General features: G+C 45.5%; 4 protein-coding genes across 5 annotated transcripts; 1 reads left to right on the top strand and 3 right to left on the bottom strand.

Annotated features, from left to right (window-relative positions):
• Positions 1–3,739: 3,739 nt before the first annotated feature.
• Positions 3,740–12,704, bottom strand: MSANTD1 (Myb/SANT DNA binding domain containing 1). Its single transcript, XM_069496278.1, has 4 exons — positions 12,676–12,704; positions 9,817–10,081; positions 5,929–6,204; positions 3,740–3,980 (listed from the first exon to the last, which is right to left on the bottom strand). Exons 1-4 carry the CDS (start codon positions 12,689–12,691, stop codon positions 3,740–3,742), a joined length of 798 nt encoding a protein of 265 aa, XP_069352379.1. The 5' UTR covers positions 12,692–12,704.
• Positions 12,705–15,330: 2,626 nt separating this feature from the next.
• On the bottom strand, positions 15,331–168,004 carry HTT (huntingtin). The gene is made up of 67 exons (XM_069496156.1): positions 167,781–168,004; positions 156,334–156,417; positions 143,663–143,783; positions 137,768–137,827; positions 137,306–137,385; positions 135,111–135,249; positions 129,592–129,733; positions 128,801–128,979; positions 122,628–122,832; positions 121,140–121,187; positions 118,807–118,887; positions 117,147–117,487; positions 115,362–115,485; positions 114,683–114,801; positions 113,736–113,847; positions 113,355–113,492; positions 112,457–112,615; positions 112,265–112,362; positions 110,991–111,130; positions 109,919–109,982; positions 109,570–109,670; positions 106,616–106,762; positions 104,690–104,810; positions 103,178–103,254; positions 102,017–102,168; positions 100,721–100,923; positions 96,008–96,131; positions 94,238–94,365; positions 90,912–91,022; positions 85,886–85,963; positions 85,150–85,373; positions 83,755–83,833; positions 83,446–83,607; positions 80,878–80,933; positions 79,882–80,030; positions 78,069–78,205; positions 76,445–76,561; positions 70,630–70,752; positions 70,101–70,336; positions 68,842–68,984; positions 59,644–59,851; positions 55,745–55,886; positions 53,356–53,535; positions 53,043–53,219; positions 52,672–52,748; positions 51,205–51,343; positions 50,171–50,293; positions 47,547–47,760; positions 46,978–47,123; positions 45,511–45,688; positions 42,911–43,009; positions 39,797–39,984; positions 37,748–37,874; positions 35,601–35,701; positions 34,526–34,680; positions 33,990–34,129; positions 32,402–32,484; positions 29,971–30,101; positions 29,705–29,834; positions 28,250–28,405; positions 25,180–25,370; positions 23,305–23,419; positions 22,946–23,159; positions 22,439–22,544; positions 20,593–20,755; positions 20,267–20,427; positions 15,331–19,391 (listed from the first exon to the last, which is right to left on the bottom strand). Exons 1-67 carry the CDS (start codon positions 168,002–168,004, stop codon positions 19,178–19,180), a joined length of 9,384 nt encoding a protein of 3,127 aa, XP_069352257.1. The 3' UTR covers positions 15,331–19,177.
• A 12,340-nt stretch (positions 168,005–180,344) lies between these two features.
• GRK4 (G protein-coupled receptor kinase 4) lies at positions 180,345–196,259 on the bottom strand. Its single transcript, XM_069496418.1, is given in 10 exon segments — positions 180,345–180,473; positions 182,228–182,362; positions 182,892–182,983; positions 182,986–183,028; positions 185,444–185,499; positions 185,502–185,580; positions 190,774–190,821; positions 190,824–190,987; positions 192,075–192,164; positions 196,244–196,259. Coding segments are annotated over 10 exon segments (852 nt in total).
• Positions 196,260–203,935: 7,676 nt separating this feature from the next.
• On the top strand, positions 203,936–234,912 carry NOP14 (NOP14 nucleolar protein). Of its 2 annotated transcripts, none has more exons than XM_069495703.1 (18): positions 203,936–204,264; positions 213,817–213,951; positions 214,462–214,603; positions 217,935–218,077; positions 218,830–218,964; positions 219,672–219,794; positions 220,261–220,392; positions 221,503–221,779; positions 222,725–222,855; positions 223,514–223,599; positions 224,720–224,855; positions 229,066–229,167; positions 229,871–230,024; positions 231,719–231,878; positions 232,387–232,534; positions 233,911–234,029; positions 234,199–234,354; positions 234,568–234,912. In XM_069495703.1, exons 1-18 carry the CDS (start codon positions 204,070–204,072, stop codon positions 234,665–234,667), a joined length of 2,574 nt encoding a protein of 857 aa, XP_069351804.1. In that variant the 5' UTR covers positions 203,936–204,069; the 3' UTR covers positions 234,668–234,912. The 2 variants fall into 2 exon arrangements, with proteins under 2 accessions (XP_069351804.1, XP_069351805.1); XM_069495704.1 differs by lacking the exon at positions 203,936–204,264 and adding an exon at positions 207,622–207,767 and having other exon boundaries at positions 234,568–234,911.
• The last annotated feature ends 1,796 nt before the right edge of the window (positions 234,913–236,708 follow it).

Below are 236,708 nucleotides of genomic sequence, written 5' to 3'. Positions count from 1 at the left end.
TCTGTGTGAAGCTAGATTTTCCACGTGCACCTCCACGTGCAGCCAAGACACGCCCCGCAGCAGCCTGGCACGGAAACTGCAGGCCAGGCCAGCCGGCTTCCCCAAGCCAGAGATGTGCAAAAATGTAAAACTATGCACCTCTTCTAGCCAAAACCTGTTTGTTTTGGAAAATGTATTTTTCACACAATTGTTATTTATGTTAACATGCGATGGGTTTATTGTTTTGCAACGAATAGATATTTTTCAAATATCTCAGGTTTAATGTCTGATAAGGCATTCTAATAGGTATTAATATTGGTCATTGGAACCCATATAAGCAAAAGTTTTTTGGCATCTTTGATAGTTTTTAAGAGCACTAAGGGGTCCTCAGGCAGTGTGCGGACCACTGCCCCAGGGTGTCATACCTAGAAGTGGAGACAGCGGCAAATGGCTCCTCCGAGTGGCCATAGCGACTCACACTCCAGCTAGCACGCAGGAATTCCCATTTCTTTTCCTTTTTTGGAAATAGTGTACTTTTACTTGTGGCACATAAATAAAAACAAAAACAAAAGCTTTCCCCAAAAGGCTACATAAATATGTTACTTCAGGTTATTATAAAATAAATATATGTTATTGTATCTTTTCCATGATGTAAGTTAGTTTCAATAAATATTTTGTTGGTGATCATTTTCTCGCCACCAATAGCAGCGATGCTATTACAAAACCCGGGAAACCAGGAGTTCGAAGACGTTCTTGCCGGCGTTCCGCATGTCAGGCTGCGGCCGCCCTCCCGAGCGCACCTGCTGTGTCCCCGAGGTCCCCACTCCTCGGAGGCCGCGTGTGGCCTCTCACAGCGACTGGCCTTGGACCATTGGCCCCGTTCCTTTTTCACGTGAATTTAAACATAATCTCATCCATTGCGAACCAAAAACGCAACGTTATTGAGAGTGTAGATGGAATTTCACAGATAAAGTGATGACATCTTATTTTATTTTGGAGCTCTCCTTAGCATGCTAAGTTTCTCTGCACGCCCAGGTATTGCTTTAGATTTTCCAATGAGACTGCAAGTTTTCTTCATATAGGTCCTATGCCTTTCTGGTTAAATTCATTCCTTGATATTCCATTGTTTTTAATCACAACTCTGAATGTGACACTTCTTCATTCTCATTTTTAACAGGTTTAAGCTGGTTTAAAGGCTCTTGATCTTTTGTATATTTGGTTTTCTGGGTATACAAAACTATTATCTGAAAACAAAGGTAATTCTTACTTCTGCATCTCATCTCTTATCCTGCTCATTTTGTTGACTTATTTTAACGCATGAGCTACGAACGTCAAAATGACATTAAATAACGCTGAAAAGCAGGCATGTTGCCTGGTTCCTGATTTTAGCTTTCAGAGTTAACATGTTGTTTTGCTGAATCTTATCAAATATTTTAGCATCTACTGATATAGTCATTATTTTTTCCTTAACGGACCAACAGCTGAAGAAGACTGAGAGTTGTTAACACACCGTTTTTGAAAGGTGCCAACCCCAGCTGAGCTCTGCCCAACCTCCAGCGGTTCTGTGCCTGCCACGGAAGAGGGCAGCGCCTGGCGTGGTGGAGCAGGAACCTGACTCTCATCAAAGAGAACAAGAAAATGGAAAGAGACCCAATCCCTCCTCAGTGGAACTGCAAGAAGGACACACAGGGCGTTGCAATTGACACCCAGCTGTCCCCGAAACACTAACACACGTGGCCGTGACTCTAGGAACACAGAGGCTTAAAGGTGCAGAAATCGGCTATGGCTACATCATTCAGAACTGCAATTGTGCTGCCTCTTACAGGAGCTTCTGGGCTTACCCATCCCGCCAGGGTTGCAGGTGTGCTTGGGGCTCAGGCACTGTTCCCTCCCGGAGGCTTGGGGCAGACCTCCCTGTCGGGAGGCTCCATGGGAGGCGTTAGCCAGCCTCAGCGGTCAGCAGCTGGGGGCACGTGTGTGTGGGCTCGTCCCTCGCGTCCACGGCTGGGTTCCCAGCATCTAGGGTGGCACAGGCACCTAGCAGGAGCCCCATACATTAATTAGACAAATAACTCCTGGGTGGTGTCTCATCTGAGACGTAGATGGGTACTGAGCTAGAAATGAGCTAGAACAAGCTCCCAAAGCTTGGGTCTACAACATGAGACATCTCCACACCCTCTGTCTCCTCAGCAGGTGCTGTAGTGGCCCACGCTGGCTTGCAAGAGCTGACTGTGAGCATCTCTTCCCAAGTTGGCAGCTGGAAAGTGGCTTCAGTGGGAGAATTTACACCCCAGGCATCGGCCAGTGCTCCGTCCTGCCACTGGAACACTGCACGTTAGTCACCAGACACTCTGCCTTTCAGCCTAAAGCAAAAGGGTTTGAGTCCACAGCTGGTGGACTCTGGGGGGATCCCTGAGGGGGCTGAGGAGGGGTGGGAGCTCTCTGGTCCCTGAGAGCAAAGCGAGTACTGCTTGCCCACCTCTCCCTCCCCACAGGCAGGCCCAGGGCTGTCCTCTGTGCCACCTGGGGGCCACAGGCTGGTCCAGCACCTGGCAGAGGCCCTGGTTACTCCCTTGCCTGGCTGACCTCGAGGTGCCCCGGGGAGTCAGGTGAGCTGGTGCTTGTCTCGCCCTGGATGTCTGTGTGACTGTGGTGCCGTGTGGCCGGGCCCCGGCCTCCCAGCCTCCCCCAGCAGCCAGACGGAGAGTTTCTAAATCACGAGTCAAACTGTGTCGCTCATTTGCTGACCACCTGCCACAAAATTTTTCTGTTTGGGCAAGAACTTGCCTAGTTCCAGGGAAAGAATCAAACACACCTGGTCCCAGCCTCCTCTGCAGCCAGGGCAACCCGTGAGCCTGTGGGGGCCTGGCTGCTGGTGACACGGACTCTTTGCTGCCCGTAAGGCTTGCTCCGGCCCCCTCCTGCCTCTGCGTGTTTGCCTGGCGGCGCCCAGCTCCTTGCGTGGCCTCTGCCTTCTTGGCCGCCCCTTCCTTCCAGTGCATGTCGCAACCTGCAATTGCCTCTCCACTGACCGGCCTGTGGCCCCTTGTCTCATCCCCCACGGCCTCTCCAGAGCCTGGGACACCAGACGAGGCATGTGCTTGAGGCCTTGCTACTCTCATTGGTCACTGCACGGAGGCAGTGGAGCTACGTGGCGTTCCAGACAGAGGTGAGTGAAAGGGCCCTGGCAGGCTTCTGGGGTCTGTGGGGTGTTGGAGGTTATGTTAGGGAGATGCCGAGGCCCCCGGTGAGGGAGGGCACGGGGGTCCCCGCAGGAGGGAGCTCGCCGCGGCACCGACTGCCCGGACCCCTCCCGCTGGCTTTCGTTTTCAGGGTGGACCGTCCGGGCATCCGCACCAAGCGGCGAAAGCAAACTCCGCTTCCAGGCAATGATGCAAAAGTACATGTTTAATATCAAAAGCTATTTCAAGTATCATTGATCGTGACTATGCTGGAGGGCAGGTTCTAGGATGTTCTTGCCAGGAACAACCCTGGAGTCTCTGGCCTGTGTCCAGGGAAGGACGTTAATGCTGGAGACCGAAGTCTCCCGGTCCCCAGGGCCCGGGGGGTCCTCACAGCCCCTCGGAAGGGACATCTGACCCGGAGCAGCCCCCCAGAGGCCAGGTGGAAGGCCGCCCCCTCTCTCCAGGGCCCCGCCGGGGGGTGGACCGCTGGGCGGGGGTGGACCGCTGGGCGCAGCTGGCCCGGTAGGCCTGAGTGGCGCCCCGGCCACCCAGCCCTGGCGGCCGGCCCAGCAGGCCTAGACGCTGGACTTGGCAATGATCTTCTCCAGCAGGTTCATCATGCGCTCCTGCAGCTGCAGGCTCTGCACCTGCAGCACGTGCTGCTGGTCCAGCACGCGGCGCGCCTCGCGGCAGGTCTCCTCCACGGCGCGGCTCAGCCTGCGCTGCTCCTCCAGCATGGCCTCCAGCAGCCGCAGCTTCTTCTTCTGCAGGTGGCCGCTCTGCACCTTGCGCTTCTTCACCGGCCGCTCCTCTGACCTGGAAGGACAGCGCCGCTGGGGACGTGCGGGCCAGGGCCTGCGCACTAGGGCCCCGCCCGACCCTCCCAACCTCCTCATTGGACGAATAGAGAAGCGAGGCCCCTGGGGAGTCAGGTCACCAGCTCAGGCTCTCACGGTCCATGTGTGGAGGGGGGCCCAGAGCCCACCCGCCCATGGCAGTGAGAGAGTAGCGGGGTCATGGGCACTGCGTCCTTTGGGACCCAGGGTCAAGGATGATCTCCACCCCTGTGCTCTGGAAAGGGCGGGTGTACCAGACTGCAGTGGGCACACCCTGCCACAAGGGCAGGCGAGGGGCCCAGCCCCCGTTGGGTCCCAGGGGCGGAGAGGCCACCCCCAGGGAGAGGTGAAGGCTGGGGTGGGCCAGGGTGCTGGGTAGCGTGTGGCACTCCAGGCCCCTGAAGCCAGAGACCACCAGTCCCTGCCAACCTAGGGCAGATGGAGACACTGAGGTCCCAGAAGGGAGGGCCTGGGCCCTGGGCCCCTCACGTCCCAGCAGCCTGGAGCTGGATGGCACACCTTGGGGCAGGCCGGCAGGGGGACAGGCACTGGGGGCGGGGCCTGTAAGAGGCCTGGGCTTCCTCCCCAGGACCTCGAGCCCCTGGTAGAAGCAGGAGGCCCGGGCAGCCCAGCCCTGTGCTGTGCCCCGGGCTCTCTGCTGTTGGGGCGGTGGCCAACCCTGGTCTCACCGGCCGCACTGAAGAGCAGGGAGCTGCCAGATCCCACCAGACCCCAGCGCCCTGCCCTGGCGCCCGCCCACCCCGGCCCACACTCCATGCTCAGAACAGAGCAGGTGACCAGCCAACCCTAGCAGGAGGACAGTGGAGCTCTGGGCTCGAGCAAGGGGTGCAGTCCCACGTCCCAGCCTGTACAATGCCCCAGGTGGCTGTCTGCGAACTAGGCTCAGTCCATGGGACAACTGGCTAAAATCTCAGGCCTCCCTGCTAATTCAGTCTGGCCACCAGCAAAGGCGTTTTGTCTGGGGACTTTAATGAGAAATCCTTTCCAGGAAAGGGGCACTGGGTGACTCGAGCAGCAGCCCTGGGGCGGCGGATGTCGGGTTGGAGGGACGTCCCAAGAGATGCCTCCTCACTCCACCTCCCGTCAGACAGACTTGAACACCGGGGCCGGGGAGAGGCCGTGACTCACATCCACATTCTTCCCATTCTGTTCTCCAATTAGCTAACTCCTATTTTACCTTGAAAGCCCACCCAAAAGTACCCTCTTCAAAAGCGCCTTCTTTAAGCTCCCTGCCCCCCACACCGAGGCCCCCATACCCAGGGCGTCCCTCCTGTGTGCTGTCGGGCTCCCAGCTGCTCTGTGAACATCCTGCAGGCACAGCCCTGTGGCCAGCACAGGCCTGGCATGAAGCGTGGGACGGACAGCAGAGGGGACGGAGCATGCCCACTGCAAAAGGTGACGAGGACCTCTGGCGGCTCAGGCCAACACCCTCCCCAGTGCTGAGAGGGCCAGCTGGTGCGTGCAGGGGCAGAGGGGTGTGGGGTCCCGGGCAGCATCTGCCTGGGCATGAGGCAGCCAGGGAGGGCACCCCTGGGTCCAGGCCTGTGGACGCCCCCTCTGTGCCGGGCCCTCTCTCCTGTGGTGCTCCCACCCACCCTCTGAGAAAGGTTCTGGTCTAGCCGCATTTTGTAGGAAGGAGACTGAGGCCAGAGGGGTCAAGGAACCTTCCACACAGCTAAACAGTGATGGAGCTGGGAGACAAACCCGGTCTGTCTGTGGACACTCAAGCCCTGGCTGGGCCGGGCCGGCCTGTCCTTGGAGGGACCTGCACACCACCTCGGCCTCTGCCGCCGCCGCCGCAGCTGCTCCGCGCCACTCCCAGCCCCTTTCTCCTGGCCCCCGTTCGGGGGTGGGGACGGGCTGAGGCACCCGCGGCGTCAGGAGAAGGAAGAGTGAACACACACTACCTGAACTTAAGGGACAGTAAGCTGGAGGAGCTGTCGGAGTGATCGTCCTCGAAGCGGCCTTCGTAGGAGCACTGGTTATACGGGAAGTACAGAGGGGTGGACTTAGCAGGCGGCGACAGGGACGCCTCGGTCTGGGACGTGGAGGGCCCCGGCTGCTGGCCGTCCGGCAGTTTGCCATCACAGGACTCAGGGACCTTGGCCAGAATCCTATCAATGGCTAGGTAATAGGGCCAGTCAGGCGGGACAGACTCGCTATCTGTCATGCATTTTAATTTCCTGAAACGAGAGACACAAGAGCCAAGGGTGAGAAGCGGAGCTGGCCCCGGCCCGTCCCGCGTAGCCACAGCAGAGGGGCACGCAGGCTCCGGGACCCGGGGGAGAGCCATGCCAGCACGGGCGGGAGCCACTCTGGGCCGCACGGGCCTCCCCAGGAAAGCTGGCCAGGCTCCAGGCTCAGGACGACCGTGGACTTGGAAGGAGGTCAGGCTTCAGGCCCTGCACAGCCTTCGGTTTCAAAAAGGAAGCATGTGCCCCAGTATTAATGATTCTCTGTAAATGCTGGGGCCCTGGGGCTGACTCCTGTTGTTTTTTTCCTTGCTCTTCTGTGATTTCTAAACTCTCTGCAATGAGCAAATATTGCTTTTTAAATATGCTAACCAGCAATAACAAGGTATTGTAATAAGATATCCAAATATAGTCATAAAATATTGTAGTGTATAACTGGGTTTCCTAGAGAGAACACCTCAGGGAGAGAGAGCCAGGGAGTGTGGCTTCAGTGTCCACAGCCTGAGTGCGTCACACCTCCACCACCTTGCTGTGCGACCTTGGGCAGGTTCCTTAGCCTCTCTGAGCCTCTATTTTCATGTCAGTAAAATGGGGATGATCAAAGTGAGCCCCTCTCACGGCTGTCCTGAGGATTCAATAAAACAGCAGGCTGGGCCCTGATGTCATTCCTGGCTGACGCTAACAGGACTCTAACCCGGCACGGCTGCCGTCACTCCCGTTAGCCAGAGTGGGAGCCTGGGCTCGGCGCTGGAACCTGCAGCCTGCCTCAGGCAGTGGGGCCGGGCTGCATGGGCCCTTCCCATGTCGCCTGACATCTCACCATCCAGCGCCCCGCACCAAGGGTCTGCACCGTGCAGTTCTGCCCCTCCCGGGCCTCCTCCCACAGACAGCTCCTGCCGCGCTGAGCGGGTAGGCAAGTCCCTGGGCCTCCCCTGGGCCTTCCCATCCTCTGGGAGGCAGGGGCTGGGAAGATGGGGCTCTAGGGCGGCTGGACAATGCTGGCCAGGCCAGAGAAGGAGCCACACGGTGGGGGCGTCTCTGCCTCCTGAGGCCCAGGGCTGCCTGCACACTCCTGCCAGTGCTCGCCTGACGTGGCGAGGCCTCGGAGCTGCAGAGTACCGGGAAGCTGCGGCCCCAGGACCAGCCCCCACCCTCAGAGCTGGGGTCTCCTGCCTCCTATACAGCGTTACCTGCCAGGGTGTGGCCATTGGTCACTGGGAACTGGGAACAATGCGCTGGCCCCCTGAAGGAGTCACCCCACAAACAGGCACAGCCAGAGGGTGAGACGGGGCAAGTGGCAGCCACAGGAGGTGGCTGGCTTTAGGGAGCAGCACCAACTGCCCAGGGGCCCACACACCAGGTGGAATGTTCCCAGCAGAAATCTGGGGACAGGTCATACAGGGAGGGCACAGGCTGCTCTGTGTTCCTGACGTGGGACACACCATTGACCCACCCTGGAGGGCCAGGGCTGTACAGACACTGGCACAGAGAGTGAGGCTTGGTGCCAGGTGTCTATCCCAGCCTCCTCCCCAGGCTCCCCGCTGGCACCTCCGGAGGCCCCGGTCGAGCCAGCCCCCTCCTGGGGGAAATGAGGAAAAGCCTGTTCCCAGCACGGGAGGCCCCCAAATTGTACTCCAGCCAACCATACTTCAGGGAACCCAGCCACCCTCTCAGATATCCTTAGCATGCCAGCCTTAATATATAAAGAGCACTTCTAAAAAAATAAGAGTCTCTGCTGCTATGGGGAGGCTGGGGGATATAGACAAAGAACTAGTCACCCAGTCAAAGCTTTGGCCTGTTAAGGACTATGTGGCCTTGGGCAAGATTCTTTCCCGCTCTGGGCCCCAGTTTCCCCCTTGGTAAACAAAGGTTGACAGTGGCAGCTATGAGGAGTCACGGTGCACAGCGCATGCCAGACTGCAGTGCCTGGAGCGGAGGCCCCCTACCTCCCCGCTGCACCCTCGACTCCTGGGCCTCAGGAATGGAGACAGAATCCCTCCCCTGAGACTCTGGAGAGGGCTTTCAGGATAAATAATGAATAACGCTGCCTGATGCCACTCAGAGCCAGCCGGGGAGGCTGCCTATGGATTCCTGAGTTGGGGGATGGTAGGACGGCCATCGCTGCCCCCACCATCTTTTGAGACCCTTCCTTGGTGCTCCAGGCACTTGAGCGGGGGCTGCAGAGGCCATGGTGGCTGCAGGGACTCCAGGCAGACGTCTGTCCCCACCTGTGCCTCTGCAGACACCCAGACTCACACTCACCCTGAGATCAAGAGTCAGTGGCTCAAATCTACCATCATTTCGCTAAGCGACTCTGATGCCAGCAGACCCCAAGCAGCTGCTTCGGTTCCAGCTTCAGGACACAGGGCTGGGGGTCAAAATGCAGCAATGGGCCTCTGAGCAGGCCAGGCCTGGACCCGCTTAATGTCATAGAAAGTTAAATCAATGCAACCCACAGCAGAGCCGCCAGGGCCTGCTCGTGCCTGGGTGACCAGAGACGTGGGGGCTGCGGCTCCCCCCTGCTTTGCTGGAGGCCAACTCCTCGCCTGTTAGGGGAGCGGGGTCCTTTCCCCACAAAGTGTGACGCAGGTGCCCCCCAGGCAAACCTGCAGGCCCGTCTGTACCAATCTCCCTGCCTCGGGCTCCCCGCCCGAGCTTCCAGCTCCTGCCGCTGCCCTCACTCCCTGCAAGCCCCTCCCCGAACCTGAGACCTTTGCCCTACCATGACCCCGGCCTGCCTGTGCCAGACGGGCTGGGGTTCACCTGCTCCCTCCTGGACGCCAGAGCTGCCCCAGACCTGCACGTGTCTCCAGCCTTCCCCTTGGGCTGCCAGGCGGGGAGGGCCAACCTGGGATGCTGCGGAGACAGAGGTGGTGGCTGGGCCCGGAGACCCCTAGATTGGGAGTCGCTGGGGCCAGGGCCGGGCTCCACCTCTTTCTCCCACAAGCAAGGCCCCACCCATGAGGTGGACAATGTCCTGGCCCCTTGGGCATTTTTTTAGACAGGTTTTTCTCTGTTGCCCAGGCTGGCGTGCAGTGGCCCAATCTCAGCCCTAAACACCCCTCTTCCTGACCCACATACCAGTCGGAGCTGGGCTCTCGGCAGGGGCTCAGTTGATGCTGAAAGTCACAGAGCGTCAGGACCAGACAGGACCAGTCTGGCCTGGGAGCCGAGCCTCCTTTTGGCCTGGGGCCTCAGTTTCCCCCCCTATACAGCAGGACCTCAACACTCCTGCTGAGCGTGGGGGCTTGGTGGTGGGGAAGGCAGTGGCAGCCGCAGTCTCCTGTCTGGGGGAGGGGTGTGCACGTCGAGGGGTGCCGCCTGCATGGGCAGTGCCCAGCCTTGCAGCCATCCTGGCCCAGGCCCCGCAGCAGCCCCGGGCCCAGGGCGTCAAGATCAGCGCAGCCTGCCACTCCTCCACTCTGTGAGCAGCCTCCTGCCCTCCCGGGCCTGGGTCTCCCTGCCCCCCAAGGGCAGGCTGCACGTGGCCTCAGCCCACCAGGCTCTGTCCACACAAGGGCAGGGGAGACCAACGGGCGGGCCGCCTGCTCCGGGACCCGCATGCCCTCCCAGCCTGCCCGGCCACGCCAGGCCCCCGCCCACCTGTACTGGAAGGTCATGTTGGTGATCTTGATCTTGATCTCCTCGCCCAGCCTGCGCTCGCCGGTCATCTCGAAGAGCTTGCTGGCCATCTTCTCGTACACCTTGGCGTTGCGCTTGGTCTGCTTGAGCTCGTCAAAGAACTCCTCCCAGACGAGCATGAGGCCGCGCATCTCGGCGTCGGTCCAGTTGCGGGCCCGCCGGTGCTTCTCTGTCTGAGGGGACACCAGGTAGCCGGGCACTTCGGCAGCTGCCATGCTGGAGGCGCCTGGGGGTTAAAGATCACGCTCAGGCGAGGCCCCGGGCGGGCCCCGCGGACCATGGGCGGGAGGCGCCGCCGGTTGCTGGCTTGCTCGAAGGCAGCTCCGCGCTCAAAATGGGGCCTACATCTGACAGGCAGGAATTTAGTTAAAAGCTTTTAAACGGGAAACGTCATTTTGATGTCACGTTTCCATAGCAACAGAGCAACTGCATAAGCTACAACAACAGAAACCTTTTAACTGAAAGCCCAGGAATCAGGGCCGTGCTGACGGGCCATCAATATTGCAGCAAGCGGCCGGCCCCAAACCCGCGGCCCGACAGGTGGGATCCAGGCGGCCGCCCCCACCTCAGCCTGGCCCAGCCACGCAGGCCAAGACGGGGAGGTGGGGTGGACAGAACAAGGAGAAAGGGGCAAACGCGTGTGGGGAGGGGACAGGGAGGGGGATGGGCAGACGGGGAGAGGAGGCCCCATCGCTGGCCCAGGCAAGGCGGCCACTGGCTCAGAAGGCCCCTGCCAGGCTTCACTGAGGCTGGGCCCTGGGGTCTCGGGGTCCTCACGAGGCCCTCACTCCCCTGTCCTGGCTCTTTCTTCTCTTGCTCTATTTCCCAGACGGCCTGGGCCTTGTGTGGACGCTGGGCGCCCTGCCTGGGGGTGCAGGAAGGGGACATGGACACAGACCTCCAGCACCAGCCAGGCAGGGACAGCACCAGACAGCGGAGGGAGCTCTGTGCCAGAGAGGAGGAGTTTGCGGAGGAGTTTGCCGGGTAAACCCAGAGAGGGCCGGAGGGCACTTCCGGGGAAGAACCAGCCCGCGAGGGCCGCGCAGCAGGGCACAGGCCGGAGCGAGCAGGGAGCTGACGGCAGCCTGACATGGCGTTACATGTGCGGGGTGGCAGGGCAGAAAGGGGGCTGGAGGGCCAGGATGGGGAGTGGGCCTCTGCCTCTGCAGGGCTCAGGGACAGAATGTCAGGGGACCTCAGCCTGGCGAGAGCCTGGGTGCCTTGCAGAAAGTGCCACCTAAGGGCATTGGCATCCAAAATTTAAAAGCTTAAAATCAAGTAAGATTTGAAGATCCCAAGGCAGCTGTGCTGGAGGGGCCATGCTGGACATGGCACCTAGCCTGGATCTGGCGTCCGTGGGCCCAGCACCCTGTCAGTGATCCTGCTTGGCCCCCCAGTGCCCAGGCTGTGGGCAGCAGAGGGACTGCAGGAGCCCATGACCAACCACAGGAGCCTCAGGCCTGAGCCCTGAGCTGCCCCGGGACAGGAGGAGCTGGGCCTGGAGGGGGAGGTGTCTCTGAGCCTCTGCCCATGCCCCTGGCATCCTCTGAGAAAAGCACCACATGGGACCCTGCAGGAGGGGGACAAAGGCTCAACGGGGTGAGGTTCTCGGAGAAGGACAGGGCAGGGCTTGGCTGGGTCCTTGGCCCACTGCAGGTGCCCATCACGGGGAGGGCTGGCATGGGGCTCCCTGGCCCCTGCGGTCAGATGGGGAATGCACCAGGAGGGCAGCCCCTGGGTCTGCTGGGAACCCAGAGGGGCCTCCGTACCCCCTTCACGGAGTTCCTTGGTCATGGCCTGGCCCTGCCCTGTGGGACTGGCTCAGCCCTTTCCTCTCTGGGCCTCAGGAGACACCATCCCTACCGCCTGGCACTGAGGCACAGAGGGGGCCCCAGATCCTCCCCATTCACTGCCAAGGTCAGTCCTTGGCCCCACGGGCTGGCCTGTGGCTCGCTGCTGCCCCTACTTTCCAGTGCGGAGCCTGGGGGCCTGGCACAGAGAGCTCGCGAAGCATTTGCAGAATGAATGACCAGAGGGCCCACCTTCTCCAGGAAGCTCCCCACTTCTCAGGCACAGGGTTTGGCCCTCGTGAGGTCAGGGACCCCTCCTCGTGCCCTTTCCCCAGCCATGGCTCCCAGGGCAGAGGTGGGGTGCTTGGCATCTCCCAGCACCGAGGCACAGCAAGGGCTCTGCTGGAAAAAGCAGGCAGGTGCGGCTCCAGGTCCAGGCAGAGGGCTCTGAATCGCAGCTCTAGCAACTCAGCACACAACCTCAGTCACATCCTTCCCCCGAAGCTCGGTTTCCTCATCGTTACAATGGGGCTAACTGGACCCGGCTGGACAGCCCTTCCAAGGCCATGGGGAGGCCACGGGACCCTACCTACCACTCCCAGCCCCCTTCCACGAATCCGCCTGGGAGCTTCTGGAGAGCACAGGCCTGGCCTGCCTCGGGGGCTGAAGGGGCAGCTGCTGTCAGTGGGCATCACTGGTGTGCTCAGGGCCCTGCAACCAGACAGCCCTAGATGAGCCACATCTGCCGCCACCTGCCTGAGTCCCAGGGCCACTGGGTGGCAGAACCTACCCTGCAAGTGAGCTAAATGCTTGGGTCCAGGCTTCCGAGCAGTGGGCTAAATGCTTGGGTCCAGGCTTCTCAGGCTCAGCATCCCTTGGAAACCCCTCAACTGGGTGGGCTCCGGGACCCTCGCTCTGGGCCTCCAAGGACTAGAAGGAAGGAGGCCAGCAGGCAGAGGGCAGGGCCAACCACACAGCTGCCCCACCAGGAGGGCCCTGGGTCTGTCCTCTGTGGGGAGGGTCTCTGTACCTTGGCACAGCTGCATGGCCTGCTGGACCCTCGGTCACCGTGGGATCAGGAGGCGGAGGGCCCAGGGCTGGGCACCCAGCAGCACCTGCAGGGAGAAGGTCAGGCCTCAGCAGTAGTCCCCGGGGAGAGCCAGGGGCATGCGCAGGAGCCCAGCCTGGCTTTGCTGTGCCCAGGCGAGGTCTGCACTCTCTAGGCCTCATGTTCCCTCTACGCAACAAAGGCGGGGCCCGAGCAGACACTCTTATTCCACTCAGCTGGCAGGAAACCAGGACTGCCCGTGGTGGGGTGGGAGTGCTCCCTCCACAGAAGCCCAGAGTGTTGGCGGACATCCCACCAAGGGGACTGGGCAGCCTCGTGCAGGGCCTGTGATTACGGGTAGATCCCAGCAGTTGAAGAGCTTGGGGTGTGGGCCAGGTGCAGCCCCAGCCAGGAGGCCACAGGGCCCGGGTCAGGGGGGCCCTGAGCACCCCAAGGCACTTGGACTTCTGAGGGCAACGGGGGCTAAGGAGAGGGATGTGGTCAGTGCCGAAGCCAGCTGCGGCAGGGTCAGAGGTCAGGGGGCAGGTGGCCTGTCTGGGGAGGTGAGGGGGCCATGATCAAGACCGGCCTTTCCCAGCAGAGTTCTGGGGGCTGCCCAGCCCAGCGTGGCGGGCAGCAGGCCTGTGGGCCCCATGGCTGGGCACTGCCATCCATTGCTCGTGCCAAGGGCCCTCTGCCTCCGTGGGCAGGCCCCAACCCTGACTCGATGGCTCCACTGACCTCTGTGTGGAAGGAAGAAAACGCTGCACCCATGTGCAGGGCCCCCAAAGGGCACGACTGCAACAGAGGGGGGCCATCCGGGTGGGGACAAGCCATCCGCCCACATGGGAACCAGGCTGCTTGCAGCCTGTGGGAACCATATACAGTCCTCCTGGTTTCCCAGATGATGTCTTGGTCACTCCACAAAGCTGGGTCCACGTCTGTGCCCAAGGGCCCCAGACGACAGACTCGTGCACCCTCAGAGAATGCCTCTGCTGGGCCCCGCTGCCCGGCTGCCCTGGGGGGTGCACCCACACACACCCAGGAACATGGGACCCAGCGTGCAGAAACAGCCCCCACATCCAGTCCCTTTTGGGGTGGCTCCCAGAAAATCTGCAGCCCAACCTGAGACCAGCTAGTACTCACCTCACCCTGGCTGCTTCCCTCAGCTGAATATCATGTTAAAAAGTACCACACACCACATTTGGGAAGCTACTGCAAAATCCTTTTTGGAACAAAGCTGGTTACAGCTAAAAACAAATGCCACTGAAAGCAGAGAACAAACCCCCAGTCCCAGTGAGGGCAGGGGAGAAAGCACACAGCCTGGGGCGTCCGAGCCGCCCCTCTGCTCCCTGGGCAGGGGCGCAGGGCATGCTCTCTGGTGAGGGGGGACAGTCGGGTGGGCCCTTGTCCTCTGCTGAGAGCAGGTCTGCTGTGGTGCTGGAGAGGGACTGCGGGGACGTGCCACAGGCAAGCCACTCACGAGGAGGGGCTGCTTTTTCCACTGGATCTGGGCCCTTTTTCTTTCTGGAAATATCAGCCATGCCAGGTGCGCCACAGGTCTGGCTATCCACACCTACCGGGGGGAAAGGGGGTGCTCCATTTCCCTGAAGTGACCAGAACTTAGGTGGCTTTGAAGGGTGAGGCCATCAGGGGGCCCAGGAGTTGAGTCACCAAAGAGCAGACAGATTCAGCGGCAGTGACGTGTCCCCACCAAACGCTTACGGCAACTGAGGGGACAATCACACCCGGCTGGGCCCGTCCATCAGGTCCCTCTGGCCAAGCATTCACCATCCTTGTTCAGAGAAAGGGGACCCCATGCCTTAGGTGAGCCAGTGGCACAAGCTGCCAGAGTCCCAGAAGGCCCCAAGCACAGTCGTGCCACCTCGCCCATCTCTCCTGGCACCAACCGCACACAGAGCCTGCTCCGCTGAGGGGTGGGAGGATGACTCCTGCCAATTAGCTGGAACCAGATGGGACCCCAGCAAACATTTACTCAATGCTCTGCACCGGTCTGTGGTTTTTGTTTCTGCAGGTTGGTGAGTAAAATATCTACATCCCAAGATTACTACAACTATGAAGGCTCCCCAGGAGAGGCACAGCCAGAGCTTAGAAAGTGCCCCCATTGAGCTGAGCAGAGACTTCCTGGAGGAGGTGGTATTTCAGACGGGAAGAACTTACAAGCCAACATGGACGGAGCCAGGCTCTGCAGACACAGAGGCCCAGGCCAGAGCAGAGGAGGGAAACATCTGCTGCCTCAGGGGCAGCGGGCTACAGCTGGGCCAGGAGTTCAGAGTGCCAACGGCCAAGGAGGCAGAAGGGGTTGGCGGGGCCATAAGAGGACTCAAAAGCCAGCTCGTGCCCCATGTGGGAACACAGCTCTAGTCCCTGTGCTGGCCTTACCACCGCTCCTGCCCTGAGCCAAATGTGGAATCATTTGTAAGGGCTCAAATCCTGAGGCTTCCGTGTAATTAGCACAGGTCGCTGGATCACGAAAGCTTTGGCAGCCACATCTGCAGGGCAGGAAGACCACGGTTTGTGTGGTTTGTGTTGCCCATGCGGGAAGCACTCTCCTCAAACAGGTCTAGGTGCTCAATAAGCAAAGCAAGCCTTGTACAGCAGCAATTCATGGTTTAATTTTTTCCTTTAATTTGTATGTACAATGTTTGCAGCAGATAAAAAAAAATTAAAATATACATCTCGTGTCAGTCCTTCCCTTTCCTGCCGGAAGCACATGGTCAGGGCTCCGGGCTGCCCATCACAGCCCCGCTGGCTCCCGGCCACTCTGCCTGCAGCACGAAGCAGGAGACCTGGGCAGGAGGCCCCACTAGGGTCAGAGCCAGCCACCGTGGGCAGGTCCGTGCTGGCTGCGATCCTCCGAGGCCGCTGGTCACCACCCGTGTGCAGCAGGAGCCTTTGCTCCCAGAAACAAGTGAAGAGAGGGGTTTCCTTCAACGGCATTAGCACGTGACAGGCAAGCAGGGAAAGAGTGCCCCTGCACCTTCCTGGTGGCCTTCAGCTGTCACATGGCTCTCTGGGCAGGTCTCTCATCCCAGCAGTACCAGGCCCAGGAGGGGAGTGGCCCCTTCTCGCCCCAGCCATCCCGAGCTCCACTGAGCCCTGGCAGCTCTCGAGGTCTTCTTTTTCCCCGTTCACACACGCTGCCCCACCGGAGAACAACTCCAAGTCCACCCCGGCCAGCAGCTGCGGTCCTGGCACCCACCGCACAGGAAGGGAGGGAGGGACAAACCCGAGTGAGCATGTTCGCTAGGGAGGGTGCTCACAGGTGGCACAAGACTAACTCCACTCCCCCAACACACAGTACCAAGCTCACTCCCGCCCCCGAAACGGTTATTGCTGCGTTCAGGATCTGTGCCCCCGAGCTGGACAGCAGGGCTCGTCGCTGCCCCACCAGGAGGAGCTGCTCACTCTGAGGCTCTGAGATAACCCCGGCAATGCAGGTGCTGAGGGGCGTCCTTTAGGGTACAGAGCCTTCTCTGACGCTACATTCTGGGTGTCTGCACGGTGTTTCAGCTTCGCGCTTTCCTCCTGAAAGGGCACATGTGCTGGCAAAAATGAGAGAGAACAGCATAAAGGGCACTTGGCAGCCGGAAACGTCACCTACGTACACCCAGACGGGCCAGCAGGGGAAGGGAGGCACGCGGCTTAAATGCATTGCCGAATAATTCTACCCTGGTTTCATCAAAATCTTTCCTGATGTTCCCACCAGAAAAACAAAAACAATCCCCTACCTCCCCCTGCAAAAATCTTGACAACCAAATTAATGACATTTTCAACAAAACGCGTTTGATAATATGATTGGTACTTGCCATGGACTTTTTGGAACTTGACCAAGTCTTAGTCCCTTCTGCAGAGAGTTGATAAGGTGGACTATTTCTCCAGCAGGATTTCAATGAGCAGTGAATGGCCCGACTTTCAGCGAGTCCCATTTAGATGTGAGTCACACAGTGACTTCACGTGGCAGGTCTGAGAAAAGTCAACCTCCAGGAAAACTGACATGGGCCTTCGTAGCGGCCTTGCATATTTGTCTTGAGATGTGTGTATGGGTGTAAATACAAAAGTATAGATATATGTATATAAGCACATGCATGTATACTCACGCATGAGTCAAGTTATTTTACTTAGAAACGCATATTCATTTCTGGAACACACAAGCAGGTCTTTGGGCTGGTACCGACTGCCAGAGCAGGGCTCCAAGCCCCTTGCTGAGGACTGTTTTAGATCACACTGTAAACAAGAGGCCAATTAAACTCTATGTTGAGGCCAGCAATACAAATTCTAAGGGGAATGGCTCCAAATTTACATTCACAGTGTTATTTCTCACAAATGTAAACATCTAACCAGGAACAACCTCGGCCCGTGATACTTGTGTCTCAGAGCTGCTGCGATAGCCTGGGGTGGGGCAGCAACAAGGTCTGAGAACTTTCCCACCATTCACAAACATTCAAGCAGGCTTTCTATGGGAACAGCCGGGATGAGAAATGGGAGACCCAGACTTGTGCAGAAGAATGGTAACTTTCTTCTTATTAGAATTCAGTAGCTTCCCTTAAGGTCCTCCTCAAAAACTGGATCCATTTCCACCATTCGTGCCACCCCCGACACTAGGACGAGCCCGTGCTGGCTTGGAGGGGCCTCTGCTGGAAGCCGGCAGGAAAGCCGCACACAGGCCTGGTGGAGGCTGCTCTGAGGAGGGACTCCCATGGGCTCCCCCGTGTGCGTGGCAGCAGACCACCCTGCATCCCAGCTGCCTTCCAACTGCCATAGCAGGAGAGGGATAGATGGAAGCTAAGGGGTCTCAAGGCAGCACCTACACAGACTTTGGAAAACAGCTCCAAAATTATCTCCACTTACCATGTTAAATACCCAAACATCAACATCCATGACTGAACCGACCCGCACGATGTCACCAACCCAGCCGGGGCTGCCTCCAGGGGTGGAGGAAGCAGAGCCCCCACCCATCTCACGGCCAATGGCAGGCGCAACTTCCCCGTCCAGCTTCTACATCAAGGGCAACGCTACCATCCAGGACTCGCTTCCATTTTGGTAACTTGACTACTTTGGGCCTGGAAACAGCTCTTGATGGGGCCATGGTGCTGACCTGGGCCGTGAGCTAAGCAGCCCTCTCCCCTCCCCGTCCGCACTCCATTCCTGCCCTTGGATTGAGCCCCACCCCTGGGGCTCCAGTGGGCACAGATCTGCACTCTCCTGACTAAAGATGTGAGCTGAAAAAGGGCAGCGGCTGCTGTGCTTTGTCACTAACGGCTGCCAAGACACCAAGCTTTGCTCTTGACTAAGAGGAGCTTGGATAAAATGCAGGTCAGCCACCCTTGGGGCTGCCAGGGCCAGGCACACATCCATGGGGTGGCAGATCCCAAACAGGCTAGCCAGCACTGGGGGCAGACCCCAGCCCAGGGCCAGCATCTCCAGACACAACAGAGGCTGCTCATAGTCATGTGACAGGAAAGCCACCATCTCTCACTTCACTGGTGGGTGGACAGTTGTCTGTGCCTGAGAGTACTGTGGGGAGCCGTCCCCCTACACACTAGGTGGTGGAGGGTGCTCCTTAATCCTCACTGGGGGCCCTAGGGAGGACTCCTGCCGTGGACACCCGAACACTGACACCTCTCTACATGCCAGTTACATGTGAACGCATACGAAGGGGACATGTGCTGCAGAAACACCAGCGGGTGCTCAGGAGGGCTGTGTGAGTGGCTAGGGAGGGAGTTGTGGCCAGAGGGGCCCTGTCCACTGCCACAGATGCTGTTGCATGCAGCACAGGCCTTGTAATTTACATACTTTACACGGGCATAGAAAGAGTTACATTAAAATTAATATCTTTACTGATATAATTAAATTTTAAATCCTGAGAAGAAAACAGAGAAAAGGAGAATGGCGCTGGGTGTGTGGTGCTCCCAGCCACTGGCCCAGCATGCACTGCAGCTTCTGTGCATCCAGACGCTGGGTGTGGTACACACACCCTGCTGGGGACAGGCAGGGCAGTGCTCCCAAAGCCTGTTGGGGACACGCAGGGCAGTGCTCCCAAAGCCTGCTGGCAGAGCCTTCCGCCGGCAGGACAGCAGAGTGGCTGTCCTGTAGGAGGACTGTAGTCCCAGATGCAAGGGCAGCTGCAACCTGGTGCCGACCAAAAGGTGAGCATTAGGAGAAAGGCCTGCTCCACCAGCATCCCTAGCAGCTGCAGCCTGAGGGCCAGCAACATAGCCGCTCCTGAGCTCTGGAAGGCCCTGGGCTCAACCCCCCCCAGACCACAGCCATTCCCTGCCCAGCCACCTCACTGCGAAGAGCACTTCTGCCACGTGGCAAAGACACGCACACTGCCTGGCCACCCATGGCGTGAGCGGAAGCCTGTGGTGACCGAGCCAGCCGGTGGAGGCAGGCGCTTGGCACAGGCTCCCGGAGGCTTCAGCACCAGTCGCCACTGCGTCACAGCCTCTCCAGCACGGGCTCAGCAGGTGGCGACCTTGTGGACATTTCGCAAACAAGTCAGCAGCCGGTGGTATGGGCTTCCTGGAGCTGCGACCACCTCAAACACAGACTGGAAGGCCCTGCGGTCGAGCTCCTCTTCTATCTGGTGTCGGTAAAAGTCTGTGGCCACCAGGCAGAAAAGGTTCACGTCCACCTGCTCCAACTTGCCCATTCTGCTGACGACGTGTGGGAGGCTGGCGGGGAGTTAAGGGAGAAGCCGGCAAGTAAGGGGAAAACTGCCTCCCTGTCCTGGCTGGGGAGATCCTCTCCCAGCACAGCCGAGAGTAGGCCCAGGGAGGCTTGAGAGCCACCAGAGCATGAGGGCGGCCTGACGGCTCCAGCAGCTTTCTTGCAGCTTTGCCACTGGACACCTGCGGGATGCCTGCGGGGCAGAGGTGGGCCAGGCAGAGCTGACTGGGGAGGTGGGGCGCTTGCTTGGCAGCACTTACCTGGCCGGGCTCCCACGCAGCGCTGGCCGCTGCTCACGCTAGCCCCTGCGAGCCTGCTCCGGCAGCGAGGGCAGAGCCACAGCCCTGCCCGCCCAGACCCTGCCAGGCAGCCTGGGCGAGGCTGTGCTGTCAGCACCAGGACAACTGTGCTGCCTGGAGGCTCTTGTGGTCTGTCCTGGAAGAAGGCTGCCAAAGGGGAACTCCTGGCAGCTAGCATTTTGGGGGTGGGAACTGGATCTTTATTTAAGCCTCTCCCCCAGAGAGCGATGGAGGCACAATGACAAGAGCTAATGAGAAGCAGCACGAGCGCAGGAGTGGGCTGGATGCCTGCAGAGACCGTGCTCTCCCGCGCTGCCCCGCCCTACGACACTCCTGCCACACACCAGCCCCCCTGGTCAGCAGATGGCTGGACATTCCATTTTCTGTGTCCCTGCCAACGTTTTACTCCCTTAGGGCAGAGGTCCATGTCACCTTGATATCTGTGGGTTTTTTTTTTTTTTTTACAAAGGTCAGGTTTCAAAAATCTTAACACAAAACATGAACCTACATATTGAGCACAGAATGTGCAAGGACTGGTGGTAAGCGGGGCCTGGCCAGCGCCAGGGACCCAGGGAGGATACATTGCCGCGACCCAGGGGCTGGTGGAAGCGCTGACGAAGAAGCAGGAGAGACTCCACGTGGCCATGGCGACTGGGGTCCTCTGCGTGAAGTTGGAGAGGGAGAGCATGACCCAGTCACGGACCATGGATGACTGCCCGGTGCTGTGCAGGGTCTGAAACACCTGAGAAGGAGCAAGCACCCCAGGTCAGGGGCAGGAGGGAGGTGGGGCAGGGGTACAGGGCCGCTGCTGCTTCACCAGTGAGGCACAGGGCCCTCCTGGGAACACTGGGGCCGATTCCCCTGTGGACTTCCCTCTCTGCCCCACCCCACATGCAGACACCCTCACCTTGTACACCACAGTGGCCATGAACTGTGGGTAAGGCTGCTGGTTGGACAGAAACTCTCCAATGACTTTGTTCATGACATCCTGGGGTGGGAAGAAGTCGTCTAGAAACTGAGGCAGGATCCTGGCCACCACTCTGGCTTCACAGGGAAACCCTTTCCTGATCCTAGGAGGCAGGAACACAGGGAGAGCTTCAGCCTGGCTCCCTACGGCTCCCCCACCCTGCCCCAGGGGGGTGGAGCCAGGGCTGAAGGTACCCTTGACCTTTAGAGACTGTCCAAGTGGGGGTAACTAGAGTACGAATTTCGAGAGTAAAAAGGCAAACCCGCGGCTCCCCCTTTGTCCACCTCACTGGTGACTGGCTGCTCGGCACAGGCCCGGGGAGCCCATGCCATGTGGCCCCGACAATCCAAAGAGGGTTTGAAAACCACGTAAAGGAATAAGCAGAAATGGTTTGGGTTGGGGACATTATAGAAGAGACTTTTAAAAGTCACAACAAAAAAAAAACTGTCCTCATTAAGTTTTTGTTTTTTCCATATCAAAATGTTCCACAAACTTTACACCATAACCTGTTCTAACACCTTGCAGCCCTCTGGTCAACCAGTATGTTTTCTTCTTATCAAGCCTGGCCCCTATCTGTGTCTTCACTGATTCTTCTCCCAACAGACCCTAACACATATCCCTTCAGCAGTATCCTTTCTGATGCTAAAAGACAGCTGTCCTGCAACTACCTTGCTGGCACATGCATGACAGCCATGTATAACGAGAGGCACCGGTGGTGACCCAGAAACCGCACTGGCTTCCTGGCAGGTGTGCCTGGTTCCACCCACCTACAGGTGCTCGCCATGGTGGGCATTGCTGCTGCTCTGGAAGACATCCTTCAACTGCGGTCACTGGAGCGGTTACTTCCTCGGCACCAGACCGCTAGCCCAGGAAGGCAGGGACTTGGGTGTGGCGCCTTCGTGTGCCCCACCACCCAAGTGCCCAGCAGCAGTGGTGCTCAATGACTATGTGTGAACAGAAGAATGACACAGAGGCTCATTTTAAAATTCCCATGGAAAGAAACTAGCGTAGGCTCAGCTGTTCACAATAGCTCATCTGGCTAAAGAGTGACACAGGCAAAGTCTCTCAGTGGCTCTTGGGAAAAGCCAAATGGCTTCCTACTGGCCAGCCTGACTGGAGACCACAGGTTGAGTGGTGTCACAAGGCCACAGACCATCATGTCACTTGGCCTGAGAGGGCTGAGAGCTAAACATGGGGCCCTGTCATCGAGAAAAAGCCCAACAAAGTCCCTAACCCATTTTCCAGAACAGGCAAGCAAAGTCAATTCTGAACAGAAATGCACGCAAGGTGGGGAGGCCAGGAGGCCAAGGCGCTAATCAGGTGGGCCCTCAAAGACTGTGTGTTTTAACATTAACTCTTCCTGACGCTGCTCCCAACACTGCTGATAGGTGCCGTGTGCTCTCTCCCACGGCCCCTGAAGGACAGAGCAGGCCTCTGCTTGGACTGTGTGGGTGCCTCTCTTGCAAAAGGCCCTTCGCCTGGCCCTCCTAGAGCTGAATCATGCCAGCACCTGTGCCACACTGCCCAGGTGCCAGGCACTGTCCCTGCAGCCTTCAGGAGAGACGGGCAAGCACTGGACAACCTTGGAGTTGTCAATATCACCTGAGTGCTGAGGTCCAAGGACCGTTCGTTGGTTGGACACTGAGCCAAGCCAGCCCACAACCAGGGTGTGGTTGGGAGGACCACGGCAATGATTGAGAGGACAAGCAAAGACACATGGAGGCAACTGCTTCTGGCCAAAGTCCCAGGGCAGTTCATGAGTAAGGGGGTGGGCTTCATTGCTTACCTATCAAAAAGAACAGACACTCGCTCCATAGCAACAATCACTGACTCGCTGTCTGGGGCTGCAGGGTTGGGGTCTGAGGTTCTACCTGGACTGATTTTCTCCTTTCCTGAAACAGACGTGTTCAGCGTGAAGGTTGTATAATCTGTAAGACCCAACAGGCTCTACAGACAGTGCTATGCATACAGATGTTTAACAAGTCCCTGAAGATGGTCTGAAAGCAGGTGACATGGGCCCCTCGCTAGCCCAGGACCCAGCCCAGCTCCCCACTGCTCAGCCACAGGGGACAACCAGCCAGAGGTGTGGCTCTGACACCTGTGCACAATGACATGCTCCTGGGTGCGTACCTCTGCCCTAGGGTCTCGAGCCTCTCTCACGAGGTGATGGGGCTGGCTTACAACACCACCACAGGGCTGAATCAGAGGGGACCTGGCTCTATGTTCCTCAAGCAAGCATGCTCTGTCTCCCCTGAGCAGGAGTTGGGCACCACAGACCGTGGTATCTGCTCACCTGTGTACATGCAGGTGAGCATCAGGCCCAGGGCTGCCATGGCCCGGTGTGGGCTGTGCACGTTCACTCTGTCCACACTCAGCTTGGCCAGGGACTCCGCGTCCAGCCGCGAGAGCTGCTCGGAGAGTAGGAGGCGCTCCAGGCCCCTGAGGGCGCAGTGGTAGATGACAGAGGGGGTGCACTCCTCACTTCCAGACAACATTGCCCCACACATCTGGACAAGAGGAAAGGCCTCCAAGTCTTGGGTCGCTCATGCCCCCTCCCCCAAATCAAAACTGACCCACTGGTACAATCCCACAGGGAAAAGGACACAAGCCTGCTCCCTGTGTCCAGAGCAAGACCAGCCAGGGCCCACTCACCTGTATTATTGATGCTGAAAATTCTGGCCCCACGTCCAGAGGGTAGTTCTCAACCAGGTAGAATGCGGTGGCACACATCACCAGCACGTGCTGCTGGCTGTGACTGTTCACGCAGCTGGAAACAGGACACGACAGCCAAGCTTAGCCACGTGTGGCAGCCACTTTCATCCGCGGTAAAGACTGGGCAGCAGTGCACCTGGCCCCACCGCAGTGCAGAGCTTCAGGCCAGCCTTGGGGACCAGTCCAGCCTAAATGGATCCTCCAGGCCTCTGCAACCTGGCCTGAAATTTCAGTCTCCACTGGACACTGCCCCATCTCCAGACTGGCCACTGTGCCCTCTCTCTCTGCCCTTTGGAGAGACCTGTGCACTCCCTCATGTGTTTGTGTCACCTTGTGATCCCGTCAGATCCTGCCTTCCCCACAGCAGCCACAGAGACCTGGGACCTGGCTGACGTGATGGGACAAATGGCCACCATGAATAAAGGAGCCACACAACACCCCTTCACCCACGTGACAATCACATGGACCGCCACATGGTCCCACCTCCACTGCTGAGGTGCAGGCACCAGCCCCTCTGCCCTAGGTCTGGGGACAGCTCTGCTCGCCCTCTCCACCTGGACACTGCAAGCTCCCTGTAGCCCCAGTGCAACTCCTGCCCTAGCCCCGCAGTCCCCTGCACCCACAGCACGTCAGCATGGCGAGGCCTTGCCTCGGTCTCGTGTCCGCTCTAGAGCTGCCCCCAAGATCCCATTGCTCCATCCACATACGTGCCCCTCAATTGGCAGGACTGTGTCCCCTGTGTGACTTGGGTCCATGCCAGGCTCCAGGCTATCTGCCCATCCTGCTCACATGGCACCTGACACGCAGTGAGAACAACAGACAAGAAGGGCCTCCCTATAGGCCCACGCCAGCTCCAGGCTAGACGAGGGCAACAGCCTCTGGTGAGCCACCTTCCCTGCTCCAGCCCATGCCAACCCCTGCCCGCGCCTCCCTGCTACCTGAGCCCCACCCTCCACCGCACCCTTGTCTGCCTGGGCTCCCCAGACCCTCCCTGTCTCACTCTAAACCTTCCACTTAACCTTACCCACTCCCAGGTCACCCGCCTGCTTGTCAAAGGGGACAACTGGCTCTTCCTGCCCCCCCGCCCCCTATCTTTGCTCCTAACGCTTGCCCTCCACTCCCTGGCATCTGTGCCTGAGGAAACTCGACCCTCCCTCTGAGGGCGGGTTCTAAAGACAGCTCCTGCAGGGAGGAGCAATTAGAAAAACTGCCCACTGCTGCTCTGAGCCTCTGTGACCTCAGGAGAGTAGGGGTGGGACCAGTGTGTCACAGAGGCCCCCATGCTTGCAAGACACAGTGCAGTGAGCCTGTCTTGCTTTCTAAGGAGTCTGGCCACCAGCTATGCTTTACCAGGGCCACATCTGTGCAGACTCACATGTACAGCTGCCTTTAGATAAGGTGAGGCTGGGGTCAGAGTAGAAATAAGAGGGATGTGCTGGGGGCGCCCAGGATCAGGTGAGGGGAGCTGCAGGAGGAGGCAGAGCTGGGCAACTAAAACAGGTTCTGTGGGCAGAGAACGAGGGCCACTGGCCTGGCAAGGAGTTGGGAATGGATGCACAGAAGAGCGTGCTAAGCACACGGGAGAGGGGTACAGAGGCAAGAGCTCCTGTCTCGTGGTGGGGTACCCAAGACAGCCTGCGGAACGCCTCTGCATCCCCGTACCTCACTGACCTCACCCACGGTCCTGTGAGAAGGGTGCTTGCCTGGGTTCCCATCAATACCTGCCGGCCATCTGGCCTGGCGTGTACTTTGAGAGGTGTGACATCGCTCTCTTCCCCACCCCACTGCCAGACCCTTGGCTGGGCCCCCGCTCACTGAGCTATTCCTTTGAGGTTGGAGAGGAGATAGTCACTGATGACCGGGATGAGTTGCTTGGCAGTGTCGTCCAGCAGGTCGCACTCCAGCACGTAGAGGATGCCGTGCAGGGCTCCGATCTTGCTGGGCAGGTGGCTGCTCCTGAGTGTGCTCTCCAGCAGGCGGCTGACCGGCTCTGCCACAGCCTTGTCCTGGGCACACGCACACAGAAAAAGGCCTCTCTGATGAATGACAGCAAGTCCCAAAGGCCCACCTCCCCCGCAGCAGAGAGAGGGCTGCTCTCACGCTAAGGTGGAAGGCCGCTGTGCAGAAGGGAGTCAGACGGCAGGCCCGACACTGTGTCCTGAGAGAGGGTGCGTGCCAGGCTGGCCTGTGCTGTCGTCTGGGAACTTGATGAGAGGCTCCCTGTGCCTCAGCTGTGCGCAGTAGGGTTATGCTGAACCCCTGTCACTTCCTGGGGGGTCTAGAATTTCAGCATGTGCCAGGCAGAGGGTGTCCCTGTGACCTGTCCCCAATAAAAACCCTGGTGCTGAGTCTCTAACTGGCTTCCCCCGTGACAGCACTTCACACAGCGGTGTGTGCTGCTGGGGGAATGAAGCGCCTCCTGTGTGTCTCCCCTGGGAGAGGATTCTGGAAGATCGAGTCTGGTTTCCTCCAGACTTTGTCCCAGGTGCCTTTTCCCTTTATGTATTTTCATTGTAATCAATCCTAGCCTCTGAGTCCTTTTAGCAAAAACCTAGGGGTAGTCTTGGGGACCTCCAACATCAGTCTGTGCTATCTTGGGCCACAATGGCATAAATTTCACTTAGTATTCGAAACACAACAGAAGTAAGTACAGACCTAAACACCTAATGCCATGCTCTTCACTTAAGTTCACTCCTTAACAGTGAAGAGAAGACTTTCAGAGAAAACAGCCCTTGGCAAAGAATGTCATCCTCTTTCAACCCAAGACCATGGGATGCGGAATTCCCATGGACGAATGCATGTCAAGGTGGCCTCTTGTTTTTGTGAAACAAGGCTCTCAGCCTGTGGTAGTGGCCTTTCCACAGGGAAATGACCCTGAAGCTGCTGCCACCCACAGGAGGACTGAAGGGGGAGAGGTCCCCACCCACAGCCACGAGCTTTATGGCCTATTCCTAAAGACGGCTCCCACGTCTCACTTTTGAAAGCTCACCACCAGGACGTGCTGTTGAAGGGGTGCAGATTTCATGACCATGGGCACATCTCTCCAAAGAAATCACATGTTTTAGAATGACAGCGTCTGCACCAACGCACAGTATACTTAAAACCTTCACAGACAATGATCATCTTCAAGGAAAAACATTTATGTGCACAGAATTGGGAATCAGTGTCCATGCACCATCCTGCCTTGGGATCCGTTCTTAAAAATTATCATTACTCATTTGATTTACTGGCAGCACAACATGTGCCTGGGGGGATCTGGGCCTGAGCACAAAAACACAATTACTTCCCACAGAGAAAAAAGTACCCCTTTCGAGTGAGCTGCTTTGACATCGGCCTCAGCAACACCCAGAGGGTGTCCACTGTGGAGAGCCGTGTGGAAGAGGAAAACCAAGGCACTCATTGTTTCTACTCCCTGGATGGCTCCTAAGTCACCAGCACGGCACCAGGCTGAAGGCCACCCACGAGGGGAGACACCTACTCTGGCACTCTGGCTTGGGGCACAGACCCTATGGGGAGCAGTCAGGAAGAGGAGAGTCAGGCCCCAGTCACAGGTGTAGGCTCACCCCACCTCTGCCACATCTGTGTGACCTGGACAGCCAGCTGCCCCTGTCAGTCTGTGGATAGAGGCGATGGGGGTATGGGAGGAGGGGCTTAGCAAATGTTGGTGCTGCAGCAGCGGTGGCGAACATCGTCACTGTCACAACAGCATGGCTGTTCCTGGCAACAGTACTGTGGTGCATGGAACATGTGGCAGGCGCGGTGGGCACCACCACGCCAACCTCACCAAGTGGCCCCAAATGCCTGGCATATGGCAGCCTGGCACATGTTTGTGGAAGAAATGAGTTTCTATTGCTATCATAAATATGAATTCAGGGGACATCTGAGTAAGAAACATCACAATTACTGGATAACATAACGAGGAACAATCAATGCCAGTTCTAATATCCTGTCAGGGCCCACAGGGAATTACTTTCACGTATTTATCTGTTGTACGTTTAGCAAATACTATGTGGTGATGTGCACACAGAATACGGGTGCCACCAGCATTGGCTGAATCCTGATAAACTAGAAGCAGAATAAGGAGGAGCTCGAAAAATGCTCTGAATGTGTGTCCCCAAATTCATATGCTGACACTTAATCCCCAATGAGATGGTATTAAGAGGACGGGTCTTTGGGAGGTGATTAGGTCATGAGGGTGGAGCCCTCAAGAATGGGATTAGAGCCCCTGTAAAAAAGGCCCAAGGGAACTTGGACAGCCCTTCCACCATGTGAGGACACGGCAAGCAGGTGCCATCTATGAGGCAGAGAGCAGCCCTCACCAGACACAGACTGCTGGTGCATGGATCCTGGACTTCTAGCCTCCACAACTATGAGAATAAATTTCTTCTCTTTATCATTTACCCAGCCTGAGGTGCCCAGACAGACTAAGACAGCCCTCATGCTAAGAACAGACTGCAGTATCCAGACTCTGGGAGCAGAAATGCAGGGCCACCATGACAAAATGGTCCCCAGGAGGCTATGTAGCTGAGAAGCACAGGGGATCTGCAGGGCAGAAGGTGGAGAACCAGCCGCGTCTGTGCCACCTATGCTACCCCAGCGCCATCACACACCCGTGGTCCTGCAGGGACAGGCTACTGTCACGATGTAGCAAACCAAGGGAGACAACACATGTCACGGTGGCCTGTGGAACGGCACTGACAGTAACTGAATCCTCTCCGGCTGACAGTGCTGCGGCTCACATGTGCTGTGGGAGTTTAGTTCAGGATGGGCCTTTGAAGGACACGGCTGGGCCCAGCCCGTCTGGCCAACACCAGGTTTCAAGGCACAGTGGGCCCGGGCAGCATCAGCACAGGCAGCCTCCGCCTCCACACCAGCTCTCGCTTACCATGCCAAGGACGGCAGCAGCCTTACAGATGGCCGGCACCAAATACTGAACGAGAATCTCATCTTCCGAAGGGTGCACCCTCCGCAGTTCTGTCAGCGTCGAATACATCATCTCAAACTGATTGCGTTCAGTGAACAAGTCTGAGACCACTAGAAGCTGGAGACACGAAACATTAGGATAGGAAGGGGGAGAACTGTGCTATTAGAATGTAAGTAACACATCAAAAATGCTGCTCTAATATCCAAGACAGAAGAGAATTCGGGAATTTATGGGAGCCCTGACTGGAAAAAGAAACCAATAAGAACCTGGAAACCTAAAATACAGGGTAAACACAAAACATGAAAAAAAACCAGTCACTGAACGTCAGATTTAAAGTCTCTCCATGCACACCACAGACAGGGGCAGCAAGCTGGGGTCTCAGCTCCACCCGCGTGGTGTCACTCACCCATAGCAGCCACAACGGAAAAGAGCTACGTTTATTATTTTTGAAAATACCAAGCCCTTCCTATAGTGTATGGGGACAGGCCCTCAAAACCCCTGCGAAGACAGAAATGGGCAGTTGTCTGTGTCAGAAATAAATGCTTTGCCAACTACTCTCTTCATCTCCCCAGCACTCCCTTCTCTGACGTTCAGTTCTCCACGTTACAACTAACAGCAGATCTCAACCGGGCCCGAGCGCCCATGCTGGGGAGTGTGCTTGCAGGCAGCGCTGCCCTTCCCTGGAGGCCGCAGCTGCCTTCTAATACGCCAGATATCAAAAAGATTTACAAAAATGTAAATCTCCCTCACTAGTCTTAAAAAAGTATCATTATTTTCAAATGGATTAGTGAGCAACTATTCTTAAAACTTCTCCATTTTTATTTCCAATCCTATAGATCCTAATAGACACAACCCACAGAAACAGATGCCTCTGGGGTCCTCACTAACAGAAGAGTAGCAGGACCCTGGACCCACAGTCTGGAACGGGTGCTTCTCAGAAGTGGGGCCTGCTTAGCCAGGCGTGATGGTGCCTGTGTCCCAGTTACTCGGGAGGCTGAGGCAGGAGGGTCTCTTGAGCCCAGGAGTTTGGGGTTGCAGTGAGTTATGATGACCCCACTGCACTCTACCCAGGGCAACAGAATAAGACCTTGTCCCAAAAAAAAAAAAAAAGAAGTGGGGCCCGAGCCTCAGGACTGCGCTTGCCACAGGCCCTAGAGGCGAGGAACAGAAGCGGACAGGAGCCGTCAGGACTCCGGCCGCAACGTGGCATGCCCAGGATGCCTTCGCTGTATTTAAGAGTACCAACCTGCCCTGGATCGGAAATGGAAAAAACCGTTCCTTCGCCAATTTGCGAAATACTAATCTGTCAACCTGTAAGAGCTGCTTTCTAAATTCCAAGAGATTATAATCTGTATGTGGTGTAGGGGGACACAGGGGCACGGGCACGTGTGAGGGAGGACAGGAAGGCAAACTTACGGATCGAACCACTTCGCTGATCAGGATGACTGGGGTCCTTCTGGCTGAACTCGATGGCAGGATCCAGCGACTGTATAATTCGAGCAAAAACTGGGAACAGGAGTGGATGTCAACTCCAGCCCGGTGCTTCCTGCAAAATGTGCGAGATGGGTTTTTTTCCCCCGTACATGAGATGAGAGGTTCATTTCAGGAAGCATCCCAAACAAATCGAATCACTAATAAGAAATTTAAAATTTCTATAAAAAAGAAAAATGCCAGTGGGAAACCTGGAGTTGACTGGAGACGTGGGTGGTGATGAAGGTGCAGGGATGTCTGCCTCCTCTTCCTCTTCCTCGTCCCACTCCTCTTCCCTCAGGGGTGTGATGTTGTTCCCCAGCCACACAGAGTGTATGGACACCTGCCACAGGAATAGGACACTCGAGTCAGTGCTTGGGGTGAAGGCATCTGGTTCTCATGGGCAGGTGCAGCCTGGGCCCGCTGGACCGAGCACACCCCTCTGCCATTTGAATGGCCTGTCCCTTAGCAGGGGCCATTCAGGCCCAGCAGGTTATGGGCAGAAGAGCCAAAAGAGCAGGTGGGGTGGGGGCTTCACTGCTGCCAGAACACTCCAACCTCAGGCTAAAGATCTAGAAGAAGGCAGTCGACCCACAGTAGCAGCTGAGGAGGGTGAAGGAAAGAGCTCTACGAAGGGATGCTTTAGCTCCTAAGTGACATCTGCATGAAGTCCTGGGAAACATGGAACCGGCACGGGGGCTTCTTCTCAACTCTGGTCCTCTCTAGCTAGCATCGTGGTGAGAAACCCCATTTGTCTAAACTACTTGCTTTAAAAAGACCCCTAGGGCCAGGTGCGGTGGCTCACGCCTGTAATCTCAGGAGTTCGAGACCAGCGTGAGCAAAAGCGAGACCCTGTCTCTACCAAGAATACAAAAAATTAGCCAGGTGTGGTGGTGCACACCTGTAGTCTTAGCTACTTGGGAAGCCGAGACAGGAGGATTGCTTGAGCCCAGGAGTTCAAGGTTGACACCACTGCACTTTACTTGGCATGACAGAGCGAGACTCCATCTCAAAAAACAAAAACAAAACAAAACCCCCCAAAAAACAACAAAAAAATCTCCCGAGAATGCAAATGGTAATGTGCCTTTTCTGGAGATGGCGGGCTGGGAAGGGAGGAGGAACCCAGCAGGAGGGTGACATGGTGGCTGGCAGAGGTAGTTACCCCATCCCTACAGAGGGGCCAGGCCGAGCAGGGGCTAGACTTCCGTGCTCCAGATCTAAAGCCGCCATGCAGTCAACATAGTGTGTGGGGCCTCCCTTCTGCCTGGTCCTCTAGAAAACTGTCCTCCAAAATTGGTGACCCCAGCCCCAACTCCTGCTCTCGGCATACACAGCCATTTCTCCCACTGACCCAGCAGCGTGTGGTAAGCAAGTGGGCAGGCAGGCTGTGAGTCTGCAGAAGCCACTCTCAGGCTGAGAAGAGCATCCCCTGTACTCCCCACCAACCAACCCTCTGCCCCCTCTGGCCCCAAAGCCAGCAGTGGCTCAGTCCAGTGGCATTGGGAGGCTGAACATCCCAGAGACGGCAGGGGTGAAATTGTATTTTAGCCACTATGTTGAGCCTGCAGAGGGCTGGATGTGGAGGAAAACACTGAGGGAAGGAGACGGACTTAGGGAAACAGCTTGAGCACACACCCAGCGTCAGGGGCCCCAGGACATGGCCGTGGGCACCCAATAAGCCATAGGCCTCACGTACAACCTGCCCTAAGAAACACACCTCCCTCCATAAATCTACATCACCTTCCAATGACCACTTTCACTTACTCTGGGGGAGAAACTTCTCTATAAAAGGTGAAAGAACGGAAGAGCTTGTGGCCTCTTTTCCAACTAAGTCTAGAAAAACATAAGCTGGTGCAGCTCCCTGCTTCCTGCTCACTGAAGTCAATAGGCAGCAAACTGGAAAAGAGGAATGCCCTGCAGGCAGGGGACAGGGACAGGCACACGGGACACCCTGGGGGCACTGCTGACAAAGTTGCCCACTGGGAGCTCAGAATAGGAAACTCTCAGAACTAACAGCTGTTTCCAAACACTCCTAACCCACTATCTTCTGAAACAAAGCTAATTGTCCTACACAATTGGTTTCTAAATAAACCAGCAACACAGTGAGAGGAAGACGGCAGTGAGCAGAGAGAGGGATGTGGGTCAGTCAGTGCAGCCTGGCCCTTCTGTGAGTGCTCGCGCACACACCCCCTGCCCCGTGGCATGTGCCACCGTGTGCCGGGATGCCTGAAGTGCAGACCAATGGAAGCTGCCCAGAAGTGGCTGAGCATCCGTCTGCACGCTGCGAGCCGTGCCATGGCGCTCCCCTCGGAGCCAGCAGAGTCCTGGCTAGATCTGTGGTCCATCAGAGCAGGGGCCCGCGTGGTGTCCACTTCCACCTGAGCCCTTCAGCCGACTCCACTCTACGTCCTCACCCTCGTCTCTCCTGGTTCTTCCTAAAGGCTAAATCACACCATCTCACTGTTTAAATTTCAGACACATCTCTATCAGTACATATGAAATATCTTAAAACCTTTTTGAAATAAAGAATATAAAGAAAAACAAAAGTACAACTTCCTCTGCATTTAACTCTTCTCCCAGATATGTTAAGTGGCCACTTGACAACCAAGGCCAAGGCTGGGATGTGGGGGCTGTGAGACTGACCTGGCCGAGCTTGTAGCTCATGTTCCCCAGCTCTCGCTCGGGGTTGATCTGCAGCAGCAGCTTGTCGTGGCTGATGAGGGCACCTGTGAAGAACAGCACCATGAGCACCACCCTGCACACGCCCGCAAGCAAGCAGGCCCGTCCGGCGCCAGCACTGAGCTGCGGGCCCTCGTCACTGGCCAGATGGCCCAGGCTGTGCAGAGTCCCAGGGGCCTAAGGGTTCCCCTTGTCACTGTATAATCCGTCAAGCTGGCAGGGCCGGCAGGCAAACTGGACTGTCACTTGTTCTCTGTAACAAGTAAGACTGCAGTGTTCATCACTCATTCCTCACTTCCCCACCCCTCTGTCCTGTCCCTGGGCCCTGAGGAATGGTTCTCCCTGGGAACTGGCTGTGGGCTGAGTGGCAAAAGCTTAACAGAGTCAGCATGGCAGGCAAGGCAACAATCTCAGCAGGCAAGTGCTCTGTGGGGCCCAGATGACCATTTTGCTGGACAGGACCTTCTGGAACCCTGCCTGGGCACCCAGGCTGTCCAGGCGTACCCAGCAGGAGCAGGGTATAGGATGATACCCCCAGGTCCCTCTCATACCCTCTGTGCCCCAGGCCAAACGACCTCTTCACTTTTCTCTGCTGGCATGCCCCAAACCTGGACACCAGCCCCAGCTCCCCCAAGGGGCCTCCCTATCCCCCCTTCCCTGGAAGCACCTGCTGCCCTGGAGCCTCAGGAGCTGTCCCCCTGTGCCTCCCCAGAGCCCCCTCTTCTGCCTTCTACGACAGGCCATTTTTCATTGGCCCTTTTGGCCCCTAAGCTCTCTGAGGGCTGGGTCCGTGGCCATCCAAGTTCACAGTGCTTGGTTTAATTCAATGCCTTAATAAATGTTTGGGGGCACGTAATACACCACACTTCCATACAGAACCTTTTGCAAGTAAAGCCTTTGAGGTGCTTAAACTTAAATTCCTAATAAACTAGGGACTCACAAAACTACGCTAAAATACTGTCTATTCAACAAAAAATGTACATTGAAAAAAAAAAACCAAACCCAGAAGATTCCCTTCTTTTAACGCAGAGTGACAAACTCCAGTGCCTGTCACAGGCAGGCACACAGCTGGGATGACTGTGTGGAGTCCCAACACCTGACCAGCATGGCACACAGGGCCCAGGGAGATGACAAAGGTGTGGGGCGCGAGGAGCTCAGACCCAGGCGTGCCCCAGGCCCACGGGGCTGTCAGAGAACACAGGCTTGCTCCTGCCACGCAGGATTTCTCATGAGAATCAGAGATTCAGACTGTTTAGATGAACTCTGTTGATTTTTTAATGTGAGTGACTAATTTGGCTTTTACATCTCGTGCAGGCCGCCAATATGTCAGCCTCTGGGAACTCTTTTGCTTCTTCCCACAACTTTACTGGCAAGAGGCCATGCTTCTAGATCATTACAGATTTTATTAATATTTCCTCAAGACTGTGAGATTTTCTTGAATGAGACTCCTGCTTATGAACTGGGCACCACACTTAGCACCACAACGTCTGATGCGAGCCACACTCGCACTCCCGATGTGCTCCTGCCACGTCCACAGCCCCTCCCCAGGTACCTGTAGTAGCCGGAGACAGAGAAGGCACAGGATCCCACGCCTGGTACAAGTGATGGGTGGCAATGTTCTCTCTCTTCGAAACCATTGCTTGAATCTCCTGCTCGACAATACCACGGATAATGCTCAGCTTCCTCCCAAACCTAACATCCAGAACAAGGGTGAAGAATATCTTACTTCCCTCAAAATCGTACAAGTGAAAAACACTGAACTTGCCCTCTGCTTGGCCAAAAGGAACCTGGTGCAATACCAGACAAAACTCACTTTCTAAGTGAGTCCATGAATCCTGTGTGGGTGTTCTATCAGGGTCTGCCCCTGAATACTAACCCCTACGCAAGCCTACACTGCATTTTCAACTGGACTGGCCATGAATTCACTTGTGGATCTGCACCTCTTGCAGCAAGGCCACGTGCACAGTGCTTTTGTTAATTCTGGCAATAAAGCAGAGGCCTGGGTGGAGCTGCTGGTCACCTGAGGGGGGAACCTCACTGTCCCGGGCACCGGCTATACCATGGAGACACAGGGGAACTCAGGCAAACCTGGTATCAAGAGCTTTCAGCGGCTTGTTCCGGGGCTGCTGCTCCAAGCAGCTCACAGCCGGGTTGCCAGCCACGGGCACGGTCATCGCACTAAGCACCAGCGAGGTGATGGCCTGGACGGCGAGGACGTGGATCTGGGTCCTTTCCGTGTCTTCCTGGAAGGACAGCCCACACACGAACAGCATGAGCAGCAAGGCTCCCACCACCAGCTCTGCTGCTACTTCTGCACAGAACCCTCAGGCCACAGACTCGTAGGGAGGAAGAGAAGCCCTAAGTGCTACGAGGGGACTCCTGTCAGCCTATGTTCACCAGGCACAGGGCAGCGCCTCCACACATCTGTGCCTTGAAATAAATTTGATGAGCAAATGTCCACTTTTCAAAGCACAGACTCCTATGGGCACAAAACTCCAAATGTAAATTACTTTTAAGAAATTATCCTTAAGTTTCCTCATTAATTTTATAGGTATTGCATATGACAACCTGTTAGTTTCTACACATAAATTTAAAGACAATCTTAATGACATATCTACACCGTGAACTGTCATTTCTGCAAGTTCATACCACACCTTCTATCAGAAGCAAGGACTCACAATCCATGACTTTCAATACCTTGGGCTTTGCTTCACCAGAGCGTGGTTGTTATTAACATCATATTAGCATAATGTACATTAACACTTCAAGAGGCCTAATAAAATCTCTGAAAACCAATTTAAAAAAAACCCAGGTACTACACATGGCCTTTATAAAATGCCTTATCATTTTACTTCAACCCATACTTCTCTGAGTATTGATAAACAAACAGAACTCAAGAAAGGGCACAATCTTTCTGAACCTAACATGGAACGCACCATAATAAAATGCACTCCAGCCACTGGCAATCTCAGACCCAAAGCCCAGGGAGAATGGTCCCTGCTCTGGAACATCAGTCAAGACATGATCTGGCTGCCCTTTTAAAAGTCAGGCCAGACAGAAAAGCATTAGCTTGCTGCCTTCCTTTTGCCCACCAGCAAAGGTTTACGAGCTGCCATTGCTGCCTGTTTGCTAGTTGGCGAAGGCAGGGTCACGTGCAGCTTACTTCTGGTGGGCTCTCCTCCTGCTCCATCACGAGGGGCTGAGTAACCAGGACACCAAGGAGGGTGGCCCATGTCTCTTCAAACTGGGTACGACTGGTCCACCCTAGAAATGCAAATGTGACATCAGACAGAGTTTCACCCCTTCTCCAACCTGTCAACGAGTGTTGATAGCTACACAGACATAGCACTACCTCTGGAACTGGCAGTGCACCAAGGGCACCACATACAGTGACCACTTTAATCCTCACAACAGTTCTTGGATGTAGAGAAGAATATTCTCTCCATTTTATTACTGAGGAAACTGAAGCATACTGAAGTCAGCTTTGCTGTTGGAGCCACGTGACAAGGGCGTGGTGAGGGCGGAGTCAGGCCTAGGCAGCTGGGTCGACTCCAGCTGTGCAGACACAGGGACAGTGCAGGGACCACCATGCAGGCTACACTTAAGCAGGGTTAAAGCCACTTCTACCCCACTCCCCAGAGGGGATAAAAGTCTTTCCTAGAGTCCAGCCCTGAGACTGTGCCGCTGGCCCCACAACTCTGTGAGTAACACTGAAGACCACCAAAATGTCCACTTTGAGTGGCTGAATTGTGTGGTATGTGAATTCTATCTCAGTAAAGCTGTTAAAAATTAAAAAGTCAAAGCAATGGTTTCTCTGACCCTATTTAGAAGAACAGATAAAAAAGAATGTATCTAGATAGGAACAAGTATTCAGTGGGAGCATGTCTAACAGACCCTTCTCAAGGGTCATTACCAGTGAGCTACATTCAAAGTGGCATCTGATGCATGCTGTTTCTGAGGGCTGTGCTTAAGGTCCCCACCATGGCCTGTCAGGTGGTGGCCACGTCACTCATGGCAAGCCCAGAGTGACAGGATGTGGTGCTGAGGATGGAGAATTAGAGCACTGAACGTCAGGGTCTTCTTGGTAAACCAGACACAGAAGGGTGGCAGGAGACAGATTTAGATATAGACAGATACACATATTGACAAATAGGTATGACAATTTACATAAGGCAATATGAAAAATGGACAAAGAAAAAATGGGCAAGAGCAAAGGTAAATAGCAGGAAAAGACTGTAGGCTTGCCTTGGGTTATTCATGTCTAATTGGCAATTCAAGAATGAGGATGCCTAAGTAAGAAAGGGAGCTTGTGTCACGTAAGGGGGAGAGACCAGGAGGCTACCCGATAACAACCTTTAAGGAGAGAAGGAAGAAAAGTTCCTTGAGGTATCTGGCTTTAGAGTCCTGCTCAGGTTTCATTTTGGACAGGGTGATGAACTGTCTAGTTGACTGAAGGGGAAAGAGGAGGGCAAAAAGGTGTGTGCTGCTAGAACCTTCCAGAATCAAAATAAACACAAAATCTGCAGAAGCCTGAGGGAAAGGGGTGGATCTAGCAGTGGAGTTGGTGCCATGCTGCTCTTACAGCAGGACACAGCCACTGAGAACGTACTGATTACAATCCCACCACGAAAGCATACCTCTAGTCATAAAATGGGGACAAACAGGGACAACTTACACTGTTCTTCAGAAAGCAGAAAGCATGAGATAGGCATGGTTCCCATTTTACAGACAACAAAACAGAGGGTCCTAGAGGTTAAATGACTTGTAAGAGGGTTCGTAGCAGAGCCAGGACTGTCTGCGTCAATGGCTGACTCTCTATGTTCTACCATCCCAGTTTCAGAGGAAGGTGGGTGCGGAGAGACCTGAACTAACATCTGCCCCCATCTGCTCATTCCACATTTGAGAAGATGACACCAGACTAGGAACACAAGGAAATGTTCCAAGACAATCACTGCCATTGTCTAGCTTTAAGTGCATAACATGAAGATACAATTTGGCTTCATGTTATCAATCACATGTACACCTCTCCTGACTTCAAAGAAGCCTGGTAGAAAAAAACCCCTGGGATTAAACTCTCTCTCTCTCTCTCTCTCTCTCTCTCACACACACACACACACACACACAGGAACTTGAAGCTAATTTCTCACTGTAGTAAGGAGTTTTGTATACTCTGCAAAATGCATTCACGTAGGTTTTGATCATTCTCACGCCCCAAATAGTTTTTGGAATCAAATGAGACAAGCCCAATCCTGGAGCTTTGGGTTTTCTCACGGTAGGTGTGTGACCCTGAAGGAGAGATCGCAAGAGTACCTAGTGTGTTGATGCGGTAGATGAACTCCTTAAAGACTTCCTTTTCCTGGAGAAACTCCACGGGGATCTCAGGGTATGCTGTGCCAAAATCCCCTCCCGGTTTGGGTGACCACCCAAGTTTCCACACCTGAGCAGATAAAAAAAGAAATAACATTACATAAACCGAGTCAGGACAGCCACATCATGAGGAAACCAAGAAACGCCACTGCTCCTGGCCGAGCCTCCCTCCTGAGCCAGCTGCCTCCATGTGCCCCTAGACCTTCCAAGCGCCAGTGCACTACCTTCCCCAGAACACAGCTCCGACTCCTTGGCCCAAGGCCCCCCTTCCGCATCAAGCATGCCCTGAGTCTGCCTTCCCTGCCCTTATGTTGTTCCCTGGGCCACCTTCTCCAGATGCTGCCGCACACCCCACGCAGGCTGGCTGCTCCCCGGGAGGTGCCGGAGAGGTTGTAGGCAGGAGTTATAGACACACCGTGTGCCCAATTAAAGGCAAGCATTAAGTAAAGTTCAGCCTCATATATAAACATTTACTGGCAAGCAGGCACAAAAAAGATCCACACTGTCCATTTCTGCAAACTCCATGAAGTTCAGCTCATGTCCATGAGATGCTCAGATAAGCACCGTGCACAGAATGTTGCTCAGCAGCAGGCTCAGCTGACATCCCTTCCACGAGGTGATAGAGGACCCAAATGAACCCAGGCTGGAAGCCCCACCCCAGATTCACAGTCTGTCTGTGGGCCAAAGGGCTCTGTGATAATGGTCATCTCATCTCTCACTTCACCTCAGCAAAGTCTCTGCATCTGTTATGTCCCTTGCAAACCCAATGGAGCACGTCCAGAGGGAGGCTTTATGGTGCCTGTCACAGCTGCCTTCCAGACCAGGGCACTCCCCGGTATGGCTGCAGAGCTTGCTGGAGGAATTTTATCTACAGCATGCAGCCTGTGCTAGTGTGTCCTCAAGGGCATTCCAGACAGTGTGACCTCTAGGCTGCGCCCTCCTGCGTGGTCTCCCTGAGCCCCTCCAAAGGAGCAGTTATTGTCTCAGAACCAGATGCCACTGAACCTGCATGACTCCTGGCACACAGAGAAGAGAGCTGAGAGCACACTGCACAGCAATGCCAGTCTGCTTCTCCAGCAAGTCCTCCTGCTCTCCTCCCAGAAAGCCTGCGACTCCCTGCTCAGCAACTGTCTAGCATGGCCAGGACACTGGGCTTTTCCTTGGAATGAGCCTGCCATCTGGAATACCTTTATCCTCCAGGGCAAAACCTTCCTCATCCCTCCAAGTTGAGCAAGTACTACTTCCCCAGTGCAAGCTCCCCAGAGTCTCACATGCATGAACACATACATGCACACAGAGAAATAAGCACCTTCCCTGGGGACTTGGCTTTGTGTTCTGGCCAACCGGTCCTACTGATTCAAACCTTGCCAGGGGTCAGCCTTTTGGTCTGTCGGAGGAATCTTGCCAGTAAGGAATACATCCCTCACCTTATTAACATATGTGCAGCCTGGGAGGCTGATGTGATTTCATTGGGGAAAGCGCAGTCCACCCCTCATCAACCTGCACCTTCCTCAAGCTAAGCTCTTTATGTTACCCGAAACAAGAATCCTAATCAAGACTGCCTATTTTTAACTGATTATGAAGACAATTTCAAAAAAGAAATTATAAAAGTAGTTGTGCCAAAAATGCATGAATAATCTCCAAAGGTGACCACTTTTAGAGGAAAATACTTACTTGAGGGGGTATAATTGCTGGTCTGCCATTATACAAATTGGTATAATTACTTAAGAATCTCATCCAACACTAATCCATCAGTGGTAGATAAAATCTCATTTAGTGATACAATGTCCTACCCAGTATTTCTATGATCTACCACTATGTCATGCCTGAGGAAACCAGACAGGTGTCAAAACCACAGGCAAGGAGACATGTGGCCACAGAAAGGCGTCTGAGCAAAGGAGATTCCTTCTCACTTCTGGAGCGTGCCCAACCTGGGGCTGCCTGTGCCCTTCACTCTAGTCTCGTCTTCTGCAAGGGAACGGCCAGACTCACCAGGGGAGGCACGCGTGTGTAGCTGTTGACAAGGGGCAAGCGGGCCAGGCTGATGACGATGTTCTTGAGCACCGGCGTGAGAAATGCTGGCATGCTGCTATTCCTTTTGTGACCCAAGGCCAACACTGACTGCAGAGACTCCACCATTTCTGCCACCATCTCACAGGCTGAGGTGATATACTGAGGATCTGAACAAGCAACCGCAATTAAGAAAGGACTTTCTGTCCAAACACACTCCAAACCTGCCACCCCTCCTCTGTGTGCCCAGTGCAGAAGGCATGACCTCTACAGAATGCATAGACCAGCATGTGGAGTCCACCTGGACTTGAGCCGGTCCCTGAAGGCCTGCACATTTTACCTCCTGCATATCTACCTAAACCATGTGATTCTCTCCATTTCTGCCGGGATTGCTGCAATGGTCTTGAACTTGAACTCCTGCCTCAGTCCCCAGCCCTCTTGTCCACTGTCCATGATGCAGCCAGCAGCAGCTTGCTAATACCTGAATGCAATCCTGTGGCCCTCAGTTCGAAAGTTCCTTCAGGATGCCTCTCCTGCTCTTTGGCTTCCTTGGGGGTCTCCCAGGACTCTGTGCTTGCCCCTAAGCTAGTATGCAAAGAACCATGTTGTAACCCCTGGTTCACTGTCTCCTCTGGATAGGGGTGCTTAATGGGCTGGGGGTGGGGTTCTGATAGAAATCCTGAGGCAGAATGTTGAGGAAAACTCCACATTCTTAGAAAGAACCACAGCACTGGCCTGTCAGTGTCCTGAAGGCAGGGACTATTCCTTGTTCACTTTGAGTCTGGCATATTGTATACTCTAAAAAATTATTTGTTGAGTTGATAAATGTATTATTATCTATTGATGGACAGTATCCATAGTCCATGAGATTCAACAGTTTAGGCAACTTCCTAATATAAAGAATTCTTATTGGACTTAAGGAATCATGCCCCGAGCTAAGAGAAATGAGGTTGGCTTTAATAATATTTATTGGCCAGCCTTAAAAAAAAATCCTATCAAGGTGATTAAAAAAACAAAAAACCAAACTTCTTCCTCAGGCCAGGACTGAATTCAGTAGCCTAAAGACGACCATGAGGAACAATCACATGAACCTGAACTGGAAACACTCTAGCCAGTGGGCCTGCCATTCTGACCCAAACCCTTGAAATGTCTCTATATTTTAGATCACAAGAAATTCAAACTATAACTAAAATCAGGTTAACATCTGTTGAGCACTTACAACAGGACTGACATTTTATTCCAGGTGTTTTACATGGATTAATTGACTTAATCCTTACACCCTATAAGGTTAGTACTGTTCTTATTCTCACCGCAGGACAAACTCCCTGAGCTGCCACTTAGCTAGAAAATGCCAAGCAAGGGAGGTGGATGTTTTCATATTCCTCAGGTGGCAACAAGAAATCATGAGCTCACAATCTAAAGACTGAAGGACCCTCAGTTCCATATAAAAACTGGCTGTGCATTGAAAATGCCGTTCCTTCTGGGTGACTCTACAACTACAAAACCTTGGACAGGGAACTAGAAGAAAAAAACACTCTGCTTAAGACTAAAAACAGGAAAATTCCATCTAGAGTAGGATTGCATACACAAAAGCTAGCAAAAAAGACCCAAAGTATTTACACACTTATGAATAAAAAGGCATGTTTCTTGAAGCACAGAGCACAGATTAGACTCTTGGTATTTCAAGTAAGAGTGTGCCATGAAAAGGACATGACCACCAGGTGAGGCATATCTCATCTTTTGTGGGACAGGCTTCAGGTGGCATTCTCACCCAGACACTGGGATGAAGGAGTTGAAATGGCCCCAGCAGCCTGGAGTCCCCGGTGAGAATAGGAAGTCACCAGACCAAAAAGTTTTCCTTCCAATCAACATATTCTCACCATTTCATTAGTAAAATGTCTGCTCTAGAATGAGGAGGAAAGAACCTGAAAAGTTGTAGTACATGTCTTACTCTAGAATTGGTTTAAATAGCTGGGATTTGGAGAGAGAGATATATATTTAAGACAGTCTCGCTCTATTGCCCGGGCTAGAGTGCAGTGGCATCATCATAGCTCACTGCAGCCTCAAACTCCTGGGCTCAAGTGATCTTCCTGCCTCAGCCTCCCAAGTAGCTGGACTACAGGTGCAAACCACCACGCCAGCTAATTTTTCTATTTTTTTTTTTTTTTTTTTTTTTTAGAGATGGGGTTGAATTTTTTTTCTGTAGGAAAAGCAGGAATTTTTCTTTTAAAATCCATTGGCTGAGCATGGTGCCTTACACCTATAATCCCAGTACTTTGGGAGGCTGAGGTGGGAGGATCACTTGAGGCCAGGAGTCTGAGAACAGCCTAGGCAACACAGGGAGCCCTGTCTCTACAAAAAAATTTAAAAATTAGCTGGGCGTGGCAGCACACATTTGTTGTCCTAGCAACTCAGAAGGCTACAGCAGGAAGATCACTTCAGTTCAGAAGTTTGAGGATGCAATGAGCTATGATTATACTACTGCCCTGTAGCTTGGGCGACAGAGTGAGACTCTGTCTCCTAAAAAAAAAAAAAAAAAAAAATCCACCAAAAGAGATAGCTGAAACAGACATTCAGTTTACCAAATATTCATGTGGGTATTCCCACCAGCTTTAAGCTCCTTTGTGTTTCTATTTATTCATTCATAACTCAATAAACACTTGTTGATCGCTTATATAGGCCAAGCATTAATTTCTGAGAACACAAAGATGACAGACATATTCTCTGTCCTCAAGGAGCTCAGAGTAACTGCCGTAGTGTGGAACATGCTAAGATGAAGGGGGACCTCCCGGAGGAGAGGTGCAGATCCAGGCTGTGGGCAAGAAGCACACCTGGGAGGGCTTACCCAGCTGCATGACACCCTGGCTTGCCTTCCAGGTCCCAGACAGCTGGATGCATGGGGTAGGGTATTTAAGCCAAGGGAAACGCATTGCGAAGACATGGACTAAAACTCCCTTAGATTGGGGATAAACAACAGAATGTGCTGATCTAGTGTAAGCCTTCAAGAGTCCACACTTACCACTTACAAGTCTCTTTTATGAATGATTTTTAAGCTCCCAAAGAAAGAGAGGTAAGAAAAACAGTCCTGAGACTTACTCTGTGTGTTTGAGTCTACCTCATCCTCCCGTCTGACAGCCTTTGGAGCACTGGTCCTTCTTTCTGGACTAAGAAGCTGCTCTCCAGGCTGCACAGCAACTACAACAGAACAAAAAAAAGAATTTTCAAACACTTTCATCAGTTCTTTTTATTTAAAATTTCACATTTGTGTAGACTCACAAAAATTCAAAGAGATAGACTATGTCAAATGAGGACTAGATTTCCTAAAAGCAATTTTAGACAAATAGACAATTTCAGGCAATACTAGGCTCAGGGACCAATCTCCTGGTTCATCATAAATGTACAAGGATTTGTATGTCTACATTCAGATATCTAATCCCACTACTGTCTACTGTTTGCTATCTCTACTATGAAGGTTTTTTTTTATCACATTATTCACAATTTATTACTGTTAAAAGCATCACTAAAATATCCAAGAAGTCTGGCTTTTAAAAATTAATCCCTGGACTAGGAGTGGTGGCTCACACCTAGAATCCTCGTACTCTGGGAGGCTGAGATGGGAAGATTGCTTGAATTCAGCAGTTTAAGAACAGCCTGAGCAAAAGTGAGACGCTGTCTCTGGCATGGTGATGGCACCTGCAGTCCCACCTACTCGGGAGGCTGAGGCAAGAGGATTGCTTGAACCCAGAAGTTTGAGGTTACACTAGCTACAATGACACTACTGCACTCTACCCCAGGGCAACAGAGCAAGACTCTGTCTCAAAAAGAAAATTAATCCCTGGATCTTTGTTTTCAAGTTGACTACAAATGAACAGATGAAAACAATTATAAAACATCAAAACACCACTCTATAATGTTTAATTTAAAAATACAAAACTTCAAAACACCCTCTAATAAGTAAACTACAATGTCCAATTTTTAAAAATTTTGGCTAAAACCCTTGTTGAGGATACTTGTCCTTGAAAAGAATGTCACTTTTATTTTACAATATATTAGTATTACAATGCAGTATAGAAACATGCATTTTGACTTTAACAAAAAATAAGTAATCTTTTGAATGTAATCTTATTAATGCTATGCTCATTTAGGACTAAATACATGAACCACTCAACTAGGACCAAAGATCATAGGGACATAAAATTTAGAAGTATTAGGTCATTAAATATGAAATGTCTGATTTCAAATAAAAAATGTAGCTTATTATATCTCAAACAAGCAGCAGTGCAATTAATCAAAGTATGTGCCTAAACTATCCACACAGTTTTGCCATCTTAACAGTAGCTTGTTTATGCCGGCAGCAAAGAAGCCTGGAAAGTGAGTGGTGATGAAATACATGAAAGGCATTTTCCACAGCTTGTTGAGAATTAAATATTTTTCCTTGCAAGAAGTGGTCCAAAGCCTGGAAGAAGTGCTAGTCAGTTGGTCCAAGGTCTGGTGAATACAGTGGATGACAGACAGTTTCCAAGTCCAGCTGCTGTAGTTTGAGCAGCATTGTTTGTGTGACATTTGGTCGAACATTATCTTGCAAGAGGATTGGCCTGTCTCTACTGACCAATCTCCCTGCTTAATCACATCTTCATCATTTCATCCAATTGGTTGCAGTAGACATCCGCTGCAATCGATGGACCAGGTTCATGAAGCTGTAGTGGATAATACCAGCACTGGACCACCAAACAGACATCATTAGCTTTTTTTGATGAATATTTGGTTTTGGACTGTGTTTCAGCACCTCATCTTTATCCAACCATTATGCCGAACGCTTGCGATTACCAAAAAGAATCCATTTTTCATCACACATAAAAATCTGGTGTAGAAATGGTTCATATTTATGTCGTGACAGCAAAGAAAGGTGAGCTTCGAGATTTCTCTTCTGATGCTTGTTTAATTCATGTGGAACCCAACTATCCAGCATCTTTACCTTGCCCATTTGTTTCAAATGGTCCAATATTGTTGGAATAGGCATATCAAACCTTGCTGCTAATTCACGACTAGGCTGAGATGGATTCGCTTCCACTACAGCTTTCAGCTCATCGTTACCCACCTTGGTCTCACGTCACCCCCATGGCTCATTTTCAAGATTAAAATCACCAGAATAGAACTTCTCAAACCATCAACGTACTGTGCATTCATTAGCCACATCCTTCCCAAACACTTCATTGATATTTTGAGCTGTCTGTGCTGCATTTGTTCCACGACGGAACTTATACTCAAAAGTAACACAAATTTTGACTTATTCATGATTTCATAAAAATTGCTCTAAGAAAAATGTGAAAGATAATCACAAGCCAACGTGTACATTTGAAAGACTGAGGAAGTACCTTCACAATAAATATAAAACTAGAACTGTCAAAATCAAATGTCAGGGATATCAACTGTCAATACTTAAGGAAACTGGACATTTCATAATTAATATCCCAATATATTTATGAAAGCTGGAACTCCAAAATCTGAACAAAATGACTAGAAAAGCAAATTCAAGTTAAATTCTAGCAGACTGTAAGATACTCTTCACCCCCAATTCTTAACTTAGTAGCTGGCAAATAGATGGCACAAAATAAAAATGTTTGTGAACTAGACCTGTTGCTGATTACTGGTTCAACTGACCAAGGATAAAAACCTGTTCACAAACTCGCACTTACTGGCTTCCAGGATGAAGTGCACGCAGTGGATGAGGGAACAGGCATGGGTCACAAACTCTGTGGAGGAGACCACACTCCAGAGGCCGGGCAGCTGCAGGGCCAGGCAGCAGCAGTCCAGCCCTGCCTGGAGGTCCAGACTCAGTGGGATCTGCTCGTGGATCAAATGCCACGACAGGGCCTAAAAAGGAAGTACTGTGTTCAAGAATGCCTCTACACGCACCGTCTGTTTTGGGACCTTCAAGGAAGTAGTGCAATCCACAGCTATGGTAGAATTGCCCAAAACACTGAAAGGCCCTTCCAGAAGGACAGCTCTAACCTAGCTATCCCCAGCTGCCACCTCCAGGTTCCCTTACGCTCAGTCCTGATCCACCAAAGTTCTAGCTCCCCTCTCTGCCCGAACACCCCTCCCTACTCTGGCCGTCTCTCTCTCCTTCAGCGCCATGGGCTCTTCTAGAAATCTTTCCTGGGCCACTTTGCCACCAGGCCAAAGGCTCTTCCATGGGGCTCCCACAGCACCAAGGCTGCTGCTGTCACAACCACAGAGGCTGAATTTGAGAGCATGAGTTCCAGGGACAGCAGGACTTAGGTTCAAATGCCAGACCGGCTACCTCCCAGCTGAGTGAACCCAGACAAGTCACTGAACCTCTCTAAGCCTTGCTTCCCTCATCTGTAAAATGGGAATGGCACAGCCCATCTCACAGGATGGTTGTGAGAACCAAGTAAGACGATGCACGTGAAGTACTCCATCCTGCACACAGTGGGTGCACAGTGTAGCTGGCACCCTGTGCTGCAATCATACATTTGCTTTCCCATCTTCTCCATACGGTGAAACAAAATTAGGACAGGATGACAAACCGTCTGACTTGGCCTGGTTCACAGTACGTGCTTATTCATCACTTTGCAGGCGACTCCTCAACCCCTTTTGGTGCCCTCCCTTTCTTTGGTGCAAGTGGCACACAGGGCCTTGCCATGGTGTCTCTGCTGAGGACTGGCAGTGCAGCTCTGGCTCTTTAAGGATTCAGGCCAGACTCATGGAATGGCAAGGCATCCACAGCACGTACACATTTGGGGGCTAATTATAAATACTAACACAAAACAAGTGTTCAATTCTCCCATGTCTGAAATGTCCAGATCAATTTAAAACACAACACGCTTTCCAGATTATTACTTTTCAAGTCTCTAAAATTAGGATCCACATGACATTTGTAGGTAGGGACAAGAAGGGGCGCCTTGCTGGTCCCCCAAGGTCACTGTGAGCAGCTAGTGAGGTGAGAGTGTGAAGGCACCCATAAATGGCACCTTGACAATGATAAGCACAATGACAAGTACTTACTGTCAGGATGAGATGAAAGAGTGAACTTGACTGGTCAGAGCTCTTGGTTTTCAAATAAAATTGCTTTACTCTTTCTAGAGCTAGTCACATGTCCCCTCCCCACAGAAACTCCAAGTTCCTGAGCTGCCTCTTACCTCGAGGGTCATCACCACAAACTTCACCGTGTCCCTCTCCTTCTCAGGAGGAAGGTGCAAGTGACTGGGCAGCTTGGAGACCACCATTAGGTATTGTGCCAGGGCCCGGGCCAGAGTGGTCAGGGATTGATACCACGTGGCATCCCCTGAAACAGAAGGTCTTCATGGGTGGATGCAACTGTGAGCATAGGCCTTTACCTCTGAAAGGCAGTTCAAGCAACTCTTGAGAATCTGACGAAAGCTTAAGACATGGTTCCTCAGTAGGGCACATCTGCACAACCCCCAACATGATGCATATGATTCTGGGACCCACATTTCCCCTGAGGTCTATCTTGTCCTTCCGTAAGGGCTCAGAACCCCGACTAGGTCAATGACTATGTCAATGAATAGCAAAGCGGCAAACAAACAAAAAGAAGTTCAGAGCTAAGAAGCCCAGCATTGGTTCTTGGTTACCTTTGTAAATGTCTTCAATATATTAATCAACAGTGTTTATTGTATATTTGCTTGGTATAAAGTGATGTACTGACCCTGAAACATTTTTTAAAAATAAGAGGTTTTGTTTTAATTACCAAATAGATCACTCAGCTTGCTCCAGTAGGCCGTGGGCTCTGAAGGCAGGCAGGGCTGGAAGACGTGGTGGACAGCAGGGAGCTGCTGAACAAGGCTGGCCACACGACCCAGAGTCACCTCACAGGCTGCTTCCAAAAGGGGACTCTTCTGGCCACCAGAAATCTCACTCATGCCTAGGCTTAAGCATGGAGCTATTAGGCTTAGGTTGAACTCCTGAAATCAGAGGATTAAAGGAAGAAAAACAATAGAAGAAGGAATCATGTAAACATTTATGAGATAATACAGATTATCATAAAGAATATTTTTAAAAAATAGTCTATTCTCTATCTGCTACAAATATTTAAATAATCCCATTTAACATATGCTCAGAAAAATATATTTTCTGGTCTCTTTTCGTACTTTAATTTTAAAGTAGTATTTTCTTATGTTCTTGGATTTGTTTGAAATAAAAATTTTAGTACGACAAAATTTTAATTGATAAAAACAGAAAATCATAGCTGGGTGTGATGGCACACACCTGTAGTCCCAGCTACTTAGGAGGCTGAGGCAGGAGGATCACTTGAGCCCAGCAGCTTTGGGCTGCTATGAGCTAGGCTGATGACATGGCACTTTAGCCCAGGCGAGAGAATGAGACTCTGTCTCAAAGAAGAAAAAAATAAATAAAACCCCAGAAAATCAAAGCTAATGCCATCCAAGAACTAGGTGAAATAAGCCAAAATAGGCATAAAAAAGTCAAAAATATTGGTTGGAAAAACAGCATTTCATATGACACTTTTATTGTGTTTTGCCAACCTTTTTTTTTTAAAGCCATTTAAGGATTTTGGGGGACCAATTTTTCAGGCAGAACATTAATCTTAGTTTAATATTCAGAAAAGCATTATCAAGTCCCCAAAACTGAACCTTCCTGTTACAGCCATAACTTTCAAAGCTGTTAAAACCCAATTAGCAAATTTGAAAAAATCCAATAAATTGGACACCAAGCAAATTTACCATTCAGTAAAACAGCTTTCAGTATATGGATCTTAAGATAAACTAAATTTTAGCAAACTGACTTTGAGCAAATTCTCCTTTTTTTTAGTGTAACTCTTATTTTCAAGCTGATCAAAAATACCCCTTCAGACCACACTGCGGTGTTGCCTTTCCCTCACTGGTCTCTGTGAGCACCTGGTGCCCATTCCTGGAGTCACATGCTGAGCTGCCCCAGGTGCCATGACATTCCCGCCTGGTGCCAGTGAGGCAGGGCGAAGATCCCAAGAGGTCCCGTCAGCTCCCTGTCCTAGGAGGTCTGCAAAGGAACTTGCTGAGGCCGCAGCTGCGCCACACCTCTGAGGGAGCTCCCACTTCTCACAGGGCCCACAAAAGGGGCAGAGGACACGGATGCTGACGCTTTGCAAGGCCTCCTTGGCCAGCTCTGCACAGGTGTCCTCTGATATCAGCGGGGGGTGGGGGGTAGCTGGGGGCTGGGGTGGATGGGGGGGTGGAGGAGCCTCACTACATCTGGTGGGGGGATGGGAGCGGGAACCTCGCTACATCCAGGGGTCTACTTTACTACTAAAGGTCAACTTCCAGAACATCACGAACAAATTGTTTAGATCACACACTAAGACACTGTGCCAAAGCCTATGGCACATATGCTGCCTCGGTGTCCACTTGGTGTTTGGCCGGTTAGCTTAGTTGTAAATTCCTGTGTCTGTTCCTCTGGTTGAGGCCAAGAGCTCTCACCCCACACCATACACCCAGCCTTTGGGCCAGCGGGATTTCGAGATAACGGGAAAGGGTTTCATGGATGTGTTTTCAAATTTCACCCCTGCCTCCTTTCAACTGCCCAATCACTCCTCTGCTCTTGAGCTGCTGATGTTCTCCACCCTGGACCCCAGTAAAGGTGAGAGCCCCAGATCCACACTTCATTCCTTCACGCTCCCCCAGCCCTCTGGGTGTGTGCAGTCTCTGGTGTGCCATGCACTCCCAGGACCGTAAGTAATAGAAGCATTTCCATCTTGTCTCTCCTAATCACTGAAGGCGTGCTCTCCAGCTTAAAGGTTCTAAATTAAAATAGATACTAACTCAACACCTTTCCTCATTACCATGAGACTGTCCACATTTCCTTTAAATACATAAAAGTTTGCATTAAAAACAATTTGTCTCGTTTTGGATTCTAACGTGGCTGAAATAACATGATTTCCTCATTTGGACTAGCACCCCCCCACGTCCTGTCCTATCCTCTACTGGATTAGAGCCCCCACATCCTGTCCCGTCCCTGTCTGGATTAGAGCCCCCCACATCCTGTCCTTTCTCTATCTGGATTAGAGCCCCCCACATCCTGTCCTGTCCCTGTCTGGATTAGAGCCCCCCACATCCTGTCCTTTCTCTGTCTGGATTAGAGACCCCCACATCCTGTCCTTTCTCTGTCTGGATTAGAGACCCCCCACATACTGTTCTGTCCTCATCTGGGTTAGAGTTCCCTCAAATCCTGACCCCATCTGGAGCTGAGTCTCCCTACATGTGCTGTTAATAAGCATCATGGATCACATGATGCCGAAGCAAATCCCTCTCGACAGCGGCAAGCGAAACCAGGGATTGCCTTACCTCCTGCCCCCACCCCCACGCCCGACCCCCGCCATACCGAGTTCATCATGAAGGCACTCATTTCTTCGGCAGGAATCCGATTCACCAGTTCTGCACCTTCCAGCAGTGCAGAATCTGACCTGGTCCAACACTGGGATTTGACAAGACGCATGTACCAGTCCTGGGAAGAAGAAAAAGGTGTGTGAGGGGAATGCATTGGGCAGCGTTCAGGGAGCTTCCCTTGCCCAGGACTAGGACTGTGGCTCAGCTGCCAGCCTGCTCTGGGCCATGGCTCACCATACCACCAGTCCTTTCCTCCGGATGCTGCAACCTGACTGAATGTCCCCTCCCTCTCCCCTTTCACCTGCTGAACTTCCAAGAGTCCTTCTAAACTCAGCTAAAGTACCGAGGGTTAGTGACCCTCCTCTGCCCTTCCTCATGTGACACTGTACCTACCATCCCTCCCTCACCCAGTACCAAGGGCAGAGGAGGTACTTAGCACATAGAGCCTGAGAATATAGGATAGAGCCTTTGCTTTTCTTTGCCTGGGCTGTTGGTTTTTGAAATCTAAGTTCATATTTAAACTGAACTCTATCCAGGAAGTAGAGTACCAAGCTCTACCAAAGCTCCAAAGGGTCCCTATCCCTGAGGTGTGAGCACTGAAGGTGAGGACAGCATACCAAGGTCATTGGCAGTGGTAGCATCAATTCACAGGAAGTCAGAAAGCCAGAAGGGTGTGAGGAGAGGGAAGCAGGCAAAATGTGTCGACCTGTGTGTGAAGGCCCATGCAATGTGAGGCCCTGCAGGCCTCGGCCGAACATCTTCTGATTTACCCATTAACTACCTGACCCCCCGACTCCTGCCATTAGGGTCCCACATCAGCACTGCCTTTCTCACTAGGGCCTTCATGGCCCCCAAATGTCTCCACCCCACACCTCAACCAAAGCTGCCAATGACCTGGGCCAAGCACCAGAACATCCTGGGTCTACTGAGCCTCCCCCTGCACACTCTGGATTTGCCACAGGCAGAGAGAGGAGTGTGGTGCCTCTATGCACACCCTGTGCCTCACACACAGCAACACTGCACACTCACTTTGTCTGGACTCACTGTTTCCAGTGACACGTGCCCGTCCCCGTCCAGCGGGTGGGAAGAAACTGGAGGAGAGGGACTAAGTGAGTCTTGTACCGTGGAGAGACGAAACCTGTCCAGCAGGGAATAAAGCCTTTGGTGTCTGAAATACAAACATAAATTAAATTAAAGCACAATTTAGTTTTTCAGTCTTAGTCTCAACTTTGCAAACCAGGGTTCTAGAAATATACAATATAAGGAAAGAATATCAATGGTTTCTTAAAGCAAGCTGCAACTTGTGTAAAAGTTTTTCTTCAGAGCTATTTTCTCACCAACACTTAAGCAGGTCATGATGCAAATTCAGGTCCTCATTTACTTTTAATTATCACAGTTACAATCCATTAATATTTTTGATAAATTTCATTTATACTCAAATATTTCAACACACAAAACATGGTATAGCAGATAATAAAGGCATTCATAGTAAACGCAAAATAGGTAATTCATTCTAAGATCCAAGTGCACATAATCTCCTATCTAATCTCCCAATAAGATATAATTTACACAAATTTATGATCATTTCAAAAAAGAATCACCCCGTCCAGTAAGACATTTACAATCTTTTAATCTTCCTCATCTGGACTGAAGACTAAGTCTACAGTTAAAAACAAAACAAAACAAAAAAAACCTTGATCTCCCACCATCTGCTATGAGAGTGACTACTTGATAATGCAAATTATAACATAACTTGGCCCTGCACACCAAAAAACCATCCCAAATTGTGGGCTGCCTACCAAACCGTGCCCTATCCCATTTAAAAATACCTTCAACAAGGGACTCTTCAGACTGAAATCACAGCATAATAGTTACATTCTCTCTCTCTCTCTCTCTCTCTCACACACACACACACACACAATTATCCCCCCATAGAATAAAAAAGGTAGAAGCTTCTTTTAATTTATTTTGCAGTCATGGAAATATACTCACATAAGAGATATAAGGATTTCTGATAAAGGCTTCTAAAAGATTTTGCAAACAAAAGTAGGTGATTAAATAGCTATGGAGAGATAATTTTAACAAGATGTAATTCTTGCATGCCAAGAATTGGGTAATGTCTTCCAGATTTGCAACTCTTATTTAGCAGCTTGATTACGTGCGATGATTTTGCTAGGGTAAAGCTGATGACCTGTATTCCCACTCTCATACTTCACCCGGCAGTGAAGAGAGGCCATATGAATACTGCTGCCTCTCAAACGGCCACAGGAATGCAAGCAGCCTCCATCCACGTCACAGATGTGACATGCCAGTTGGTCTTGCTTTTTATACAATGAGATTCGGCTGTTTTAAGTGTAGGAAGGCTTTCTATTACGGCTCTTCTGCAGTAAACCCATCCACAAAGCACATCAGTTTCTCGCCCTGTGAATTTATTTCCATACAAACCTATTATCCTTTCCATCCCGGGTGATCTGAAACTAAGGTTTCTGGCATTACCTCCGGGCGAGCCCACTGCGCTGAAGGTGCTCCTGGATTCTGCTGAGTTCTTCTTCTGGCAGCTGCGCCGTGCTGCTCTAAAGTGGAACACAGTGAACCAGATAACACATACTGGATCAAAATAACTTCCACTCACTTAAAAAGGATAAACTGATGTGTACAGATTAGCCTAGTGAGAGGCAGACTAGAAATAAGTATTAATACAAGAAAAGATCAGATACACAAGGAATGACATGTTTGTGTGTGTTATGCATGTTTCTATCAGTGGCCACGTGAAGACCATGCCTATGGAGAAAAAAGAACAGCCAACTGTTTTGTCTGCCCTGCTAAGTTTTCAATATAAATCACCATCAGGGTGTTTTTCCCAGTACCTGCAAATTTGCAGCCAAAAGCATTTCTACCCGGCGACAGGCCAAGATATCGACCATACGAGCCAGTGCGCGGAAGGGGGTGCACAGAAGCCTGTCCACATAGAGCGTGAGCACAGCGCCTGACTGGCTGAGATGGATCCCCTCCAAGCACTGAAGAGTCTTCTTCAGAGTGGTCGGCTAACATTGGAGGAAGCAAAGGAACAAAAGATGATTATTATGCCAGTTGGAAATTAGCACTTTAAAAATTCCAATACTCCATTTTTAAGGCAGAGAAAACATGTGATTGGCAATAATTGGCAGTATGAAGACTCACGGATGAAAGATTTTCACAACGAGACTGAATTGCCTGGATGAACAGGCCGCTGGCAGCAGAGTTCCGATGAACAGCACTAATAAAGTCCTGCACCGGAGGCTCGTGGGACAGGCTGATCAGGTCTTGAATGTGATTCACAATGAGCCAAGTTAAGTGCTCTGAGTCATGGAGGTTCTGACACTGAGGAAAAAATACAATGAAAGAGTCATTTTCAAGTACACGAGAACAGATATTAATGCCACAGAAAAGACCAGAAAGGTTAAGGAGAATCCAAATATAAACCTCACCAAAAAGATAATGTTTGAGCACAAATAATTGAAGAGGCAGGAGACTCAATTGATAGGGCCCGTCACCTCTAACCTTGCACTGCAGCAGAGCTGTATGAAGTCAGATCCCACTGGGGAAGAGGGGTACAGCAGCCCAGCTCCCAGAGACAAATTTGGTAAATGGCCAAAGGTTGGAGGACACAGGTGAGCCCCAGTGTGATCCTAGGACAGTAGGGTGGCTGGGATGGCATGGTGCCACCCTCAACAAGCCACTGGCCAGGAGCACCAGGCCATTCCTGTCCATGGCACCTCCCGTTCCCTCCTGGGCTTTGGGCTAGCCCCTCTCAGGGGTGTTCTCTAGGGACTCTTTCTCCAATTTTGTAACAGTTCAGTAGAAAAAAAGAATTCACTATCACTGCCATAGTTTCAAAAGAATTCCTGAATCCAAAATATAAACAGATCACCATATTAAATGGATCTTAAGTGAAAAAATTTCAAGTAAGATTTATAAGGAAATAAAAAATACCATTCTTAAATGTGTAGTCTTTTCATCTTAATTTGTAATCCTTCTAAATCAATTCCTTGACATCTGGGTAGTGATTAATATATTTCATTTGGGATCATTTGACAGTACAGGTTGAAAACCCTTATCTGAAATACTTGTGACCAGAAGTGTTCTGAGTTTCAGATTTTGGAATATTTGCATTAAACTTCCCAATTGAGCATCCCATATCCAAAAATCTGAAAACCTACAATGAGCGTTTCCTTCGAGCATCATGTCAACGCGTAAAAAGTTTTGGATTTCGGAGCACTCCAGATTTCAGATTTTTGAATTTGGGATGCTCAACCTGTATTAACTTATAAAATTAATATCTCTTTTTCTTACATTTCTATGAAAACCAGCATTATATGACTAAATTATTTCTCTAAAGTGGAACAAGATAGAAAAACTATTTCAATACTGAGAATGAAAAGCAAAAAGTGAATATTAATAAATCATTATCCTCACAAAATCTCTGTAACACCTAGTGCAGCTGAAGTCTACTTCCTTTTCTGATTCAGAATATTTAACATTGTTTTGCTTTTTGACAATATATACAACATGCCATGTTTGTAACAAAGAAATGCATGTTTTTCTATAGGTATGGAAAAAGTATTAAATCCAGACTGAAATGTAATAGCAAGTCATCTTTGAGTAATATAAGTTACAAGAGATTTTTTTCTTCTGTTTACTTATTTGGTTTTTGTAAATTCTCCATGGCAAATGCGTGATGCTATGCTAGTTTTAGGGTTAGAAACTCCATTAAAGTTATTTTTTAAAAAGAATGGCATTCAAACAGGTTGAATTTTTTTTTTTTTTTTTTTAGAGACAGGGTCTCGTTATGCTGCGCAGGCTGGAGTGCAGTGGTTATTCACAGATGTAATCATGGCTCACGGGAGTTTCAAACTCTTGGGTTCAAGTGATCCTCCCACCTCAGCCTCCCAGTAGCTGGGGACTACAGGTGCACACCACCACACCTGACAGGAATCTATTTTAAAATGCAGCAATGGACATCTAATACCTTTTCCACAGATTAATTTTTAAAAATCAGAATCCCACTATAGTCAATGCACTTAGCTTGTTTTTTATGTTTATTTTTTTCTTTTAAAAAAAAATTATGGGTACATAATATTTATACATTTTTATAGGGTACATGTGATGTTTTGATACAGACAATGTGAATTAACCAAATCAGGGTTAATTGAAGTATTCATCACCTTGGGCATTTATCATTTCTTTGTGTTAGGAATTAGCTTGTTTTTTAAATTATTATTCCATTGTTTCCCTCAAATTAACAAAAATGCCCAGCATTGTGTATGGCATGGAGCAGTTACTAGGTGTTTGTTGAAGGAGTGACAGTTTAATGAAACCCTTCACAGACCACAATCCAGTGGCTGGAGGGCCAGGCCTGGTTTCTAACTACATGTCAGAGCAGGATTAAACATTAATTTGGTATTTCAATTTTGATGACACTGGCAGGATGCTGGGCCGTCTAGTTTCCAGAGTCCATACAAGCATCCTCTACATGGGGTATCCGCTGGTGGCCCGCCCCCAGCCCTGTTTACAGCATTTCTAAACTTACGACATAATCACAGAAGAGAATGAGAGCCCCTCTTCGTACTATTTCTCTATTGCACATTCCAAGTTTGGCTGCCAAGTCAGAATCCTCCTCTTCTCCAGACATCTGGGGACTAAGTAACTTCGTGCTGGACAGACTGTGTCTTCTAGAAGGAGCAACAGATGCATTGACAATATTTCTGGATGGCAGTGAGCTTATTTGCAAACTACTAAAGATGATTATGTTTAATTCTAGTTCTGAAACAGACAAGTTATTTTAAGTATTGCCATATCAGAACGATGCATGTGTAATATATACTCTCAGTTATCTATTTCTGAGCTATGATAAACCAAAGCTGAAAAACTAAAGAAAATAGAGAATTTAATAGGCAGAAAACTAAAATGCTTAACTAAAAGGCAAAATCCACCATAAAGCTGAACATTCAATAAGCACTTTTATTCCAGAATTCATATTAGCTATGTTTGATAACCAAGCAATTGCCTGTGAAATTCCCCATCTGCCAGAAAGAAAACCTTCATCTTTTATATCTTATTATACATTTCCCACCAAAACGTCACTCTAACATGTCTATAGTGCATATATTATGGAAACCTTGTTTAAAAGTATTTCTTCTCCACTAATGAAGATTATTTCACTTCATATTTATTTCTTCTCACTTCATCTTTTTTCTTTTTGAATAGATGGGAATTATAAACCTTAAGACCCTTGATTCTAGTCCAAGCACTTAAAACAATTATTGCCACACTCCCAAACTCCCTCTGACTTCAGGGTCTGACCTCGAACAATACCGTTTCTGTGGCGGCAAGGAGCCTTTATGGGGACAGACAGAGGTCACATCAGGGCAAGAATATTCTGAAATATTTCAATTTTTCCTGCAATCCCTCAGGATTTAGAAGAAAACTGGTAAAAAAAAAAAAAAATTCCTACAAATTTACAATGTTACTAAACTGCCATTTCTGTCTCCAACTGGTGAATGGATAAGCAAACCGAGGTAGAGCCACACAATAGACTACCGCTCAGCAACCACAAGGAACAAGGCACTGATACATATTCGTGCAACCACATGAATGAATTTCAAATACATTGTGCTCAGTGAAAGAAGCCAGACTCAAAAGGCTACACCCTGTCTGATTCCACTGCTGCGGCCTTCTGCAATGGGCTAAACAGAGAGACAGTGTGGACCCGCGGTTCCCTGAGGCAGGGGCTGGGCACGGCAGGGGAGGAGTAACTACCGAGCAACACGCGGGAAGGCGCTGCTCTGTATGGTGATGTGGTGGGGTGACCTGACCATAGTTGGTACAAAGAGTGCATTTTACTGTATTGTAAATTATATGTCAATTAAAAACCTAACGAACAGAAAACCTGTCCTTTCTCAGTCCGCTGTACTGCCAGCCCCAGTGTGCTTACGCTCAGCTGTAATTTTGCATTTTGTAATAACATAGCTATAGGGTAAAAGGCCTCTGAAAGAGAGAGGCAGCATTTGTAATTCAAGTATTAGCAGTAGACATAAAGAAAGTCCTACATCAACTCCAATTTAGCCCCAATCTGTCGCTGCACATGCCCCCAAAACCTCAGGCCAGATGCTGGTGGCAAAAGAATGTCCCAAACCCAGGCTAACTAGCCATGTGGTGCTCAGAATGAGACAAGCGGGGAAGTGACCAGCACACATCACATGTGGCCACACTATACCTTTAAGTGCCAATGAAGGGACAGGAGCCTACCAGTCTACCAAAGGTAAGACAGACTGAAAGCAAATCATAAATCTGTGCTGACAGAGTCCAGAAAAGACCAGACGAGAGAGGAGTCCACATGGGGACCTCCTGCAGCACAGTACCCAGTGTGGCCTGAGAGCCAGCCCCACCCACGAGTGGCCGGGGATGAGGCCAGCAAGGGCCAAAAGGGGGTCAAGGATGAGCAGCAGCAGTGTCTGCAACAACAGAGAGCAACCTCGCAGCTGTTGAGTCCACAAACAACAAACAGCACTCTGTTTTGTATTTCGTACTTCTAGTGGTTCATTTTTCTTATCTTATGGAAATAAAAAATTCTCATCGCCCACTACACAGTAGGGCTGGAGAAATATGGTCCTAAGAGCAGGGTTTAAACAGGAACAGTCCTATTCCCTAGGGAGTACTTTGGACATTTTGGGGGATGTTTATTTCCTTCAAACACAGGGAGACTTTAAGCACTTATATACTATAATACTTAAGCTATATTATCTTCTTTATAGTACCACCATTAAGAAACTGTATCTTTATGAAATTTAAGTGTAGATAGGTTAAAAATCCATTAGTCCTTTAACTTTATTTCAGGGTAACAGGGGGAACAACACAAAAGTTTAAAAAGGAAAGCTGGGTCAGACATGGTCAAGAAGCTCCACCACCCAGCAAGCTCCCTGCATTCCTGAAAAGCTAGAGTTTGCCCTCGACAGCTGAAGGGGACACCTGCCAAATTCCAGACTATATTTGCTTTTGGTTTATTTCTTTTAAATGCTAGCTGTCTAGTTAAGTATTTCTGTTACTCCAATTCAGGGGACACAACTCCCAGATTCAGAGTGTTTTGCTATAATATCAAAGTCAATAGGCACATATGCCAGAAAAGGAGTGATTTGCTGAATCTGAATCTTATCCTAGTTGGCCCACGGTTGATGTGCGTTTAAGCAGCACAGAGTAGGACACGTTGACTTTCCGTCTCCTGGCTCTCACAGTACTCAGTCACTGGGACAGGCTTCCAGTGTCCTCTGAGCATTTGGAATGTTGTCTCGGGTCTGTCTCCCCCAGCTGAATGGTTCTGGCCCTATCACACAGCACAGGGCAGACAGCTGATGATGCCCCCAACAGAGGACTTTCCAGTTGAGCTCATGCCTGGCGCAGTCAGGACCCCAGCCTCGCATAGCCTGGTCTCCTGGACTGAGCAGAGACGCCGACAGCACATGCACTCTTTTCTTTCTGGAACTCATCTCCCCAGGGTGGGCTCTTGAGCCTTCCAGAAACACTGCATTGAGGACTCAGCTGGGGACGGGGGTCACAGCTTTTATTTTCACATATGTACAAATGTCTGAGTGAATAAGCACCTAGAAATTGAACTTAAACCTAAAAACATTTTGCAAAAGGATGGCCACCCACAATAAGAATTTTTGTTTGTTGTTTTTTGAAACAGTGTCTCACTCTGTTGCCTTGGGTAGAGTGCAATGGTGTCATCGCAGCTCACCACAACCTCAAACTCTAGGGCTCAAGCAATCCTCCTGCCTCAGCCTTCTGAGTAGCTGGGATTATAGGCATGTGCCACCACACCCGGCTAATTTTTTCTATTTTTGATAGAGATGGGGTCTCGTTCTTGCTCAGGCTGGTCTCGAACTCCTGAGATTAAACGATCCTCCTGCCTTGGCCTCCCAGAGTGCTAGGGTTACAGGTGTGAGCCACAGCACCCAGCCCAGAAACGTAGTAAGTCTTTTGAATAATTTAAAAATATAAGATATTTCCAAGCAGTTTTGAAATTTGTTAAATAATTACTTCATTATCTAAGAATAACCAGAACCACATTTAACTTGCAATGAAGTTAAAACATTGCAACATGTCTGGCTATGGAAACAATTTACAGACTACAACTTAGGAGGCATACAGCATGACAAGAATATCCCACAAGACAGAATGGTGTCAAAGAACTTGTCCAAAAAAATCACATTTAAAAACCAATTGCCATTTTGAATGCCCTTTAGTCAGACCACATTTTTTCCTCTACAATATGATGCCCATGAAAGAATGATTAATTGCAGCGGAATTTCACAAACCCTCACAAAGAACGGAAAATGAAAATGCCTTAATATTGGCCCAACCTCAGGTTAGTGGGGGCCTTAGAACAGAGTGGTGGGCGGTGCCCTGGGCTTTGGGGCCCTGTAGACCTACTTTGGGGTCTGCTGCACCTCTGCCCACCAGCAGTGGTCGGTGTGGTTGACAAGCAGCAGGATCTGACACCAGAGCAGCACCAGGGCCGGGTGTGTGGGGACCATGGAGCGCACCCGCAGGTTCAAGCTCTCCAGGGTGTAGAAACTGCCGTCACAGCCGTCGCTGGTGAAGAGTCTAGTGGCAGCCGCTGTGATTCTCCGGAACATTCCTAGAACCAAAGAAAGTAAGGCTAATTAAGGGGAATGTCTTTGCTGTTCTTCTCAGTCCAACCCCACGTGGCACTTAGAAATTCTCACTTTTATAAGCAGAAACAGATATCTCACTTATTTAAAGGATCAGCCAGGGAAGTTGGTATCCTTACTCTCCAACTATCCTCCCCACTGGCTGACACTATCAAATCCTCCAGGAGCTCCAAGCCAAGAGGCCTCACTTTGTGCCACTGAAGTCTGGACACAGCTCCTCGAGAAGGAGGCAGCCACCACTGAGCACCTCTGGTCACTGTACTCAGGCCACAGCAATGCGGGCCTGAGTCTACCATGTTAAACAGCTCCTTGGCTTGCTAAGAACTGAGGGACAGCAATACTACAAGAGGCCACATGGGCACCATGAGTGCCGAGAGATTACAACAGACAGTGACCACACCAGTCCTGGGCTCCCACATGCTCTCTGTAGGCTACTGATAACCGAGAGCCAGGTGGCCTCTGCTCCTTGGGCCACGGAGTATCCTGTGATCGGGCAGGCCCCGGGGTCAGCCATCCATACTCAACACTGGCAACACAACCAGTTAGACTCTGCCCACAAGTTCCTCCACGACATCCTTCTCAGAGCCTAGAAAAATTCCCTCTGGAAATTATGATTTCATTCTATCCCCATCCACTCCTTTGGAAGAACACAAGTCAGCTTCTCTCTTCATCCTCGCCCAAGGACACAGAGACACACTGTGAAGCACAGCAGGGACAGGCAGTGAGACACAGGGCACAGAAAGGCCCCGTCACACCATATTTGGGTCTCCTGGCTTTCTGATCTACATTTCAACATTTCCCAAATGTGAAAGGGTCTCCAAATAGGCAAAAACAGACTACAGATTTCGTATGACTTCATGATCCATTAGACGTTTTATAACCTCAGGCAAAGGAAGAGGGCTAGCAAAAGCACGACACTGAGAGAACAAAGTCCCAGGAAGGATGAGGACACTGAGAGAACAAAGTCCCAGGAAGGATGAGGAGTTCCAACGACTACCTCTGGACCCTGTGGCTTCCTGGGTTTCTCTACCCTTGTTCTGCAGTCAGCATTGCCCACTCCAGCCCAACCAGCACTGGCCTTATCCTTCTCTTGGCCCTCTGTTATTGCATGGGCTCCCTGTGGGGTCAACAAACACACATGAAGAGGCACGTGCTGGCTGGAAGGAATTCTGCAGCCCGGCCATGGAGTACGTGGAGGGACAGACCAGGGATGTGGGCGTTTGGGGGCAGGTACTAGAAAACCACATTCAGCTGTGTTCTAGATGACTGAGTGCCACATGGGTTCTGAAATCGGAATGCCTGGTTCAGGTCATGGCTCTGCTACTTACTAGCTGGGTGACCCTGGACATACCTCACCTGGGGCCTCAGCTAACTCATCTGTGAAATGGAATTAAGAGCAATTCCTGTCACAGGGCTGCAATAAGGATCAAATAGTAAAAGCCAAGTAAAGGGCTCAGCATAGTACCTAGCATAGAGGAAATGCTCAACACCTGGGGTTGCAGTTGCCGCTGCTGCTGCTGTAGGAACAATATTAGGAACAGTTCAGATGAAAGGTGAGATGGACTGGGGGGGGCAGTACCCCAATAGATGGAGAGGAGGAGGGCAGGCCAGGCTCACTAGGGCAGGGAGAGGAGCTGACAACGAGGCTGGGATTTTGAATACCCCAGTGATAAACGTTGATCCTGGAGAATAACAGCTACACTAGGGGCAAGTTCAATTTTAAGCATAAGTCTGAGATATTGGCAGAATAGCAAGTCATGTATCTAGAATTTGAATGGAAATAGGAGACTGAGACAAGAGAGTGACCAGGACTATTCAGGACTGCATGGTTAGGAGAGCCATCCACGTAAGCAATAACTGAGGTCACAAAGCGGATGCGCTACCAAGGTACAGGAGGGAGGCAGAGATGGGGGAGAGAAAGAGGTTAAGGGATGGGGGTGAGTGTGCATGCAGAGGAGAGAGACCAAGGACAGACACACAGGGAACATACATGACCAAGAGGCTGGACAGAGCAGACCATGAAAGTGGTCAAGTGACACGAGGGCAGTTCCACTGAACCAAGCTGAAGGCCCAGGAAGATAAGGACTCAGAAAAGAAGACAGTTGGCCTCTATGAAGGCACTTTTGGTAACAAGGGCAAGAGGCAGACTGCCTTGGATTGAGAAACAAGAGGGAAAACAAACCACTAGAAGCAACAAGAATAAATTTCTGAGACATTTTGAAAAGTTATATGGTATAAAAGAGAGGACTAGACCAATCATTAAGGAAGCAGTACAGCAGAGAAAGTATGGGTTTTTATTTTAGTCTGGGTTATTAGTGTGACTATAGGCAAAAGAGAAGCTACAGGCGAGTAAAGGGAAGATAAGAAATACGTTTCCCTGAAGTAAGCATGCAATGGATATTTTAAAATGAGCTGTGGCCAGGTGCGGTGGCTCGTGCCTGTAATCCCAGCACTTTGGGAGGCTGAGGCAGGAGGACTGCTTGAGGCCATGAGTTTGAGATCAGCCTGGGGAACATAGTGAGAATCCGTCTCTACAAAAAAAAAAGAAAATTAGCTAGGCATGGTAGTGTGGGCCTACAGTCCCACCTATTCGGGAGGCTCAGGCGGGAGGATCATTTGAGTCCAGGAGTTCAAGATTACAGTGAGCTGTGATGACGCCACTGCACTCCAGCCTGGGTGACAGAGCAAAACCCTGTCTCAAAAACAAAACAAAACAAAAATGAGCATATAAAGGAAAAATTCAAGACAAACCAGAAGGATGTGATTATAAGGAAAGTAGATACCAGAGCAGATGGGGAAGAAGGCAAAAAGTACACGGTTAGCCATGGGGAAAGGGCTAAGTGGTCCACTTCTATCAGGAGTCAAGATGTGAGAAGGAGCCCAACTGCCCTTCCGAGGAGGAGAGGAGGAAGAACTGGACAAGGACGCAGGAGAAGGGTTCATTTCTTCTCTCCAGAGCGGGGGTGGATCCTGCTACGGAACTGGAGCCTGGGCCTGATGTGGCACAACAGAAGGACTGGTAAAGGCCTTAGAAAGCTCTGTTCCAGGCGGCTCACCCTGAAGCAACCCAGCACTAACCCCATTGTGATACCTGCCTCGTCCCTTCCTTCCAAGGGTTCCTCTGCTTTTGTCATCCTGGAATCACCTGTTTTTATCCCTCTGGCAAACTATATCAGAGACTACAGCTGCCCAACCAGGACAGCACTTCCCAGTCCCTGGGAATGGGCGTAGGTCCATGACAAGGCATCACCAGAGAAACACCAGCAAAGGATGCATGTCACACTCCATCCAAGGCGATAAAGGCTTCTCTCCCTTCCCACTCTTCTTCCCCAGCTGAACACAGGATGCTGAGGCTTGGGGAGCAGCAGAACCACAAGGAGGAAGGAGCCTGAGTCTGTGAATTCCCATGTGGATGAAAGCCATAGGTGAACCAGGAACACCTTCCATGCATTGCCATAAAAATAAAAAACACCTTCTGTTGTGTGAAGCCACTGAAATGTTGGCATTTATTTATTACAGCAGCTACCATCACCTTAACTAATACAACAGCAATACTGACGCTGAGGTTACAAGATGCTTTCTAGCAGAACCTCCCTTCCTCGTGTCACAAGGAGCAATGACCAGCTGTCTGAGACAGAGAGAAAGACCGCAGGGCCTGTGGGTTGTGAAGGTGGCAGGGGACACTAGGGGAGCCCCAGGGACCCAGGAGAAGAGAAAGGCGCTGAGAGCCCAGAGAAAACCACAACAGTGAATAAGAGTAGTGAGGTAGCATGACAGATGAGGCTGTGCTCAGAACAACCTGAGTGTCAACCACATCTTCCCTCACTCTGTTTTGGGAGCTAAAAAAAAGAAATATCAAAAGGAATAAGGGAAGCAGGAATGGGAAATAAAGGATGCTGTTTGTTTTTTTGAGACAGTCTTACTCTGTCACTCAGGTAGAGTGCAGTGGCATCATCACAGCTCACAGCAACCTCAAACTCCTGGGCTCAAGCGATCCTCCTGCCTCAACTTCCGGAGTAGCTGGGACTATAGGTGCCATCACACGTAGCTATTTTTTTATTATTTTTTGAAGACACTATGTTGAGACACTATGTTGCCAATGCTGGTCTCAAACTTCTGGCCTCAAGCAATCCTCCTGCCTCAGCCTCCCAAAGTGATGGGATAACAAGTGTGAGCTACTGGGCCTGGCAGGATGCTGTTTCAAAGCAGGCAGGATGAGGTGTGCAGACCTCAGCCTCTGGAGACAGGATGCCTCCCAACTCCACCACGTAGGTTCATCCATCGGTGATCTCTCTGAAGCTCAGTCTTGCAGCTACACTATGGACACAACTGTCTCCCCTCCTCATAACCCACACAGAGACTGGACCTAGAGTAAGGGCTCTACAAATGTGAGCTGCTATACTTACTGTCATCAACCCAAGAAGTGGGCTGGTACAACAGAAAGAACAATGGGCAAGAAAAAATTCTTGGGTTTTCATTCTTGGTTTTACCATATAAGCTTTCAGAGCCTAAGTTCTCTCATCAATAGAAAGGGGGAAATATTTCAGAGTTATTCTGTTAATTGGGATGATACAGGCAAAAGGGACTATATACCTACACGAGAACACCATTGTTCCCGGCGTTATAACTATTAACAGCCCTTGTCCTTGCCTAAGCATGAACAATCTTATCACTCTAGGAAGGACCGCTTTCTCTCTTCCAGTACTCCTACTTTACCCATGAAGTGGAAACAGTGACCCTTCTGAAAGCACAGCGAAGAGAGCTCTGGCTCAGCCTCCCACCTGTGCCTGGAAGGAGAGGTGAGTGTGCAGTGCCAGTCTCCTGCCCGTTTCTTCTTCCCCGAGGGGCATGGCACATCTCCACTGCCTACACCCAGGACTCAAAAGGATGACGAAGCAGCCTCTGCTTCCCCTGACTGGGTAAGCATCTGGATGGCAGGTAGGGAAGGGGCACAAAGTGTGTACTTGAGACGTGTGGTTAGCAAGGTGAGGAAGCCTGATTGAGGCCGCAGGCCAGAGAGCGTTAATGCAGCTGCACACACAACTGACACTCTCACCCTCACGTCTTTGTCTACAACATCTGTTTCTAAACAGGTCCATCTTGGAGGAAAAAAGAGGGAGTTGCCCCAGATTTTGTAAACTGGTGGACGGGTATCTTTCTTGGCTGTTCTGCTTACATTGGATTGAATCTGAAATAGGCAAACAACTTGAGGATAAACACCTTCCTTGCCCAGCAAGAGGGGTAGCAGAAAACTAGAAGTGAAGGCTACTATTCAGACTATTAATAGTTCCTATTTTAAGAAATTATACCTGAAGTGGACAAATTTAAAGGTCTCAATTTCAGTGGATGGGTGGAATTCATTACCTTGGTTTAAGCAGTGCAAAAATGCAAATTGCCACCTTTAGTAAAAGGCGAAAAGATTTATACAATCTGAAGAGAAACCAGAGTATATAAATTACCACTTTTATATGCTAAGTGTATCTTATTTATATAAGTACAAAATGATTTGCTTCAACCCCATCTTGAAACCAAATACAAGAAGCCTGCCGCCTAGTGTCTTTAAGAGAAATGCAGTCAAACTAACCAAGGAACTAGAAATAGACAGTTATACATATGCACACACACAAAATGTATTTGGAAATGTTAGACCAATTAAACAATGTCCAAAGACACTAGCAGCCAAACCCTTCTACCAAGCCTGCTCTTTCCAGTGCAGTGTGTGGCTCCTCACCTGACCTACACTGTCTAATATGGGAGCCACTGGCCACGTGGAGCTGTTTAAATTTAATTAAAATCGAATAAAATTAAAAAGTAAGTTCCTCACACACACTAGCCACATGTCAGATACACAATAACACATGCGGTTAGAGGCAACTAAATGAGGCAGTGCAACATGGAACATTCCCATCTTTGCTGGAAATTCTACTGGACAACACTTTTATTAAAGTAACAATATTTTCCCTGTTTTTGAGAGAATGAAGAAAAGGAATTCAACACAATGGGATTGCAGCCACCCTGAGCCGCACAGGAGGACACAACACAGCATGCCCAGAGCCTGCTAGCATGCAGACAGGCCACGTGCTAGGTCTTGCCGCACAAATAAAGGCAGGGAATGGTAACTACCTTTTACTCTGAGGGTATGTACTTAAAATGTGTGTAAAAACCCAACAACAGGGAGGGGCTTCTGATTGTAAAAGTGCCCTGCCCCATCCCTCTTTAAGGTAACTACTTGTTATCATTTCTCTTTTTCGTTTTTCTAGTAGTCACCTACAAAATTCTAGGTGATATTAGAATTTGTTAGAATTGTAGATGTTAAGGCATAACCCTAACAATGCAAGATGAGAATATTAGTGCCCTTCCATCCCCCACCTATTCCTCTACCATCCACATTCCAAATTAACTTGGTTAGTTTTCCCTTTATATTTGTCAGAACTGAAAACATTTTCATTCTGTTCTGAAACCATAATTATGTCTTCAGTATTTTATTCATGTATTGATTCAAAAAATGAAAGCTCAAATAGCATTTACACTATGACTATGCAAATCAGCTCCCAGAAGAGCCAAAGACCCTAGAAGGACTGCATCTCTTTCTACGGGTCCTCAGTCATGACCTGAGCATGTAAAGGGAAACATTTTTGGTGTCAAAGTCTTCCATCAAAATCAAGTGCTGAAAATCAAGCCATGATTTAGTTTGCTTCATATTTAAACCATACTTTATTGTTGTTTGTTTTTCCTAGACATTAGAATTGCCTTTCTTTTTCCTTGCTGAGAGAACAAAGATATGCCTACCCCTTATAACTAGTCTACCACCTTCTTATTCATTTACCGAAAGCAAGGCATGCTTTCTACATTCATTCTTCTTAGAAAACAGTGACTGTTCTAATTTGGATTGGCTGCTTCCTGCGCTTGCTGATAGCTGGCATCCTGTGACTTCCTCTCTTGAGAGAAAGCCCTTTTGAGCACATGATCATTTGTAAAGGTAAAAACATTTTGGCCCTCCGAACCTTTAAAACAGGAGGAAGGGCCAGGCACAGTGGCTCAAGCCTGTAATCCTAGCACTCTAGGAGGCCAAGGCAGTGAATCACTTGAGGTCAGGAGTTTGAGACCAGCATGAGCAAGAGTGAGACCCTGTCTCTACTAAAAATAGAAAAAAAATTAGCTAGTGAACTAAAAAAAGAAACAAAAAAATTAGCTGAGCGTGGTGGCTCACGCCTGTAGTCCCAGCTACTCGGGAGGCTGAGGCAGGAGGATCGCTTGAGCCCAGGAGTTTGAGGTTGCTGTGAGCTAGGCTGACATCATAGCACTCACTCTAGCCCGGGCACCAAAGCAACAAAGCGAGACTCTGTCTCAAAATAAAATAAAACAGGAAAAAGCTCTCAGTTTTATTCTTTTTTTCTTATTTTTTTTATTGTGGTAAAATATACAAAACATAAAATTTACCATTGTAACCCCTGTTAAATACACGGTTTGCTGCTATCAAATATGTTCATAATGTTGTACAACCATAACTACCACCCATTTCTAGAATAATTTCTTTTCATCTTATAAAACTAACTCTATGTCCATTAAACAGTAACTCCCCATTTCCCCCTCCTCACCCAACCTCTGGCAGCAACTATTTTTTCTGTCTCTATGAATTGACCACTGTATCTCATATAAATGGAGTCATATACTATTTGTCTTTTTGTGACTGGTTTATTTCACTTAGATAATGTCCTCAAGGTTCAACCATGTTGCAGCATGTGTCAGAATTCACTTCTTTTTGAGCATGAATAATATTCCACTGTATGTGCGTACCAGATTTGTTTATCCATTCACCCACTGACTGATGCTTGAGTTGCTTTCACATCTTAGCTATTGTGAATAATGCTGCTATGAACTCTGGCATACAAATATCTTTTCACTACCCTGCTTCCCATTCTTTTGGGTATATGTCCAAGACTGGAACTGCTGGGTCATATGGTATATGACCCCTGTGGTTTTATTACCAACAAAACATTTTCAACTGGCAACTGAACAAAGCAGGGCTTCTGCTGGGCAGAATGGTCCTTACACTCTGGGACTGTCCAGTGCAGGGCAAAGAATATTGAGACATTCTATAACTACGGTCCCCAACACCCGGGCTGCGGACCAGTACTAGTCTGTGGCCTGTTACAAACCAAGCCGCACAGCAAGAGGTGAGCAGCAGGCTAGCAAGCAAAGCTTAATATGTGGCCGGGCGCGGTGGCTCACGCCTGTAATCCTAGCACTCTGGGAGGCCGAGGTGGGCGGATCGTTTGAGCTCAGGAGTTCGAGACCAGCCTGAGCAAGAGCGAGACCCCATCTCTACTAAAAATAGAAAGAAATTATATGGACAGCTAAAAATATATATAGAAAAAATTAGCCGGGCATGGTGGTGCATGCCTGTAGTCCCAGCTACTCGGGAGGCTGAGGCAGTAGGATCGCTTAAGCCCAGGAGTTTGAGGTTGCTGTGAGCTAAACTGACGCCACGGCACTCACTCTAGCCCGGGCAACAGAGCGAAACTCTGTCTCAAAAAAAAAAAAAAAAAAAAAAAAAAAACAAAGCTTAATATGTATTTACAGCCACTCCCCATCACTCATATCACCCCCTGAGCTTCACCTCCTGTCAGATCAGTGGCAGCATTAGATTCTCATAGGAGAATCAACCTACTGTAAACTGCACGTGCGAGGGATCTAGGTTGTGCACTCCATATGAGAATCTAATGCCTGACGATCTGAGGTGACGCTGAGGTGGTGACCCGCTGGGAAGCGGCTGCAAACAGATCATTATTAGCAGAGATGTTTGACTGCACAATAAATGTAATGCCCTTCAATCATCCCCAAACCATCCTCACCACCCCTTGGTCTGTGGAAAAACTATCTTCCCTGAAACTAGTTCCTGGTGCCAAAAAGGTTGGAGCCTGCTGGTCTACAAAGACTAATCTGATTCACCTACCAGACTTGAAGATGTGGATCAGACACATCAGCAGCGTGCCTAGCTCTTGGCAATAGAAAGTATGTTGCTGTTCACTCATTTCCACCTTTGGCTGTTTTGTAACGATGTCCTCTAAAAGAGTACCAACTAGTTGTAATAGAAACCTTCCAAGAAAGGGAACAAGATGACAGTGAATTAGGTGACTACTAGAGAGCACTTATGTCAGGTATAAACGTAAAATACATACGGCAAATACATGTGAAGTAAAAAGACAGGGAAAGTACAATAAACAAAGTTAAAGTGAATTGTTTAATACCATCATTTTGGACTCTGTCACTTTGGCTCTCTGCATATTACCTTCCTCACTTATGAAATGGCAATAATCATATCACCTTCAAAGGACTGTTGGGATAAAATGACATGGGGTGCTTTTTTTTAAAGCTTTGTAAACTGTAAAGCATTACACAAACACAAGCTGATAGTCTACCACAGGAATTTAATGTACCATCAGTTTTAGCCACCAGCTTCACTGTAACAGAGGGAGACCCATGGACTGCCTGCTAACCCTGCAAACAGAAGGATGCCCTGCAGGCTCCGGGCTTTCTGTCCAGCAACAGCACAAGGAATGTCCACTAACGACAGACCAAGGGACAGCTGCAATGAAGTTATGGGGACCACTTTGCAAAAGCAGCTCTAACTCACTAAATGCTCTGAATCCAGCAGAGACACACAGATACTTGTCTACACAACTAACATTTACAAGTGCCCAAACTGTAAACACTGTCCTCAGGGAGCTTCCAAACAATTTATGGGCAAGACAGGATTTGATATGACAGGCATACAGTGGAAGCCGTCTGCCTTAGCAGGAAGTAGCTTGTTATTGACAGTGTGTAGAACTACTAGCAAAGGATAAGAACAAACATAAGACTAACTTTTAATGGGCTTTCTTAGGTTTTTAAACTCTCTTCAGGCAATGTATCCCCTATTACCAGCCTCCAGGACAGCCAAACTCCTGCCCTGCCCTGTCTTGCCTGAGCTGAGCCACTCTTGTAGCATCTTTAATGAGGACAGGAGACAAAATGTGACAGAACCTTAAGAGAGGTATGAACCCAGGGCCACAGGTAAGGTGGGCTGGATTTAAAAAGTATACCAGGACAGACTGCTTTACCCAACTCCACGCTGAAACAAGACTAGGAGTTATTCCAGAATTACTGATCATGAAACACCATCTAACCTCCCAAAAGGCAGGGATTAGTTACAGGCTCAGACAGAAAGCGTACCTTGAAAATGTTTCTTCTGGCAAGTTCTTCATTTGCCTCCCTTCACCGTGTTCTTCTGGTGTTGAGTTACTCTCCCCGTGTCTTAACCTGTTAATCACTGGGCAGGAGACTAAATATGGGGAGAAGGAGAGCTCCTGAATTCGAGAAAGAACAATGTCTTCAGTTGACTGGGAAATCAGAACCCGCAAAATGGCTAGGATTCCTGATATCCACAGCTGAACAGTGCTCACAGATGCCTAAAAGAAAGAAAATACATGCTATTGCTACAGAAAAAAAGATTAAAAGTTCCCTGATTGCCACTTTCATGAAAGAAAATTATCCCTACTTTCCCATTCTACCAGTATATCTATAAGTGGTTCTCAAAGTGTGGTCCCCGAGGACGAACAGCATCAGTATCACCTGGGAAATTGTTAAAAATGCAAATTATCAAGCTCCATCCAGAGTGACTGAGCCACTTAAAAGTTATGGGGGTGGTCCCAGCAATCTGGGCTTGAACAAGCCCTCCAGGGGAATCTGATGAGAGACTCACCATTGTGCTTGGGGTGACAAACATACTCCGTAATAGCATGTCCACAGGACGCAGCGAGGAAGGGGCCAAAATCTCAAACAGAGTATTTAACACTCCAAGGGCTTCATGAGAGTCAATGTGCATCTATGGAATTAATTCAACACCACAAACATGCAGGTAAGCCAACAGAAAGGCCAGCTTTGTACACATCATGTCACGTAGCTCAGGGGCAAACGAGCATAACCATCCCATCATTACTGTCCCTCACTTAAAATCACTTTAAGTTCAGTAGGGAACCAAGCAAACATTTCTTAGAATACTGTATCAGCTACATTTTTTTCCATAATGGAAATCATGTCATTTAGATCTTTATTACATAAATAATATATGCTTTCTAGAAAAGATTCAAACATATGAAAGTGTAAAAAGAATCAACTAGAACGGCACCACCCTGATGCAATCATCATCATCATCATCATCATCATCGCGATGGGAGCCGGCCTTCTGTGCATCTTCACTCTCTCACACTCACACAAATGGGGCAGCAGACACTGCACAGAGCTACCATGTGCTTTGCCTGCCCCGCCTCCCCCTAACCAATTATTTAGGTTGTTAAGTATAAAATGTCTGGTTTCCTAAGTACTAAGTTTGACAGTTGATATCTCTGACATTACACTTTGACATTTCTTGTTTTATGTTTATTGTGAAGGTACATCCTCAGTCTTTCAAAAGCACATTTTGGCTTATGATTATCTTTCAAATTTTTTTTAGAGCAATTTTTGTGAAACCATGGGTAAATTAAACATTCACGTTATTTTAGAATATGAGTTCTGTCGTGGAACCCATGCAAGCACAGGAAGCTTGAAGTATCAATGAAGTGCTTGGGAAGGATGTAGCTAATGAATGAATGCACAGTATACCGATGGTCTGAGAAGTTCCCTTGCAGAGCTTTTAATCTTGAAAATGAGCCACATGGGTGACCTGAAACCAAGGTGCTAACAATGAACTAAAAGCTATAGTGGAAGTTAATCCATCTCAACCTATGTGGGAATTAGCAGCAAGGTTTGACATTGCTATTCCACCAATGTTGGACTATTTGAAACAAATGGGCAAGGTAATGAATTAAGCGAGCATCGGAAGAGAAATTGTCTTGAAGCTCGCCTTTCTTTGCTGTCACAACATAAACACGAACCATTTCTACACTGTATCGTCATATGTGATGAAAAATGGATTCTTTTTGATAATCACAAGCATTTGGCAAATGGCTGGATAAAGATGAAGTGCTGAAACACAGTCCAAAACCAAATATTCATCAAAAAAAGCTAATGGCGTCTGTTTGGTGGTCCAGTGCTGGTATTATCCACTACAGCTTCATGAACCTGGTCAATTGATTACAGCAGATGTCTACTGCAACCAATTGGATGAAATGATGAGGATGTGACTAAGCAGTGAGATTGGTCAATAGAGACAGGCCAATCCTCTTGCAAGATAACGCTCAACCAAATGTCGCACAAACAATGCTGCTCAAACTACAGCAGCTGGACTTGGAAACTGTCTGTCATCTACTGTATTCACCAGACCTTGGAACAACTGACTAGCACTTCTTCCAGGCTTTGGACCACTTCTTGCAAGGAAAAATATTTAATTCTCAACAAGCTGTGGAAAACGCCTTTCTCAATTTCATTGCCACTAGTTCTCCAGGCTTCTTTGCTGCTGGCAAAAACAGGCTACTGTTAAGATGGCAAAACTGTGTTGATAATTCAGGCACATACTTTGATTAATTATACTACTTCTTGTTTAAGAAATAATAAACTACACTTTTGATTGAAATTGGACATTTCATATTTAATGACCTAAAAGTAACAGATGTTAACAGATTGGTGGATATCCCTTTCTTTCTTTTGATTTTTTTTTTTATTCTATTTTTTTTTTTCTCAGATCCTGAATTCCATCTTTCTTTCTTTCTTTTTTTTTGAGACAGAGTCTCACTCTGTTCCCCAAGCTAGAGTGCCATCGCCGTCAGCCTAGCTCACAGCAACCCCAAACTCCTGGGCTCAAGCAATCCTTCTGCCTCAGCCTCCTGAGTAGCTGGGACTACAAGCATGCGCCACCATGCCCGGCTAATTTTTTGTATATGTTTTAGTTGTTTGGCTAATTTCTTTCTATTTTTAGTAGAGACGGGTGTCGCTCAGGCTGGTCTCCAACTCCTGAGCTCAAACGATCCACCCGCCTTGGCCTCCCAGAGTGCTAGGATTACAGGGATGAGCCACCACACCCAGCTCATATCCCTTTCTTAACTTTCTCCATGTTCCTATAACATCTTTCTCTCACACACATGCATGTGCATGGGGAGAGGTTTTGTTTTAGTTCTTCTGAAAAACTATTATAAATGTCTCTGCTTTTCTTACTTAATAGTACACTAGAGAACTCCCAAGCCAACTGGTTTTAAAGTCTAACATTTTTAATGATGCAAAATATCCAAGCTCAGTTTACATCACAATGTCCTATGGACAACGGGCCTTGACTCTGTGTCCAATGTCTGTTACTACTGAGTGTATATCTACATATAAGCAACTCTGCAAAGAGACGTGGTATTTTCCAATGTATAGATCTGGAACTCATACCGCATCGAGCCACACCTTAACAATAAGGAAACAACAGAGAGCTTCCACACTCCAGGACTCTCCCGAGCTGGATCTGTGTCTGTGCCCACCAACCCTGCCTTCTCTCCAGTTGCTCTGGAAGAACGCACCCAGCGCACAGCAAGGACCAACCATCATTCTCACTGCCAGTCCTAACCCCTGCATCTGCTCAAAGAAACCACTATGGCAGCTTTCTGCCTGTCCTGGCATTGTGGATTTCCCCTCCCTGTTTGCTTTGATCCCATGGACACCAGGCCCCAGTGCTACCAAGTGAACCCCACTGACCCCTTGCTCCTCTGGCTACTGCCCCATTTCTCCATTTCCTCTTTGAGTAAATCTCTTCCAATTCCTCTCATCTGTCCTTTCAGGAACACATTCCCATGGGGATTTGGCTCCGTCTACTCCCCCAAAACTGCTCAGCAGTGCCCTCAGTGCAGCCAAACCCAGGCTGAGTTCCCCGGGCTCACAGCTGACACCCCCCTCCTCGATGACACACAGGTTTTTACCTTGGCTTTAGGGCCCCTGCACCTGCCCGCTTCCCCAGCCCAGCACTGGCTGTCCTTCCTGGGCTCCTTCTTGCCACCCTGACCTCTGAGCTGGGACTCAGTGGGTCCAGTGCTCAAGCCCTTCCTTTCCAGCTATGCTGGGTCCATCATGCACGTGGGGCAGTCTCAGACTCAGATCTCCTGCCCAGCTGTCTCTCAACAATTCCAGGCTCTGACATCCCAAAGCTGGCTTGACGTCACCAGGAGCCTGTGGAGTCTCAACTGCACACATCCAGACTGGGCTCTGACCTGCTGGGGCTCCCACTGTCCACCCACCTCATCCACAGCTGTCTGTCCTCATCCCGAAACCACTCTCAGTGCCTCTGTCTCCCATGTCTAATCCACCAGCAAATCTTGATTGTTCTGCATCCACACTATGTCAAACAACATCTACTTCTAGCCACTCCACTCCATCACCCGGCCTTGTGTGGGTTTCCCTGCTCTGCCATCACCTCCCCCTGGAGTCCATTCTCAACTCAGGAGTAAGAATGATCCTGAAAAAACCCAGGTCCCATCACATCACTCCTCGTATCAGTCCCTCTTGAAGGTCCCGAGTCCCGCACGCTGGCCTCCCCCGCCCAGGCCCTCGCTCCCGCCGCTCCTCCCACGGCTGCCGCACTCCACCAGACCAGCCTCTGGCCCCCTGGCAGGTACGTTCCCACTTCAAGGCCTTTGCAGTGCAGCTTGCTCTGCCTGGAGTGCTCTTTCCCCAGGGATCTGCCAGGCTCACACCTTTCCACCCCTTATGTCCACTCAGATGTCACCAGACCAGCAAGGCTTTTTCTTGTCACCAACTGAATGGTGCAGCCCCACATCTTGATACTACCCATTTCTCTTAGCTTCTTTTTTTTTTTTTTTTTATTTTTTTTTTTTTTATTTTTTATTTTTTTTTGAGACAGAGTCTCACTCTGTTGCCCAGGCTAGAGTGAGTGCCGTGGCGTCAGCCTAGCTCACAGCAACCTCAAACTCCTGGGCTCAAGCGATCCTCCTGTCTCAGCCTCCCGAGTAGCTGGGACTACAGGCATGCACCACCATGCCCGGCTAATTTTTTTTTTTCTATATATATTTTTAGCTGTCCATATAATTTCTTTCTATTTTTAGTAGAGATGGGGTCTCGCTCTTGCTCAGGCTGGTCTCGAACTCCTGAGCTCAAACGATCCGCCCACCTCGGCCTCCCAGAGTGCTAGGATTACAGGCGTGAGCCACCGCGCCCGGCCCATTTCTCTTAGCTTCTTAATTTTTCTGCAGAGGACTTATTACCATCCGACATTTTATAAACTTCAATAATTTATTTTTCTGTTGTCTTCTCACCCCAATACCAACAAAACTTTCATTCCAAGAGGGCAGAGTATTTTTTGTAAACTGCTTTGCTCACTGATGTTATCTACTGCCAGTACCCGGCACAATGCCTTATACTATTTCTGAATGTAACATGTACCTGTGCTGAGCTACCTGGCAGGCTCTGTGCTAAGTGTGTGTGTGTGTGTGTGTGTGTGTGTGTTGTTGTTGTTTTTTCAGGCGAGCATGTGCTAAGTGTTTCATAAATGTTTTATCACACAATTTTCATACCGACAGAAAATAAGCCAGGCATTTACTAGGCATACGGGCCTGTGATCTCCACCTTCCTCAGATCGTGCAAATGAAAAGAAAGGGAATGGAATATACCTTCTGAAGCATCACTCTAAAACTACCTACCTATAGTTGGCCCGGAGTCCATGACCACATTTAAACTGCTATCTGTCAATCTCGCTAGAAGCCAAGACCATTGCCACCCCCGACTGTCTAAATCGTGTCTCAGGGTAACAATCCCATTATGAAATCAGAATGGGGGTGAAGTTATGAAGGTAGTATCTATTAATATATGTGCCTATAAGTTTTTATCAAATGCCAAGAACCGCAAACTGCTTGTTTTCTCTAGAGTAACTGTTTAGCGTGGGCGATCAAGATGAACAAACATGTATCTGCTACGCCACTCAAAACAAAATAAAAAGCTTTGCCAGGCAACTCGTGGGATTTTTCTGATGGGACCATCCAGCAGGTCCCTGCCGCCCTTCCCTTTGAGGACCCCCCATCCTGGTTACAGAGGTATTGCTGCAAGGGGTGTGCAGCTTCCTGCGCTCAGACACCCAGTGGCACATGTGGTGCAGGTCATGGGACTGGCTGGCTCTATCCCATAAGGTACAACCACACCATTTCCTTCCACTGCTTTCGTGGAACAACCAGTTGCATATTTGACTATCCAAATTCTGACTAAATGATGGATAACTGCTAGATTACTTTATAAGTAGTAAGGAAACAAAACCAAAAACCTAACGATCAAATACAACACTTGATTGACCAGAATAAAGGAGACCATGTAGTAAAATAGGAAAGAACACAAGCTTTCGAGCTGTGTGCCACTGGATAAGCTTGATAACTTCCCTAAGCCTTGGTAATCTCTACTTGTAATGTAGGTAGACAATACCAACCTGAGAGGGTCACTGTGAGAAGAAATAAAAAGTCACTGGCCCCATGAACAGCACTGGGAACTATTATCAAAGCATGCGTCTCTTATAATTGAAAGAAGCGCGATCACAACCACCCACCTTTCACAAGAGTCTTAATCCACTTACAATTACTGCACAATGAACCAAGACTGCGATGACAAACCTGTTGTTTGGCTAACATTGGGAGGATGATGTCAGCTATTTGTCGAGACAGCCGCTTCCATTTGTCTTCATTCTCCTTGTGGCACTGCTGCAAGACGAGAATAAACATCTCCAACACCTGCAAGAGCATTTGTGCACAATTAGAAAGTCTCCCGCCTATATGTCCATCTCTCACACTGGTCCCAGCTCAGCTGGAAGATTCTAAGATCCAAACAGATGGGATTCTCAATGAGAACTGAAGAAACTGGCACAATCCTCACTCCGTGGCATATGAAATATAAGGGAACCAGAAAAAACTGCAACGGGGGACGGAGTATGTTCCCCCCTGGCACACAAAAGCTGCACACTTTGCTCAGGATGACTTCTTGTCATTATTATTTCTATAGAACTCACAAGATTGAAAATCAAATGTATATTAATCTTTGGCAAAACTCATACATAGCCTTAACTAACTATTCTGCAGAAGGCTTTTACTTCTGTGAACATTAATTTCAATTCTGTGTTCTTTCCTAAGGTAAACTCCTGCTGAATAGCACCTACTTTTAAGAATTATACATGGTTGAGCACAACTTCATCAGTGATCATTTCTAAACAGAGATATTTATAACCTGGCAAAGGTCTATAACCAGCTCACTACCTGTTTTTGTAAATTAAAGTTTTATTGGAACACAGCCACACCATTTGTGTACACACCAACTATGGCTGCTTTCGTGCTACAACAGCAGAAATGAGTAGTGGGAACTCAGTTCCACCCTTTACTTAATAAACCCTCCAGATCAGCTGACAATCTCCATTCCCTGAAAAGCACGTCCAGATCTCACTGAATGTGGGAGCCAAGAAGTCCCTCCCCAGGACCCCCACTCTCCCAGCTCTGCTTGCCAGTTGCTCATTCCCAAACCTTTCATGTATACTTTTAAATTGTGATCATGTGATTCAATTAAGCATTAAGAATTTAATTAAATATTTCATGGATTAGTTAAAACATGAATACACAAAGAAAGTGCTGCTTCTATGAGAAAAGCTTATGTCTTTATAAAGATTCAAACACAAATAGCTAAAAAGAACTGACAGAGTAACTGCGGGCTAGACAATTGTACAAATTAAAAAAGATAATTGATTTTAAAAAGCAAGATTTCCACATTTAGACTGCCTCAAAGTATCTTTAAATTCTTATTCTACCTTAAGGAAAATCCAACCAGATATCAACTCAAAGAAAAAGGCCTTGACACCACATCAAAACAGAGGTAAATAAATATACAAATAAATAGTCTTTATTTATTTCAGATTTGAGATCTCTACCATTTTTTAGAATTCTACCATGTTGACCAATGCTATCAATTAATTAATTTTTGGTCCTGGCTTTGGAAAACAGGGCGTCTACCACATTTACTATTTTACATGCTCTCGACTGTCAGACAGGTGTCAGGCAGCCTCCTGCAGTAGTACCCACTTGAAATGCATACACCAACTAAATCCCCAGTCTCACTGGCCCCAGGACCCAGAGAGCCCAAAGCTGGTACAAAGTAACACCCACTGATTAAAACAAACAGCTGGGCCACACGGTTTCCTTCCATCTCTGCAGGGACAGTAGAGTGCCCATGACTGTCACCACACGTTCCTCTTACCTGATGGTACTGGATAAGTCTCAGTAACATTGAGACCACCACCTCCTTTTGAGTTTCAAGCTCTTTTCCTGCATCAGCTTTATTTGTTCCTCTTAATACAAAGAGGTCGTGGACTATGGGCTGCAGAGCCGGTATGGCTGTGGGTACACAAGAGAACTCTCATAAGGCATTTCGTGAAAATTACATTTGAAAGACAGCTCTCAACATCTCCAAAATGTTTTCAAGAAATAAACAAAACCCTAACCTGTACTTGGTTTACAATAAAGGATGAATTAAGGTTATCAATGAGTGTTGTGAAATTATTATTGTACCATTGTGAAAGGCCAAGGCTCTTCCTCTGAACACTGAAAGTTTTGTGAAGGCTTCTAAAAAAACAAAACTAATGTATCTGTAATGTAACATTACTTCTGATAAAAAGTGACTCAAATATAAAAGTCAATTTGAAAATAACACTTTCAAAATAACCAAAATAGCAACATTCCTGGTCTCAAGTATAACTACTTGATTTACCTGAAAGACAATAAAAACCTCTGCTATTTAGCCATAGCATTAGATTATTATGCTATTTTCAAGTAAACTCACTCTTCTTATTAGATAAGGGGTTTCCCTCAGGTCTTGTCTTGGTCCAAAACAAGAGTTAAAATAAATTAAATTGGTGTAATATGACCACATGGAAAAATTATAAAAGAAATGCCTTTCATTAGCACACAGGTACATTCTGTCTTCCAGTGGCAATGCATGCGTGAGCATACACACACACTCTCTGACCCTTAAAGACATGCATACACCCTCTCTCTTGCCCTCAGTGACATGCACGCTCACTGATCCTCTCACAGATGACTGAACTTCCCAGGAGAAAGTAGTGGATTTCGCTGCCCATTGATTCTCTATCCAAAGACTCTCCAAGTCCAGGAAACCTTAGCTCCCTGTATTGAACATTTGCATTTTCAACTAAATCCAGTGACTCAACATCTCTGCTTTTAACAATCTGTACTTTTGCTGGGGCACGAATCTCAAGCCCCTGTGAGGCCGTAGCAAAGACTGACTAACTTAGCTGCATGAAAATCGAGAGGGCGGCCAAGGCCCTCTCTCAGCACAACACACTCTACACTCTCCTGCAGATGCACTGAGTGGAGAGGACCCGGTAGTAGTGTCATTCTCACATTTGGAGGTTTGCAAGGGTCTTAGGATGGATCCCTATCAAAGCTCAAAAACCTACAGATTCCTGGCATAGGAGCCAGACAGGGGCCAAGAGGGAAATGCTAGAAGATCACTTTAAAAGTTCAAAGAAAAATGTACAAGTCATTCTTAAAACCACACCACCACATTCCACAGGCTAAGGGCACTACTTGAGTAGCTCACTATTTTCTTTGGTCCTTATTTAAGCTCCTGTAAAATAAGGAGGCAAAACAGAAAGCCCTGGATAAAGGTCAAACTATATTTCTAACACCATTGGATGAGAAATCAAAATTTAATTTATAGCAAGTTAAGAGTTGAAAAATTTTTGTTTCATCTGGATAAACAGGAGCATTTATATTCAGAATCTATCTGTATCTTAGGCCATCTTACTGTTGTTATTTTTCTCCCCTAAGTAGATTATAAACTCCTGAGAGTAAAGAATATGCTTTCTACTCTTTTTAAACATCTCTGATACATTCATGCATAAGGACACACACACACACACACACACACACACACACGGAACCTGAGAAGCCCAGAGTGGCCGTTCACACAGCTGAAAGTAGGTATGAGAAGATCACAGTGCCAAGCACGTGGTGACACTAAAGACAACAGTGAAGGCGTGCCCCATTACCGTGCGTGACCGCCTTCCTCCCACTGGCCATGATGCCATCACAGAGCTGAATGATTTTAGGAATTCCAATGATTTGTTTTGAATGATAGCGTTCATAAGATAGTAATACCAGGAAGAAAAAGATGTTTGGAATAATTGCCTCTGATTCCCTAGAAACAAAAACATTCATTTAGACATTTCTTTTGAAAATTAAGATACATAATCAATATAAGCAACATAAAATAACACATGATTCAACCTTGAGAGAGAGCTCGAATTAAGGTAAAGGGGCATCAGCAATCTATTTAATCCCATCCTATCACTGTGCATCCCCATCTGCGCCCATGTGAAGAGCCTAGACAGGTGGAAGGGCCCCAGACAGCACAGGTGCCGGGAGTTCGATCATCTTAGCTTTTTTCTGCCCCTTCCCTTTTGAAGAAATTGAGATTCAAAGGAGAAAAAGTAACTTGCCCAAAATCACATAAAGTGTCACATTATTAGAATAAACACTGGGTCTTTAGACTCAGGGGACTCTCAGAACATTTTCCTTTTGCACTAAGTTTCCCTAACTACAGTATTTACTAAGTACTTCAGAAACTAAAGAATTTTAATGGTATTAAAACCTCAATGTTCAGGAAGAAAAAGCTATAGTTAATGTAAGTAAAGCACATAGTAGTTACCTTTACTGAAGACAACCTTATTTTAAAAATGCTTTCTCTAAGATTTTTAGAAATTAGCATTCCACCAAATAAGATTTTGTTTTGTTTTAAATGCTTTGAAATGTAAAATGAAAACTGACAAAATATGGAATTACCACATGAAAAACTACTTCTAAACAAGTCTTGAGATGCTCATTAATTTTTAAGAGAAAGAAAAATGCACAGCATGTTGATCAGATTTCCATTTAAAAAAAAAGCACAAATGCTTAACAGTACTTCAAATGCCCATCTTCATAACTTAAATTACATATAAGTACATAACAAGGAGAAGAAACCCAAAATAACAAAATGCTGTTACCTGAACTGGCCCACTTCGATGTATTCGAACTGTTTCAACACAAAGCCAATAAACACCTACAGGAAGGAAAATAGAATTTTCACATCAATAATAGTATTAAAATGTGAAGCCAGGTTTCTTTTCTTTTTGCTTATCTGTATAAATTTTTGACAAGTTTCCTGACGGCAAATAAATTTGTCTGCGTACATAACTCAAATCTATTTTGAAGTCAGACTACATAATTGCAGAGCATTTTCGGAAATCTCTTTAAAATAAGTTTATTAAAAACTGAGGTAAAACCGCATTGGGAAAACAAACAATAAATTCCAGGAGACATCAAGCGTTACCCCAAAATATATCTTGGGGACTCACTTGTTGCAGGTAATGACAGACTGAGCATCAGAGAGTTCCTGAAACTGGCCTAGTGATAGACAAGATGCCCAACGAGCCGGCCTTCTCCCTCCCACCACCCTCACATTCAAAGGTGTCCAGTGCTGGTGTGGGTGCCACCAGGTAAGAGCCATCCCCGAGAAGCTGTGACATTAGGACTGCATGAGAGCCAGTTTTGTGTCACCCTCATATCCTGTACAGTCATCAGCTCCCCAACCTACGGGAAGCTTCCGCAAAGCATGGAACTTAGACCCCCTCCCCACTCGTCCCCCACTGTTTTCTCACGGCCCCGGGGCCTAATGCAGACACATAGGAAGCGCTCAACAAATCACTGTCTGAATTGAGGTCAATGATTTGTCTGTTCTAGTTTTCTATTCTCATTCATAAAACTGTCACTGTATTAAACCCTAAGAACTGGGAGAAAGGGGACCAACTGATTAAAGTCAGTCAGCAAAAAAAAATGAAGCCAGCGCTCACAGCAAGAAAGGCATCACAGCACCAAGCACAGGCCAGCTGGTCATTAACTTCACTGGCGTGAGGCAGAGGACCCTGGGACATAGAGTAAAGCACACACTAAAGATGGGCTCAACATACATGTAGGGACAAGCACAGCACAGAAGAATTTCAAGGCTGTCCAAGTACTAGGTAGAGATTTCAGAAAGACAAAAGCAAGGAAAAAAATTATTCTATATTTGAGAAAAATCTCTACATAGCATGACTAAAGAAAGAGGTGTTTTGTCTTTGTTTTTTTTGAGACAGGGTCTTGCTCTGTCACCCAGGCTGGAGAGCAGTGGCCTGACCATGGCTCACTGAAGCCTCAAACTCCTAGGCTTCCCAAGGTGCTGGGATATAGGTGTGAACCACCACACCTGGCCTAACGAAAGAATTTGACAAAATATTCAAGTCTGTCTAACAATTCTATGTTAGAGTGGGAAGTTGGTTATTTTTTTTTTTTTTTCATCTACTAAAGATAGCCCCAAAAGAGACCACAATCTGTAACTTCCATGAGAAAGTCAGTTTCTACCTATGATGAGTCAGAACTGGGAAACTTTGGAGAAAAGGCAGACTGTAGTCTTTGATGTGTACTAGAACAGACCAAGTCAGTGCTCTAGCCTCCCTCTTGGGCACCCCTGGACTCTTCTCGGCCCCTGCCACCAAGGGCTACAGACCAGGGCTTTGCCCCACATAGCCTCCTAGTGTCAAAGGAAAGGGAATGAAGTCTCCCAACCAGCATATTCCCCAAAGAGGGAAATGGCCTGTTTAGACTGATTTTCTCCTGATAGGTTCTGTGAAGGAAGGAAGAGTAAAAGCTTAAGGCCAAGGCAAAGCCCCATCCCTCGGCTCCTCTTTCATTAGAAGTTGACCCGACCCCAATACTACCTGTTTCTTCATTTCCCCTAGGGAAACAGACCCTTTAAGGTGAATAAAAGTGCTGACAGGATCTACAGATAGATTTATATGCCTAGGAAGAAATGGAGAATTGTAATATTTCTGTATCAAAAAATTTTCTGTCTCACATGGGACAGCAGCCTCAGATACCAGCCCAACAAGACAGATTTTGATGACCAAAAGGCAGTTTTATCTGTAATGAATGTAACTAGCATGAATACTGAAGAGAATTTGCATCCTGAAGGACATGACTACCCCACAGCAAGCGCACAAGGATGCCACGTGGCTGAGAGGGGAGGTGAGCACAAATATCTGTGTAAGCTCACACAACTCCATGTGGGAATGTGGGAGCACGGCCTTAGCTGCTTTCCTGGGAGGTTACACTTCTTTTTAAAGAGGTGAGTTAACTCTTTAGACTGCTTGTAACTACAGACCATAACTGATAATCTGCTTAAAATAAGTCTAGAGATTTTACAAAAATGTGCCCCAAAACAATAAATCTTAATTATATCCTACAAATTAAATTCAATCTTATTTTAGAGGGGTTAGGTGAATGGATGGGGAAAATCTTTGGCAAATTTTGAAAGGCATAACATAGACTGGGGACATTAAGGGGAGGTGCCAACATTGCTGAGGCCTGCTGTGTTCAGGCCTTTTCCATCAGAGAGTTGCATGAAATAGTTAAGAGGTAGCCACTGATGGGGGAAAAACAAATTTCACATTTCTTTAAGGCAGATTTCAGTGTATTTTTAGGATAATTTTTATTAAATTAGGAACAGGTATCATGGATAAAAAAGAAAAATGACAAACCTGATCTGAATCCAGAAGACAGTAATTAACCCGTAACTGAACCAGCTGTGCTAACAAATCCAAAACCTGCTTCTGTAACTGCACAGATGTTGTTGTCGTGTACTGCTTTAAAGCTTTTATAACAAGAGGCTCGAATAAACGAATGTGATTATGAATAGCATTCTATAAAAAAAAAAAGAAAGAATTCATAAGTGAGTCTTCAACTAAAAGCTTCAAGCCACCAATCTGGAAAGTCTCAGGCTCTACTTTCATTTCTAGCATTGCAGGGGCCCAAATTCACACACTGTCTCAAGCCGCAGCGTCATTTACCTTATCTGCACGGTTCTTTGTGACACTCGTGAGATTTGTCTTCAACTGGGTAGATACTTTTTGGAGTACATCAAACCATCTGCCAAACGGGAAGAAAAAGGAAGCAAAGAATATCCTTAAATAATCTCCTCCGCACTCTGCTATACTCCAGTTCAAACTAATTTCATGTCACAAAATCAGAACAAGGCAGAGTGAGAAAGAACTTGAAAGGCCATTCAATGTAGCAGTATCATGCTCTTGAGATAATGATATTCAATTTAGAGTTGGCAATTGCCTGACAGCCATCAAGTCTTGTCACCTATGGAAGGCTACTCAAGTCTGAGCTTTTTTCTGCTACAGAAAACTTACTACTCAGCCCAGTCGTTAGTACTTGAAAGAGAAGTGAAAGTCATTTGAAAGATTCAGTAATTTAGAAAGTATCACTTAATTTCCTTGGAGGAAAAAAACCTTTAAAATATTTTAAATCAATTCTATTCTTTAAGAAATATTAATATATATGAAATTAACACACTCATGTGCATGCACACACATATTGCCTTAATTATACCTCAAATGATCAAGTAAAGTATTTAAATAGACTCACTCCTGAAATTTGGCTATATATTATAGTAAGCACATTACCAACATAAAGCCTGGAACATGGGTATTTTCCTTGACTCCTGACTCTAGAATTTTAATTATAGCTGTCTGATCACTACATTTATAAAAGGAAAAACAAGGAATTCTATTACCATTACTGCAAAGAGTAGTAACTCAAATACCTGCTAATGGTTATGGGCAATTTAAGAAATACCTACTGTATTTTAGGCATAAAAATCACAAACATAAATTTAAGTGAAGAGAGACTTCTAGCCATAAAGTTTACAAAACACAACATAATATATCCAAGACTCTTCGATCCCCTTCACCTACCTCTAACTACTAGCACTACTATGCTGTGTTAAAGCTGTTCTTTCACCTTACAGGTGCTACCTGGAACTATAAGTGCTACCAACACATCCCATATTACCGTAAAGGAAAATAGCATTTATGGGTATGTGCTGTAAATATGTGAGGGCGTTCCACACTACAGTTCTGGCTTGTTGATACAATACAGAAATTAGAGCTGGCTGCTTCACAGGTAGCCCACTCAGTGCTCCTCTTCCTCTATCCCAACCACCTCTGAGATGGGCTAATCTACCCTGAAACCCCCCCTCACTCACTGGACCATACTTCTTTGAAGGCTGGGGCTGTGCCTTCATCATCTCTGCATGAACGTTTTTCCTAGAGTTTTTTGGATACAGTGCACTACTGGAAGATGTTGGTTAACTCATTTTTTTAAATTCCTTTACAAAGAATTTCCTGCTTGCTCTTTCATGTTTCCACCAACAACAGCATTCTTGCCATGACTGTTACCCTGACGTGTCATGTTCCTGCTCTGCTTGCACCATGTTCCTCAGGCTGGCGTCCGCGAGGGCCTGGGTGAAGTGGGTGTACGGAGCCATGAAGCAGTAGTGATACAAGCCTGGCCTCGCGCTGGAGGAGCCAAGGCGTTGTGCTCGGCCTTGAGACTTGCTGGGGTTGGACGATAAGCCATCAAACTGGGAGGCCAAGTTTGTCCCAAAGAGAGTCTTCAACAACTAGAGTGAAAGAATTGAAGCCATCAATAGTTTACTTAATGTGGCATGAGCAACACTTTAAGCATTTCCCATGCAAATATCAAATCCATCTATAAGTAACCGGATATGTTAGCAAAAATTCAGAATATGAAATTCTTGCTGTGAATCGCTATTAATGCCTTGTCAGTGCGGCTGTGAAATGCTGTTTATACCTTAAGTAAGAGTCTCAGGTTTCGCTGTGGTTCTAAATGAGATTGGGTATTCTAAAGAAAAACCCAGAGGGATACGAAGACAATGGTTAAATAGCAAGGGTCTAGTGGAGTCTGATGCCCTCTGCCCTCCGCAGTGACAGACCTTATTCTCTGGGGAGGGGGGCGGCCTCTTGGCCCAATCAAGGAGTGAGCAGAAAGTGACAGGCTGGACCTCCCAACCCTTCCTGCTGATCAGCCATCAGCACCAGCTTCTAAAGAAGGAGCATTCTGTCCAGGTACCTGGAAGGCTTAACACAAAAGGACAGGAAACAATGTTCTTACTTGCTGAACACAAACAGTTGCCATCATTGGTTCTCGACTAAAGCAGGACTTCAGGTATCCCAGGATCTCTTCAACACACTGTGGAAAGAATGGGAAGACATTAAGTGACTCACAGATGACCTGTTATTGTTGTGAATCCTAGACAGAAATCAGAGATACAAGATAGCCTCTATTTAAATTGTGTAAAAACATCAGGAAAATCAGAGGAAGGTTTTCAATGATCATCACGAACAGAGTCAATAAAAAATCTAAGTAGATATATTAAAACCATTCCTTCATGCATTTATATATTGATTCGTTCACTCATTTGTTAAATAGTTATCAAGCATCTATTGTCATAAATACTCAGGGTGATGGATACACCAAATACCCCGACTTGATCCTCACACATTCTATGCATGTAAAAAGCACTCACAGGTACACCATAAATATGTAAAATACTACATATCAATAAAGGAAAAAAAGTATCTCTTGCCTACTACGCATCCAGTCCTATTTTTCAGAGCAGGAATACAGAAGTGTGCAAAGGAATCAAAAGCCCTGCATTTGTGGAGCCCCTGAATATGTTCAACAGAACACAACAATAATACATTAATATGTGATTTACTACATATTAGTCCCAGAGTGTCTTACAGCAATCTGCAGAAATGACCAAAATAACTGCCTTAATGTTACTATTCTCACAAGGTATTTTTACCATCATCAACAATGAGGTCTGAAACACCCAATCTCCTTTGGAAGAATCAGGAAGGAAGGGGGCCAGTTGTGGTGCTCACAGTTGTAGTCCCAGCACTTTGGCAGACTGAGGAAGGAGGATCACTTGAGCCCAGGAGTTCAAGGCGACAGTGAGCTGTGATCCTGCCACTGCATTCTAGCCTGGGTGACAGAGCAAGACTCTGTCTCAAAAAAAAAAAGGAAGAAGAAAGATGCTACCTCTCAGAATGCTGCCGAGACTCAGAGTTGGCAGTGTGCTTCCTCACTGCCCACCTTATCATGAGCCACTGTTGCTATTAAATACTGAAAACCAATGTCAATTAGATTGAAAATGCCTTGCCATTTGTTTGATATAATTTCCTGTACCAAAAGGCAATATACTTTTGTTGGTTTCAAATACTTAAGAGCCATGTATTTTAAAAATTCTGATTTACTCAGATTCCAAATGTTCGAGGTTGAATTTGCTACATGTCAATTTTTGTTTTTGTCACCTCAGAACAGATATCTATAAATGCTAACTGAAAAAATTACAGATAGAGCCTTTGAATCACAATTTGTCTGACAGACATGTGTGGAATACTTGGTATGCACCAGCAAGTGCAGTGGGCACTGAACACAGGTCGGAAAGGATGCTATTTCTAGCCTTCTGAGAGCTCCCAGAGTAACAAGGAACCATGGCTCTGTCACAAATGTTAATGTACAATAAAATACAGAAACTTCCACTTCTTGTCAAAATGGGGTGAGAGGGACTAGATTTACCCTCTTGCTTGAAACAACCAAATTAAAAAACAAAACCACAAAATATACTACACCACAGTTCTCAAGACAATGGCCATCAGGCAATAAAGGACAGTGATCCCCGAGCAGTGAGAAGCAAGTGAGGTGGGTCCCACACCTGCCCCAGCTCACTGCTTTGAGAGTTTCTAGGTCATGGCACAGGAGGGACAGTAGCAGAGCCCAGGGACCCTGGAGCTAAGGAAGAGCTGAGGATCCAAGGAGACCAAGACAACTAGGGTTCACAGGACAGAAGGCAGCACAAAGGGGACCCTGAGACCTGGGGAGGGCCCCCTTAAATACTCAGCGGAGATCTGATTAGTGCAAGTGTGTCAGGAAACTACTTCCCCAAGGCTGGGGAAGGAATCACCAGAAAAAATTAGAGCGAAGAGTGCTTGCTGCTCACACAGGGCTGGGAACAGTCACTGTTCGCACCAGTCAGACTGGAAAAGCTACACTTTACAGGGCAGTAGGTGGAGTACTCAGGAAAGTCTCGCTTCAGTATAAGGGAATAATTAGCTCTAGACTAAGCACTGCTCCTACCCATCTGACAAATTATAAAAGCAAGACCCAAAAGAGTAAACTGTAACTTAACTGAATCCCAGAACAAAGCTCAAGAAGATTTACAGGAATATAAAACTACCCAAAACCCAACAAAGTAAAATTCAGTGTTGGACATCCAGTCAAAGAGGAGCAGGTATGCACAGGCAGGAAAACACAGTCTGTAATGAGGAGCACAGATCAACCAGTCAAAACAGCCCAGACTGACAAGACTTCAGCATTAACAGAGGACATTAAAACAGTTATTACAACTGTATTCAAAAAGTTAAGTAGAGATGTGAGAGAGATTTTAAAGAGACCCAAATCTAACTTCTAGAGATAAAAACTATAGTGATGAAAAATACAATGGTTGGGATAAATATATTAGACTTCGCAGAATTGTTACAGAAGATTAGAGAATTATTATAAGATCAGAGAATTTGAAGATGTAGTGATAGAAACTATATACAAAATGAAAAACAGAGATGAAACAATAAAAAAAACACCTGAACAGAGCTATTACTAAGCTGTGGGACAACAGTGAGCAATCACACATGCAGGTAATCACAGTCCCCTTAAGAGGAGAAAGGGGGCCAGGAAAAAAATATGTGAAGAACTAATGGCCAAAAATTTTCCAAACTTTAAGAAACCTATGAAGCTACATACAGATCCAAGAAGCTCAACAAACCCAGGAACGTGAAACACAAGATGTAAAAAAAAAAAACCTACATCAGGGCACATGATAATCAAATCACTCAAAACCAGTCTAAAGTCTTGAAAGTGGCCAGACAAAACATATAATACAAAGCAGCGAGGAGTCACATGGAAAACCGTGTATGATATAATAATAAAAACATACCCATCACATAATAAATTTCAATTATACATAAAAATGAGTATGGAATAAATAAAGTCAAGAAGAGAAGAAAAATAAAACATTATTTCTCAAGGAAGTAGAATTATGAATTCTTTTCATTCCCAGTGTTGCTATTTAGAAAAACAAAACAACTCTATTTTTATTCTTAAATTTCCCTTTGCCTTTAAATCCTATAGCCAGTTAAGTTCACAGACATCTGAAGAAAACCTGCTCATACCTTTTGCCACATCGGGCTTGTGCAGACACCTGATGCCCAACCCCACATGTGTCCGGGCACGTGAGTCAGGTTTAGGGCAAAGAACAGGAGATCTGAAAAGCTGTGGGACTTAAATTGGGCTCTGCCCTGACTTATCTGGCCCTGAGAAGGTCACATCTTTCAGCTGCAAGTCGTGGTGTAAAATGGGCTCATAGCAGCTCCCTCACAGCATGGCTGTAAGACAAAGCAGACACTAGAAATGAGACACCCAAACTGATTGTTGACAAGAGCAGCTACTGTCCATTCAACAAGTGTTCACTGAATGCAATTATCTCCCAGGCACTGCTATAGGCACTGAAGAGACAAAGAAATAAAATAAATAGTGTGTTTTATGAAAGCTGCAGATCCCAGGATGAAATCACTGTTGTCAGACCCAGACAGGTGCCAAGGAGAAGGGGATCATGCTCATGTGTCTAAGATAAGAACTATTTCCTAAGACTTTCTGGCAACCCCATAAGAAATCCCTTCACATCCCCTGAGCATCTCCTTCTTTGCATAGCTTGTTTGTTTTGCATATATTGTGTGTTTCACAAGTATGCATATGTTTCTATGACAAGGTCTTATCACTAGACATTCTTTAGGACTGCAGTAATTCAGATAAGACGCTCTTAAAAGAACACTTGCCCAGTAACAGCATCTGTACCAATCAACCAACAGCAACTCTAGCTTTAAGCCTCCAGAGCCAATGAACTCTGTTTCTGAGAAGCTTATGGGAACCTCTCCCTTTTTGCCAATAAAGGCATTCCTTTACCCTTCCCTCACCAGACACTGGTTGCTTGCCATTCCGTACATTTCGGATTATAAACCTCATTTCTCATTCCTGAATAAACATATTTGGAAATTTCTCTAATGTCTTTTTATTAAGTTGATAATCTGATAATGTTACAGGTCAAAGAGAAAAATGAACAGAGAAAGAGAATAGAGTGTATGGAGAGACGTAAGTTCATACAGGATGGCCAGGAAAGCCTCACCAAGAAGGTGACATTACCAAAGTATTCAACAAAATTTTACTCTGAGGGGACAATGACTGAGTATCACACAGGAGGACACAATATAGCCATTTAAAATGAGAACTGCACACACTAAATTGAGATACGAAGAGAAACCCAAGGAATAACAGAGAAGAAACGCAAAATAATGTGCATAATGATTAAAACTAGGTAAACTTATATGCATATCAAGATAAGAAAAAGATTTAAAGAGATAAAACAAACTTCATGAGACACACTGTATTCCACTTGAAGATACACATGTTTGAAAGGGGAGTGCTATCTGTGTGTAACTCACTTTGACATGCATTAGAAGATAAAATACAAAGGTAACTGGATAGGTGGGTATACACACAACAGAGCAAGTCCAGCAAAATGTGAACTGTGGAATCTGGGTTGTGGATATGATACGGGTGTTCATCACAAAATTCTTTTAACTTTCTTACATGCTTAAGCATTTTCATTACCAAATGGGGGTGGAGGGAGGGAAATTACTGGATGTAGAACCAAAGAACATGATTTTCAATCCTTGCTCTGCTACTTGTAAGGCATGGGAAGAGCAAGCCACACACCTGGCAGGGTCTGTTTGTGCCCCTTTCCAGTTGAAAAGGTCAAAATTAGAAAATAAGGGACTCTGTAAGCACATTTTTAAACCCACCAATTTTCTAAAATAAACTGAGTCTAAGTTAATATATGGTAACAAACTGAAAAGAGGATACAAACAGAACTTCATGGGTGCTGTGCTGTGGCACCTGGGGCCGGGGAAGAGTCTCCTGCCGCTGTTGCTTTCTGGATGCACCTGGAGAACCAGGTTCCAGCTCTAGGTGCACAGTAAGGGTGCCAGCACAGCTCAACGAGAAACAATGAAACACAAACCTTCCCAATGTCCTGCAGTGTCGCCAGTTCTAGAATCTGAGAGAGAACATCCAAGGCAGAGCGCAGAAATCCCCCAAACTTTTCAGTAGTGTTCTGAAGATCCAAGGTAACCTTGGGAAGGTGAAGGAGAGAAACATCGTTACTGGCATGTCACGCTCTGGTTCTCCACAACAGGCACAAACACCATCCACTGTGGCGAGATGCTTCCTGCACTGCAGTCTGCACACTCACCATTCAGGGTGTGTCTGTGTCCGTGTGTGTTTAGCACCAGAAAATCACCTTGGAAAGGAAATTACTCTTTCAGATAGCTATATAAAAACTGTTATATTTCAAAGGCATCCTCCAAGTTATACTGACACTACTGAAAGAAATAATTTCTAACCTTCTGTCATACTGAGAAAAAAATTGTTAAATGTCCATTATAACCAGTATGTGATATATGATATGTCAAAAAGTGTAAAATATAAAGTTCTATTCCATATATATCAGGATCCCTGGGAGAAATCACTACCAAATTCTGATACAGTTGCTCAGTCTGGCTACAATAAAATATTAAATCAGTCTTAGATGTATGAAGATTCTAAAGGATTCCACCTAATTAGGTTCTACAGCAATTCTCCTACTTTGCAGACTTAGAGAATGGGCCAGGACCAAAGACATAATGTATAAGCACAAGGGTGTGGAGAGACTGACCATGAAAATAAATATTGGCAAAAAAGTTACAATAGATAGAAAGGAAGGTGCTTGGTGAACTTAAATCTAAGCACCCACAATGAAGGAGAAAATACTCTCTAGGCAAAGTCAGGAAACAGGCAAGAGACAGAAAATGAAAATGTAAGTGGATCTAAATACTGTGACCACACTAGGGTCCACCTGAGTGTGCTTTGAGCAGGCCAGGCAAAGGAAGGAAAAGTCCAGCAGTGACACCACTGAGGAGCCAAGGGACAGAGTCACGTGATGGTGTCACGTGGATCACATGGGATCTGGAACCCCGGGGGAAGGGGCCTCCTCCACTAGCATAGTGATCTTTCCTCCCCAGACAACAGTGAAGGAGAGGGAAATGCTGGTGGGAGAAGCATAAGCAGGGAGGCCTAGCACCTGGGGTGAGAATTAAGATGAAAGGGATTGCCCCAGAGCTTTCAGAAGAGCAGCCCAAGTTCTGCAGAGACTTGGAAAGTAAAGCAAGAAACCAGGAGAGAGACAAGGGGTCAAGGGGGCAGGAGGGGCTACACAGGAAAGTGTAGGGAGTGCAGAGGCTGAGTAGCTCAGAAGGCACCAAGGCACCAAGAGGTGACAACCAAAGTTCCAACAAGACACGTCAGCCACTCCAAACACACAGAGACTGAGAATTCTGTGCAGCAGGAGCTGATGAGGGGAGTGAGGGCCAGGGAAGCAGGAGTCTAGGATTCCAGGGAGGCAGCACTACAGTAGTGCACCCTGGTGCCCAGGCTGTTCAGGAAGGAAAATGACAAACAGGGAGCAGACACCAGGAACATGGAAAGGGCTCCAGAATTCAAGATGATCTGAGTTGAAACAAGTGGAAATGAAATGCCTTCTCCGTGTGGCATTTTCAACATACCCTCTTCTACTTTGGGGGTTGACATGAGGAACATGCAGCTAAATAGAGGCTCTGAATCTTTTGTAAAATATGTTTGACTCTTTCAACATTATCAATATCCTTCAGAAAAGAAACCATATAAAGTTTACAAATGGTTTTCCAAAAAAAGGAGGTAACATCTGTTAAGAAATATGCAAGAGCTATCTGAAATCATCTTTAAGGTTCCTTTTAAAATCCTTTAAATTTCATGTTTCTGAGGTAACGAAAAACATTTTGAACAAAAAGAAAAGCATCCCACATTCTGAAAAGGCCAACCTAAACATCTGTGATATCCATTCTCCCTAAGTTAATCTACAAATAAGCTTGTTCACAAGCAAAAATAAATAATAATATCTGGAAAATTCTAAAGAAGAATGGAGGAACTCATCCCCTCAAAAATGTATCATAAGGCTGTAATAATCAAAAAAGTGTGCCTCCAATAGATGAACAGACAGATGTGACAACAGAAACTACAGCACCATGAAAAAGTAGTGTTAGATAAAGGCAGTAATTCGATCAGTGCAGAACAACGAATCATTCAGTAAACAGTGTTGGGTACAAATGGTTGGGCAACTGAAAAAAAATTAAGTTAGATCCACACTTCGTATCTAAAAGCTGAAGATGTATAGCAAATTTTAAAGTAAAAACAATGAACAAAAGAACTGAAATATAACTACAAGGGAAGAGTCAATAGAGCAGACTGCTACCCATCCAAAGGCCTGCTTACAAGGCTGGCCCTTGGAAGTGGCTGGTGAACAGTCCCCTACGCTGACATAAAACTTCCCCTAGCTCATAAGGGGGCTCACTGTGCCCAGACTATTGGAGATACACAGTTTATGCTGAATACCTGCTTTTCTTCTGGGAGCCTAGAATTGTGGCTCCTGTTAGGCAGAGGGTGCCTATGTGACCAGCAAATTGCTGTATTTTCATGTGAGCCTAGTGGGAGGAAGAAAGCAAAGGAAACCTGTACACGGATCCCTCCTTCCCTGATAACCTGGCAGTATGCCCTCACTACTCACTGTCATATCGCTTAGCTGGGAGCACAACCAGTGCCAAGTCCCACAAGGCCTTCTAGTGAGCCTCTGAACTTAAGCTGGTCTTGGGAAGCCCAGACACAACACCCATAAATCATAAGAGATTATTTCTCCAATATGAACATCCAAAACATCTGTATGATAGAAGTTACCACAGACAGGCTGGGTTCGGTGGCTCACGCCTGTAATCCCAACACTCTGGGAGACCAAGGCGGGAGGATAGCTCAAGGTCAGGAGTTCGAGACCAGCCTGAGCAAGAGCGAGACCCCATCTCTACTAAAAAATAGAAAGAAATTAACCGGACAACTAAAAATTTATAGAAAAAAATTATCTGGGCATGGTGGCACGTGCCTGTAGTCCCAGCTACTCGGGAGGCTGAGGCAGAAGGATTGCCTGAGCCCAAGAGTTTGAGGTTGCTATGAGCTAGGCTGACACCACGGCACTCTAGCCCAGGCAACAGAGTGAGAATCTGTCTTTAAAAAAAAAAAAAAAAAAAGAAGTTACCACAAACAAAGCTGAAAGACATACTTGAAAAAACCAATTATAACTTGTATCTCAAAGGGCTAACTTATACGTATAATATATACACATACATATACGTACACATACCCTATAAACCATAAGAAAAATATCAACAATCTATTAGAAATAAGTATATGTGCATATATACTCACAGAAGAGGCAGAGGCCCATACCTTGTAGTTGGCATGAGTAGCTTTCAGGACATCGTGCAGTTTGAGGTATGAAGGAAGATGATAGAAACTCCCCAGTGATGAGGATTTGCTTGTTGTAACAGGCCCTGAGGGATCAGGTTGTCTAGAAGCTTTAAAAATATGCACATAAAAGGTAAATTTTTAGATCAAAAGTAAAAACAAGTTTAAAAGAGATTACTGGAAATAATGATTTTTTTTTAAAAGCATTTTAGTAGGAAAAAAAATTCAAATTTTCCTCTGACTTTTTGGTTAACTGGAAGTAATGAGAAATTGACTAACAAATGTGTAAGTAGAGCCTGAGTACTAAAACAACAACATGAAAGAAGAGCAGCAGCTGTGTGGCAGTGATTTCTCCTGCTTTGGTTGCTTGTGAGGCAACGGTCTGAGAATCACAGAAGCCGCAAACTCAAAGGCCACTGGCCAACCCCAGGACCACTCTGAGCCTGAGGTCTCCTGGTGGGGACACCAAGGGGCTGCCCCGGCCAACTAGCTACAGGGCCTGCTACACAGTCAAATGGGGGTGACATGAACATGTTTTGACATGAACATGTTTTGAAACTGTAAAGGGCACAAACATTATCATTAAGCTGATACTAAACATCAAAGTGCCAAGCACTATACAGAACTATTCGTCAGTTTTAAGGACTTTTGACTTGGAGTCCTTAGTTTATTTATTAATAACTCATCAAAAAGATGATTGCTCACATAGTAGTAATTTAGTGCTTATAAAGTCTAAAGCTTTTAAACAGATAAATCTTCCTGCTGTACTGTAGGTCAATCTGTAGAAAAGAGCATCTTTTAAAAAACCTTAATATATTGGTCAAGGATACAAAATTTCATTTATAGACAGGAGGAATGAGTTCAAGGGATCTATTGTACAATAGGGTGACTACAGTTAATAACAATGTATTGTATGCTTGAAAATCACTAAGAGAGATTTTAAGTGTTCTCACCACAAAAAGTGGTAAGTATGTGAGGTAATGCATATGTTAATTAACCATTCCACAACGTATACGTAGTTCAAATCATGTTGCGCACATGTCATGAACATACACAATTTTAATTTGCCAATTAAAAATAAAGAAATAAGTAGCCTTGCTATGAATGCTGTATAAGCAAAACGAATGGGGGGCACCATGAAACAGTGTAAGAGTGGGTCTGGGGGTGTGCACAGACAGGCACCCAGGACACGCAGCAGCGGTCACTTCATGGAAATTGCAGCCACACCTCATTTCTGCCCCTTCTGTTCTGGCATGTTCCTGGGTGTAGAAGTTGCTCCAAACTTGACAATGTTGTAGGCTCCTTCAACTCAGATGACTTCTCCCCACTTGATCTCTCTTTTAGCTCTTCCAAATGCAAATATTCCATTTCCAACATCAGAATTCTTCCCATATCCGAATCTATTTTTCACCACACAACATCTATTCCTAGCGCCCCCACCCCTCCCCTGAGATGAAGAGAAAGCACAGGAGAAAGCACAGGAGGGCGAGGCTCCTTGCTGTGGCAGGCGGGAGCCTGCAGGTTGTGGTCACTGCATCTCAGCAAGTGACACTTGCAGACATTTAGGACCACAAGGCAGTCTGTACACATTTAGTAATTAGTTTTTAATATCTCACACCACACCCGGGGAAACTTTCTCTGACGTTACTTCTGTGTATTTCACTTCCATAAAATACCAAGTTATTGCTTAAATCCTACATTTCCACACAATAGATGGTGTGCTCCCAGCCCCTCTCCAGCACTGCTTCTTACCTGCACTGGCCTCGCTGCCTTTCTTGGGACTCAGTGGGACAGATGCTTGTTCTGGTTCCTTTTCCTTTCCCTTTCGTCGGATGGGACTTAAAGAAGGAGGGTTGGTTAGAGAAGGTAAAGCTGCCTAAAATAGAAAATAAAACATGTGATGCAAGTATAACCAATACAGAAACTGAAAACCAACAGGTATAGTTTTACCCATGCAATCTATTTTGTTCTCTGACACTCTACACATACTATCTACTTCACTCACACGACAATCACACACATAGCAGCCCTCAGGGAGCCAGGCACTGCCTGAGGCCACTGTAACCCCAGACCCAACTCCTCCAAGAGCAAACTACCAGGGCATTATATGTTAGCCAAGACATGAAGAAGGGTACAAAGCAGCATTTTAAAGTCCATTTTTCAAATGAGGAAACAGGCTCAGAGATGAAGTGACTGATTCAAGGCCCAGGTAATAGCAGCAGAGCTGGAAGTCAACAAACCCAGATATATCCATAAAACCCAAACTTTCTCCAATATACAACACATGAGAGAATATACAATGTTCGGCTCCCACATTCTAGGAGACAGTGGCACAGGGCAGAGTGAGGACAGGATGACAGAGACCTGGACTTCAAGTCTTAGTCCTGTGACTCACTTACTCTCTCATCTCAGAAAAGTACCTGCTGAAGTCTCAATATCCGTAACCCCTCCAAATTCATACGTTGAAGCCTAATCACCACGGTGATGGTATTAGGAAGTGGGGTCTCTGCAAAGTGACTAGGTCATGAGGGTATATCTCTCATGAATGGAGTTGTGTCCTTATGAAAGAGGCATCTTGCCTGTTCCAGCACATGAGGATACAGCAAGAAAGCAGCTATCCATAAGGAAGTGGCCCCTCATCAGAGACTGAATCTGCTGGCACCTTGATCTTGGACTTCCAGTCTCCAAAACTGTAAGAAATAATTTCTTTTGTTTAAGCCATCCAGGCTATGGTATTTTCTTATAGCAGCCCAAACTGACTAAGACAGTTGCCTTGTAACTCTGAGCCTTGTCTGTAAAGTGGGTGTGAAGGGACAAACGGCTGTGATGGGGAGACGGGAGGGAAGCAGCAGGGAAGGACTGCAGAGAGTACCTGAGAGGCTGCCACACTGCAGAGCCTGCTCAGTGGAAGGTACAAGTCCCTCATAGGAAATGTGCAGAAGAGGTAGATCCATAGAGACAGAAAGTAGGTTAGTAGTTGCCTACAGCTGGGGGTATGGGAGGTTTGGGATAAAGGGTACAGCGTTCCCTTCTGAGTTCTCAAATGGATTTTGGTGATCGCTACACAACTCTGTGGGCATACTAAAGAGAATTATACACTTTAAATGGGTGAACTGTATAGTAAATGAATTATTTCAATAATGCTGGTTCTCAAAAAAAAGGATAGTGCAGTAGCCCAAACGAGATACTACATCAGTTTGGACCAGAGGAGTGCCAGAGAACATAGAGAAATGTATGCATATATATGTGAATGTATACATGTACATGCATGTGTGTGTGCATGTACATAAAGGTGTACACATATGTATATATATACTTTGGGTAAGATATTTACTAGGGAAAACAAAGGATTTGGTGAGTGGAAATGGAGAGTTGTGATGATCCCTATTTCTATCTTGATAAAATACGAAGCGTGAGAAATGGAGCAGGCACAGGGGTTGGTGGAGGATGAGAAGTTCAGCTTTCAACTACCGTGTTTGATTTACCTATGGATCAGCCAAACAGAAATGTCATGTGGCAGATGGCCACACGGGGCTATAGCTCCAAAAATAGATCTGAGGTCTCTGATGTTCACATACTGAAGCAGTTCCCTGACTGCTCGGAGCTGCCCTGTCTATTATCGGAGCCACTACACACAGGTGGCTATTTAAATTAATGAAAATTTAACAAAATCAGAAGTTCAGTTCCTCAGTCACACTAGCCACATCTCAAGGGCTCAATAGCCACACATGGTTAGTGGCTACTGTTCTGGCCACCACAGTTGTGGAACGTCTTGCAACTTTCTGGGCCAGCACTGGCCCAGAGAGTACGAAGAGAGAAGACGGCCTAGGAGACAGACTAGAAGCACGTGACGGCAGGCAGGAAACACTGAGCCAGGAGAGTGGCTGGGGAGCAGCACCAGCGTGAGACAGCACCCAAGAGGCTGTCTGGAAGCCAACTGCAGAGGATGCTCAAGATGGGAGTGGCAGCGTAGAGGGTGTAGACAGGGGAAGGCAGGCAGGTCTGGGACACTGCCCACGAGGTTTAAAGATGTGGCCTTGGCAGGAAGCATTGCTGGGGAGCGTGGGAGCAGGTATCACCAGGAGAGGTTAAAGAATGGATGGCTGAAATAGTGGACAGGGTTCAGGCCATGAGGGACAAAGAATCCTTGCACAGAAGGTCCACCTAGGACAAGGGTGGGGAGTCTGTGGCCTTCAGGCCACATGTGGCCTTCTAGATCCTTAAGTGCATGCAGCCTTTTGACTGAATCCAAATTTTATAGTACAAATCCTTTTTATTAATACACTTTTATTTTTTAAATGAACGTATTTACAATACCAAAGAATAAAATAAATTTCAACAAAATAATCCTCCCAGATTGACTGGCACAATTAGAACATTAGTAAGCCATAAGGGCTAAATTGACAGCTGCTATATGCTCATGATTTTGTTCTAAAACCTGTCTCCAAAAAAAGTATTAACAGATCCAGATGTTCTCATTTCTTTTCATTGTAGCTTACATCAGCAAAGGCTCTGTGCTAAAGCTACTATTTTAAGTGACACTTTGCAAAAAGTTATAAGTATTATTAATTATACTCCTGCAAATGCAACACAGCATGGTCAGTTTCATAACATGCTAAAGTTGAAAGATGAGGTATTCAGTGTGGATTTGTCATATCATTCTAAATGTGTTGGCTTTTGCAGGGACAGGTGTTAGCCAAAATTTTCTCTCAGTGAGAACAGTTAAATTTTATGAAGAACAAAATCAGCAATGTGAATTATTGAAAGAAGATTCTACAGGAATGCAGCATTTCTAATACCATGTCAAATCAAAACAACGTGAATATTTCTTTGCAAGGCAAAATTAAGCCTACATATGGTATGTGGCAAAAACTCCAAGCATGTCAAAAAAAGCTATCTTTTTTCCAAACACATTTCTTCGAAAGCAAATTTCATATGAACATTTTCCCCAGTTAGCAAAGGTCATTGATGAGCAGGAAGATATATGCAAATCATTTGAAGTATACACAGCTGTTACAGACCTATTAGTTGGAGAATACAATGAAAGGTTCACTGACTTTGAGAATCATGACATCACACTCAAATGAGCATTTCAGCCTCACCTAGTTGACAACACCGAGGCACCTGAAGAACTATAGATGGAATTGATTGAGCTCTCAGTAGATGACATTTTAAAGTCATTGTCTGATGCTAAGAAAGATCCAACTGAAATATGGAAAAATGCAGAATACCCATGCCTTCACCAGCATGCTCGAAAAATGCTTTCTTGCTTTTCAGCCTCTTATTGCTGCTAATCTACATTCTCCTACCTAACCCAGATCAAGACACCCAAATGCCTGATACCCATCTAGAGGATCAACTGGAACTGTGGACCTCCTGCTGCAATCAAATGTTCAAATGCTTTCCAACAAAAAGCAGACACGACAAAGTCATTAAAAGGTTAGTTAACTTTAAAATTAATAAATAGTCATTTTTCAAAATTATTGAGTACATAGTAGTAAAAGTTTTACAAAATAATATACATTTTAAAGTATATCTAATTGAAGTTTGTTGAATGTGGCCTTATTTGATTAAAGCTAAATTAATGAGACCTTCCTGCATGAAAAGGTTTCCCACCCCTAGTTGGGGAGCTGCAGAAAGCTCTACAGGGTGGAGCTAAGAGGCATGCCTCTCCAGAGACAGTTGCGAAAAGGGAGGAGCTAAAGCCTAGAGGGAAGACAGAGAGGTGTGTTTATCTGGGGTTTTAGTTTTTTTTTTGAGACAGAGTCTTGCTCTGTCGCCTGGCTGAAGTGCAACACTGCAACCTCAAACTCCTGGGCTTAAGCGATCCTCCTACCACAGCCTCTGGAGTAGCTAGGACTACAGGTGTACACCACCTAATTTTTCTATTTTTTTGTAGAGACAGAGTCTTGCTCTTGCTCAGGCTGGTCTCGAACTCCTAAGCTCAAGAGATCCACGCACTTCGGCCTCCCAAAGTGCTAGGATTATAGGTATAAGCCACCGTGCCTGGCCAAGAGAGGTTTTTAAAGGTGGAAGACACAGCAAAACGAGAGTCATCAGATATAAGTGAACTGATCTTAAATTCATTGTGCAAGTAGTTTAACATTTGTTTTGAGGTTAATTTTATTGCTTCATAGAAAAGCAAAACTGTTTGCCAACATTTAAGGAGAGAGCAAATGAGGTGCTTAGCCAGCAACTTCAATTCTGAGCTTTCTTGGCTCATACTGAAAGCCTAAAAATAAGGTAGGTAATTCGCTTTTAGAGTAACAGTAATTGATAATAATAACAAAGAGCTGCAAAACAGATAATCACATTTTGATGTTAAATTTAGTGTCACAATATGAGCAGTTTTTTTCATTTAAAGCAAAAGAGAATTAAAAAGGGACAGATTACTAAACAAAGATATTTTGGAACTCCACAGTCATTAGGACTGTATTAAAGCAGCTGCCCCGAGGAAGAAGTTACCTTTATTGCTGGTCCAGGAGTCACATCATCCAAGACATGAGCACAGATATTAATCACCTTCAGCAGGTGGGAGAAAAGCTGCTCCACCATGGGCACCAGGGTCCGGTCACCCAGAGCTGGCCAGACCTCCTCTTGTTTATTGGCTGCTGAGTTGGCTTCTTCTTCAGAGGTCCATGAACTTCTCAGAGATTTGGGGGCACTGGCTGTGAAATGGGTACATATATTACCTCCCTACCTCCACAGTGTGGGAAAAGAAATTTAGACCCATCTATGTTGAGAGTCTGCTGGACATTTGATGTTCAACTGATACCCCAAACTAAACATGAAATTGACAATCCCCCAAAAATCTGTGTTCTCCATTTCCATGAATATTACCACCATACACCCACCCAGGATGTAAAGTCATCCTAGGCCCCTTCTTGGTCCTCACAATTGAAGTTCAGTTGGTGATCAAGGCCTGTTTCTGCCTTCTTCGTTCTCTTTCAATAAGCTTCTTCCTTACAATCCCCAAGCCATTCTCTTGCGTCAGACTCTCTATCCTCTGACTTCACTTCAATATTAACCTCCAAAACTCAGCTTCCCTACCCCTCCTCCAACCTATATTCAAGTTGGCTGAATGATCTTTTTAAAATACTAATCTGTCAGTCCCTTTCATGAAACTCTCTAATAGTCTCCCACAGCCAACAACATAGGTCCAGATTCCTTAATGGCGACTAGTGACCCCTATCCTAATGGATCACAATGGAATCAGCCTGTCCTGCTAGCCATGGACTCAGCCTGTCCTGCTGGCCACATTCTCCATTCTCATCCCCATCTTCATAGAACATCCAAAATTATTTACAGTTCTCCAAATGTCACACAATTTTACATGTCGCCATGTCTTTGCATGTGCTGTACCCTCTGTCTCGTGTACCCTTTCCTGCCAGCCCATAAATTTGCCCATAGAAAAGCAATTATGGCCACTCTGTGCTGCCACTTTGCTTTTGTTTACATATATTCACCACTAATCTAAAACCAATTTGAGAACAGAGTCCATATATGATACTTTCTTATAGCCCCAGTGCTTGAGACAGTACGTGGCACATGGTACCTACTAAAATGAAATTCAAAATGAGTTTACTCATAATTAACTGAGGGATGCATGCAAGTAATATCTGAAATTTTGACTAAAGGAAAAAGTTATCACTAGGAATGACCTCATAATATTGTTCCCTCATATGTTCACCATCTCCCACACCTCATAAAGAAATCAAAAGCGAAAGTCCTGAAGTCCCTGTTTCAACTCAGCACCAGTACCTGCAATCAAATTTCCAGCCAAAATCAAAGCATCTTGATGGGCTGAGAGATCCAATGGAAACCAAGCTGACGAAAGCAGGGTAAGAATCATTGTGGCCATCCCAACCGTACAGCTCTTTCTAGAATCATCTGAGGCACTCAGTGGGGGTACGCTGGAAGCAGACATTTCCAAGGTCAAATTATAGAAAATTTCCAAGCAAACAGAACAGTCTCACTTTCTCTTATAAACCCAAGAAGAAGGCATGTCATGATACATTTTATACCAGCTCAAAAATTGATTTTATTATTGTTAATCAACTAACATCTCTCCTGCAAATCACAGCTCCATAAAAATAATTTGAGAAATGAAATCAGGTAGTATATTTGGTTAAAAGTATTGGAACTGTATGTTTATTTTAATGACTCTTTAACTTTCCTTAAATTTTGTTTTAGTGCATTTTATTTCAATGCCAAAGTCAAGTCTAGTGCTGGGCCTATGACTAGAGACTGCAATTGCTCAGTCAGCATTTGCGGAAAGAAGAAAAGCAATAATTCTGGATCAGAGAATGCACTCTATCTCAAGCAAATGTTTACTTCCAAATGTGATGTGAATCACCAAAAATCTTTCTCAGTAATCAGTACACATAATGAAAGCTTATTCTTTAATGCTATAGAAGACTTGAAATTATTTCCCAGATGCTAGCAGGGCCATCTACTGGAGGAAAATCATTTTTAAATGAAAACTTAATATAAGTACAATAGTTCCTAAATCGCACCCTTGTAGTTCATTACCACTTCATATGCTAGGTCACATTTGATTTCAAGCAAATAAATGTTTCTAAACTTTTAATATGCAGTGAACAATTTTGTAAAGAGGCCAATTAGAAAAGTCTCTTGCCAGCATGTGAAAATTCCCTTAAATGAACCTATAGATCACACCCTCAAATCCCCAAAAATGCTTAAGGACATGTGGCATTCACCAAAGTACAGCTAATTCAATATTTCCTCAGTTCCTGTCACTAGTTTTCACACAATCAATAGGGCAGAAACAAGCATTCCATCAGATACTTTCCTAAAAAGCCAAACTGATAAAAGACTTAAAAAGAAAGGAAAAAAGGGATCCCAGTAACTATGTTTGTACCATGTAGTTGTAGACAGTTATATGCTGAGGAAAATACATACCCACAATGCCAGCCTAAACTCCAAATGCAAACTGGGAAGGCGGTTGAAAGAAGACACAAAGCTTCACAGCATCCAAACTACAGAAGAAAGGAAGAATAAAATCACATCCAAACACCACAAAATCTCCTTTTACCCTTTCTAAAAAGCACAAACAATGAAAAGAACATTTAGATCTGTGAATGATAACCATAGGCTATCTGTCCTACCATGATACAAATTCATACTTTAAAAGATACAGCTAAACAACTGGAATTCATGTTTCACAAAAGGGTCGGTTACATATCAGGGAAGAGAGGCCAGGGGCAGTGCAGCTCCTCCTGCCTGGAGAGGGGATCACCCCGGAACTGTCACTGTCCTGTGCTGTGCTGCCCACACCCTACAGTCCAGCCCTAACGCCTGTTTCCCTTGGGTGTCCTCAAGTTCTCAGCTCTAGCAGATTCCCATCTCCCTGACCAGACTACAGAAGCCAGAAGGGTAGGAATTCTATCTGTTTTTACAGCCCATGCCCGCAACAGTGCCTGACACATGTAGGCCACAATAGAAATAAGCAAAGATCATGATATTACTAACAAATCAAGGAAAGACCATACTATAGACAGCCCAAACAATATTTAGATTTGAAAGATAATTATTTACTTCTCAAGACTTAGCCTAATCTTAATTGTTTGAGTTTTCTACAACATACAAGTTTTTCTTCTGTCACATAAATAAAAAGGTTTAAGCAGGTAATCAACAAATTAATACTAATTTTGTATAATATTCTTTTTTTCTAATATAACAGATATACTTGTTCATTATAGAAAATTTGGGAATATCTGAAAATATAAAGAAGAAATAAAAATCATCCACAATCCTAAAATTCATGTTGGTGCTTTTCTGTCAATCATTTTTCTGAGTATGTAAGAAATTTATATATCTGAATATTATTTTTCTTAACTGAGACTTAACTATACACACCCCACACAAGTATTCTGCCTTTTTTCACTCAATATTATAATCCAGGTTATATATATCTTCATATCATTAAAAACTCACCAAAGCATATTAACTATATACTACCATATGTACAGAATTTAATCATCCTTAGATCCTTGGACATTATGGTTCTTATAGATAATTATATTTCACAAAAATCTTTGCTGGCATTTCTGATTTTTTCCCCTTAGCATATATTTCAAAGTCACTGATTCAATTATATTAGAGGCAGTTTAAACTTCTGATACATTACCAATTCAGATTATGGTAATTTTATTTTCATTTTTATGTCTTCCTAGATTGGCTGAATATTTTTTACCATAAGCATGTATTACTCTAATAATCAGAAAAAAAAATAGTTCTTTACATTCCTGTTGGAATAAGAAGATTCTGTTCACAGAAACACAACTTCTTAGCAAGCCCCACAGATAAGATCTCTAATACAAATACTTCACCATTAAGATGACCATACAACTAAATGACCTTACAAACTAGTGAAAATTAATATTTTTAAGACCAAATGAGAAAGAGACTTACCGTGAGTGCCTTTGTGGTTGATGTGATTAGCTCCTGAGAAACTGCTGCAATAACTCTTGAAAGGTTATTTTCCATAGTGACATCTGTTATGCTGGGTAGTAAGTTATAGCCTCTATATATTCTAATAAGAAAAATACAGAGACTGAAAAACTACTACTGAAGCATATGGTATTTTTAAAGGTCAAATGGCATTTAAAAGTTTAAGATTAAAGGCCAAAAGAAGTTAAGCAGTCTTGACTTTTAAGTTAAAGAGAGACTGGACATAAATTTGGTCATTATTCCATAAAAAGAGCCGCACTTATCCGCTCCCTTCCTCATAGTCTGCCCCAAACACTTCCCTGTAGCACTGGAGCTATGTCCCCTCACAGCCTTGCCTGCAATTGTCACATGTTGAAATTCATCCACTTTTCAAACTTCTAAGTTAAAGGAAATGCTTCTCGAAGCTACTTCTAATTCCAAGATGAAAGAAATTCCTTTCTTCACTACTGAGTTCCCAACACACTTTCTATCTTCCATTCATGGCACATGTCAATTTCTACTCCGTTATATAGTTACACACAAATTCTGATTCCCCAACTATTTAAATAAAGCCCACGCAGGGTTCGTGTTTGATTCATTTTTGTTTCCCCTCACAGTGTCTTGTCCACAGGGACACTCAACAATAAGACTAAGGAGAATATGATTTTACCTTCTCACATAAAAGCTAACAGAGTAGGTAGCTAAGCAGTAAACACAGCTGCACAATTGGCAGTTGTGTTTATCATCCAAGAACCAAGTAAGACAGTCGATGTCAAGAGGCCAGCTGAAGTTTGGAACCGGGAAACTTCTCAAAGTAGTAGTCAGTAACCAGTTCTAATGAAATATACTCATATGGCATCTAACATTCATCTTCTGAAATGACATTCAGAAACAGCAATTTATTCTAAGCCAGTCAAATTCCTGATAATGAAATACTTTACACTGTTTCTACTTATCTTAAAGGAATATTCATCCTGTATCTCTTCAAAGAGAAAAAAAATGCCAGTTCTGAGGTTAAACAAAGGAAATTCTCTGAGAGGGAAATATTAAGGTGGCCAAGAAATTATCTCCGTATGTTTTTTTTAAGCAGTCTTTACATGAGAAAAGATGACATTTAGGAATAACAACTACAAAATTTGATAAGCTGAGTTCCAAATTCAGGAAAAAAGCATCAAATGATCATTTAAGCTTAAAAGTCATTTAGACCAAGTTTTTAAAAAAATTGCCACTTAGCAGAAAGGAGAATATCACATAAAACCAATTTTTCAAATAACATTTAAAACAGTTAAAAAGCACAATAGTCTTATCATCATTTCTGCAATCTTCTTTGCAAACTAAAATTCTAAAGAACATTATAACTTCATTAAAGCACTTCTGCTTTACTCACCTGAGAATCAGATGAGTATGGGATATGGACTACTATTTGACACTGTATTCAAAAGCTCTCACAACAAATGTGAACAATAATCATTGCAAATCATTGAAATCGCAAACCCCTAATATATTTTGCACTGACTTTAATAGCCCACTCACCTAAAAGTCAATGGGCATGACAGAAAAACATCATCTTCAGAGGTAATAAAAATAAACATTTTTAATGGACAAGTTTTCAGATGATACATAAGAGTCAAACACAAAAATAAAATTATCAGCATATGGAATGTGAACTCATTACAAGATTTACCACCTCACTGCGGTGTGGCTGCAGCAAGGCTTAAAGACAGAGGTAATTTTTTGGCAAATACTAAAAAACATAAATATCCCCTCAGAAGAAGATGATCTACTCAAACATATTGAGCTGAAGCTTCTTTTCTAGAAAATAAAATGTTTTAAATTAAAGCCTAAAGAAAGGCATGAGGAAAGAGCAGCTTTTTCCGACAACAAGAGGATGCCACTGAGCCAGTGTACCTGGTTATCGTGCTGACAGAGAAGTGAGATGGAGGCTGTGTCTCGTGCATGAGAAGTTTCAGGTGAACACTGCTTTGATCTCTTGCCACGGCCACTACTGGATCAGCTTGTCCTTGGTCGCCTTTATAAAACAGCTTTGGGACAAGCCTGACATAAAAGGAAGGTTGGTTTACTTAAGAAAGTATATGAAGCTGACCTGTGACTCACACCCTTCTCTCTGCCAGGTGGGTAAGACTGAACTCCTGTTTACCAACAGACAGAGCCTCCCTTACCCTTTCTCAGAGGTGGCATTCTTCAAGACCATGAGATCTCGTGCCCCCATACCCATCCTGAAATAACTAGGTGTTGTATTCTCCTTTGACCTATCACTAAATTAAGTACCTTTCTCTACATACAACGAAATGCTTTTATTAAAAATCAACCTTGGCGAAGTGAGGTGGCTCACACCTGTAATCCTAGCACTCTGGGAGGCTGAGGCAGGAGGATCACTCAAAGTCAGGAGTTCGAGACCAGCCTGAGCAAGAGCAAGACCCCGTCTCTACTAAAAAAACAGAAAAAAATTAGTAGGACAACTAAAAATATATATATAAAAAATTAGCTGGGCATGGTGGCACATGCCTGTAGTCCCAGCTACTCAAGAGGCTGAGGCAGAAGGATTGCTTGAGTCCAGGAGTTTGAGGTTGCTGTGAGCTAGGCTGACACCACGGCACTCTAGCCTGGGCAACACAGTGAGACCCTGTCTCAAAAAAAAAGAAGGGAAAAAAAAAAATCAACCTTGACTGTCTCTACAAAAAACAGAAAAATTAGCCAGGAGTGGTGGCCAACACCTGTAGTCTCAGCTACTCGGGAGGCTGAGGCAGGAGGATCATTTAAGACCAGAAGTTTGAGGTTACAGTGAGCTATGATGACACCACTGTACTCTCTAGCTCAGGTGACGGAGACCTTGTCTCAAAACATAAATAAATAACTAAAAATACACCCTGAAAGTTCTCTTTCCAAATCTTTGATCAACATCAACAAGTGTCAAATAATATATGGCCACAGAGTACTGCACACAGTTTTGTCCCTTAAGCATTTTTGCAATTTTTCTGTAAAACCATCCCATACTCCCAGACAGAAAAGTTCCAACTGAGATCCCTAACAAATCTAAACTGAACTCAAATGCAGAACACAGGGAACATTTCACTAAAGGAACAGAAGGGCTTCATATCTGCAGTCAATACACTCAGTACATATTTTGCCTCTGTGTACTCATACTGTTGGAAACAACGAACCATTTTATTATACTGGTTTGCAAATTCCAATATCTTTAAAGTTTCTTTCCTCCATGGAGACTTGGTCATGAGTACAATTCTTTCTAGGATATAATAAGTTGCTGCCATTTGCATAAAATGGTAAAGTTCTAAAATCTTCAATTAGGTAAGTCATACAAACCCATTGAGTAAACCAAAAAGCATACCTCACAAGTAATCAAAGAAATGCAAAATCACAATAATGAAAACTAAAAGGATATGCACCAAAAGGTAACTTTGGTTTTCATTTAATAGTTTGGTTACAAAGATTTTTATTTCCTTTTTTATATTTTCCCTAAACTTTGTTCAGTAAACATGTATTATATTACAGGATAAAAGTTATTTTTAAAAGAAATACCAACTTCTGCCTGACACTTGACACATATTTAACTTTTTTTGAGATATCTGTACTGGTGAGAAGAATCAGGAATAATCACTCTGGCAGTGGGAGTATAAATTAGTATGTTTCTGGAGAGCAGTTTCATAATAAGTACCAAAAGTTATTAAAAAATTCACTTCTAGGTATCTACACAAAGGCATGCAGGCAAATGTTCACAGTAGCATGATTCATAATAGCCAAAAAGTAGGAACAGTAATATATATATCATTTGATGAATAAACATTTATATAATGGAATACTACTCAGCAATAAAAAATCAAAGTACTAATACATGATACAGCATGGACAAACCTCAAAAACTAAGTGAAAGAATCCAGATGCAAAATTTCATCTATAATATGACCCCACTTATATAAAATGTCCAGAAAAGGCAAATCCCTAGGAACATGACTGGCTGCCTGGGGTGAGGGTTGGAACTGGGACTGACTGCAAATGGACACCAGGGATCTCTCTGGAATGCTGGGATTTTCTAAAACTGGATTGTGTTGAGTTACGATTCCTCAACTCTGTAGGTTTACTAAACACCGTTGAACTGTACGCTCAAAACGGGTAAATTTCAAGGGATATAAATTGTACCTCAATAAGCCATTAAAAATTTTTTAAAAATTTAAAAGCTTGGCCCAGTAACTCAACTTCCAGGACTTAATTGTCAGAAAGGAAAATTATACATAAACATTGATGCATAATAATGTTCACTGGAGCAGTATTCATTATTTAAAAGAATATTTAATATCCAACAAAATATTTATATAAAAATTTATCACAACCACATAGTGAAAAAAAATGCCCACTAACTAAAATTCTTGTTTTAGAACAGTGATAACAGAAAATGCTACTAATATATTAAGTGAAGATTACAAAATTGCACATGATTTTGACCTAACTTTGGGTAAGAAACTTGTACACAGGATATATAGCAAAATGTTAACAGTGATTATTGCCAGTCGGAGGAATTAAAGGTGATTTTCATTTCCTCTTAGTGCTATTCTCTATATCCCAAAATTTTGATAATCAAAGTACATTATTTTTACAATGGAAGGTTAGTATTTTTTTTTTAATTATTTTAGAAAAAAAATTTAAATAAAGTATCACTTTAGACTCTTATGGTAATAATTTGATAGTTTAAGAGAATGGCTGAAATGAGCTCAAAAGAATCAGTAATATTGCCCTACATCCTCTGAATTCTTTACTCTCTTCCCATCCTCGTATCTTTTAGTACTTCAACCAAAAAACTGAAAAAGAGATAAAATATTGGTAACTACCTCATTAACGATGCTGCGGCAACATGTCGCACTCTGGGGTCTTCATCCCCAAGCAGATAGATGACAACGTTATTGAGCACTCGTTCTTGCAGTTTTAAAAGCTTTAAAGAAAAGGATAATAAAAATGAACATAATCTCTGTATTTGACTAAATTTTAAGTAAGATTTTTTTCGAAAGCTGGTGAGAAAGAACTCAATTTAAGACTTAAATCTTAAATTCAAACCACACAATCACAACTTTCATGATATAAATGTGAAATATGCACATCTAAGACACCATGAATGCGTTCAGAGAAGTTTCACACTGCGATGAAAGCCCTGCTTCAGTTCCTCGAAGGTGGGATGCTTACCCCTGTGTAATGATGAGCCCCTCTGTGCAAGTTTTCTGCTTTTGCCTCCAAAAAGCTCACCAGCCTAACAAAAGAACACATTTCACAATGAAATCACATACTTACTCAACACACACTTACTGCTGACCTGCTGGCCTCCGCAAGCCAGAACCCTGAAGGAGGCTTGCTCTAGAGTGGGCTCACCCAAGCACCCTAGAAGGCTCTCAGGCAGCACTTACTCAAGACAACAGAAGAGACTAATGGCTTCAAATAAATGAATTTACATTCCCCTCACAATTACAGACTCAGTAAGATAGTACACAGTAAATTGCTTTTCTTCAAAACAAAAACCTACTATTTCAAAAGACTCTAGGTGAGTCACAGAATTAGTCCCAACACCTACCACAGAAGGGGGTAAGCAGAGCCCCCTTCCCGCTGCCCGGCACTTACCCACCCAACTCAGTGGCCCTATCTGTGGGTGGAGGTGAGAACAATCCCTGATTTGCAGAGATGTTCTAAGAATAAAACAAAATAAATAAGCCACAGGGTCTTGCTATCAATGGTAGCTTAAAAAAAAATGGATAAAAGAAATTTCCTTCTAAAAAGAAGTGCTGAAAAGAAACATCTCCAAGCAAAACTTACTCTTAGAAAATGAAAGCTACAACACATCAAGTTATTTTTTAACTGCAACTAAATTCAAACCAGCTGTCTTACCTAAGTTCAGTATAATGATGAGTACATTCTTTTTAAACAAGCAGAATTCACATAAGCTACATTTTTTTAAAAAGTTTAAGACAAAGGTGAAAAAATTCTAAGCTGTTTTATTCTCACCTTCCAGAACACTTAAACAACTAAGACAAAGAAAAAAATCCACTCTTCTGCCTATATTTTAAAATTCCAAGCATAGAACAAAGTTCAGCAAACAGCCACTGGGAAGGAGAAAATCACTACCATTTACCTAAACCACTCAATTTCTGATGGATAGGATACTTGAAACCATCATCAATTCCACCAACTGACCCTAGGACTTTCAATTCTTAGTTCGAACTTCTGAGCTGTAGTGCTTTAAACCTAATGAACTTGATGCACTTACCTGAAGTCAATCTCTGCAAGAGTTTCCAAAAGCTCTGTCCTCACCAGCCAGTAGGAACTATTCCTCAGGGTCAGCATGTCGATGATCAGCTGTAATCCTAATTCGCTGTAGCTGCTGCTGCAGAGACTCATGACACAATGCTGCAAAACAAGGTCCAGGGAAAGAAGGTAGCGGCGTCAGCCTCACTCAGAGTAGCTGCATCTTGACGGTTTTAAGACTTCACTCTTATACACACACTTGTTTGGTGTTTTTTTAACTGCAATGGGGATGCTGTACTTTTTCCACATCTCTCAGAAATATTTATGGTATATACTTTATCTCAGGAAATACAAGTTTAACTGTAAATGTGTCCCTTTCACATAACTTTGTTTCTTTCTTCCTCCTATTTCTGCCTACATTATGGCCAATTTCATGAACATTTATCAGTGGTAAGGAGAGAGTCCTGCAACACAGCTCTACCACCACTTTTAAAACAAATCTCAGACCCAGAGCAAGAACAAGGGACCCATACCAAGGACCACCCCGTGGATGTCACTGTATACTTCAATGTAGAAGGGAACAGGACAAGTCTGTACTGCTGTACTCCCCTTTCCTGCAGCCACACACGTGGCTGACACACGCTGAGCCCAGCCTGCAACGTGACTGAGCTAATAGCACACTTCCTTCTGCTCAAGACATGACTGAAACTTGTAGAACTCTGGAACTAGAGAAAAATTAGTTAGGCCATGGTATTTTAAAAAGGGGAGGTACCCCACAAATTTGACAATTGCAGAGTTTTTTGTTTGTTTTCATTTTTACTGCTTAATTTTTACTGTTGTTGACTGGCCAGTTGTGATCTATTTGCCAGCTGATAAATAAAGTTCAACACACTCTCACTTAAAAGAATTGAGGCTATTCCACTTGGTACAAAAATAGAGGTTGATTATATATCCCTAAGGCTCACTTTAACTCTTAACATTCTATGGGCCTAATACAATATTTTTTTCCCAACAGATATTATACATAATGATAGCAAGGTGTATTTCTAAATATACCCTTTAGGAAAAGGTATATTTCAAACAAATATTAAGAGAATTAAACTTAAAAGTTTATTAAGCTTTCATTTATTGGCAATGTTTTCTTTCTAAAGCTGAGTGATGGATACATAGATGTTTATTATTACGTACAACTTTAGAATGTGTGGAAATATTTCACGTTAAGCTCCAAATTTAATTGTAACAATGGTAAAATGTCCACTAATTGAAGGAATAGTTTCTGCAAAAGATCATGCTCACCCTCACAGCTGTACAAGCCAACTTGCAAGTAACAGAGGATTCATCTTTCAAAGTTTTCTGCAACAAAGGAATGCAGTCCGCCAGAGAAAATGTATTTCCTAACCGGAAGAATAAGCAAACAGACATCTTCATGTAAACTTAAAACTTTGGAATGATACCTTGAAAAGACATCACTGATAAACTGGTCATTACCTGTTAGAGTTCTAATGGTGCCCATCCAGTCTCCCACGTGGAAGCGGGATCTGCTGAGGATGGCGCAGATGAGGGTCCCACAGAGGATGGCAGTGGCTCCTCGGACCTGTGGGTCTCCATGATCGATGTAGTTCAGGATGTCTGAGACATACTGCTCCTCTGTGGGGACAAATTGTCCAGCCACTGTATAATTCCCTACCATCAGCTTTCCAACTCAAAAGCTTAATTCTCGGGAAAGGGAAAAAGAGGTGGGGAGGACCCAAATCTACAAAGGACTTGGCTATGATAACTGTTTGAAGTTTAAGGATTCTAATTCATCATATTGCTAATATCGCCTCAATATAACATATTTTCTGGATTATAATTCCAGGTTGTCAGATAATAATCAAAATTCCAAGATTTCATTTCAAAAAACAGATTAGAAAAACTCAAACCACTATACACTTACCTAACGTAAACTCAAAAGCACAAGATTGCCCTCTCCCTCAAAGAAAGATTAGGCAGGTGGATAATTCCCATGCCATAACAAAGGGGCTGCAAGCAGGAACGGGTCCACCGTCTGTCTCAGCCACTCTGAGGCCCCACTCATCTCTGAGTGTGAGCACCTGGCCTGGCAGACAGCGACGTACAGCAATTCTGAATGTGCACCATTTGTGCTTTAGGGATAAATCCAATATGTATGGAAACTGGCTCATACATTCCCAGATTCCTATTTTTCCTTTGTGTGTTTCATGTAAGGGGAGTCTATTTATGTGTTTTAAAGAAGAGCTATAACACAGGTCAAATCTCACAAATTAACTTAAAACACTTATGGCTCTAAAACTAAAATAGTCAAGACTGAAATAGTGTTTACAATAATGATTGAATCTAAGGAAAAATATGTGATCTTTTAACATACCGGGGTATTCCATGGTGTCAAGAGGTACTTTATACAGTTTGCTGAAGAAAGATTCTGGATGAAGAGCCACAGCTGCCCCAATACAGCTGAGTGCCAGGGCCTTCACACTGACCCTCACATCCCTGTCTGGAACCAGCACTGGAAAAAAAACCACCCAGGCCACTTTCAGCCTTGAAGCAGCAGACATTAGTTTTCAAACAAACAAAACCCAACAAACTACCAGCTCCATCATTTTCTCCCTTCCCCTCTCAGTCAGTGAAATCCAAACTCACTCCATACTCTATTCCCACTGCTATAACACGAGGCAAAAAGTGGCCACCAAGTTGACCTCCAAAACCTAGAGTTACTCCCTTCAACTCTACACCCGCCTTCCATACTTACCATTCTTTTCCCCCGTTAGCAAAAATGAGGCAGATAAAAGACGGACACAATACACAAGAGGCACAGAATCGTCATCAGCAGGCTGTCCTATGTCACCTTTGATGCGGCAAGGCTAGAACAGAAAAACTGACACTCATCATCAAAGAACCAGGGGACAATTATGCTGCATGCTGGGCACATGGAGATGCCTGTCTTTGCCCATTCTCGAGCCTGACCTCACAGAGACCATGGCCGAGCAGAAACAATCAGGCAGAAGCAATATGACACAGGGTCACAGGGCTGTGGCAGGGGACGAGCTCAGCACCTAGGGAGGCCATGCTAGATAGATATGAAGGCAGCCGAGACCAGGCATTCAGGAAAGGCGACTCTGGGAAGCAGAGCATGAGCTGTCTTCTACAGGACAAGCAAAAACTATTCAGGTGAAGGAAAGAGCCCGGGGAAGCCCAAAGGTAAGAGGGAGTAGGGGATCTGGAAGGAACTGCTGAAGGATGCAATTCTGACTGACAGGACTAACTATGAATGAAACACTATTCCTTATCCTGGAGGAATTTTACATGAACTAGGAAGATAGCACACTTTCATGCAAAAGGATAAATAATATAAAGAGAGACTTTTAAAACAGTTCAATGGAATAAAAATAAGAAATGTTGCAAGGTCATGCACAACCATCAAATGAATGGTCCAAGAAAACCAAGCACGGCAGCATTCAGTACAGAACAGATCTGGGGAGGACTCTCAAAGGAGGCAGGACTCAGGCAATTCTTAAGGATGTGAGTAGTACCTGGAGAGGCAGAAAAGAGCAGGCCTAAGAAGAGGTCAGTATCCACAGAGGAAATAAAAAAGTCAGAGACAGAAAAGCAGTAAGCAAAGCAGTCGGCAGCCAGGGTGATTTTAAAACCATTCATGAGCTCAGAAACGCTGAGATGTCTCATGCCTATATCCCTCACCTTGTTTTCTTGATCACCTAGTTCAGCAGCTTCATCTCTTGACACAAATTTATCTATACTGCTGTCAGAAGGCTGCCTGCTGTGACCCATGTTTTTCAATAAATGTGCTTGTTGAAGGGCTTCAAAAATAAAGAAATTGAGATTAAGTGACAAGTTTCCAATTAAAACACAAATACACATATTACGCAAAGATAACTCAAAGTTTTAGATCAAGAAAAAATATGATCGGCTGGACATGGTAGCTCACACCTGTGATTTTAGCACTCTGGGAGGCCGAGACAGGAGGATCACTTGAGGCCAGGAATACAAGACCAGCCTGAGCAAGTGCGAGACACTGTCTCTACAAAAAATAGAAAAATTTGCCAGGTGTGGTGGTGTACACCTGTAGTCCCAGCTGCTTGGGAGGCTGTAGCAGGAGGATTGCTTGAGCCCAGGAGTTTGAGGTTGCAGTGAGCTGTGATGATGCCACTGCACTCTAGCCCAGGCAACAGAGTGAGACTCTGTCTCCAAAAATAAAAAAAAGTATGATCATCCCTCAGTTGGTCATTTTCATCCACTATTTACAACTTAGAAAACAAGGGTATAAAAAGATATTTCTTCTTGAAAGCAAAGATAAAATTAAGATGTCCAGGATTGAAAATGAGACCATTTTGTAGTGCATCACCTGAAGTCAACATACCGATTGAAGTGTTTCTGAAAGCATCAGAGGCCTCATCAGGAAGAATACTGGCAGTTTCCTCATCTTCATCCTGGGGCTGTCCGATCTGCACGCCCAAATACTGGCTGTCAGCACCATCTAACACCTGAATGGTTCAAGGGGGCTTGTGAGAATTCTGAAATGTGATCACCAAAGGACAAACTCTCCAACATGGAAAAGTAAAGACAAAAACCACAAATACCACGGAGCATATTTTACATACAAAACACAAAGGTCACTTACTCAAATGCACATAAATGCATGTGCAGAAATTACCAAGAGCTTACTGATCACACACCATTACTACATTATGAAAGGCTTTTATAGCTCTAAAAGTTCCAAAGCGATTGCAATCTGGAAATTTTTCCTTTTTGACATAAAAAGAAAAAACTCAAACAAAAATCCTTGTCTTCACAGATGAGGACAAAACTTTTAGACAAAAACTTCACAATTTAATTGGTTATCTCCTAAACTGCTAAGACTGAATCCACTAAATTCTGGGCATAGTGCTTCATATGTTTAGCCATAAGCTTGGGTCAGAATTCCATGTCACAAAATGTTACACTTGAATGTTTCAATCCAGTTTTGAGTGTAATTTACCTAAAAAACTGAGTGATGGACTCTCAAACCACTAACACATTATTGAAATATTATTTTATTAAGTTGATTAATTACTATACTATTAAGCAAAACACTTAATAGTATAAATTTTTTAAACTAAAATTGGAGTGTAAAAGCAATTCCACTTCTGGGTACATACTCAAAAAAATCAAAAGCAGAGTCTCCAAGAGATATTTGTATGCCCATGTTCGCATTATGCATAGCATTATTCACAATTGCTAAAATGTGGAAGCAATCCACATGTCCATTTATAGATGAATGGATAAGCCAACGTGGTACACATCCATACAATATAATGTTATTTGGCCTTAAAATCTTGACACATGCTACAACATAGATGAACCTTGGGGACATTATGCTAAGTGAAATAAGCCATTCACAAAAGGATAAATACTGTAATGATCCCATATATATGAGGTACCTAGAATGTTCAAATTGGGAGAGACAGAAAGTAGAATGGTGGCTTCCAGGGGCTGCAAGAAGGGAATGGGGAGTTAGTGTTTACTAGGAACAGAGTTTCAGTTTGGGAAGATGAGAAGAGTTACAGAGATGGATGGTAGTGATGGTTGTATAACATTATTTAAATGTATTTAAAACACTAAACTGTACACTTAAAAATGGTTAAGAAGGTAAATTTTATGTTATTTTATGTATATTACCACAATTTTAAAAACTGAAAAATAAAACTCAGTATACACTTGTACCAAACTTTTTAATTAGATTATCCTTGAGTGTTTCTTGCCCACTAATTCAGAGATCAAAGGTACTTATATCCATGCTGTTATAAAATGGGACATGTTGTAAAAGTTTTGAAAAGTCAGGTGTTAAAAATAATACCCAGCATAAATTTTATTAATTACATTTCATTATGACCACAAATTTGTTAATGATAGGCTCCTTAAGGATTTTTTCAAAATAATCATTTAGCCAGGGCCCAGTAAGGCCTTAAACAACATAAAATGCACTCAAGTTTAGGACAGTTCATATAATCAACTAATCTGATTTTTGACCTCCAGGTTCAACACAAAAGACTGTTTCCCTTAGAGAAGGTACCACATAAGGTCAAGCTCCCTGGGCCTCAAGGAAGAGCTCAGAAAGCTGCCAGGCCCCTCTGCAGAAGACTGGGGTGCCCCTCAGCCCACTTACAATTTCAGAACTGTCTGAAGGGGTCACAGCTGAATCGGGCCCTTCGGTGGTGGTCTGGGAGCTGTCGCTGATGGGCGAGGAGGCCTGGGTCCCATCATTGAGGTCCATGGCAGGGTCAGATGGGACAGCGCTGACCTGGCTGGAGCTGTGGCTCAAGATGTCTTCCTCATCCCCATCTGTGGCAGCACTCGTCAAGTCACAGCTGGTCAGATCCACCGAGTCTGCCTGCAGCGTGTGCTGTGACCGCGGCTGCTCAGTGATGATGTCGTGACCAGCTGACCCCGGAGTGGAGACCCCTGAAGAAGCAGCCAGCTCTCCTCCGATCTCATCTTTCACAGAGGCTAAAAACACAGAAACACTCATTTATCAAATGGCCAGAGAAAACATTAAATAGGTAATCAAAGGTTTGCAAAGGAACAAAAAGTTATTGTCATCAAATGTTTTAGCTGCAAAACATCCTGAAATACAGTGAAAATATGAACTAGTAAATATAAACTAGTAAAGGCAAGACAATAATGCATCCTTCAAACATTACTCAAATTGCCTTTTACTATAGTACTCAAGAAAATAAGAATAATCAGCAGGTATTTTTTAAATACTATGAATATCTCCACATTTTGTGTTTCACCACAAAAACTGAAGTTCAAGTTCTTAACCAACGGCTCCAGCCTTAGCTGGAGCAACATGTAATGACGTTTGTAATTCAGAGGCAGCCTGGTCAGGGGCACCAGGCTGGGCGTCCCTGATGCCTGGGTCCTCCAAGCAAACAGCAGTCAAAAATGACTGTAAATTCATCTATTTATAAGTGGGCTTGCCTTCCTCCAAGCCCTCTTCAAGATCTCTCATCCAGTCCCATTCTCTTATAGGATAAATTTATGCCATATTTTCCTAGTTCAGTTTTTAAATTCCCATCTAAAAACAAAACCACTACATAAAAAGCACAACAAAAAGATCCACCCCAAGATGCAAGCAGTTGTCACTCCTGGGGGCAGTTAGGTTGCTGAGCACTTGGGCTGTATGCTACTCCAGATAGCTATAATTTATTGTGCGTTAACTTTTTAATTTTTGTAATCAGGAAAAAAAGCCTATGTTTATTTTATAAAATAAATGAATAAATATTAATAAATGTCACTGCAATTATTCAGATTTTCATTCCCAAATATTTTAACTTTATTTTCAGTTATCTAAAAATACTCTTTTGGATAGGATACAACCAAAACTGCCCTTATTTAATCCAGTTATTAGTGCCTTAAGTTAATCATATTTTATAAAGTACACAAAGAATTTAATTAGAAAACCATTTGTAAATAAAGGTAGATTCTTTTAAGTTAATTATCCAAAGGCAATTTTTCAACCCATTTCCCCCAGCATGATCCATTTGATGCAGGAGACATCTCTACCAGCCATCCCCTCCCCAAAAAGCTTTATGCTCAGGGAGCATAAACCTAACTTTAAAACAGTCTAAACCAAAGAAAATGCATATGAAGCAAACACATAGACAAGCACGTTTCAAAGCAACCATTATAAAAGAAGCCCCCATTATCCACCACATGAGCTAGCTGGTTCCATGGCTGCCCCAGGAGTGTGGTCCTCGGGCACAGGGGAGGAGCAGAAGGGCGGACAGTAGGTAAGGGAAGCTCTGCCTACCAACCAGAACTACCTGCAAACGCAGAGCTGCTGGCGTCTGACCTCGATTCAGAATCATCTTCCAACGCTGCTTCTTCGCTTAGGAGCACTCTGCCTAGTAAATAATGCAGCAATATTCCTTTAAAGTCTACTAAAAATAAGCCCTTTAAAAATTCAATAAATGTACATTCTAAACTGAAAATCATAAGCATATTTAATTTACTCTCATATAGTTTCATCATATATAACCATTTTTATACCTCAAGAGTGTTGAACACATAGAATATAGAGATATTGAGAATACTATTAAAATCAACAAACCCAATAGGGGAAAAAAGGTAAAAGCAATGATTCTCAAACTACACCACAAAGTATTTTAACAATTAATAAATAGTTATTGATTTGAATTATTATTAAACAGTTTATATTACTATTTAACCTTAAAAATGGTAAGTTATGACCAAAAGATTCAATTCTATTGGCTGACCCTTGGAATAGTCAAGTCATATCTTTAAAGGCACATAAGAATTAACATGTAAAACCTTTATATCTAAAAGTCACTTTCATATTATTATCTTTCAATTTTCTAGACTCTATGGTTAACAATCAGAACTCAAGCACAATATGATCTAGAGGATGAAGTAATATTACTTTTGTAAAGTTCTAAAAATATATTTTATACTTAATGTTCAAAATTGTATTAGCAAAAAAGAAACCAAAAGTCTTAATATGATTTAACTGGACTGATTAAATCATTATGACTACATTACGTACAAATGTCATTAAATGACACTATCTAAATTATTGGAAATTTAAAATTTTATTGCTCTCCAAAGAACTGGTCAGAAGTGTGATAACTTCCATAAACTTACAGTGATGGGACGTCAAAAGTGGAAAAAAAATTAGTAAACGAAATCCAGAATCTAGATGAAATTAACATAGCAACTTAAAAAAATCAAAATGATGAATTCAGATCTTAATAACAGCAGTCTCTATCCTCCAAATCAGTGGTGTGCAAGTATGTTCCACAGAGCCCTCTGCAGAGTAATTTCCTCAAAGGTATAAGAGCAGGGCTGCTACCAGAAGAGAGACTCCAGGCCACCCCACCACCTTTACCCTAATCCTACATCCAACACAAATCAACTTTCAACTAGCTTATACATTGGCAGACTTGAAAAAAAACGATTCTCCAACTACAACAAAAAAGTTTGAAAACCACCACTTGAAATGGGGCAGGGACAGAAGACACTGAAAAAAAATAAAAAAGAGACAGGACATATCCCAAACAACGCATCTCAACAACATGAATCAGTCATCATCTTCACTGTCACTGGAAAAAGTGACTAAGAAACAAACAAGTATCAGAGTAACTTAGTCACATGTCCAAAAATGTGTCCTAATTCAAGAATATAAAGATTAACTTTTGTTAGACCTTTTGGCTTTTAAACAATCTCAATTTTTCACTAATATCTCAAACTTGATTAAGTATCCCACACTATGATGGCGCAAATATTATTGATTCCAAGTTCTAGGAAATGTTTACTTCATTTAGTGAAGGCTAGAATGTAACTCCTGTTAGGATCCCATTCAATATCACAAATACTACTAAGTGTCAGGCTCTTAAACACTCAAGCATTACTCCTTTAAGATTTCAAAGCAGAAAATGGTAGCAATTCTTTCCTATGCAAATCCACACTGGAAAGGAAAATAATTGGTGTTGCAAAGTGATAATGTGTTACCAAAACTAGCAGATTTTATCAGAAACTTTCTGATTTAATAAAAATAAATTGTATCAGAATACTTTGATATATACAAAGTTAAATATGGCTGAAAAATGATTAACAGGTCCAAATGAAAATAACTGATCCAACAAAAGAAGCTATTTAATAATATTTCTAATACTGAATAAAATTCACTGGGAAGGTAAGTTAGTTACCTTTATAAAATATAACACTACATTCCCTAAAGCAGGTGCCTATTTCTATAAGTAAAGTTTTATTGGAAGGCAGCCAGCCAGTAACCCACATACAGTCTATGGCTGCTTTCCTGCCACAAGGCAGAGCTAAACTGTTGCAAAACAGACCCTACAGCCCATAAGGATAAAAGGTTTACTCTGTGGGCCTTTACAGAAAAATATTACTGACCCCTGACCTAAAGCATTAGAAACTTATGACAAAGCAATTCTGATACAAAAGCAATTTTTAAAAGCCACCCTATAGAACTACTCAGGCTGTTTTATCAGATTCCAGCAACATTTACACATATAAAGCACTCACTGAGAAGAGATATAGACAGAGTCCAACGCATTATGGAAATATAGAAAAGCGGTGAGATTCAACACAAGACTCTGATTTCTGAAATAATCACCTTTTTGTTTTCTTGAAAGAACAGGGCTGCATGAGGAACCCCCTCCAGCTGTAAATCACAGAAAGCGACAGATGAAGAAAGGTAACAATCTGCTAAAATCTAGAAGAAATCCGAAAATCTGCAAAAAGCTTGATTCAACTTTAAAACTAGGGAAAATGTAAACATAATTCCACAGCAAATGCTTAAACAACATGATTCAAGGCTTCGATTCCAATATGAAAATTATATTAACATTCAAATATATAGTTCTAAAGAATTTCACCTAAAAAGTCAAAAGGACTAAAATAAATTGCATTTAAAAAGTTAAATTAAAAATATTAGAAATCTCAGGTTATTTGGTTAACTAATAATCAAGTATAAATTTTATTAGAAATGAATATTTTCACTAATTAGTTATAAGGCATGCATTCCATAGAGAAAGGGATTCTTCAATGCAAAGGACAGTGAACAAGGCATAGTAACATTTCCTGCTCATGACTGAGGCAAACATTTGTGTTCCTATGAGGCAGCAATTAATTAGACTTCTAGTCAAATTCTCTTAGTTTGTGGAAGCTATGAGGTCACAATCAGCAAAAGCTTATTAAAAGCCTCCAAATGTCAGACCCAGATCCAGAGGCTGGAATTCAGGGACTCCCACCTATTCCTACTCTCAAGAGCAACTCGCACATCAAAGAAGGCCCCTGCACTCACTGCTTGCTCCAGGGCAGCCACCAACGTTAGAATTAGGGCCCAACCCCCAAGAGCATCAAGAAGAGCCAACTGGGTAGTGGTGGTGGGTAGGAGAGATTTTCTAAAGTCAGGGCAGGAAGCAATTCTCAGATCCTTCCAAAGACTTGAAGATGCTGGATGCTGTCTGGCAAGTAAACATAAGGATCCTGGAGCTACTTTCCCCTGTGTGTTCAGGCTGCCAAGTTGGAGACAGAGAGTCAGGAGGCTGGGCTTTAAATGTGTGGCCTCGTTTTGTCACCTAGACTTTTTTTTTTTTTTTTTGAGACAGAGTCTCACTCTCTTGCCCAAACTAGAGTGCCATGGCATCAGCCTAGCTCACAGCAACCCTCAAACTCCTGGGCTCAAGCAATCCTCCTGCCTCAGCCTCCCAAGTAACTGGGACTACAGGCATACTCCACCATGCCCGGCTAATTTTTTCCATATATATTTTTAGTTGTCCAGCTAATTTCTTTCTATTTTTTTAGTAAAGACGGGGTCTCGCTCTTGCTCAGGCTGGTCTCTAACTCCTGAGCACAAATGATCCACCTGCCTTGGCCTCCCAGAGTGCTAGGATTACAATGAGCCACCGCGCCTGGCCACCACCTAGACTTTTTGAACTTTAGTTCTCCTATCTGGCAAATAAAGGTGCTAGCTAAATTAGAGGTTCTGGCAAGGAATTAAGATGTAGATTGCTCAGCACAGCACAGGGCCCATAATTCAATAGAGGGCACCGAGTATTAGTGCACAGTTCATGACAAGAGGACCTTGCTGATAACTTACTTATAAGTTCCACAATACTGCCACTACGACTTCGGCCACTAGACTCATCTTTAGCCGCAGTGAGCTGCCCAAGGCCGCCTGGAGTGGTCAGGCCTTGCAGGAGCTCCGGTGGGGGAGTTCTGAAGAGCTGCTGCAGGAGTTCCAGGGCTCCAGTCACGACGTTGTGGTCTTGGTGCTGTGTGTGATGCAAGGTCAGTTCATAAACCTAGAAACAGAGAAGCATGGGTGTTCTGGTCAGAGTTTTTAAAATTTGTCCTAGGTTTCATGTCTTTTGGTTTTTAATAGGACTTTATTGAGAAAGTTTGTACCTTAATTTCTCCCCCTAAAATTTCCTCTATCACTTCTACCAGTATGATCATTAGCTTCCATGTTATTTTGTAAATTCTTATGTTTTTCATTGTTATATTAATTCCTTAAAAATAAATAAAGCACTTCCAGTAGAGCAGTAGTGTGCTAATTAAGATCTCCACTTCCTGAAACTAGTGACTAGTAAAGGGAAACTAAAGCCCAACATACACTGAGTGAGGAGTCAGTTGGACACACATTTAAAAATCAAAAAATACTGTTAACAGTGCTACTGAGAGTTGCCAAAAATTGTAAACGTATTAGGTTATTATCTATTTATTTATTTAGAAAGTGAGGGGGAGTGAGGTTCAATTTCCTTTTTTTTCCCCGAGACAAAGTCTCACTTTGTCATCCTGGGTAGAGTGTTGATGCACCATCATAGCTCACTGCAACCTCAAACTCCTGGGCTCAAGCGATCCTCCTGCCTCAGCCTCCCGAGTATCTGGGACTACAGGCGCCCGCCACCAGTCCTGGCTAATTTTTCTATTTTTAGTACAGATGGAGTCTTGTTCTTGCTCATGCTGGTCTCGAACTCCTGAGCTCAGGCAATCCTCTTGCCTCAGCTTCCCAGAGTGCCAGCCTATTATGCTAAATTTTATTAGTGTTTTTAATATAATATTACATTATATGAACATAATGAATTTATTCTTTTTTTCCTTAAGTAGAGTTGCCATATAAAATATAGGGCACTCAGTTAAATTTGAATTTCAGATAAATAATTTTATAGTATAAGTATGTCCTATGCAACTTGGAATATACTTATATGACAAAATTACTCATTATTTATCTGAAATTCAAATTTCACTGGCATCCTGTATTTTTATTTCCTAAGTTTGCCAACCCTACCTTTAATACATAAAATACATGTTTCTTCTCTAAAAATCAACAGTGTAGAAGAATACAAAACAAAAAGGCTCACTTTTAGCTCTTCTGATGGTAATCTCTATAACTCTAAATCACAGGTCAGCAAACCACAGTCCACAGTTCAAATCTGGCCTGCATCTGTTTTTGTACATAAAGTTTCAATCAGGACCAGGCGTGCTGGCCACGCCTGTAATCCCAGCACTTCTGGAGGCCAAGGCAGGAGGATCACTTAAGGCCAGAAGTTCACGGGCAACATAGTGAGACCCCATCGCTACAACAAGTAAGAAAAATTAGCCAGGTGTGGTAGTGCAAGCCTTTATTTCTAGCTACTTGGGAGGCTGAGGCAGTGGGATTGCTTGAGCCCAAAAGTTTGAGGCTGCAGTCAGCTATGATGACACCACTGCACTCCAGCCCAGGCAACAGAGCGAGACTCTTGTCTCAAAAAAGCTTCATCAGAACATGGCCACATTTATGGACTGTGTGTAGCTGCTTTCAGGCTATAATGGTAGTGCTGAGTAGTTGCGATAGAGATAGTATGGCCTACAAAGCTTAAAATATTTATTAACTGGACTTCTACGGAAAACATCTGTGGATCCCTACTCTAGGTAATCAGCTTATACCTTGATTTCTTAAGCCATCCATTTTGAACAAGAATCTGATTCCTCACGATGTAATGAGGAAACCAGCACTCACATTTCCTTGACCCCACCTGCCCCTACTAAACTCTGTTAGCAACAAGCACTGCTTTCACATTGTCAAGATTCACATTTACATGCTACTATGTAAACTATTTAAATCTTATGCTCTCTGCCTAGCTGAGTCTAAAAACTTAATTAAAAATAAATAGTATGTACGTTCTCATGTGTACATATTATTTACTGCAAAGCCTATTAATGTGACTAGATTCAAAAAGAAGTCTTTCATTATTATCGTATGTTGCTTGTAAGGGAATGTCCCAATGTTAATAGTCAAATGGATTCTCTTATTATGATCTATTACTTCCTTAAAATTATTCTACATTTTATTTTGCTTCATAATTGGATCACAAATTTCTTTCATAAATCTTGCTGGTTTCCCTAATGTTACTACTTGCCTTTTTGCCTCCTTGTTGGCAATAGATGCAATACATATGCCTTTCCTTTTTCCCAGCTTCTTAATCATAATATTTGTTGCAGGGAATTCTTCTTGGAGCGCCTAATCTGAATTGCACACTAAGTAACAATCATCTTAGAACTGCTTTTATCACGTTCCTGGGTTAGATGCTTTGTTTCTTAGATTTCAGGGCTTCCTCTATTTTTCAATTTATTTCACATGTTGTTGGAATAAATCTTCACATAACTTTTTTTCAAAAAGCATACATGAAAGGAAAACTGAGTTCTTGCTTATCTAAAAGTATCTATATTTTGCTCACACTTGCTTAAGAGTTTGGCCAGGCCTAGGATTCTATTAAATTCTTATTAAATACAGTTACCCAAACTACATTAGCGAAATTAAATTTCTCAGAGTAATTTCACTCAGGACAGTCATTAGTCAAAAGAAGATGGAGTGAGATATATTTTAGAGGTAATCACATCTAGCTTGCTAGTTCAAAAAGGTATCATATCATTTAATTGATTTGGAGAAAAGAAACTATTAAGAAAATCAGCAATTAATTAAGCATCACATCCACACCCCTTCCCCTGTCCTCCCAGGATCACTGCAATCCCAGTTTAACACAGTCTCCAATTTCTCTCTGACCTTGACTATCACCAGCACTCCTACTAACCCATGAGGAAGTCAGGAGGCCTCTCCAGGACCCACCAAGATGGTGTGCATACTCTCATCCTTTCACTCCCTGGACTTGGCAAAGATCACAGTTTCTATCTATAAAACTCCCTTCTTCTCCCAACTCCCTGGGTCTGGTCAGATCCTACTCACCCGTAAGCGTCATCAACACTGAATTTTCTTGGGGGCCTCCCTGCCCTCTGTAAGGCAGAGGCCCCACATGTGTTTCCCCACCTTGCCACGTATTTTTTTTTTTTTTTTTTTTTTTTGAGACAGAGTCTCACTCTGTTGCCCAGGCTAGAGTGAGTGCCATGGCGTCAGCCTAGCTCACAGCAACCTCAAACTCCTGAGCTCAAGCGATCCTCTGTCTCAGCCTCCCGAGTAGCTGGGACTACAGGCATGCGTCACCATGCCCGGCTAATTTTTTCTATATATATTTTTAGCTGTCCATATAATTTCTTTCTATTTTTAGTAGAGATGGGGTCTTGCTCTTGCTCAGGCTGGTCTCGAACTCCTGAGCTCAAACGATCCGCCCACCTCGGCCTCCCAGAGTGCTGGGATTACAGGCGTGAGCCACCGTGCCCGGCCCTTGCCACGTATTTAGTAATTGTTTCTCCCACTAGACCAATGTTCTCCCAATTTTTTGATTAAGCAGTTTTTTAAAGCACCAGTAAAAAAATTCTTATCATGTAGTCTCAATACTTTTTAAATGTTTATTTTAAAATATTATACTTATTTTAAAATATTATATTAACATAAGGTCTACTGAACTCAGATATAATTTACATTACAAAATATACACTAAATCTGACAAGCCTCTTGCTCCAATTACTGATTTACAGGAAATAAACAGAACAGGAAAAAGTGTTAATTTAAACAATGGAGATGTAAGCAATAAATCAGACCACAAAGAAACTTATAAGACAAATGGACTCCTCCACAAATGAACTCTAAGGGGAAAAAAATTGGGATGGAAGCGGAAACGGTTGATCAAAGAGACTTACAATCCTTATCAACCAATTTTATTTGGACGCTGGTTCCAAAACAGCAGAGAGAAAGTTGTGGATGAGTGGGTATTTGATGTTTAGGAAACGTTAAGTTTTTTAAGTCTGACAATGGTATTGTCATGAAGCTTAAAAAAAATAAAATAGAGGTCAGGTATGGTGGCTCATGTCTGTACTCCTAGCACTGGGGGAAGCCAAGGCGGGATGATTGCTTGAGCTCAGGAGTTCAAGCTCAGCCAGAGCAAGAATGAGACCCTGTTTCCACTAAAAATAGAAAAATTAGCTGCGCATGGTGGCACTCATCTATAGTCCCAGCTACTCGAGAAGCTGAGGCAAGAGGATCACTTGAACCCAGGAGTTGGAGGTTGCAGTGAGCTACAAAGATGCCACTGAACTCTACCCAGGGTGACAGAGTGAGACTCTGTCTCAAAAAAAAAAAAAAAAAAAAGTAGAAACTTCATGTATAGAGATACATACTGAAATACAGGTGAAATAAGAGAATAATTGGGATTTGCTTTAAAATAAGCCAAAAGGCGAGGCTCAGTGGCTCACACCTGCAATCCCAGTGCTCCAGAAGGCCAAGGCAGGAGGATCACTTGAAGCCAGGAGTTCAAGATCAGCCTAGGCAACACAGTGAGACCCTGCCTCTACAAAAAATTTTTAAAAGTAGCCAGGCGTAATGACACATACCTGTAGTCCTAGCTACTCAGGAGGTTAAGACAGGAGGATTGCTTGAACTCAGGAGTTTGAGGCTGCAGTGAGATATGATCAGGCCACTGCACTCTGACCTGGGCAACACAGCAAGACCCTGTCTCTAAAAAAACTTTTTAAATAAAAATAATACAAAAGAGAAGTGAGTGGGATTATAAATGAAACATGACTGGCCATGAGTTGTTATGTATAGAATTCTCCTTATTGAAAAGTAAAAAAAAAATAGGCTGGGCACAGTGGCTCATGCCTGTAATCCTGGCATGCTGGGAGGCCAAGGCAGGAGGATCACTGGAGCTCAGGAGTTTGAGCAAAAGTGAGACCCCATCTTTACTAAAAATAGAAAAATTAGCCAGGTGTTATGGTACACACCTGTTGTCCCAGCTACTCGGGAGGCTGAGGCAGGAGGATCATTTGAGCCCAGGAGTTTGAGGTTGCAATGAGCACTGATGTATGAATGACGCTGCCACAGCACTCTACCCAGGGCAACCGAGTGAGACTCTGTCTCAAAAAAAAAAAAAAAAGGTAAAAAAACAAGGTAAGGTAAAGACAAAATAAACTATATTTTAATGTATTTATTAGCACAGTGGCACAATTTTTACTCACTAAAACATTCAGTAATGATTTTTTTGTGGGGGCAATATAATTAAATGTCATATCATATACACTGTCATTGCATGTACTCTGTAATGCAAATGAAGGGCAGCTGGTCAGAATAGAATTGTTGGCCAACATTTCCTTAGAGTCCACTTCTGCTCAGTTGTGTATCATTAACCAGCACTGACAGGGCCTTAACATGTGCAAGGAAGGATTCTAAACACTTACAAATACTACCTAGCTTAATGCTTAAATTATTAGCATTATCTTCAATTTATGATTCTATGCAAGAATCATTTAAGCCACTTAAAATTTTATACCCTACAAAATTTAGCTAAATGACACAACCTATAAATCCAGTTGACTCAAATACCTATAAATCAGGAAGCAAACCCTGAATCAAGGGACCCCCCATAGACCATGTCCCCACCTCCTCAGATGAGCATATCACACTAGCATGACCAATTCACTAGGCCACAGTTTCCAGGGGGCAGAGACCACATTGGAAATGCTCACCGTGGTATTCCCAGCACCTATCACAGTGCCTAGCACATCATGGGTGCTCATCAATGTTTCCTGAGTGGATGAACACACACCATGATCCTTGGTTTTAGAAACTGAGTAGCAGCGGTCTATGTGCCAGGCAGGGGTCTAAGGGGCTTGGGTAACACCCACAGCACCTTTGGAGACATCACCTGCATTTGACCTGTGGTGACACTGACATACAGAGGTCACGCAGCTAGAGGTCAATACCTAGGGTTGGAACCCAGCAATCCAACTCCACAGTCCACACTCTTGATCCTTGGTTCTCCCACTGCTCTTCCACATTAATTGGTTCTTTGAATGTTAGTATTCACGTGTAAGCACTATAGGAAACCCTGCAGCTCCTACCTGAACAAGCTGCTCTGCAGAGGGAGAGACTTCCATCTCTTTCCGTGTCACCCCAAAACTGCCTTTGAGGCTGGTGTCCTTGACCTGCTGCTGCAGCAAGGGCACCAAATACCTCAGTGTGAGCAACACGCCCAGGATCAGGAGGGTGGAGTGTTCATCTTCAACAGGAACTAGCAAACCTATAAAGACAGAAGCAAGATCCCTTAACATCTAATTTGCTGCTTGGAGATTCGTGGCTTAATTGTTAAAAAGAAGAGATTCTAAGGGATAGAGATGGCACAAACATTACTGTGGAAGAATATACCATATGGTCCGAATCCACACCCTGAGCTTAGCAAGGCCCTCTGCAGTGAGTTCTACTGCGTGTGAAAGTTAGGCAGTCATTTCATATCAAACATCCACATACTAACTCTAGCACTTGCAAGTGTTGATTTCCAGTTACCTAAACTACAGGAGAAATTGTCAACTGACCTACAGGGACCTGAGGCGCAGTCTCAAGCTCAAGCCTCGAGGACTCATTGTAGTCAGAGCCAACACAGACAAGGGCCAGGCCCAGGAAGGCAGGTGGGGTGTCCACTGGCCCACACCCACTGCCCATCCACATGTCCTTGGGCACAGCTGCATTTGTGCCATCACGAGGCCCACGCAGGCTCACAGCAGCCCCAACACAGTTCACATTCACCAGTCAGCCAGGGCCAATTGACCTGGTCCAGATGGCTGGAGGATCATCTGATCTTAAAGATTTCCAAAGGTCTATCTTGACCTCCACCTCTCCTACACATCCACCTTACCTAAAAGCACATTTAGTAGCCAGCTATAAAAATACTGTGTCCTTCTTGAGTGCTGGCAGATGCTCACTGCTGACCCAGCTGCTGTCCGCCGAATAGTAGGGGAACTGGACTTCAGATTCACTATGAAAGCCTTTAATAAAACCTGTGGAAGCAAAATTCCAGGAGATAAAAAACAAAGCTCCTATGAAGCTTATCATGTATTTCATAAAACTTAATTTGAATCAGAAGTTCCAAACTCTTAACAGTGTATAAATTATAAACAGTTTGAGGCTTTTCGTACAGCTGAAAGTAAGCACCCCAAATTTGAGATATTTGAAAGCAGCTTATAAATGCAGTCTATTTACTTATTCGTAACCTTCACTTATGGACCTACTCAGCATCTATCTCCTCTATGAGGGTGTAGGCCTCAACTTCTAGATACAGTGTACTCACTATGTTTGGGGAAACAGTAATATGACACTATGTAAAGACAGAAAAAAAAAAAAAAAAAAAAAATCAACAAATAATGAAGTAAAGGAGAAAAGAGTATTAGCTAACTATAGTAATGTCCCAGCCTCAGAAATAAGGTGTAAAAGTGCTGCTCGTGTCACCAAGCATCAGAACTAGAACGTCTCCCACTGACAACATCTGCAACTTAACTGGATATGACAGCATGCCACTCAAGTGTTCTCCTAAAAAATTAGAGATTAAGACTTTCTCGGCCGGGCGCGGTGGCTCACGCCTGTAATCCTAGCACTCTGGGAGGCCGAGGTGGGCGGATCGTTTGAGCTCAGGAGTTCGAGACCAGCCTAAGCAAGAGCGAGACCCCATCTCTACTAAAAATAGAAAGAAATTATATGGACAGCTAAAAATATATATAGAAAAAATTAGCCGGGCATGGTGGCGCATGCCTGTAGTCCCAGCTACTCAGGAGGCTGAGACAGGAGGATCGCTTGAGCTCAGGAGTTTGAGGTTGCTGTGAGTTAGGCTAATGCCATGGCACTCACTCTAGCCGGGGCAACAGAGTGAGACTCTGTCTCAAAAAAAAAAAAAAAAAAGACTTTCTCATTGGACATCCAGAATAATCCAAAGAAAAAGGTACTATAATTTTAATGATGGCCAGTGAAGTCTTAATAAAGGGGGATGGGGGGGAAGGGATGGGTGCATACCTACATGATGAGTGCAATGAGCACTGTCTAGGGAATGGACACACTTGAAGCTCAGACTCGGGGGGATGGGGGACATGGGCAATATATATAACCTGAACTTTTGTACCCCCATAATGAGCTGAAATAAAAAAAAAAAAAAAAAAGACGTGGAAAAAAATATCCAAAGAATGAAAAGTGGTGACCACCTAGCCACATTAGTTTAGTGACTACATTACTTAAGAATATCCATTTCCCAGGCCGGGCGCGGTGGCTCATGCCTGTAATCCTAGAACTCTGGGAGGCCGAGGCGGGTGAATCATTTGAGCTCAGGAGTTTGAGACCAGCCAGAGCAAAAGCAAGACCTCATCTTTACTAAAAAATAGAAATTATCTGAACAACTAAAAATATATACAAAAAATTAGCTGGGCATGGTGTCACATGCCTGTAGTCCCAGCAACTCAGGAGGCTGAGGCAGTAGGATTGCTATCCATTTCCCATTATTAAACTATGCTCTGAGCCATAATTTGATTCCTATCATTGTCGAATGTTCACTGAGCAATTAGTATGAGTCAGGGACTCTGCTAGGGCTATGCCTAGGCAAATGACATCTGATTTATAAATAAGTTTCTCCTTAAGAGTATGGTTAACATAAACTGGTTCTTAGAGGCTTATCAACTCTCAGTGAATTTACAGAATAGACCTCTGGACCCTGTGAGCCAGAGGACTAGAGCCTGGCGAAAGGACTTCCCCAATGACAAGTAGCCTCCAGTTTCTCCCTGAGACACCACCTGGAGAATCCAGTCAATTTATCTCCAACAACCATTTTTAGCTACAAGAAAAGATATTAGCATTTTAAAGAATTTCTTTGATTGGCTCAGGGTGGTAGCTCACACCTATAATCCCAGCACTTTAGGAGACCAAGGCAGGAGTGCCCAGGAGTTTGAGATTGTAGTGAACTATGATTCATGCCACTGCACTTCAGCCTAGGTGACAGAGTGAGACCTGTCTCTAAAGAGTAACACAAAACCAACACAAACTCCTTTGACTGAAAACACACACGCACATCATTAAAAAAGTACATTAAGAATCATTCCAGGCCGGGCGCGGTGGCTCACGCCTGTAATCCTAGCACTCTGGGAGGCCGAGGTGGGCGGATCGTTTGAGCTCAGGAGTTCGAGACCAGCCTGAGCAAGAGCGAGACCCCATCTCTACTAAAAATAGAAAGAAATTATATGGACAGCTAAAAATATATATAGAAAAAATTAGCCGGGCATAGTGGCGCATGCCTGTAGTCCCAGCTACTCGGGAGGCTGAGACAGCAGGATCCCTTGAGCTCAGGAGTTTGAGGTTGCTGTGAGGTAGGCTGACGCCACGGCACTCACTCTAGCCTGGGCAAGAGAGTGAGACTCTGTCTCAAAAAAAAAAAAAAAAAGGAAAAAAAAGGAAGAATCATTCCATATTAGTACAAACTTCTAAGCTCAATGAGAGCTAATACGCATTATTATAAAGAATCAGCCCATGGTGAACTTAAGTACAGGTGGTCCCGGGGTTACAGATGAGATATGTTCCTGAGAATGTCTTTAGGTCAGATTTGTATGTAATTTGGAAACCTGATGAACAGCTCGTATGTGGTTCAATAATAATTATACTTAATAATAGCAATACTATAATGGCTCATATGTGGTAACAATACAGTGAAATACTGTACTGATAATAACCCCCTGTACTGTAATAATCAGTTACAGAAACTATTGTGCTCTTTTTTTTAATTCAAATAAACAACATGAAAACAAACTCATACAAAAAGTTTAGATAGGAGATAGAAGAAATTTCAAAAAAGAAAATTAAAGATTAACACTCACTTAATGTTGCATTAATGCTAGGCTAATAGGAAAGTTACTTATTTTGATCTTCTAACCAAATAGTAATCTTTCTGTTTCAATAATTAGTCCACTACGCTGATTAGTAATAACTCAACACTATTCAAAGGTGTGAGAAGACATAAATGGCCAAAGAATAATAAGCAAAAAAGAGAAAATTATTAACTTTAGGAAAACAAAAAGTTGTACGAAGAAATATAATCATAGAAATGTAATACATAACCAGTCATTACTATTTACTTAGGCAAAATAACATACACTGAATACTGATAGAACTATAGTAAAAAGACGGGAGAAGGATTAGAGCTAAATTCATCTCTTCTATAATAAAAAATGTCTGAAATTGAAAAAACCCCAAAAATAGCAGTATAAGCATGTTATTTAGAAATGTGAAGGTAAATACCAGAAGAGACACTAAGAGTTATGTTTGCTTCTGAGAAACAAGAATTAAGGAGAAGTAGGAAAGGAACCACTATCTTTGTTTACAACCTTTTTGGTGCTATTGAATTTCACCAAAAATACATTTTAATAAACATAAATTCAAATTATGGGGTAGAGGGGTAGAGGAATTGATTTTTTAAACGCCAAAGGTTTAGGAAGGAAGTAATTAGTGTCCACTATGTATAAAAAATACATTAGCATCTTCATATTCAAATGGTGATCTAAATCATGGATCACCACAGAAATGATGAGAAGAACTAAGACTACAAAAATACTGTCTATCATCTGCCTCGTCTTTAAACCCTGACAGCCAGAGACACTGCAGAGTATGCTGCCTTCAATAGACCCCCATGAGCAGACTGGTGCACTGGGGCTGTGGAGCTCTAACGTTCTCTCACCATTCAGGAGCACCTGCCCCCATTCCAAAGAGCTGGTAATAAAAATAACAGCAGAGGCTGGGCATGATGGTCCATGCCTATAATCCCAGCACTTTGGCAGGCTGAGGCAGGAGGATCGCTTGAGGCCAGGAGTTCAAGATCTGCCTGAGCAACACAGCAAGACCCCATCTTGACAAAAAATAGAAAAATTAGCTGGGGCCGGGCGCGGTGGCTCACGCCTGTAATCCTAGCACTCTGGGAGGCCGAGGCGGGTGGATTGCTCAAGGTCAGGAGTTCGAGACCAGCCTGAGCGAGACCCCGTCTCTACTAAAAATAGAAAGACATTATATGGACAACTAAAAATCTATATAGAAAAAATTAGCCGGGCATAGTGGCGCATGCCTGTAGTCCCAGCTACTCGGGAGGCTGAGGCAGTAGGATCGCTTAAGCCGAGGAGTCTGAGGTTGCTGTGAGCTAAGCTGACGCCACGGCACTCACTCTAGCCTTGGCAACAAAGTGAGACGCTGTCTCAACAAAAAAAAAAAAAAAAAAAAAAGAAAAATTAGCTGGGCATGGTGGCGTAGGCCTATAGTCCCAGATACTCAGGAGGCTGAGGCAGGAGGATCGCTTTAGCCTGGGAGTTGGAGGCTGTAGTGAGCTATGACACCACTGCACTCCAGCCTGGGTAACAGAGCAAGACCTTGTCTCAAAATAAATAAATAAATAAGTAACAGCAGCAGCTGCTGCCATGTACTAAGCACAATGATTTAGTTATTACACTAAATTCTTTGGATTCATCATCTCCCTTCACCATTTCAAAATCCAATGAAATTGGTTTTAAATCTCCTTAGTATTTACAAGAAAACTTTGAAACTCAGAGAAAAAAATGTAAGAGAGACTAAATAGTTTATCCAAGGTCATAAAGCTAATAGAAGTAGCAGCTAACATCTAAGCACTTCCTGCGGGTTGCTATGCTACATTATTAATATGCATTCATTTATTTGGCTCTCAGAATAGCCCCACGTATCATTAATGTCCCATTTTTCAGAATACGAAGGATATAAGCTTAGAGTTGTTGGGTAAAGAGGACAGAGTTCTAATCCACATTCAACTGATTTCCAAAAAGAGTACTCTACCCACTGTACAACACTACCTCAGGCTACTCGGGTCTAACACAGGCCTAACCCACAAGAAAGGAGAAGGCCAAGAATCCTGTAATCTGCAAATCATGAGACAGAGTCACAATTTCTGGACACTGTAAATAAAACACTAAAATGAATTTGAAGGTAGCAAAACAGGCAGCCATGTGGCCCTGGTGGCTGTGAGATGTTCATACCCACAGGGCTGCATCACTGAGCTTTCTCCGATCTGCAAACCTCATAGGGTCGGAACTTAACCCCTCAAGGTTAAGTGGTCAATCTAGTACACCAAAACCAGTCTGCTCTGGAAAGGTGCCTTTGGAATTTGCATAGATAAACCACCTCCCTATTCAACTCTTCACCCCACAGTAAGAAAGCAAAAGTGAAAAGAAGCTCTTAGGGTGCCTCAAAATAACACAAATGATGGCAGTCTAAATTATGACACACAACATAACCCAAGAAGTACTCTCAAATGACCGACCAAAAGTCATAACTCTGAACAAGACTCATTCCCGGCATCATTCGAATGTTTGTGATTTGAGGCAACAATCATACCTTAATTTCATTGTCATTTGCAAAATTGCCAAAAGAAGCCATAATTTTGGGAACAGCTGCAGCCAAGGTCTCCTGGACTGATTCCTCAGGTCTCTTGCTTGTTCGAGTCAGGCACGGCAGGAGGTTCACCAGGTATGGCCTGTGTACACAAAAGGAACATTAGTCATTCTTCCAAGTCTCCTTAAGGAGAAATATAAGCAATTCGTTCCATGTCAGGGAAAAACAGTTTTATATGCAAAATAGTCCTTAATGGACACTGGACAAAGCTCAGCTATTAATAAAAGGAGGACAAAATGCGAATGAAGTTCAAGTGTTGGAAGGCATGTCCTTCATTTCTCTTATGATCCCAGAGGACTCTAAAAAGCTGGGTTTAAAAAGCTGTTTGCAGTAAATTATAATAGTTATTTAAATGCTCATTTTTTAATTGGAAAATAATATTTAATACAAGAAAACACCAATTTGAAAGACAAAAGTTAAGAAATGAGAATAAAGCTTTCTTTTAAAAGGAGCATGATATAACAAACAGAAAAAAGCAAGCAAACTAAATGAGGCCTTAGAGATAAGACTTGGTCCCCTGAAGAGAAAAAGCAGAATGTGTAGGACATGAGAGAACTTAGTCACAGGACAGATAAGCTGAGACCACATGAATTCACTGAACAAATCCTTGGTGACTGGCAGGCCACTGCCCAGGTACCTGGAGCAGCGAGGCCTCCACCCTCCAGTGGCAGAAACAGGTGACAAGCAGAGCCACAGATGGCATACTGACACTTTCTTTTTCTTCTTTCTTTTTTTTTTTTGGAGACAGAGTCTCACTCTGTTGCCCGGGCTAGAGTGCCGTGGCGTCAGCCTCGCTCACAACAACCTCAAACTCCTGGGCTTAAGCAATCCTTCTGCCTCAGCCTCCCGAGTAACCGGGACTACAGGCATGCGCCACTATGCCCGGCTAATTTTTTTCTAAAAATATATTTTTAGCTGTCCAGATCATTTCTTTCTATTTTTAGTAGAGATGGAGTCTCGCTCTTGCTCAGGCTGGTCTCAAACTCCTGACCTCGAGTGATCCTCCCACCTCGGCCTCCCAGAGTGCTAGGATTACAGGCGTGAGCCACCGCACCTAGCCCACACTGACACTTTCACAGAGGCACCTAGGGTAGATTAGGTAGGGAGCCAAGGGGGGCCTCTCTAAGGAGGTAACTTTTTTGCTGAGTCTTGAGGGGAAAAAAACAAACCAGCCATTAGGAGGAAGAAAAACTTGGCTTGCTTAAAGAACTAAAAGCAGGCCAATGAGTCAACACAGCGTATCTGAGGTGACAGGGCCAGTGGGGTGATGACCTGAGCCTTAGTGAACAGTCTGGATTCTATCTGGACAGCACTGGGGAGTAAGAGTTTAAGTCAGGGAATGACAGGACCCAATTATGTTGTTCAGGGTCACTTTGGCTGCTACGTGGAAAATGTGAGATGTGTTGCTCCAGAAATGTAACAAATTTTTCCAAATAAGAATAGTAAAATAAAAAAGTTATATAAAAAAAGAAATTTGTCTAGTAATTGTAGCTGTGCAGCCATGTAAGATTCTTATTGAAACTCAACCTCAATGGAATAAATCATTGTTTCATACTAACAGTGAAGGTTTAGGCCATTCTACCAGTTCCTCAGGGATGGAGCCAAGGGTCCACGGGGCATCAGCACGTTTTGCTTAAGGAAAGAAGGAAGGAACTGATGAAAAGTGGTCTTGCTTTTGTTTCTCAATTCATTAAGATAGAACTGTTTCAACTAGTCAAAACTTTATTCACAGTTCAACACTCACATTTTTAACCCATTTTTTTCTATAACTCCTATAGTCAGCAATAATGAGGTTGGTACCTCAATATTCAACAATTTGACAAACATCTCTTTAGCAAATACTATGTGCACACACTGCTACTGGTGCTGGCCAGCAAAGAATAAGACAAGACTCCCGCTGTCCTGGGGCAGGTGGGATAGAGAATGAACAAGCACACTAAGAAAGTGTACAAGACAGTTTCTGACAAGGATTAGTGCTACAACACAAATACAAACAGGGCAAGGTCCATGCAATTTAGAGTGGACAGAGCAGATCTCTGAAGTGACTTTTATTTTTTGAAGTGACGTTTGAGCTGAGACATAAAGGACTGGTAGTAGCTGGCCCCCCATATAATCATCACCCAGAGTGCACTCCTTACCTGCATTTCTGAGGCCGAACCAGGTGAGACAGCTCAGCAAACCTCCACAGGGCGGCACGGAGACTTCGAGGGGCGCCATTCTGAGTGGTGAAGTGAGTGATGTGTTACATTTGAGAGTCATATGCACTAGTCATGAAGACGGTTGCATATAAACAAAAGCATTTTCTTTCATGGTTAATTTCTATTTTTAGAGAAAAGGCCAACTAAAAGTGTAAAACATGTGGTAACTACTTCAGAAATTTTAAGGTCTAGTGGGCTTCAATTTTAAATTTAAGTGACCACATCAAATTCCCATCTCAGCTAATAAAAATGAAGAATAACCTTTTGAAGAAAAGTAAAGCAATAGTGTACTTTACCAGATAGCATTTCCTTCTAACATTTTTACTTAATGAATAAAAGATAATTCCACATATGCTATTTAATACAGTGAAACTTTTTCAACAATGGAAAATGAAGGCCCACCTTTTTAATTTCCTTATAGAGCTCAAGCTGCAACCTTGGAAGATTGGAATCCATCAAAGCCTACAACAAAATATAACAAATTTGTTTATGGAAGACACATTCCGTCAACAGTTCTAAAGAAAGCTAAAAGGCAACTAACATTTCAATTTGGGGACAAAGTAAAATATAATAGCAATTAAATTCAGAACCTATTCATTAAGAAAGAAAGAAGCAAATATATGAAAGAAGTTCCTGAATAAATTAGATACAGGTCATTCACCTGAACAAAAAAATGGAAAAGTAAAAGAATTTAACTTTCATTATAACAAATACTACATAACATCAAAATTAAAATAGCAGATACTTCAAATAAATTCCAAAGCCCCAGCATAAACTTTTTTTTTTTTTTTTGAGACAGTCTCGCTCTGTTGCCCGGGCTAGAGTGAGTGCCATGGCGTCAGCCTAGCTCACAGCAACCTCAAACTCCTGGGCTTAAGCGATCCTACTGCCTCAGCCTCCCGAGTAGCTGGGACTATAGGCATGCGCCACCATGCCCAGCTAATTTTTCCTATATATATTTTTAGCTGTCCAGATCATTTCTTTCTATTTTTAGTAGAGACGGGGTCTCACTCTTGCTCAGGCTGGTCTTGAACTCCTGAGCTAAAACGATCCGCCCGCCTCGGCCTCCCAGAGTGCTAGGATTACAGGCGTGAGCCATCGCGCCCGGCCAGCATAAACTTAATTTCAAAAGGGACATTCTGTTGGACGACACTGGATTACACGATGTCCTGGAAGCCTGCAGGGTGCAGGAGCTGTGACAGCACTACAAGATCAGAGCCCCTCGCTCTGGCTAGGAACACTTCTTGGGGCAGAGTCCCACATCCTTTCTACAGGTCTGGTCCCTCCTCACTGGCAGGGGTGCCCACAGCCCCACACCCCTGTGACCTAGAGCCCATGGCCGGCTAGGAGCTCCATGTTCCTCACAGCACATGTCTTGCCCCTCCTTGCCCACCTGGCAGAGCTAAACCAAAAATAACAGCCATGTGACCAACTGCAACCTGGTAACAAGGGCTAATGGCACAAAGTCCACAATAGAGAGTGGCTTCTCAAGTTGGAAGAAAGGGAGAGGGAAGACTCTGGTGCCACTCTTGCCCGTGGGAACCTTCTCTTCCAAAACGGTATTGCAAATGCTTGTGTACCCAGAAGAGAGGACGCTGTGACCATGCCTCAGTCAAAAAGCCAATTTCACTGTGACATATGGCAGTTCATGTCCATGGACCGAGCTGGTCTTAGTAAAACTCATGTGGGTTCACCTACCTGGTCAGTGAGCTTGAAAATCAAAAGAGGAATCACATTTTGTGAGATTCTGAAGTATAGTGTCTCAGAAATTTTTAAATTCTGATTCTGCTGTTGTAGTCTGTACTTTGTAAGTCCTTAAATGAGCAAACCAAACTGGACAAACATATATTAAAACATTACTTTTTGAATAAGACCAGAAGCCTTATCAAAGTTTGATTCAGCTTTATAAATGTTTTATAAACGAACATCTAACTTATTTTATAAAAAGAGAAAACTAAAACTCAACCCCTCAGAAGAACGGGCAATCCACTCTCACAATAAGCCAGTCACTGGGTGACGGCCACATACCAACTGCCTGCTCCAGAGACATGACACGCCACCAAATCCACCACATGGCCTGCCACTGCGCTCGCTCACAGCCCAGGGCCACTGTCCTGGCTCAAGACCCCACTGTATCCCCTGGGCCACTCAGGCTCCCAGCAGGATTCCCCACCGTGGGTCCTTCTCCACTCTAAGTTGTCTGCGTGTCCTCACCAGGTCATTCTTCCTCGTAAAGCACTCCTCTGATCGTGTCAAAAATCTCCAAGAGCTCCTCATTCTCTACCAAATAAAGCACAAACTCCCTGAGCTGACCCTCAACGTGCCCCATTCTCCGGCTGCCTAAGATGGTCCTACCTCCTCTCTGAGCCTCCACTGACTTCCTGGTGCCCCTCAAAACAGGAGGCTGTGGTAGTTACCAAGGTCTCTAATCTATATTTTCACCTACAGCTACCACCTCCAGGAAGTTTCTCTGCCTCTCCACCTCAGCCTCCTGATTGCCAAAGTGATCTGCCAATACCTGCAGAATTTAAGATTTTATATCACATACTGAATTATTTCTGTACATACATGCCACCTAAGACTAATTACTTGAGGGCAGGCGCATGTTGCCAGGCTATGTTGGGTCCCCAGTGCATTTTTCTACATAAGTGACAAGCAAAATGTGCCCTGCTGTCCTGGGTTATATAGAGTCTGGGCCTCATGATACACATACTGCTATGCTCATGAGAAGACAAAGTCCAGGTCTGACTGCTAGGTGACCATTCCTGCATTTCTGCCTATCACTTACACCTGACCTGGGGCCACTCCCATCCTCCCAAGCCTGCCCTTCTCTGCCACAGTGAGAGCAAATCTAGCCCGATCCTGAGCCCACTCCCAGCCTGTTGAACCTGATGACAACAGCATCTGAGGACGCAGAAATCTGAGAACAGCCAAATCCCATCATGTCCAACTGTAACCAGAAGGAAGAGATTGTGAGACACTGACTTCATCTTATGTTCAGGGATACAACATGAAAATTTAGAATCGCCACGTTTGGAGACTAGAAACAAAGAGGAAATACGAAAGAAGTAAGGAGATAGCCAGGAAGAGAACCTGGAACTTAAAGCTACAAACTAGGGCCCGTGGCCTACAGCTCTCAAACACACACCAAGCCACTGTGTCCAGCAATGCTTGGAAAGAGGACTCTGAAAACGATAGGCTTGGCCGGGCATGGTGGCTCATGCCTGTAATCCTAGCACTCTGGGAGGCCAACATGGGAGGATTGCCTCAGGGCAGGAGTTCGACACCAGCCTGAGCAAGAGTGAGACCCCATCTCTACTAAAAATAGAAAAAAAATTAGCCAGTCAACTAAAAATAGACAACAAAAAATTAGCCGGGTATGGTAGCTAGTGCCTGTAGTCCCAGCTAATTGGGAGGCTAAGGCAGAAAGATCGCTTGAGCCCAGGAGTTTGACGTTGCTGTGAGCTAGGCTGGCACCACGGTGCTCTAGCATGGACAACAGAGTGAGACTCTGTCAAAAAAAAAAAAAAAAAAAAAAAAGAAGGCAGCTTAAAAATGGAATGATACTCTCATGTAAAATGACCAAGAGCAGAACTGTTTTGGTCATACTATTCTCTCTGCCCTTCTTAATCCTCCACTTGCCATGAACCAAGGCAGCTGCGGCAGCCCTCTTTACAGGTTCTCTGACTCTGAAGATCAAAGATCAAGAATTAAAATATTAGAAAAAGCCCAGCCTGGGCCTGCCAGTGGGAATAACAGAAGCAAGCAAAGATATTTAAGAGGCAAGCTTAACTAAAGCAGGCCTCTGCAAATACACGGGGGATGCCATCCACATGCAAGTGTCACCAATGACCACCAGGCACCAAGAACAAGGAGAAACTGACACTGACCATTACATCATCATGGGAGGTGACATGCAAACACAAGCATGAGGTGCAAGCAGAGGGAGAAGATGTGGTGACTACTACAGAGATGACAGAGGGAGTCCCAAAGGCTGCTCCCAACGGAGAGCGCTAGAATCCTGTGGCGCCAGAGAAGCCAGCATCCTGACCATAGAAAGCATGGCTAGCCAAGAAACAATGTGCTAGCTAGATGGGAAAGATTACCTGGGCAACAGGATACCACAGAATCTGTATGACAGAAAATGGGAAGCAGCTGGCACTCTCCTGTGCCATGTCATCAATCTTGCCGGGTAAGAGTATAAGAATTTCATTATTAATAAGAATACTGGCCAGACGCGGTGGCTCATGCCTGTAATCCCAGCACTTGAGGAGGCCGAGGCAGGAGTTCCAGACCAGCCTGGGCAACATAGTGAGACCCCATCTCTACAAAAAAATTAAAAAATTTTAAAAAGCCAGGTATAGTGGCACATGCCTTGTAGTCCTCCTAGCTATCTGGGAGGCTAAGGCAAGAGGATCACTAGAGTCCAAGAGCTTCTCACCACTGTACTCCAGCATTAGTAACAGAGCCAGACCCTGTCTCTTTAAAAAAAAAAAAAAAAAAAAGAATACCCCTTACCACTTTGAGGATCCAGTATATGGCGATCAGTGCATTTACATACTCATATAAACACCACAAAAATTCTGATCTCATTTTATAGTTAAGGAAACCAAGGCTCATAGAAATTAAATACATTTCCCAAAGTTAATCAGTTAGTAAGTGGCAGAGGCAAGATACCAACACAGATCTCTCACTCTAAAACCTGTGCCTGCTCTATGTGCCTGGCAATGATGCCTTGATCTCCTGAAACACAGGAATGAAAGGCGTGACTACCTTCCTGAGGGAGGTTGGACCCATGGAGGAAAAGAAAGGATAATTTCTTGGCCGATGTAAAATTTGACCACTCTGCAAAAGAAAGATTTTGGGAAGAGACCAAAGGACAGTTTTGATCTTCAAGATCCTCATGATGGGCTGGGCGAGGTAGCTCACACCTGCAGTCCCTGCACTTTGGGAGACTGATGGGGGAAGATTGCCTGAGGCTAGGAGTTGGAGGCTGCAGTGAGCTATGATCATGTCACTGCACTCCAGCCTCAATGACAGATCAAGATGCTGTCTCTAAAAAAAAAAAAAAGACATTGTTTTTGGAGACAGTGTCAAGAACTGTATCAGAAAAACTTCTTCAGTCTGGTCAGCCTTCAGTAAGAACAATATTTAACTTTGAATACCCAATTCAAAAGGCCCATTCACAAACTCAAAGGTGGTCTAAAAGAAGGTGACCAGGATGGATTGGGGATTCACACTAGGAAAAGGGCAAAATGATTAAAATAAGGATAGTTCTATAATATATTAAGAATTAGTGAATAGAAGAAGGACTTTCCTCTTCTATGGCAGCAGAACAGTAAAGCGCTATGGTGATCTTGGCACAAACTGCATCAAGAACCAAGAACAAGGCCAAGGCGCGGTGGCTCACGCCTGTAATCCCAGCACTCTGGGAGGCTGAGCCAGGAGGATCGGTTGAGATCAGGAGTTCAAGACCAGCATGAGCAAGAGTGAGACCCCATCTCTAATACAAATAGATAAAAATAGAAAAATTAGCCAGGCGTGGTGGCACACACCTGTAGTCCCAGCTACTTGGGAGGTGGAGGTAGGAGGACTGTTTAAGCCCAGGAGTTTGATGTTGCTGTGAGCTATGATGATGTCTCAGCACTTTAGCTGGGGCAATGGAGCTAGATTCCGTCTCAAAATAAAGGAAGATAGAACAAAACAGAACAGTTGTCCCTAGCCCTCTCCTCACCTCACCTATCACTGCTACCGAAGTGCCTGTGCCTTTCTGACTTCATTATTCTTTTCTGGGATCTCTTTTTTCCACATTCAGGTGACATGAGCTCAGGCTAACCAACTAACTCTAGGAGTCACATCTTTACCAGCAAGTAGCACTGCCTGACCCAGATCTTGGGAGGGGCAGGGAAAGGAGCCGAAGAAAGCCCAAGACACCACAGCCAGACCTGTCTACCCATCCCCCTTTCCCAGGGCTTCCAGGTTTCTTTGTGCTATGCTCAAACAAAAGTTAGTGCCTGTGACATTTTTCCCAGGAGCACCCAGTGGCCACCATCATGCCTTTCACTAACCTATGTATGTACCGTGTAAGCGCAAAGGTAAGTACAGTTCCTCCTGCAGCAGGTGTGGCAAGCATGGGGCAGACACCAGAATACCTCCAAACACCACACACCAGAAATGAAAGAAGTGTAGACATACTAAAAAACTCTGCTGTTCAAAACAGAAGGCTGCTAAACAATGGCTTCTTCTCTTAGCCTACAATGATTATAGCTCCGAGGAGAATGTCCACAGGGTTCTTACTTTTATAACTTTGTTGAGGCACTCATCAGCCACCATCCTGACATCTGACTCCGCATCATCACTGCACAGCAGAAACAGTTCCATAGCGATGCCCAGAAGTTTCTGAAATTCTGGAGAATTTCTAAGTGAAAAAAGAAGAGAAACTGTCAAAAGGAGCCTAAGGTGACAAGACGACAAAATGTAATGAGGCATCTGGTATTCTGGATGGGGTTCTAGAAGAGAAAAAGGACTTATATAAAATTAAGAAAACCTGAGTGAAGTGTAGACTTTAGTTAATAGTGTATTAATATGGATTTGTTACTTGTAAGAATTTACCGCACTAATGTAAGATGCTCATGATTGTGGTAACTGCATGACGGGTATATGAGAACTCTCTATACTACCTTTGCACGTATTCGATAAATCTAAAACTATTCCAAAACAAAGTTTATTAACAAAAAAGAAAAGATTGTACTGGCAAAACAAATCTCATTTTTTCAAGTTTTAGTTTAGAAACTTTTAAAAAGATGCTGCTTCAGATACTTCAATCCCGAACAGGCAACTACTTTCTGCCAAAATGTTACTTTTACTTAACAATATTCTTAGAATCTTGAAAACTACTATAACAACATATCTCTTATTCCTTTTTAATCTTGCTTTCAATATGTCCTAAATATGAAATAACCATATTTCACCCTAAGATGCTACATGATCATGGTCAGATTGCTTTTGCTGCCCTAGATAGACTACCACAGTGTCATAAAAACTGGAGTCTGTGTACTCTTTGTAAATTATTTAAAAATGTTTAATGAGAGAGCCTGTTTAGGCTGTCGTGATCCCACTGGCTAAACACAGCCAAGGAAGAGATAAGTTCATGAGCCAGGGACGTGAAACTGATTCCACAGTATTCTAAGGGTCACAAACCAGTAATACAGGGGATGTTCTTGAGGTAATCCCAAGAATAGCAAATCCCAGTAACACAGGGGATGTGCTATTTTTGAAACATCAAAATCAGATTGCTGTTTCATGATCTCAATCTAAAGCACTCTGAAACGGAGTCCCCATTCCTCTTTGTCTCTAGGAAATAATTCCTATCAATAGTCAGAAGACAGCCATGAGCCTAAGAGACGGCAAAAGACAAACTGATAAAAGCAAGAAACAAAACTTGCCACTTAGCAACATTTCAGACCTTCTCTACGTAGAATACAGCCAGGAATAAAGAACTAAGGAGGAAAAGCCTCTGAAATGCTAGAACAACACACAAACACTGCTTTTCAAAGCAGTACCATTCAACAGAAAGATAATGTGAGCTAATGTGTAATTTATATTTCCTAGTCAACACATCAAAATTAAAAAGAAACACGTAAGATTTTAATAATTTATCATTTAATCCAATATTTCAAAAATATTTCAACATATAATAAACATGAAGAAATCACTGAGATATATAAAAATATTTTTTATAGCACATCTCAATTCACACACAAAACTTTCATCAGAAATACTTTACCTGTTAGACCTCATAAAATTCAGTTGAAAAAGTAACTTTATATACCATTTCCAACCATAGTTAAAAATTCTCCAGTAACTAAATCAAATAGACTTTTTTTTTTTTTTTTTTTGTTGAGACAGAGTCTCACTTTGTTGCCCAGGCTAGAGTGAGTGCTGTGGCGTCAGTCTAGCTCACAGCAACCTCAGACTCCTCGGCTTAAGCGATCCTACTGCCTCAGCCTCCCGAGTAGCTGGGACTACAGGCATGCGCCACTATGCCCGGCTAATTTTTTCTATATAGATTTTTAGTTGTCCATATAATGTCTTTCTATTTTTAGTAGAGACGGGGTCTCGCTCAGGCTGGTCTCGAACTCCTGACCTTGAGCAATCCACCCGCCTCGGCCTCCCAGAGTGCTAGGATTACAGGCGTGAGCCACCGCGCCCGGCCTCAAATAGACTTTTAAACTTAAATTTAATTAAATAGATATAGGGCTAATCAGGTCATCCATTTCTTCTTGAGAGAGCTCTGGTAGTTTGTATCTTTCAGGGAACTTATCCATTTCATCTAAGTTGTCAAATTTACTGGCATAAAGCTGTTCATACTATTCCCATATAATCCTTTTAATATCTATAAAATCTATACCAATGTCATCACCCTCATTCCTGATATTGATAATCTGTGACTTCATTCGTTTTGGTAAGACTGATAGTCTTACCAATCTATTAATGTTCTCAAAGAACCATCTTTTGGTTTTATTGATTTTCTCTATATTTTTCTATTTTCTATTTTACTGACTTCTGCTCTTTATTATATTCATTCTTCTGATAACTTTGGATTCCACTTGCTTGTCAAGTTTCCTAAGGTTGAAGCTGAGGTCATGGATTTGAGATCTTTCTTTTCAAAAATAAGCATTTAATGCTATAAATTTCTATTTAATATGCTATAGCAGCACCCTGCTCATTTAGAAATGTATTGTTTTTATCCTCGATCAATTCAAAATATTTTCAAATTTCCCTTTTGAATTCTTTGACCTAGGGGCCATGCAGAAATGTGTTTTTCCATGTATTCAGAGATTTTCCAAATAATCTTCCTGTAACAGATTCCGATTTATTGATATTGAGGTCAGGGCCAGACGCCGTGCCTCACGCCTGTAATCCTAGCATTCCGGGAGGCTGAGGTGGGAGGATCACTTGAGCTCAGCAGTTCGAGACCAGCCTGAGCAGGAGTAAGACCCCGTCTCTACTAAAAATAGAAAAATTAGCCCGGCAGCATTGTGGTGCACACCTGTAGTCCTAGCTACTTGGGCGGCTGAGGCAGGAGGATCTCTTGAGCCCAGGAGTTTGAGGTTGTAGTGAATTATGCTTACACCACTGCACTCTAGACGGGCGACAGAATGAGAGACTCTGTCTCCAAAAAAAAAAAAAAAAAAGATATTGAGATCAGAAAACATATTCCAAGTGATTTAAATCCCTTTAGAGACTAGTTTTATGGCCCAGCATGTGGTCTACCTTGGCAGACATTCTCTGAGCACTTGAGAAGAGTGTGCCTTCTGACGGTGCTGGGTGGAGTGTTCCATAAATGTGAATCAGATCACACTGGTGGATAGCATTGTTTGACTTCTATATCCAGATATTACATGTATGTGTTCTACAAATCATTGAGAGGGTCTTTTGAAATCTTGGACTATAACTGTCTATTTGCAGTTCTGTCAGGTTTTACTTCGTGTATTTTAGAAGCTCTGCAGTCAGGTGCATAAATATTTAAGGATGCTATGCCCACCTGAGGAGCTGATGGCCTTCATTGTTATGAAATGACCTTCTTATCCCTGGTAATAGCCTTTGCGTTGAAATCCACCTTCTCTGATATTTATACAGCCAGTCTAGCTTACATCTGACTCTTGTTAGCATGGTGAACCTTCTTCCATTCTTTCTCTTTTAACCTATTTTTGCCTCTTTATATTTAAAATGAATTTCTTGTGGGCAGCATATACCAGGTCTTACTTTTCCATTCAACATGAAAACTCCCTGCCTTTTATATCGAATGTTGCTCTTGACATACCTAAGTTTAAATCTGCCATTAGGCTCTTCCTTTCTCTTTTGTCCCATATGATCCTCATTTGCCTTTCCCCCTATTTCTGGCTTCTTTTAGATTGGGTATTTTTATGATTCCATTTTATCTCCTTTTTTGGTGCATTAGCTATAACTCCTTGTTGTGGTTTTAATTGTTGCTTTATCGTTTATAGTCTATATCTTTAACCTAATCTACATATTATACCACTTCACACAGAGCATAAGAAACTAAGGGCAGTACTGTATTACTTCCTTGTGGCTCCTGTAACAAATTGCTACAAACTGGGTTGTTTAAAACAGAAATTGGCGGGGTGCGGTGGCTCACGCCTGTAATCCTAGCACTGGGAGGCCGAGGTGGGAGGATTGCTTGAGCTCAGGAGTTCGAGATGAGCCTGAGCAAGAGCAAGACCCTGTCTCTACTAAAATAGAAAAATGAGCCAGGCGTCATGGCACTCATCTATAGTCCCAGCTACTCGTGAGGCTGAGGGCAGAAGGATTGCTTAAGCCCAGAAGTTTGAGGCTGCAGCGAGCTATGGTGACGCCATGGCACTGTAGCCAGGGCAACAGAGACTCTGTTTCAAAAAAAAATTTTTTTAAGGCCGGGCACGGTGGCTCACGCCTGTAATCCTAGCACTCTGGGAGGCCGAGGTGGGCGGATCGTTTGAGCTCAGGAGTTCGAGACCAGCCTGAGCAAGAGCGAGACCCCATCTCTACTAAAAATAGAAAGAAATGATATGGACAGCTAAAAAACATATATATATAGAAAAAATTAGCCGGGCATGGTGATGCATGCCTGTAGTCCCAGCTACTCGGGAGGCTGAGACAGGAGGATTGCTTGTGCTCAGGAGTTTGAGGTTGCTGTGAGCTAGGCTGACGCCACGGCACTCACTCTAGCCTGGGCAACAGAGTGAGACTCTGTCTCAAAAAAAAAAAAAAAAATTTTTTTTTAAATAATAACAACAGATGTTTATTTTTCCATCATTTTCAAGGCCAGAGTCCAAAATTAGTACTACTGAGCCAAAACCAAGGTACTGGCAGCACCACGTTCCCTCCTCCGGAGGCTCCAGAATCGTTCCTTGCCTCTTCCAGCTTTGGTGGCTGCCTCGTTCAGTGGGCACATCACTCCAGTCTTCAAAGCCAGCATCTTCAAATCTCAGTTCCATCTTCAGATGGCCTTCTCTGGTGTATAAATCTCCTCTGCCTCCATTTCTTAAGGATCTATATGATTGCACTTAGGGCCCACCCTGATAATCCAGGATAACCTCCCCATCTCAAGACCCTTTTCCTCATAAGGTAACATTTACAGGTTCCAGGGATTAGGACCTGGTATCTTTTTGGTAGGGAGAAATTATTCTGCCTAACACAAGTATATTTTAATTTCTGCTCTTCTAGACTTTATGCTATTATTGTCATATATTTTACTTCTACAGGTTATATAACCCCAAAATATATTATTTTTGCTGTAATCAATTAATCTTTTAAAATTTAAATAACTAAATTATTTAAAATTTAATAAGATTTTTTAAATTAACCCCCTAAAATTTAATTAGATTAAAATAATCTCTTTTTTAGCTTTAAAAAAATTTTTTTTTTTTTTTTGAGACAGGGTCTCACTCTGTTGTCTGGGCTGGAGTGCAGTGGTGTCATCATAGCTCTCCACAACCTCAAACTCCTAAGCTCAAGCAATCCTTTCACCTCAGCCTCCTGAGTAGCTGGCACTATAGGCTTGTGCCACCAGACCTGGCTAATTTTTTAAAAATTGTTTGTAGAGATGGGGTCTCACTGTGTTGCTCAGGCTGGTCTTGAACTCCTGGCCTCAAGCCATCCTCCACCTTGGCCTCCCAAAGTGCTGGGATTATAGGCATGAGCCACTGCACCTGGCTTAAATTAGCCTCTTTTAAAGAGATTAAAAATAAGAAGGGGAGTCCTTTATATTTACTACTATAGTCACCATTTCTGTTGCTCTTCAACCTTTTGTGTAGATCCAGATTTCCACTTGCTATCATTTTCCTTCTGCCTGAAATACTTTCTCTAAAATTCCTTATGGTAGTCACGTGCTGGACATAAATTATTTCTGCTTTTGTATGTCAGAAAAAGTCTGTATTTCACCTTTGTATTTGAGAGAGATTTTACCGGGTATAGAATTCTAGGGGTTTTTTTCCTCTCAGTATCTTACAGATGATGCTCCACTGACTTCTGGCAGACACTGTCTCCGATGAGAAGCCTGCTGTCACTCTTACTTTAGTTCAACTTGGGTCTTTATGTTTTGCCTCTACTCAACATATTCAGTGTTTTCTCTACCTCCTTAAATATATGAAATACAGTTATAGTAACTGTTTTAATGTTTTTGTGTACTACTTTACCATCTGGGTAATTTGTGAGTCAGTTCCAATTGACTGATTTTTCTCATTATATTTTCCCATTTTTTTGCATTCCTAGTAATTTTTAACTGCATGCCAGACCTTGTGACATTTACCTTGTTGGATGCTATATATATACTTCTGTATTCCTAAAAAATATTCTTGAACTCTGCTGTGGGATGTAATTAAGTCACTTTGAAAAAGCTTGATCATACTACGTTTTGCTTTTAAGCTTTGTTAGGCAGGATCAGAGTAACAACCTAATAACCACTCCATGAGAGTTGTTGAGGTTTTCATTCTGAGTGGTGTGATTAGAAACTCTCCCTGGCTCTTCGTGAGTTTCAGCAATTGTTCCGTCTAATCCTTTCAGGTGATTCTACCTCCAGCCGTGGGTCATTTCCTCACAAGCATGTGCTCATCAACACTCAGCTCAACACTTCAGGGGACTCTGTGTGGTTCTCTCTCCTGTGCTATTCTTCTATATGGGCTCTAGCCACCTTGGCCTCTCTGTACCACCAGCTCTGTCTTCTTAGCCCAGCAAACCACCAGCATGGCCTCAGTTTCCCCTCAGTTCTTCCTCATGTTATGGCCTGGAAACTCCTTCCAGGCAGTAATTTGAGGAAACTGTAGAGCTTACCACATTCATTTTCCATCTTCCCCATCTTCCTTCCCTGATGCCCAGTGCTTTGAAAACCATTGTGACAGATATATCAGCCACCTTCAACTGTTTTAGGCAAGAAGATAAACGCAATCCTTGTTACTCTTATCTTAGGCAGAAGCAAAAATCTTTCATGATTTTTTTAACTTAATGTTTTAACACATTGTTAATATCTTTTCCAGTCAGTCACAAACATAAATATCTATTAATGTTATAACTAACATTCCCTTGTATAAATGTATCTTAATTTTTCAATTCCTCTATTGGTCATAAAGGTGATTAAGATTATTTCTAATTTTCTAATGGGATGAATAACACTCTACCAACATCATTACACACTTTCCTAAGGGTAAATGCCTAGAAATGAAATTGCTAAATCAAACACAGATGATAGCCTAAAGTTTATATTTTGCCAAATTGCCCTCTAAAAAGGTTGTATCACCTCTGATAAAAATCTGAGTATTTATAATGTTTGCCAATTTCACAGGCAAAAAATGTTCTTATTTTTGTTTTAGTCTTGTTCTACAGATTACTAGTGTCTTAATCAGCTTGGGTTGCTATAACAAAACACCCTAAACTGGGTGGCTTAAATAACAAATATTTACTTCTCACAGTTCTGAAGGCTGGAAGTCTGAGAACAAGGTGCTGGCAGATCTGCCTGCTAGTGAGGGCCCTTAAACAAGATGTGATGATTACCCAGGTTGGTGAACACACTGAGGACCTGGGAGGGTGGCACACCCAAAGAGGGCATGGAAGCTTCAAGCTCCTTTCCCCCATATCTTGTCCTGTGCATCCCTGTATTTGGCTGTTCCTGAGTTAGATTCTTTATATTAATAACAAACCAGTAAACCTAAGCAAACTACTTTCCTGAGTTCCGTGAGCCATTCTAGTAAGTTATCAAACCTGAGAAGGGCAGTCATACGAACCCCTGATTTACAGCTGATTGGTCAGAAGTACAGTGGCTTCCTGGGACTTGTGACTGGTGTCTGAAGTGAGGGTAGTCTTGTGGGGCTGAGCCCTTTAACTTGTGGGATCTGACATTAACTCCAGGAAGATAGAGTCAAAATTGAATTGACTTGGATACTCAGTTGGTGTCAGAGAGTTGAGGAACTGGTTGGTATCAGAGAAAAAACCCAACCTCTTGTCCCCACCTCCAAATATCATCATTTTGGGAGTCAGGGTTTCAACATATGAATTATGGGGGAGACACAAACATTCAGTCCATAACTAGTAAATCTGAACAGTTTTCCAAAGGAAGCATAAGTATTAGTTAGCTACTAGGGTTATTGGCCCAGTCATATTTCTTCTCTTCTGAACTACCTATTTGTTGTCTATTTTCCTATTAGGATGATAATCTTTTCTTATTGATTTGTGTTTGCTGTTTACACAGGCTATTAAACCTTTGATACACATGCTGTCAATACTTTATCCAAGTAGAATGTACTTTTGATTTTGCTTAAGGTGGATTTTGACATATTGACATATATACCAGTCAAAACAATTGTTTCCTTTATAGTGTTAGCCTTCCTCAGTCTAAGATTAAATTTTCTTTTTGAAGAAATTATTTCATTTTTTCACATTTAGGTAATTAATCTGAAGTTTACATTTGTTTGCAATGTGACATAGAGACATAATTTTCTCCCAAATTATGCATTTCTCTGCTAACACAAATGTTATCTTTATCATAAATTCAAACAGATACATACACTTTTCTAACTTTCTATTCTACACCTGCTTTAATGTCCAACCACTTTTTAATGTCACACACACCAGGTCTAACCATATTACTGATGATTTCAGTATTTTCTTTGCAACATTTATGTATTTGTTCTTGCAGGTGAGTAAGTTCAAAAACACCCCTACTAGGCCGGGTGCAGTGGCTCACACCTGTAATGCCAGCACTTTGGGAGGCCGAGGTGGGAGGATCACTTGAGGCCAAGAGTTTGAGACCAGCCTGGGCAACATGGTGAGACCCTGTCTCTATAAAAAACATTTAAGAAAAAATATCAGCCAAATATGGTGGCACATGCCTGTAATCCTAGCTACTTGGGAGGCTGAGGCAGAAGGATCACTTAAGCCCAGGAGTTCAAAGCTGCAATGAACTATGATGACACCACTGCCGGGGTGACAAAGCAAGACCTTGTCTCAAGAAAAAAAACAAACAAACAAACAAAAAAAACCCAAAACAAACACCCCTACTAGAATTTTGATAAAGATAATTTTAAATTTATGATTAATTTAGAGAAAATTCAACTTTATGATACAAAATCTTCCCATCTAGAAAGTAGTCATCTGTATCTTTAAGGAACATTAATAGCAATTTTATATAGTTTCTCCATATTTCTTGTCAATTCCTTGGAAATTTTTTTTTTGAGACAGAGTCTTGCTGTGTTGCCCAGGCCTGAGTGCCATGTCATCAGCATAGCTCACAGCAACCTCAAACTCCTGGGCTCAAGCAATCCCCCTGCCTCAGCCTCCCGAGTAGCCGGGACTACAGGCACACGGCACTGCGCCCAGCTAATTTTTTCAATTTTTAGTAGAGATAGGGTCTCACTCTTGCTAAGGCTGATCTCGAACTGCTGAGCTCAAGCAATCTTCCCACCTCGGCCTCTCAGAGTGCTAGGATTACAGCCGTGAAACACTGAGCCCAGCCAATTCCTTGGAATTTTATACTTTGGTGCTACTATGAATTAGATCTTTAACCATTATATTTTCTGATTTACACTAACATATGGGAAATCTATTGATTTTTGTGTATTTATTTTTACCTAGTCACCTTATCAAGGTACATTATTTTTCTAAGAGATTGCTTAAATGAGGGTTCCTAAGTATTCTGAGAGGATATTTATTAAAAACCAATGCCTAGGCCCCACCCAAACAGAAAGTATAAGTGTGTTTGGGAAAAAGGGTAGTGAGGTATCTTCATTACTATATTTTTAACAAATTTTCCTGATGATTTTAATACTCATCCATGTTCAGGAACCAATAGCTTAGACCACTCAATTGACAGCTGTAGAACACATACTCATAATACGATTTTAGATGACTTTCCCGATTAAAAATTTCAGAAGGCACTAAATAACCTCATCAAAGACAAAATCAGTATATCACATAAGCATTATAAAAAAGTTCCAAAGATTTAGTTATATTCAGAGATAATAGAGAATACCAGACATAAATATATTTCCATAAAAAATATTTATATAAAATATCCACTTCAGCTATATACTCTGGAATGCTGGCAAAGTATGGAGATTATCCTAAAACAAATTTGTTCTTGATCTGATAAGACCAAGGATAACCTCTTGGGCTCCAAAACACATCCTATTAATATGCCTCTCTGTAGAACAAGAAGTACGATGAACTCTCAGCATTACTCCATAAAAACAGAAGAGACAAATGTGAAAACTATTAACAGCTATTATTTTGATTTAATATGGCAAATAGAACCACAAATAAATCTTAGGTATCTCAACATACTTTACTAATATGTGACTCTGAGCCAACATTCCATAAAGTCCATTGAGAATTCTCAAAAAACAAAATGATAAGAATAAAGCAAGAAGCGCTGAGATTGGAAGCAATCTAGTTTTCTGGATCAATAAACTTTCAGAGAGACCTGGATGGTGGAGATCAGATAAACAAAGATGTGCTACAGCCACAGGGCACCAAATATTTGCCAAGTATTTAAAGTCATTTCACGCAAAAGTAAGGATAATTTATAGCTTTAGACAATGTGCATCACAATGGAATGTACTAATGAACATATCTATGCAGTTACCGTTTCACAATGTATTACATGTATCATCTGATCCCCCTGAGAACTCCACACCATAAATGAGGCAACAGAGGCTAAAAGACGTTAAAATTTACCTGAAGTCAGGCCAATGCAGGAGGATAGCTTGAGCTCAGGAGTTTGAGACCAGCCTGAGCAAGACCAAGATCCCGTCCATACTAAAAATAGTAAAAATTAGCCAGGCAAGATGGGGTGGCACCTGTACTATCAACTACTTGGGAGGCTGAGGCGGGAGGATCACTTGAGCCTAAGAGTTGGAGGTTGCAGTGCGCTACAATGATCCCACTGCATTCTACCCCAGGCAACAGGAGACTCTGACTCCAAAAACAAACAAAAAAACTTACCTAAGTCACCCAGCTTATATAGACAGTGGAAATGGAACTCAAACTCTGTTTTCGACTTTTCTACTGTTATTATAGTGTTGCTTTCTTCAACAGCACACTAACTTGGAAATGTTGTATTTTTATTTTCAAGACATATTCTCATTTGTTATTTCATTTTCTTCCCACTTTTTTTTTTTTTTTTGCTGTTGTTTGTTTTGAGACAGGGCCTTGCTCCATCACCCGCACTACAGTTCGGTGGTCTCATCATAGCTCACTGCAACCTCAAACTCCTGGGATCAAACGATCCTCCTGCCTTAGCCTCCCAAGTAGCTGGGACTATAGGTGTACACCACCATGCCCAGCTAATGTTTCTACTTTTAGTTGAGACGGGGTCTCACTCTTGCTTAGTCTGGTCTTAAACTCCCAGCCTCAAGCAATCTTCCCACCTTGACCTCCCAAAGTGCAACATTTCCATGAATTAGATAAAAATAGAATCATCCACCATATTTCACAAATTACGGAAATGAGTTAAACTAAAATGAAATGATATATGTGAAATCACTTTGAAAGTATAAAATACAAATGCAACGTAGCATTAAAAACAAGCAGATCGCCAAAAAGATACTATGGTGTACGATTCCACTTATATGAGGTCCCTAGAGTAGTCAAATTCACAGAGACAAAAAGTAGAATGGTGGGTGCCAGGGCCGGGGAAAGGCAGGAATGGAGAGTTATTGTTTAATGGGGACAGAGTTTCAGTTTAGACAGATAACAAGAGTTCTGAGGATGGATGGCAGTGATGGCTGCACATTATGAAGGTACTGAATTGAACACTTAAGATTATTTTTCTCAAAGTTTTCTCTAATAGAGTATAGAGACCTCTTTCCAGCTTCTAGCAGGAAAATAACATGAATTATTCATTCCAAGGGAAAGAAAAGCAAGGAAAGTATTTCACACATGCCCATCTAGGTAAGAGAATGCAGAAATCATAGAATGCATATGTCTCCTACTCAGCCATGGGAAACAGGCCTAAAACATTTACCATCTACAGCTACTAGGAACAATCATCAGAAAGACAGTCAAAAGTAAAGAGAATAAGGAGAATTAGCAAAGAGGCTACAAAAGAAGGTGCTGGCCCAGTGCAGTGGCTCAGGCCTACAATCTGAGCACTTTGGGAGGCTGAAGCAGGAGAATCGCTTAAACCCAGGAGTTTGAGACCAGCCTGGGCAACATAGTGAGACTCCGTCTCCAAAAAAAAAAAAAAAAAAATTTCTTAAAGTTAGCCAGGTGTGGTGGTGTGTTGCCTGTAGTCCCAGCTACTTGGGAGGCTGAGGTAGGAGGATTGTTTGAGTCCAGAAGTTCTGCAGTCCAGAAGGCTGCAGTGAGCTATAATCGTGTCACTGTACTCCAGCCTGGGTGATAGAACAAGACCCGGTCACAAAAAAAAAAAAAAAAAAAAAAAATGCTACCAGTTCACCCCACTAAGAAAGATCAAGCAAAGGAAACCGACCTACAGCCAACTGCCCATGACCCCACTAATCCCAAAGCACAGATGAGCAGGCAGCAGCCATTGCTGGGAGCTCAGCCCCCAAGACAGGGACAAACCAACAGCAGCAAACTGCCAAAGAAAAGCAAATAAATGAGAAGATAAATTGGACAGTCTCAAGCTGTTCCAACTATTGCAGTAAATACAAAAATATCAAACCAAAGATGATTTTTAAATAATTATAGTTATCAAGGGTGCTAATTAAATATAAACATGCTGTTCAATTATCCTAATGGTAACAATAATTGTAATAAAAGTTTATAAAAAGGAAACATTATTCGTTATAGTGTCTGGATATCCTTGGTCCCAGAAATATGGGAAAAGGGTCCTTATTTCAAATGGATTTCTTAAAGGTTTTCAGTCAACTGGGACACAAAGACTAGTCCAGCCCATTAAGATTGAAAATACAACATTTTTATTTTTTCTAGAAAGTTCAAAATGCAATTACCTGAGAGACTGTGCCACTATGTTTTCACATATTGTCAGACAATGATTCACACGGTCTTTCTTGGTGGCTGAAAGTTCTTTCTTTCTAAAATAAAAAAGGAGGAGGAAAGGAAATGAGCATGTGTTGAATTATTCAACTTCTACACATCATTCATTCATTCAATTAGTACTTCCTGAGTACTCTGAATAAAACATTGCACTCATGCTGGGGACAGGGCTGGGATCAGGACAGGACAGGGAGGCAGAGAGGAGCTCAACCACAGGCGTTCTGACTACACTGCTCCACAGAAGAATCAGGCGATGTCACTAAAGCAGCTTATCTTCCCCGTTTTAGAGAGAAGAAACTAAAGTGCCAACAGGGACTTGCCCAAGATCTCACAGACAAAAAGTAACATAGCCAGCATTTAAACCCAGGTCCTCTGGCTTTAAATCTACCTGGTATTTCAACAATTCACTTTTAATTTCCCATTTTTTTCACATGTTAACATCACTGAAACCGGAATGTATCTTACAACCAATGGCATGTTATAGTTTAATTAACAACATTTTTTTCTTTCTCAGCAGTACAGAATGATAGCATGGATTACAGTGGATGGGAAATCCAATTCAATACAATGCAATAATATAATACCTACTCTAAATACCAAGCTGCCACTATTTCTCAAAATCACATTGTTAATTGACTGCAGTCAACATACCATATTGACCTCAATAAGGCATAAACAATACCATACCACACAGACCTCTATAAGGCATAAACAAAAATAAACAAACTGTTTCTATGTCCCCAAACAGCTGGAAATAAACCTCCTATAAAGATTTCTCCGCCGGGCACAGTGGTTCATACCTTTAATCCCAGCACTTTGGGAGGCCCAGGCAGGAGGCCCAGGCTTGAGCCCAAGAGTTCAAGACCAGCCTGGGCAATATAGTGAGACCCCCCTGCTCTAAAAAAAATTTAAAAATTTGCCGGGCATGGTAGCACACACCTGTAGTCCTAGCTACTCAGGAGGCTGAGGCAAAAGGATCACTTGAACCCAGGTGTTCAAGGCTGCAATGAGCTATGACCACACCACTGCACTCCAGCCTGGGCAACAGAGAGAGATCCTATCTCACAAAAAAAGAAGAAGAAAAAGAAGATTTCCCAGCCAAGCAGAAGGACATAAACAGCCTGGTGAAAAAGATCAGACTAAAGGTGCCTCCTTCCCACCCAAACCTGTGGCTTCAGATGTCTTCAAGCTTGGCCCTATCAAAATAAGGTAGAGAAGAATGATCTAAAACACGGCACTGACTAGAAACAGCTAAACCAAAAGACTAAAATTTTTGAGGGAATTCTATTACCAAAGAAATAAAAAATCTAAACTACAAATACCTGTGACTATATAATCCCTAATGCAATCCTCGGGCTCCTAAAAGTTCACTTGAAGGCATAGGCTATTAAAATTGTGCAAATCCACTGAGGGCATCCCCTCCCCAAAAGGCACTTCAGATGTGGGCAGGAAGAAAACAGGCAAGAACACCCTCCAAAGGGTGGAGTCAAGAGCTGAGAAGAATAGACAGCGGTTCCAATCAGAGAAAAGAACCAGGCCTGAATGAGAAACCTATACCATGACAAGTGGGGGGGCGGGGGGGAGGAGGTTTCCCAAATGCTGCCCAGTAAAGAGTCTATTATTACTATGGACCACTGAATATTTCCCATTCATTTGTTTCCTAAAAGAGACTTGTTTTGACATGTTCTATTTCAGACTGCTAATCATTCACCAAAACTCCATTCTTCCCTTCTTGGATGCCTGGCCTCCCAGTTAGAAGTTACAGTACCTAGCCTCCTTGTAGCTAGCTATAGACACACATGACTTAGTTCTCACAGATGACATGGGAACAGAAGTGATATATGGAACTTTTGCTTCACTTGCTTGCCTGGGTATCTCCCCTTTTACTTCCCTCCAATTGGAATAAACATGCCCAACACCCAGTTTTTGATTATACAGATGAAGAAAATAAGAAGACTGCAGAGAAACAAGATGGAAGGATCAGGGGTCCCTAAATGACCTAAGAAGCACCGACCCCCAGACCTCCCATCCTCAAGAGCTACTCATTTCAAAAGTACTATGATGGAAATAACCCAATGGGCCTTCACCTGACTGATGATAAACAAAGTAGTAAAGCCAGACAACAAAGTACCACGTGGCAGTGAAGAAGGAACAAGTCGCCAACACCACACACAAGGATGATCCCAATGCACTGTGTTTGGGGAAGTAAGACTCAAAAGACTACCCTGGATAATGCCATTTATACAACACTCTGGAACAGACAAAACTGCAAGAATGGAAAACTAGCAAGTAATTTCCAGAGGCAGGAAGTGGGGGCAGTTGACAGCAAAAAGTCATGGGAAATTTTGGGGAGTGATAGAACTGTTCTAAATCTTGATTTATGTATTTGTTAGAACTCACAGAACTGTACACTAACAAGGGTACATTTTGCTATGTATAAATTATATCTCAATTTAAAAACAGGAAGTCCAATGAGAATGAAAATGCTCTCCTCTTTAAACCACTATATTAAAGTCTCTGTTACAGCAGTGTAGATTTTATCAAGTTTAAGATAACCATTAAGGAATTAAAGAACACTGACCATTTTAGGAAGCGAATTAATTCACCTGCCCACTATCCTTTGATTTCCAAAGTGAAAATCTGTTCAAGTCCTTAAATGAACTGAATTCACACATGCAGTCTCCTAGCCGTACAGGTAATGGCCCCTTAATGTGACAGTCTGTTACACTCGTGTCTAAAAAGACTCCTTAGCAGGAGTGCTAAAGAAAAACAAATTGACAAACACTCAACTAAGTGGACTTCATGACTTAATGATGGTTGGAATAGAAATATTCATGATCTGAGATTTTCAGCAATGTCAGAATCTAAGCAGAACCTTCATGACTGTGGACTCTGTCTCCAGATGATTCCCAAGGTCCTTCAGACTGTTATAAGAGTTTATGGGTGGGGCGTGGTGGCTCATGCCCTTTATAATCTCAGCACTTTGGGAGGCCTTGAGGCCAGGAGTTCAAGACCAGCCTGCACAACATAGTAAGACCCCCATCTCTACAAAAAATTAAAACTAAAAAAATTAGCTAGGGGTTGTGACACACACCTGTAGTCCTAGCTACTCAAGAGGCTGAGGCAGGAGGATCACTTGAACCCAGGAGTTCAAGGCTGCAGTGAGCCGTGACCGCACCACTGCACTCTAGCACAGGTGACAGAGCAAGACCCTGTCTCTTAAAATAAAATAAAAAAGTTTATGAGGCATAAAATGCTCCCTGGATAACAAGATAGCCTTGATAGCCTCTTGCATTGATAAAAGTAGCACATCAATCTACAAATTATCTCTGTGGTTAAAAATTACAGTGTAGAATTCCAATGGGCATATCACTCAGCAGAGCCATCAGGGGTACCAAGAAAGAGAAAAAAAAAAAAAAAAAAAACAACAGCTTCACAGTAATCACCCACATGCCTGACAAAGAACTGGCTAGACCCATGGAACATTCATCTGTCTTCTCAGAAGTGATAGATACAAATGAGTTTTAAAAACATTTGTCTCTCTCCTCATATATGAGATAAAGCAAAAGAATACAGTTAGCAATAAATAATATGGCATCAGTTCTCAAGGCCTGCCACCTTGGACTTATTTCACAAGACTTACTTGGTCAAAGTTGATCCAACCAGAACTGTTAAAGACAGTATATCGATCTCATCCAACAAAGTAAAACGTTATTCTGTTGTCTGTTTTGGTCTAGCTTCTCCTCTGAGCACCTTGGGGGAGGCCTGCCTTATTCACCACTGGCCCTTCTCTGGGCCTGCCAGCATCTCCACTGCACACACTCTTTGGCAACAGCTACTTCAGTTACCTCCCCAGGGATAACAGGCAACCTAGAGCAAGGACCACATCACGTCTCTGGCACCAGAATTTAACCCAACATCCACACTTCACAGGTGTTCCACAAAGAGCTGAGCAAGGAGAATAGGCTAAATACACAAACTGACTCAAAAGTCCTTGAATCAATCTTGCAGGATTCAGAAGATTAACAATAAGATTCCTTACTTTAAACTTGAGTTTCTAAAACCAAGAGAGATAAAAGAAAAGTAGAAACAGTAAAGCTTATAAAACAAAACAACTGTGGAGCAACCCAAACGTACTTGAACTCAAATTCTATGGACTGAGTAGTCCCTCTGACTGTGATTAAGACAATCAATCCCAAATCCTGTGTTTCAAACCTTCAATGACTCTTACTATCAAGACTGTACTATCATGGCTGGGCGCGGTGGCTCACGCCTGTAATCCTGGCACTCTGGGAGGCCGGGGCAGGAGGATCACTTGAGCTCAGGAGTTCAAGACCAGCCTGGGCAAGAACGAGACCTTGTCTCTACTAAAAATAGAAAAATTAGCCAGGCATTGTGGCACGCATCTGTAGTCCCAGCTACTCGGGAGGCTGAGGCAGGAGGAACCCTTGAGCCCAGGAGTTTGAAGCTGCAGTGAGCTATGATGACACCACTGCACTCTACCCAAGGCGACAGAGTGAGACTCTGTCTCAAAAACAAACAAAAAAAAAAAAACAACTGTACTATCAAAAGAAGCAGCATACTTCCATTATGGTCAGCTACAAAGCAAGCACATATTTTAAGTTTCTCCTCTTCCCTCAAGCAGAATCATTTCCCAGCAATCCAAACCCTACTGAGGGAAACAAAATTTCTGGCACAATATATTTAAATCTAATCTTTTCAACACTCAATTGATAGCCCTACAATCATAAAATTCTGCTGATAGATAAAGTCGCCTATGGTTGCTATTGCTAGTCTTACTATTAAAATTCAAACAATTAGTAAGTACCTATTTTTTGTGAGAAGCATAAAAACAAACCATCTACTTGCTACTAAAATACTTTGATTTTGTTCCATTTTTCCAAAATCCACTGTTATTTCTAACATGGCTAAACGTGTGTAATCTGACATGTTACACATTGTAAGAACTACACAGATTTCCTATGTTAGAATCAAACTCTCAAAATACCAGCTTAAAAAATGTAAGCAAGTATAACCAAAATCTGTAAAAAGTATCTCTTATCACACTGAAGAATACCCTCGTTTTTAAGTATAAGGATTGGACTTTACTCTCAGACACCCCAACGAAAAGAACATTAACCAAAAGTATTGGACAATCCAAAAAAAATCCTTCAGTACTACCCACTGAAAGATACAGGGCAGCAAGGCAATGGGTAAATACAGTAAGCCACTACCCTACAGCAAAAACTTCCTAGTCCGGTTTCACAAGGCCCATTACAATTCGGTCTCAGGCTACCTTTCCAACTTCAGTCCTCACTCTATAATCTCTAACCTTCAGGGAAATTTTGGTAACCCATCTTCACTACTCAGTTCTCGTACATTCTGTGGTCCCTGTCTGAACACCACTTACTATCTCATTTTGTCTAAGAAGCAAACTTGGAAGATTAATAGAACTGTAACTATTTCATTCTCCCATGGATTTAATTAGGTGATGAACTGATAATTCAAACTGACTTGTTCTACCCGAAAAGTATGGAAATTAAGGCAAACAAGAAACTGCCTCGCCTTGAGCAAGAAATGGATAAACAGGGTAAGAACAGTTCTAGCTTTTCAACTACTTCTGGTAAATATAGTCATTTTAACTTCACCTTCAAATTTAAAACAAAGGCAAGTCAGCCTCCTCTAATCGTGTAATGAGGCAATCTGTACAGGCACACAATTGTAAAGAGAGACATGTAAAGAATAAGGAGTCTATAGCTGCAGTCCCCAGTCCCCAATCCCTGGGCCACCCACCAGTACCAGTCTGTGGCCAGTCAGGAAACAGGCCACACAGCAGGAGATGAGCAGTGGGTGAGCAAGAGAAGCTTCATCTGTATTTACAGCCACTCCCCATCATAGCATAAGCTCTGCCTCCTGTCAGATCAGCAGCAGCACTAGATTCTCATAGGAGCACCAACCCTACTATCAACTGCGCATGACTGCGCATGCGAGGGATCTAGGTTGTGTGCTCTTTATGAGAACCTAATGCCTGGTAATCTAAGGTGGAGCTCAGGCGGTGATGCTAGCACTGGGGAGCAGCTGCAAATACAGATTATCATTAACAGAGAGGTTTGACTGCACAATAAATGTCATGCACTTGAATCATCCCAAAACCATTCCCCCTTACCACCACTACCCACTCGACCCTACTCCCTGTCCCTGGAAAAACTGTCTTCCATGAAACCAGTCCCTGGTACCAAAAAAGTTGGGGACCACTGCTCAATATCATACTAGAATCACATTTTATAAATTATTAAAGAATTAATTCTAAAAATGTGATTCAAGCCCTCTCATCTGAATTCTTATCCCTAGAATTATTTTAAGATTATGCATCAAAAATGGGATTCCAGCTTGGGGGGGTGGCCTGGACTGCCCACAGAATTTGAAAACACTCCCTTGTCTTGTCTTGCTATCCGTACTCACAAGTATTCACACACCCCTCGAGTGGAGGCCTACACATCCTAGGAAGCAAACAGAACCAAGGTCTGAAGGATGCATCCCCTGCAGGGACGGGGCTGACGGGGAGGGCAGGGGTCCAGAGCTCTGACTCATCAGCTGCTCTCTAACTTCTGCCAAGTACTGTACTCACATGAGAGCATTCCTAGACAATTAGGACTTTCAGAAAGATTGTTTTAAGAAGAAAGGACACACCAACTCATTTGGAATTATGTTTCATACTTTTTCTCAAAGTAGCAATGGTTTAGAAAAACACGCATAGTTTAACGCTGAGCACATATATATGCACACACACACATATTATAATGATTTAACACTTTGTCAAAATTTATGGTCTTTTTCAGCAGCAGCATCCTACACCACCACTTATCAGGTAGAGACAAGAAAAGATCTATGAACACACTGAAAAATCAGTGATGCCATGTTAAATTTAAATACAAAGATTGAAGCGTTATATAATACTATACAATGAGAACTTTATTAGTAAAAGAGGTTCTCCTTATTAAAATAATTACACCAAAAGTCTGCTTAAATGAATTCACTTAAAAACAGGGACCAAATTTTGTAGTTAATAGTGGACAAATACATCGGGCATGGTGGTACGCATCTGTAATCCCAGCTATTTGGGAGGCTCAAGTGGGATGATTGCTTGAGCCTGGGAGTTTGAGGTTGCAATGAGCTATGATGACGCCGCTGCACTCTATCACGGGCCACAGAGTGAGACTCTGTCTCAAAAAAAAGAATGAGGACCAGGGCTTGCAAGCTAAGTGTAAGAAAGATCCTGTGTCCTTGATCTTATTGTTGAACTTCTTCAAACAGACTTATTTTTGTCCTCTGATAAACTCTCACCTATTTAAGTTATTTAGCAGCATTTTCTGTTATTTGCAGCTGAATAAATCCTAACTGATAACACCAACTACTGTTAAATTACATTATGCTTAGCAGAGATCAACAAGAACTGCTGATTCTACCTTCAAAATCCAGCCATTCCTCGCCTTGCCCACTGCCAACACCACCCTGACAGAATCCACCATCCTCACATCTGAGCACTGCAATGGCTTCCTAACAGGTCTCCTGGTTCTGCCATGTTCCACTTCACTATTTTCAGCCAAAGTTATTTTTTAGATTTTTTTTTTTTAACATGGGGTCTTGCTCTGTCACCCAGGCTGGAGTGCAGTGGCGGGATCACAGCTCATGGCAGCTTTGAACTCCTGGGCTCACTCCTAGGCTCAAGCCATCCTCCTGCCTCAGCCTCCCAGATAGCTGGGACTACAGGCACGTGCCATGACACTCAGCCAAAATTCATTTTAAAATGGAATCTGCATCATGCTACTCCTCTTCTTTAACTCTCCAATGATTTTCCATCTCACTCAAATAAATGCCAATGTCTTTATTCTATCTTCAATGCAAGTGGTATTGATCTGATATGGCACGACCTCGCTGACCTTGCCTCCTACTCAAGTGTTCCCCACAATTCACCCAACCAAAATGACATCCTTGCAAACAGGGGGACTTTGTTCCTGTTCTCCCTACCTGGGAGACCCCTCCTCTATACACCCTTATGCTAGACCCTTAACTCTCTTTAGGTCTTTACTCAAAAGCCATCATCTCAGAGGCCCTTCCCTGGACACCTATCTCAAATGTCAACATTTTATTGACCCTGACATTTCCTAGTCCCCTCCTTGCTTTGCTGCTCCTCCTTCACTTATTTTCAAGTTTCCACGCACAGCACTGACCTCCTTTACTTCTTAACATATTGTATATTTTATTTATTTATCTTGCTTATTGTCTATGTCCCTCATTAAGATGAAAGCTTCATGAGGATATAGCTTTGTTCATTGCTCAGCCCTGGACCTAGAACAGTGCCAGGCACATAGTAGATGTTCAGTAAATATTTACTGATAAATGGTTAAAAGTCAGATGATGACACCACTGCACTCTAGTCCCAGGTGACAGAACAAAACTCTATCTCAAAAAAAAAAAAAAAAAAAAAGGAGAAGTCAGGGAAAAACTAGGTAGAAATCTGAAGGAGAATGAGAAAGTGCCAAAGGCAAATATCCACTGCCTCATAATTACTGTTGGAACTCTCCCAAGCACGCCAGGCTTGTGTAGCCAGCCCCACACAGAACTACATCCTATATGCTGAGCAGAATGCCAGCACTCCCACTTAAACTGAACCCCATGCATGGCTGCAACACCACAGTTCCACACAACAGAGCAATAGCCACAAAAATAGAACAGATACTTTGTAAATTGCCTTGGCCAATCTTACTTTGGGAAAAGCACTTTTCAGCTGAAGCATGTGAACAAAAATGCCAAGATCCAAACTTGTGAGCAGTGACTTTGTTACTCAAAATTAATGAATACCTGCTTTCTCAACAGCAAAACAGACACGTATGTATGAATTTTATTAAAAATAACAATTAAGCCTCATGCAGTTGATTTTAGAGCATGCTAAGAATCTTTTTAAAAATAATCTTTTAAAAGTAACTTTTAAGTTACTAAACTACTTTTCTTTTTAAATAATTTTAGATGTATCTTAACATAGGCATAGATTATATCTGGGAGGATACATGAGGAAGTATAATAGTACTTGCTCCTGGAGACAAACTTAGGTACTCAGAAGAAAGGGTGGAAGGGAGATATTTTAATTATTACCATTTTGAAATTTTATGATTTGCATCATGTTAATTTTTTTTTTTTTTTTTTGAGACAGAGTCTCACTCTGTTGCCCGGGCTAGAGTGAGTGCCATGGCATCAGCCTAGCTCACAGCAACCTCAAACTCCTGGGCTCAAGCGATCCTACTGCCTCAGCCTCCCGAGTAGCTGGGACTACAGGCATGCACCACCATGCCCGGCTAATTTTTTCTATATATATTTCTAGTTGTCCAGCTAATTTCTTTCTATTTTTTTTAGTAGAGACGGGGTCTCACTTTTGCTCAGGCTGGTCTCAAACTCCTGAGCTCAAATGATCCACCAGCCTTGGCCTCCCAGAGTGCTAGGATTACAGGCGTGAGCCACTGTGCGCGGCCAGCATAATGTTAATATAGTTCTTATGCAAAAATAATAGGTTAAATTTTTAAAATAAGGCAATCATGCATTACCTTAATGAAACAAAACCTATTTACTTTGTCAAGATGGCAAAGGAAATCTCTTGATACCCATATTCTGAAGATAAGTGAATTCAAATTCTGTCAAATCAGCATAAGAAAGAGAAGGCATATTGTTTAGTAGGATCAAGTGTCTGAAGCAGCCCAGCAGTAAGGTCTTCCTTCTCACCTAGAGCCCTGCTTAGTGTTTTCACAAGATACAAGCAATTCGTGAGCTTCCATGACACCTACCTCCTAGAGTAGCACTACAATAAAACTCTGGAATGATGAGAAAGTACCTGCTGCAGAAATACATCAAATTGCTTAAAAATTCCTCTGAGTATCCAAACAGGTTTTCACCTTTTAGAAGAAAAATTTATTTTTCACCTTTTAGAAGAAAAAGTTTTATTCTAACAAATAAGCCATTACTCCCCAAATCCTCATTTCCTAATTAAACGCTCAGGACAAGGCAAGGATCACAACAGAAACATAAAGACCAAGAAACATTACTAAAAAATGAATCAGTCTTAATAGAATAAGATTCTTTTAGGGGCTGCTTCCTGAAAACTGCCCTTATCAAATGCCATCTTATACACATCCAGATCAGGGAGAGAAAGGCCTGAACTGCAGCAGGGCACTTCCTAACCTCTGCTGAAGGCTTAGAAAAGAGTTCCAGGGAAGCTGCCCCCGGGGCCTGTTAGATGTTATTAATGGTCTCTCTTTTTCTGTTTCAAAAACTGCCCCCAACCACAAGCTGCAGAGACCCCAGCTTCCAAAAAGTAACAGGATGTCTGCAATGAAGCAAACAGAATCTTACTGGGTACACCTGAGATGTCCATGGAGCCTGCAGACATCCCACGTACTACCAAGCTTGACTGCAATACAGGTGAAAAGTACACCCTCCTCCAGCCCCACCCCACCCCGCAATTAACCTCCCTCTCAACAATATATCGTTTTATTTCCAAAAGAAAATAGGTGATAAACTCCAGCCAACTCCTAATATTTAAGTCAATTTTATTATTTCTCACTTGTTAATAATCTCCATCTAAGCAGTTCACCACTTACTTGGCAACCACAACTCAAATTCCTGCAGACCAACTTGAGCTTAGTTGAGCAGGTCTCTTAGGTGATGTTTAAAATCTTGTTACTACCACTGCGATCATTAACTAAATGAAATGCCTTGAGAATGCAGGAAGAGTCTCAAGTCACAGGCTGTTTAAAGTGCCACTTGGAAAAAGAATCTGCCATTGGACGCGTCCTCACTCCCCCGCCCCGCCAACCACTCCTGCCGAGACGTCCTAAAAGCATTATGTCATCCACTAGCCCACATCTCTCCAGCCCCAATCCAGGGCTCCTCTCGAGGTGCCCTGCGCCCCCAGCCCTCCTCCGTCACAGACTAGGAGAGGGAAGGGAAGTGGCCCTGCAACAGCCAAATGAGACGCGGTCTCGGCTCTTCCAAGTTCTCTTCCTAACAGTTAAGAGCACCTCCTGCCTCAGTTTCTCGCAAATAAAAAAAACAAGTTCTCTCCCTAACTCTCCGCATCCTGGGAAGGGCGAGAAGACGGGCTGAGCCTCCCCTCGATGAATTCGGGACAGGCACGAGCGAGGCTCAGCCTCCCTCGCAGAAGGAGAGAGGAGACCCAAGCGAGCGGACCGGGGTTGGTAGGGGATCTTGCCGCAGGAAGAGGCGGGTGTCCCCTTCCGGGCTAGGCTGCGGGGTCACCCCTGTGGCCGCGGGACCCGGGGTTCGCGTCGCCGCCGCCCCCGCCGTCGCTGGGGCCCGCCAGGGCAGGGAGCTGCAGCAAGCCCGAACTCACGGTCGGTGCAACGGTTCCTCAGCCACCGCCGGGCCGGGCGGCGGCGGGGGCGGCGGCGGGGGCGGCTGTGGCTGAGGCGGCGGCGGCGGCGGCTGTGCCTGCGGCGAGGGCTGAGGAGGCTGAGGCGGCGGCGGCGGCGGCGGCGGCTGCTGCTGCTGCTGTTGCTGTTGCTGGAAGGACTTGAGAGACTCGAAGGCCTTCATCAGCTTTTCCAGGGTCGCCATGGCGGCCTCCTGCCCCGGAGGGCAGCCCCTAGAGTCCTTGGGCCGGCTTGCGGCACCGCTCAGCAGCGGGGCAATGAATGGGGCGCGCGGCCACGGGCAAACGCCGAACCGAGGCGCCCGGCCATCTTGGACCCGGCCCGGCAGCCCCCGCGGCTCCCTGCGCCCCGCGACGCTGCGGCGGCGGAGGCGGGGCTACGCCGGGCCGGCGGAATTGACAGCCCGAGGCGGCGGCCTCTGCCAATGGCCGGCCGAGGAGCGGGCCCGCCCCCCGTCCCCGCAGGTTTGTCCCACGGAGCCACTGGGGCCGCTGAGATCGCAGCGCCCCTCCCGGGTGAAGGCGCGGGGCTCGGCGGGAGGAGGCGGGGCGAGAGACGGGACCAGGAAGGGGCGGGGCGAGACGGTTGAGGTTGGGGAAGGGGCTGGGCAGCGAGGGGCGGGGCACGGCGAAAGGCGGGGACTGAGACGGGCTGAGCGCAGACTGGGAGGGGTGCAGTGCAGGAGCGGGACAGGGAGAGAGTGAGCGGGGACAGGGAGGGGTGCAGGAGCAGGAACAGGGAGGAAGTGAGGGGGACAGGGAGGGGTGCAGGAGTGGGGACAGGGAGAGGGTGAGAGCGGACAGGGAGAAGATGAGCGGGGACAGGAAGGGGTGCAAGAGCAGGGACATGGAGGGGTGCAGGAGCGGAGACGGGAGGGGTGCAGGAGAAGAGCGACGCTAAGAGCGACGGGGAAGGCCCAGGACGCCGGGAGTCGCAGCAGAGCGGCATCGGGCTTGGAGCTGGAGATCCCCGCGGGGCACGCTCGTCCACCAGGCTGGCCGGGCCTTGGGGAGGGGCTCACCCCGACAGCCCCGCGGGGAGCATGTTGGGGGTTTTGCTGGAGCAAAGGGAACATGAGTGAACCCCTGCACAGAACACAGAGAATGCATGATTGGTGACGACTCCCAGCGAGCAGAGGCCCCTGCAGGGCAGCCCCGCTGCGAAGGAGGGAGGAAGGTCTGGGGCAGGCTCTGGTGGTCAGAGCCTGCCACCTTAGGCCGTGGCTAGAGCCACGAAAACCAGCTTTGCTCAGAGACATTCCCCACGGGAATGATTGCCCCTCCTAAGGAGAGCACTATCCTCTGGCCTCTGTGGGGGGACCCCCCACAGGGCACCGTTCAGCAACGGCTCAACAAAGGTCTGTAGGGGCCTCCTCATGGCCAGGGGTGCAGGCTGGCACTGGGATGCGCAGCAGAGTGGTCAGACATGGTGGGGGCATCACCTGCCATCACCTCCAGCCCACAGGGAGTGGGGTGGGCCCCAGAGAGAGCTGCCCAGGGGGGTGATGCATGTGATGACAAACCTATTAAAGCCGATTCAAGGCAGGTCACACCTGCCACTCAGAGTCCCCTGTTTTGTGGTCACAAGCAATGTCTCCACTTTCTCTCAAAGCCTGTCCCTTGCGAAAAAGAGGTCAGGTAAAGGGAGGCCCAGCATTGTTCCCAAGGGGATGGCAGCTGTCTCCCCTTCTCACAAGAAGGACAGCAGAGGAACAGCCTTTAGTTCTTATTCCCTGTTGTTAATAAAGGCCCTTGTCCACTGGGCTGGGTAGGTGCAGGATCTCGCACAGGGCAGGCTCGAGGCTGTCAATTGCTGTGGTCCACACACTTGTAAGATGGCCCCAGTAACTCCCTCCTCCTGGCATCTATGCCCTGGTATGATCCCTCCCCTTGAGTGTGGGCTGCACCTAGTGGCTTGCCTCTGACCAATATAAGGCAGCAAATGTGACGGAATGTCACTCCGTGATCAGGTCACAAAAGGGTGTGACTTCAGTCATGCTGGCACTCTCTCTATTGCCTTCTTGGCTTACATACACACTTTGATGAAGCAAGCTGCCATGCTGGAGAGACCCAAGCTTGGGTGTAGACCCTTCCCTGGTCAGCTTTCAGGTGGGAGGTAGCGGGTATTTGATTGCACCCTAGTCAGAGGCAGGGAGCAGAGGACCCAGTTGATCTGTGCCCAGATTCCTGACCCACAGAAACTGTGTAGTCATAAAGGTGGGTTAAGCCATCATGTGTTGTGGTGATTTGTAACACATCAACAGATAACTGTATTAGTTTGCTTGAGCTGCTGTAACTAAGTACCACAGACTTTGTGGCTTAAACAATAGAAATTGATCTTGTGGGCCTGGAGGCTAGAAGTCCCAGATTAAGTTGTTGGCAGGGTTGGTTTCTTCTGAGGCCTCTCTCCTTGGGTTGCAGTTGGCCGTCTTCTCCCTGTGTCTGCACGTGGTCAACCCTCTGTGTGGGTCTGTCCTAATCTCTTCTAAGGACACCAGTCATGCTGTATTAAGGCCCACTCTAGTGACCTCGTTTTACCTTAATTACCTCTTTAAAGAACCTCGCTCCAAATAGACACATTCTGAGGTCCTGGGGGTTAGAGCTCAACATATGAATTTTGAGTGGACACAATTCATCCCATAACAATAAGTAATAAACAATAAGTAACATGGTTGTATCCTGACAGCCACTCTGACCTTCTTTTTTTTTTTTTGGAGACAGAGTCACACTCTGTTGCTCAGGCTGGAGTGCCATGGCATCATCATAGCTCACTGCAGCCTTTAGCTTGTGGGCTCAAGCCTTTCTCCCGCCTTGCCTCTCCAGTAGCTGCGACTACAGGCATGCACCACCATGCCCAGCTAATTTTTCTGTTATTTGTAGAGACAGGGTGTCACTATGTCGCCCAGGCTGGTCTCAAACTCCTGGCCTCAAGCAATCCTCCAGCCTCAGCCTCCCAAAGTGCTGGGATTACAGGTGTGAACCATCGCTCCCGGCCTGACATTCCTCTTTAATAATAAGACCTTAATTTTTGTTTTTGTTGTTTTCAGGAGGCTCACCAGTAGAAAAACCTCGATTGTTATCTGAGCAATTTGCCACTTAGCTAGAAGACTACATTTCCCATCCTTCCTTTCAAGTTAGCTATGGCCATATGACTAAATAAGTTATGGCCAATGAGATACAAGCAGAAGTAATGAGTATTACTTCTAGAAAGTCTCCTTAAAAGGAAGGGGCACCTTTTTCCTGCTACTTGAAAAGGGATGTGTTGGTTGGTGCGTGAGCAGCTATTTTGGGTCATGAGTATAAAAGCCACATTCTGGGGTAAGGGAGGTAGAAGGAGCAGAGGCCCAGATGACTGGGTAGAGCTGTCATATCAGCCTGGCCTGTCCATATCTGGACTTCTTTCATCTGTAAGAGAGAAATGTACTTTTATTTTGTCTGAATCATGGTGACTTTGGGTTATATATGGCCCTAAACCAAATTCTAACCAGACCAGGGAGGGTATGGGTCACTGGGACCATAAATGGCCACAACAGATTATAACTGCTTCAGCCATGGCGAGAAGAAAGTCTATAATCCTGACAGGAAATCTAATAAGAAAGACTTGTAGAAAGGGAATATCAAGAAGCAAATTTTTTAGAATTCACAGAAAAGTTTGGCATAGTCCCAAAAGAGTAATTAAAGATGAACGCAGTGGTCAATTTGGCACAGTGTCTCTAAAGCCTTAAAAATGGTTACAGTCCCTGAACAGCAAAGACACCTCCAGTAATTTATCCTCTGAAAACAATCAGGTGTATGTGATAAATAATCATTTATTACAGCAACATTTAGGACCAAAAAAATGGAAAAAGTATAAATGCTGAGCAGAAGGAGATCAGTTAAATGAATCATGATTGAGCCATATGTGGTCATTAGAATCCTGTCCCAGACGAGCATGTGTGACTCATGAGGTTTACACTCCATCAGCAGATTACACTACTGTGTGGAGCATGATAACCCCCACTTCCCTTTTTTTAAGAAAAAGAAAACACACACATACATAGAAAAAAGATTATAATGGGACCTAGTCACCAAGTTATAACACTGACTCTCTCTAGGCAAAGAAATTAAGGGTGATTTATATCTTACTCTTTGTGCTTTTCTGTATTTTTCACATTTTCAGCAGTGAACGTGTACTATTCAGGGGGAAATTTTTTAATGAAAGAATAGGTATGGGTGGTGAGCTAAAAATGAAACCCTAGCAACACATTTGTAACTGGTCCTCATGAGGAAGAGGGGACATATTTAAATCCACTCAACTCTCCCGCCATATGGGGTGCACACCAAGGCCAGGGGGAGTGTACTCTGGTGGGGAAAGGCTGGAAAAAGAAGGAACCGTGAAGCAGACCCGGGAGGGAACAAGATAAGCGACCCAACAGCTCATGAGAGCAGAAAGGGCAGTTTGATGGCACCCAGGCCTGCCCCTGAGGGGGCTGAGAGAGGAGCAGGTGTGAAAATGAAATGGGCAGGAACCTTCCTGGAGAAGGAATCCATGAACTAGTGAAGAGTGCAGGGCCCAGCTGCAACAGAAGCCTTGTCTAGTGTGATGGCTGAGGCCAGAAGGGCAGGAGGTGGGCATGGCCTCTCCTCCACCTTTCCTGATTATTTAGGTTTCACGTGTCTCTGGTTCTGGTTCAGAGCTTCCTATGTGGACTGTACCTCCACACACGCCTAGCCTGACAATTTCTTTTTTCACTTCAATTATATTATCTGTAATGATTGATATATTTGAGTTTCTTCCATCTACTAGATGGTTTGTGTATTTCCCACTAGTCCTTTGTTGCCTTTTCACTCCTTTCTTGCCTGTTTTTTGGTTCATTTAAGTCTTATTTTTGAAACTCTGTTAGTTTGAAATGTATACACTGTTTTCTTTCAGTGGTCACCCTAGAAATGGCAACATCCATCCTCCAGGTACCAGACTCTAACATTAATCAATACATGTGCTCTCTCTCCCTCATCATGCAGGGAACGTACAACACGTAAATGCTGTTCATGGTTCCTCCCAATTTAGAGGGTATTATATATACACATGCACATATTGCAAAAGACATAGACACAATAATTGTGGAACAGTCAGCTTTTATTTAAATTGGCCCTCATATTTATCATTTTTATCACTCTTCATTCTTTCTCGAATCTCTGATCTGCCATCTAGGGTCATTTTCTTCTGCCTAGGAAACACCCTTTAGAATTTCTCTGACAGTGGATGACGTATTGCTGAAATCTTTCCATTTCAGTTTATCAAAAAAAGTCTCTATTTTGCCGTTATTCTTAATGGATTTTTGGTTGGGCATAGAATTCAAAGTTGGCAGCTATATTCTTTCACCAGATTGCAGGTCTGGACTGCACTGTTTTCTGCTTTTAATTCTTGCTGTTAAGAAGTCAGCTGTCAATTTCATGGCTGCTCCTTTGAAAGTAACATGTCTTTTTTTAATCTGGCTGCTTTTAAGAATTTGACTTTCGTTTTCTGTAGTTTCAGAGTGATTTGTCTGGGTATATAAGGAGAGACATATCTGCTTGTTAACAGTAATCTAACAGGCTGGCCCAGCAGCAAGAGCTCAAGTCCTGCTGATACCAGTTCTGGAAGTTCTAGAATGCAGATATCCGTTGGTGAAAAATATCTGAGATCAGGATATTTCTTTCACCAGCAAAGCCATTCCCCACAGCCTGAAATCTCCCTACATGATTGGCCAGGTGTTCCCTGTTCCCTTCCAATTTCTGTGCAAATATCCAGAATGACAAGGAGCAAGATCCCTCTCCTGGTGCACGACCTATCGTGTGACCAGCCAGACCTGGCACTGACAACTCCCATGGGATGACAGGAGCTTCAGAGACAAGGCACCTCCATCAGATGACTCTCTGCCTTCTAAGTTTCCCCATTAAATCCGTTTTATGCCTGTCCCGTGTGTTCATAGTGTTTGTCATTACTTGGACTTGGTATAACAGTATGGATTTCCTTTCATTTAATCTGCTAGAAATTCACTGGGTTTTGAATTTGTGTATTGATGTCTTTCATCAGCTTTGAAACCTCACTGTCTCTTGAAACACTGCTTCTGTTCCATTCTCCCTCTCTCTCTTCCTGGTACTCCAAATAAATGTTTATTAGGTCCTCTCACCATATCCTTTCTTCTGTATTTTCCATTCTTTTGCCTCTCAGTGCTTTATTCTGGATAGTTTTATATGATGTATTTTACTAGTTCTCTCTTTGGCTGTTTCTATTCTGCTGTTAAACCCTTACTTTACCATTAAGTTCTGGAATTTCACAATTCTCATGACTAGAATTTATAGTGACTCTTTCTAACGTATGCTGTCACTTTTTATAGTTTCTAGTTTCCTGCCAAAACTTTCAAGTTTTGCAAATTTTCTCCTTAAACATAGTAGCATAGTTGTTTAAGAGTCTGTATCTCGGCCGGGCGCGGTGGCTCACGCCTGTAATCCTAGCACTCTGGGAGGCCGAGGCGGGTGGATCGCTCAAGGTCAGGAGTTCGAGACCAGCCTGAGCAAGAGCGAGACCCCGTCTCTACTAAAAATAGAAAGAAATTATCTGGCCAACTAAAATATATATATAGAAAAAATTAGCCGGGCATGGTGGTGTATGCCTGTAGTCCCAGCTACTCGGGAGGCTGAGGCAGTAGGATCGTGTAAGCCCAGGAGTTTGAGGTTGCTGTGAGCTAGGCTGACGCCATGGCACTCACTCTAGCCCGGGCAACAGAGCGAGACTCTGTCTCAAAAAAAAAAAAAAAAAAAAAAAAAAAAGAGTCTGTATCTCATTATCTAGAGCTCTGGGAGTATGTTTCTGATGTCTGAAGTTTCTGCTAATTCCCATTCATATGGCCTCATCTCATGTTCCTGGTTATCTTTGCATACTGACATTGTATTTGAAAATTATTATAGACGTAATTTGAAGCTTAAGGTATTATCTTCTTCCAGAGATGATTTTTCTTTGTGATGCTGGGCTCCTGGGGATACTAGAAGTCCGAGGCCATCTTAATCCAAGTTCCTGTTTTGGGGAACTCGATGTGGTTGCTACGGAGGAACTTGCTATGTTTCCAGAGAGCCATCCATATTTGAGAGCTGTTTTAGTTCCAGGTCACTCTTATTCTCGGGTGCGCTGGACCCCAAAGTGGAGAGTGAATTGTCTGGACCCCAATCATGGCATGCTCCGGATTTGGTTTTTATTCTGCTATTCTCAAAAGATTTTATCTCTGAGATTTTATCTCTGCTATTCTTAGCTCAGCCTTTCCGGTTTCTTGTCCAAATCAGCAAATATCCCCAGAGCAGAAGCAGCGCTGGTGTTTGGCTCATCTCTCTAAGTTCCCACCCTCCCCTTGCTTTCAGCCCTGAAAGCTGCTTACTCTGTTTATGTTTATATTTGTGTAGCTTTATTAATTATTTTCATTAGGATGGTAGATCTGTATTCTATAGCCCATCATTAATGTACATGGAAATTCTTCCTATACATTCAGACAGTCCCCAACTTGTGATGGTTTGATTTAAGATCTTTAGACTATGTGATGGTGCAAAAGTGATATGCATTGAGTAGAAACAGTACTTTGAATTTTGCATTTTGATCTTTTCCCAGGTTAGCCATATGTGGTAGGATACTTTTGCGATGCTGGGCAGTGGCAGCTCCCAGTCAGCCACTAGATCATGGGAGTAAACAACTGATATACTGCACTGCTAGATAATTTTGCCAACTGTAGGCTAATGTAAGCATTCTGAGCATCTCTATGACAGGTGAGGCTCAACTATGATGTTTGGTAGGTTAGGTGTATTAAATGCATTTTCCACTTAGGATATCGTCAATGTTCATCAGGATGTAACCCCATAATAAATCGAGGAGCATCTGTATTAAATATAATGTTGAGAATGGCCATCCACCTATTCCTGATTTTACATGAATGCCTCCAGGCTATACCCTCATCAGGTAAAATGTTGCCTTCTGGGCTGATAAATATATTTTATCATGCTAAAGAAGTAGTAATTGAGGCCGGGCGCGGTGGCTCACGCCTGTAATCCTAGCACTCTGGGAGGCCGAGGCGGGTGGATCGCTCAAGGTCAGGAGTTCGAGACCAGCCTGAGCAAGAGCGAGACCCCGTCTCTACTAAAAATAGAAAGAAATTATATGGACAACTAAAAATATATATAGAAAAAATTAGCCGGGTATGGTGGCGCATGCCTGTAGTCCCAGCTACTCGGGAGGCTGAGGCAGTAGGCTCGCTTGAGCCCAGGAGTTTGAGGTTGCTGTGAGCTAGGCTGACGCCATGGCACTCACTCTAGCCCGGGCAACAAAGTGAGACTCTGTCTCAAAAAAAAAAAAAAAAAGAAGTAGTAATTGATTTATTTTATTGATTATATAAAAAACGTGTGTTGAATTTGGTACAATGCCTTTTTTACAGCATCTGTGAAAATTATCTTTTATTTTTTCTTTGGATCTATTCACATGATTTATGTTACTAAATTTCCTAGTATTGAACCATTCATGCATTAATGAAATAAACCCCACTGCATTATGATGCAATATTTTTAATGTGTTGTTGGATTCTGTTTCATAATATTTTATTAAGGGTTTTTGCATTAGTTATTCATAAAAGAGATTAGTAAGACTGTCTCAAAAAAAAAGGAGGTTGATGTGAAGTTTTTGTATAAGATCTTTATAAGATTTTGGTATCAAAGCAATTTATACTTGCTTTATAAAAAGCATTGGGAAGTTTTCTTTTTCTAGGCTCTAGAACATTTAAATCCCATTCAAATTGTTTGCTCTTCAAGGTATGTGAACATTCTCATGTCAAATCGTCTGAGCCTGGTGTTTTTTTTTTTTTTTGAAGAGTAGCTCTTTGACAACTTTTTCTCTTGAAATTAGTCTGTTTAGGCTTTCTGTTTCACTTGTGGTTAATTTTGATAAATCATATTTTCCTAGAAATGAATTTTGTCCAGGTTTTATGTTTATTTTCATGAAGTTGTACAATCTTTATCTTTAGTTCCTTCTTCATGTGATTTTTCTCCTCTTATAATTAATTTTTGTGTATTTGTATTTTCTCCCTTTTTCTTAATTAGGTTAGATATTTATTTTGATTTTGAGAACAAACTTCTTTATTACTTGTTATAGTTTTTGTTTTATAGCCATTAATTTCTGTTTTATCATTAATGTCTTCCTCTGTTTTCCTTTTTTTTTTAGAAATAGCATCTCACTCTCACTCTGTACCCAGTCTGGAGCAGAATGGTGTGACCAGGGCTCACTGTAGCCTCGAACTCCTGGGCTCAAGTGGGTCCTCTCCCCCTCAGCCTCCAAAGTGAGCACTACACCACACACAGATTTTAGTTTTTTAAAATCTTTTGTAGAGATGAGGTTTCACTATGTTGCCCAGGCTGGTCTTGAACTCCTGGGCTCAAGTGATCTTCCTGCGTTGGCTTCCTGCCAAAGTGCTGAGATGACAGGCATGAGCCATTGTACCTGGCCCAAAACATTTTGTTGTTGTTGTTATTTTTCTATCCTTTTGAGTTAGCGGCTGAATTAGTTTATTTTCAGACTTTTATTTTTGTTGATATAATTATAAGGTATAAATTTCCCCTTGAACACTATTTTTAGTTGTATCTCATATATTTAGATATATAGATGTTTTCATTGTTGGTTTTTTTAGAGATGAAATCTCACTATGTTGCCCAGGCTGGACTCAACTCCTGGGCTCAAGTGATCCCCCTGCCTCAGCCTCCTGAGTAACTGGGACGATAGGCGCACACCACCATGCCCAGTTAATTTTTTCTATTTTTTAGTAGAGACAGGGTCTCGCTCTTGCTCAGGCTGGTCTTGAACTCCTGAGCTCAAGTAATCCTCCCACCTTGGCCTCCCAAAGTCCTAGGATTACAGGCGTGAGCCACCATGCCAGGCTTCATACAGTTTAATAGAAGTCTTCCAATTTTGGTTTATATATCCTCTTTGACTCAAGAGAATTTTAGTAGAGGCTACACATTTCCAGGTGGCAGAGCCCTTTTGTTTTCTGACTTTGTTATTCATTCATAGGTTCATTGCATTTGCAATCAGATACTCTTAACTATATTTATATCTTTTCAAATTTTTTTATTAGGATTTTCTTTGTGACCTACGATATGATCACTTTTCATGAATCTTCCATGGATATTTGAAAAGATGCATTCTCTATTATCAAATCAGAGTTCAGTGTACATATATATATATAAAATCCTAAAATGTCCTTCGCTATGCTCTAGAGGTCTGTAATAGCCTTCTCTCCATGCATGCCACCTATCAGGGACTGAAAGAGAGCTGGTCTCATCTCTGCCCCGAGAAGGCTATGGTTGTGATTTGGCGAATAGTTATTTCTGAGCATTTGATCTTGTTTGAGAATTGTAACTTTAACATTACAAAATGCCCTTTCTGCTTGTCTTCATGCTTTTTGGCCCAGATTCTACTTTGTCTGATATTAAGATTGTGACTGCTGCTTTATTTTTGTTTGCATTTTCCTGGTATGCACTTGCCAATAGTTAAATTTTAACCTTTCTCACTATGTTTTAGGTGTGTATCTTTGATATAGCAGTGTTGGATTTTGCCTAGTATTCCAATCTGAAAATCTTTCCCTTTAATAAGTGAGTTACAACCATTTACGTTTATGGATATGATATGTTTAGTTTTAGTCGTGTCAAAAATTATTTCATATTATGACTATATATATGTGTGTGTGTATATATATCCTGCCCACTTTAGCTCATTTTCTTCCAGTAATGCATTTTGACGATGTCCCTCAAGGAAAAGGGGGAGAAATGCATCCAACTAACTGGAGCTGGATTTGGTAAATAATCCAGCAGTGGTACCCAGGGAGGACCAATTGAATGGCTCATGTCAGGGGCTCTGCAGGGATAGCCTGAGAGCTCTGTCTTCGCTCCTTTCCTTTCCAACATCTTTCTTTTTTTTTTTTCCCAACATCTTTCAAGGCAACATTCATAAAGACTGAGAAGACACAATCAAACCTTTTAAAAAGACAGGAAGCTCTTGCATGACTGGCCTCTTCTCCCCTCTGATTACTACTCAGGTGTCACCTCTGACAAGAGGCTGGCCCTAACGGGTTCCCCACCCCACGTGCTCTCCTTCCAGCAAGGGGACCAGGTCTCCTTGCACCCACCGTGAGACAAAATTATTTTGTTCATGAGTTTGTTTTCTATCTGACCCTCTCCTAGAGGTGCTCTGGTCTCCTACTGCAATATTCTTTCCACGGTGACAGGGACCTTGTCTATTTTCTCACTTCACTGTGAGAGCACAGTGAAGATCTGATGGTTATAATTTGCATGGCCTTGCTTATGGGAGGCCAGCAAGGAATTTCCTTAGTGAATGACCTGTGGGGCCAGCTCTTTACAGGTTCCTGAGGACTTCACCTTCTCTTTTGCATAAGGAGTTGGGCATGGCCCTGAGATTTTTATTTTCTTTTTTACACAGGTGTCACTATTTAAAGTCTCCAAGGTCTGTCCTCTGGTTTCTCATATGGCAGACTGCAAAAATATCCTGACTGCAGGCTACACAACAGGAAAGGACCCAGGCAAGGCAAAGGCTCCCAGCCAGAGGTCCTCTCTGACCCCTTCCCCGAACCAGCCTTCATTTTGTCAAATGCTCCTCTGGTCTGCAGAAACCCCCACCAGAACCAGACTGGCCTTATCCCATCGACATGTAACACAGAGCAGAAAAGCTCAAATTCTGCACCTTCACAAAGGATTCAGGCACAGCTTTAAGGCCGTCGCCAGCTAAGCAAGGTCCTCCAGCAGGTCTAGCTCCAGGAGCTCTGTGCTGGCTGTCCTTTCCGTTTCATTTCTTTGCCCAGCTCAAATGTCACCTCCCTGGAAAATCTTTTCTCCCTCCCTAGGCAGGGTGCCCCTCCTTGGTCTTTAGTGCTCCATGTACACTTCCTGCTACAGCCCCTAGCTGGGGGTGTACGTGGCCCCCTCCCAATCACATGACATCCACACTTCCCCTCGGGTTAGCACTCCAGCTTTCTCTCTTGGTAGCAATCACTGAAGGGAACAGTCACCATTAATTATGAATGTGAGTCATCAACTTTTGCAATTTCAGCCTCCTTAATCTCTGTGGGAAGTGCCTAAACTGCTAAGCGCCATCAGGTGGGGCTCCTCACCCTCAACACCATCACAAGCCCACAGCACAGTCCCAGCGAATCACAATGCTGTGAGAGAGACCAACCTAACACGCTTCGGGAGCCTCTGACTGCCAGGCCCTGACCACAGGGGCAGGGAGAGCCACCCTCCTTCAAGGGTGGATAGAGGTGCTTGGGTGGGTGGGGGTTGGGAGGGACTCTAAACAGTCCACAAAGACACAAGCCTCAGAAAAGTAGAAATCTTGGTGAGGCACACATCCCAGCCACCAGGAGGCACAACGGGAATGTCAACAGGCTAGGCCTTCTGATACCCAAAGCCCCGGGGAGAGGCAGGGCCGACAGCCTCCCTCTCTTCCTGGACCACTGCATCCCTGGCCTAGTGTTTAAGAACAACCTGGGGTGCGGAGTAGGGCACTGCCAGCTTGCAGACTCTCGGTTCGTTCTCACACTCCCCCGCTCCCCTCTCCAGGCACCCGTGGAGCTCATGCCCCAGCACATGAGCTGTCTACACCGGGAAGGTTCTGGGCGCCACAGTGGTACTCTCGGGGCTTTTTTCTTCAATTTAGCTTTAGTGAAAAGGCAATCCAGGTATTAATATAGAAGAATCTGTAAACTCCTAGGGCACGTTTTAAACTGTAATGTTTATTACAATTCACAGACAGGATGAGACACTGCGGGCGGGTTCCTTCCTGGTGCCGAGGTCTGCAGTTGCACAGTGAAGGGTCAGCACTTCATAGACTCCCCTTCCTTCTCCCTGAGCCAGAGGCCAGGCAGCCCGCAACACACAGCACAATGGCTGGCCTCAGGCACATTGCTAATGCAAGCTGGCTTAACTTTCCTTAAGCGTGCACAACAGTTTAAAAACTTTTGGAGTAATGCTAATTTTAAGGCATGCAAAAACCTTAAATATTTTCTCCTTACTCAAGGTATGGAGGATGCTTAACTCATATACATAAAAAATGCCTCAGATAAGTCTTGCTTCTTGCATTTATTGCTGCATACTTAATCAAATTCACATAGTCCATGGTTGAGCACATAAAAGGGAATGAGGCCCACCGGCCCCTTCACTAGCAAAGACCTTCTCGTGGTGGGCGCTGCTTCGCACCATACAATTATATTCTATTGCCTGCAGGTTTTCCTGAACGGCAGGGGGCTAACTGCATTTCCAAGCAGGACTCACTGCACATGGAGAACAATTTGGTTAGTTTGAGACTAACCCCTAGTTCTCAGAGAAAATGTGGTCATGGTAAATGCCATTTTGAGAGATTCCTACCACCTGAGCCTTTTTATGCTGAAAAAAAAAGATGGATTAGATGTTAGTGGACAACCTCTGAACAAACTCCTCAAGAATGGTGCAGGGTACAAAGCAAGGATAATCTAATCCAAGCAGAAACACTTTGCTTGGAAAATATTTTTCTAGATTTAATGCTACTACCGAAAGTCTCTCCAAATTATTCCCCTTCCAAAAGGAAATCAGCTTTCATTGTGCACGTAGACTAATGAGATAATAGCTGTAAGGTTCAGAACCCGTCAGTGTGCAGGTAGAAGAGTTTAAGAAAAATAAAATCAGAACACGTAGAGATTTAAATAATGTGTGTTGTTCGATCATTCTACAAGAGACCGATTTCTGAGCCTCACTTAAAATGCTTTCTCACTGACATAGGAAGCTGTTCTGTGTGTAAGTGAGCCACTTCTTTCCGGATCAGTACAGAGTCTTTATACCAGCAGCAAACATTGTGAGGACTGTTCTGGCTGCGCTCTAAACAGTACCCTGTGGCTCTTAAACAATATGAAATTTCTTATATGAAGCATTGCAAGAAGAAAAGAAAGTACTATGTTTTTACCTTGGCAAAAATTTTTTTCTTTGACACATTATGCGATTTTTTTTCTTTTTTTTTTTTTTTTTGAGACAGAGTCTCACTCTGTTGCCTGGGCTAGAGTGAGTGCCATGGCATCAGCCTAGCTCACAGCAACCTCAAACTCCTGGGCTCAAGCGATCCTCCTGTCTCAGCCTCCCGAGTAGCTGGGACTACAGGCATGCACCACCATGCCCGGCTAATTTTTTCTATATATATTTTTAGCTGTCCATATAATTTCTTTCTATTTTTAGTAGAGATGGGGTCTCGCTCTTGCTCAGGCTGGTCTCGAACTCCTGAGCTCAAACGATCCGCCCACCTCGGCCTCCCAGAGAGCTAGGATTACAGGCGTGAGCCACCGCGCCCGGCCTATGCGATTTTTTTTAAAGTTTTTTTTTTTTACCCCGATTCTGAAGAGTCTATAGAAGCCTCTCTTTGGTTTGGAAACAGAGGGACATATTTTCTCTTCTAGATCTAACAGCAAATTTTCCTCATTTCCACTTTCATTGATGTACTTGAAACATCCAGATTCGATCATCTGCATGTACAGAAGAGCAGGACAGAGAAGGCGTGGAGGGACACTGTGAGGTCAGGCAGTGTTTCCTAGCACCATCAGCTCCCACAAGGCCCCTGTGCTCCATTCTGGTGCCTCGAGCTCCCAGGCCTGGGCCTCCCCTGGTTCCTCTTTCCTGGACTCTGACTTCCCTGCTTTCTGACCTCGTCGTGGGGTGAGTGGTGTGGTCTCCTCTTTCCCTGCCTCTGAGCAGACCCCCTACTGCGGGAACCATGGCTGCCAGCCAGCCCTGGTTAGGGGGTGGCAGGCAGCCCCTCACAGGCCCAAGATGGCCACCTCCTGTCCACTTCCAGTCCCTGGGACCAGGGGCAGCTGCCGTGCTTCTGCGCAGTTGTTAATATGGTCCTTGGCTTGCCCATTGTCTAGTCCTGTGGTCAAAAGTCTTGCCTCATTTTACCTCCCAAATACACACACACACACACACACACACACACACAATCTTTTCTTTCGTCATTATTGGAACATAAACCTGCAATGCTGGAAAGGGCAGTACCTCATTCTGCCAGGGAATGGGGACACACCCCGTGACAAATTGAGCATAGAAGTTGTCATCTGTGGTGTCCAGGTAGACTCCTTTCACCACGAGAACTGCTCAATATTCCAGACATCCTTGCAGTAAACTGTGTGAGGCTGTGCAGCAAGAACAAAGAGAGAACAATCCATGAGATGACAGAGTAATCTGCAGTTCCCACAGTTACAAAGAATAAAATGCCTATGATGTGGGTGCATAAACACTGCTCCATTTCTTTGCCAAGCCCCTCATTTGAAGAATTTTCTAATTCATAGACTATGTCCTCTAAAGACAGTTCCCAGAGCTCCTCCTCTATGGAAACTTTAGTGTCACAGATCCTGTGGATCTTGTGTGCTCCAGCTCCCTTGCGTGCACACGCACACTCTCTCTTTCTCTGTCACACACACACACACACACACACACCCTCTGAGGACCACACCCTTCTCTTTTCTATAGTGGAAAGTGGATTACAAACAAGGCCAGGATGAAGGAGGATGAGATGGATGCTTTTATCGGAAGATGCAGCACAGAGTGAACAGCTGTGGAGCGGGATGGAGACCACACCTATGGGATCCTTAGTGACCACGCCACCAACCCCTGGCGTCCTCCTCGTAAAGCACCTGCTGAAAATTTGAGTAGTAGTTCCACGTCCCGCCCTCCCTGCCAGCTCATTGAGTGGTCTCGAGCTGACGGAGGCGTCTGAGGGAGCAAGGGCCCTACCCCTCCCGTTCTGCTCCACTCCATGGGTCAGCAGGCCCCTCCTCCGGGTCAGCAGGCCCCTCCTCCGGATCAGAAGCCCAGGTCTGTGGTCCCCGCCCTGGCCCTGTGGTCCTCAGATGCAAGAGGTCAGGCAAGCAGGTGGGGGGTGCCAAGGCTGGGCCTCCCCCTCTTGTCAGTGCTTGCACTTTGGGGGCTAAGGAACAAAAAGCACAGAACTTCGCAGTCACGGGGTCCTCATCTGCTCATACAAGAGGCACCATGCAGTTCTGAGAAACCACCTTACCACAGCCAGAACGTGCACACCAGCGAGTGCCATAATCAATGCACTGATGTGCTGCAGGTCACTGGTCAGCAGTGCTCTGAGAGCAGCTGCTGGTCGTTCGTGCATCCCCACAAGGCTGGCAGGCCCTGCCTTCAGGGGACAGTCCAGAGGAAGGCATCCCAACATTTCGGTCTAGGCCAAAGGCCCAAACCCCATACTGCCCCACAACCAATGGAGTCTTAATCCCACAAAGAAAACTCCCCTCTGTGTTGTCATGAGAGCCCCCTGAGGACTGGCTCCCCATGGGCTCATGTGATTACTCCGAGGACAAGCAGACATGTCTGAGATGGCCTAGACCCCTGTCCCACCTGCTCCCCCACCCTTCTCAGGGCTGGGTCAGTGTCAATCAAGCTCAGCTGGAACATCCCTCCTCAGAGACTGCCCTGGGCCTGCCTGCTCCTGACCCAAGCAGCCCCAGGGCCCGGCAGGAGGGAGGCTCTCAGGACCAGATGGCCCTAGTGGAGGCCTTGTCACGCACTCACCACTGTTAGGCGGTTCGCTCAGTTGGCTAGTTAGTTAGTTTTACTGCCTATCTCTGCAGGCTAAGACAGGCTGCCCCGGAGCAGAGACCTTACTTGTCTTGTTGTCCCTGTGGCCTTAATACCTAGAGCTGTGTCTGGCAGGTAGCAGGCATTCAGTAAATATATACCATGTGAATTAATTCCAACAAAGGAATTACTACTATAACATATAATACATACATAAATATAAAATAAACCTAACAGATCCTGAACAAGTCCCACATCTAAAAATATTTTAATTGTACTATCTTAATTCCATCTTATTCTTCAAAATTACCTATCCTCACGTGTGTGTTGATAAAATACGTCTGAAGCAGACTTCCCAAGACGCAGCCCAGAGTACTGTTCATGTTCACTTACCCTTTCGTTGGCAAGAGTGTCCTGATTGTCACGGGCATCCCCACCAGGCACTGACACGTGCCAGGCCCTGTACCAAGCACTCTGGAGACATAACCTCATCTGGTCCCCACAGCACACTCAGGAGGAGGCACAGTGACCACACCATAGCCCTCAGCAGGGGGCCCGGCCACAGTCCCAGGACTTTATAAGCGGTGGAGTAGGGATGCGCATTCCAGGCGAAGGAAGCAGGTGTGCACTGTGGTGTGAGAAGGTGAGCATGAGAGGTGAGGCCAGTACTGATGCCAGGAAGGGAACGCTGGACATGCAGGGCCCCTGAAGGGCATGCGGAGGAAGTCTCGAGGTAGTGCTGTGGCTGCCGAGGAGGGCAGTGGCTCCGTGCCACCAGCAGTGAGGGCAGACAGTGGAGCCAGAGCACTGCTGGGAAGGTCTAGGGGGTGGCTGTGGGGAGCTGGAGGTGATGGGGGAGGGAGGAAGAACCAGCTATGACAGGTACCACAGAGCAGAAGCCACACCCTGGCTGTTCCAGGTGATTCTGTATCTGCTTAAAAAAAAAACTATGTTGCATGGATCACTGTTCCTGGGGACCCTGATACTCTTGGCAGCACACTCACATCAGGACAGAAAGGAGGGTCCAGCATGTTCGCTTCCAGCCTCCTGAAGTTGACACCTTGAACACAGGGTGCTGCTTCACTCCGGCTGCTCCATCGCCCTCCCAGCCCAGCCGTTCACTTGGGTTCTTGGTGAGTAACTGTACAAGAGGTGGAAATGGGATCACGGTAAGCTCCTAGCATAGAAATGAAACTCAAAAATCCCCTCCATGGCCTGGGCGCAGTGGCTCACGCCTGTAATCGTAGCACTCTGGGAGGCCCAGGCAGGAGGATTGTTTGAGCTCAGGAGTTCGAGACCAGCCTGAGCAAGAGCGAGACCCCGTCTCTACTAAAAATAGAAAGAAATGATCTGGACAGCTAAAAATATATATAGGAAAAAAAATTAGCCGGGCATGGTGGCACATGCCTGTAGTCCCAGCTACTCGGGAGGCTAAGGCAGGAGGATCACTTGAGCCCAGGAGTTTGAGGTTGCTGTGAGCTAGGCTGACGCCACGGCACTCTACCCAGGCAACAGAGTGAGACTGTCTCAAGAAAAAAAAAAAACCCCTCCATAATAATAACCAAGAATGAGGGGTGCCAGAGAGCATGTACATCTAAAAGAACACTCAAATTTCAAAGCATCAACCCCACCACATTAATTCAGATTTTATTACTTACGTGGTACTTCACAAAGGAGTTGGGCTAACGTTTTGCCTTTGAGCTATCAATACATAAGGGGTTGGCTAAGTTAATCCTTAAGTAAAAAAATTTTTAATCATGTAGACCATGTAGCTGCCTAATTTTGTAAATAATAAGGTTTTATTGGCACGACCATTAGTTTGCTATTGCTATTGCTATGGCTGCTTTTTCACTACAGTGGCAGAGCTGAATAGTTGTAACAGAGATCTGGAAAGTCTAAATATACTTACTATCTGGCCCCTTACCGAAAGTTTGCTGATTCCTGGCCAAATCAACGTCCCAAAGACCAGAAAGCATTCTGGACCCAGCTTCTCCACAGTGCTCTAGCTCCCAACCTTGCTGAGCGGTGCCTACCAAGGCCTGAGTCTAGCAAGCTCTTTGCCTCACTACTGCTAAATTCTCCGGAGTTCCAGCTTCTCTGGTCCCGGCCCTGCCCTAGGTTAGGCTCCCCTCTTCCAGCCCCACAGCCTCAAAGCATCCCCTGCTTCTCCCTTATGACACTTATCACAACTGAGGTGAACAAACCATTTGGGCAATCCTTTTTTGCCAGCCTTTCCTGTTAGGCGTGAAGCTTGCTGAGGGAGGAGCTGTGTATCCCTAGCACCTAGCCAGAGCAGGTGCTCAATGAGATTTGCTCGATGCGTTTATTCTTTGCATGCTTTTGTTAATTTAAAACACATCTGAAAAAAAAATTTTCTTTTTCTCTTTCTTGAGACAGAGTCTCACTCTGTCACCCAGGCTGGAGTGCAGTGGCGTCATTGTAGCTCACTGCAACCTCAAACTCATGGGCTCAAGTGATCCTCCTGCCTCAGCCTCCCCAGTAGCTGGTACTACAGGCAAGTGCCACCTTGCCCGGCTTATTTTTTCTATTTTTGGTAGAGAAGGGGTCTCGGTCTTGCTCAGGCTGGTCTCAAACTCCTGAGCTCAAGTGATCCCCCTGCCTCTGCCTCCCAAAGTGCCAGGATTACAGGTGTGAGCCATGGTGCCCGGGCCTGAAAATTAATTGTAATGCCAAATACAATTTCTATATCTCAGGGATTCCATGCCTCTATTATTAAACTTGCGGCCAACACACATCCACTGAAGGCTATGGATATTCTGAATGTTTGTATCACACTCCCCACCCCCAAATTCATAGAAGGAAACTTAATCCCCAATGCAATAAAACTAACAGGTGGAGCCTTTATGAGGTAAATAGGTTATGAGGGCTCTGCCCTCCTGTGTGAGATGAGGGCCCTAATAAAGGAGCCCCTAAACTGCACGTTGCTCCTTCCACCATATGAGGACACAGTAAGAAGGCTCCATATTTGAAGCAGAGAGAAGCCCTCACCAGATACTGTGTCTCCTGGTGCCTTTATCTTGGACTTCCCAGCCTCCAGAACTGTGAGAAATAAATGTCTGCTCTTTATAAGTTACCCAGTCTAAGGGATTTTATTACAGCAGCCTGAGTGGACTAAGACAGATGACCTGACCAAGCAGCACAGGGCACAGGAAAGAACCTTGGTCCTCAAGCTGGGCTCAAGTCCTGCTGCTGCTATTTGCTGTGGGACATCACAGAAACCAAACTCTTAATTTTTTTAACTGTGAGGCTATGAGACTGTCTTAGGAATCCACTGTGAGGATGAAATGAGATGATGTGTCAAGGAAATTTGGAAATTGTAAAACGGTATACAAATGTCAGTCAGTCTGACCTCCCATCTGGATTACTGTAAAAACCCAGCTGTTCTCTTCCCTTCCCCCCTTCTCTCCATGCCACACAAGCCTAACACCCTAACTTTAAACCAGACCTGGTTCATTCTTTCAGTAAACTTGCAGAGCACTGGGTGCAGGTGGAGCTCAGGCCTGGGTGACAGGCAGGGAGGAGGGCGCAGAGGCTGAGGGCTCTCGCAGCACCTCTCAGGCCTCCCTGGCTTTACACACCTGAGTGGTCCTGGTGCAGGTTCCTCCTAGCACCTGAGGCCACTGGCTGTCCCTGCAGGTGATCCACAGCCCCTCCTCTGTCTTGTTCAGGTTAACTTTGCATCTTGAGAAGCCTCTCCTCCAATCCCTGTTTGTTGGAATTTAGTCCATTCTTTAAGAACTAACTGCTTCTCCTCTCAGTAATTATTGAGGATTATGTGTTACTAAACACTTTCCATGAATTATTTCATTTTATCTTCCCAACAATCCTATGAGGGAAAAGTTACCCTCATCCGTGTTTTATAAATGAGAAACTGAGGCTTGGAGAGATCAGCTCATAATGGGGAGCTGCCCCCCTGGGCCCCAACTTCAAAGCCAGTGCTCCTACTCACAACACAGGCCCTCACTCAGACACTGCCTTCTTCCCTGATGCCTCCAACACCCGGCGGGATTTCTTCATCCTGAAAACCCTTAGGCCCTTGTTTCTGTCCGTTTATGACACCTTCACATTCTGCTTTTTTCTTTCTTTTTTTTTTTTTTTTAACTATAGGCATTTGTATGTTTATTTTTAGTCCTAACATTAATTGCTGCTTAGGGCAGCCACTGTTTCTAGTATATGTTTTTTACATTCCTATAGCTCTGTCACACTGTCCTGTGTGTGGCAATACTCAGGCAATAGCTATCGAACTGAAAATAACTAGTAGTTGGTCCAAATGTTATTAAAAACTGTCCACTCCAAGCAGAATGAGCCAGCTGGGAGAAAAGCCAGGCTGATGCCACGGCTCAATGACAAGCCCGTAACAGTCATTGCTTCATATATGGAAACACATGAAAGGGAAAGCAAAATAATGACTCTCCAGCCACAACCAACTCACATGAGTTACTGGTATGCTTCAGCCCTAGGTATATCTGCTGGTGACTCCAGTACCCAAATAGGGACCTCTGCCCGTCCACTGGGTCCCATGGCCTCCTCTTCTCCAATGGTCTCGTCCTCCCCACCCCAGCCACACTCTCCCAGGTCACACCCTAGACTCTTCCCTCGGCTCCACTCCCCGCTGCTTCCTCTGGGCAATGCCGCTAATCCTTCTGTTTCCACCAGGCGGTGCCCTGACTCCATGGAATCTGCCCTTTCCCAAGTCCTCCTCCGGAGCCAGCTTCGATTCCACGGTCCATTACTTAATTTCTCCTCCGCAGACACCCCAGCTCCTGGCCAATCTATTGCCTCATCACCCCTGCTGGGTCAGCAGCTCCCTGCCTGCTCCTTCCTGGGTGTGGGAGGCACAACACACAACCACAGCCACCCACCTCCCTTCAAATCCATGGGAGCCCTAGATGCTGCTGAGGAGCCCCCGCTACTTCACAGTGCTCCACACCTTCTCTGTTCTCACCTCTTCCCCCTTGAGAAAACAGAAGTCCCACAGGAGAGTCTCCCCCACTCTCCTCCTCCCCACTGCACTGGCTCCCATCCTCCCCTCCGTGGACTTTGCCCCAGCCAGTCCCCACTTCCTTCTGGTATGTTCCTGCTCAGGCCCCATCCTGGAGTCAGCCTGGACTCTTCCCCACCACACTGGCAAATCCTGTAGGCCCTGCCTCCAGGATCCACCTGGAGTCTGACAGTCGTCTTCGGACACTTCCCACACCTGCGCTGCCACCACCAAGGTCTAAGCCACCCCCATCCTCACCTGAATCGCTGCAAAGCCCTGGATGGCCTCCCTGTGTCCAGTCTACCCAGTCCCTTCCCAGCATTCTTCTCAGAACCCCATGATGGCTTCATGGCCATCAGAGTAAAAGGAACACTCAGGCCTGACAACGATGATGGCATGGCCCAGGTCTTCCTGCCCTCCGTTCTGCTCCCACTGACAGTAAACAGAACTTTTGTTTTGCTCACTGCTGTATCCCCAGTTCACGGGACAGTGCCTGGCACATACAAGATGCTCCATAAATCCCTGTTTAATGAAAATACATGAAAAAAATGCACTCAAAAATAATAAATAGTGGTTTAAGATAAATAACAAAGGGAGTCTCTCTCAGTGGTTTACTGTCTGGGCAGCGAGGGATAGTGAACACACTCCAGGCCCAAGGGCGGACGGAACCTGACAGCTCCTCGCCCTTCCCCTGACTGTGTACCAGGTCTCCGTGCTGCGACACACGATGCCAGTGACAGCCTCGCAGGGCCCTTAACAGAATCAAGGAAAGTGTCTCTGCAGCACCTGGCACAGAGCCAAGTGCACACCAGACCTTCAAGTCAGAGTGTCTGCGGGGATACAATCCCTAGGCAGCGGGCTGAAGAAAGAAGAAACCCTTACTATTTCAAAACACATTAAAGATTAGTTTTATGTTTCATTTCATATAAAGCTGATCAATGAAACAAGGCTCAGCTGTTTTCTGAAAAGTGAATGACAGCCTTGGTACCACGCTTCCCTCTCAAGAGCATCTTGCGAGAAAGCAAACAATGAATTTTACTCTGCTTTATCCTAATTGATTAGATCAGAACCCCAATTAAGTCATCTCCCAGATCACTTCTGGACACTTTTCTCCACTGCCCTCTTTGAACTTCGATGAGAAGCCAAGGCAGGGCCGTCACCCAGAGGCAGGCTCATCTCGAGCTCTGAGTGATGTCCACAGCCCAAGCACCTGCTGCAAAGCTGCAGTGGCTGGCGCCGAGCCTGGGCCACAGGCCGCACTTGCAGGAGACGGACAGCCCGCATACTGGAGCGAGCCGTTCAACCTCCCAGCCTCCACACAGCCTGCCCTACCATTCTGCAAATAGATTTGGTGTCCTCTGAAAACTTCTTGGAATACTTAATTCCTCAGTATCCTCCTTGACTCTTCGCTCTACCTCCTCCCGTCTGACTTTCTCTTTGAATTTTCTGAATGGAGAATGTCCCTGAATCATTTCATATATAAGACAGCCAAGTCCCCACCAATCAGGACTAAATGTACAGTTTTCATTATTGATAACTTCAGGAGCTATACAACAAATACAGGAAATTTAAATTAAATTACATTTTGGTTTTAAATTTTCTTGTAATTAATTCCAATAATAAATTATAAATTCAATGTTTGTTACAACATGGATGAATCTTAAAAACATTATGTTAAGTGAAAGAAGCCAGATACAAGCAGCCAAATATTGTGGTTCTATTTATATGAAACAGAACAGACACATCCATAGAGACAGGAAGTCAATTAGTGGTTGCCAGGGCTGGGGGCGGGCGGTGACGAATGGGGAGTGACTGTGAATAGGCACAGGGTTGCTTTTTTGAGGTGATAAAGATGCTCTGAAATTAGATAGTGGCAATGGTTGTGCAACTCTGTAAATACACAAAAATCCACTGAATGAAATACTTCAAATTGGTGGCCTTTATGGTATGTGAATTATATCCCAAAAAAGGTGTTATTTTTAAAATGTTTGTATTCTTCATACAGGATGAACTGCATTGCCACAGAGTAACATTAACATGGGAAAATGATGCTCTTGGGAAGATCCTGCCTCCGGAAGGTTCTCCCTCCAAACATGCACAGCCATGCCCATGGGCACCGCCAGTGCATTGCCACCTGTACCTAAGTCAGTCAAAATCCCCAGAAGCTGGTGACAGCAGAAATGGCTGGAGTTTTACTGCAGGACTCGGCGTGGTCCTCAGAGGCCACCCCTGGGGGTCGGCTGGCACTGCCCACGGACCTTTGGAACAGCCCCCTTTGGAATAAACCAAGTAGGATGATTTCTCGAGGGGTCTGTAAGGCCAGTGTGCACAGGGAGCGGACTTTGGCAGAGTGGCAGACCTGCAGCCTCGTCCTGGTTCTACCCGCGCTTAGCCGTGTGACTCAGGACCCAGAGCCCTCTCTGGGCCTCACTCCTCATCCATAAGAAGAGGGGGCCAGACTAGAGGATTCCTCAGTCAAAACTCCGACTGGTTGAAGACTTCAAAACACCACTGTACCCTCTACCAGTGTGTTCAAACTAAGCTTCAGGTCCATTGGTGTTGGGCTTTACGTTCTGAGGCACTCAGGCATCCAGAGGGGACAAGGACCGCTGCTGACATGCTCTCTCACATACCCATGTAGCCAACTGTTCCAACTCTTCCTCGAACAGTCTGCCCTTCTGGGATCTCCACAGCTAAACCAAGGTCTGAAATCCAGATATGTCCTGTATGTGTTCACATACATTACACAAGTCACAGGAGGAAGAAGTAATGACACTTTAACAATAAAAATTGAGAAAAAATAATCTTAACTACCATGGATGGAAAAAATAGCATTTTATACTCTGGAATATTTAAATGTAAAACTGCAATTAACTTTTTCACATTTAGTAAAATTCTATACAGTGCATTTGGTTTCACTAATAGCAGGAAATTAGGGCCAGGCGCAGTGGCTCACGCCTGTAATCCTAGCACTCTGGGAGGCCGAGGCGGGCGGATCGCTCAAGGTCAGGAGTTCGAGACCAGCCTGAGCAAGAGCGAGACCCCGTCTCTACTAAAAATAGAAAGAAATTATCTGGCCAACTAAAATATATATAGAAAAAATTAGCCAGGCATGGTGGCGCATGCCTGTAGTCCCAGCTACTCAGAAGGCTGAGGCAGGAGGATCGCTTGAGCCCAGGAGTTTGAGGTTGCTGTGAGCTAGGCTGACGCCACGGCACTCACTCTAGCCCGGGCAACAAAACGAGACTCTGTCTCAAAAATAAATAAATAAATAAATAAAAAATAGCAGGAAATTAGATTTATGCATGGCTGTTGATCAAGAAGCCCTTTAATCATAGACAACCACGTGATAAGATAGAGGTATTGTATTTGTTATTTTATTTCCATATAACTACCAGCTACATAAATGAAAAATATAATGAACATTTTATCAACTACAAAATAGTAAATAAACAGATTCTGTCAGAGTACCAGTAGGCTTATCTACAAGGACAGGTATACGTGAATGATACGGAGTTTTTCTCTAGAGAACAAATGATAATCGAGTCAGGGAAATAATAAACAAAATTAAGGTATTTCACTTAGGGAACTATATTATGTTTTAATGCCTTCCATATAGGAATATTTAAATATTTGTTGAACTATAGGCTGGGCGAGGTGGCTCACACCTATAATCCGAGTACCCTGGGAGGCTGAGGTGGGAGGATCGCTTGAGTTCAGGGGTTCAAGACCAGCCTGAGCAAGAGTAAGACCCTATCTCTACTAAAAACAGAAAAATTAGCCGGGCATTCTGGTGTGCATCTGTAGTCCCAGCTTTTCAGGAGGCTGAGGCAGGAGAATTGCTTGAGCCCAGGAGTTTGAGGTTGTGGTGAGCTCTGATAATGCCACTGCACTCTACTCAGGGTGATGGAGACTGTCTCAAAAAAAATTTTTTTTGTTGAACTACTAGGAAAATAACAAATTACGGAACAGGTTCTTCTGAGAGTATAGAAAGATAAGCCAGCCCTGGAAGCAGATGCCATCTTCAACACATTCACCACCTGTCCCCTCAGCTTCTAAAATATACCTGGTATATATAGTATAGTGGATGCTCAATAAATATTTATTGAAGAAAGGAATTAACAACCAATAAATATTTACTGAACACTAAAAATATGCAACATGCCCTTCAAGGCACTGAGATCATTTTAAAACAGTCTACATTATACTTCAGACAGGAAAATCAACCTGTGACTTGGCTTGCGTGCGTGAGATGAACCATGCCATGTCCTTGCTGCAGGCTTGCTCTGGGGAGGCAGGAGCAGAGAGGGTTCTGCACAGATTCTGGAGCTGTATGGCCTGCGTCTGAGTCCCAGCTCTGCCATTTACTATCACGTCTCAGTTTCCTCCCTCTATACAGATACAGGCTTTCAACAATGCAGCTCTCATGTATTTCATGTTTAAGCGGAATACTGGCATGTTGTGACTTATTTTTTAAGTATCATAGTCTTATTTTTCCTTTAAAAGGTGATTTTTAAACCAAGAAATGCAAATTAAAAACTACACTGAAATACCAATTCCCACCTAACAAACTAACAAAAACCCCAAAGTTTGAGGATGTAGTCTGCTGGCAAGGCTGTGGGGAAACAGGCAGGAATGCAGACCAAGATAATATCCTGGAGTGGAATTTGGCAATATTTGGCAAAATTGCAGGTGAATTTACCCACTTCTGGGAATCTATCAAAAGGATACACTGATATCCTAGGAAATGACATGTGCACAGGGCTACTAATTGCTACACTAACTGAAATAGCAAAAGAGTGGAAACAACCCAATATCCGCGAGGAAGGGGCAAATAAAGCAGGTTCATCTGCAGCAGGAATAAGGGAGAGCTCCATTAAGTGTGGCAGAGAAATTCCTGTTATATATTAAGTGGAAAAGCAAAGTGGAGGCTGAGCATGGTGGCTCACACCTTTAATCCCAACACTGACGCAGGAGGATCACTTGAGACTAGAAGTCTGAGATTATCTTGGCAACATAGTGAGACCCCCGTCTCTACAAAAATGTTTTAAAAGCTAGCCGGGCATAGTGATGCACTCCTATAGTCTCAGTAACTTGGAAGATTGAGGCAGGAGGATCGCTTGACCCCAGGAGTTCAAGGCCAACCTGGGCAACATAGCAAGACCCCACCTCAAAAAAAAAATAGGAAGGAATGGGGAACAAATATTATATCTACACATATACTGTATGTAAGTGAAAAAAATTTAAAAAATGAGCTAAAATGATTACTTGAGGGGGTGGACAGAGATGGAATCTAGATGTCTCTGAATATGCTCGGTTTTTCAGTTTTGTCTTTGGAACCACATAAATGTTTTACATAATTATAAAATTTTAAAAATTAGATCACTAAAAATTAAAAACAAAATGAAGAAAATGAACCTATGGTATATCAAGCTGGTGGCTTAACTACACAGAATACTGAGTGACTATACAATAACTTAACCAAACAATCCTAGAACCAAAGACCTTTTGCTAATAACCAAAAGAACTGCAAAGAAATCTTATATTGTTTTCAATAATCTTACTGATGTAATAATATTAATATTGTTATTCTAAAACTTTTATATATATAGTGGATAAAATAAATAAGTAATTATGTTCATGTTATTAGGAACTAATACTTTTAGCATTAGGCAAAAAGCACAAATATGAAATGAAGAATTTAAATAAGAATTAGAAATAACAATATGAGTCCATGATAAATATTTTCTTTTGGTCTCAAGATGCCACTTTCTACACAGAGGACCAGGGCTTTGGAGAAATGGTGGGTTCCAGGTCCCATTCAGCATGTGAGCAGGACAATCCTTACACAGAAGAGAGGAAAAGTTATTAACGACTCCTGGATGCCCACTAGCCAAAGTTGGGATGATCTGAATAGCAAAAAGAATAATGATGCCAATAGATTAAAACCTTTCAAATGTGTTAAAAGCCACAAGTTCATAATGATACCAAGACAAAACAAAAACTTCACTGGTTGTCCTGAAGGATGATAGAGAACTAAGGCAATATCCTGATAAGTGGAGATAAAGAGAAGTACTCATCTGCTTTTCCTGAAACAGGCAAATAAATGTGGATGAGATAAAGTTTTTTTAACAGATGAATCCCAACAAATAAGTGCAAAAGGAATGATAGCATTAGAATATCATTATTTTATAATCTCAATAAAGCAATGTATCTGAATATTGATCATTAAGCCATTAAGTGAGACTAGTGGGGAAATGAATAATGGATGGTTGAGGCCGACCAACATGCAAGAGCACTGATCAATCCTAACACCATAAAAAGAGACACTTGGCCATCACATGCCTCTTGATGTAATATAACAGGAAGTGCTCAAGGATGCTTTACCAAAAATCAAACCTGGATCTCTTCCAGCCTCCAGATCTAACTACTGGCTTACAGGAAAACAGGGGGATGGGGCACACATTAAATCCAGCCGAATCCAGAACACAGGAAATTCCACAGGACAAATGACCTGTGTATTAGTTTGCTAGAGCTGCCATGATGAAGTATCAGAGACTAGGAGCTTCAACAACAGAAACTTATTTTCTCACATTCTGGAGGCTAGAAATACAAGATCAAGATATTGGCAAGGTTGGTTTTATTCTGAGGACTCTCTCCTTGGCTTGGGGGAGGCCGCTTTCTTCCTCTGTCTTCACATGGTCATCTTTCTGCGCGTGTCTGAGTCCTAATCTCTTCTTATAGGACACCTGTCATATTGGATTTAGGCCCACCCTAAATGACCTCATTTTAACTTCATTACCTCTATAAGACTCCATCTCCAAATACAGTCACATTCTGAGGTGGTGGGGGTTAGGACTTCAACATATAAATTTTGGGGGGGACAGCAAATAAATGACAAAAAGAAGCAGGGAGGAGGAAACTATGAGATTAAAAAATAAGAATATTATCAACCAACTATTAATATAATGTGGACTTCACTGACTACTCAATATACAACTCTAAAAACACTTATGAAACAGAGAAAATTTAAAGCTGATGGGGTACTATGTCATGTTAAGAAATCTTTAAATATTTTTGGATGTAATAATGGTATTGTCTTTAGGATACAAGAGTGTCCTTATCTTTCATAGATACATACTTTATGGATAAAATGATGTAATGTATAGGATTTCCTTTAAAATAATTATCAGTAATAATTGGTTTTTACAATAATGGTTTTTACAATGGCTCCCTTTTTACCTCTCTTTTTGAGAATGTACATATTTCATAAAACTAAATATACAAGCATGACACAGTTTTCTTTGTTATCTAAACTACCAGCTGAATTTTATGAGCCAAGTCCCCCTCAATAAGTAACTTTGCAAAAACAGAGTACTAGCATATTTGGGATGGACAAATGCTAAATGTGTCTCACAGCCTAAAATAGATGATAATCAGGTTTTTTACCTAATGCCACCACAAAGATGAAATTCTGCTTTACAGATGAAAACAGAAAACCTAACAAGCTGTCTAGAAGGGAAATGAGGAAGTATTTACACAATCACGTTACTCTTTCTTGTCCTGAGAGATGGAGTCTCACTATGTTGCCCAGGCTGGAGTGCAGTGGCTATTCATAGGTGCAATCATAGTGCACTACACTCTCGAACTCTGGCCTCAAGCAATCCTCCCACCCCAACTCTGAGTAGCTGGGACTAGGAGCCAGCTTGCATGTTACTCCTAACATGTCAATTTCATTCATAAGTAAGTAAGATGATTTATATATGACTTACTGGCAGAAACTCATTCCTAGGAATTTTAATTGTATGAAAGTAAAAAATCCCAAAATTAGTTGCATTTTTTAAGTCACAGAAACTGAAGTATGATCCTATACATAGGATTCCATTTATTAAAAATGTTAAAAGGGAAACTGAAAGAAAAGGAAATTAAGTCTCCTGAAATTGAGAAAAGTAAAACAACGATTTGTTATTCCTTTCCATTCTTTGTTTTCCTTAAGAGATGGAGTCTGGCTACGTTGCCCAGGCAGGCCTTGAACTCCTGGGCTCAAGTGATCCTCCTGCCTCAGCCTCCTGAGTACAGCTTTGTATTCTTAATTGGAACATGACTGGGTCCATGGTCTATAAAGAAAAAATAACACAGTAATTACCACATAAATGGTTCTGGGCTCTTGCTTCAGGGGAGGATGGAGAAGGTTTTGGCAGGCCAAGGCTATTACCTACTACAACTAGAAGAACCTAACAAATCACAAAAGTCATCTTTTCAAAGGCATCAGCAAGCCGTGGCAGTAACACAGACTAGATGTACTAAATTTCCAAAGCAGCAAGGCCCCTAGAGGTGCCCTGACAAATGGCAGCGGTGTTTCCCTTAGAAGCATTTGCACACTCCATACAACGCAGGAGCTACCGACTGGGAGGGGTCTGACACAGATGCTCCAGCTGCCTCCACCTGGGACTGGGGGGCTGAGAGTCTAGAGTGGACTGTTGGGGGATACTGCTAGGACAGAGACACTAGCACAAATTTTGGCACTCATGTGGCACTGGAGAGACAAACCTGGAGACCTGTGGACCTCAAAAGCAGAATGGTCTCCCCTCAAAATATCAGGAAATAGAATGTAGCAATCTAAAGGGTAACACATTATGCCCAAGTTGGATGTGTTTCAGGAATGAAAGGTTAATTTAACGTTTGAAAATAAATTTGTTTAATTAACTACACTAATAGAAAATGAACATCATAATTATCTTGATAGATAAAAGCACTGACAAAATTCAACAATCATTCATCATATTTTAAATGAAAAATTTTTAATCTGATAAAGAATTGCTACAAAAGTACTACAGTAAATTCATGCTTAATGGTGACATAAAACTCATGACAAAGCTGCTGCTGGGAAGTGGCTGCCCAACAAGGGACCTGCAGTAAGAGGGACCCTGGGACTGAGATCTGGACAGCAGAATGCGGGCGGAAGTGATTATGCCATTTCTTGGCCTGGCCTAGAAGAATCTCCCACATGGTTCCCCATGCTCTCTCACTGTTCTGTCTGGTAGATGGATAGGGATACATAGGAGGACCTTGGAAGTCATGAACTTCTGTCACCCTGGAGCCCTGAATGACTGTATGGAGCATAAGCCACCCGCTCACTCCCTGACCACCCTCACCATGGCCTGTATGGAAATGAAAAATAAACTCTATTCTCATTTATTCATAAATAACAGAGATTTTAGGGTTTATCTGTTACAGCAGCAAATATTAGTTTAATTGATATAGATACCGGTATCTCGAAACAAAAAGCCTTGGTTAAGCAGAATGGTCTAGCAACAGGCTTAGATGTTGGAGCTTCATGTTATTCAACAACAGCAGCATATTATTAGTGTGTGCTATTACTGGCCACACCTCAGAAGGTATGAGAGACACATACACACAGGGGAGCTCAAGCAAGAATTGCTTGTTTTGCAAGCAGCAATGAAAAGAAATACAAACAGGGCTGGGTGCAGTGGCTCACGCCTGTAATCCTAGCACTCTGGGAGGCCGAGGCAGGAGGATCACTCGAGGTCAGGAGTTCAAGACCAGCCTGAGCAAGAGCGAGACCCCCATCTCTACTAAAAATAGAAAGAAATTAGCTGGACAACTAAAAAATATATATAGAAAAAATTAGCCAGGCATGGTGGCACATGCCTGTAGTCCCAGCTACTTGGGAGGCTGAGGCAGAAGGATCGCTTGAGCCCAGGAGTTTGAGGTTGCTGTGAGCCAGGCTGATGCCACGGCACTCTAGCCCGGGCAACAGAGCGAGACTCTGTCTCAAAAAAAAAAAAAAAGAAATACAAACAGAACAAAAATTTGGGCCTTTACAGGATATGAAAGGCCATCTGGTACTGGACCCCAAGCAGTAGAAAATCAGACTGAAAAAGGCTTTGAAAGACAAAAGCTCATTAAAACTCAGCTTTGTGCAGAGTAGAATAAGGGTGTGGCTTTCCCACAAAAACTGCTGCCTCAAGATAGCCCCCATTAATTTGGAGAGTTAAGAATTAAAAGGAAAAAAAGAAAATTCACACTTGAGAATGTGTCTAGGAAAGACAAGTGGGTGCAACTACTGGCACATGGAACTGACTGGGGGCTAGATCATCAAAAGACAAAATTACAACAAATTTAGTCTAAAGATCTAATTGGCTTTTATTTGTGATTCTAAAATTGGGCAAGACCTCATTCTATCACACAGAATGAGTGTTCCAATAAGCTGAGCACAGGAGATTGATTTTACAGGCAGAAAAGGGCTGAACAGGCAGAAACAAAGAACAAAAACTGGATTGGTCCTTTTAAAGTTAATTTCCCTGTAAAGGATAAAGTGGAGGGGACTTCCTTATCATGTTGGCTAAAATTGGCCTGTTTGGGGATCTCTCTCTGTTTTCTCAGAAGGTCAAACAACTTAGTTTCAGCTTGGTGATGTGGAACTTCAGCATGAGTGATTCCCTTTTGGTTGGTCTATTCGGTCTAGTGCAGGAGCTCAGTCTAAATCAATGGCCTCCTACAAACTTCATTCAAAAAGATCAAAAGCCCACTGCATTTATGAGAGAATTATGGTGGTAAAGAAACTTAGATCCAGGACTAAGAAGGCCTTGAACTGCGTGAGCCTTCAAACAACCCTCAGGCCCACAAACGTAAATCAGTAGCAGTGGATCTGCAAAGCTCTGCATTGCCTGAGAAGGTTCCACCCATCTGTCCTTCTTAGCTGGCTCACAGAGGAAACGTACCAGGGGCTGGGGCCTAGGGCCACAGTGACCAACAAATAAGGGCAGATCTGGGTGCTAACCAAGAAATGTTTCCCGTCCCCACAGTGGCCCTTTATTGATGGACCAATGTCTACTGAGAGTACCCTAATCTTCCTTTTTCTAAAAGGGAATTTCTACAATAGTTATCCTGCCTCTGCTCTGTATCCTGCCACTGTATACTAGGTATGAGGAGGGAAGACCATTTGGTTCTTTATATAGGCTGCTGGGTCCTGGGGAGCCTCATCTGGCCCTGATGGAGGAAACAGAGTGTGACCAGTTATTCTAGTCTTTGTAGAATAATTAAGATGTGTGCAAGGGAAGAGTTTGTGCATGGATATTTGGTGGCTAGAGGGGCAGACATGGCACAGACAGCCAGGTGTCCTATCATGACTCAAGATACATTCCCATAATGTAGAGTTGGTGCTGGAAGTAGCTGCCCAGCTAGTGACTATGCTGCTCTGCCCCCATAGCAGTTAAAAGTGTCCCTGTGACCAAGCAACATACAAAAGTGATGTACCCACTTACAGGATTGGACCATGAAGCCCTCCTGCATGATCCGCCACATTACCTTAGCTAAATACTTTCCTCCGTGAGTGTTAGCTCCATGAAGGGAGAGGATAAGTCTGTTTTTACTCACCCCTATATCCCTAGAGCCAGTCTTAGTGCCTGGTACACAATAGTTTCAAAAGTTTCTAAAGTCAATTTGCACAAAGTCTTAGAGAGAGTATAAAGTGAGGGTGTTGAGATATAAAGCCAGTGGCTGGCTCCAAAGCCCATGATCTTAACTGCTATTCACACATTCATTCATTCAATAAATATTTACTGAGCATCTACTATGTGCCAGGCAGTGTTCTGGGCACTAAAAATACAACAATGAATAAAGCAGACAAAACTTCTTCTCTTCATAAAGCTTACATTTTAGAGGGGAAGTCCAGTGGACAAAACTTAAACAAAACAAAAAATAAGGAAAATAACATATTAGATAATAAGTACTCTGGAGAAAAATAAAAAAATGAAGGAAAATAAAAAGTGAATGAGGCTGGGCGTTGTGGATCATGCCTGTAATTCCCACACTTTGGGAGGCCAAGGCAGGAGGATCACTTGAGGCCAAGAGTTTGAGACCAGCTTGGGCAACATAACAAGACTCCATCTCTTAAAAAAAAAAAAAAAGAAGCAAAGAAAAAAAAAGGAAAGAAAAGAAAGCAAAAAAGAAAAGAAAGATTAGCCAGGTGTGGTGGCATGTGCCTGTAGTTCTAGCTAGTCAGGCAGCTCAGGTAGGAGCCCAGGAGTTCCAGGCTGCAATGAGCCATTATCGTGCCACTGCACTCCAGCCTAGGACACAGAGTGAGACCCTGTCTCTGAAAAATAAATAGATAAATAAATAAATAGTGAATTTTCTAATACATGAACCAGAGAAACTAAACAAGGAGCTGCCCATGAACAGACATGTGTCTGAGAAGATACTTCCTGGGAGATGCTCTAAAGTAAATAAACATACACAGTTATCAATTTGGGAAAACAGCCCCAAAATATAACCAAGAGTCAGCATATATCCATATATTTCTGATAATTTCATATCCAACTTCTCTGAACATTAATGAAATTGTACATAATGACTCTTCAAACACAGGAGTAAACACTCCAGCTCATTGTAGGTAGACCTAATAAGAATCACACCACCATGGAGTTAACACGAGATACTTAAAGGAACAAAAGTTAAAACTCTCATTTTTGAAACTATCACTATGGTCCTAGCATTCGTGGCAGAAAATACTGGTTTTACATTATTTAGCATGTATAGAGCACTTATATTTACCACATTATCTAATGTCTGCAGCATTTTCTTTATTATGCTGATCTTCTCTGTATGGTTCCAATTTTAGTATATGTGCTGCAAGCACTAATCTCTGCCCGCTGTGAGGAAGTCTGCCTGGTATAATAGTCCCTTTTTGTACATTGTACCCACATAAGAAGGTAGAGTGAAAACTAGTTTAGCCTTAACCTGACATCCACTGAGGATAACTCACTTCCATGACCAATTTGGAGTTTAGAGTGAGGAACAAGAGGCACAGTCACATGCTCCACTGAAAGAAGTGAAGAGAGTTCATACCGCTCTGGGATGCCCTGTCTTAAGGGAAAACCAAACTCTTCCCACCTATCCTCAGTTCTTCTACTCAAAATGTGAATTAGTGCACAAAAATATTGAAAGGGTGAACTCTCTGTTTTCAACTATTTTTTTCTGGCTCTGTCCCCATGCTACAGTACAGTGGCTCGAACATAGCTAAATGTAACCTCCAACTGTTGGGCTCAAGGGATCCTCCCACTTAAGCCTCCGTAGTAGCTGGGACCACAGGTGTGCGCCAGATTGTATTTTAAATATGCAGTGCTGGCCGGTGTGGTACCTTCGGCCGGTACTGATCCTTTCCCGGAGCACAAAGATCAAACAGGGGCTGCATCAGGCAACGAAATGGAGGAATAACCACCTTGGTATGAGTCAAGGGACGTGAAGAACTACCGAGGCTGGCATGGCAACTTCTAGAGAAGCAGGAAAGGGAGACACGCGGTCCGAGACAGAGGACTCCCGGGGTCTCCCCGCAGAAGATGCTTTCTTATTGATAAAAGGGTGAGTTCTTACCAACTGGTCCGTCTGTCACCGCGCCGTGCTAAAGCGCACCTTACACACCATAAGCCTCCGATCAAACCTCAAAACCAAGCAGCTATGTTAAAATAAGAGAGTCTAAAGTCACTACTGGAAGGTTCTTGCCAGGGGTGGTTTCCAGCCTACTCCTGTTAGCCTTTTAAACACCATAAAGGGACGAGTCTTTTTTCGGGCCTCCCTCCCTCCCCGGGCATGTTGGTTAGCCAACACCAACGGGACACTGCCTGCCCCGTGCAGAATCAACATTGTGACCGAGGCCGCACCGAGCAGGCAGCACTCAGAAACTGGGCCACACTAAGAGGAGCAGAGGCCAGGCTACCTTCACCCGGGCCGGGAGGCGCGGGATGGGGTGGATGGGATGGCCCAAGCTGACCACTCGCTGAGAAACCTCTGAGGGGATCTAGGTTCCCCTGAGAAAGTCAGGGCTTCCGGTGGGGTCGGAATTCTCTGTGGGTGTCGGGACTCCCAGCGGATCCGGGTTCTTCAGGGGGGTCGCTGTTCCAGGGGTCGGCGGCGCCTGCCGCGCGCTCATCTAGGCGCGCTTTCAGCAGCCGTGTGTTGGCCAAGACGTTCTCCAGCTCCATGCACCGGCACCACTGCCACTGCTGCCGCGGGACTCGACGAGGCGGGGGCGGCGGAAGAAGAAGCGCCGCCGCAGCCACCACCGCCTCACAGCATCGCTCTCCGGGCGCCATCCGCTCGTCGGAACCGAGATCGGGCCCTTGGAGGCTGTCCCGAGGCCGCCCCCGCCGCCGCTGCCACTGCCGCCACCAGCTACTAGTACACCGGCCGGCTCCGCGCTAACGGCTTTCCAGAAGAGGGCGCCGGGGCTCTCCCCTCGCCGCCACGCCCGAGGTGGCTGTGGCGCCTCGTGGGGCACTACAGTTCCCAGAAGGCTCCGCGCCGGAGGACGCGGCGGGCGGCGGGGGCATAGCCTGCTGGGAGTTGTAGTCGCTCAGCCTACTCCTGAGCGGAAGCCTGGCAATACCGCAATTCCCAGACCTGTCTACTCGCGATCTCCGGGAGCTTGCGCAGCTACCGCGAGACGTGGCTGGGGACGGCCCCGCGGTTCGGCACGTGTTGCCGAGGAGACGCGCTCCGCAGTCGGCAGTCTTCCGCGGCTGGGGTCGCTATACAGGCTTATCTGCACTGCGTCTGGGAAGTCTGGGAGGCGCCGGCGCCTAGGGGTGCGACGGCGTGTGCGCCATGGGGAAGGCGAAGGCGGCCGGGGCGCGAAGGAAGGCCTCGGGGGCGCCGTCGGGGGCGCGGCGAGGCCCGGCGAAGGCCTGCCCTAACCCGTTCGAAGTGAAAGTCAACAGGCAGAAGTTTCAGATCCTGGGCAGGAAGACGCGCCACGACGTGGGGCTTCCTGGCGTGTCTCGCGCGCGGGCCATCAGGAAGGTAAGCGGGCCGCGTCCCCTGCCCGCCGTGGGCCTCCCTCTCCGCCCTGGCCGCCGCCTCTGTGCTTTGAACTTGCTCCGGGTAGCGCGGACTGCTGGGATCAGGACCCCACGCTGGCTGGCAGCGGATTTGGGCCAGCTGCATACTTCCTTGTGCCTCAGTTTCCTCGTCTGTAAAATGGAGACCGTGATAGTTACATAGTACTGACTTTTTAAACTTCCTACCTCAACTTTTCTACGGCCTGGAATGACTTTTTCTTGGAGAACTCTTGTCCCTTCTTGAGACCCTGCACACGTGGTTTTTGGTGACTCCTCCAGCTGCCTCAGTCAGAGTTAATCACTTCTGAGTTGCTGTGGCGTCCTGTACTTGCTCTAACCCTTCCTCACTTAGACTGTGAGTACTGCCGACCTAAGGACCATGGATGAGGGCTTACATAGGATGCTTCTGAGATGTTTGAAGAATGAGTGTATCTCCCTGAGGCACATGACCTTGTCCCTTGGGACGTAACTGAAATGGTACATTCTGTGTGGAAGGTCTCATTGCTTCTTTCTTTCCTGTGTTTATGGTCTAGTCCTATAGTATTATTTACCTTCATTTCAAAGTCAGTTCAGCAACTGCCATCTGTATGCAACTTAGGAGACGTGTTTATTATTTTTTTTAAAGTATTTATTGTTACTGGTAAAGATACATTAGTAGGTTAGTGAAAAATTAAGATGCAGAAAGGAGAGATAAATTTCCTAAGGTCACACAATTGGTAAGGGCTGGGGCATGCATTCAGGTCTTTAATGTCTGCAAAGCCTTTGTGCTACACTGCGTGCTTCTATTTAAGCTCTGTTCTAGCTGCTGGGAGATAAAGGTAAATGAGACCTGGCCCCTGCCTTCAAGAGCTGATGTCACACAGTGTGGAGTCCACATCTTTGCATCAAATCACATATCATCCTTACTGCAAGGAGATGACAGCATGTGTAATAGGCAAGACACACTTAAAACTGACTTCAGTAAGAGTCCTTCATCACCTACCCCAGGGCTGGGTGAAGGGTAGGCATAGTGGAATAGGATAATGTGGTCTGTAGAATAGACACGTGTGCCTTCACCACTTATGCTTCAGTTTTCTTGTTTCTTTCTTTTTTTTTTTTTTTCAATTTTTTATTTGTTTTATTTCAGCATATTAGAGGTACAAACGTTTAGGTTACATATATTGCCTTTGCCCCATCCGAGTCAGAGCTTCAAGCGTGTCCATCCCCCAGATGGTGTGCACTGCACCCACTCTATAACAGGCCTGCCAGGTCACCACTTCTGCTACTTTCCCAGGCTTCATAGCCGAGATAGAACAGGTTTGTAAACCTCTAGGATCTGGCGTGTCCACCTCCCTGCTTTGTGCTGAAGGCCTGAGAGGGACATTGCTGCTGCTCTTTGAATGCCCAGTGCTTGGCTCATGGTAGAAACGCACATCAAAAGTAGAACCTGAGTGCCTTAAGATATCACAGACAGGAGAAAGTGTAATAGAATGTACCCATCTCCTCCTCCCCTGCTCCCACCTGCCCTACACCCGATGAATGTTACTCCTATATGTGCACATAAGTGTTGGTCAGTTAAGTCAGTTAATGCCAATTTGGTGGTGAGTACATATGGTGCTTGTTTGTCCATTCTTGTGATACTTCACTTAGTAGACTGGGCTCCAGCTCTATCCAAAATAACACAAGAGTTACTAGATCACCATTGTTCTTTGTGGCTAAGTAGAACTCCGTGGTATACATATACCACATTTTATTAATCTACTCATGTATTGATGGGCACTTGGATTGTTTTCTCTCTTTTCTTTCTTCTTTTTTATATAAAACTGCACTTTCTTTATTTTGCATACTTTAATTTCAGAAAGTTTTCTCATTTCTGAAGTAGAGATAATATACATTGTACCTTTTCACGGTGGTTTATAAGAATGAATGAATGCACATTTAGCACATATTAAGTGTTCTCTAAATACTAGCTATTCTTTTGTTTGTTTGTGTGTTTGACAGAGTCTCGCTCTGTCACTCTGGATAGATGCAGTGGTGTCATGATAGCTTGCTGCAACCTCAAACTCCTGGGCTCAAGCAGTCCTCCTGCCTCAGCTTCCCTAGTAGCTGGGACTACAGGCACGCGCCACCATGCCTGGCTAATTTTGTACTTTTTATAGAGACCAGATCTTGCTCTTGCTCAGGCTGGTCTCAAACTCCTGAGCTCAAGGGATCCTCTCACCTCAGCCTCCCAGAGTGCTAGGATTACAGGCGTGAGCAATACTAGCTATTAAACTTAAACTTCTTGGCTAGTTATTCTCAGACTCCTTCACAACCTGGCTGTTGTCCTTGCTTCACCTCTTGCATACTCTTGCTTTGTCCAAAAAGGCCTGCCTTACCTCCCAAAGTCTATAACAGGCCAGCCAGGTCACCACTTCTGTTACTTTCCCAGGCTTCATAGCCAAGATAGAACAGGTTGCTAAACCTCTAGGATCTGGCATGTCCACCTCCCTGCTTTGTGCTGAAGGCCCGAGAGGGACATTGCTGCTGCTCTTTGAATGCCCAGTGCTTGGGTCATGGTAGAAACTCACATCAAAAGTAGAACCTGAGTGCCTTAAGATATCACAGACAGGAGAAAGTGTAATAGAAAGTGAGAAAATAAAGGCGAGTAAGCTGTTCATGGGCTGAGGGGAAACACACATGAAGGCACATTGTCCCAGCGTACTGAGGAGCGTGGAGCTCAGAGCTGTGTGAGGGGCAGCAGATCGTCCATTTGAGTCAAAGCTTGGTGTGTGTGTAGTGGTACAGGGGGCTGGTCCAGTAGGCCTGGAACTTTTCATGTGTGCTGCTCCCTTGGCAGTAAATGTGCTGTCCCGATTGTCTTCTCTCCATTGGTCAGTCAGAGCACTTTGGGCACTTAGATAGCAGTAAGAGGGCAGCTTTGTGTCAAGACTGCCAGGTGCCAGTCCCAGTACATCACTTTATAGCATAGCAGTAATTAATACAGTTATTGATTCCTTACAGTGGGTCGGACACTGTGCCACAAAATCCGCATTTAATCTTCACAGTCAGCCTTATGAAGGGGAAGTACTGTTATTTTCCCATTTTATACCTGAGGAAACTGAGGCAAGGAGCAGTTATCTCACTTTCTTCAGGTCGGAAGTGATGGGACTGAGCTGTTAGTAAAGCCAGACTCAGTGCTTGACATTTACATGCTTAGGCAATTACCCTGTGCCTGGCTCTGTCCTAAGCCATCTTCTCCTGTTAACTTGTAATCCTCTTAACAGCTGACCAAGGTCAGTGCTGTGTTCTCTTTCTTTTACAGAAGTGGCCCCTGGGGGACAGGGGTTAAGCACCTTCCAAAGTCCTGGCCAGAAGGTTGTGGAGCTGGTAGGATTCTGTGTCCACACTCTCGAGGTCACCTGCTAGGCCTATGTGAGGTGCTCTCCGGAGCTCCTACGGTTGGTGAAGTGTCCTATTGAGTGAGACACCCTGTTTCTGTCCTAGGTAATTTCTTTGTGCCCCTCAGGTGCTGGTCTAAGGCCTTTGGAGATGTATGTTCAGCGGGCAAGGATTCTCTTCTGCCAGCTGTGGTGCCTCTGTGTTGTAGACTTGAAGAGCCTCTGGGCAGTGGGCGTGTGACTTGTTTGTAGAGCTGTGTAAGCAGGATCTGCCATAAATATGGGCCTCCTTTATGTTTTGCTGTCTGTCCTGACTCCTTCCTCTTGAGTTAAATATAGCCTGAAAATGTTTATACCGTTTCTTGTCAACTATGAGGTCATTAAATATGAAATGCCCGATTTGAAATCAAAAGTGTAGTTTATTATATCTCAAGCAAGAAGCAGTACAATTAATCAAAGTATGCGCCTGAACTATCAACACAGTTTTGCCATCTTAATGGTAACTTGTTTATGCCAGCAGTTAAGAAGCCTGGAGATCGAGTGGCGAAGAAATCACAATAAGTGTTTTCCACCACTTGTTGAGAATGGAATATTTTTCCTTGGAAGAAGTGGTCCAAAGCCTGCAAGAAGGGGTAGTCGGTGCAAGGACTGACGAATATGGTGGATGACAGAGAGTTTCCAAGTCCAGCCTCTGTAGTTTGAGCAGCGTTGTTTGTGCAACACGTGGTCGAGCATTGTCTTGCGAGAAGATTGGCCTGTCTCTATTGGCCAGTCTCAGCTGCTTAATCACAAGCATCTTCATCATTTCGACCGATTGTTTGCAGCAGACATCTGCTACAATCGATTGACCAGGTTTCCTGAAGCTGTAGCAGATAATACCAGCACCTGACCACCAAATAGACACCATTAGTTTTTTTGGACAAATATTTGGTTTTGGACTGTGTTTCATTCAGCACTTCATCTTTATTCAGCCATTGTGCCAATCACTTTCAGTTGTCAAAAATAATCCATTTTCATCACACATAACAATATACTGTAGAAATGGTTTGCCTTTATGTCATGACAGCAAAGAAAGGCGAGCTTCAAGACGATTTCTCTTCTGACACTCATTTAATTCACACGATACCCATCTATCCTGCTTCTTTACCTTGTCCATTTGTTTCAAATGGTCCAATATGGTTGGAATAGTAACATCAAACCTTGTTGCTAATTCACGGGTATGTTGAGATGGATTCACTCCAGTACAGCTTTCAGTTTATCATTATCCACCTTGGTCTCAGGTCACCCACATGGCTTATTTTCAAGATTAAAATCACCAGCACAGAACTTCTCAAACCATCCACGTACTGTGCGTTCATTAGCCACATCCTTCCCAAACACTTCGTTGATATTTCAAGCTGTCTGCGCATTGGTTACGTGACAGAACTCATATTTGAAGATAACACAAATTTTTGACTTATCCATGGTTTCACAAAAATCGCTTTAAAAAAAATCTGAAAGATAATCAGAAGCCAAAATGTGCATTTGAAAGACTGAGGATGTACCTTCACAATAAAAATAAAATAAAAATGTCATGGTGAAATGTCAGATATCAACTGTCAAACTTAGTACTTAAGGAAATTGGACATTTCATACTTAATAAGCTAATTTTTTTTACTTGCTTCTGCCCCATTGAAGGTCACCTGATGGTCCGAGGTGTGCACGTGCGAGTCCTGCCTCTTACACACGGGCAGAGCTTACCTAGCCTGGCAGATGTTTAAAAGCAATATTTATTATTTTTGCCTAATTATAAAAAAAATTACAGGTTTAGCAATATATCACATTTATAAAACATACACAGTAATCCCCCCTTATCCATGGGGGATATGTTCTAAGACCCCCAGTGGATGCCGGAAACCACAAATGGTACTGAGCTGCATATATACTGTTTCTTCGTATATGTACATACCTATGATAAAGTTTGTAAATTAGGCACAGTAAGATTGCCAATAATATCTAATAATAAAATAGAATAATTAGAACAATATGGTGTAATAAAAGTTATATGAATGTGGTCTTTATCTCAAACTATTTCATTCTACTTGTTACCCTTAGTAGCCCGCTGGTGTTTGCCTAATGAGGGAAGAGTTGTTGTCTGGCTCTCACTGTGTCTCAAAAACCTGGGCTTTTCCGTCTACCCTGTGTGAAGAACAAGAAGAGTTCATTAGGAGAGGCCTTTTTCCCCCTACTTACTTCTGGGAGAAGAGAGTGGAACTGAGATTGCTTTTTTTCTGGTCTGGAACTCCAGAATGTGTACCTTTCAGTGCCACCTCTGCCTTTTGGTATTTTATTGGCTTACTGGCAGGAAAGACCAGGTGGTATACACATCACTGTATGCGAGATCACAGGAGCGCATTGCCTTGGGAGTGTCCCCATCAGTGTGGGGCAACTCAAAATCCATTACAGACAGAATTGCATTCTGAGTACCCCAAATGTCTGTGAGCCTAGGTTAAATGTTCTATTTAGCATGCATAAATCTGGCATACTTATTCATATTATTTAAAGGTAAATAAGTCTTGGTTGCTGGCCCTGAGCCTGATCCTAACCAGAATGGCTAAGGAGAGTTTCCATTAAACTTTGTGTCACTTTGTGTTTGTTAAAATGTAAAAGAGCCTACCTTGGAAATCAATAGGAAGAATCAGTAAGAATTACAAACGGTTAAATTAAAAAGGAAAGAAAAGGATATGATGATGAAAACATGCAGAGTTGTTCAGACGTCCCTCAGAAGTTCATTCTCCTGCCTGGGAGGGTCAGTGGACCGAGGGAAGCTGCTTTAACCCGTTTCCCACACAAAACTTGGTGTTCTGTCCTAAAACTCAGACCTGATAATACCAGGTGGTTTATTATTTCAGTTTATTTCATCAAAAGTATTAACCTGACTGTTAGGAAGGAGAGTGGTTAAGAAATGATCACTTGAAAGTGAGTTTACCTATATGAGTATTAGACTTACTTAGTAGTTGTAAACACAATTAGTTCTAGGTTATCCTGCATTAGCCTATTTCTTTTCTTTCCTAAACTATAACAGGTACTATGAAATCATACTGAATTTACGTATTTATGACCTAATGCTGCAGTCCCCAACCAACCAGTCCCTGGCCTGTTAGGACCTGGGCTGCAGAGCTCCACCCTCCTCAATCCGTGGAAAAATTGTCTTCTATGAAATCAGTCCCTGGTGCCAAAAAGGTTGGGGGCTGCTTGCCTAAGGGATGTTCTTCACTAAAATTTACCCATAGAATCAAATCCCAGATAATGAGAACTAATGTTTTTATAGGCACAGAGATGGCTGATGCCTGCCCCACCCACCTCCTTCCTGGTGGAAGTGTCTGTCACTATCATTAGCAGCTCCCTGTCTTCGCAGGGACAGGCTGAGGAAGTCTTCCCCGTATTGCATCTAAGCAGCCTTTGTTGGCCGGGCGCAGTGGCTCACGCCTGTAATCCTAGCACTCTGGGAGGCCAGGTGGATCACTCGAGGTCAGGAGTTCGAGGCCAGCCTGAGCAAGAGCGAGACCCCGTCTCTACTAAAAATAGAAAGAAATGATTTGGACAGCTAAAAATATATATAGAAAAAAAAAAAATAGCCGAGCATGGTGGCACATGCCTGTAGTCCCAGCTACTTGGGAGGCTGAGACAGAAGGATTGCTTAAGCCCAGGAGTTTGAGGTTGCTGTGAGCTAGGCTGATGCCACGGCACTCTAGCCAGGGCAACAGAGCGAGACTCTGTCTCAAAAAAAAAAAAAAAAAATAAGCAGCCTTTGTTTATACAGGGTGTTCATCTAGCAGTATAGGCCAACACATGTGATGTTGTTGAGGTCATCTCCAATCTGTGAATAATGAATAGATTCCAGATCTTGTGGTCACTGTAGGTCTGGACTAGAGTCTGTCCACTGTCCTGATGTTGGGGGTGTGTGTGTGTGTGCTCATGTTCTTGTTCATGTGTGTTCTCCCATTTGATTGCCAGTCAGACGTTGTGATTTAAATAATGAGTTATTGCTTTAATTTTTATTCTGCAAATGAGGAACTGCGTAGGTTTCAGAGAGCTTAGCCTGATACAGCACTGTGTGTGGCAAATGAAATCTTTATTGCTGGCACCCAACACAATCTTGTTCTTCCTTATTCCTTCCCCACCCCTTACTGAGCTGTACTGCTCATAACAAAAGAAGTGGTAAGAACAGAGTGGCAGCAGTGGAACCCTCTGGTCCACTTTGGGCTCTGGTCCAAAGAGCATCAGGAAGTTGTACCCAGGGTGTTTTTAACAAATTTTGTTTAGCACCTGAACTAAACACCACAGTAGAAGTTACAAGGGTTTGATAACCCAGGTCGTTTGCAGAGAAACTGGTTCATGAAACATAATTGAAAAAATGATGGAAATTGCCTTGGAAGTATTTATTGAACTAATTGATGGCTTCCTACTCTTTAGGCAGCAGAGGGGTTTTTGATGCATTTTAATTGAAATACTGTATTCATATTTTGCAGTGAAATAAGAAAGCTATTCTCTTCCTATCACTCTCCCCTTCCACATTGTTAAAACTTTGGTGACCTCCCCAAATGGAATGTCCTCTAAATCTAAATCAACAGGTGGCAGCCAGTGCTTGCTTTGTCCTTCACTGTCTTCTGCTCCTGCCTGGCTGCTGCTTAACCCCTTCCAGTCCCACTCTCCTTTCCTCTCCTCTTCTAGCGCTTATTTTTGACCTTAAATGTGGGTCCCTTAACCTCTAGTTCATCTCTGACCCTGGCAGAGTGACCTATGGCTGCAGCAAAATCTGGCCTGCCTTCTCCTGAAACAACTTGAACCAGAATGGTGATGAGCGAGTCATCACTCTCCCGCCCACCACATGTGTGCATTCTATCAAAGTGGCTGTCACAAGTTAGAGGAATCCTGAAGCATGCAAGAGACATTCAATTCTGAGGTTAGATCAGAGGTTCCAAATATCTGCCAAGGTGTCTACTTTGTGGTGGGTTTGTAAAACTATGGAATTAGATCATTCCAAGTGACCAGTTGTGTCATGATTGGTACCAATTCCTTTTGTCCCTGGTTGCCGTATAAACTGATGAAATGGCAGGCAGTCCCTTAGCAAATATAAGGATTTCTGCAATGGGGAAAAGTTCCTAATATAGCCAACTCAAGTCACTGAGGCCACACTCATTCCCCACTTTCCTCTATCCTCTCCCTGTTTTAGGAAATTCAACCTCAAGGGCAGCCAACTTTGGATAATATTGAACTTCTTTGTTATTGCTACTGGGAAAATACCAAATTATTTGATACTTGCTATTAGTTGTTGAATTCTCTATTTAAAATATTGCTGCTTTTGATGTTCTGAAGCATAATGTGTAGAGAGACTGTGACCCCACGTGATCAACTTGTTTATGGTCTTGTACATCACACAAGAAGGCACAACTGTACATTTCCTAGGAGTACCTTTGATGGGAAAGAACTGCCCTCTTCCATGATAGAAGGGATCTAAACCTACTCCACCTTTCCAAATGAATCCAGTCTAAAGTACACACTTGCTTAAACCATAAGGCAGCTGGAAGAACAGTTTGTGTCTTTAGCTTGACTAGTGTGCTTTTTGCTCTTCCTTTCAGCACTGACAGACAAATTCTAAAGGGGAAAATAAAGTGATTACCCCATTATCATTGAGAGTGAGTTGGTTATCTCTTCTCAAAATTCTATTCCTAGTAGGAAAGGTTTACCATGAATGAAAGCACTGTATGAACTTTGACATCGCAGTGCATAGCTCTGAACTTTAAAACATGCACCATTCTGGCTGGGCACAGTGGCTCACACCTGTAATCCTAGCACCCTGGGAGGCTGAGGTGGGAGGATCACTAGAGCTCAGCAGTTCGAGACCAGCCTGAGTGAGAGTGAGACCCCGTCTCTACAAAAAATAGAAAAATTAGCCAGGCATCATGGCATGCGACTACAGTCCCAGCTACTCAGGAGGCTGAGGCAGGAGGATTGCTTGAGCCCAGGAATTTGAGTTTGCTGTAAGCTATGATCATGCCACTGCACTCCAGCCCAGGAGAGTAAGACCTTGTCTCCCCCCACCCCTAAAAAATGTCCCTTTTGGAGGAAATAAAGAATTTTTTTGTGAGATTGTTTTATGATCTGTTTTTCAGCGTACACAGACATTACTAAAGGAGTACAAAGAAAGAGATAAATCCAATGTATTTAGAGATAAACGCTTTGGGGAGTACAATAGCAACATAAGTGCGGAGGAAAAGATGATGAAGAGGTTTGCTCTGGAGCAACAGGTATGGAAAAAAAAATTGGAGGAGGGTGTTTGCTATACGTTTTACATAGAAGTCAAGCCCAGGGTGAAATCTGTTTCTCCCCTTTGTTCATTTACACGTCCAAGGGCACTCACCCACTAGGTACAGGGGATAGCCCTTGAATCGTACACCTTTTCTGGCTAGGCTAAAGGAGAAGCAGCCTTCTGCAAATGTTAGTTGAATGGATAAATATCTTAACCGTAGTAAATGGCGGCAGTGTGTACTGGAGTTGAGTGGAGAGCCAGTGGACTGGAACATGGCTGGGGGGTAAGACTGCATGATTTACCAGCGGCTTACCTGGCCTGTTGACATATTTAAGAACTCCCTTCTGTGAGCTCTGTTTATGTCTGACTCATTGCTCAGATGACTTGAAATACTCCCTAAGGCTGCTTAGGCTGCATTGTCATATTCACATATAATGGAAAAATAATTATTTTCTGCTATGAAATGAATGTGGTAATTTAGAAACTGATTTTTTTTCTCTTCTGTCAGCGACATCATGAGAAAAAAAGCATCTACAACCTAAATGAAGATGAAGAATTGACTCATTATGGCCAGTCTTTGGCAGACATTGAGAAACATAATGACATTGTGGACAGCGACAGCGATGTTGAGGAACGAGGAACACTTTCTGGTGAGGCCGGGGTGCCACACGGGCCTGGGGTCTTAGAGCCGGGGACAGTCTGCTTACTGTGTGACTTTCTCCTCTAGAAAAAGTCATTGCAAGAAAGTTCACTGATCATTAACTTCTCAATAAATTCGTCATGTGACCGTCTTTGGCTTTTTTTTTTTTTTTAAATTTCAGAACTTTTAGGTGCTTTTATGGGCTGAGAAAGCACATTAGTACCCATTATCTTACATGAACCTCACAATAGCTTGTATTACTCATGAGCTGAGAGAGAAGTAAGGTGATTTGCCGAACCCAGGACTCAGATAAAACCCACCTAACTGACTCCTAAGAAGGGTCTTCTGCACTAAACTGCACTGCTTTGCTGCCTGCTGCTTTATAGATTGTGACCTAATACCACACCAGTGGTGTTTTGTAGTTCTTTTAGTCTTTATTTACTGAGGAACCAGTTATGGCAGTTTTGTGAGGGAGATAATACTGAGATTCTTATCGGTAAATAATAACATGAAACATTAAGTTTTGGCTTTAAATAGCATTCATATACAACTGAACTGAGTTTAGGACTCAGTTCAAGTCTGACTGTCTTGGGCCCTGTTCATAACGTTGTTGTCATGTCATTAATTAGTTTGCATTCCTTATAAGTTAGAGTAGGTCCCATTTTTCAAAACAAAGCTACACAAAACTAAAACTGTTCCTCAATCTTTTGTCTTTTTAGTGTGTGGAAAGCTAAGGAATTAAAGCCTGCGCTTACCTTTGGCTATCTGGATAATCCAGGGAGCAGAAGGTTTAGGAGTTAAGGCCGGCCTGTGGTACAGAACCCATTGTTCACGTAACAGCACCAGGAGTAGGCCTGCAACTCCACCAGAAATTCATGAGTGTAAAGGGAATGGCCAGTAGTTTCGTCCTCTCTGCCTTTCTCCTTGCACTTTTCATTGTTCAGGAGTTTTTGTATACCCTTAACTGTAAAATGCATTCACTTGGGGATCATAATTCACTGTGACCGAAGGTGACTGCCTTGGTTCGTGTTTGGTGAGCAGAGCAGCATCCTCGTCGCCAGGAGGACCATGATGCTACATGAGTAGGGGGAAGTAGGGTTCTGTTTCTTCCGATAACAGAATCCTAGGAATTCAGCGATTTATTTGAGATTTCCTATCCTTTGATTTTGATTATGAGCTCACCAAAACCCAGGTAATTTATAAAAGAAAAGCCTCTAACATTTGAAAATATATATATTTCCTGTAATTTTTAAAAATGAATCACGAGGAAACAAAATCTTTTTTGTTCAACTGTATAACTTGTTATGTTCTCTTAGACTAGAGGAGTTTAATCCCTAAAACTGCCCTGTGAGGTAGATGTTACCCCACTTTACCACTGCGGAAGCTGAGGCTGAGGACGAGTTGGTGGCTTGCTCGGGCCTCACAGCCAGGTAGAGCTGGGCTTCCAGTCCCAGCTGGCCTGACTCCCAAACTCAGCTGCTGTGTGCTGTTCACACTTGGAATGCAGATGTTTAGAAAAGCACTTAATGGAGATCGTTTTTTTAAGAATCCTTTTCTGAATTTTTTATCTAATTAATACAACGTTATTAGTTGGTGCTTTGTAAATTTTTCTTTTCAATAATAATTGTGAACAACTTTGAATTACTAGAACACTAAATGAGTAATGTTTTCTGGATGACTCCAGGGGTTTTGGCCTAAGTGACTAGAAAGATGGAATTGCCATTCGTGGGGCTGGAGAAGACTGTGGGAGAAACAGGTTTGGGGGCTTGGAAATGCCTGTTAGACATCCAAGGGGCGTTATCAGAAGAACACTTGGAGCCTGGAGTTGAGGGAGGAACGCAGGCCAGAGACAGGAATTGGAAGTTGTCAGCACAGAGACTAAATGAGGCAGCTAAGGGAATAGAGCGGCTAGGAAAGAGGTGGTGGGAGCTGCAGCCCTCGGAGTTGGAGGAGAGGAGACTGAGCCAGGAGCTGCCAGTTAGGCCCTGGGGGGTGCTGGCCGGAAGCAAGTGGAGAAACTTTCTCTAGGAGGGAGTGACGAATGTGTCGGGCACTGCTGATGTGGAGAGGAGGATCAAGAACTGAACTGTAAATCAAGCAAGCCTCCATTTCAGAGGAGGGAAGAGAAGGGAGAGGAGGGGTCGCAAGTGGAATAGAGGCAACCCTGGGGGGCTCTTTGTAAGGGGGCCTGAGAAATGCAAGTGGAGAATGAAAGAATAGTCCAAGAGAACGAGAAAACTTGATGCAGGGAACGAGGGTAGGTTTGCTTGCCCAGGGGTGGGATCGAGTATGCAGGACAGAGTTGGCCCTGGATGGGGCAGAGCAGCTGGGGGAGAGCCCAGAGCACTCTGTGGTTCAGCAGTTTCTCTTCTGAGGGCTTCTGTTTTCTCTGTGGCCTAGACAGCGCTGAGTGAGGGGGAGGCAGGACCTGCGGGGCGTATGAAGGGACAGGAGGTGGACAGCGTGGGATGCACGAGAGTGTGGACTGGAACATGGGCCAGGACGGGCCGGTGGTGACCGGAGCCCATCTGAAGTTTGCAGTTTTGAAGATAATGTGTGTTCTGTCCACCACTTGTCTCGCTGCTCAGGTATGGACAGGGAGCAGGTGGTGTTCGAGTTAGCCAGACAGCAGCGTTGGCAAGGGAGCACGACAGGAGCAGGCAGGGACAGGGACGGACTAGCCTGGTGGGCCAGGCTCTACTGGTCAGGGGCCTGAGCAGTTTCCTTTTTGTTCTGGTGTGAGACTTCGGGTAAATCACTTCACATCCAAGCCGCTGGTTTTTCATATGAGAATTTGGATTTTTTAGGGTTTCTTTCCGCTCTAAATTTGATGATTCCCACAATATTTGTTTCTCTCCTGCTCTGGCAAATAGGGCAGGATAAAGGTCAGTGACTCTTGGTGATTCCTGCTCCTGCCGTCAGCTCAGGGTGCTAGGTCCCCGTGTCCTGCCTATGGAGGTGGGAGGATCAGGTGGAACCACGTTACTAATCCGGACCCTGCTGCCTTGCAAGACTCTGGGGCCAGCTTTTCTCCTGGGTTTGCCAATCTTTCTCAAGAACGAACACAATTAGAAAATAGGTGCTTGGTGTTTCCAGACACTTGGATTATGGCCACTTGGTAATTTAATGGGTCTTGGTTTTCTTGGAGTGGCTCCTCTTGGGTATTTATTAAGTGCCAGTCAATGTGCCTGTGGTCTCAGGCCAGCTGTGTGTGAGAACTTTATTCTTGGATGTGGAATTCTCAAGACTGCTCTTGGGGAAATGTTGGCAGAGTACTAAAAAAAGTGCTTCCCAGACAGGGCCTGGGCGTCACCGTGGTGTTTTCTGCTTTTTGTCTCCAGCTGAGCTAACTGCTACGCACTTTGGAGGAGGCAGCAGGCTCCTGCATCCGAAGACCTTTCAACAGGAAGGTGAGGAGGGGGAACAACCAAAGTCACGGAAGGAACTGATCGAAGAGCTCATTGCGAAGTCAAAACAGGAGAAGGTGGGTTAGTTAGTATTCTTCATGTGGGATAGCTGCACCATAAGACACGCTCACCAAAATACACTTGAGCTTTTTGAGCCTGTATTTATTTATTTTATTTTTTGAGACCTAGTCTTGCTCTGTCACACTGGGTAGAATGAAGTGGTGTCATAATAGCTCACTACAACCTCAAACTCCTGGGCTCAAGAAATCCTCCTGCCTCAGCCTCCCGAGTAGCTGGGAGTACAGGCTCATCACTGCGCCTGGCTAGTTTTTCTATTTTTAGTAGAGGCAGGGCCTCACTCTTGCCCAAGCTGGTCTTGAACTCCTGAGCTCAAGTGATCTTTCTCCCTTGGCTTTCCAGAGTGCTAGGATACAGGTGTGAGCCACTGCACCCGACCCCTGTATTTAATATTTCATATGAATTTAATAAAAGTATTCATTTTTGAATGGGAATATTTTAAATCTCATCAAGAATATACCTCTGATGTGTTTTTTCTTATTCTGGCTGGTTTTGGTATTTGACGTGTATCAGCGTTTACAAAACATCACTGTTTCTTACTGACTTGTAATGAACTGCTCAGAGTATCTCACAGTTTATAGTAAGAAGTTATTTCTGTCTGATGTAATTGTGTAGCTTTGCCCTTAAGATACTCATTTCTCCGGTCTCTTTCTTCTGTTGAAACGTGGTGTTGGCAAGTGGTCATTGTGTGTGTCCTTGGCATTGACACCGGTCGTAATGGTGTGTGGTGTGTCTGTTGTGTTTTCTCCAGAGGGAGAGACAAGCTCAGCGAGAAGATGCCCTCGAGCTCACAGAGAAGCTGGACCAAGACTGGAAAGAAATCCAGAGTCTCCTGTCACACAAAACTCCCAAGTCGGAGAACAGAGATAAAAAGGAGAAACCCAAGGTGGGCGGCGGGCATTCGAAACAAACTTGACTTTGCTGTGGAGAAAAGGCTAAGGCCGGAACATCTCTTCTGGCCTACTTCCTGTTAGGACAAAGTTTATCTTGGACATTTCTGTGTAATTGCCTAATGATGTATTATGTCAGGGTGGAAGTAGACACAAAGTTACTTCAGTTTCTACCCCAGGTGATTTAAGTTAATGTGGTATTTCTCGGTATAGGTAGTACTTTGGGATAGAGACCATGGGTGTTTGAACTTCCTTGTAACATATTGGTATATTGATGTATATACATTTACTTATTTTTCCCTCTAAACTCTAGTTTTTTCCTACTGCATTCTTTTTAATCTAAATTGTTGGGAAGTGTTGCATTTGCTTAAGTAGCTGGATTCTAGGAAAGAATCTAGGACTTCACCAGATTACATTGTCTTGTGGCCATCTGGACGTCTGTGTGAGTCACCCTTACTATTGCTGTTGCTGTGCCTAACTTCCCATGTTTAGGGTTTGGTGCCTAGGTGGGCAATGTTTATTTTTGTTAAAGCAGATATATTCTGAGGAGAATTTCCTAGGAGTAAAAAGTTCTGTGTGACCAAAGTGTCCACTGATTTCTCAGTTGTTTCTCTCTAGAAGAAAAGACATAGGTGTGGTTTAGCTTCTTCTATAACAGTGTCTGGCCATTATAAAAGTGGAAAATGTCCTCTTTTCACTTTAGCCCGATGCATATGACATGATGGTTCGTGAGCTTGGCTTTGAAATGAAAGCACAGCCCTCTAACAGGATGAAAACAGAGGAGGAGCTGGCGCACGAGGAGCAGGAGCGGCTCAGGAAACTGGAGGTATGGGTGGCCGGCACCTGCACAGGAGGCTCGGCAGCCACAGCTGGGGACGGCCGGGAGGACAGCCGGGAAGCTGTTTTAACACAACCACATCCCAGGCCTCTTCCCATCTCCTGTGTTTTCAAATACTAGAAAGAGTCGAGCTGGCTGCTTGCTTAAGGTGCCCTCGTGCCTGTTCTCAGAGGAGCGGGAGGTGAATTATGGTCAGGGTTGGCCAGCAGAATTTCACCACAAACACTCTAACAGATTTTCCGTCCTTGTGAATGAGGGTATTTCTGCCACAAAGTGTTTTACAGTTGATTTTGTTACATAAGGACGTTGTCCCTGTAACCTTACCAAGTGTTTGCGTGCCTGAAGACCGCAAGCAGAAAGCAAGCCAGACGGCGTCAGCGCCGAGAGGCTGGGGGGCTGGGCGGTCACACGTCTAAGGAGCACACACTATGACATCCCTTTCCTTCCTGCGCAGGCTGAAAGACTTCGAAGAATGCTTGGAAAGGACGAGGATGAAAATTGTAAGAAACCAAAACATATGTCAGCAGATGATTTAAATGATGGCTTTGTACTGGATAAAGACGATAGACGTTTGCTTTCTTACAAAGTAAGATGTTTGGCTTCATTTTCTTTCCCTTTTTTTTTTAAATTTAAAAACACATTTTCTGGTGTTCATTTAAAGGACCTAACCACTGTCTCTACAGTTCTTCATCTAGGTGTTGATGGGATCTCGGGTATCAGACTTCACAGAGCAGACTGTGGCAGGGGTGCTTCCCCCGCAGGAGAAGGGACACAGCTAGCGCAGCCACGTCAGCTAGACGCCTGGCTGTTTGCTCAGTTGTCGGCATCCCCTGCTTTTGTTTATGTCTGCGTGACCTCAGCGTGATATGGAGGGAGTTAACTGAAGGTTAAAATTCTGAATATTTTTGACTGACATAATTGAGTTTCTCAGGACTGGTACAATTTTTGTTTTATTTTGTTTGGGGAGTACAATAGCACAACCAGAGCTCACTGTAATCTCCAACTCCTGGGCTCTAGCAATCCTCCCGCCATAGCCTCCTGAGTAGCTGGGACTACAGGTGCATGCCACCACCACACCCGGCTAATTTTTTAAAAATTGGTTTTTCTTAGAGATGGGGTCTCGCTATGTTGTCCAGGCTGGTCTCAACCTCCTGGCCTCAAGCAGTCATCTCGCCTCTCAAAGTGCTGGGATTATAGCCATGAGCCACCGTGCCCAATTCTGGTGTAGTTTTTAATTCGTGAATCTTATAAGGTCTATACCTTCTCCTTTTAGAGTGTAGTAGTGTTCAGGGAAGAAAAGCAGGCAGGCCAGGGAGTTCAAGCAGAAAAGTTCCATACCAGGAAACTGGGTATGGCGAAAACACTAGGTTATCTGCCCCTCCGGTGCATCCCCCAAACCACTGGTGGGATGCTGTGGACACTCTACTGCTGAAACCCACACACCTTCCAAATCTTAGTCCTGTGCTGCTTGCTTGCAAAACCTAAACTTGCCCAGTGTCCTGGCACAGGGCTCTCTGGGAGCCTCTAGCTCCTGTGGCTCTGGGAATGGCCTAGAAGGGGTGGGTGAGGAGGCCCCAAGGACAAAGGGAGTACACAGCCTGTGGGCAGCACTGACGCTTTCTGCACGCAGGATCCTGGTGCAGTTGTGGGACATCATGACCTCTGTCTCTGCCCTGTGTCTTTGCTCTCTTCCCAGGACGGAAAGATGAATGTTGAGGAGGACGTCCAGGAAGAGGAAAGGCAGGAAGCCGGTGGGGATAAACGTGAGGAGGACGAGAGCGAAGGTTCCAGTGGGGAGGACCCAGAGGAGAGTGATGGCCCAGAGAGCCACTCGGACCTGGCATCTGATGTAGAGAGTGAGGAAGAAAATGAGAAGCCAGAGAAAGAGCATCGGAGTCCTGGGAAAGGATCTGTAACTCGAGGCCAAAAGGCTCGAAATGCCGCCAGCACCGAGCTGCCCTATACGTTTGCAGGTAGACGAGCAGTCGGGCTTTCTTACGTTTCAGGGTAACTCTCGTGACCTGGCCACACTGTGTGCATGTTTGTCTCCCTTCCTGGGGTGGCATTTGTGGAGTGGGGACCAAGGGTACACTTGCGAGTGCGTGGACACATTCCCGCGAGTGTGTCTTTGCTGTGTGGGCAGGTGCTGTCATCCTTCTCCTCCGTGTCTGCTGATCCAAGTCGCAGTGCGTGACCGTGGAGAGTTGTGTGGGTCAGCTCCCAGATGAGGCAGGCACACCTTTCCATGGCAGTGTCTTCGCACTCCTTTTTGTGTGCTGTGAGCCTTGCAGAGTGGGCCAGCAGGGCCGTGAAGATGGGTGACCACCTGTGGGAAGGCTCCCTACGTTCGGACCTGGGCATTCTGGTTTGGCCACATAACATCTTCGACAGAATATAGTGTGTTTGGTATGTAGAGAAAAACTGTCCAGCTCTTGTAAGACACCTGAAGTGTCCTGTGACTGAAGGTTGTTTCCGGAGAGGATAAACTAGTGGTGAGGCAGGGCTCTAGGATGTGGCCTCTGATCGGTGAGAGTCTCACAAGGCGATATTGCTTAGCTCATTCTAAAGCAGTCTGGGCCCAAAAACCAGCACCGGGTCCCCAAGGCTCACCGATGTAGCTATTTAAGTGGATTCCTGACGGAGGGAAGGCGGGGATCATGTCTTCCTGGGGTTTTCTGGGCACAGTCCTCCTGAATGGCCCAGTTCAGTGAAGTCACAGGCTTCTCGACCTATTGGATGCTATTGTGGCGATTGGGAGGTAAAATAAATAACTCTGTAAAATGTGTGTTAATGTCTCTATTTTGTTAAAGTAAAAGAACCAATCTTACGTTGTGCTTAGTTTTTACCTGTGTGAGCAGAAATGTAAATGATTCGCATTTTAGATGTTACATGTGGAGTGTGTTTTGTGTTTTTGATAGCTCCCGAATCCTATGAGGAACTGAGATCTTTATTGTCAGGAAGATCGATGGAAGAACAGCTTTTGGTGGTGGAAAGAATTCAGAAATGCAACCATCCAAGTCTCGCAGTAGGAAACAAAGCAAAATTAGAAGTATGCTGGAATAAATATTGAATATATGTGCTGAGTATTAGGAGTGTTAGCATAACCCCCTAGTCTCTGTGAGTGTCGGACTTGCTTGAAGTTGTACGGTGACAAAGTGTGCCTAGGGGCCAGCCTGTCAGTTGGTTGTCTGTGTGATGACAGCTGGGGAGCACTCAGTGGGAGCAGGCAGAGCCATGCTTGGCATCCCACCCCTCCTCTCGGCCTTGCAGCGGGCCCGGGCCTTCTTTTCACAGGTGAGGAAACCAAGGCTTGCATATCCAGCAGGCAGCAAAGCCAGACTTTTAGGTAAATTGGTAGCTATGAACGTGCTTTTTTCTCTTTCAGTAAATGTTGCGTGTTTACTGTAAACAGGGTGCAGTCCTGGCTGTGTTCCTGATTATGATTTCATAGTCATGTGTTGTCTGTCATTCTGTAGAGGGCATACCTCGTCCTCGGCTTTCTTTTCTTTTCTCTACACCGTCTAGTGTTGAGCAGGTTCTAGCAGTGGCTTTGCTTACGTTTTAGAGTTCTGCTCATGCCTGTGGCCCTGAGGTCCCCCACCCCACCTGGTTGTCGCCAGAATGCCAGTGACCTGAGAGTTAGATGCTTGTGGTTTTGTTCTTGGTGCCGAGCACCAAGCTCTATTTCCCACTTCATGTTCCTGCAGAAACTGTTCGGCTTCCTCTTGGAGTACGTTGGAGATTTGGCTACAGATGATCCTCCAGACCTCAGAGTAATTGATAAGTTGGTTGTGTAAGTAAAAATGGTGTGTTATCTGGGGTGTGGGGCTGAGCCAAACAATTTTTGTCCTGTTTAGAATCATAAAAATACATTCTACGGTTATTAATAAGGTAGACAAAATGGTGACATCAACATGCCAGGTGGACAGATGACCTGCAGGCCTTGTAAACAGGCCTCACAGCGTGAACCCAGTGTGGGAATTTGATGACTTCTTGCTCTAGCATTTGCTGCTCTGGTCACTTTCAACCACAGACAAGTTGACTTCAAAACAATCGAACCTCTTCACACTTATTTATACTACAGTATGGCTAATTTTTTGTTTCATTCACCAATGAAGTTTGAAGCCCTGGAGAGGTAGAGAGGTATGAGGTATTGGGAATGTGTGGTAGACGCGCCCCCTTGTCACTCTGGGGACGTGCCCTCTCAAGTCCACACCCCAGTGGAACCCAGTGGGGCTGGCTGTGCACGCGTCTGGGAGCTCCTGCTAGGGAAGCATGTCCGTCATGTCCTGTATAGGGGTGGCGAGGGTGGGCTCTGGCCCTCGCTGTACAGAAGTATGTGACTTGCATGGTGACTCCTGGCCTGGGTGCTGGTGGCTGGAAGAGCACTGGAGGGACGGAGGTCTCAGTCGGGGGGCAAGTGCTGGTGTCCAGCATTAGGGTGGTCACCTAGAGGTGCCCCCTGGGGCTGGCCTCGTGGCCTGCACTGCGCGACCAGCCTCTTCTGCATACATGGAGATGCTGCCACAAAAGTACTTGTCAGGGGAATAAATGAGGTAATGCGGAGAGCCGCTTTAACTGTCAGTCACAGCTGGCGCGCACAGTGTTCTCCCAACGGTAGTGTTACTACGAATAGAGCTATTTCTACCATCACCTCCAATACTACTAAAAGGGCCAGATTTTTAGGAAATGGCAAAAACGACTGTAAACTATTACAGACACTTTAGGAAAATTATCTGAGCCCCCAGGAAGGCCAGCCAGATGTCAGTAAGAGGAAAAGTGGATTCATCCAGGGGCTTCCAGTTCGAACTTACTGAGCAGGTGACGTCACAGGAAAATGGTTTGGGAGGTTTTTTTCCTTGTTTTTGTTATCTGGAATCATTCTCTACTCACTTAACGTTTCTGCTTAACAGGCAGTTGTATAGTCTTTGCCAGATGTTTCCTGAATCTGCAAGTGACTCTGTGAAATTTGTCCTCCGAGATGCCATGCACGAGATGGAAGAAATGATTGAGACCAAAGGCCGGGCGGCATTGCCGGGGTTGGATGTGGTAAGCAGAGGCAGGTTCAGTCCAGCCGTTCCCACAGCGACCATGGGTCAGCTTCTGCTCAGCGTTGCTTGGAGGGCTGATGGTGGGGGCCGTGCACGTGGCTAGGAGAAGTTGGTGATGCCCAGTGTCCATGGTGATCTGGAGCGAGAACTACAGCGACATGGTCCTGCCCTTATCAACTCAATGAAGTGTGTAGTAACAAGGTTCTGGTTTGATTCCACGCAAATGGTGTTTGTGTTTGGTCTTGAAGGCAGAGTCGTTGGAAGGCAGCAGAAGCACAGCATTGTCCCTCAGGCCCCAAGCCTGTGGGCTGGTTTTGCTTGGTCTTGGTTTTTCTGTTTGTTCAAAGGTTGAGAGACATTTGGACTGCTCTGAAATTTTTAAGTTTTTTTTTTAATTCACTGTATTATTTCCCAACCCAAGAAAATTCTACTTTATTTTGTACATTTTCATGTTCCTCTTCTCATTTTTAAGTCATTTCATTGCTTAGTTTCATCCTGAAATTTAGGAGTTAAACTAAACAGGAGTTGGGGAAAAAACCCCTGGTAGCCATGGTGATGGTGGCAGGAGCGAGACCTGTTAGACCCAGGCCTACCTGCCTACCCCGGGCTGCCAGCCCCTTTAACAATTTTATAACAGCTTCGTGCTATGTTTTCAACTTAAGTAACTTAAGAAATACTTGCTTAGAAATGCTGTTTATTCCATTTTCTAGTGTTTGTGCTGAAATGGATTAGCAATAATTAGTAGAGGTTTAAAAATACAGAATTTGTTAGTGGTTTTAACAGACTGCTCAAATACGATGTGAGCTGGTGTCCATCGACCGTTGCTGGCTCCTGTGATTAGTTCTTTGTGAGCTTCAGCCCAGCGTCCTCACTGCACATTGGCCTGTCTAACCAGCGATTGCTGGGTCACTGACACTGAGGTGAGAGCCTTGGGCCGAGGAGACCGAATCTCTGCCTCCCTGGAGCCCACTTTCCACTGAGGACTATTGGTCGTGCATGTCGTCAGGCGTCGGGCTTAAACCCACGTCCTCGAGCTCTAATCCTGGGTGGGTTCTTCAGCCTCTCTGAGCCACGTTCCTCGGCTGTATGAGGGTGATGATTCTAATCTGTAACCTACGAGGTAAGGCTGACATGAGGATGCGCGAGTGAACACATGTCACATGGTCATGTCACTGCCTCAACACTGCTGTCAGTAAACGACAGTTGTCACCACCAGGATTCTTCCCGTAGGTCACACTGTGGGGTTGTCACTGCCATGGCAAGCGCTCCCTCTCGGCCCTGCCTCCCTGAGCCCCATTTTCCTTAGAGCCTCACATTGGCCTGGGGTCTGGGGGCCCTTTAGAAGGCCCTCCCAGTAGCTCTGTGGTGATCGTAAGAGTCCCTGCCAGGACCAGAAAGAACATGGGGCCTACTGGGTGGTGCCTAGCATCTCTTATGTTCGCGTGGATGTCACAGTGGCAGGTTCCAGGTGCCCTGGAGGATGTATCAGTGCCTGTGGTGAGACCCTGCAGCCAGGCCATGGGAAAGCCTCGCTGTGCTAACCCCGCAGCCCCTCTGGTACAGCCTGTGGGCTCTGCCTTACCCGCAGGGGGTCTCCTCAAAGCGTAGCTTGCTACTGTCATCATCTAAAACAAAACAGCCGTGTGTGTGTGTTCAGATGTGATCTTGGGAAGATGTAGTTGGCTCAGCTTTGTGTCATGGGGATGGTACTGTCTCCTGCCTCCTTGGGGACATGGCCTTCCTGGACCTCTGCTTTCTGGATTCTAAACTAATAATGGTAACTGCTAATGTTGAGGTTTTGCCTGGACTGGCCCTGGTCCGAGAGTTTCCATGTCCCGTCCTGTTGACTCCTCTCAGCACCCTGAGGTAGGCCACAGAGGAGGCTGCCTGTTGCAGTCACAGCCCGGCAAGGCAGCTGAGCCTTGTTCTGAGCCCCCTTCAGGGTGATGTGGCAGTCCCTGGTTTGGAGATGTTCCCAGTCTCTTTGTACCTGCATCGAAAAGTGATGTGAAATTGGACCCTGGCAGCTTGTGAGAAGTGCTGGCTTTGGAGGTTGGATGATCAGAACCGAGGCCTGTTGAGAGACCAGAATGGAAACCTAGAGCTCTGGTCCACGTGTCCTGTGAGGAGGAGACGTACTCAGCCAAGCAGTGAGACCTCCTGCCCTGGCCCCGTCAGCTCAGCTCCGCACCCCCGGCGCCCAGCTGCACCCCTCCCCTCCCACGGGTCTCTGTGCTAAGCGTCCTCTCAACTGACCTTTTCTGACCCCGTTTAGAGTTGCAGCCCTGTCAGCCCCAGCACCCTCATCTCTCCCCTCCTTTTTCCAAGTCACTTGTCACCGTCCTCTTGATGATTTATTGTTCATCTCACCTCTGTGGGGTCCAGCGTAGCTGTGCACACTCAGCGCGTGCCATGGAGGGACAAGGTCCGTCCTGTCCTCCTCTTAGCGCTGTTGGGCCGTGTCCCCGCAGCCTTGCCAGTTCAGTCTGTCTTTTCTTCACCAATATGAAACATAAGTGATGTACCTTGACATAGTTTTATTTTACATTTCTCTTACTATGAATCAAGCTAAGACCGTTTTTACGTGTTTAAGACAAGTTAATTTCTGTGTGCAGGCTTTTTGTGGTTTTTTTGCAGGTTCTTCCATTAGGTTGTTGGTCTTTCTTAGTGATTTTTGTGGGAGTTCTGTGTAATAGAAACTAACCGTTTGTTTAATAAGTTGAGAACTTTTCCCGAAGTCTGTTGACTTTGCTTATAGTGGTTTTTGCCATTGTATGTTTTTGTAATAAAAACAAACCAATGAAACATCGTTACTTGTGGGGTGGGGAGGACTCCTGTTCGCCAATACAAGCAAAAAAAGTCTTTCCTTCTGTGAGTGTGAGGCCATTCCCGAGGCTTCCCTCCATCCCTGGTAATAAGGGTTCCTCTCCAGCGCGGTACCTGAACACTCCCTGGCTCTGGCTTTGGAAACCAGTTCTTGCGGGGACAAGGGTTTAATCTGACAGGCTGCTGCTCAGCCAACCCTAGCGTGACAGCTGACAGACAGAACTAGAAGCTTTTGAAAACAGTTTGTCTCTTATTATTTGTCCTTTGTGAAAAATTCAACCCTGGTTTGCTAAGGCAGTCTGTCAGATATTTCTGGGTAAAGATTTTTTTAAAGGTCTAGGTGAAAAAGGAACAGTGATAAGTAGCATGTTTTGCTCACTACAGCTGCAGGCTGGGCACACGTGACGTCTTTTCCCATCCTTACCACGACTCGGCAGGCTTGAGCTCGGCATACCCATCGCACAGAGGAGGAAATTGAGGGCTCAGGCAGTGTGCCCAGGGTCACCTGACTGGTGGGTTGCTGTGCCAGGATTTCACCACCGAGCAGGCTTTCAGCTACTCTGCTGTGCTGCACACAGTTACCGATATTTTTCTGTAGTTTGGAAAGTTGCTATCCTCTATATCCATCCTCACCTTGATTTCAGCTTCTAGTGGAGAAAAAATTGTGCTTTGTTATATGGGAAGATAAAATTTCTAGCCCAAGATAGAGAGGCTGCCCCCTGCCAAGACAAAGATGGATTCTTGTGGAATAGCTGTTGTGGCCGCTCCGAGGCTGGCACCGCGTCATCTTCACGGTGTCAGGATGTGGTGCAGAGCCTAGGTCTGTGCCAGGGCCAAAGCAAACTGAAACGTTTGCCATTCTTCCTGGTGTGCTTTGTGAAGTGGAATTAGAAAGGCAGGGATTTTTCTTCCCTGGGAACTTACGACTAGAGCAGAACTGATGGCATTGGATGCTGAGACCTCCCAGCTGCCTCCTTCCGAGCTGAGGCAGGAAGGCACCGAGCACCCCGCTGGCAGGTGCCCTCCCCGGCCTTGTGAGCGCGCAGCGCCAAGACTTGAGGCTGGGCCCCTGCAAATCTCATGCGAGAGGGCACCCCATCCTGTTTCTAGTTATGAAAGAAAACGTCGCACCTTCCAGAAGAGTCTCGCTGTGTGTGGGGTGTAAGGCAGAGTGTGAGCTGGTGCGTGTCGGGGTGGTGAGGGAGCCTTGCCCTGCAGGGAGGTGGACGCTGAGGTCACCATGAAGACCCGGTGTCTATAGCTGCTCTGCTTCGTATCACCAGGAGCTTTAGTACTAGTTTTGCTACTGAGCCATTTTGAAAAGCATTATTTTAAACTTCATTTTACTTTGTTTAATCTGCACAATATCACTTTCTTTCCAGCTCATTTATTTGAAGATTGTGGGACTGCTGTTTCCGACCTCTGACTTCTGGCACCCAGTCGTGACTCCCGCCCTGGTGTGCATGAGCCAGCTGCTCACTAAGGTGTGTCCTCCTCCACGTGCAGTGGGCCAGCCCCGCTTCGCCAGCAGCCCGTCAGACCCACATCTCCTCGGGGCCGTGCTGAATGAGAGCATGGCAGTTTGAGGGTCTTGGAGATTGACCCCTGAGGTCAGGCATCGGAAAGTTTGTCTGCAGGGGCCTGTTCTGGAGGGAGGGGTTCTGGATCAGAACTGGCCCCAGCCTCCCTCCAGAGCACCCAGCTCCAGCAGCCCCAGGCGGGGTTTGGGAGGACTGTTTAGCAACTCAAGAGTTACAGAGGGTGGGGCCCAGAAAACAGCCTTTCAAGCTAGTGGTGAAGGTATCAAGTGAGTAAGGGCTTAAGAAAGTTCAAGTTTTTTTTTTTTTTTTATTCATAGGCATCTGATTGGTGCGTGCTTACTGCACTGATCGTATGGTAGAACTTTATAATCAATACAGCAGTAAGGAACTTTGTAATCAATACAGCAATAGGGAACTTTACAATCAATACAGCAATAGAGAACTTTATAATCAGTACAGCAGTGAGGAACTTTATAATCAGTACAGAAGTAAAGCTCTTTGTCTTGTCTTCACCTGATGCCCTCAGCACCTCTGTTAGGTGCAGGGGTTCCCTCTACACAGATGACCTCCCTGTGTGTGCACTTCATCTGAGAATATTCTAGAAAGTTATTCCTGAGCGGTGACTGTCCACTGTGTTCCTTTGCAGTGCCCTGTCCTGTCCCTCCAAGACGTGGTGAAGGGCCTGTTTGTGTGCTGCTTGTTCCTGGAGTACGTGTCTTTGTCTCAGAGGTTTATACCTGAGCTCGTGAATTATATTCTTGGGATTCTTTATATGGCAACGCCAAACAAACAAAGCCAAGGTGAGTTGACCTGAGGAGCCCTTTTCAAATATTTTGTACTTCAGAAGTTTTTTTAAGTGATTCATGTTCATCATAGGAAGTTTAGAATATGGAAAAGTAGAGAAAAGACCAGAAACCCCTTGGTCCTACCTCCCCGAGGAGCATCCTCTTTCTCCCTGTGTGAACACGTGTGCACACCACATGTTGGCGCACCAGCAGTGTGGCTTCTCTGTCCACCTGATGTCTGGTAGCCACAAGTGGCAGGTCTGGACCGAGACGTGCCCCGAATGTGAACTACCCAAGACTCAGTGCCACGTGTATATATAATATCTTAGTAATTTTTTATATTATGTGTTGAAGTAATGTGATATTTTGGGTTAAATGAAATGTTTTATTAAAATTAATCTTACCTTTTTACTTTTTCTTATGTGACAGTAAGAAAATTTTAAATCACTTATGTGGCTCACATAGACAGCTCTGCTCTGTACAGTTTCTGTAATGCTCAGAATTTAGGAAGGAGACAGTCGAAAGCAACGTTCTAATGAGTTTCCCCGTTTGTTGATCTTCTACTTGGCGTCCTCACTTTGGTGCTCCTTCCTTCCAAGGGCTTCCCATCGTGCCCACCGCCCCTTCTGGAGCGTCCCTAGCACTCGCTGCGTCCTCCTGGGAGTGCTGGGGTAAGGCTGAGGACCCCGAGCCCCTAGTTCCCGTGCACGTGCGGTGCTGAGCACTGTGATCCAGGGTGCTCACTTAGGAGCGATGCTGGGGTGTTGCTTCCCACCTTCAGTCGTGTCCTTTGGGGAGGTGTCTAGGTGGTCCCTCTAGTGCTCCAAGTCTGCTGCCTGTCCTTTGGCTTCCCCTTTCTGGCATGACTTCTCCTACGTGGCTGTCCCTAGCTCTGACTTGCACTGATTCCCAGGACACCACTTGCTCCTCTGTTGGGCTCAGCGTTGGGCACGAGAGGAGCCCAGGCCTCCAGCCTGCCCCCCGCCTGGGGAGACCCAGGCCCAGGTCACTGACATTCAGCATGCGCGTGCCGCGGTGGGAAGGCGTGGTCATCTGGGCCTGGTGGGAAGGGTGGGACAGGCCGACCCACCGCCTTCCCCTCCCGCTTTGCTCTGCAGTCTCCCCCGCAGGCCATTCCCTCTGCCTTGAGTGCCCTCGCAGGAGAAGCTGGGTTAACTCCTGCACATCCTCCGCGTCTCTGCTGATGTCCACGCCTCGGAGAGGCTGTCTCTGACCTTCACAGTGGACTCCAGCCTCCTGCTCACCGAGCACTCCCACCTTACCCTTGTCCTGTGCCTGCCTTCTGTCCGTCCGTTTGCTTTCTCATGTTCTGTCTGGTTCGTTTATTTCCATGGGTGCAGTTTCCTGCCTTGTTGCCCACAAGGGCAGGAACTTTGGTCGGTTCTTGGTCGTGGCCTAAGCACCGGGGGGCCCATATGTGATATGCAGTTGGCCCACAGGAAGTCGTGTAGCAAGCGGGCCTCCCAGGCAGGGTCAGACCTGCCTCCGCCAGAGCTTTCACCACCTCAGTATGCGGCGTCTCTATCAATGGTGAGACTCTCAGTGTCTGGCACGACCCAGGGAACGTGGTAAAAAATCAGTACATGTCTGTTAACACATGAGCTGGCTACAGGCTTGGCACCGCAGAGCCTGCCCTGTGAGCCCAGTAACGTTCAGGCCCTCTCTGTCCTGTCGCATTTGGAATTCAGGTTACGCTCTGGTGCACCCTTTCAGAGCACGCGGGAAGAACTCCGAATTGCTCCTGGTCTCTGATAGAGAGGACGTGGCCACGTGGCAGAGGAGCAGCCTCTCCCTGCGCTGGGCGAGTGGACTGAGAACCCAGACAGCCACCGAGGCCAATCACATCAGGTACGGGCGGGGAGCAGGCTCCTGGGGCACTTGGTGGCCCGACAGCCCAAAAGGCAGAAGATACCACTGACGCTTTTTGTTTTGCCAGAAATGTTCTTATTTTTAGCTAATTTGCCACCCTGGTGGTTTGGATTTATGTTGGGTTAAGAGACTTTCTGAGGCTTGCCGGTACGATGGCCACTTTTCCCTGTGGAAGCAAACCTTTCCTACACTACTTTCAAAATATATCTGTTTGATTTCCCAAATACTAATTTGGAAACTAAAATGGAGCCGCCCACTTGAAGTTGTTACTGTTTCCCACAGCCTTCCCTCCTGTTCAGGGAGGTGTGGTGACATGTCTGTCCAGCGCCCAGCGCTGCGCCCTGTAGGCGTGGATGCTGAACCCTGACCTGAGATGGCCCGTGCTTTTCAGCTTGGCGGGTAGGGGGTCATTTTTGCCAAGGTCATTGGTTTTGTTGGTGACTGAAGTCAGCTGAGCTAGGCTCCTTCTTGCCTCCTGCCCTCCCAGACTTTCCTGCGTGGCCGTGGGTCTGTCCCTGCTGAAGCGCTGTGTGCTCCTGTACAGCACCCTGCCGTCCTTCCACGCCATCACCAGTCCTCTCCGAGCCCTCCTGACGGAGCACCTGGTGGACTGCAGCCACCCCCATGAGCTCCAGGTGAGGCTTCCTGGCCACCAGGGTGCTCTGCCCAGCTTAGACATGTCCCTGAGTTGGGACCAGGCTAGTTGGCCTTTCTGTCATTGAGGTTGCAGCTCCAAAAGTCAGGGACATCATCGCTGCAAAATCACAGGCACGAAGGGGAAATAAAATCATAATAGTGAGCAGCAGAGTCTGGATGGATCCTGGCGTTACCTGGGAACCATCACACGTCGGGTGCCACCTCCAGGAGGCTGCACGGAAAGTCCATCAACGCCCAGCTGTTGAGGGTCCCTTTGCCCCCCCCCCAGGGTCTGGACAGTTGGCTCCAGGCCATGCGGAGCACCTGAGCTCTGCAGTCACCTGCTGAGTTTCCTGAGGATGGTTCCATGGTCCCACACAAGGTGACGGGAAGCCCTGAGAGGCCTCCTCAGCTGGACTTAGGCACTCCTGTGTGTACACAAAAATGAGTTCTGTATTCCAGGCACGTCCATTCGAAGTCTGCCTGCTTCCCACCTGCCCCTTCATGTCAGCGCACGCCAGCCCCCAGGTGCCTTAGAGCAGGAGGTGCCAGTGCACCTCCTCATAGACGTGGCTGTGGCTTGTCTTTCATTTGAAGGACAGAGTGGCTCTCTGGTCCTACAAAATTTGGGCTGGCCAAAGGGACACAACGGGTTTATGGTCTTGGGGTAGACAGAGTTGGCCGTGCCCTTGCACTGAGTCCCCGTGGAGATTAGGCATTTGGGCACTTGGAGGTTACATCCCAGCAGGCTGAGGGGTGGCTGTGCCTGCGGGTACAGGCGGCCAGGTAGCCTGAGTTCCGGGACACACCTGTGCACAGGGAAAGGGTAGGACCAACATTAGTGAACTAGTTTCTGGACGATTCCTCAGAAGCCACCAGCCAACTGTTCTGGAAGCTAAGGCCTTAAGTGGGCGCTTTATACACCTGGTTCTGGGAGAGTGAAAATAAGGTCAAATCACCAAGACTGGTCAAGACCCCATTCTGCTTGGTCCCATCATGCTGCTCTGCACACCTTGGTGTATACATGTCACCCTCACAGGGGAAGGTGGTTCTCCTGTGTGCTTCCACAAAAAGTGGCTCGTGTGCGCCCTGTCTTGCCAAGTTCCTCTGCTAAAGAGTGTTCTGTTTATGTTTTCTGGATGCAAGCAGCACAGACTGTTGTGACTACCTGCATAGACCCTCCAGCCCCTCACTTAACGGCTGGGGCGGGGAGCAGTGGAGCCATGGCTGCAGGAGGTGTGACAAGATGCCATCCCACTGCGGGGGCCACAGGCTCTGTGTCCTCTTGTCCTGACATGGAGGGCCCCAGAGGAGAAGCCCGTGGAGGCAGAGGGGGGACGGATCATCACAGTGTCAGCGTGTTCCATGTTTTTAGGAAATGTATCGGAGCGTATTGACAGAAATGGAAAACCAAAAGCAACCCCACCGGCCACTGACCTGTGAGAAGAGCAAGCCTGTCCCGCTGAAGTTGTTCACCCCCCGTCTGGTCAAAGTGTGGGTGTTGGCAGCGTCTCCCCAGGAGGCCAGGCCTGGGTTCAGCGGGAGCTGGGGGGTGTCTGCCTGTTCCACAGTTGAGTGAAGGGGCGGGGGGCAGGGGGGCGGGCCACACCTCCAGGCAGGGTCTCGCTGACTCCTGCCTCCTTACTTGGCTTTCTGGTTTTAGCCTCGAGTTTGGAAAGAAACAAGGCAGCAGTAAGGAAGAGCAAGAAAGGAAGAAGCTGATCCACAAACACAAGCGGGAATTTAAGGGTGCCGTCCGGGAAATCCGCAAGGACAATCAGTTCCTGGCTAGGATGCAGCTCTCGGAGATCATGGAGCGGTAAGGGGGCGTGCGGGCACAGCCGTGGTGGGACCGCAGCATTCGCGCCTCGTGCACAGCCTGGGCAGTGGCTGAGTCTGAGGCGGGCGGACTCATTTCCCCTCCGTTTGTCCTGAACCTGGTAGCTTCAGGCTATTGTGGTTCTTGTGTGAAAAGGGGCAAGACACCTTCCAAAAACTAACCTAAAATGGCATTTGTTTTTGTTTCTTTTAGGGATGCAGAAAGGAAGCGAAAAGTAAGGCAGCTTTTTAACAGCCTGGCCAATCAGGAGGGTGAATGGAAGGCTCTGAAGAGGAAGAAGTTCAAAAAATGAAATTGTTTTGTAAATTAGGCAAGAAACTATTGTACATTAAAAGTAATATTAAAATATAAATAAATAGGTCAGGAGCCTGTGTCACTTTGGGAGGCTGAGGCAGGAGGATCACTTGAGGCAAGGAGTTTCAGACCAGCTTGGGCAACATAGCAAGACCCTGTCTGTACAAAAAATAAAAACATTAAGCTGGGCATGGTGGCACCTGTAGTCCCAGCTACTTGGGTGGCTGAGGCAGGAGGATCACTTGAGCCCATGGTTTGTAGCACCTTAGGCAGACAGGGTGTTCAGACTAAGTTCAATATCATTGTGGTGACAGCTCGGGAGTTGGGGCCACCAGGTTGCCCGAGGAGGGGTGAGCAGGCCCAGGCTCCACATGGGAGCAGGTCAGACTCCTGTGCTCATTGGTAGTGGGGTGGCACTGTGGACAGCCACTATACTCCAGCCTGGGCAATGTGGGGAGACCTATCTTCGAAAAAATGAAAATTAAAAAAAATTTTAAAAGCAATAAAGGATGCTGTAACGTCAGTGCGATCCCCCCCCCCCCCCCCCCCGTGCTTTAGTTCCTGTTAAAACATCTCTTCCTGAAATAGGATGAATTCTGAGATGCGCTTTTGGAACTGGAAACAGTGAGCGCTGGGGTAATAAGTTGCCGATAACCGGCTTGTGACCAGAGGAGCCCCCGGTCATCACCACCAGGTTTGGGACTGGGGGTTCTGGCTAATGGAACTTTTGGTCAAGCACAGACACTTGCTTTCGTGTATAGGATTTAGTGTTGTTTAATATTGTTACCCCAAAGATGGGGGTTCATTCTGGCAAGTGACAAACGACTCTCCACAAGAACGCAAGTCTCGATTGGTAGGAGTTTCAATCGCAGCAATTGAGGAGAGCGCCAGGAATATCTTCCAAAGCAGCATATCCCCGAGGGAAAGGGGCCTGGGGTTTTACGGGGTAGGAGAGAAAAAGATGTGTCACCACATGGAGGGGCGTGGTGTCCTTTATACGTGCGTGGTTGTGTCACACAGAAGTCGCATGCTACGGTAACGCAGCTGCAGTTCCTCCTGGGCTGGAGACTTGGTCTGGGAATGCAAAGTTCACCCGACTGCACCTGCAGGCTGCCAGGGTCTGCCGGCAACTAGTTCGCACCAGCTGAGTAGCCGCGGGCCTCTAAACAGGCTGCAAACAGGCTGATGGCTCAAGTTGGTTGAATTCCTATGTTCTCTGGAGATACTGTCCTACGTACATTGTGTAAATTGTATTTTCAATTATAAATGAAACAAGTTTGCAGATCGTTCAGAAATCAAAGAAATCCAGAATCCTCCCCAACCTAACAGCCACACTTGGCCTCCTAATTCAGTCTGTTGATGCTTCTGGGTGCTGGGGCCCCCATTCAGGGCACAGCGTGGCAGGAGGTAGGATGAAATTGGGCCACTTCTCCACTGACCTGGCCTGCGGTCTGTACGTTTGGGGTCAGAATAAGTGAGAAGTTGTGGAAGTTATGGCCAAGGCCACCAGCTTGTATGTTAGGCAGCAGTGTTCTCACCCTGCACTAGCCAGGAGGGCAGCACCTGGGTTTGGGCTGTGAGCTGGGGGAAGTAAAGGCACCCCTCGAACTTGACAGTGCTCAGCCTGTCCTCAGAGCCAGCTGGGAAGGTGCCCAATGTCATCAAGTTCACATCACATGTGATCACGCTGTGGCCAGCCCTGCTTGCATGAAGAGGCCCATCCCAGAGGTCACACATCCAGCCACAGCAGTGACCATAGATTAACCAGACCGGGCCTGGGGGAGGTGAGGAAGTGATAACAACCCAAGGGCCCACTTTGGGCTTCTCTAATTGGGTATATGATCTTTCACCAAAGAAGAGGCTGGGGGGAGAATCGGGAGTTTGATCTTAAACATGTTGGGAGGTACTGAGACCATGGCTGGGGCAGAATGAGTTATCATGGATGTGAGAGGCAGAGTCAAGGCCACAGTTGGACCAGCAGGTCTGAATGAGTGGGTCTCCATTTGGAGAGTGGAAGACAGGGACAGAGCACCCCTGGG

Source organism: Eulemur rufifrons, chromosome 20, assembly GCF_041146395.1.
Source record: "Eulemur rufifrons isolate Redbay chromosome 20, OSU_ERuf_1, whole genome shotgun sequence".
Classification (NCBI taxonomy): Eukaryota; Metazoa; Chordata; class Mammalia; order Primates; family Lemuridae; genus Eulemur; species Eulemur rufifrons.
Note: the sequence above shows the minus strand (reverse complement) of the source record. Positions and strands in the feature narration are given on the sequence as shown.

What these genes read in the sequence shown, in the direction of transcription:
- MSANTD1 (XM_069496278.1), bottom strand. An exon ending in AACATGACCTTCCAGTACAG is followed by an intron (nt 6,205 to 9,816) that starts GTGGGCGGGGGC and finishes CTCTCGTTTCAG; the next exon opens with GAAATTAAAATGCATGACAG. An exon ending in TTACTGTCCCTTAAGTTCAG is followed by an intron (nt 3,981 to 5,928) that starts GTAGTGTGTGTT and finishes CTGTCCTTCCAG; the next exon opens with GTCAGAGGAGCGGCCGGTGA.
- HTT (XM_069496156.1), bottom strand. Translation starts at nt 168,004, where the DNA reads ATGGCGACCCTGGAAAAGCTGATGAAGGCCTTCGAGTCTCTCAAGTCC. An exon ending in CTGCAGAGCAGCTTGTTCAG is followed by an intron (nt 122,833 to 128,800) that starts GTAGGAGCTGCA and finishes CTCTGTTTCTAG; the next exon opens with GTTTATGAACTGACCTTGCA. An exon ending in CAATGTTAGCCAAACAACAG is followed by an intron (nt 70,753 to 76,444) that starts GTTTGTCATCGC and finishes TTAATTCCATAG; the next exon opens with ATGCACATTGACTCTCATGA.
- NOP14 (XM_069495703.1), top strand. Translation starts at nt 204,070, where the DNA reads ATGGGGAAGGCGAAGGCGGCCGGGGCGCGAAGGAAGGCCTCGGGGGCG. An exon ending in CATTGCCGGGGTTGGATGTG is followed by an intron (nt 224,856 to 229,065) that starts GTAAGCAGAGGC and finishes CTTTCTTTCCAG; the next exon opens with CTCATTTATTTGAAGATTGT. An exon ending in CTCTCGGAGATCATGGAGCG is followed by an intron (nt 234,355 to 234,567) that starts GTAAGGGGGCGT and finishes TGTTTCTTTTAG; the next exon opens with GGATGCAGAAAGGAAGCGAA.